This window comes from Pithys albifrons, chromosome 15 (assembly GCF_047495875.1).
Source record: "Pithys albifrons albifrons isolate INPA30051 chromosome 15, PitAlb_v1, whole genome shotgun sequence".
NCBI classification, from domain to species: domain Eukaryota; kingdom Metazoa; phylum Chordata; class Aves; order Passeriformes; family Thamnophilidae; genus Pithys; species Pithys albifrons.
This window is the reverse complement of record NC_092472.1, coordinates 3,614,123-3,892,271: the sequence shown is the minus strand read 5'-3', so window position 1 is coordinate 3,892,271 and position 278,149 is coordinate 3,614,123. Positions and strand designations below refer to the sequence as shown.

Here is a 278,149-nt window from a genome sequence, read left to right as displayed (position 1 = left end):
GGAGCACTCTGCCTCTTATTCATGTGCTATAAAAGCCATCTTTGTTAAATACTGATTTGTCATTCCCCAAATGGTGTGAGAGCTGTAACTGATAATCTGCAGAGGCTCATGGCTGTCCTTGCTGCAGAGGTCGAAGGGAAGAGGAGAATGTCCTGTAAAGGAGTGGCTCTGACATGGGTGGGGGCTCTGCATGGGCTGAGCAGACCCTGCCCTGCTGTCAGCCAGAGGAGAGTTCTGCTGTTTGGCTGCCATGTGTTCCCCCCGAGGTCCATGTTACATTTGAAACTGGCAGTGGTTTGGTGCTCGGAAGACCAGAGGTGTTCTGTGAGTGTAAGCAGAGATGTTCCTGCTTATGGCATTGCATTGGGATGGTGGAATTACCCGGAGGGCTGTGTGTACCATAAACAGAGGAGCTGCCTGTTCTCAGGGGTGTTTCAATGCATGAGCAGGTGAATATGTTACTTAATTTTGTCTGTGAGGGCAGAGCTTGTGTAACTGTGGATTTTCAAGAAGCAGGCCTGCATTTCTCCTGTCCCCCGTTTGTGAGCTCCCTGTGGCATGGCTGGAAGCTCAGCAGGGCTCCCTGGAAACCCGTGGCAGCTGGAGCCTTGAATGAGCAGGTCTGTGTGCTACCATCAGTATTGATATTTTCTACTCTCTCGGTGTGTATTCTGTATTTCCCAACTTCCTGCTTGTGACCTCAAACCCAGTGGCTCAATGAGTAGAAAATAGCACTGTCATTTCTGGGAATAGGGAAAGATCGGAAGGAGCCCGAGTCATTCAAGCACACGGTCAGTGTTGCCAGGCCTGGCATCCTGCCTGCAGCAGCTCGGCTTCCCACAGGCAGCCCAGAGATTCCGGGGCTTGTATCCCTGCATGAGAGGCTGCCCCCTCCAGATTTTGGGGTGAAGTGCCCATGAGGGGCAGGCAAATGCTGGGCTACCTTCATCCTCTATCCCAGGGAGCATCTCCCAGCTGGGACTGGAAGTGCCACCACCCCAGTGCCTTGGGGATGGAGCACGGGTCTGTTCCAGTGGTTGCCCAGGATTCCAGGAAGCTTCTGGGAATGGACCTTCTTGGAAATGTCTGATTGTGTTCCTTATGCCAGGCACTGCTGGACAAAAGCTGTTCCTTCTGGCACTTATGTATCAGAAAGGCATATTTCCACACTAGGATTAGAATGTGTTCTTGGGGTGTTATTTGGTCTTACCAGCTATTGAGGGCAGTGCCCTGAAGTGTAAAAGCTTTTCAGCCTCAGACAGGGCAAGGCAAAGACTTTCTTGATTTGATGTCAGCTGATAGAAGGAACTGGTTTGTGCCCTGTGACACGCAGCCATTAAAGAGGATTCTTGCATATGCCCTATGGGCAAAGAAAACCACTGTGTTAGAGCCCCATGTGGGATGTGGGAAAGCAGAAAAAGTGAGAAAAGGTGAGGGGGGAAGAAGACAAAATCTCAGTCTCATTCCATTTCCAGCCTCTCACCACAATCTTTCTGAGTAATGAGGTCTCAGCTGTAGGAACTGCCTGTGTTTCTGTGCACACAGCAAAGTAACCGTGCCCTGGGATTTGTGTGCTGCCTGGGGAGTATCTTCCACTAAATCCACCAGTGTATCAGAGCTTGGGGAGGTTATCCCGAAAGACTCCTGCTGTTCCATGGTGGGAATGCTGCCAGAACAGCATCTGAATAGCATATGAATGCATTATCTGTGCTTATTAATTTTCTTGCCAATCATACTGTTTGTTTCACATTCTCTTCTCAGTGGGACCAATAAATCTGCTTTCTTTAGCTATTATTTGCAGGTCTGGTTTAACTTGACAATCAGATGTTTTCACTGATTTTTTTTTTTATTTCACCTTAAAACTGTCAATGCACCACTTTAGGAGCAAACTATAATCGTGTATTTCTGGAATTATCTGAGTCAGGAAATTATACAAGGACTTGAACAAGAGCAGTGCAGGCAAAACCATTTAAAACCTGAAACCAGGATGTTCACACTCCTCTCTGTGGTGATTTCTCTTTAAAGATGCTTTATGGTGTGTTTTGCCACAGGCACTCCTGTACCTGGGCAAAGTCTCACCTGGTGTCAGCAACAGGTGCTGTGGCTTCCACCCCCCAAGGGGCTGTGCAGTGTGTTTTCTGTCGTTGTAATTGTTAGTCCCTGGTGTTTAAGTATATGTTATTAAAATCTTTCATCAGATGTCTGAGAAACGTGACAATTTTTGCCCATGAGGATGCAGTTCATGTAATAACAGTAGCAGGGCAATGGATTTGATTTTCTTTTTTTTTCAATAACACTTTGATTGTAGGGACTGCACTGTGTCAGCCTCATGCTTTCCTTCTGCCGTGCAGGACAAGATGGTGGACAGTGGAGAGTGTATTGCAAGCAAGAAAACTGGGCAGTAAGTGACAGGCATAGTGATTTTGGAGAGGTCTGTGTGTTCCTAACAACTGAGAAGACATTGAAATTTGTCTGTAAAGTTAAAATCCTGGCATGCAAATCTGGATGGGCACAAGGCTGCATTGGTAAGAGTTCTGTGGAGACAGAGCAGGAAAGATAGATCTGTGACTGTGAAGCTCTACAAATCATAGAATCACAGAATCACAGAATGGATTGGGTTGGAAAAGACCTCCGAGATCATCAAGTCCAACCCTTGGTCCAACTCCAGTCCCTTTACCAGATCATGGCACTCAGTGCCACGGCCAAGCTCAGGTGAAAAACCTCCAGGGATGGGGAATCCACCCCCTCTCTGGGCAGCCCATTCCAATGCCTGAGCACTCTCTCTGCAAAGAATTGTCTTCTGATCTCCAACTTCAATTTCCCCTGGCAGAGCTTGAGCCCATCGTGCCCCCTTGTCCTATTGCTGAGTGCCTGGGAGAAGAGACCAACACCCACCTGGCCAGAACTTCCCTTCAGGCAGTTCCAGACAGTGCTGAGGTCACCTCTGAGCCTCCTCTTCTCCAGGCTGAACACCCCCAGCTCCCTCAGCCTCTCCCCACAGCACTTGTGCTCCAGTCCCTTCACCAGCCTTGTTGCTCTTCTCTGGCCCCGCTCCAGCCCCTCAATCTCTTTCCTCAACTGAGGGGCCCAGAACTGAACACAACACTCAAGGTGTGGCCTCCCCAAGGCAGAGTCCAGGGGAAGGGTCACTGCCCTGGGCCTGCTGGCCACGCTAGTTTGGATCCAGGCCAGGATCCCATTGGCCTTCTTGGCCACCTGGGCACACTGTTGGCTCCTGTTGAGCTTCCTGTCCCTCAGTCCCCCCAGGTCCCTCTGCCTGGCTGACATTTCCCCTGAGGCAAGAAGTGTCAGTGTGACTACAGGCCCTTTAGAGCTGATCAAACCCCCATTTTTGAAACCAAAATCACCTGGAAATGTGGATATCCATCATGGCTTTGCCAAAAAGGCAGGACAGATGATGGGACTGGTAAGGTGAGATATTTTGTAGGGACACCAGTGTCAGCCTCACAGATCAGGTGCAGTCCCCATTTGCACACATGGGCAGACCTTTGGCCTCCAGAGGGCTTGGAGGCTCCCAGGAGGAAGGAATACCCAGCTCAGGAACTCCCTGAAGGGAAGTTCTGGCCAGGTGGGGGTTGGTCTCTTCTCCCAGGCACTCAGCAATAGGACAAGGGGGCACGATGGGCTCAAGCTCTGCCAGGGCAAATTGAAGCTGGAGAGCAGAAGAAAATTCTTTGCAGAGAGAGTGCTCAGGCATTGGAATGGGCTGCCCAGAGAGGGGGTGGATTCCCCATCCCTGGAGGTTTTTCACCTGAGCTTGGCCGTGGCACTGAGTGCCATGATCTGGTAAAGGGACTGGAGTTGGACCAAGGGTTGGACTTGATGATCTCGGAGGTCTTTTCCAACCCGGTCAATTCTGTGATTCTGTGAAATGCTTGTTCATCCAAACTGCTGTTCCACAGAGCTGCCTGATCTGGTGGCAGCAGAGTTGTGTTGTGCAGGAGATGCCTGGCAGCCACTTGAACACACCTCTTCCCAAGGACCAGGAGTGTCCTGGAGCTCCAGTCACCTCTTAAGGAAATGGCTTTGAGCAGGGGAAGGGTTTTTAGCTTTTCCTTTGGCAGTACAAAGCTGGGCTCTTCACTTCTGCTTGGACCTGTATTTTATGAAGTAAAGCACTTTTGAGCACCTTTTGTCAGAAAAGGTGGGGGTAGTTCTGGTGCAGTTCCCCTTGAGCTGCTGTTCCAGGTGAAGTGGGAGGGCAAACCAGGCAGGAAGCTTTTCCTGGCAGTGATCTGAGCAAGGATGGAATCTCTTACAATTTACCCTTAACATACCTTTCATGCAGTCACTAAATGGAACTGGCAAATAAGCTGGTAAGAGGGGAAGCACAGAACCAGTGCCATTTAAAAGCCACTTGTGCTGGTTTTCATTTGGATACTGTTCATATGAAATGTAATTTAAATGCTAGGCTGGTTGCCAGGAGCTGGATTGTTGATGTTAAATGTACTTTCCATTAGAGCTCTGTATTGGAAAACGACTTCCCAGTGCTGCAGGCATTGAAGGGGGTGGGTTACATCAGGGTGCCCCAGTTGTCCTTCTCAGGGTCTGCCCTCCATCTTCATCTGTGTAAAGACCAGCTGAGTCAATATCAGCCGTACCCAACACACGGTTCTTCCTGACTACAGCAGCACAAGGTGTGGTGCTTGTTTTCTGTCCTAAAAACAAACAACGTCTTTCTTTAAATCCCCTAAGTCTGCTAATTGTTTTTGGGTTGGTGTCCCAGGTTGCCGATTTCTCTTTTTTTTCTTTTTTTTTTAACTTATAAGTCCCCATTTGTTTTTCATAGAGCTGTTTCTTTCACTGCTCCCTGTGCAACAGGAGATCTAGAACTCCCTGAAGGGAAGTTGTGGCCAGGTGGGGGTTGGTCTCTTCTCCCAGGCACTCAGCAATAGGACAAGGGGGCACGATGGGCTCAAGCTCTGCCAGGGCAAATTGAAGTTGGAGAGCAGAAAAAACTTCTTTGCAGAGAGAGTGCTCAGACATTGGAATGGGCTGCCCAGAGAGGGGGTGGATTCCCCATCCCTGGAGGTTTTTAACCTGAGCTTGGCTGTGGCACTGAGTGCCATGATCTGGTAAAGGGACTGGAGTTGGACCAAGGGTTGGACTTGATGATCTCAAAGGTCTTTTCCAACCCAATCCATTCTGTGATTTCACCCTGTTTCAGTACCCAGGTTAGACTGTCATCTCCCCAACATGCACACTTGATTTAATGGATTTGCTTGCCCTGGATGTTACATTTGAAGGATCTGCCTTGCAGGCAGCTGTCCCTCAGGGCTGGTATTTCTCTGCAGGTGGGTTGGCAGCTGTGAGCACCTACTGTGTGAAAATGCAGATGGTTCTGTGCATTCTCTGTTCAAGGTGACAAGGTGTCCTCAGTGCCAACAAGCAGAAGCAGATTCATACTGATCCCCAGTCACTTTGCCATAATTACAGTGGCCATAATTATTCTGACCTCTGAAGAGATGCTTGGGAGTGCCAGCCTTGTACGTGGCCTGTTGAAGGAGGGAAAAGGGTGAAACTGGGTCATCTTGGCAGGAAGTGAAGGCTCTTTGTTTGGGCTCCCCTTGTGCTGACAGAAGAGTTTTCTCTCCATCAGGCTTTCCCTTGTTTTCTTGATTCTTGTTTGTTTTCCTGCATCGTGGTACCTTCTGACCATAAGTCCTCCCCTGTCCAGGCTGTGCTGCAGGGCTGGACACCCCTGGGCAACCATCCAAATTAGGTTGCCTGTTTCTTTTTTCCTAGTTTGAGGTGGCAACTTTTGGATGATGAGACTTTCCCAAGTTTTCAGAGGCTGCTTTTCAGAGACCTGTGGAAGAGTCAGTGAAATGGTGGAAGAGACTGTTGTGTTGTCACTTTGGTGAGGGATATGTGTGATGCACAATGATCCTGGCTCTGTCTGTGCAGTGACAGGCTCTACAGGAGCTATTCCCACTTGGAAGGATCTTGCAGTACAATTAGTGCTGTGCAGCTTGAGCTGGTTTTGGCTTGACTGATGGCAGGAGCTGCCCTGGGAGTGGATTAGCAGAAGGCAGCACTGCACAGCAGGGACCCTGCTCACTCCAAACCAGACAGTGACACCAAAGGCACAGCAACGGGTGGAAGGATTGGCCAAGGAATGGAGCAGGCTCTGTTGAAGAAGGCTGTTCTCAGCTTGGAAGAAAGGCCTGGAGGAAAAAAAATCATAATAAATTAATGAGTGTGCTGGAAGAGGAGAGTCAGGAGCAGTGACTGACCAGTTCTGTAGCAGCTGCCTTGGTTTGCTGGCCTTGTACAAGGCAGGAAGTTTGAAGCAATCAGAAAGAAGGAGATATTTTCAAAGCTTAATGATGAAATTTGTTTCTCTAAGGAGTGATGGCCAGAATGGACAGGTTAAATTATTATAGTTGTGTACTTCCACCTTTTGCTAAGCTTTAGCCCAGACCAGGTTACATATGTAGAAAGACTGATATTCTCACACAGAGTGGTGGTTCTTGACCATTGATACCTCAGTGTGTACATGCTCATACAGTGCCATGTGCATTCTCTGTATTATATATTGTGCTTCAGGTGGCTCCTGTTTTGCAGAACTTGTGGGTGACTTCTGGGGTATAAGTAGCTTGTTTAAAAATGAAACCTTTCTCTTGGGATAGGGGAAATAATGTTTGCTCAGCAGTGTGGAACAAAGGAGTTTGGAGATAGCTTAAGGAAGCAATGGTATATTAATGAACTTACCCTTTAGGAAAGCTGCTAATGCAGGGAGGGGAGGAAGGAATGGGAACATGGTTTGCCATTCTTTTTAGGAATTTATTGTTTACCAACAACAGACAGTGCAAATGCTCAGTGACAGTCAAGGAAATGTCTGTTTGCTGGGTTTAGTGCTGATTGAAGTTCAGCACCGGTGAGGCTGTGCAGGGACCATGGAGTTCAGCACCAGTGGGGCTGTGCAGGGGCCATGGAGTTCAGCACCAGTGGGGCTGTGCAGGGACCATGGAGTTCAGCACCAGTGGGGCTGTGGAGGGACCATGGAGTTCAGCACCAGTGGGGCTGTGCAGGGACCATGGAGTTCAGCACCAGTGGGGCTGTGCAGGGACCATGGAGCTCAGCACCAGTGGGGCTGTGCAGGGACCATGGAGTTCAGCACCAGTGAGGCTGTGGAGGGACCACGGAGTTCAGCACCAGTGAGGCTGTGGAGGGACCACGGAGTTCAGCACCAGTGAGGCTGTGGAGGGACCACAGAGTTCAGCACCAGTGAGGCTGTGGAGGGACCATGGAGTTCAGCACCAGTGAGGCTGTGGAGGGACCACGGAGTTCAGCATCAGTGGGGCTGTGCAGGGACCATGGAGCTCAGCACCAGTGGGGCTGTGCAGGGACCATGGAGTTCAGCACCAGTGAGGCTGTGGAGGGACCATGGAGTTCAGCACCAGTGGGGCTGTGGAGGGACCACGGAGTTCAGCACCAGTGAGGCTGTGGAGGGACCACGGAGTTCAGCACCAGTGAGGCTGTGGAGGGACCACGGAGTTCAGCACCAGTGGGGCTGTGGAGGGACCATGGAGTTCAGCACCAGTGGGGCTGTGGAGGGACCATGGAGTTCAGCACCAGTGGGGCTGTGCAGGGACCATGGAGCTCAGCACCAGTGGGGCTGTGCAGGGACCATGGAGTTCAGCACCAGTGGGGCTGTGCAGGGACCATGGAGTTCAGCACCAGTGGGGCTGTGCAGGGACCATGGAGTTCAGCACCAGTGGGGCTGTGCAGGGACCATGGAGTTCAGCACCAGTGGGGCTGTGCAGGGACCATGGAGTTCAGCACCAGTGGGGCTGTGCAGGGACCATGGAGTTCAGCACCAGTGGGGCTGTGCAGGGACCATGGAGCTCAGCACCAGTGAGGCTGTGCAGGGACCATGGAGTTCAGCACCAGTGAGATGTCCCAGCTCTTCCTGCTGGACCTCCTGCAGCACCATGGAAGACAAAGGACTTTATTGATGGTTGGCTTCTTTCCTTTGAGCTTTGTCTCTGAGAGGTGCTCATTGGGGAGCCCACAGAAATGAACCCTGGTGGAGGCTTGTAGGGGTTGATCCTGGCTGCAGCTCACATGGAATTACTAGTTTTGGTGAGAACCTGCAGCAGAGCTTGGTGACACATTTAACTAAGACCTCAGGCATGTCTCTGCAAAGTATCTGCTTCATGATTCAGAGCTCTGCCTTGCAAACACATACCTAGATGAGTAAATAGAGCTAGAAAGCATGTAAAATCATACATGAGTTCATGAGAGTGACAAAAATCTCAATATCGTCATCACACTGTCTAAAAAGGGCAAGTAGAGATGGGTGTATGTGTAGCAATGAGTGACAGTGCAAGTGGGGGACAAGGAAGGATTCTTTTTGGAACATAATTCTCACAACTGCTTCCTGGGCTTGCTGAATCCCTTGACCAATTCCTCAGGACTTTCCTCATTCATCACAGACAAATCTCCAATGTAGTGGCTGCTCAAAATGTTCTTGCTGGACACGCTCTTTTACCTCTTGCTTAATCTCAGTTGTGTTGTTTTGCCCTCAACTTTGAGGGGGAAAGAAACTTTTGCCCAAGCGGAATATGCTTTTCTTAATTTCTGTATTTTCCACTGTTCTGTTGTTCTTCTGAGGTCTCTGCCCAATAATCTGCCCGGCTGATACCAGGCCCTGGCCAGTTGTTCCCTCATTCCCAGTCCCTTATTAGCAGGCAGATGCTCAGTTACTGTCTCCTTTCCAAACTTACCTTCTCTTCAGAAACTGTTTTGACACAGAGCTGTTAAACAAAGAGCACCAGCAGTTCTTTCTTGTTTCTTATGCTGCCATTTCTCTGTTTGATTTCCCATTGGATTTTTAACTCCTTGTGTCTGTTTTTCTCAGACTTTCTGCAGAGCTTCTGATGTGCAGTTTTCTTTACTCATCCCCATGGCTGTTGGTTTTAACCAAGCTCTCATATTACCACACACTTTCAGGGGCTTCTGAGCTTTACCAGGTACAGCCTTGGACACCTGATGCCCATCTCAGACCTTTCTGCAGAGGTGCTTTGTTATCTGTGTGGTTGCACTGGCAGTTGTACCTGCTCTCCAAAGGAATTTTGGGTTGTTCCCGTGCTGGATGCTTGTACAGAGGCCAGGGAGCCAAGGGGCAGTGGCCAGTCCTGGCAGTGGAGTAGTGGGATGGCTGAGTTTGTTATGCACTGCCTGAATTTGAGATCAGCTCAGTTGGTTCAAACTTGGCTGTAACAATGCCAAGGTCATGGGTTCAATCCCCTGTGTGGGCCATTGACTGAAGAGTTGGACTCGATGATCCTTGTGGGTCCTTCCAACTCAGAGTAGTCTGTGATAGTCTGTGAATTTGAGTTCACAACCAGCTGAAGAATCACATCTATTAAACCTTCAGCACTCAAATACCAATGATATGAGTGCAGGTAAATCAACAGAGGCGTATGAAGGGATAGAAGGGAAGACTGAACTTCCCTGGAAAGGACAGGCTGAGCTGACCTTCACCTTAGGTAGAAGGACTTTGGAAAACTGAAGTAATCCATGTGAGTCTGCTGGAGCTTGGCAGTGATCATCAAAGCAAGCTGAGCACAGGGAGTTGTTATGAAATAAACATCATGCCTTATATATCCCATCTAGATATACACACATATATGTACCTGGAGTGCAAACTCTTCCTTCTGGAGTGGGGAATTACCACCTGCCACCTCCCTGGTTTGGTGCATCCCTGTTGGTTCAGAAAAGTCAAGAGTGAGCAATTCAGATCTATATAAGACCCCGTGAGACTGAAAGCAGCTGAGAATATACAGCATCACAGCTGCTTGGAGGAGCTGATCCCCAGGAGTTCTTAGCAACTCCCTTGAGGTTTCTCATGAGAACTCTTTAGGTTTCTCACAGCACACCAGAGGTGTTTCTGAAAACTGTTAGGATAAGCACCAAAACATTGGACTTGTGAGATACGGGTTATAACCATTTGGGATTTGCAGTTACATGGTGTGAGGTTCAATTTAACCAAGAGAACACAGCTTTAACCCTATATAAACCATGTGTAGTGTGTAATATAGTGGGCATTCACTTGATCACAATGGTCTGTGTGTGGTGTCCGGTTCCTTTGCCATTTATTTATTGTTTACTTTACATCCCTACATTCAGGAGGGTGACTCCTGATCCCTGCCTCCTGCAGGCATCCCGTGGGGCAGCAGGCAGTTTTCCACGGGGCAGGAAGCAGTGCCTTGGGTCTCCCCTCACCAGGAGCAGGCACAGCAGCTGCCAGGGGAAATTTAAGTTGGATATCTGAAAAAAATTCTTTACAGAGAGAGTGCTCAGGCATTGGAATGGGCTGCCCAGAGAGGGGGTGGATTCCCCATCCCTAGAGATTTTTAAACGCAGATTGGCCGTGGCACTGAGTGCCATGATCTGGTAAAGGGACTGGAGTTGGACCAAGGGTTGGACTTGATGATCTTGGAGGTCTTTTCCAACCCAATCGATTCTATGATTCTATTCTATGACATGGCTCAGGGAGGCTGAGCAAACCAGGGGGCTCACAGGGTTGCCTGGGCCGTGTCTGGGCATGAAATGGTCGCACTACCACATGCAGTGGTGTGTAGGTATGTGCTCTCTCTGGCCTTGTTCTTCCCTGGGAATTTCTTTTGGATGCTATTTTGGGATGATTTTCTGGGTTAGATGAACATTAGTGGCCCATTATGTCCCAGTTCTGTAGCTGGTTGCATTGAAGTGAGTTGTAGGACTTGCTGCCTGCCTTTCCCAGGCTCCTTGAAGGGAGAATTTCCTTGCTGGAGACTTGGCAGGGGCGTTGTGTTGCAGTGCAGTGCTTAAAGAGCCTCCAGTTACATGTATGTTGTACTTGTCTGCTTTAAGTGAGCAGTTAAGTGGTCTGGCTGGCCTGGCAGTGGAAAAAAACCCCATAAGTAAAATTCTTCTAATCCCTGGCATTGGTTAAGCAGTAAGAAGTCTTGAGAAAACCATTAAAAGATATAATCTGCAGGGTCCAGCACTGCCTTAGCAGTTAGGTGGGATAAGTTCCTTGTGGGGGGAAGAGGAGGGGCAGACACTGATCTCTCCTCTGTGGTGACCAGTGATAGGACCCATGGGAATGGCCTGAAGTTGTGTCAGGGGAGGTTTATTAGGCTGGATCGTGGGGAAATGTTCTTCCCCCAGAGGGTGGTGGGCACTGACCAGGCTCCCCAGGGCAGTGGGCACAGCCCCAAGGCTGCCAGAGCTCCAGGAGGGTTTGGACAACACTCTCAGGGACAGGGAGGGATTGTTGGGGTGTCTGTGCAGGGCCAGGAGTTGAACTGGATGATCCTTGTGGGTCCATTCCAGCTCAGCATATTTTGTGACTGTGTCTGGATTGCACAGCAAGAGGAGCCTTAGAACGAACCCAGATGAGTGACAGCTGCAGCCTGAGAGCCTTGAGGGCTGCTCAGTGCCCTCGTGGCAGGGATGGCAGCCCTGTTCCCTCGGAGTGGCCTCTGGAGCCATCGGAGTGGGCAGTGCTGTCCTGGGCATCGTGTGTGCGGGAGAGCCCTGTGGTGCTGCACGAGCAGGAGCGGCGTGTCAGTGAGGGAGAGCCTGGAGATCTGCCTTGGGGAGGCACAGCCGCTGCTCCAAGGTGTTGAAACAGCAGCTGTAAACAAACAGCTCCCTCCACACTGCCAGGGACTGCAAACCCCAGGGGCTGGGCATGCCTGGCTTCTGCCCTCCAGAGCCATGCTGGGCTCCTGGAGCGTTCCAAAGGTGAAATTCTTCAGTCTGCGTCAGCCAGAGCTCTCCTGGTTGTGCTGGTGGCTCCTCTGGGCTCAGCCCTGCCTGTGCTGAGGGTGGGAGGGCAGGCAGGTCAGCCTAACCCTGCTGCTTGCCCTCCCAGTGCCACCCAAAGAGGACCCTGCTGGCCAGCCTCTCCCACTCCATTCCAGCAGCAGGGAGCCTCAGTGCAGAGAAATTATACTGCTGGTATTTCTGCCTGTGGCGTGTGGGAGGAGGTGTGCAACAAAGGGGAACCTGGGTGACCCATCTGCACCCTGTAATAGGGGAAGGAAATAGCAGGGTACAGCTGCTTCAGGCAGGAAGGTCCCTGAACACGTGGGATATTAATACATATTTCTCTTTCTCAGACAGGGAGAAGCTCCAGAAGCCTAATGTAAGAAATGGTTTGCTTAGTCATGCTGCTTAGAGGTTCATTAAAGTTGTGTTCTTGTGACAGTCTTGTCTTTTGATGCCTGTGTCATGAGTAATACACGAGATGGGGTTTATGAGCTTCAACTCTCCGAGGTGTCTTTAATGTTGCTTTTTGAATGAGGCTGAGCCCAAGGCCCTGATTCCTTGTGGCTGGTTAATGGCTTGGTTGTGTGTGACTGGGAGAACACACGATGTGCAGTGTCACCAGGAAATTATTCACATACAGCCTTGCTCCAGAGTGCTGGTCTGGGTGCTGTAACAATTAGCAGAAATGTAATGGACATTTGTGTTCAATCTTTCTCCTCTTGAGGCTATCAAATATGTCTGGAACAGGCTGCTTTTCTTTTTTGATATTGACAAAGAGGATTTTGCTTTGCTGTTGCAAGACTTTGGGTGAATAGGTGAGTAGACTTTGGGAGAATAGCTGATGCATGACTGGAACACAGCATGTCACTCCTGCTGAGCTAAATTCGTGTCATTTAAAGAAATCACTTCAACTCAGTCCCTGCCCCTATGATGGGGTTAAAATAAATTTGCTGCTTGACCAGGTATTTTGAGGTCTGTTTCCCACACAATGTAGGACCTGCTGTAGAGCAGCCTGCAACGCCACTCACGTGCTTGTGGATGAGCAGACAACAGCAAACCAGTTCTCCTCTTTGTTTTCCCTCTGCAGGACAGATTCTGCATCCCACATGAGCTACGATAATCCTCCTCCTTACCCCGGCCCGGGCCCGACTGCCCCGTACCCACCCTATGCACAGCAGCCGGGGGGTCCTCCCGGCCCCTACCCCGGGTACCCCCCCGGGCCGTACCAGCCAGGCCAGCCTGGGTACCAGGGATACCCCCAGTATGGATGGCAGAATGCACCTCCACCTCCAGGACCGGTGTACGCCGATGGGCCTAAAAACACAGGTATGTTTGCCTCGTGTGAGTGAGCACACCTTGCCCTTGAAGTTGTGTGGTCACCAGTGCCTGGCCCCAAGCAGGCTGGGGGAGGAGGGGGCTTGTTTGTGGCAGTGCTTTTGTTTACATCTTGGTTTTGTTTGAAGTAATGGTTTTGTTTACAGCCTGTTTCCCTGTTTTATTTTGCTGTTGTGTCTCTAACAGTTCTGTGGTTGTTAAAAGATACTGCTGAACATCCTTAATGCTGATCCCTAAGGGAATCCTAATGCTGAGGCTTTCTGCTGGATTTAGATTTGCCACAAGTCTCATTCCACCTCTCTATTTGTTGATAGGTTTCAACCAAAGGCTGCACTGTTAGAGCTTGTAATATTCAAATGTACAGTTCCTGCTGTATTAATGGGCATTGATTTTCTTCAGCCCATCAGTATCTGTCCAAGTGAGCCAATCATTCCTGGAATTTCTGTTGTTTTTTCTGAAGCTATTAGCATTCTGTGGAAAAACCCAGATTTCTGGGAAAGGCAAGGAGGATGATGTACCTTCCCTTGGCAGCTGGCTGGTCCATCTGTGTGCCACGTCCCCTCAGTATGGCATGTTGGTGTGCTCTGGCACCCACAGCTCCCATGGGCTCACTGCAGTGCTTGCTGCAGGCTCCCTTTGTCAGAGCAGGGCTGAGAAGATGATTAAGGGACTGGAGCTTCTCCTCCTTCATACAGGGTGGGGCTGTTTGGTGGGTTTGAACAGTCTGCTCTGGGTCTAACAGGAGCACCAATTTAAGCAATGAATAAATTGGTGTGAGTGAGTAAGAACCTGAGTTGACTGTAAATGGTGAGTTCAGCTTCCTCTGTAACAGAGTGAAAGCCCTGCCTTGGAGGAAGAGGAGGAGGCAGCAGCATGATGATGCTTCCTACCACTTCCACCACACGAGCTCCAAGTGTCATCAGGGATTTAGCCTGGGGTGGCTCAGAGACATTTTCTCAGTACTGGGCAGGGGAAAAGCTTCTGGTGTCCCACACTGAACATCCTTGGTTAGTGCCAGTGTTGCTTTGCTGCTACAGCTACAAAAAGGGCAGAAGCTGAAGGGAGACTGGGACTGTTGCCTTGGACAGTCTGACTTTGAGCCAAGCCTGCTGCCTTGGAGGCTTGAAGGATCTCATATCAAACTGGGCCAGGGAACTGGCTACACTGAATGGTCTCTGCTCTGCCCACAAACCTGTGGACCACCACAAAGGGGTAGGCTGGGAAACTGGAGAGGAGAAGTTTCCAAGTGTTTGAGTGTGTCTTTCCCTGAGAGACCAGGCTTGTGCTGCAGCAGGGATGGTTATGTTGTTAAACCTAAGCTAACACAACTGCAGTTCTGCATAAGCAGCACTCTAACCCACAAACTAAAGGTCTTCTGGTAAGTCTTGTCCTTGAACTGCCTTCCTGGAGCCATGGGTGGTCTCTGAAGCCACTTTGGGAGCCTCTAATTTGCACTGCTTTTGATGAAGTGGATGTAAAAAAGGTACAGAATCACAGTTTGGATTGGAAAGGACTTTAATATCAGCCTGTTCCAACCCCCTGCCGTGGACAGGGACATCTTCCACTACATCTGGTTGCTCCAAGGCACATCCAACCTGGCCTTGGACACTTCCAGGGATGGGGCAGCCACAACTTCTCTGGGAATCCTGTGCCAGGGCCTGCCCATGCTCACAGGGAAGAATTTCTTCCCAATATCCCACCTACCCCTGCCCTCTGGCAGTGGGAAGCCAATCCCCTTTGTCCTATCCCTTTATCCCTTGACCCAAGTCCTTCTCCAGCTCTCTTGGAGCCCCTTTAGTCACTGGAAGGAGCTCTCAGGTCTCTTCAGAACCTTTTCTTCTTCAGGGGAGCACCCCCATCTCTCCCATCCTGTCTCCAGAGCAGAGGGGCTCCAGCCTTTGGAGCATCTCTGTGGCCTCTTCTGGTCTCGCTCCAGCAGCTCCACATCCTTCTGATGTTGTTCCCCAGGGCTGGGGCAGCTCTGCAGGGGGGTCTCACCTGAGGGGGCAGAGAGGCAGAATCCCCCCCTGCTCTGCTGCCCACACTGTGGGATCAGCCCAGCACACACAGCTGGGGCAAACTGAGCTTCTTGTCCACCAGCACCCCTAAGTCCTTCTCCTCAGGACTGCTCTCAATCCATTCTATGTCCAGCCTGTGTTTGTGCTTGGGATTGCCCTGACTCAGGTACACAGCCTTGCACTTGGCTGTGTTGAACTTCTCAAGGTTCACACAGACTCCTCTCCAGCCTGTTCAGGTCCCTCTGGATGGTACATGTTTATTAATGAAGAAGTCAGGGCTGAAACTTTGTCTGCAAAAGCTTTTTCTTGATTTCCTCCCCCTCTGTCTTTGCTCCTTTTTGGCCAGCCTGTCAAACTGGAACCTGATCTTTGTCCCTTGATGCAGTAAGAGAGCTTTCAATGAGCCTTTGTTTAGGCATCACCTCCAGGAGTATCTAATTTAGAAAGGATGCCCCTAAAAAAGCTAATTTTTTTGAAAAATCTCTTCCACTAGTGCTGTATATCTGTTGGTGTGGCTGAACTTCTAATATAAAAAGTTGATGCCTGACTTTAATCAAGTCATTGCAGCCTGCCTTGCTGGACTGGCGTGATTTCATTGGGTTTGTCAGTTCCTGTGGTGTTTCCAAACAGTTATCTGGGAAGAGCAACTGTGTGGCTGCTTTCCTTTCAGAGCAGATGTTTTACTCTCCTAAATGACTTTGCTTAATTTAATGAATTAAGTCACTCCAAGCAGAACCTCAGTATTTCTGAACAAATGTGTGTCCACATTGAAAACTAGGAAGTTTGCTGTATTTTAGATTTTATGCATTATTTCACTGTGTAGGCAAATTACAAAGTGGGCTCTTATGTTGTAGATCGTAGTCAATCTGCTAATGTGTGGAATTAATTAGGAATCGTATTTTGGGCTGGAATGGATCTCACAGATGGAAATGTGAGGGTAGGTAACACATAGGCTGGAAAGAGAAAGTTCTTGCTGTTCAGAGAGCAATGACTCTGCTAGAAATAGGTGAGAGAGAGAGGATGTTGCCATCTTTTCAATATGGCATTGAAGAGGGGGACAAACCTAAAGGCTTGTTGGAGGAGGCTGCAGTCCAGGACTGCACTGAATTAGAAGAACACAAATGTGCCCCTCTAGACTGTCTGTAGGATTAGTGAGCCTCAATGACAGCCTGGGATGCAGAAGTCAACTTTAAGACTTAGTGGTAGTGGCCATGTGACTCCCATGTGTTACAGCACAGTGGGAGAGGGAGATCCAGCTGCTGGTGTTCCTTGGTCCCTTCTCCCAGAGGGATTGGAGCCCAGGGTGTCCAAGCTTGCCCCGCTCAGGGTCATGCCTCTGCAGGGCATCAAAGGCCTCAAAGCTTATGTTTCTCCTCCAGATGAAACAGCAGAGAGCTGGAGAGCCTGGGTGACTTGCTGAGTGACTTGCTGAGAGCCTGAATGACTTGGTACAGACCTTATGGCCATGGGTTTGGTTTTTGGTTTTGTTTTTTGGGTATGGCTTTTGGGCTTGCCCAGGTTACCTATGGCAAAGTCTCCACAAAACCCCACTTCTCACATCTTGCACAACGTGACCTTTACCTTTAGAGCTGATAATTTACATGCTGAGCCTGGGGGATGTTATCCTGAAGGGTGTCTGATTCAGCCTCCTCGTGCTGGGAGCTGGCGTTTTCCTGCTGTCTGTCCACACAAAGTCCATCCAGGCAGGAGTTGTGGAATACAGCAGACATGCCACACAGTGCTTTGAGTGAGGAGAGGGAACCTTTCTGCACCAGAACCACACTGGGAGACACAGCTTTAGGAGCCTGGTGCCTGGGTGGGACACGGCAGCAGCACCTTACTGAGCAGCAGGGCTTGCTTAGGAGGAAGAAAATACCTCATTCCACAAAATATCTCCTTTCCCCACCAGTATTTGTTATCAGTTGGCATAAGGAAACCACAGTAAGTGCTGACTGGTCAGCTGTAACTTTCTTGTCTATGTAAATTAGAGGTGAAGTGTAAGGCTTCTGATAATGACATGCTTTAAAAAGAAGTGGAACGAGCCAAAGTACAAAGTGCCACACTAGTTTTGAAAGCACGAGCTGATGTTAGCAATTCACCCAGCTCAGTTTCTCCCCCCACCCTCCCTACTGATACACACCGACGTAATGGAGGAGGCTGCTCCCTCCTGTGCCAAAGGGAGCCAGGCTCTGTCAGCAGCACTGAGGGCACAGAGAGCTCAGCATTGCGTCTGACCTATTGTACACACAGGGTGGAAATCTTATTTCTAGAAGTTGATTACTTGTAGCAAAGCCAGCTGTGATAAGAGTAATAGTCACAGTGATGCTGTTTGGCCAGCTGCAAGAATAAACAGGTCACCTAGATACAGTCACTGCCTGCTGCCAGAGGGGGGATTTTTCCTCTTTGTCTGTCTCAGTGTGGAACAGAGGGGATTCAGATCACTGATCAGCCTCTCTGGTGCCTTTCAGTGGTTGCCCCTTTGCCTCTCTCAAACGATGCTGAGCTGAGCCTTCCCCAGCAGAAGTTCATTTGGGGAGCAGCAGTAGCAGTTCCAGCAGGATTTCTCTCTGTTCATTGACCCTTTCCAAGCAGTCTGTAGGAGCATTTGGTTTTAACTGTTCTGTACGTTCAGGACCTGCAACTCCAGATGCTGGAGTCTTGCCTAAAAAAAAAAGTCTCACTTGGCAGTTGTCCTCTTATCTGCTTCTCATTCTGTACTGTGCCTTAAAACACAGCATTCTCTCTCCTCCAGGATTGCTGTATCATCCCTCCCTCTGGCCCTGGCTGCACAAACAGCAGGGGCTGTTGGCTGGCAAACAGTGCAGTTCTAGGGCTGATGTCTCACCCCACCTTCACTGCTTTTCACCCCCAGGGTAATCTGATAAAAACCTGGTGCAAAGAAAATTACTCCCAGTTCAGGTCTGGTATCTGAAAACGTGCTCCAGACAAACTGGCCTCAGGAGGCCCAGGCTGGCTCCACTGTGGTCTGAATGTAACCAGGCTGCTGCTCCAGCCTGCCCTCATCAGCTGGGCTCCAGGATGGGTGAGGAGCAAATCCTGCACAGCCTTTGCCCAGCACAGACTGTGGTACTCGAGCTCTGGGACTGCACCAGGAGAGTCTTGCTGCCCTGTGGCATGTTCCCCTTGCTTTAAAGCTGGAGTTTGTCCCTCCCTCTGCCTGTCTCCCAAAACACTCTTGCAAGACCCTTGTAAGACAAAGTCTGTGCTGTGTAAATCCCTCCAAGCCAGGTCTTGTTTAACTCTAGGACTGATGCTGATTTTCAGTGTAAACACTAACTCAGGCTGAGGACTGTGCTGTTCTTAGCCCTGCAGTTGTCTAGGCTGAAAACATCTCCTTGCTTTAACAATAAACTAAGATTTTACTGATTTAAAAAACTGTCAGAGGAAGCTCTCAAATTCTGTAGTTTTGGGAGATGTCTCTCATCTGTGGTAGCCTAAAGGAAAGCTGAAGGGTCTGAAGCCTGAATTATTATACTTCTGAGCTGAGGGGAAGCTTGTTCCTCATATGACACATCTCCTGTAGACTTTCTAACCTCTGTACTGGGGTGTGCAGAGCTTTGGAGAGCTGGCTGGTGCCTGCTGACATCCTGCAGAGACCTGAGTGAGTACTCCCCACAGGTGTGCTGATCTCCTGGAAGGATCTCCTGCTTTTTAGAGGTGTTGGATCCTTCCTGGGCACATCAATACCCCATAAATACTCATTAGGATGACTTCCATTGTCTCAAGGACCTCTTAATCCCATCCCTGTGTCTCAGGTGAGGAAACTCAACCTCTTTCTCAGCTCTGAGCTAAGCTGCAAGAAAATCATCTGCAGAATTCCTGCTGAGCCCTGTCCTGTGCTTGGTGTCCTGAGGTGTGTGAGAGGGGAACAGCTTTAGCCAGTGCAGTGTTGGCTCTGGAAAGTGCTTTCCTGGCACAGCTGCACAGTGATTTCCCTGAAATGTGGGGCTTATTCAGCTCCCTGAAGGCTGAAACAGCTCTCCAGCGTGGCTGTAAGAGTGCCCAGACTTACAGGAATGGAAAGGCAGGAATTTTCTTAACCTTCTGGACATAGGCCATGGAAGAGGGCAGGTCTGATACCAGTGTGGGTAGTTGTAGATCAGTTGTTTTTGCTTGAGCCAGTCTGAAATCAGGACTGGGTCTCCAGCAGCAGCTGTGGAGGCAGAGGGGACTTGCAGGTGGAACTGTCCATACTCACTGGCAGTTTGCTCCTGGGACACTTGGTTTGTGCTCTGCAGGCTCTGGCAGTAGCTGTTTGTGTTTGGAACTGGGGGTTGTGAAACTTGCTCTGAGTGGTTTGCAGCTTTGGAAGGTTTTTGCTTGAAAGTGGGGTATTGTGTTTCCATCTGGCTGTGTATCTGTTGCAGGAGTGTGTTAAGGTATTTCCTGAAATCTGAGCGTGGTGTCGGTGGAGACTGTGAGTACAGTGAAGGCCTCTGGGCAGGAAGGAGTTGGGGGGTTGGGAAATAACAGGCCTGAAGCTGTTAGGCATCAGCAAATACCCCCAGAGAGGAGAAAGAACAATGAAATGCCTTCCTTGCCAAGGGAATTCAATCTCATCTGTGCCCTGGCTGTGCCCTGGAGTTCTCATGGGCATGGGAGGAGGCCTGGGGCAGAGAGGATCCTTGCTGGCAGCTTGTGTACAACTTTAGTCCCTGTTCCCCAGCCCTGCAGGCTCCTCTTCTGCACTTGCTGTGTGTGGAGTTTATTCCAGGAGATGTCAGGGCTTGGTATTCCTTCCCCCTGCAGCGCTGGGTCTGCATCCCAGAGAGTGCCCCTTGAAGAGAGGCTCAGGGACACTTGATTTCCTGTCACTTCTGCATCCCTTGGATGCAATTCCTGCTGACTTCCCTTTCTCTGGACTCCATCCTGAACAGAAAGGCTTTCCAAGGACTTGTGTGGGAATGGTTTGAAGGTAGAAGCAGATGCACAGGCTGCCCTGCCCTAGCAATGGTGTTGTGCAGTTCTAAGCAAGACCTGCTTGCTGGCTGGAGAAGTGACAACAAAGCTCTCAGTGCAGGAGTGGCTTGTGATAAAACCCCATTAACTGACAAGTGGGAGAAGGCTTGTGGGTCCCTCCTCTGCTGTGTGTGCTCCCTCCCACAGCAGACTGTGGTATTAAGCAATACTTCTGCTCTGACCAGCTGTTACCATGGCAAACTCAGATACCACAGAAAGGGGTTTTGGTGTATAGGAGCAGTAGCTGGTCAACTCCTTGCTGCTGTTTCCTCTCATGTGCTCCAGGCCCTGGAATACCATGGGCTGGTTCTGGCATCAAAGCCAGTGCAATCCTTGTAGACCCAGTAAAGCACTGCAGCAAGGGCCAGTGCAGTTTAAGGTCACAGTTTTAGTTCATACCAAACCAAGTGAAAAGCACAGCTCATTCCTTTCCCCCATGGAGCTAATGATTAACGTATCAATTAGGTATGAGAAGAAACAAAATGTGTATGCTTAAGATAAAGCAGACTGTACATGAAATAAGAAGGTATTGTAGTATTTGTTTTAAAAACAAAGTGGGAGTTATTTGCACTGGATTGTGCAGGTCAGTGCTGTGTGATTACAGGGAGTGCTGCCGTTTTCGGGGTGATTCATTGTGGTCTAGGCTCTTTCAGGCTGATTAGAAGGTGGGAGGGTCTTCTCAGCTTATACCCTCTCCCATCCTGTTCTAGAAAAACCAGTGGAAGCATCAAAACTTGAGCCTAGAACTGGGTGCTGTTGAGAGACAGCCTCTGAGAGAAATCACCCTCATGTCTTTGGGACCACCAGGTCCAAAGGGTTAATGGGATTCTGCTCACAGAGGTGAGAACCCCGTGCAGTAAAGATGGTTTGAGTGCCTGACCTTGGGCAAGAGAGAGGCACAAAGCAGCTGATGGAGTCCCCAGTAAGGCTCACCACAGCAAACTGGGTGGCCTTAGCTTGGAGGCACTCGGGCTTCTGACAAGGATCACACAAAACCCGCAGCTCCCTTTGCTGGCAGGTTTTGGATTGGGTTTTGTTGGCAAAGCTAGTCCTGTAGAAAACCTGATCTCTGTCAGAGGAATCCTGCTGGTTGCAGCCAGTTGGGAAGCCATGGGTGATTTGCATCAGTAAAGGCAGTGCAAGACTTCCCAACAAAATGACTTTAAGAGGTTCTGAGTGTTGTCACACAGTCCCTTCTTGTGCTGGTGACAGGGGATGCCCTGTGTTTATAAAGCACTATTGCCTGGGCTGAGGGAGTGTGTGAAGGTGCTGCCACATGCTCTTGGTGTCCTTGGGTACTTTAGTCACTGTGCTGGTGCCCTGAAGCCAACACTCAGGTGCAGTGTCCACAATGAGCAGGTTGGTGTAGACGTCTCCAGCTCGGTGAGAGGCTGGACTGGGAGCAGTTCATTCAGTCTGCCCCGCAGCTGGTTTTACCCTGCTGGTACAGAAAAATCAAAGGTGAGCAATTCAGATCTATATAGGCCTGGTGAGACTGAAAGCAGCTAAGAATAATCAAGGCCAGAGCTACTGGAGACCAGTAAAAGAGAAATCACTCCCCAGGAGTTCTCAGCAACTCCCCAGAGGTTTCTCATGAGAACTCCTCAGGTTTCCCACAGGACTCTGGAAGTGTTCCTGAAAACAGTCAGGATGAGTTCACCAAAACACTGGACTTGTGAGATAGGGACTATAACCAATGAGGATTTGCAATTAGATGGTGTGAGGTTCAATTTAGCCAACAGAATGTAGCTTTAACCCCATATAAACCGTGTGCAGTGTGTAATAAAGGGCATTCACTTGACCACATTGGTCTGGGTGTCGTGTCCTTATTCCTCCGTGTTATTTATTGTTTACTTTATTACCCTCTGCACTTTGGGAGCTGTAGGTGAACAGCTGACCACCCTTCACCTGTTCTGCTTCTCTCCTCTCCTCTGCAAGCCCCACACCCAAGGGGCAGAAGAGAAAAGCTGTTTAGCATTAGTGCTGTATAACCATGGTTAAAGTTGGCAATTCCTGTGGTGGCAGCAAGACCTGCAACCCCTGAGGCATTGATGAGGCTTCAAAGAAAGCTTCATTAAACACAGATTGAGAGGGGAGGAGTGGTTGTTTCTCCTCAGAGGATTGCCCAGATGCTCTCCAAGTCTGAAAGTTTCCAGTTTCTCAGAGTGGAGCAGTGGTTGCACCAGCTCCCCCTCGAGACTTGCTCTCCCTGGGGAGGAGCTCTGCAGTGGAAGGCAGAGACTTCTCAAACATGTATCTCAGGTGTTGTCTTTGGGGTGCCCTTGAACTTGAAAAGTGAATGGGTTCAGTAAAGTACCACAGCCACCTCCTTGGGGAAAACACAGCTTTTTCTCAAATTTTTTCCTTGTGCCACAATGTGCTACTGGCTTCAGTGACTTCCAGCTTTTAGCAGAAGAGGAGAGAATGAATACAGTCTCTTTTCAGTGCTGTTTCACTGTGTCTAACAGAAAGGCACACCCCAAACTTATGGCGAGTCCTGGAAAGGTCTTGACATGGCTGCTGTCCCTTGCCCTGTCCCAGTCCTGCCCCAGCTGTTACGGGCAGCTGTGTCTGTGTCTTGGCTGGTTCAGGGCAGCCCTTTCCAGCACCAGCCACAGCAGAGGGACTGCAGGGCTGGCAGGGGCAGGGGGGAGATGCCCATGGATGGTGTGACCCACTTGTGCAGAGAGGCAGCATCCAACACGAGTCAGCTGAGCAGCAGTGGAGAGAGCACCCGGCTCCCACTGCACAGCCCCGAGCTTGGGAAAGCCACTGCCTTTAATATTTCAGCAAGTGTTTCATAACAGCACTTTGTACATGCCTTGAACATGCTTTGTCTGCATGTCCCTGACACTTGGCTGTAGCTTAAAACTTCTGATGGATTAATCATAAATACTTCAGGCAAATCTTCTTGTATGCCTGCAGTCCTGGGCAGCTGATTGTGACTGGCACAGGGCAGCCTCCTCCTGCTGTGTGGATCTGGATGTCTGAGCACTGGGATGCTCAGTATTGGGTATGGCTGTTTGGATCTGGATGTCTCTGGGCACTGGGACTCTGAGTTTTGGATATGGCTGTGTGGATCTGGATGTCTCTGGGCACTGGAACTCTCAGTTTTGGGTATGGCTGTGTGGATCTGGATGTCTCTGAGCACTGGGATGCTCAGGTTTGGGTATGGCTGTGTGGATCTGGATGTGTTTGAGCACTGGGATGCTCAGGTTTGGATATGGCTGTGTGGATCTGGATGTGTCTGAGCACTGGGATGCTCAGGTTTGGATATGGCTGTGTGGATCTGGATGTGTTTGAGCACTGGGATGCTCAGGTTTGGATATGGCTGTGTGGATCTGGATGTCTCTGGGCACTGGAACTCTCAGTTTTGGGTATGGCTGTGTGGATCTGGATGTGTTTGAGCACTGGAATGCTCAGTTTTGGATATGGCTGTGTGGATCTGGATGTGTCTGAGCATTGGGATGCTCAGGTTTGGATATGGCTGTGTGGATCTGGATGTCCCTGAGCACTGGGATGCTCAGGTTTGGGTATGGCGGTTTGGATCTGGATGTCTCTGGGCACTGGAACTCTCAGTTTTGGGTATGGCTGTGTGGATCTGGATGTGTCTGAGCACTGGGATGCTCAGGTTTGGATATGGCTGTGTGGATCTGGATGTCTCTGGGCACTGGGATGCTCAGGTTTGGATATGGCTGTGTGGATCTGGATGTGTTTGAGCACTGGGATGCTCAGGTTTGGATATGGCTGTGTGGATCTGGATGTGTCTGAGCACTGGGATGCTCAGGTTTGGATATGGCTGTGTGGATCTGGATGTCTCTGGGCACTGGGATGCTCAGGTTTGGATATGGCTGTGTGGATCTGGATGTCTCTGGGCACTGGGATGCTCAGGTTTGGATATGGCTGTGTGGATCTGGATGTGTCTGAGCACTGGGATGCTCAGGTTTGGATATGGCTGTGTGGATCTGGATGTGTCTGAGCACTGGGATGCTCAGGTTTGGATATGGCTGTGTGGATCTGGATGTGTCTGAGCACTGGGATGCTCAGGTTTGGATATGGCTGTGTGGATCTGGATGTGTCTGAGCACTGGGATGCTCAGGTTTGGATATGGCTGTGTGGATCTGGATGTGTCTGAGCACTGGGATGCTCAGGTTTGGATATGGCTGTGTGGATCTGGATGTGTCTGAGCACTGGGATGCTCAGGTTTGGATATGGCTGTGTGGATCTGGATGTGTCTGGGCACTGGGATGCTCAGGTTTGGATATGGCTGTGTGGATCTGGATGTGTTTGAGCAGTGGCATGCTCAGGTTTGGATATGGCAGTGCTCTGGCAGTACCAGTCCAGCTCCCCATGGCTCGGAGCTGGGACAGCTTGAACAGCACCTGGCAGCCAGCTGGAAGCCAGGGCTGCCTCAGGGCTCCACCACAGGGATGCCACCATCTTGCACAGGACTCTCAGAGCATTTGGGGAGTGTTTTCCCTCCACTCTTTGTAATAGGACCTTCTCAGAGCAAACAAGCACCAAAAAGCTGCTTGCTCAGAGCTCCTGGATCCACCAGGGCAAAAAAAAAGCCCAGACTGACCCCTGGGTCACCTCCCTGTGGAGAACAGGCAATGGGCAGAGCTACTGACACGCTGCTGTGTAGGGGCAAACACTCCAAGCCTCCATATTCCCTTTGCAAGTCTCCAGGTGTGGTTTTGAGTGCAGGTTTGGGGCTGCAACAGGAAGGAGGGAAAGGCCTGACCAAAATCCTGTCTGCTGTGGGACACGTTCCCCCTGGAATGGGATGGGCTTGTGGTCTGCCCTTTCAGGGGGGTGAAAGGGGCAGCCAGGCTGCCAGGCTCATCGACCTTGTTCTGTGCTCCTTGCTGGTGTGGCAGCACTGCTGGCCCTGGGCACAGCCCTGCCCTGGGCAGGAGGTCGTGCAGCCTCCCCCCTGCAGCAGCACAGGAGCCAGGTGTCCATCACGTCCTGCTCTGCTCCTGCTGGGAGGTGCCAGCTCTGGCTGTGTAGGGCTGGCAGGGCTGGCAGCTCCTGGGGGAGCGTGTGGCACCTCTCCTGTCCCAGCACAGCCTGTCACAGTGCTGAGCACGCTGCCACCTCCTCCTGGGGCTGGAAGGAGAAGGGATGTGCCTCCAGCCTGACACTCCTGGAGCAAGGGCTCCAGGCACTGTGACTGAATGTGTGGAGTGAAGGGGGAACAGCAGTGCTGTGCTGGTGCCAGGCAGGGGCTCCCCAGGAGCTGGCCTGTGCCTGCACTGCAGGTGCCTCCTCTGCTACTCCCACTGGTGAGAGGGAGACTGGCTGGGGCACAGCCTGGATCTGGGGGGGTGCTGGGCTGTCCCTCTCTCTTCCCCACGTGTTGCCATCTGGGTTTTGGCAGTGTTTAAGCTGGCGGGTCATTCTGCCATCACTCTGCAGAGCTGAAGTAGTGCCAGGGGATGGGTTCCTGAGCACAGAACATGGGAGGGCCAGGCTGATTCCATGAGCTGCCTCCTGCCAGGGGATGGGTTCCTGAGCACAGAACATGGGAGGGCCAGGCTGATTCCATGAGCTGCCTCCTGCCAGGGGATGGGTTCCTGAGCACAGAACATGGGAGGGCCAAGCTGATTCCATGAGCTGCCTCCTGCCAGGGGATGGGTTCCTGAGCACAGAACATGGGAGGGCCAAGCTGATTCCGTGAGCTGCCTTCTGCCAGGGGATGGGTTCCTGAGCACAGAACATGGGAGGGCCAGGCTGATTCCATGAGCTGCCTCCTGCCAGGGGATGGGTTCCTGAGCACAAAACATGGGAGGGCCAGGCTGATTCCATGAGCTGCCTTCTGCCAGGGAATGGGTTCCTGAGCACAAAACATGGGAGGGCCAAGCTGATTCCATGAGCTGCCTCCTGCCAGGGGATGGGTTCCTGAGCACAGAACAGGCCCATGGGAGGGCCAGGCTGATTCCATGAGCTGCCTCCTGTCACCACCACATGTGCAGCACTGTCTGCCTGCCTGGATTGGATTCCTGTGTGAGGGCACGTTTTCCATGCAGACCACAACAAACAGACCCAAGAAAGTTGTCAGGAAAGAGTCACCCTCAGACTGCTGCAGCTCTGGGTGTGATAGCCCAGGCTCAGTGAGCAGGAACCAAAGGTAAGCTGCTCCTCTGCCCAGAATGGGCCTCAGGGCCTGGCACAAAGAACAGGCAGCATGCTGGCCTCAGGTAGGAGACTCTGCTGGGAGAGCTCCATCCACACGTGAGACTCCCTCCTGTGTGCTCAGGCAGCTGGCAGTGTGCAGTAAATCCCAGTGGACTGCTGGGAAGCCTCTGGGCATCCCTCGAGGGGCAGAGCTGAGATGTGTCTGTCCATGAGGTGATACCCAGAGCGTTTGGGCACTCGCCCCATGGCCAGTGGGGTGTCTGAGCACTGCCACCTCCTAACCTGTGCCAGAGGTGCTGAGCTGCCCGAGCTGGGGTCTCCTCACATACAGGAGGGACATGGAGCTGGAGCAAGGACTGGTCCATGCCCTGTCATCCAGGGAGAGGAGGCAGCTGTGCATGTGGTGGGGCTGGAGCAATGTCAGGAACAGCTCCTCACTCAAACAGACCGAGCAGTGCCAGTCCAAACAGACAAGCAGCCAGGCTGCAGATGTGGTGGTAGCTGAGGAAGCTGGCACCTCCTGGGAAACTCTGCCTAGTTCTTGTCCTCTTCGCTGTGTGCTCTGCCTGCAGTGGCGTTGCTGTGTGACTGACCCAGCCCCTCTGTGCCCGCAGTGTACGTCGTGGAGGAGCGGCGGAGGGACGACACGGGCGAGAGCGCCTGCCTGACGGCGTGTTGGACCGCGCTGTGCTGCTGCTGCCTCTGGGACATGCTGACCTGAGCCTCTGCCGCCCGCGCCGCCCACCGAGTGCTATGCAGGCTCCCCACTCCTGTCCCGACTTCTTTCTGTTACTGTAATCAACTGCTCTGCTTTGCACAGCCAAGAGTTCCCGTCTGTCTGTCCTAGCGCCTTGTCGGGGTGGGGGGTGCACTCCTTTATTTTAGTAAAGGAAAAACAAAATTATATCCCTTTTTAACATTTCTAAGACTTTTGTTGTAACTTTGAAGAATGTGTAATGGTGTATTTCAGCCAAAGGCATTCTGATGAAATGTATATTTACCAGTTGAGATTTTCCTAGCCCTAGAGACGAAGACGTATGCAATAATTAAAGCCAACAGTTGATTTTCTTCGCTAGGTCCCGCCTGTGTCAGTAAATCTGTCTGTGCAGGGTGAGTGTCCCCTGGTCCTGTGTGCCCTCAGCCTCTCCCGGGCACTGGCTCTGCAGGTGGGAGTCCTGGGCCAGCCACCTCCAACCCCCTCATCCCACACAGGGCAGCACCCTCGGGGCTAGACAGGCACATCCCCCTTTGGGACCAGGGCCCCCCTCCAGCAGCTCCTGGAAAAGCATTGCTGGGAGAAGGCTGAGCTTCTGTGCCTGTGCACAGGCACCTCCTGGGGAAGGGCTGGTCCCAAGCTGTGATCCATCATCCCCTGCTGCAGAGCACAGGCTGCAGGGGGTAAATTAATGAGTAAGAAGATACAAGGCCATGGATTAATTTAATGCTGAAGATTTAGAGCTGAAGCTGCTCCATGGCACGCCTGGCCAGAAGAGGGATAAAAAGCTTTTGTCTACAGAAAAGTGGGAAAAATCTGCTGCTGGTCCCAGGGGGTCCCTCCCCAGTGCTCCCCCCAGCCTTGGGAGCCAAACTGACCCTGGTGGCCTGATGTACACCAGCTTTGCTTTGCACTTCCTGGAGGTCACTCAGGGATCTTGGATCTGTTTGCAAAGGGCACTGCACTCGCTGTCCCTTGGTTGTGCAGCCTGGTGGTGCTCTGTACACCTGGACTTGGAGCTCAGCAGCACCAATTTGGGTGCTGCTCTGGTCTCGTGGTTTGGGTTGATGAGAGCCCCTTGCAGCTGCCTCTCCCCAGGAGCCTTCACAGCCCTTGCCTGGGGGCTGCCCCCCTGCAGGTCTCCCAGAGTTCCCAGGACCAGGGGCTGTCACCTTCCCTGTCACTGTCACCTCCCTGTCAGCTTGGCAGCTGTTGGGGCACAGGAGAGGAGGCCTTGGCTCACCCTCCTCCCTGGGTGGGAGGGACATGGAGTGCTGGGCTGCCCTGTGCCCATGGTTGCCCCCTCCAGCCCTGTGCCTGAGCACAGTGCTCAGCCCACCCAGCCTGGCCTTGGCTCTTCCCAACACTGGCCCTGCCAGGCCCGAGCTGAGCCTCAGCCCTGCTCACCCACCCAGCTCATGGCTCGCCTTTGGGTGCAGCAGGAGGGCCCCAGCATGGAGGGCAGGAGGACTCAGGTTTCCTGCTCTGGCACCTGTCACCGACACCGACGGAGTGGCTGCAGCTGCACTCTCGGTGCCACAGTGCCTGTCCTTGGGGACATGCAGAGGACATCACATCTCCCACGCTCCATCATGAAGGGCCACCCCAGGTCCCTGCCACCCTGCATTGTGCAGCACACCAGCTGTTTGGGGCTGTGGGGATTCACGTTCAGGGTACTGGGGCAGAGCTCAGGGTACTGGGCACCCCATCCCAGTGCCAGGGCAGGGCAGTGGGTGAAGCTCTGGCAGTGGGAAGACTCCGACCACTGCCCCAGCGAGGGGCTGATCCACTTGGGCAGGGCTATGCCCTGTGACTTAAATGGGGACACCTGGCCCAGGGCCCACCTGTTTGCCCTCCCTGGCACCTGAAAAAGATGCCAGGATACATGGAAACCGAGGTTGGAAAGCGGCAGGTGTGGCACCTTGTGGTGGGCGATGGGATGAAGCAGCTCTGCACACACACACAGGAGCTCAGACAGACCCCTGGGAAGGGACCCCACCCACTGCCCATCCAGGGGACTGCCAGGTCCACCAGCCCCTCATGGGCCACCCCCAAGCCTGACAGAGCCCATGGGCACAGCGCAGGCAGGAACCCAACCAAGATACCTTGTCCAGGGCCTTTCCCAGGGCCATCCCCACAGAGCTGCAGCCCCATGTCCAGCCTGCACCCACCTCAGGGCAGCCCCCAGGTCATGTCTGGGGATACGACACTGATACCTCGAGTGGGACACTTACTTGGATGTAAGGAAAAACTGTTTGGGGTTGCACAGGACTTGCTATGGGATGTCTCAGGGAGGCCCCTAAGGCAGAGGTGATTTTGGGAGGAAGGTGTAAAAGTAGCAGGGTGTGGGGCTGAAAGGCCCAGCAGGGTGTCAGTGCCCACCTTGCTCTTGTGCAGTGCCTGATTCCCCAAGTCTGAGCTTATCAAACTCCTCCTAAACGCTCTCCTGGGTGAGGACTCCGTCCCGAGTGTGCCCGTGTGTGTGCAGGTGTGAGAGCACCGGGGAGAGCAGCCACGGCCGTGACCGTCGGGCAGCGGCTGCAGCCGGGACAGGTGACACGGAACAGGTGATGGCTGGGGATCCTGCGGGCAGCGAAGGGCCAGCAGAGTGTGACAGCACCCCGTGCCTATGGGATGGGAGCGCGGGGATCGGCACGGGGCCTGGAAACGCCTGCCCAGCTCCAGGATCCCGGAGCCGCTGGAAGGAGAGGGGCAGTCCCCGAAGGCGCAGCCCCAGCGTGGCCGCACGGGGGGGACGGGCGGGGCCGGGCCCGCAGTTCCTGCAGCGGCCACACGGTGGCGATGTCCGGCCGCGCCAGGGCGTGCGGGGAGCGACGGGGACAGCGGGAATGACCCGGGACAGCGGGAATAGTCCGGGACAGCGGGAATAACCCGGGACAGCGGGAATAGTCCGGGACAGCGGGAACAGCCTGGGACAGCGGGAATAGTCCGGGACAGCGGGAACAGCCCGGGACAGCGGGAATAACCCGGGACAGCGGGAATGACCCGAGGCAGCGGGAATGGCCCGGGACAGCGGGAACGGCCCGGGACAGCGGGAATGACTCCGGACAGCGGGAATAGCCCGGGACAGCGGGAATAGCCCGGGACAGCGGGAATGACTCAGGACAGCAGGAATAACCCGGGACAGCGGGAGTGATTTGGGACAGCGGGAGTGACTCGGGACAGCGGGAGTGACCCGAGGCAGCGGGAATGGCCTGGGACAGCGGGAATAGCCTGGGACAGCGGGAATGACTCGGGACAGCGGGAATAGCCCGGGACAGCAGGAATAACCCAGGACAGCAGGAACGACCCGGGACAGCAGGAATGGCCCAGGACAGAGGCAATGCCCTGGGACAGTGGGAATGACCCAGGACAGTGGGAACAACCCGGGACAACACAAACGGCCTGGGACAGCAGGAATGGCATAGGACAGTGGGAACAGCCCAGGATAGTGGAAATAACCCAGGACAGCAGGAATGGCCCAGGACATTGGAAATAACCCAGGACAGCAGGAATGGCCCAGAACAGTGGGAATGACCCAGGACAGTGAGAATGGCCTGGGTGGCAGTGGGAATGACTGCCTGGCCCAGGCTGGCTGGCCCGTGCCCGTGCCCATGCCCGTGCCTGTGCCCTTGCCTGTGCTGGCCCTGCCTGCCCCCTCTTGCCCCCACCTCTGCCCCTCCACCAGCCTCCCCCAGTGCCCACTCTGGGCAGCACGCAGGGGGTGCCCGCAGGATGAGGGCACGGCTGCTCCAGGGCAGCAGGATGCCCTGTGGGCCCCTCACCCCAAATCCCACCACTACCTCTTTCTGCACCACAGCCCACAGGGAGAGCAGCCACAGAGACACGAGTTTTATTGGGGTGGGGAAGGAGGGGGCAGGCTGTGGGGATCAGTCCAGGGTGCCACTACTGTGCCCTGCGGGCCATCAGCATCTCCCGGATATTGTCTTCTGCTTCCTTCACACTCCGCTCCAGGTACGACTTCTTCTGCTGCAAGGCAGGAACAGAGGAGAGTCAGGGTCTCCCAGCACACACCAGCACCCAGGCCCACCCAGGCAGAGCTGGCTCAGGCACTCACCACCCTGCAGGTGTCCCCACATGGGGACAGTGGTTACACATTTCCAGAGGCACAGGGGCAGTGTTAATGTTTACACAGACTTTGAATATGGTCCCTCTGAAACCTCCTCAGAGCTGCCAGGGCTGTTTCAACAGCAGCACTGCAGAACAGTGGGAGAGACATGAACCACAGCAAGGAAGGAAGTCAAATCAAGTCCTGTAACTACTGGAGCCTAGAGAGGGACTGACATGCTGAGGTCTCCTTATGGAGACACAGCAAAACCCTCTCCTTGGGCACAAAAGGTTTTTTCCCAGTTGGGCCATTTTCTAACCCCAGACCCTCCTTTCTATCAGAAATTCCCTGGCATCATCACCAAATACGTGTGTTTCCTTAATCATCTGTAATTAGGCTGGGCTTGGCAGGGAAGCAGCCCCAAACTGTGCATCCCAAGATAGGAATTCAGCATGCAGCGTTTTTTCCTGCTAGTCTGGGTGCTCCTCTGTGACTGGAAAAATCAGCACTTGGCTCTCCAGACTATTTTCTCTGGGTTTCCAAACAACAGACACAACAGTCTCCTCAGACAGTGTTGCTGTGAGCATGGGTAGCCCCATCCATGACCGGCTGGGTGGGCCTTGGAATCTCCCCAGAGCTGGGCTCACCCTTGGTGGCACCTGCAGCACATTGGCACAGGGCCTGCTGTCCTCACAAGGGCCTGGGGACACTATGGCACAGTGTTCCCCCTGTCCCACAGGGGTCACAGCCCCACACAAGCCCAGGGAGCTGGGCAGAGCTCTGGCTCTGGGCCATGCCAGGTACCGACAAGCACTGATGGGATCATTATTAATTTACAGAGTCCAGGTTTCAGCTCAGAGTATCCTGCCCCTCCCAGGGAGCGAGCACCAGGAGCCCAGTATGGCAGGAATGACCCCAAAGCCCACCCAAACTAAGCACAGGGGAAGGGCAAGAACTGCTGATGCTGCCCTGAGAGCCTCACCTCAATTCCTGTGAGCCCACAGGAGCTGGGACCTGCAGTGCTCAAAGTCCCATTAGCCCATGGAGCAGCAGTCCCTCCATCCCCTTGCTGTGACACGGCTGCACACTCAGCTGGAATGCCCATGCCATGAGGGCAACTCTTCCCAGCCCTGTTTCTAAAGGCTGTAGGGTTTTTATTTAAACACTAAAAGGTTGGTAGTGACATCCAGGGCCAGGGGCACAGCCAAGGAAAGGCTCCTTGTCCCTCTCCCATGGTCCCCAGGCATGTGGGGTCTCTCTCGCTTACAGGAACTGCTTTTGAGGAAACCACAGGGAGAGGAAGAGCAGCCACAGGTTCCCACTGTCAGTGAGTCAGTGACACACAAGCAGAACTCTGTCACCACCACACTGTCTTCACACTGCTCAGACAGGCATCGAGGGATTTCACACATAGGGAACTGAGCCTGAAGGCTGCAAGAGGTCACAGGTCCTGGAAAACCCTTGTGGGTCTGAGCTCCACCGACCTCCACTGACCAAAGCAGAGTGGCAGCAGTGGAGTTGACTTCTGGTCAGTCACTTATTACCAGAAACAATTTTTAACACCAGTAAATTAGTCCATGAAATGGCTGTGTCTCCCTGCCCTCTCCCCTGCCCCTCCTGCCCTCCAGGCAGCAAGAGGTAGATCCAGAGAGCAGCTCTCCATGGACAGGCTGCCCAGTGGGATCAGGAGAGCCTGGGAGCTGTCAGGCTGCAGCCATAGCTCTGCGCTCCTGCCAGCTGGACTTCAGACATCCCATCAGGAAGTCGTGCTGGTGACTTTGTGGGCCCCACGAGGACAAGGGACCCTGACACAGCACAGGAGCCATCACAGCTGCCATGTCCCCCACGGACCCTCACTGCCCATTCCTGCACAGTGACATACCCTGCCCCCCTGGGGAGCAGAGCTGCCAGAGCTGCACAGCCCATGGCAAAGGCACGGGGTTTAATGCCATTTCTGTGCCTAAGCAGCACCTGCAGCCTGAGGCAGCTGAGGACTGTGGGAATTTTTCTTTCCCTCAACACTCTCCTTGGTCACACAGTTTCTCGGGTGAGAGGATCTGGGCTGGTCCTGACACTTTTACCCTTTTCTCGCCAAAGCAGCCTCCAGGGAGTCCCTTCCCTGGGCTCCAGGAGCATCCCTTGAGCATCAAGTGAGCCCTGCACTCGCAGCTGGGGGGCTGCAAACTTCCCCATCTGCCCTGCAGACTGGCAGTGCCGGAGCCAGCAGGGTGGCTGCCTCCCACTCTGACCCACAGATCATGGGGGAGCGAGGAGCAGACGGGCGCCACATTTTCCGAGACACGTGGCAGAAACGAGGTTTTCCTTCCCCGGGAACTGCAGCCCGGCTTCTGCTTCGGTAATCACCAGAGCAGCAGCCTGTGTGCAAACCCCTCCTCACCCCGATTACTGGGGTCTAGACAGGAAACTCCGTCTCTCCCAGGGAGCAGCGCCGAGAGAGGGCTGACACGCTCTGCCTACTCACCCCAGAGCCCAAAGACACGGCAGTGCAGCTCTGAAGTCACGCTGGAGGCTGTTCCGGTCCAGCCAGACCTGCCAGGCTGGTGGTATCTGTTCCCTGAACACCACCCCGCATCCCAAACCCCACCTCCAGCTTCTTCAGCTCACAGCTCTCATTTGCACTTGGCCTGGACTCGCAGCCCTAGTTAACCCTGCGTCCTCTGAGCCCCTGGTTTGGGCCTCACCTCAGCACCCTCTGAGCTGATGCATTTCCCTGGGAAGGTGTGTTCAACCCTCCAGGTGATCTTCCTCTGCTGCCTGTGCCACAGCAACCACAGCCCATGGGAATTCCCAGTGCAACGCCAAAATTGCACTGCTGGTTTGGGTCCCTCGTGAAACCAAAGGTGGCTGCTGCTCTCTGCAGCCTCTGATTTCACTTTACAGCTGTAGCTCCAGTGCTTGCCAGTCAGGAGCCCAAGGGGACATGGCAGGAGCCCAAGGGCACTCAGCAATAGGACAAGAGGGCACGGGCTCAAGCTCTGCAGGGGAAATTTAAGTTGGATATCACAAATAAGTTCTCTCCAAAGAGAGTGCTCAGGCATTGGAATGGGCTGCCCAGAGAGGGGATGGATTCCCCATTCCTGGAGGTTTTTAAACTGAGATTGGACATGGCACTGAGTGCCATGATCTGGTAAAGGGACTGGAGTTGGACCAAGGGTTGGACTTGATGATCTCGGAGGTCTCTTCGAACCCAATCGACTCTATGATTCTAAGGGGACACAGCAGCAGTCCAAGGGGACACTGCAGCAGCCCAAGGGGACATGGCAGCAGCCCAAGGGGACAGGGCAGCACGCTGGCCCTGTGCTGTAACCACCAGTGTTGGTGGCTGCATGACCTGCAAGCTGCTGACCCAGAGCTCCCACCCACTCACCACACCAGTGCACTAAAGCTGCCCTCAATCTCCCCCAGTTCCTGTGGGTCTCTGGCCACCTAAAGTGGGTGCCCAAACTAGCCCCAGATGCCACTGCCTGAGCCACAGAAGTCCAGGGAAGGGCAAAGAAAGGAGACTGGCTTTGGGAAGGTGGCGGAGGGAAGTTGCCACATGACACTGAACTTCTGGAAAAGCTCCAGCTCCTGGCTGTACCACCAGGAGCAGGTTCTGCTGCAGGCCAGGCAGTGCCCTGGGGTGCTGTTGTCCCCTACAGTCACACCAGGAGTGTGGCAAGGCAGTGATGAGGAAACAGAGGGCACGGCAGGAAGCAGCTGATGTGTCAGCCACGGGCTCAGGCTGCAGAGAGGGGCCGGTTCCTCCTCCTGCTGCACGATTCCCATGACCACTGGCTAGAGACTTATTTTACCACCCTGTAAAACACACTTGTGGGGTGTCACTGAAACTTATTTGAGAGGAACAGTTTCTGACAGACCACTGCCAGGTGCTGCCAGCTCCCACAGCTCCTGCAGAAAGGCCAGTGTGTTCCCATGCCCCAGGCACAGCTCACTCACACAGGGAGGGATGACCCAGGGCTGCAGGTCCCGTCAGAGCTGAAGAGCTTCTCCCCCACAGAGTGAGGAAAGGGAGCCGGAAGCTGCATGAAAGAGGGCACGTGGGAAGGGAGAAGTAATTGCAGCTACACGTTTCCAGGTGGACAGCAGGCTTTGTATGCACTCCAAGCTGAGCCAGCTGACCTGACCCAGCGCAAGACAAGCTCTTGCATCCTCACATATTCCCACCACAGGCCACTCACCAGTTTTCATCCACTCCCTTATCTGTGATGGCAACCCCCTGATCCCCTCCTACCCCTCACAGGAAGGGCTCTGCTACCTGCACTGGGACACAACACCAACACAGCCACTGCCACAACCCAGCGAGGGCTGGGCCACCTACAGAACTGACACGGTGCTAAACCAGAGAAGATGCCCCAAAAAGCCAGTGCAGTCAATGCCTCCCAGCCTGCAGTTTCCCTATTTCTTTAAGCTAATCCTACTGCCAACAAGTCCCTTCTCCAGCCAGGAAGGGCTGCAGCACTCGGGAATGAGATAAACCACAGCTCTGATGATCTGTCTCAAAACTAGCCCCAAAGGAAGTGTTCTCACCTAAATCTGCCTTCTGGAAGCAGGCTTGCCATGCCAGTAACTGCAAGGCACTGGGATGGAGGAAAGGAAGAGATGACCAAGAACTCCTCCTTGGGCAGCAGAGCCAACCCCACTGGCTGGGCCTCCCACCACCTCCTGGGGACTTGGGAGTTGGGATCTGCACCTCTCCTGCCCCAGACTGCAGATGTGCCACCAGCCTGGCCCATCCTCTCCCCTTCAAGCTCTTGGGAGCCTTCCCCACCTCCAAGGCCTCCTGCAGCCTTCCTAAACCAGGTGTATGGGGCAAGGCATGAACCTGTGTGTGGTCAGCACAGCTACCTGCAGTCAAAACACCTCTCCCAAGTCATCAGAGATGCAGCCAAAAACAGGACTGGCCACTCACGCAGCCCCATCCAACAAGCAAGGCACGTGCATCTCCCAGAAGCCCTTCCCAGGAGGAAGGGTGGCTGTGCAGCTCCACCAACAGAGCTGCAGGGCCAGGCAGGGAAGGCACCATCAGCCCCAGCCCTGCCTGAAAGGAGGGAAGGGAAGAAGAGGGGAGGGCAGGGAGCTGCCTGGTGCTGAATGGGCCTGGTGGGATGCAATGCCCACTGCCAACACACTGCAGTCCTGGGAAGCTCTGGGGGACTGTGAACTCCTGGAAGCACCAGCCTGGCTGGGCTGTGCAGGCAGCACCACAAGCCAGCCCTCACCGTGTATGCTTCTGACCAAGGTGTGTCACCACAATCAACCTGCACCCTGGCACGGGTGGATACAGCCAAACAATGCCATGAGACTCGCCCCTGGCATCACCCCGTTCCTCGTCTCTCCCTTGCCCTTCGCTCCCCTCACGAGCAGCACTCGCTCCCCAACCAGGTCCGCGCTGTTTGCTTTTGGCAGCGGCTGCGGAAAGACTGCATCGAGTGCAAACACAATTACAGGTCACGCCCCAAGAAGAAAAGGAGTTGTGGTTAACAGAGGCAGCCCATGGCCTTTTGACACTGAGGAAATCACCTCCTGCTCCAGCCTCCCACCCCTGCTCCTGCTGCATATGCTGCTGGAGGAGCTGGTGCTTCACAAGATGACGCACCCGGACCTTGCATTCCTGGGAGATTAAAGAGCCAGCATCCACAGATTCCACAGCAAGAAAAAACTAGTAATCAGCTCCTCTTGGATGGGCTTTTGATGATCAAAGCACTGTTTTCCCTCCATCACTGTGATTCAGACACCTCTGCCTTCAGGGAGAGCTGGTCAAGCACCGCCAGCCGCATGCGAGGCAGGGCCTTGCCTCGAGTGGGTGGTGCAGCACAGCATGGTCCAGCATTCCCACTCTGCTCCCAAACAGCCCTGTGTTCCCTGTGGAAACAGGGACAGCAGCCCTGCCTATTCATGCTGCAGTTCACCTCCTGCTCACAGGTGAATTTCCTGTGTCAAGTCATGGTTTATCACTCAACGTCGACTTTTGCTCTTCAAATACCATTTCTCTTACATCACCTCAGCAAGTCAACCCTTGACCTGCAAACACAGATTTGCTTAAGCCCAAACAAAAATGTTCCCATGGAAATGTCAGGATCTAGTATTGGAACATACCTACTCATTTCAGCCTGTTCTTTCTTCTCCCCCTGCCCCATCTTTTTTATTTGTTTGTTTGTGGGCGCTTTTTTGTTTTGTTTTGTTTTCTAAACTTTTTCTATGAACTTGTTTTACACCCAACTTATGAGAACAAAGCAAGCTGGGAAGTCCCTTCCCAGAGATCACCTCCCTCCCCATGGATCACAGCGTGCTTGGCTACCAGCCACCAGATTCTGGCAGCCCACTCTCCTGCTCAGGCTTCCGTCGAGGGACGCTGGAGTCCCCAGGCATGATGCAGTGCCTCAAACAGGAGCTGTGAGACAGCTCATCTCGTGACACTGCCTCAATAAACCTGCTGTGAGCCGAGTTTCTGTATTCCCCAAAGTTAACCCAAACCATCTTTGGAATTCCCTGAGGGCTCTGCATAAAAGTGATCAACTGATCCTGAGCTGGAGCTGGGAGCACGTGACTGGCTGGAGCAGGACCTGTCTTGGGAGGAGGGCAAGCCATGCTGCCCATGTGCTGGGGGCCAGGCAGGAGGGGCAGCCTGAGCTGCCCTCACTCTTGGGGTCACCACTGCTGCTCAGGGGGCTGGAAAGGCCCAAATTCCCTGCAGAGAACAGCACTCCAAGTTGTGCACCCTGGGGCAAGGCAAACATTTCAGTCGCCCCGAGATGATGTGCTGAGGATGCACACTCTGGGTAACGGGATTTCACTTGGAACCTCTAAGTGGGAAGGACGTGAACCTGCTGAACAGCACCCAGCTGCTCCTGCTCTGGGAGATGCCGAAATAGTGGGCACCAGCAACGGGGTGGGGTGGGTCTGCAGGCAGCCCTACGCCCTGATGGGTCCACCCAGCACTGGTCCTCACCCAGTTCAACGCCATGGCACATGTACACACTGGGAATTAGCACTCTACAGCAACCACTAAATATTTAGATACACTCCAAGACTTTCCAAGCAGAGTTATTGCTCTAAGGAAGTTGTCCAGTTTGCTCAAGAGTGAATGATGTGCAATAGGAAGGGAGCCCAGCTGGTTTCTGACGACAGCTGCTGACAGAAGCATGATGATGTCATTTATCTAAGAGAAGTGATGATTCAGACCTTTGGGTTTCCCCTTAGCTATTCCTTGCACAGGGTAACGGGGACCCTTGAACACTTCAGAACTATTTGGATTAGAGTGTAAGAGAGGATATCAAGCATATGAGGGAGGACCTTTAGAAGCACCTGCCTAAATCACTGCTGGTGCAAATCCACCTTTATTGTGTCCCAATCCCACCACAGCAGAACCAGTAGGGCTTTCCCCATCATTATCAAAGCACCTTGAGACCCTGAGGAACATACTTTGAAAAAGCTCATTTGGAAAAGCCCCCACTGCCTTCCACCCTAGGCAACTTCAAGAGAAGAAGGGGCAAGGTAAGGGGCAGAAAGGCTGATGGGCAGGAGGCCTTTCTGCCCCAACCCCAGCCCTGTGGCAGCTGCACAAACTCACTGTCCAAGCCTCAGGACAGCACTTCCAGCAGAGGTGGAGACAATTGCTCTTTGTTACTGGGAAGTGATGGATTATTCCAGTGAACTTCTGCACCATAGCCTGATGTGAACTACTACCAAAGCGAGCCGATGGGAACCTTTCAGTAGGTGGCAGCAGAAATGTATTATCAGCCCAGAGGATTCCTTTCGGGACACCCCTTCCTGGCACAATTCCCTGCTGAGAGCAGTTTCCAGGGGTATTTTGCTCCAGGTTGGACACTGCACCCTAACCAGGCTTACGACAGCAGAGTCAGGTCAAACACAGAGAGCTTGGGAAGGGGAAACTCACCCCGATGCTGAAACCCCCCACGCTCTGTTTCGGCGGAAGCGTCCCTACCAAACCACCTCTTGCAAAATGTGGTAAGTTCCCTAACCCACTGCCTTGGTTTCTGTGGTCCTGCAGAGCCGGTGTGGCTCATCGGGACACCTCCTGGCAATAGGACTTTTGCAAAACCACACCACACCTTTCAGCTCTTGCAGTCCCAGCCAAACAAGGCCACTTTAAAAGAAAAATTGCTTCCATAAATTTCAGACAAATCAGCAACAGGAAGATGGTGTGGACTCCCAGCTAGGCAGTGTCCCCCCCAACTGGGACACCCCTGAACTCAAAGCAGCCACATGGTCACTACCAACATGTTACCAGCAGGGCAGGAGGTGACCCGAGCTTGGGGACAGCAGGAAGCAGGACGGCTGCCCCGCATACCTGGGAGCAAGGTGTGGCTTTGTAAAGCTGACTCAGGGCTGGGTCAGGGTTCCCTGACAGGCAGGAGCACGCTTTCCAAATAATCGTTTCCTGTTCTCCCCAGGCGAGATGGAGGAGGAGGAGATGGAAGCAGGATGGAGGTTTATCGGGCACAAATAATCCCCCTCCCCAGAGCTGCTTGGCACAAAGGCCAGCCAGGAGCCACTGAAGGGGCTGGTGACTAAGGCAAGGACAGCAGCGCTGGGTTTGTGACTAACTATTACCCATGCAAGGAGGAATTTGGAGAGGGACCCGCATCCAGCTCGGCTCGTTGCTTTGGATACTTTTGCAGCCATAAGCACAAAGGAGAGCTTTGACAATGAATCAGACCCTGCTTTACAATGACAAAGACAGACTTATCGACCAACTTGGTGTTAAAATTTCAGTGTAATCATAAAAGCAGCTTAATGCTAATCAGAGGAAACAAGCAACGTTTTCAGACCCAGATGACTAAATGTAGGCTCCTGGATGGACAAAACCATTCAGAGACAGCAGCAGAAGTATCTTTTTAATCAATGCATAATATATTTCACTTTCCTCTGAATTACAAAGCAATGTGAGTGTACTGCCAACAGTTGTTTGAAAAGCTCCATTAGGTTGTTTGGGGGTTTTGTAAATCAGGAGCAACTCCCCCCCACAAAAAAACCCTCTAAAATGAGTTTTGGGATACCTTTCTTTTGAAAGCACGTCTATAAGTAGCCTCTAAAAGAAGTTAAAAGGAAGCAAACAACCCCCATGTTAATTATTCTCCTACTTTTAAAATCTACAATTATTCACCTAAAAATAAAGGTAGGGACAGTGAAAGCAAAGAGTCATCAAATTCCAGTTCTCCCTTCATGAAGCCTTTGCCCTCTCAGCGGGTTTGTGTGCTTACTTTGCAGTCTGCAGTGCAGGGAAGACTAACAAAGAATTACTAATTAAGCAACTGCTTACAAAAACCTGGGAGTTTGAAAACTTGTTCCAGTGAATGATTGGTCCAGATAGGAGTTCCAGCCTTGCCAATGCAAACCCACACATGTGATGATATAAATCACGTCATTCCACTCAAGTCAGCAACACCCCCAATCATTCCTCACAAAAATGTGGTGATAAAATAAAGTTTTATAAACCATCCCAGGTCTAAGGCAATAGATGACCCTTCTGGACAGCTCAGAATCTGCTCTGAAATGTGAGGGTTTCTTTTCCTTGTGCCTCTTGAGATTCCAGCACCGTGTTTTGTAACCAGTGATTTGTGCACAATTTAACACATGACAAGCTTCTTACACAATTTTCAAAGCAGAACATACTGTTATTTGATCTTTATCAAACAAACCTAACAGAGGAGTAAGAGCTGGTATTGACACAAATCCACTTCCTTCCCAGCAAAGACTGAGGAGCACTTGTTGCCTTTTAGGAGTTGCAAGGTGCTTGCTGCACACAACCGACTTCCATCTGTCTGGGATGAGAGATGACTCAACCAGATAACACAGAGAAGGCACAAAACACCCATGAAGTTCACAATACAATCCTTTTGCCACCCTCACTTTGGACAAATAACAGTCGGACAGAGCATGAGGCTTTGAACGTTGAGAAGTGAAGTCAGTGATTCCTCACAGCTGTGAAGGCTGTTCCTCATGTTACTGTCAGCAGGCAGTTTATGAGACAGAAAGGATTAGAGCAGCATTAGCCATGCCCCAGTTCCTCCAGTTTTTACCTTAAATTTGTATGGCCCCAGCCCAGTGTCAGAGGGGCTCTCCACAAAGCAGCATTTTGTGCTGACAGTGTGAACTCTGTGTCCATTACACTCTCAACCTCCTCACTGTTTTATCATTCTAAAGCCTATTTTTCTCATTGCTCAGAGTATTTTTCATTTCAAAAATCAGGAATGAGAGCACAGACTCTCCTCCTGGTAGGACATCCAGACCCACAGGGGAAAAAATGAGCTCTGGCTACTTCCTTCTTCAAAACAAGGCTGTCGTGGAGGGCAGACCACTGGTAACAGCTCTGCCCAAGCAGGCTCTGCTCTGCCATGGGAGTGCCTGTGGATGCTCCACAGCTGACAGCAAGCTCAGGCAGGCAGCTGGACCACCCATGTCCTCAGAAAGCAAGTTAAGCCTCCAGCTTTGCAGCCTGAAATGCAGGAGCAAGCCCTCAGTGAGGGCACAGACTTAGGCTTGGATACACCACCCAACAGAGTCAAGATGAAACACATTTCCCAGGAACATCAAGTCCAAACCACTGTGTCCAGAAGGACCTGCCCAGACACCCACAGCTGTCTCAGACACCCAAAGCCATGCAAGGGCCTGGTGAGGGTCTGCAGCTGATTTTCCCACCAACATCCATCATTTGTGGAGCTCCCACAGCTTCCCCCTAAAAGGTCCATACAAGCCCAAATGTATAATAAATCCACTTCTGTACTCCACTTGTCCCCACATTAGGGGTCCTGCTTCCCTCTACAGCAAGCAGAGGGACTGGCCTTGCCTGTGCCCACACTGGGAAACAAGAGGCAACTCCTGTGACAACGTGAGTTTAAAATCCTGTCTGTGGTACGTGCATGTACACACTGGAATGGGAGAACAGCACCCATATCCAGAGTCAAATCTGCTCCAGGCTAATGCACAGAGGGGTTAGTTTATTCTTGAGGCTTCTCCTCTCCAAAGCAAACAGAAGCATTCCTCATTTCCCCCTGTTTAGTCAAAAAGCCCACCACACATTCCTGGGCACTGGCTTACCTTGAGCCAACCATGGGATGAGACCCCTTATGCTGTCAATCCCTGGAATAAATTGGTGTAACTCAGGAATGGCCTAACAATTCCTGCCTTCTGAGGGGCGCTTCGTGGTCTGCAAAGAGCACCACGAGTCTCAAGGGACTTGTTTTCACGCTGTTAAAGCCACCCACAGACTTGGCCACCACGCTGAGGTGTTTTAGTGAAAAATGAAGCAGAGCTGCACCTGGAGCACGTGGGAGCTGAGCAGGTCCAGCCCAGCCATACCTGCCCCAGGCTCCCGGGCTTCTCCCCAGCCACACCTCACCTGCCAAAATCATTGTTCCCACAGGGTAAGAAAACACTGTTGTGGCCACCACCAGACTCCTCGAGGTGGGGGGCACCCCCAGTGTGCCTCCAGGCTGCAGCAAAGCCATTTCAAAGCTCCCAGAAAAAGAAGATTAGGAAAATGGAAGCCACAGCACAAGCAGGTTTGAGCTCAGGCAGCACTGGGGAAGAAGCCTGTGGTCACCATAAGGCTTTGCCACGTACACATTTTGTGACTTCACCAGCTCCTCAAACACCACCTGAGGCTTCACACGTGAAATGCAGTGTTGGAGTACACAGTGTTCCTTCTCCCACCAGGAATAAGAGCAAAGACATTCTCTGTGTGGGAGAAGGAATTGGACATGGCGTTTTAGGGTTCACATGAAGAATTTCTGAATTAGAAATCAAGCCCTTAGGTACAGCTTTTTGGATCTTATTTTCTACTCCAGCCAGCCAGAGAAGAAACCAACCAACCCTTTATCTCTGCTACAGTAAACATTTAGTCTCCCACAGACATGTGAAAGAACTGCCTGGGAAACAAGCACACAGCTATGTTGTGGTCAGAGTTTAAAATGAAAATCCAATTCAACCAGAAAGCTGCAGGTTCCTTTTGCCCTTTTCCTGAAGGAGCTAAATTCAGTGGCACACAGCAGACAGAGCTGCCCAGCACAGCCTCCCCCTTATTTGTTATTTTTAGCAATTTAGTCTGACAACGCCTGACAACTAAACAAGCTGAATATAGCAGGAGAGAAGGGGACTATCAGATACTATCAGAGAAAACACACAGTGATAATCACTTTCTCCACCCCTAATGAAGAATCAATTTTCCATGTCCTTATAACATCATAGAGTTAGTTCTTTTTAAAATGCCACATTTGAAAACAGAATCCATCTAGCCCTACAATGGAAACGGATAACATTTCCTGAAACAAAGCATTGTTCCACCCCTCACATATCATGTTTCCTTAAAAACAAGGGAAGAAAAACATTACTTGGTTTTTCTCCTAATACTGCACAAACATTGCTGAGCTAAAAAGAGTCTGTGCTCATCCCTTTAGAATGCTTTCAAAATAGATTTAACACATACCCCCTGTACCGTGAAACACAACAAGAATTTGATAGTATCAGGACTGGAAAAATCCAATGGCTCCTGCTAAGCAGGACGTGCCCTGTGCCCGAGTGTGAGGGAGCCTCTGGCACCAGTCTCTGGAGGTTTGGGTAAGCCCTGCTGGCACAGCCTGTCAGCAGGCACAGGTGTTGTGCCAGCAAGCCTGGGCAGTTTATTTGGATTCCAAAGGATTACAGACAAGTTGTGAAGTTCGGAATCCTACAGAGATGCACATGAAGTTGACAGGCTGAGGAAGTTGGGCAGAGGAGAAGGTTGTGTGGAGACCTCACAGCACCTTCCAGGATCTGAGGGGGCCTACAGGGAAGCTGGGGAGGGACTGGACTCTTCATCAGCAACTGCAGTGATAGGACAAGAAGTAATGGGTACAAATTGAAAGAGGGGAATTTTAAATCAGACATACAGAAGAAATTCTTCCCTGTGAGGGTGGGCAGGCCCTGGCACAGCTTGCCCAGAGAAGCTGTGGCTGCCCCACCCCTGGAAGTGTCCAAGGCCAGGCTGGACAGGGCTTGGAGCAACCTGGGCTGGTGGAAGGTGTCCCTGTCCATGGCAGGGGGTGGAATGAGATGAGCTTTAAGATAATTTCCAACTCAATATACTTATATATTGACTTCCCACACAGCATTCACAAGAAAGGTAAAGTTACCTTGGGTTTTCTGCAGAATAGCTGAGAGCTCTGCACTGTCCTCTCACCCACATCCAGACCCTCTGGTGCTTTCAGAACACAGCTCCTCTCACCAAGTATAGCCAAGGTATGTTCCAGCCAACACTTATGTTCCAGGCCCATGCAAGGACAGGTCTGGCTGTCCTTGCTGTTTTGCCAGGCAATGGGCAGCAAGGAGGCCCAGACCAGCAGTATCCCATCAATTTTGTGATGCTGCCTTCAAGAAGACAAGGCACCACCTCAACGGTGGAGACACACACGAGATGGGAGAGAGGGAAACTGACTGAGGGAGAAAAGAAGCTTTCAATCCAGGCACAAAACTCGTCACAAAGTTCACTGACAGCTGCAAATGTGAGGAAACCCAGCTCCCACCTTTGAAGCAAGTTAGAGCCACATTTCCAGGAACAGGCAGCACTCAGGAGCTCTCCCTGTCACGCAGCTGGGTGGATTTCCAGCAGAGCTCAGCAGTGACTCTCTGTGCCCCTCTGCAAACAGCACCAAGGCAGCAGGGAGAGCATTTCTCAGATTCAGGCACGTATCAAAAAACACACATTTCACAATCCCTTGGCAATAGTGTCATCATAGCAAGGCACAGTTGGCTCAAGCTCAGGCTACATGAGTAACCAGATCAGCCACACCGTCCGGGCCCGGGGGGATTACTGTGACCAGCCTGATTCAGCTCTGAAAAATGAGAAATATGAGTATGGAATAAGGTAGTTAACCATGTAAAATATAAACCTAAGCTTTAAAACCCTTCCAGTTTTAATAATGGATGGAGGGAAGCTTTAACCTTTCTTGGTTTGATATTTATTTTACAATGATGTTGAGAAAGCACAAGGTCACAAAGTTTCACATTCTTTCCTGCTTCGGTCACAACTTGTTTTCAGGCCACACAAAATCCCCTGCTCCTGTGATAAGTACTCTCTGAACTGGACTCAGGTATTTCCCCCAAAATCTCAGTTGTCCAAGTGCTTGTCCTCTTCCATGGGGAATCCCTTTTCACAAAACTGCCAGAGCCAGCTGGAAGCAGATGAATTAAAAGATGAACTTGAATGTTCAGCTAAAACAAACTGTTGAAAGTTTTGGCAACCTGAGCCCTACTATCCATGGTTACAAAGTAAAAACAACCCATGTGGCAACAACCTTTCCAGTCCAAACACCTTTTGAGACAGAGACAGCCACTATTGCTGGGAACTTCCAATGGCCATAACCAAAGACTAAGCAACAGGGAGCTACAGAGCAGAAAAACATCTTTGCAAAGCAGCCAGTTCTGAGACTTTGTGTGAAAATGGCAAAGGTTATAATTTCAGGGGAATTCCACCCATTCTGCTGAACTCAGCGGTCAGAAAGTTCAGGAGGTAAAATCATTCCCACCAGGAACAGGAAGAAACCCAGATGCACAGCTGAAGGGCAGAGCAGCCAAAAAACTGACCACAGCCCCTGGAGCTGGCAGGGACCTGAGGGGCAGTTTGTAGACAGAGCCTGCCAGCCCATCCCGCCTGCTTCCAAATCGAGAGGTGCTGCCAGCCACATTCCATGTGCTTCCAAACCCAGAGGTGCTGCCAGCCCATCCCACCTGCTTCCAAACCCAGAGGTGCTGCCAGCCCATCCCACCTGCTTCCAAACCCAGGGGTGCTGCCAGCCCATCCCACCTGCTTCCAAACCCAGGGGTGCTGCCAGCCACATTCCATGTGCTTCCAAACCCAGAGGTGCTGCCATGAGGTGCTCCAACCCCAGCTGCAGGGCTGTCTTTGCACAGAGCCACTGGCATCTGGGATGGCTCCACAGGAGCCAGGATGTAATTGCTTTTATCACATAACTGTAAACATAACTGTGCATTGCCTGCACACCACCTCAAATACACAGCCTGTCCATGGAACACTCGTTTGCCCTGAGTTCTCATGAGCAGGAACACAAACCCCCTCAGTGTCTGGCACAGAAAACACTCCAGGCAACACAACCCATGAGGATGGGCTTGCTCCACAGCTCCACAGGCAGGCTGAGTTTTAAGAAGGAATTAAAAAAAATACAAACTCAACTTCTACTTTAGAGTAAGTAGGGGACAACAGAGACAGAACTGCACAGGTCTGAGTGGGTTTGAGCATTAACTTCCCATCCCTGCTTGTCCCTGCACCACACTCACTTTCTCCAAAACACTAAAGCACATTGACACAACTCAGTCTTTGCTTTCTCTGTCATTCCCCCAAAGACCAATGAACAGGGGGTTGTTTTAATGGCACTTCAGGACCATTAAGAAAAAACCCACTCTAACAACCTTGGAAAAGTACATTTTGAACATCTTCTCTGAAGAACACGTAGCCATGAGGAGATAGCCAAGATTCACTGGATAGCTTGTTGGAACACTGGAACTTGCGCAGACACTGCTTTTTATTTCCTAGATATCATTCTCTGCCTTGAACACCCCAACCAGATAAACACAAGAACACAGAAGTGCTCTGACCACATTGCCAAAACAAAGTCCCATGTCCTCACAGATCCACTCACCAAGCAGCTTGCTCAGGGCAGTGTATAAGGACAGGCCTATATGGTACTTCCTGCTCATACTTTCCCAGCCTCCAGACATTTTTAGCTCAGGGACTTCCTGAGCAGGATGCCATTTCTACATATTTGGTAATTCTCAATGGATTTCTCTTCCATGAATTCGTGCCATTGTCCTGAGCCAGTGTAGCCTTTTAATACCCACAGCACTGGTGAAGTTTCACATCACTTACCTGCAGCAAATTACCCCACAAACACCCTTTTGCTTGGTTTGAACCTTGCTCCTACTAATTTGAATCCCTCACACCCAGTTTTCCTATCAGGACACAGAGTGAACAATCAATCCCTGCAGGTTTGTAGATCTAGGAAAGGATCCAAGTGCCATGAGTTACTCGTAGGTTACTTGTAACAAGCTCTCTGTTTCACCTAGTTACAAACCCTGAGAAGGAAAAGTAACAGATAAAAACAAGACATAGCAAGCAGCACCTTGTTGGCCCCAGTGTTCTATTTTCATTATTATTACCTGACAAAACTTACCTCTAATTCCTTAATTTTCTCTTCAGCTATTCTCTGTTTTTCTAAGAGCTGATTATGAATCACTCCTTTAGGCTGGAGAATAAACCTACAAGTGAAAAAGAAGACAGAGACAACATTGGATGTTTTCCACAGCTGTGTGCACCCAGTCACACACCAAGTTAAACTACAGCCACCTCTCCTAAGTGTTCATCCTCATCCCTGTGTGTGACTGAGGCAGGAGAAATTGCTCTGCCAGCTCACAGAGCCCACCAGGCTGGTCCCAAAGGCTCACCAACCTCATCCCTGCTCTCAGAGAAACATGGATGCACCCATGGATTCCCCTGTCATTCAGTGTCCTGAATAGTCTGGAAGCAGTTCTGCCACACAGGCAGCAAGGGGAGTCTCTCAGCACCTTCCCTTCAAAGGGATTCAAAGCAGGTGTTTGCTTGTAGTCAAGGAAGACTCTCTCAACAGGTAGAAGCCATTTATTACCTGTTTAGTGCTCGCAAGGTGAACAAACCTGTGCAATAAAACCAAAGCTTTCCTCAGGGAAAGGCTGAGGGTGGTGGGGTTTTACAACCTGGAGAAGAACAGGCTCTGGGGAGACCTTACTAAAGCTTTTCAACATATAAAAGGGGCTTATATGAAAGAGAGAGACTTTGACCAGGGTCTATCATGACAGGACAAGAGGCAACAGTTTTAAATACAACATGGAAGGGTCAGGTTGGACATAGAGATGACAAGTTTTACTGTGAGGGTGTTGGCCCTGGCACAGGTTGGGCAGAGAAGCTGTGGCAGCCCCATCCCTGGGAGTGTCCAAGGCCAGGATGGACAGGGCTTGGAGCCACCTGGGATAGTGGAAGGTGTCCCTGCCCATGGCAGGGGATTGGACTGGATGGTTTAGGAAGATCCTTTCCAATCTACACCCTTCTGTGATTTGACAATAAAGGCCCAGGTGCTTCCCGCAGAGAGCCATGGAGCTTTCACAGGTCCCACTCCTCAGGTCTTGGCTTTAACCCACTCCCCCACTGACCTCCAAATTTCCATGCTTTCACTTGCCAACAGGGTTTTCTGTGGGATGGGAAGTGGCTGTTTTTAACTAAAATTGTAGCCACTGGCTTCCACCTGCTTTGTTTTCAGTTGCCAAAGAAACTTGAAAGATGCATCCATGACATCTCAGTCCCTGCAATCCTGCTCACCAGCAGGCAGAAATGTGCCTGCCTCACTCAGGAGTCTCTGAGGAGCACCAGCATCCAAATCAGCTCTCCAGCACATGGCACTGTCATCCCACAAAGAAGTAAAGGACAACTAAGTTCAAACGAATGGTTGTTTTTCATCTTTCCAGACATAAAGAATGTACGAGCTGCAGATTCACCCCCTTCCCTACTTAGAAAATCCCCCAGGGGATTTAGAAGGAGCCTCCACGGGTCATACCAATGAGGTCAAGGTCTCCTCCACCACCAACTAGGGTGAATGTCTTTCTGCCAGGTGACAAGAGCTCATGCTTGAACAGCTAAAAAGAGCAGCTTTAGACAGGGCAGAATCAGAGCACATTTCCCGTCTGCTACAGAAAAGTCTGAAATCAGTTTGCAGAGTCATCTCCCATGACAAATGACATTATTAACATGTTTGCTCAGAGCCTGGTAAGCACAAACACGGATCTGTCACTTGGCAGGAAACCCAAAGTTCTCTGCATCAGCAGCACAACAGCCAAAAGGAAAACTACCTGCCACACATTCCTGAAATGCATGGGAGCAAATCCGTGGTTAATTATAACAGGTTTCCAATTAAAACTCTCTTTGGGGCTGCTATTAACTGCATGTAGCAATTGCCTCCTTCTCCCACTTCTCTCCCTGTTCCACTTCATCTCCTCTTTTCCACAGGAACTTCTGCTCTGCTGTGTCTTTTACACCACAATGTCTTCAAATCTCTCCTTGTTTCTTCCCAGTCTCAGCTCATGTTCATTGCTGGCACCATCTTTGTTCTCTGTCTGCCCCTGTTATTACCAACACAGCTCACTCAGACTCTCTTTGTCCCCTCAATCCCCCTTTTCCCAACAGGTGCCCTCTCAATCCACTGGTTTGGGGTCCTGGCACACACCAGGCTGCTGAAATCAAATGCAAATTTCACTCAGTCTTGTGAAAATCTAATCCAAACCCATCCTTCTAGGAAAGAGAAGTTATTTATATTGCTATTAGATGGAGAGCCTGGATCCACTCAGAGAAGAGCTGTTTTTCAGGACCACCAGCAACCATGCAGTTTTGATCCTCTTTCCTTGAGCCTACACCAGCAGAATAAAAACCATCAGGCTTCACACTCACATCCCTGCAGATTTTGGGGTGAACACTCAAACTCTGCCTGGTACAGACTCAAATTTTGCCTTGCTTCTGCATTAGCTGCCACCAGTGAATACCAAAGCTGCAACATGCCCTCTGTACACAAAGCCATCAGTGCCTTCCCACGTCACGGCTTCCCTGAGCCTGCCTGTGTATGTGAACATTTCCTGAATTATTTCCTTTTTTGTGGGGGCAGCAAAGAAGAATGGAATCCCTCCTCATTTGCTTCCCCAAATTGTACAGCAAGATTGATCATTTTGGTTTCCCTGACGTCCCTGGTTTAAAAAACAACACCCAACCCCAACACAGCTTGAGCAATTTTCCCCAAGCTGCAGCTGGGAAGGTCCCAGAGCTGGGCGATCCCGACTGGCTGGGAAGAGCTACGGGCACCAAAACCTCCAACAAACAACTGGCTGACTTCACTTCTGTTCTGCAAATGTCAACAGCACTCATTGGGGAAAATATTGAAAATATCCTCCCTGCCAGCCTGCTGCAATGCTCTGGCAGACGTGTGGCAGCAAATTAAAACAGGATGGCTGAAGTTTGCACTGGCAGGGCTTGTGTGGGCAGCTGGGCACAGGCACAGCCACCCTGACTGTGGCTGCTGTAGAACAGTGGGCTGGGACCTGTGTCCATTCTCACGCTTACTCAGAGGCAGAGCAGATGTCCCTGCCCTGGCCAGCAGCTTCCTGCAGGTCTTCAAGCCACCCCTTTGAATTCCCTGCCATGAGACCACAGAGCCCTCAGCCTAAAGCACACAGGTGCTGCCCTGGGAGCTGCCAAAGGCCACTTCTTTGAAAGCTGAAGCTGCAAATCCACATCCACAGTTAACTATTTAAACCTGAGTTCCCTTTCCAACATAAGAATGATTCAAAAAACTCATCAGTTTTTTTAGCATCTAGCTTGGGATAAACACGACAGAGACCTTGGCCTAAGATTTCACCTAAGGAAACAATGTGGTTTCTGGCAGCACCTGGTAAAAGCAGATGCTTGTTCTCCTCATTAAGTCAGAAGTGCTGCAGGGCACTTGTAATAAACCAGAGTTTAAATTTAATCTAAATTTCATTTTTCCAATTACCCTAAGTAATACACCCACTTGATAGTTTTGTTTTTCCCCCCACCAACCTGGAGAAATAGGCCAGTGTCATTCTGCTGCCTGGTTTCAGTTAAAGGCAGCTATTTTATTTACAGATTTTCAAGGTCGTGGAAGAACCACGGGAAGTTCTGAGGACTTCTTCCCTGAGTGAGTTTGTGAACAAGCCTTTCAAACATGTGAGCTGAATTCAGTGCCTGGGGTTTCACCACCAGCTGGGAGCTGTCCCCACGTGAGTCACTGCACCACTGAGCCCCTTCCTGCCCTGTGGTGCTGAGCCTGGCAGGTGACACAGATAAAACCAACCCTGGGGGACAGGGCAGCACCCAAGAGCTGCCTCCACAGCTCTGCTGGAGTCCATGGGAGGCTCCAAGCTCCCTGAGTTCTTACGTTGAACTGGGATGGAGTTTAGATACTGATAGTCCATAGAATCAAAGCCAAATCTTCTCCCAGATAAATTATAGAATCAGAGTGGATTGGGTTGGAAAAGACCTCCAAGGTCATCAAGTCCAACCCTTGGTCCAACTCCAGTCCCTTTACCAGATCATGGCACTCAGTGCCACGGCCAAGCTCAGGTTAAAAACCTCCAGGGATGGGGAATCCACCCCCTCTCTGGGCAGCCCATTCCAATGCCTGAGCACTCTCTCTGCAAAGAATTTGTTTCTCATCTCCAATTTCCCCTGGCAGAGCTTGAGCCCATCGTGCCCCCTTGTCCTATTGCTGAGTGCCTGGGAGAAGAGACCAACTCCCACCTGGCCACAACTTCCCTTCAGGGAGTTCCAGACAGTGCTGAGGTCACCTCTGAGCCTCCTCTTCTCCAGGCTAAACACCCCCAGCTCCCTCAGCCTCTCCCCACAGCACTTGTGCTCCAGTCCCTTATCCAGCCTCGTTGCTCTTCTCTGGCCCCGCCCCAGCCCCTCAATCTCTTTCCTCAGCTGAGGGGCCCAGAAATGAGTCCACCTGTATCTGCCTCCTCTCAGTAAAGTGTCACAGAACACACTAATCTGTCAAACATGACACCTACACTATCAAACAGTGATTCAAAAGCATGTTCAGCACCACAGTCATTACAAAGCTGAGTAATGATCACCTCTTCACACGGGAACTCTTTTACTGCTGTTAAATTAACATCAGAAATATCTGGGTCAGAATGGACAAGTTCACCCCATCACAGCACCGACCTGTCTGAGTTCAGGAAGTGTTTGGGCAGGCACAGGGTGTGATTCTTGGGGTGTCCTGTGCAGGGCCAGGGATTGGACTCAACGATCCTAATGAGTACCTACCAACTCAGCACATTCCAGGGTTCAGCTGGCCACCCATTTCACAGGGAAGGGCCAGTAAAAACAGAGCAGGATTTGCCCCATTCCAGAGAACTAACAATTTTTCCAATGTCCATAGATAATGGTGAAAACTCAGAACAGAGGAAATTAGAAAGGAAAGCTGCAGAGTGGGGTCCCCGAGGCCAGCAGTGTTCAGCCAGACCTGGGCTGCCAACAAGAACAGCTCCATGGAGCAGAGCCAAGCAGTTGCCATTGGCTGTACCTACGTGCTCCAGTCTCCCAGTGACTGCTGGTTCTCAAGTGCAACACAAGGAACAAAAATAGAGCACGAGGGAACTGAAAGAGAAACCTCGCTCTAAATATTCCCACTTGTTTCTATTTTCCTCCCTCTGCTAGCTCCACATCAAGGAATTTTGTTTCCCCAAGGCACAGAAAGTGCTTTATAGACACCCTCCGAGGCTCTTCATTTGTGTCCTTTTGAAGAGATCTCTTAACCCTTCCCAACTGTAATTTTTTTGTAGTTTTAGTTTGATCAGTGTTAATACTGCCCACCCTGATGCTCTGACCCAAATGACCTTTGGATTCTCATCAGGTCAGCAGTGCTGCCCCACTTCATCATCTGTCTGCAGCTTTGTGTCACATTCACACCCACAAACTCATGTTAGCCCAGCATAAGTAATTCCATAACTCAGCCTGTTTGCACCAAAATGTCCTGTTTACTTGACTTTGAGACATAATATTAAATACTGCAAGTTTTGCCTCTTAATGAATGAGGTTATGGAGATGTTTGTTCAGCAAACACCACTCTTCATTATGACATATAAGTCATTAAATTATTAAAGGTGGAGTCCCAGTGATGCTCATAGTTCAGGTTTTCCATGAAGAATCCCTACTTTCTTACTTGCAGCTGCAACAAACTTCAGCCTTCATGCCTGGAGCTTTCAGTGGGAGAATCATAGAATGGATTGGGTTAGAAAAGACCTCGTAGATCAGCAAGTCCAACCCTTGGTCCCACTCCAGCTGCCTGGGACAAGAGCAGCCTCTCCTCTCCCTTACTGGTTTAAGAAACATGTATCCAGTGTTTCTCAAGAGGCTGTTTGTGTTCCAGGATTAAAAGCAGGAGTGAAGGAGCCCCACAACAGACCACAGGACTTGCTCCAGCCAATCTGCCAAGAAGCAACATTTCCCACTTGGCTCCACACAGATCCCTGCAGGAACTGGCACATGGTACCAGAGGAAGCCCAAGCCCTCCCCCTTGCCCAGATGGATATACAGCCCTCTGCCTAATTCCAGAGAGACAATTTTACAGGCAGGAATGTCCAGGGCTGTTTTGCTAGAATAAGGATGAGCAACAGACCTCAAAGTCCATTCACCTGGCTCCAAGCTCACATAAAGAGTCATTGTAACTTCAGCTTTACAGTTCCCCTTGTGTCTGGGAAACCCTCTGCACAAACCTAAGATACTGAAGACAAACAACTTTCTCCAAAGCCATAATATTATTTTAACATATTTATTGTGTTTCTAAACAACCTAACATGTTGTGGTGTAACACAGCAGTTATTTACATGGAAAATCCTGCTCCTTGAAACTAAGCACTTCCATCAGACCACTCCGTGAGAAAAGTTGGGCTAAGCTCAGTCATGCTCTTATCTATTTAAAGATGCTTTTTAATTTTGAACTTGCACTGCTGCTCAAGCTTTGAGCAGACTCAGTAGGGGATTACTGCATTTTAAGTACTGTTCAAAGCCAATGGAAGAAAGGTTTCCAAGGAGCTGATCCCAAGCAATCTAGCTTGGTTGAACCAGAGCCAGCTGTGCACAATTGCCAGCAACCAGTAGTTCCCTTCCACTCTCTCAGGGTCTGCTGATGCTTCTGGAAATGATTCTTTATGCAGCTCATAACAGGCCCTACTTATACCCCAGCAAATTCCAGTTTTAGTCACACTAGATGAATTACACAGTTCCAAACAAGACAAGGAAGCAATATTAAAAAAAAAAAAAAGAAAGAAAGAAAAATCATCACTAATTATGGCTTGTGCTGCCACCCTTCATGTCTAAAGGTTTCGCATTTTTTTAGGCTGATTTTGACTTTCCCATCAACAGATCATATGCCTTAACTAGAGCTGGTTCAGAACAGATGGAGCTGGAGCAGATGAGTTGAAACTTTTCCTATGTTTGCATCTATTTTAGTGGTCAGTCGTCTCACTGGGTCACCCCAGATATATCTGACCCCAACTATTCCCACATACCTTGAAGCAAAACAAAACCTGGGAGGATTATACATGAACACATTCCAAGGAGCAGCAGTTCACAATTCTCATGTCCTTCCTTATCAGAAAAAAATTCCTTGCAGAGAGAGTGCTCAGGCATTGGAATGGGCTGCCCAGAGAGGGGGTGGATTCCCCATCCCTGGAGGTTTTTCAACTGAGATTGGCCGTGGCACTGAGTGCCCTGATCTGGTAAAGGGCCTGGAGTTGGCCCAAGGGTTGGACTTGATGATCTGGGAGGTCTTTTCCAACCCAATCCATTCTGTGATTCTATGGATGTGGCACTGAGGGAGAATCCACCACATCTTGATCCAACCCCACTGTGATCACCAGCCCAGGGCACTCTGTGCCCTGGGCTGGTGATCACAGTAGGGTTGGATCAAGGGTGGGACTTGCTGATCTTGGAGGTCTTTCCCAACCCAATCCATTCCATGATTCCACTGCTGTCCCCAGATTGCTGGATGGGCACCAGGAGGTGTTTGGGAACCCGTGTGAGCCCAGCTGGACACACCAGAGCACACGGAGACCGGGAATAGCCGCGGTGGCCACCGGCCAAGCCCCGGCTTATGTCAGCCCAGCAAGGGCAACTTTTACTCTGCTGAACATTTGTAAGCCATAAACCTATTTACTTAAGGAGCTAAAGGATTTGAACAGAGAGTGCCCCTCTGTTTTGTTCCTCAGAGCCCTGCACGGATGTCCTGGTGCCTCCAGCCCTGCAGAGGGTTTGGGCTGCACTTCAGGCCATGTTTACATTGAGTTTTCACTTTTTATTTTTTCTTTTTTTGGGGGGAGATCTGTCAATAGCTACAGCATATTATATTACCTCGAGCCAAGATAGTAACACAGCTTGCAAACAGCAGTTTCTGCATTGCCAGACACTTAACTAGATGGTAGATTTATACCATTGTTCATGCTTGGTTCTTTAAAAAAAGAAAGCAGGAATATACCTCTAAGTGTGCATTAAATATAGCACAGCCCAAAATAATCAAACAGTACTGTGGTCTGCTTTTAATGAACATCATAAATTCTTTTAGAGGGCTCAATTGACATAAATGGAATTAAAAAAAAAAAAAGAAGCAAGCAAATGCCTCCTCTCCATCATACAGGAATTCATAACATCTGAGCTTCAAACCAGTGGGAAAACAGTCCAAGCATGACAGCAGTTCATGGAATTGAAATCCCCCACGAGGAGTTTTTCCTCACTATATTCCTGGTTTAGTGATTTTATACGTTAATTTTCCTTTAATATAATTTCTCAGTGTGTAGCACTGATGACCTGTAGCCTGTTTAAGCCAAGGGAACTCAGATGACAACAACACACCAACCAGCACATGCACCTCAAATAGATTTTTTTGCAGTCTGGGTTGTGCCATATTTGAAAGTTGCAAGCAGCAGAAAACAGAAACAATTTTTCCAATAATAGGATGCCAAGATCCATTTCTAAAGTCTGTTCTATTTTTAAGAATTCCCCACAGTTTCCTACGGAAGAATGTTTGGGGTTTTTTTTTAAATAAAAACTACATTTCATGAACATGCACCAAGGAAAACACAAACAAGCAAATGTTGGGGGTCAACCAAGCCTATAGAAATTTCTATTTAAATTTTTTTTTCTTGGTAAATCTTCTGTGATCAGAAAAGTGAACTTTGCAGTAGCAAAATGAGTGGCATGGAGATACTGCTACACTCAGACAGGCAAACTTATGCCCTTCCCAGCAGCCCTTCCCCAAGAACCTGTGCAGGGAAAGCAGCAAAATCAGGATGCATCTTATTTGAACAGCAAATCCATCCACTGCTGCAACAAAAAGATTTATAAAAATGCTTTTGGCCTTACTCAGGAGGAAACCTTTGATATGCAAAGGAAGGAGGAAGCCCCAGCCTATGGATAAATAGCACAGCCTTGGCTTCTGCACATCCCAAATCCTGCTGCAACAAAGCATCAAAGCCCTACAGCAAACATCCCAGCAGTGCAGGCAAAGATAACCAGGCCAAAAGAATTCAAGCATAACACTAACAGACAGATATTTCTGGATTCTGGAGCTAAATTAGCCAGCACCAAAACAATCACACTGCTGTGTCCCAGTCAGCAAGAACAAACTTCTCAGAATCAGCATTTGTGGACCAAAGAAGGCTGGCTGTTATTTTGGAAAGTCATTTCTTCTCAGAAAGACCAAGTGATTAATTTTTTTTTCTAAACCAGCCAAAACATTCTGTTAATTCAGCAAATAGTTTTGGAGGAAACAAAGTAAGAATTCAAGACAGAAGATGTCTTGCATTTGATTCAAGATTTGATGCAGCACTTTGGTTGTTGCATCTCTGCATTAAACTGGTGTAAAATGGAGATCTCATCTCACAGGATGGGTTTCCCTGTGTTTCATTCAGTGTTTTAATGCAGGGGCCATGAGTGAATCCCTCCTTCTTTCAGGCTCTGAACAGGTCAGGATGCTCAGAACTAAACTCCTCATTTGTTCCAAGGCTGTTCCACATAAAAATAATATATTATCCATGTATTAATGGCCAAATCACTGGGCTCTGAGTACCCTGTCACACCCTGACCTGCAGGCTGGACATCCATTGACTCCACACATGGAAGAGCCTCTCCAAGCAAGACAGGGGCTGGCCCAGTGATCTGGCCATTCCTCTCTGCTGCAGGAAAGCCACATCCTTTGTGCTAAAGCAGAGAAACAGCCCTGTATCCTGAAAGAAGTGCTCCAACACTCAGTATTTCCCCAAGGACTCTCTCCCTTGATTGTGGAATTTCCTTCAGGAACTAGAGAAAGAGACTCAAAATATAGTACTTTAAATCCACTAAATATTAAAACAGATTGAAGTTTCTTGTTGTTTCAGAATACCAGAGTGACATTTTACATGCTTGGAGAACTTAGACTCATAGAATGGATTGGGTTGGAAAAGACCTCCGAGATCATCAAGTCCAACCCTTGGTCCAACTCCAGTCCCTTTACCAGATCATGGCACTCAGTGCCACGGCCAAGCTCAGGTTCAAAACCCCCAGGGATGGGGAATCCACCCCCTCTCTGGGCAGCCCATTCCAATGCCTGAACACTCTCTCTGCAAAGAATTTTTTTCTGATCTCCAATTTCCCCTGGCACAGCTTGAGCCCATCGTGCCCCCTTGTCCTATTGCTGAGTGCCTGGGAGAAGAGACCAACCCCCACCTGGCCACAACTTCCCTTCAGGCAGTTCCAGACAGTGCTGAGGTCACCTCTGAGCCTCCTCTTCTCCAGACTAAACACCCCCAGCTCCCTCAGCTTCTCCCCACAGCACTTGTGCTCCAGTCCCCTCACCAGTTTCAGAAATTATTTGGTCATGTTCCTGAATGGTTTTGCAAAGTCCTTTGGCACAGCGGGTCACAAAACCAGGAGCAGTTTAAGGTCCTCAGAAACATTTCACACTTGCCCAGCAGGTATCCCAACAGATATCTGAGCCACTGAACCAACAGAAGGGTTATATTTGCAGAGGAGCCCACCTTCCCTCTTTCTGGGGGCAGTGACAAAACCAAGGTGGCTTTTTACAGCCCTCCCTGCCCACAACAGCCTGACCTGCAAACACAGGGCTCCCGGAAGGCCCTGGCATTTCCTGAAAGGAAGTTCTGGCCAGGTGGGGGTTGGTCTCTTCTCCCAGGCACTCAGCAATAGGACAAGGGGGCACGATGGGCTCAAGCTCTGCCAGGGGAAATTGAAGTTGGAGAGCAGAAAAAAATTCTTTCCAGAGAGAGTGCTCAGGCATTGGAATGGGCTGCCCAGAGAGGGGGTGGATTCCCCATCCCTGGAGGTTTTGAACCTGAGCTTGGCCGTGGCACTGAGTGCCATGATCTGGTAAAGGGACTGGAGTTGGACCAAGGGTTGGACTTGATGATCTGAGAGGGCTTTTCCCACCCAATCCATTCTATGATTCTATGACTGCCCTGGGAGCACAGCAGTCCAAACTGCCTCTTCCAGCAACAAGGGCAGTTTGTAGGAGCAGCCTGTCCCCCTCCTAATCCTGGTTTTCTCCACCCAGATTTCATCTCTAAGTTTACTCAGGTATCTCCTTCCACATAACAAGTAGGGGAAAAGTTAAGGATAAAGAAAATAACAGAACAAAGTTGTTTGAATGTCACAGTCCTAGAGCCAAGAGAAAAATGTTCCTAAAGAGTTAAATGTCCCCAGGCAAGGGAGACAAGGATCGAGGAAAAGCTGTATGGCTAATCTTCTATGGGAACACCCACACAGTAGGTGGGGGACTATAACAGGCTTATTTCAAGTAGGGATAAGTAAAAGACCTATTTTTATTTTAAATTAGCTAATATTTTTATTGTAAGACCCCTTGCTTCTGCTGCTTATGCATTTGCCAAACACTGACTTATCAGACACGTCCAAGTTCTCTTGCCTAAAGCTGATTTTTTAAAGAAATGCAGCTGTTTCCTAGAACAGGGCAGATAGACATCTTGCACATAAGGCATGGAAATCTTTTCTCCTCTGACGTTTTGGTATTGCTTGGAGAAATTATGTAGAGCAGCAGGGCAGGAGAGCTCTAACTGGAGCAAGATATCCAGGAGATTACAAACGAGCAGCCCAGGGCAGCAGGAATAAGATCAAGAACTAAGCAGAGCAAGGGCAGTGGGAGGGAATGTGTTTGAGAAATCAGAAGATGTCAGTTTGGAAAAGCAGCCTGTGCCCCCAAGAACAAGCTCCCTTTCTGAGCTGGAACCAAACCCACGAGCCCAGACTCCCAGTACCCCACTGCTGTCAGCAGTAAGCACAGAGCCCACAGACCAGCTGTGCTCCTCTCACAGGGGAGGACAACCAACTGCTGCCCTTCACCTCACTGAGCAAATCACAGGCAGCCGTACAGGCATCACCCCTGTGTGCACCATTCTCATCTTGGGTTTCCACAAAAGCTCTCTAAAAAGCTCATGCAAAGTTTCATGGATGCACTCACACCCAACACTGTGAAGATCACCGTTCAGGCTGCAACAAAAATGAGCAGTTCAAAATAAAAAAAAATCTGAAATAAACACAACTGGGTGATGGAAAACCTTTTGGCTTATGACCATGTAGCCTCAGATCTCTCATGCAGCAGCTCTCAACATGTCTGACCTCATTCAATGTGCAGCAGAAACAGTGGTCAAGCAGCTGGACACAAATTTTGTTTTCTTCACAGCTCAGAGCCTGAGTAACTTGTACACACAAGACTTACTGTGGAAAATAAATCCTCCCTTTTTCAGTATCTGTGTGGAGGAGCTTTAAGTTTATAAATGCCATACTGAGCACAGGCTGATACTAACACACACCAGTGGAACTCATGTCAACTTAAATGCTTCTGGAACTCTCTCAGGCTTGGTCTGTGACCACTGCCCTGGGGAGTCTGTTCCAGTGTCCAAGCACCCTCTGGGTGAAAAAGCTTTTCCTGATATCCAAACTGACACAGCTCCAGCCATTCCTTCAAATCCTGCCACTGCTCTCAAAAGTGAGGAGTTTGGTACCTGCCCCTCCACTGCCCCTTGGGAGGATGTTGAAGACCCCAATGAGGTCTGACCTCAGTCTCCTCCAGCTGAACACACCAAGTGAGCTCAGCTGCTCCTCATGAGGCTCCCCCTCCAGACTCTTCACCATCCTCCTGTCTCTCCTTTGGACACCCTCCAATAGCTTAATGTCTTTTTCATACTGTGGTGCTCCAAACTGCCCCCCCATTGCAGGTGAGGCTGCCCCAGGGCAGGACAATCCCCTCCCTCACCTGGCCATGCTGTGCCTGATGCCCCCCAGGACAGGGATGTCCCTCCTGGCTCCAGGGCACTGCTGACTCATGGCCAACTGGCCACTCATCAGGACCCCCTGGCCCTTTCCAGAGCTGCTCTCCAGCCTCTCACTTCCCAGTCTATACACACAGCCAGGGTTGCCCTGTCCCAGGTGCAGAATCCAGCACTTGCCCTTGTTAAACTTCACCTGGTTGATGATTACCCATCTCCCTGATTCCTCAAGGTGTCTCTGCAGGGCCTCTCTGCCCTTGAGGGAGTTGACAGCTCCTCCCAATTTAGTGTGGGCAAACTTCCTTACTTAGTGTCCCTTCCAGTCCTGTGTCCAAGTCGTTATTGAAGATGTTGTAGAGCACAGGGCCCTGTGGAACCCCACTAGTGACAGGCCACCAGCCTGGTGTCACCCCAGTGACTGTCACCCTCTGAGCCTGACCTGTGAGCCAGCTGCTCACCCACCACATAACACAGTTACCCAGCTGTGGGCTGGACACTTTGTCTAGAAGGATCCTGGGAGACCAAGGCTCTGTGAAGCCCAGAAAGATTACATCTCCTGGCTTTCCCAGACCAGCTAGGTGGGTTCCCCTGTGGCAGAAGGAAGACAGGGTTGATGAGCAGGACTTTCCCCTCATGAAGCAGCGCTGGCTGTGCCTGCAGCACCTGCCACCCCTCGGCAGGGCCCCAGCGCCACCCCGAGCCTTCCCCACAGAGAGGGGCCATGGAGAAGCCACTCGGATTTCACACACCAGCCTATAGTTAGCAACTGAACCACAAAGATTAAGCCTTGCGTGTCCTTCAGCTCTTTATGAGTTTTTTGATATGGGAATCACAGGACAGCTGAGCATGTTCTGCAGGGATCTGCACTGGTAGAATAAACACCACCCTCACACACACACAAACAAACAGGGAAAATGCAGCTCCTGCAGCTGCATGGAGGGATGTGCAGCAGTGACTGCTGTCCCTGGGGATCCAGGGAAGAGCTTACAGGGACTGATGATGGCTCATTTTCAAACAAATACCAGAATCTCAGTAAATGCAACAACACGCTTAAATCCCAGGAATGATCAAGGACATTTAATCCTTTCTCAGGTTTCACTTGTGTAGGGTTCAGCCTCCAAATATCTGAAACACTCTTTAAAAAAAAGTCAAAATTATATTATTACAGCTGTCCTGTAAAATAGTGTAATGGCACAAAGTCCCTTTATAGGGACAGCTGTGATAATATACTACACTTGCAGAAAACCTTGAACAGAAAGTGGAGCTACAGCATTTGCTTGATTTTTACTTTCTTATATTTTCTCTCTTTAAGTGTTCTCCCATTTGCTGCCCAAGTAAACTGATGATAAAGCAATACCAAACCAAAACTGGCTGTCTATTCTGGCATGGCATGAAAAACTGCAGTGCTCTCCTCACTGTGCCCTGCACAAGTGCCAGACATTTTTCTGCTGTAAATAAGGATCTTGTCCAGGTTATGGGGTAGAAGAATGTAAAGGGAAAGGTCTGAAATATTCAGACAGAATTCTGAAGCTTAAACTTTCAACATAGTTCTCAAAGCAACACGATGATATCAGTTCCCAAATAGCCCAAGCAGAAGCCCAGCACAGTGGTAGCTGTCTCAGGCTACGTAACAGGCCTTTCAAAAGGGTATGAAGTAACAGAACTGAAATGTATTTGGCAAGATGCCACCTCCCAGATGATATCCCAGCCTCATGGAGATGTACAGTACACAGCAATTCATCAGCTCTTACTATGTGGCACTGACATTTCTTGTGTCAAACCAGAAATAGCTTCAGCAGGAGTAAATCGAGCCCCACATGTGGAGGCCAGGAAGGCTTTGGTTTGTTACACAAACTGCGATATTTGCGAGGAAAAAGGAAGGCCAATTGAGGAACAACAAACGGGCTTTCACATTCACTACCAATGCAGGGGAGAGCCCTTAGGAAAGGGAGGAGGGTCAAGATTGGGGTTCAGAGAACAAAAACCCACAAGTGCTTTCCAAGTAGTGCGGAAGTGTCCAAGTGGACAGACTTCCTCCCAGGATGCAGCATGTCCCCACTGTTCCCCAGGCCTTCAAGTTCCACGAAAACCTGGGGTATCTTGTCCTACAGAACTGCCCATACTGTGCACACAGCCCAGAACACCAAAGCTGGACACAAAACAGAGAAACCCTATCAGAAGCCACGTTATAAGGAGCAGCTTAAATGGGCTGGAGAAACAAAAAAGGAAACTAAAAAAAAAATGGAGCACAGGAATAGAAGCATAAAAACTATTTCAAAGAATTCAGCTATTCAAGCAGAAGAGCCCTGACAATCAGAGTTAATGCTGACGCAAACCTCCACCCTTCCTGGGTAACTGGAACTCCTGAGAGCTCCAACATTTGCATGCTGGACTACGCAAATGAAATTAAGACATCGCAAATATCCCTCTGGTGACCCAACTTCACATCCATGCAAGCCAATGAAGCCAACAAATTTAAACATCTGCTATTCCACTTCATGGAACACAGCTTCTATGTTCAGAAGAACCATAGCGACCACCTCCTTTGGTCTCCAGTGGAACAAAAGATGCCAGACTGACCTTGGACTTTAACTCCTGCTCAAGGGCTGCTTTAGCCTGCTTTGCTAAAAGCCCAGATTTCAGCAATAAATTCTCTACTCGCAGTTGAAATGGGCTCTAGGAAGTGCCTCATGTCCTTGTTGGTGTTCCCTGCACTAGGAGGTGACACAGATCACATCAATTGGCAAGGCAGCTGCAGCCCCATGGCCAGGACAGGCAGAGCTCACAGAAATACCCTGTCAAGCTTGGGCAGGACAAAAAAAAATAAAAAAAAAGAGTGACTGAGTAGTGCTCAGAAGAAGAGCAGTCTCTTAATCTCTATTTGCATAGCAACTAGTACAGCAAAGCCCATGAAGAGTTCAGTTTTTAAACACTATCATAATGCAAATATTTTCCTGCCGGCGCCTCTGCCATCCCCAAGGAGCCAGAGCTGCCAGGGCACCTGGCTGGGCATGGGAAGGAAAACAGGCCTCCCAGGAGACTGTGACTCCCACAGCTCCTGCACACAGAAGAAAGGTAAATAGCTTAGGACACCAAGAAGGTGTCTCTTATCCCTAAGGAGGAGGCAGAAGCAGAGAGCAGACAAATGCACTTCAAGCCAGCACTGAAACACCACCTGCTCCCCACGTCTGATTCACAGGCAGGATTACTTTGCAACACCAATACACTCACATTTGTAGGGTATCTGGAGAGACTTCTGTCCTTTTTGGATTTTAAAAGGGCTTTAGAAAAATATGTTTGCTCCAGAATTATCTTCTACTCTTCATCTGTCTGCTCTTTGACAAAACCCAAACAGAAAAATTACCTTTTGAGACATCTCATGACTACTCCAGACATGAGTGTTTACCACATCTGCAGCCTGCCTGGGTCAATCAGTTCCCTCTTGCAAGGACCAGAATGTGTCTCCTTCTAAGGTACCAGTCACCAAACCCAGCATTGAATGCACCCACTTGGAAAAGTTTATTTAGTGGGAACCAAGAAGGGGCTGTCACTCTGGACACCTCCATGAGTCTGGGTACAAACTGACCTGAAAACCCTCAGTGAAAGCCAAAGTACACACCATTCCTGGCTTCCCAGTCCTGCCACCTCCCTGCAACTGGAGATTGTGTGGGCTGAAGGATCAGGGCACTTGCAGCCTGACCTGGCTCACTGCCCTGTGATCATCCCCTGTGACACGAAGAGGGTGGGGCACACAGGGTGGGGGAGAGGTCGATACAATCACCCCTTGTGGCAGCAGGCAGAGCAGATCCAGTGTCTGACAAAGCACACCCCGAGTTGAGCAGGCATCACTGTGACCCAGCTCACAAGAGGACAAGGGAAAAATCCCATTTCTCACATCAGAAACACAGAAATCTGGTGTGATACTTGTCAAGCAAGCACATGTTTCAGATTTGAGACCACTCTGTACGTGCTTGTACCAGAGGCTGCTGAAATCCCAACAAAGGGTGTTGTGGAAATTAATCTAAACACCTCACAGAATCACAGACTATTCTGAGTTGGAAGGGACACACAAGGATCACCTTAGGTCTGGTTTAAGGTGTTTCTTTTGACAGACACTCAACATACAAAGCACATCTTTATCAGAGCACTGGGAGTACCCACACTACTTCATGCTCACTTCCAAGGATTTGAAAAGATCCAAGCAATGGCATTGACCATCCCTGGAGGTTTTTAAACTGAGATTGACTGTGGCACTTAGTGCCATGATCTGGTAAAGGGACTGGAGTTGGACCAAGGGTTGGACTTGATGATCTCAGAGGTCTTTTCCAACCCAATCCATTCTGTGATTCTATGGATGTGGCACTGAGTGAGAATCCACCACGTGTTGATCCAACCCCACTGTGATCACCATGACTTGATCCAACCACATCTTGATCCAACCCTACTGTGATCACCATGACTTGATCCAACCATGTCTTGATCCAACCCTACTGTGATCACCATGACTTGATCCAACCATGTCTTGATCCAACCCTACTGTGATCACCATGACTTGATCCAACCATGTCTTGATCCAACCCCACTGTGATCACCAGCCCAGGGCACGGAGTGCCCTGGGCTGGTGATCACAGTGGGGTTGGATCAAGGGTTGGACTTGCTGATCTCGGAGGTCTTTTCCAACCCAATCCATTCTATGATTCTCTGATTATATCCATTTCTTGGCACAACACTGCAAAGGGCATTTCCATGGAATATGAACTGTGCACAGGGGGTTAAGGAGTTTGATGCAAACTACATAGGAAATGACTGACACAGGGCAGATCTGTGAGAGCCTCCTCACAAATGCTCTTCAGCATCAGAGTGCTGCTCTGCAAGTCAAAATTACAAACTTCCCAGAGGTGCCTGAGCTGAGGGCCAGGAGCTGAGCCAGCCAGCAGCAAAACCACACAAAGGCAATACCATTTCTAACAGCCCTTCTTCAAGGCAGCTGGTACCTAATCCCAAGGGGTAATAGTCACAGAATCACAGACTATTCTGAGTTGGAAGGGACCCACAAGGATCATCGAGTCCAACCCTAAAGTCAATGGCCCACATACTCAGTCAGGCTCACTGCATTCCCAGGCAGATTGCTGGAAGTAGAAATGAAAGACAAAGGGAAAAAGGAAAGAAATGAATATGCTGAGAGAAAAGCTGGTGTGCTCTTTGTGAAAGGGAGAGATCCTGCCCAGGGCAGCAGCCTGGAGGTCTCAGAATCACAGAATCAGGCTGGAAAAGACCTTTGAGATCAATGAGTCCAGTCTATGACTGAACAACACCCTGTCACCAAGACCAGAGCAATGAGTGCCAGGCCCTTAAACACCTCCAGAGATGGTGACTCCCCAGTGCCCTGGACAGCCCATTCCAGTGTTCAATCACCGTTCCCATAATGAAATTCTTCCTGATGTCCAAACTAAACCTCCCCTGGAGAAGCTTAAGGCTATGTCCTCGTCCTGTCCCTTGTTCCCTGGGAGCAGAAACATAGAATGATAGAATCATAGAATGGATTGGGTTGGAAAATACCTCCGAGATCATCAAGTCCAACCCTTGGTCCAACTCCAGTCCCTTTACCAGATCATGGCACTCAGTGCCACAGCCAAGCTCAGCTGAAAAACCTCCAGGGATGGGGAATCCACCCCCTCTCTGGGCAGCCCATTCCAATGCCTGAGCCTTCTCTCTGCAAACAATTTTTCTCTCATCTCCAACTTCAATTTCCCCTGGCAGAGTTTGAGCCCATTGTGCCCCCTTGTCCTATTGCTGAGTGCCTGGGAGAAGAGACCAACCCCCACCTGGCCAGAATTTCCCTTCAGAGCCTGACTCCACCCTCATCAGAGAGAGTGAGAAGGTTCCCCCGAGCCTCCTTTTCTCCAGGCTGAGCCCCCCCAGCTCCCACAGCCACACCTGCTGCTCCAACCCCTTCCCCAGCTCCGTTGCCCTTCCCTGCACCCACTCCAGCCCCTCAGTGTCCTTCCCGAATGGAGGATCCCCCCTCCCCGGAGGCAGAGCCGGGCCCAGCCCCTCTCCAGCCGGTACTCACATCCTGCCCACGCCCTCGTACATGCGGGTCTCGTCCACCAGCATCATCACCTCGGTGTCCGTGAGGTGCGCGTGTTTCTTGGTCTTGCTGAGCTGCTCGATCTGCAGGTCCGCCAGTTTCACCTTCTGCTGCGTGTCCATCACCTTGGCCTGCAGCTCCGTGAAGGCCTGGCCGGGACAGCGGCGTCAGCGGGGACACACCCGGCCCCGGGATGCGGGGATAGAGGGGACACGGAGGGGACACTGGGGAGGGGCACGGGGGGAACATGGGAGGGACATGGGGGGGGACACGGAGGAAACACGGGAGGGAACACCGGGGGGCATGGGGGGGACACGAAGGGGGACACAAGGGGGGACACGTGGGGACACTGAGGGAACACCCGGGGGGAACACCGGGGGGGGGACACAAGGGGGGACACGGAGGGGACATGGGAAGACATGGCACGGACACGGAGAGGACATGGGAGGACACTGGGGGGACATGGAGGGACACGGAGGGGGGGACACAAGGGGGAGACACAAGGGGGGGACACGGAAGGGACTTGGGAACACACGGCACGGACACGGAGAGGGCATGGGGGGACACGGAGGGGGACATGAAGGGGGACACTGGGGAGAACATGGAGGGGGGCACGGGGGGGACACGGGAGGAAACACCGGGGGGGATATGGGGGGGAAACGGAGGGGACACTGGGGGGACATGGGGGGGACACAGAAGGGGAAACGTGGGGGACACTGGGGGGATATGAAAGGGACATGGAAAGGACACTGGGGGGGGTCATGACGGGGACATGGAGGGGACATTGGGGGGGGACACGGAGAGGACACTGGGGGGACACGGGGGGGGAACACGGAGGGGACACGGAAGGGACATGAAAGGGGAACACGGAGGGGGAACAGAGGGGACACGGAGGGACACACAGGAGCAGGAGGATACACAGTGTGGGGACACGGGTGGGGACAGACAAGGAGGGGGACGTGGGGAGCACACGGGTCGGACACACACAGCAGGGTGCGAACACACATGGCTGGGGCACTCAGAGGGACATAGAGGGACACACGGGCAGGGGGACATGGGTGGGGGAAGAAACACGGGGGGGCTATGCGGGAGATACACACACGAGTGGGGGGACACACGCGAGACGTCCCACCGGATGGGGACACAGCGGGGATGGGAGGACATGGGGGGGACCCACAGCGCGGACACAGACGGTGGGGGGACACAGGTGGGAGAACGCGGGGGGACACGCGATGGGGCCTCGTACCTTCTTCAGCTCCAGGTCCACGGGCGCCGCCATCTTGTCCCCGCAGGGCGCATGCGCCGGCCCTGAGGGCGGGGAAGGGACGGAGTGGCGACTGCGCTGGGAGCCCTCAGGGATCCGCCGGCACAGGGATCCCCGAGGGACTCACCGGCATTGGGGACCCACCGGCACAGGGATCCCCGAGGGACCCACCGGCACTGGGGACCCACCGGCACTGGGGCCTCCCGAGGGACCCGCCGGCACTGAGACCTCTGAGGGACCGACCGGCACAGGGACCCCTGAGGGATCCACCGGCACTGGGACCTTCTGAGGGACCCACCAGCCTCGGGACCCACGAGCACTGGGGTCTTCTGAGGGACCCACCGGCACTTGGAGCCCCTGAGGGACCCACCAGCCCCGGGACTCACCGGCCCCAGGGGCTCCCCATGCCAGGTCGGGCCCTGCGGTGCCCTCGAAGGGCCACAGACACCCCGTGGGTTTGCAGGGCCACAGGGATTGGGACCCAGAGCAGCCCCCCCAGCCAGGGGGTCACCCAGAGCAGGAGAACCATCCCTGCCTTAGAATCATGGAATGTTAAGGCATTGGAATGCTCCTTAAAGACCATCCAGTCCCACTCCCTGCCATGGGCAGGGACACCTTCCAGTAGAGCAGGTTGGTCCAAGCCCTGTCCAGCCTGGCCTTGGACACTTCCAGGGATGGGGCAGCCACAGCTTCTCTGAGCAACCTGTGCCAGGGCCTGCCCACCCTCACAGGAAGGAATTTCTTCTGTTTATCTAACCTGAATTTCCTGTCTTTCAGTTTGAACCCATTATTTCTGTCCTGTCACTACAGTCACTGATGAAGTGACCCTTCACCAACTTCCCCATAGACCCTTCAGATCCTGGAAGGTGCTGTGAGGTCTTCACTTACCTTCTCTTCTCCAGGCTGAACAGCCCCAATTTTCCCAGCCTGTCTTCATATGGGAGGTGCTCCAGTGCCCTTATCAGTGTCCAGGGTGGCCTCCTCTGGACTTGCTCCAACAGTTCCATGTCCTTCTTATGCTGGGGACACCAGAACTGCACACAGCAGAGGGAAAGAATCCTTTCCTTCAACCTGCTGGGCACATCCCTTTGGATGCAGCCCAGTGTCCCACTGGATTTCTGGGCTGTGCCTTCTCACTGCTGATTCATGTTGAGCTTTACTTCAACCCTCACCCCCAAGTCTTTCTCCATCACTTCTCCTCCTGACCTGCAGATGTGCCTGAGATGGCCCCGACCCTGGTGCAGGATCTTGTGCTTATGCTTTGTTAAACTTCATGAGGTTCACATGGTCCCACCTCTCCAGCCTGTCCAGGTCCCTCTGGATCCATCCTTCCCCTCCAGTGTGACTGCACCACACAGCTTGGGGTCTCTCCATCAAACTTCCTGAGGGTGCCCTGCATCCCCCTCTCTGTGTCTCCAACAAAGATGTAGAACAGTAAGGAGAACAAAAGGGAGCTTCTGTAGGACCTCCAGCCTTTCAATGCCCAATGGGGCATGAGGAGTGAGCCCATGGATCCAGCCAGCTTCCCTGCATCTCCAAAGACACTTTGCCATCTCTTGGCCTTTTCAATCCCCACCCACGGGCAGCCCAGCCCACACTGCCAGCCTGAGGAGGGGCAGGACGTGGCTCTGTGGGGCAGGAGGAGAGCAGAGAGTAGCTAGGCTCCAGATACAAGTTCCAAATATCTGCTGAGATGCCTTCCAGCAGAGCTATTCCCACCAGGATGGTGTGGAGCCCTGGGCAAGTGGAACTGCACCCTGGGAAAGACAGAAAAGCTGCAGGACTACAGCAGCTCTGGAATGTTGAGTCATAGAATGGATTGGGTTGGAAAAGACCTCCGAGGTCATCAAGTCCAACCCTTGGTCCAACTCCAGTCCCTTTACCAGATCATGGCACTCAGTGCCACGGCCAATTTCAGTTGAAAAACCTCCAGGGATGAGGAATCCACCCCCTCTCTGGGCAGCCCATTCCAATCCCTGAGCACTCTCTCTGCAAAGAATTTGTTTCTCATCTCCAACTTCAACTTCCCCTGGCAGAGCTTGAGCCCATCGTGCCCCCTTGTCCTATTGCTGAGTGCCTGGGAGAAGAGACCAACCCACACCTGGCCACAACTTCCCTTCAGGCAGTTCCAGACAGTGCTGAGGTCACCTCTGAGCCTCCTCTTCTCCAGGCTAAACACCCCCAGCTCCCTCAGCCTCTCCCCACAGAACTTGTGCTCCAGCCCCTTCTCCAGCCTCTTTGCTCTTCTCTGGCCCCACTCCAACCCCTCAATCTCTCTCCTGAACTGAGGGACCCAGAACTGTTGAGAAGCAGCAGCAGCAGCACAGTGAGGTAAGGACACAGTCCTGGAGCAAAGGGCCTCCTGCACAGAATCCAAGGGCATTTATTTGCTTCATAGGCTTTGAAAAAGACTGACGTTTGGAGTCTTTGGTCAAACTGGCATCACCACAGCATGGACAGTCACACTTGTACAGCCAGTAACTCATTTCCCTGGCTCTGGGACTCAGGTCACTGCAGCTGCTGGGTCTTTAGCCCTCCAGACCATAACACTGTGGTCACTCCCCTTTGGTCTTAGCTGTGTCTCCTTCGGCCTCATCGGAGCAAGCACTGGAAAGTTCACGTGTTGCTGTGATCCCCCTTCCCACAGACCAGGCTTTGCCACACTAAAAAACAGCTGCACAAGAGGGATGACCGTACACACCTTCCATGAACCCTTTATGCTCACTGGGGAAGGGGTTATTTCACATTTTCTCAGAGCTCAGGTTTGGGTAAATTGGCCCAAAAAGCTCTGCAGGTACTGACTGCTTGGCTTTAGTGCACACTGTACCAGAAGTGGAAAGCAGCAGCTCAGCTCCCCCTTTGCTGGCTGGAGTTCCACACCTGCTTAGGGCAGGGACTGCAGGGAGAGCAAGTTCCTCTCTGCCTCAAAGCTCTCCACCAGAGCCAGCACCTTCCTGTAATCTCAGTTTCCCCCAGGGAAGAGGCAAGAAGTGGCCTGGGGGTTATTTTTTTTGAAAAGTGAGGAATCAGTCCTAAGCCGCCATCTGAAGTGATGCTTTGTGGAATGACTCCAGCCCCAGGAACCTGCAGTGGCTCCAGAGACACCTGGGATCTCCTGCAAGGCAGGTGAGTCCACTGCTGGCTTTTTTTTTTCCTTTTTTCTTTTCTTTTTTTTTTTTTCCCAATCATAGAATTATTTAGTTGGAAGGGAGGTTTAAGATCATCAAGTCCACCTTTCCCTAGATGAGGTTACTCCAAGTCCCATCCAGCTTGGCCTTGAACTCTTCCAGGGCTGGGGCAGCCATAGTTATCCCTGGGCAGCCTGTGCTCATGCCTAAATGCCAAGTGCTGTCTTAAAACCAGGAACAAAACCTGTTTGGATGGATCAGCAGCCAGAGTGGCTTCACTTGTACTGGAGGCAGCTTTGCTTGGTGATCAGACACTCAAACTATCACACCCCTCCCAGGGAATCAGCTGGTAAAGATGAAGCAAATCTCAGAAAAAATCCACATGAGGCTGGGCTGCCTGTAGGGAATGGATCCTGCCCCAGCCCACACTGCTTCCCAAGGGTGGCACAGGCTGGTCCATCAGCCCACACCACACACTCAGGGACTCTGCTGCTGTTGGCAGCACTCCACCAGATAAATGCAACCTTCAGAATTCCCAATCCTTTCCACCTCCATCACTAAACTAACAACCCAAGCATTTGTTACAAAGTGTTATTTATTAGAATATTACATTGCACTTAAAAAATAAGGGAAGTCTGACCCTGTCATCTTGACCTACATTAAGGATGCAGGGCCAGACCCACAATAAATATAAATACTATGTACAGTTTATCTAAAATAAATATATAATTTAAAATGAAAAATATCTTGTTAAATAGCTGTTACCCCCCGCCCCCCCACTGCGGCGAAGGAAGCCCCGATCCCGGTCTCCTCCCTTTCACAGTTTGTTCCTCGACACTGCAGTGGACGGAGAGCCGCCGGACAGCCCCGGTGCCACCAGCACCGCTCCCGAGCCCGCTCCGCCCCGGAGATGGCCACGAAGGTCCCGCAGTGCCGCCGCTGTTCGACCAGCCCCGCCGCGAGTGCCGTCCTGGTGCTCCAGCGAGCCCCCGACGTGCCGCAGCCACAGGGACGGTGCTGGTCTCGCCTCTTCCAGGAGGTAGAAGTGCGTTAGTGCCGACCCCTGCAAGAGAGAGGCAGGAGAGCTCCAGCCGCGGTCTGGGCTGCTCTGCCCCCAGAGCACAGTGGGGTCAAGGTGCCGTCCCCCCAGCCCCACAGGAGACCCTGAGATCAGCTCAGCTGATTAAAACTTGGTTGTAACAATGCCAAGGTCATGGGTTCAATCCCCTATGTGGGCCATTGACTTAAGAGTTGGACTCGATGATCCTTGTGGGTTCCTTCCAACTCAGAATAGTCTGTGATTCTGTGAAAGAGCCCTTGCACCCACCCAAGCCCCAGCAGCCACTCGCCACCTCTCAGGGCTGGGCACAGGAGAATGGAGCCAGGAGAACCAGGAGAGGTGGATAAACATCCCACCCTGTGTCCATTTGTCCATTGCACTTCCCTTCCAGAGACCAATGCACTTTTGCCCCTGGACACATCCACCCCAGTAACCCCCAGGGCAGTTGAGACAGTGAGGAAAGCCCCATGCTGGGTCTCCTTCCTCAAAATTCAGCTCCTATCCCACCCCACAGCTAAAAATCCCACACCCAGTACTCTGACGAACATGACAGAAATTCTCCAAAAGCATTACTTCATCCTTACAAAGAACAATGACTTTTTTTTTAAGAAGAGAAGGAGTTGTAATATGTGTAATATGGCCATGTCTAACATCAGGATTTGGATCAGACCAGAGGAAATTTGACAGCTTTTCAGCACCCTGCCCCACAGCTACCCCTGGGTAGAGCACACCCATCACACCACCCAGCCAGCCAGGGGAACATGGCATGGGCTGGCAGCAAAATCCCCCTGTACCAGCTGCAAGAGCATTACTTGCTCTGGTCCAAGTAATAAGAAGAGTGGGAGTGAAAAGGAAAGGGGTTTTTTACGCATATGTATAAATAGAAGCAATATCTAAGGAGGGGAAGTGACTCAGAGGGTCAGAGAGGGAGCAGAACAAGCAGGGGGAAAAAAAAACCAAAACAGAAGCAGCTCCTCCACTGCCAAACATCCACAAAGCATGGAGCACTGAGGCAGAGCAGGGACTTGGGGTTAGAAAGGAGGAGGTGGGAGGATTGGAGGTGTCAGGAGACAGGGACTTAAGCAGGAAGATGAGGAAAGAGGGCTGGAGCCCCACAGGGCAGCCCAGGCTCTCTGGCCAAATTCAGCCAGCTGCTTCTCCAGGCTCAGACTGCCTTCAGTTCCTGCCTTGCTCTGGCACAGGATTCACACAGCAGTCCCAGACAGTGGGAACAGCAGAGTCCCCAGATGTCCACCAGCCCCACTGCTGCCCCGTGCCCAGCCAGGGGCTCACCTTGCCAGCACCTGGCATCCTCAGTGATTCACAGTGATGCCCAGCTTGATTTTCTCTTCGTTTTCTACATCGTAGCCACCCCTCTTGTGACACCTGTGAGGCCAAGCAAAGGGATGCTCAGGGCGAGAAGTCCCTGCCACCCTCCTTTTGCACGTGATCTTCCCAGGAGCTCAGATCTGAGAGTTCAGCCCCATCCCACTCACCTGAGCATCAGCAGGGCTGCGATGATGACGAGACACAGGGAGGACAGGACAACAGCAACAACGGCCAGAGCCGTGGTGTGGTCGTATGCACTGGGCGGGTGTTCCACCGGCAGCGAGAGGCCGTGGCAGCGCTCTCCGTGATACCCTGGTTGGCATCTGGGGGAGAAGGAAAGCCATAAAGGTTGATGGTGAGCAAGTACAGGAGGTCACTGTGTCCCCTACACCCCATGGAAGGTGATATCTGTGTGCTCAGCCTGAGCCAGCACCCTGCCTGTTCCCCTTGGTCCCTGAGCTGGAAGGTCTGGTGACATCATCTCCCTAGCATTGGTAATTTAAGTTTTCCTGTGCCAAGTGAAGACTCCTAGAAAGGTTGGGCTCCCTGCCAGCAGAAGGCACCAGGGTTTGTGCTCCTCCCAGTCACCCCCAGGCAGAGCCAGGCTGCCCGGACCACCTCTGGAAGTGGGAAGGGAGCAGCAAGGCAGTTGGCCCAGTGCTTCCCATGGAGCAGGATGTCCCTGCACACTCTGACAGTTGAGAGGTGCCCCGTGTCCCTGCAGACTTGGGAGGTTACTCATGTAACAGAAATAACGGTCTCCACAGGGCTGTGAGGCTTCCAGCCCTTCCCAAGCCACAGCCCACTGATGTGACCAGATATATATATCCCTCTATATCCAGCACCACTGACCCTCGGGCTGATCTCCAAGCCGGGTCTCAGCCCAGCCCTCCCTCCAGGCTCGTAATGGCTCATGCCAGTGTTCCTTCCCAGGCACAAGTAGCGAGGCTGGACGTAAGTCAGAGGTGCAGGACCCAGCCCAGCAGCGTCCTCTGACCACCCCAGGCCCCAGCTCAAGGAAGCAACATTCCAAGAGACCCTGTGACACAGGCAGTGAGCCACCAAGAGCAGCCACAACTGAGCGACACCAGTCAACACCGGGCCTCTTTAGGAACACTTGGACACTGTTCCTAAAAATCATGATATCTCTGGGAGATGTCACCCAGGGATGGGCCACCAGGCTGCAGAGCCCAGCCAGCCCCCAAAACCCTCCTGCTTGCCCATATTCCAGGTCCTCTCCAGTCCCAGGGATCTGGACAGGGGACACTTGGCTGTGCCAGTCCCAGGCAGGCGTTCTGCACCCCACATTCTGCTGGGACACCAACACAAACTGAGCCGGCAAAGGTCTCCCTTCACTGACAGCCCCAAATCCCCTGTGCAAGGGCTCAACTTCATGACAGCTCCCACAGAGAGAAACTAGGAGGTTACAGGAGCCATGTGGAGCTTGATCCCTGAGGATTGCAGGGCACGAGATCCTGTGGGCACCATAAGCCAGGGAGCTATTATCTTCCCTGGGCTCAGGGCTGGGTGGCTCAGGGGATTGATAGTGAAGAACAAAGCCTCTTACATATCTGCCAGCTCAACTCCTGCCCACGTCAGCCGGGATCAAATGTGCACCCCTGGGTGTTTCCCATGATAGCAGCCCTGTATCAAGATGTCCCAGCAGGAGGCAAATGCTTTCTCCTCTTCTTGTCTCATCTAATCCCTGCTCTTTACCAGCAGGGTGGGCAAGTGTAGGTACACAGCCCTGTCCTTCATCAGGCCAAGGGACAGCTTGGTCATGGCTTTGGCAGGCTGTCCCCAAAGGTGCTACCTCCAATGTACCTCACTGGTGCCACAGCAGCTCATCCTGCCTGCACCAGTGCACCCCAACAGCTGCAGGAGCCCTAACCCTCTGGAGTGAGGGATGCAGGGTGACAGGGGCAGGATGAGGCCTCCCAAACCAGACCTGCAGGAACTCTCAGCTGCCAGAGCCCAGCCTTGCACACCCTTCTGCAGCCCTCAGCACCACAGGTCTCTGCACAGCAGCTCAGCTGGACCTTCCATGCCAGCAGGCAGTGTTGGATCCAAGGCTTTGGTGGGGCATGGACATCAACCAAGAAGCACAAGGAAGAGGCCAAGTCATAGTCGTCCCCACACAGAGAGAACATGCACTAAAAATATCCTGTCTGCTTTTCCTCTGCCCAGCCCAGAGAATTGAAGGAACCGTGACTAAGGCTCCCCCGGCACAGGCACACGCCAGCCACTCACATGCAGGAGGGAGCCCCCAGCTCTCGGATGTACTTGCACTCGCCGTGTATACAGAAATCCTTGTACTTCCGCAGGCACGGGTCTCTCTTCTTCCCCAGGCCTTTGCCTTTTCTTCTTTTATTGCCGTTCCCTTTTTTCTTGGGAGTAACCAGGCCTTGAGGCTTTGACAGGAAGGCAACTGGAAAACAATTTGGGAAAGAGAGAAAGAGATCAGCCAGAGGGAAGGCAGAGCCACATCCCAGGACTGCTGTGGTTGCTCAGCCCTGGCTCCCACTGCCCTTTGTGCCAGGAGCTGCCCCCGAGCCTGGGGGGTGGGGAAGGGGGGGAAGGGCATTTTTTTCAGCTCCTCTCAAATATCATGGCCTTTCTGATTCATAAGAACAATTCTCAAGGAAATAAAGGAGTCAGACAGGGGGAACAGAGCTTTATACATCTCAAATGCTGCTATTATATGCACCAGTTTCCACTGAACACAGAACATTGCTAATTGCCCCTTTATCTGGCCTTTATTTCCCTGATGAGTGCAGGCTTTTCTAAGACCCTATTCATGACTGTAATGGACTCTCCTTCCCGTGGGCACAAGGATGCCTTGCTCACCCCAAGGCAGGATTAAGAGAGCAAGCCTGGCTTAAGTTTTGGGTTTGCAGAGCCAAACAGATGGGTAGGGAAGTGTTCCCATGAATTACAACGGTATGTTTTAATTATGGTGCAGTAACCAGTGGCTTTTGCTGCCAAGCCAGCTCCCCGCTGGGTTGGTGGGAACTAGAGCACCAAGCTCCTTGCTCAGACACAGCCAACACCAGCAACAGCACTGGAATGGTTTTTAAGATGTGCAGGTGCCCAAAATAATGAGCACCCAGGCTGATCTCACAAGGTGCTGAGATGCTGGAGATCACTCTCTGCTCCAAGGGGCATATTTTAGGTCCTCCCAAACCACAGTGCTCAGTAACTGCAGTGAGCCCGGGACATGTGCACTAAACCCTGGGCTGTTGGGGAGGAGAGAGCAGCAGAGTCCAGCTTGACAGTCTGTAACCTGCGTGATTCCTTCTCAGCCACTTCCTGACTCCTGGCGGAACCAGGGCCTCCTGTGCTGGCACACACCGGTTGCACACCTAGCAAAGTTATTTCCACACCCTTCACAAATCCAGGAAACTGTGGCTTGGAGAAACCCCCGGATGAGGATGACAGCAGAGGCTGGTCTGTCCCCAGCCCTGCGGGTTATCTCCCAGCCACAGCCAGCAGACACACCGTGCTGCTGACCCCTCCAGCCACTCCCACTGTCACCACCCCCCCTTCCCCAAGGCTCTTCCCTTGGACAGCTAGAGGAGGTTGAGAAGTTCTTGATAGTAGGAAGAGCAGTCCCGCCAAGGTAGGCAGGCGGTGCTGCCTCCCTGCCCCTGCTCAGGCAGCCCGAGTAAGGTGCCTTCACACAAAGGGCGGATCTCTGACCGTCATCAAGGCATCGAGACAGTGCTCCAACGGCAACCAAACTCTCCCGTTCCTCCCAGCCTGTCCCTCAGCCGGGGGTCAGCCCGGACCTGCCAGATCGCTTGCCCTAGGACAGGGTCCCCTCCTCGGGGAATGCACAGAGGAGCAGGCTGGAGCACCTCCCAGCTGGAGGGCAGCTGCAATTCCCAGGGGCTGCATTCCCTCGGTAAGAGTGGCTCAGCCAGGTTTCTTTGTCACTGTCGGCTGGCACAGCCAGAAAGCAAAGGAACACACGGAGAAACAGAAGGGTGGATGTACGGGGCAGAGCGTGCTTCTCCTGTCAGACACCGTGCTCGGCACACGCCTGTGCTCGCACAGGTACACGTCACCCGTCCCACCCCCAGGAGAGTGCCCAGGACAGCGTGCGATGCCAGCCCGGGGGGAGGAGCCCCGCGTGGGTGCCCGGGAGCCCCACGGAGCGGCAGTGCCCCCACTCCCCGTGCCGGCTGACGAGCCCTGCTGCGGAATGAGGAGCAGCCGCGCGTGGGCGGCGGTGACTCACGGCGGTCCCCGCTCCGCTGCCACCGCCGGGAGAGCAGCGCGGGTCCCCGGCCACGGGTCCCCCTGGGGACTCTGACTCCACCGAGCAAGGAGCTGGGACCCCCTGGGACACGCCGTGCCGAGGATTTAAGTGACACGGACAGCGTCTGGCACAAGCACCGCTCTCGGGACTGCTGCCGCAGGCGCTCGGTACCCGGCAACTCCCTCGCAGCGCCCTCCGAACCGGAGCCGGAGCTGCTGCCGAGGCACCCGAGGGCTGAGCTGAGCCGAGCACAGCCCGGCCCCTCCGCGCCCCGCAGCTCCAACCACCTCCGGCTCAGCCCGCCCCGGGACCCCATCCCCGATCCGAAACCCCTCGACCGGGCACCCCGTCCCGGAACCCCATCCGCGCCCCAGGACTCCCCATCCCGTCCATACCTCTCGGCAGCTCGCTGAAGTCGTCCCCCGAGGCCGCTCCGCCGCCCTCCTTCTCGGGGCTGCCCCCGAGCAGCGGGGCCGTGGCCGGGACCGGCGCTCCCCCTCCGCCGCCGCCGCCGCCCTTGTGCAGCACCTCGTTGTGCAGCTCGTCCCGGCGCAGCCCGCCCGCCGCCGCCGAGCACACTGCGGGAAGAGCGGTCAGAGCGGGGACTCACATTGCCCTGCCCAAAACCCCCCCACGAGTGATCGGGACATCCCTCCCATGCGTGACCAACACCGGTCTTCCCATCTGCTCACACCCGGAGACCCTCCAGCCGGGACCGCAGCCTCGCCCGGCACTCCCTACCCGGGGTCGGAGCCGCTCCTGCGTTGCCCAGGACCATTCCCTCACACGTGCCCGGGACCCTCCAGGAGTGTCCAGCGCTGGGACTCATTGCCCGCTCCCAGGACCGTCCGCACGCGTGGCCGTACCTGCCGCCAGCAGCGCGTGGATCAGCACCGCCCGCCCGTCCATGACCCGCGGCCACTCCTGTCCGGCCGCCGTCCCGTCCCGCTCCGCTCGGCCCCGCTGCGGTGCCCGCTCTCTCGCAGCGCGGCCCCGCGGCCGGTACAAGGCTGAGGGAAGCGGGGCGGGGCGGGGAGGGGCTGCCCGCCCGCTCCGCCCCCGGGAAGGGCTTCCCCACCGCCCCGGGGGGGTTGCGCCGGCCGGGGCAGGGACCAGGGTTAGGGCTCGGTGAGGTCTCTCTCCTGGAGAGGCCAGGGGCTGAGCAGCCACTGCCGCCCTGCTGCTGTTCCGCGCTGGGCGGTGGGACTTCGGGGTCCCCGCAGGGCACAGAGGGCAGGCGATGGACGAGGGACAGTGGCTGGAAAGTGCCGTCTCAGGCAGGGGCAGAGAAGGGGAGTCCCGGTGTACCCCGGGGCCCCAAGCCTCGGCTGGCGGGACAGGTGTCGGGAGAGCGAATGCACCTTGCAAGAGGAGCATCAGATGAAAGGCAGGACCCTTCAGGGATCAGGGCTGCACCTCCTCCTGGCCCTGATAGGGGCCAGACTGCCATCCCTGTGCCACCCTGCACAGGGGAGGTGGTGGCAGCCTGGGGTGGCAGCTGAGACCCTTTCTGTCCCCAAAGCCACCTTCGTGCCCCTATTGTGTTCCTGTGACTGACTGAGTCACAGCCTCATCTCACAATGCCCTCCTGGCCAGCCACTGTCCTTATCCTCACCCCAGCCCTCTGTGCATGGGCACTGCCAGCACTTCCCTGTCCCCTTCACTGCGCTGGCAACCATGTGTTGTGTTTGGCCCAATTCTCAGTCCAGGTGATGCCCCGAAAAACTCCACTGATGCCAGCCCTGGGCAAGTGCAGGGGCCTGCACTGGCTCCTGTTCAGGCTGGCCATGGCCCCTGGCTGGTCCCTCGAGGTCCCAAAGCCCCCACCCCACAGCTGGTTTGGGCTCAGCAAGGCATGAGCAAATATTCCTGCCATTGTTGTTGGCGTCTCCAAGGAATACCGCTGGATCTGGCACCCCCCACCCCCATCCCTGCTCACGCCCTCCTTCTTGCTCAGACTTGACTTTTGTAATTGTTTGCTGGATGTTTTTCCTTCCTCCTCCTCCGGCCATCAGCAGCCCAAAGCCTTTGGCAGCAGAGCGAGGTGGTGGCCTGGGTGAGGGCCTGTGCCCCTGGGCAGCCCTGCACCCTGGATCCCAGGGGGGTCCCTGCACGGGGATGAGATTTTTGCCCCTGCCAGTTCCTCGTCACGTCCCCAGTGCCAGGCCAAGTGTGCACAGGTGGCATGTGCAGGCAGCATTTGCCAGCTGACCTGGCACCTCCGGAGAGGGAGGCACCGCTCACGTCAGCAGCCAGGGAGGGAGGCTGCTGGCACAGAGGGTTGGCAGAGGGCAAGGAGGGGTGGTGTGCAGGCTGCCAATCCTGCCTGCCTTCTGCTGCTTGCCTTTGCTCCCTACCCCTGCCTCTGCTTCCTGCTGCCCCTTCCCCCCTGCCTCACACAGCATCCCATGGTCCCTGCACAGCAATCCCATGGTCCCTGCACAGCATCCCATGGTCCCTGCACACCTCACAGTCTCCCTCCCTGCACCTGCTGCCAGTCATGCCCCTCTCATGCCAAGGGCCATGCTGGAACAGCCCTCACAGGAGGGGAAGGCTAACAACTGGGAAGGTTTGGGTGCCTTGTGGCATCCCTGAGTCATGTGTCCTGCTGCCAGGGGTCTCCCTGTAGTCCCCACCTCAGCCAAGGGCACCATTCCACACACCACTGACCCACTGGTATCACTGAGCAAACAGCCTGGCGGGCACCCTGGGCCTGATTCTTGGCCTCAGTTCCCTCAAGGCAGGTACCAGACCCCAGGGGCCCACATGCCACCTGCACTCTCCCAAATGTGACACTGCTGTGATGGTGCCTGGCCTTGCTCCAGCTGCTCCTGGGGCCAGATCCTGCTGGGGCCAGTGGGCTCCAGCACAGCCTGTCTGTGCCAGTGCTGTGGGTGTTTGTGGTCCTGTCACTGTGTTTGCACTGCACACAGCCCCATGGTTTGTTTGCAGAGGCCAAGGGGGCCACCGTGGTGATGGTGGCCTTGCCATCTCCCCATCCCTGGAAGGGTTCTGTGGCTGTGCCCACATCCTTTCCCAGCCCACGCAGATGCCCTCTGCACAGGCTGCAGCCCTGACACCCTCCTGCCCTTGTCATCAGACTCTCATTTCCCCACTCTGGATTTGCTCAGCGGTGCCACATCCTTCCCCAATGCATGTCCCCACATCCGCTTGCCTAAGGAAGAGCTGCCATTGCTGTGCCACTCCTGCCATGAGCACAGCACCCTGGCACAGTTACTGATGCTGCCACCAACTCCTCAGGGTTGACTGTGCCATCCCCTCACCAATGCCTTGCAGGGTGCAGGCAGGATTAGGGACACACTCCCCAAGAAAGGCTTGTCCACATGGGTCGGGCACGTGGCCCCCTGGAGGGGGCAGGTGGGTGCCCTGGTCCCTGGCCCAGCTGGACATGGCAGGACCCATCCACAATGGGACCCGTGGGGCTCACCCTGCTGTTTTGAGATGGTTGTTTTGGGCTTGGCTCCTGTGTGTTGGTTTGTGGCCAGTTTAAACCAGTTCACAGCTTTTATAAGGTGTGGGATGAGTGGGATCCTGCAAGTGCCAGAGGGAATCCACGCCTGTGGCTGCCAGTGCTGATGGCCATGCGAGCCCACATGCCCAGAGCAGGTGGCATGGCTCTCCAGGAGGCAGGGACCTGCTCAGAACCCAGACCAGGCTGGAGCAACCCAGGATCTCCCTCCCAGGCTTTGGGCTGCAGCATCTTCCCCTCCAGCATAGCCCCAGTGGCCAGACGAGCTGGTGCTGCCCTGCAGCAGGATGGTGGGGACATCACCTGCCCACTGCTCTTCATCCAGCTCAACCAGCTCCTCAGCACCCCAGCGGGGCTGGAATGGAGGGAGATGGCCAGGTAGGCACACCTGGGAGGGCCAGGCTTTGGGAGTCCAGCCTTCCAGCTCAGCTGAAGCCCAGCGCATCCCCCGGAGCTGGTGCTTTCTCAGCCTCATCCCCAAAGCAGAGCTCGGTTGCCTGCGCCGGGCTGACTCATTTCATGGGAAAAGGGTAGGGCAGTGACGCTTCACGGGCACAGCGCCTTTCCTCCTGCTGCTCTTTGCTGCCTCTCTAGGGCTCCAGCAGCTGCACCCGGGCTGGGATGTCCCCGTACCCCACAGAACCCCTCCTCTGCTCGGCAGGGGCACAGGGACACGGGCCACAGGGGTCTGGGACAGTAATGGGTTTTTCCCGGGGTCAGAGGGTCTGGGTCTGGGGCAAATCCGCCGGTCTGTGGCTCTGCCCAGCCCCCAGCGCCCCTCTCCCCGCATGGCTGCCCGCCAGCAGGAGCCTGCCCTGCCGGGCACGCTCTCCCCGTGCAGCACGGCGAGCACCCCGCGGCAGCGCGCCCACCCAGCGGGACAAAGGGAACCTCTGTCTGTGCCCGGCGCTAAAATATTTGGCATGGCCTGAGCGTGGAAACAGCTCAAGACACTTCTGTTCTGACTCCAGGCAGCGCTGCTAATGGCAGGGCCACCCCTAGTCCTGGTGCGAGCAGGGGGTGGGTGGGCTGGGAGCAGCTCTGGGAAAGACTGGGGGATGCTGGTGGGTGACAGATGGGACATCAGCCGGCACTGTGTGCTCACAGCCCAGAGAGCCGAGTGTATCCCGGACTGCACCACGGGCAGTGAGCAGTGGGGTGAGGAGGGGGTGCTCCCCCTCTGCTCTGCTCTGGTGAAAACTCCCTGGGGCACCACATCCAGCTCCTGCTGAAGTACATCCAGAGGAGTCCGTGCAAATGATCCAAGGGCTGGGGCAGGCTGAGAGAGCAGGGCTTGTTCAGCCCGGAGAAAAAAAGGCTCCAGGGAGACCTCAGAGTGCCTTCCAGTATTTAAGGGGTTCCAAGAGAGCTGGAGAGGGGCTTTGAAAAGTGCCTGGAGGGACAGGACAAAGCGAAATGGCTTCCCACTGACAGAGGACAAGGTTAGATGGGATATTGGGAAGAATTTCTTCCTTGTGAGGGTGGGCAGGCCCTGGCACAGGTTCACCAGAGAAGCTGTGGCTACCCCATCCCTGGAAGTGCTTAAGGCCAGGTTGGATGGGCCTTGGAGCAACCTGGGCTGGTGGAAGGTGTCTCTGCCCATGGTGGAGGGGTTGGAACAAGATGAGCTTTAAGGTCCCTTCCAACCCAAACCATTCTGTCATCCTGGGACTGTTGAAATGCCCCTAATCAGTGTGAGCCTGCAGGAATGGAGATGTGACAACTTTTTCTACCCACCTGCCCCTGTTGCATGAACCCACTGCAGCCTCCTCTGAGCCCCCCAAGCCCTTCCCTGCCTGTGCCAGTCCCATGCTAAGCTCAGAGATGGACCCAAGGTCCAGATCCTGCTGCCTGGCACAGGACACAGGGCTACCTTGCTGCTGACCCTGCACCTCTCCCTGGGCAGGTGGATAAAGTTTGAGGAGAAGGTGGAGGATGGCGGGGAGCGCTGGAGTGTGCCCCACGTCCCAGCCCTCCCCCTGCACAGCCTCTTCCAGCTGAGGACATGCCTACAGGAGGGGACGATGCTTCTGGATCTGGATGCCACCAGTTTCAAGGAAATAATCGGTATATGGGTAATGCAAAGGCCATCTCCTGGGATGGGCTGGTCACCAGAGAGGGACAGGCCACCAGCAGGTGCCTGTGGAACAGCACTGATGAGGGACAGCCGGATACCTTGGGTGGCTCCAGCTGAGAGGGTTTTTTCCCTGGGCAGTGAACCAGGGGGACTCAGGGCTGTCCCTGTCCTTGATGCAGACAAGGTGCTCTCTGAGCATCCTGAGGAAGAAGAGCTGCAGCCCGCACTGAGGGAACGCCTGGCAGCCCTCCTGCTGCTCCAGCCACGGCACCAGCCCACGAAATCCCTGCTGCAGCTCCTCTCTGAGCTCAGCCTCTCTCCCTGCCGAGGTAGCAGCCATGGCTGTCCCACTGGGAATCCCTCCACTGCCACCAGCCCTGGGGCAGGCCCACACTGCCTGTTCCCTTGCACATGGACTTTGCTGCTTCCTCCCTTTATTTGCAGGGAAGGACAAAGGCAGATCTGAGCCCAGAGTCCAGCTCTCCAAAACACCTCTTAAGGAGCAGGTAACGCAGGATGGAGCTGGGCTGGGAGCAGCTGCTGCATCCCAGGTGCCCAGCCACTGCATCCCCAGTGCCCAGCTGCTGCATCCCTTTCCTTTCAGCTGAGAAACCAGTTTAGGAAGAAGGTCCCACCGGGAGCTGAAGCAGCCCACGTTGCTGTCGGCGAAGTTGAATTCCTGGACAAGCCCTTCACCACCTTCATTCGCCTCAGGCATGGCGTGTCCCTCGGCTCACTGGCTGAAGTCGCTCTCCCCAGCAGGTAACAGAGCACAGCCCATGCCCCTCTTCCCTCCTTGTCCCTGTCTCCTCATTTCCTCTCACACCACTCAGGGCTTTACTTGGCCAAAGCAAAGGGAATTGCATCCAGTGCCACATACAGTCCCAGAGTCCTGCCTCACTTCTCCCCTCCTGCATCTCCCAGCTCCTTAGGAGTACTTTCAGATGGACTGAGAGTGGAGCATCGGTTTGGCACTCTGGGAGGGACATCCCCTGGGTCACCCCCACCTGGGGTCTGTTTTCCCTGGCCTTAAGAAGCTCTGGATGCTCTCCACTTACTGCAGCGGCGGCAGGAGGCAAGTTAGCAGGAGTCTCTTGCCCTCCCGCTGCCCGCGATGCTCTCCTGAGCAGTGGGACGGGGTAGGGGGAGGGAAGCAGGGCAGGAGGTGTTTCCTCATGGCTGAAGATGGCATCGTCTTAAGCCGTGAGGGTAAATGGTCCGTGCGCTCCTTGAGCTGGGCACTTCCTTAGGGAGCGCGCGGAAAAGGCAGGCGGGGATTAGGAGGGACATTGCCACCTCCTGGTCACTCTGCCCGGAGCATCCATCCTCCAGCAGCTGGGAGGAGCAGGACATTCACCCACCTGCCGCTCTGTCCTCGGTGACAGATGGGTGGCAGGTCCCCCTGGATCTCGAAGGTCTCACGACAACCCCTTGCCTCGAATTTCCCCCTCTCAAACAAAAGGGGAGGGCCAGCTTGTCCCTACCCACACTTTTGCCCATGGTACCATCTCCTTTGCTGGTCATGTCGAGCTGTTCCAAAGGCACAGCGACCACCTCAGAGCTGTCTCCCACCCAGGTCCATCTCCAGGGTCTTAAGGTTTTCACATTGCTGTGGTGCAGATGCCCAGGTGCAAACAGTCCCGGGTGGCTTCTGTCACCTCTGATCCCCTTGGATGGTGCAGGCTCTGGGAGACCTCCAGCCCCACATCAGGGCTGCAGCAGGTTCTGCTGAGCCTCACTCAATCCTACTCTGGATGAGTTTCCCTCCTCCCTCTTTGGAGATTTGCTCAGGGTACTCTCACTGGAATCCCTCAGAAGCCTCAGGGGGTTCCAGGACTGTAACAGTTTCTGACAGTTTTGGAAAGGAGGAGAGGATTGGGTTAAACATTTGGCTGGACTGTTTCTCTGGAGAGCACATGGCCATCCTTAGGGTGGCAGGAGTCCCCCAGGCCTGGAGAGCAGCTGTCCCCAGCATCCCCACAGTCTCCCCTGGGAGAAGCATCCCCTGGGGAGGTGAGGGCTGCTCTGAGGTTGTGCTGTCTCACCTGCAGGTTCCTCTTCATCCTGCTGGGTCCCCCCAAGGTGAAAGCCTACCATGAGATTGGCAGGGCCATGGCCATGCTGCTGATGGATGAGGTGAGCCTGGAGCACCACCATGACTGGGATGGGCCGGGGATGGTGACACCCGGGCTCCTCTCTGCAGGCTGCAGTGGAGGGCAGAGGGTGGGGTGAACCGGTGTTTTCACTTGTCCAGGATAAGAAAACTAAATTTTGGGGCAGGTCTGTAGGATTTAGGGATACTGGTTGCACTGAAGTGGATGGATTTATTCCTTGGTGATGGCTGCAGGCTGGGAGGAAGGCTCCAAGTGGCTGAGCACAGGGACATGGTGGCTAAACCACAGAATCTCCCCACAGCTATTCCAAAGGGTTGCCCGGCAGGCTGATCACCGGGAGGACCTGATCATGGGCATGGAGACATTCCTGGATGAGCTGATCGTGCTTCCACCTGGGAAGTGGGACCCCAGTGTCCGAATTCCTCCACCGAGCTCTCTGCCATCTCCAGGCGGGAGGTGGGCTGGAGGGAGGGCACCCCAGCCTCTGCCAGCCCCTCTGCAGGGTCCTGGGGGGCACGCCTCTGCCTGTGACATGGAAACTTCCATCTCCATGGGGATAAGGCTGCTCTGGAGCAGAGAGGTCCTCCCAGCCAAGCCCCTCTGCAGCTTCAGCCTAGGGCCACAGCTCTGGTCTCCAATGCTGTTAGTCCTGCTGTCCCACTTGGCAGAGGGTGGCAAAACCACCCAGCATGGCCTTCAAAAGGAGCTGCTGAGAATGCTAGGATTCCATGCTTGGATGTGAAACTCACCCTCTGAGCAGGACACCCCAGGCTCTGCCCAGCTCCCAGCAAAACTAGTCCTGGGATGCCTGGCTCCCTTCAGTCGGGGCTTGCTGGAGGAGATGATGGTTGGGTTGAAAGGGACCTCTGAAGATGACCTAGTCCAATCTCCAGTCCTCCTCATGATCCTTCTCCTCCCCATTATCAGGAGTCACACAAGGTCCCTCAACCCTGTTTGCACCCCTGTCCCCTCTCCACCCTTCCTTTCCCCTCACACTGTCCCTTAGGTGCAGCTGGGTCCTGAGGGTCCCAACCTGGAGCCTGTCTCAGGCTCTGCTCTGCCACAGGACCACTGTGTACTCACCAGACCAGCAGCCCCACGGCAATGGGGACATGGCAGCAGCTGGGGACAGAGCCAGCCTGGGGCACCCGCACTCCGGGGAGGAGCTGGAGAGGACGGGCAGGTGGGTGTCTGGAGGGACAAGGCGGTGGGAAGCGTAGGAAGAAGCTGGATTTGGGGCAGGACACTGGCTGGCATGGGGCCACCACATCCAAACCGCTCTGAGCTGGTGTTTCCTGGGGAAGGGCCCATCCCTTGTCAGGAATGATGTCCAGCTGTGGGGTCTGCTCTGAGACCTCCCTCCTCCCCCCAGGCTTTTCGGGGGGCTGCTGCGAGACATCCGGAGGAAGGCACCATGGTATGGCAGTGACTTCTGTGACGCCCTGCACCCCCAGTGCCTCTCAGCTGTGCTCTACATCTACCTGGCCACGGTCACCAATGCCATCACCTTCGGGGGCATGCTGGGGGATGCAACTGCCAACATGCAGGTCAGTGCACCTGTGGGGTGCCTGGCACCAACTCATAGCCCAGCCCACAGGGCTCCTTGGTGCCCTCCTCCCACCGGTGCTCCCAGGGCATCCTGAGCATCTCCCGAATCCTGCCTCCTTCCCCCCTGGTCTCCAGTGCTGACTCTGCACTCTGCTGGGCTCCTGGAAGGGACAGGCCCAGGACTCCCCTCCCTGTCATGTGCCTGGCACCCCTTCCCTGTGTTTCAGGGAGTGCTGGAGAGCTTCCTGGGCACAGCCTTTGCTGGGTTCATTTTCTGCCTCTTTTCGGGCCAACCCCTGACCATCCTGAGCAGCACTGGCCCCGTGCTGGTCTTTGAGCGCCTCCTCTTCTCCTTCAGCCAGTGAGTTCCCTGGCAGGGATGGGTCCTCAGGCCACTGTCCCCTCTGGCCAGACATGAGCCACCATTACTCCAAGTGGGAGTCATTTGTGAGGCTTTGGGACACCTTTCCCCGCAGAGACCACGGCCTGGACTATCTGGAGTTCCGCCTCTGGATTGGGCTCTGGGTGGCCTTTTTTGGTGTGGTGCTCGTGGCCACTGAGGCCAGTCACCTGGTGAGATACTTCACCCGCTTCACCGAGGAAGGTTTCTGTGCACTCATCAGCCTGATATTCATCTATGACTCCCTGAAGAAGATGCTGAGCCTGGCAGACGCCTTCCCCATCAACTGGCAGTACCGGCTGGACAACGTCACCTCCTACAGCTGCACCTGCAACCTGTCCAGCCCTGGTGAGCTCAGGCAGCTGCAGGTGGGCGGGGAACAGGAGATTTCTGCCCCAGGACCCCACTAGAAACCTGCTGTCTGACTAGACAGTGGAGAAGGCTGTTTAATTCCATCCTCACCTGTCTGACCACATTGCATCTTCCTCCACTTCTCTACATGAAGTCTGTCCATCTGTCCCTGCCTCCTGGAACTGCTCTGACACCACTCAGGGCAGTGCCAGGAGCAAGGAGAACCTCGGTCTGGCTCCCAGGGCTCCAGGATGGGGGATGGCAGGGGCTGGAGGGGGGCACACAGGTTGGTTTGTCTGCCATTTCTAGCCCAGTCTGTAAACCAGAGAATCTTTGCTGCGGTTTGAAGATGTGTCCACACTGATCCTGGAAATGGGACCCACACCATGTGCCAAAAGGATCAGTGCTAGGCCAGCCTGGGGCCAATGGTGCATTCCTGCCTGGTACTCCCTTGGCATCAGCCAGGGCCAGGAGCTCAGGGGTCCCATGGGGGACTATCCAGCGTCCTGAGCCCTTGGGGAGAGCCTGGGGATCCACCCTGAGGGCAGCACTGTCCCGGTCATCCCTGATGGAGCCAGCAGCACCCTGATCCTCCACCCCCTTGCAGGTCACACCTCCACAGGAAATGACACATTGCTGCTCTCTCCCTTGCCCCCCCTGCAGGTACAGCTCCTGCCTCCAGGCAGGTGGGTGAGGGGTTGGGATGGGCTTGAAGTGACCCCTCCCTGCCACCTGTCCTGTCCCTGCAGCCTGCTACCACCCCAGTGGGGCTGAGTAGGACACAGTGTCTGGATCGAGGCGGACACCTCCAGGGGACCAGCTGTCAGTACGTGCCCGACATCACCCTCATCTCCTTCCTGCTCTTCGGGGCCACCTTCCTCTCCTGTGTCACACTCAAGCACTTCAGGAGCAGTCGCTACTTCCCTGCAGGAGTGAGTATCCTTTTGGACACACCTGTGGAATGGCCAACTATCCCCCTGCTGTGGGGATGGCTCCAGGAGCAGCTGCTGGAGCAGCCCCCACCCCAGGCACCCTTTCCATGTCCCTGTGCAGGTGAGGAAGCTGGTGAGTGACTTCGCTGTCATCCTGGCCATTCTTGTCTCCTGCGCTGTTGATGCCATCCTGGGCCTGGAAACCCCCAAGCTCCTTGTCCCCAGCGAGCTGAAGGTACTGGCAGGGTGGTCACAGCACTGTAAGTCTGCAAGTTCTTCCCACTGCCAGCTCCAGCCCTAAGGGGTGTGTGCTGCACCCCAGCAAGTGAGAAGGGGCTGAACAGAGCCGATCCCATGCTCTGTAAATAACCCAGCCTAACCACATCACCACACAGCTCACACTGCAGCAAGAGCCACAGGCTCACCCCTGGGCTTAGGCTCCTCACCCTGGGTGTGTGGCAGGGCTGGCAGTGGCTCAAGGCAGTCCATGCTCACTGCCACCTGCCTGGGCTCACCATCATCGCTGCCCAATGCCACCTCTTCCACCTGCTGCTATGGGCATGTGCCCAGCTCCTGGCTTGTGGTGTCCAACAACAACCCCCTGCTCTGCCACAGCCAGGATGTCCTTGTAGGGGACTGGTGGGTCACACTGCCCAGGAGCATCCCCAAGGTAAAGGAGTATGCTCTTTCTCTCTGCAGGTGGGGCATTCCTGGATGCCTGTGGGGCACCAACCTGGGCACCCAGGGCTGGTCCTGTCACCCAGCTGTGCCACACACCCCACAGGTGCTTGGCAGCTGCCATGACCCCTCTGCTCTCCACAGCCCACAAACCCAGCACGAGGCTGGATCATTTTCCCCTTTGGAGCCAACCCATGGTGGGTCTGCCTGGTGTCTGCAGTGCCCGCCATCCTGGTCACCATCCTCATCTTCATGGACCAGCAGATCACGGCCGTCATCCTTAACCGCAGGGAGTACAAGCTGCAGGTGAGCAGGGGACAGGGGACAGGCAGTACCAGCTAAAGGGAAGGACCCAGGTCCCAGTTGGGCCCTTTCAAAGTAGCCAGGGCAGAGCAGGACCCCAAACTGTCCAGGAGGGTGGGCAGACCCCACCACTGCCCCTCTGATGCTGCTGTGGGGAGATGGCTCACCCCCAGCCCTGCTGCATTTCCCCCTGCAGAAAGGAGCAGGCTTCCACCTGGACCTCCTCTGTGTCTCCCTCCTGATGGTTGTCACCTCTGTCACTGGCCTTCCCTGGTATGTCTCGGCCACTGTCATCTCCCTGGCACACATGGAGAGCCTGAGGAAGGAGAGTGAAACCTCGGCCCCCGGCGAGCACCCCCAGTTCCTGGGCATCAGGTACACGAGCCTGGGCCCTGTTCTGGGGCATCCCTTGCCCATGGCTGCAGAGACAGGGGACAGGGATGTGCCCACGCTGGCCATCAGACCCGGCTTTGGGGATGCCCGTGTCTCCCTGGAGATGCCCCATTCCCTGTGCCCATCAAAGCTGAGGCCCCAGAGCTGGGAGGGTAGGCAGGGGCGTGGGCTTCCAGGGGACCCTGGGCACCTGTGACACCTGCACTGCCACTCACAGGGAGCAGAGGCTGACAGGCCTGGCTGTCTTTGTTCTGATGGGAGTCTCTGTCTTCATGGCCCCTGTGCTGAAGGTAGGGAGCTTGGATGGTGGACTGGCCTCTTTTCCTAGGGAGAGGGCAGCCATATCCTGCAAAGCTGGGGGGTTCCTCACCCTGTTGTCCCTTGTTCCATCAATCCAGGGAAGCCTGGCTGCCAGGCAGGGAGCTGTGCACTGCATGGGTATGGGCTGGGCAGAGGATTTGGCTCCTGTGCTACACGAGGCTCAGCACCCAAGGCACCCTGGCCATGTGTCAGCTGTCCAGTTTCCCCATGTGCATCAGGGTCCCCTGAGCTCCCCAAACACACCCCACCTCCACCCTCCACACTGTCACATGGGGGTCTGAGCCTGGCTGCTGTTGGGTTTCACCAGTTTTCACTGCCACAGTAGGGAAAGCCCCTGCACTGGCCCTTGATTACACAGGAGAGGACACGTGGCAGGCACAGCCCCCCAGGGAACAGCCCTGCTGACCCTCCCTCTGTCCTGCAGCACATCCCGATGCCGGTGCTGTACGGGGTGTTCCTGCACATGGGTGTGGCGGCCCTGAACAGCATCCAGGTGAGGGGGGACTGCACTGGGAGTGCTGGTGGGGGCTGTTTGGGGCATGAGGGTGTTTGCTTGGCACCAGCTCCCACAGCTGGGCCTGGATTTTAGCTCTGCATGATGTGCAGCCTGGCATGGGGCTGTTCCCTGCCAAGCCCAGGACAAGGAGGAGACAATCATAGAATGATAGAATGGATTGGGTGGGAAAAGACCTCCCAGATCATCAAGTCCAACCCTCGGTCCAACTCCAGTCCCTTTACCAGATCATGGCACTCAGTGCCACGGCCAATCTGCGTTTAAAAACCTCCAGGGATGGGGAATCCACCCCCTCTCTGGGCAGCCCATTCCAATCCCTGAGCACTCTCTCTGCAAAGAATTTTTTCTCATCTCCAACTTCAATTTCCCCTGGCAGAGCTTGAGCCCATCATGCCCTCTTGTCCTATTGCTGAGTGCCTGGGAGAAGAGACCAACCCCCACCTGGCCAGAACTTCCCTTCAGAAGGACCTTTCTGGGGCAGAGGAAAGGGAAAGGGAGCTGTCTGGGATGCTGAAGAGCTAGAGCAAGTTGTGCACTGATGGGTCAGGTGGTTTGGGAGAAGGAAGGGACCGGCAGATGACCCAGACTTGCTCTCAAAGCCACAGGGACTTCCCCAAATGGGAGCTGAGGACCTGCTGCTCCTTTAGTTGTGGCTTTGCTGCTGCTGAACCAGCTCTGTTCTTCTCCTAAGAAACCTGCAGAGAGGGAAAAAAGCCCCACTCCAGAATTATCTACGCTTTCCCCTCTAAACAGTACATTTTTCTTGCAATTACCCTGCTTTGTATGACAGGCTGGAAAACTCCCTGACTCCCTCCCTCTGCTTGGGAAACCCAGAGTTGTTCTCTGGAGGAGGCTGCAGCAGTTTCCTGCATGCAGGGAGTTCGACCAAGGGGTGTTTCTCACAATTAACCCATTAAAGCCACCTCGAGTCCTTTCCTAGAGGCTCCCCTGGCCCGGGTGATGGTATTGCAGACGAACCCCCTGTCCCAGACATCAGCACACACGGCAGGCAGCAACAATGGCAAAACCCCATTCTGCCGGCCGCGATCCCAGCAGGAAGGTGGGTGAGAGCTGCCCAGGAGCTGGAGGGGTGTGACCCACCATCATCCTCTCGCCGCAGCTCCTGGACCGAGCGCGGCTGCTCCTGATCCCAGCCAAGCACCAGCCGGACTTCGCCTTCCTCCGCCACGTCCCCCTGCGCCGGGTGCACCTCTTCACCATCACGCAGCTGCTCTGCCTCGCCCTGCTCTGGCTCCTCAAGTCCACCACGGCCGCTATCATTTTCCCAGTGATGGTACGATGCCCCTTGAACCGACAGCACCGCTCTGGGGCGGGGCTGGGGGCTGCCCATCCCAGGGGGTCCTCGGGATGTTCCTTTGGGAGGGAGTGCAGGTGCCCATCCCAGGGGGGTCCCCGGGATGTTCCTTTGGGAGGGAGTGCAGGTGCCCATCCCAGGGGGGTCCCCGGGATGTTCCTTTGGGAGGGAGTGCAGGTGCCCATCCCAGGGGGGTCCCCGGGATGTTCCTTTGGGAGGGAACACGGGTGCTTTACACCCCAGTGGGGTCCCTGGGATGCTCCTTTGGAAGGGGGCACAGGTGCCAATCCCAGTGGGGACCCCGGGATGTTCCTCTGGGAGGGGACACGGGCACTGCCCATCCCAGTGGGGTTCCCGGGATGTTCCTTTAGGTGGGGACATGGGCACTGCCCATCCCAGTGAGGACCCCGGGATGTTCCTCTGGGAGGGGACACGGGCACTGCCCATCCCAGTGGGGTTCCCGGGATTTTCCTTTGGGTGGGGACACAGGAGCTGCCCATTCCAGTGGCGTTCCCGGGATGTTCCTCGGGGAGGGGACACGGGCACTGCCCACCCCAGTGGGGACCCCGGGATTTTCCTTTGGGTGGGGACACAGGAGCTGCCCATCCCAGTGGGGTTCCCGGGATGCTCCTTTGGGAGAGGGGATGGGCACTGCCCTGGGTGGGGGCACCTGGCGGGGTGTCCCTGCAGGGCCACAGCGTGGCTGTGCCACCCACTGGCCTTCACCCACTCCGGGCTGGGGCCGTGGGGGTGTCACTGCTGGGCGAGTGTGGTCCCCTTGGGGTCACGGTGGGTGTGACAGGGCCACGCTGCCTGTCCCCCTGCCCGGCGGGGCTGAGCCGTGCCTGGCCCGGCCGCAGCTGCTGGCTCTGGTGGGGATCCGCAAGGGGCTGGAGCGCATCTTCTCCCCGCACGACCTGGCGTGGCTGGACGGGCCCCTGCCCGGGCCGGGGGCGGCGCGGCCGCGGCGGCGGGAGCGACCGGAGCGGGGGAGCGGCGCGCAGGAGGTCGGTGCTGCCCCGGGAGCCCCGTTCGGCCGCGGCCGCCCCGGCGGAGGGGCTGGCGCGGGGTGGGCGCGGTGGCAGCTCCCGACCCCTCTGTGCCCTCCCGCAGCTCGAGCCGATGCAGCGCCCGGGACCGCAGATCAACCTCTCCGTGAACTAGAGCGGGCCGGGAGGGGCCGGAGCCCCCCGGGAGGGACCCCAAAGCCCCCGTGGGAGGGACCCCAAAGCCCCCCGGGAGGGACCCCAAAGCCCCCGCACCCCCCGCACCCCCCCGCACCCCGGGACACGTGGCCGCACGGTGACGTCATAGAGGGCGTGGCCGCGCGGAGCGGAGTGACAGCGCGCTCAGCCAATGGCGGCCCGTGCCCGGGAGGGAGGCGGGGCGAGGGTAGGGGCGGACCGCTCGATTTGATTGGCAGCGCTGCGGGCCAATCACCGCCCGGGACGGACGGGCGTGTGGCGGCTTCTCGCGCTGACGGAACCTTCGGAGGTGGGGCGGGCCCACACCGAGGCAGTAGCCAACCAGAAAGCGCCAGACGCCGCGCGCTGTGAGCGACGTCTCTTTGGACCAATCGGAACGCGTTATTACCGGACGCGCTTTGATCGACAGCAGGCTCGCCCTATCAGCTCCCGTCTCTCCGGCGAGGCCCATGAGTGACATGCCGGTTGTCCAATCACGTGGCGGGGAGTTCAGGAAGCGAGGCCGTGCGCGCGGGGCGGGGCGGGGCGCTCTTACCGCCTCGGCGTGCGCTCTCAGGGCAGCCTGCTGGGAGCGCGTGACGTCACGTTGACTGGCGGCCCGCTCGGCCAATAGCGCGGCGCGCCCGGCCCGGCGCGCCCAATGGGTGCGCGCGGAGCGGGCGGGGGGGCGGGGCGTGTCGCGGGCCGGGTTAGGGTGTGAGAAGTTAGTGGCGCTGCCGCGGGGCCGTGAGGGACGGACACGGCCGGGCCCGGACCGGACCAGCGCGATGCTCACGGACGGCACCGCAGCCGCCGCCGCCGCCGCCGCCGCTGACGAGGAGATCGACTCGGTCGCGCCCCGAGCGCCGCCCGCCGCCGCCGAGCCGCCCGCCGCGGCCGGGCCCTCCCCGCTGGGCCTGCGGGCCGTGCGCCTGTTCGGGGAGGCCGGGCCCGGCGGCCCCGCAGGCCCCGGCGCGCCCGCGGCCGGAGAGGCCGCCCTCGACTTCAAGCTGGCGGCCGCCGTGCTGCGGAGCGGGGGCGGCGGCGGCGGCTCCGGCAGCGACGAGGACGAGGTGTCCGAGGTGAGCGCTCCCGGCCCGCCCTTCCCTCCCTCTTTCCCTCCCCTCCGCCGCCGCTTCCTGACAGGCCCGGCCGGGCCCGGCCCGCCCGCCGCTCCGGCCGCACCGCACCCGCCGGGCCCGGGGCGCTGCCGTGGGCGGGGCCCGCCGGGGGGCAGCGGGCGGCGGGCGGGGGGGCGGCCCGGGATGTGCCCCGGGATGTGCCCCGGGATGTGCCCCGGCCCTCGGAGCGGCTCCCGGCTGGAGGCAGGTTTGGAAGGGCACGGCGAGATCCTGCGGCCGGCGGAGAGAACAAAGTGGAGCCGCCGGTGTGTCCCCCCCGCCCCGGTGCTGCCCCGGGCTCGGGGACGCTGATAAAATTCCGCGCTGGATGTATATTATATATGTACACACACGCTTTTATGCAATAGCAATATCTCTTGCTCAACAAAATGGAAGAGAGGGTAATGGAGGTGCCTTCCTTTGATCTTCCAAACCTGCGGGGAGTTTCAAGGGAAGGCTGTGGGGGAGGGACGAACCGGGGCCTTGTCCCAGCCCAAATGGAGCATTGTTGGACCTGTGGACTCGGATCTAATACTGCTTTATGTAGCCTGGGGAGGGAAGGCTTTTATCTGTCACTGCTGCCCGCTCCTCCTCCACCAAAAGGTGAATCTTCGTTGTCTCTTTTAGAAAAAAGACTTGGGGTCACAGAGGCATCGCAGCCCTTATGTAGTTTTAGTGGAAAGCAGGAGAAAGGGGCTGGCACTGCCAGGCCTGTTGCAGTCCCTGTGTTTTGTACTTCTGTGGGCTCTGCAGGAGGAGGGAATAGCCAAGGTGACACCACTTTTAATTTGGGGTCCAGCAGTGGGTACTTCAGGTGGAAGAAGAGGAGCCTGCACTCAACTCACCCTCCCCTGCTTCAATTTTTTTGCCTCCTATTGATCCTCTTTTGTCCAGCCCTCCTTGAAACCTGAACTGACAGGTCTTACCTGAATAAAAAAAGGGATTAACCTGACACAGACCCACATTTGCATTTTGCTCGTGACCACCTAACCTACATCAGGAATGGTGTTACCAGCAGAGCACTTCACTAAAGCAGCCCCCAGTGATCAGGCAGAGAGGGGAGCACTGGCATGTCCGTGTTCCTTGTGCAACTGGGACCCTGAACATGCATGTTCAGTGCCATGTGGGATTAGGTGTTCCAGCACACACCTCTCTGGGGCAGCTGCAGCACCTGCTGTAGGTAGAATAAGACTCAAATAATTGCTGAGTTTCTGCTCTCCAGGAGGTCTTTTTTTGTCACATTTTAATGTATCTTTGAAGATGCAAAACTGTAGCTACAGAACCTGGAAAATTCTGGGAAATGGGCTGTGTCAGGGTGTCTGTGGCTCTTCACAGAGTCCTGCTTTGAGAGCTTCTCCTTTCTGAACCCACCCCATTATTTAAGGGATGTGAAGATTGGACAGCTGAGGTGTTTACCAAGCACTCTTTTGACTAATAGCAAGTATTAAGAAAGAGCCTATTATAAATAATCTGTCTGGGAGGTTGGCATTGAGGTAAAGAAAATAAAGGTTCCCAAACAGCTGTTAAAGTTAAAAGCCTCCCCTGAAAAACCTGAGCCAAGCTCTCTTACCTATAACACAGAATAGAAAATTGGAGTTAAAGCACTGGGAGGTTTGCAGAACACGTGGAGAGGAGGTGGGCTGAGCTCAGAGCTGGAATTGCCTGGGGAGCTCTTGGGTTTCTGGTTGTGGAGTTACCTGTGGAAGCAGCAGGAGTGGGAAGGATGTGCCTCAAACCTCTGCTGGGCCACAGGGAATGCCTGGCAGCACCAAGGAGCAAGTGGTTTTGTCCCCAATTTTTTTTTTTTTTGAAACTAAAGAAACACCTGTTGTCAGTGGTGGTTTCTTGGTGTTTTTTTTTTCCTTTTTTCTTATTTTTTGGGGCAAAGCAAAGGCAGTGAAGGTCTCAGGATGGAACACTGCAGTTCTTGAACAGCACTGCTTTGAGAACCCAGTGAGTGAGTGTTTGGACTGTGGTCTTGTGCCATGAGTCACTGATTTGGGTGTATGCCTTCAGCTATTACCAGTGGGTGGAATGAGTGAGAAGGAGAAGGGAGAATTAAAAAAAAATAAAAAAAAGTGAGTATTTGCCATGCTGCCCTGATCTGTGCTCCTCTCTCCACTTTTGAAGCCATAAAAAGAGTGGGACAGAGTTCTGTGGGTTCTGCTTCATGCCTGCTGTGGGATTTGGGTTTTGTGTCCTTGTATTAGTCTGAGTTTAATATGCTGAAATAATTGAAATTAGTCAAAATGGAAATTGGGCAGAAAAGAAAATCATCAGGGAAGTGCAAGACAAAGAGTGTAACAAAGATTTATCTAGAGAATGAAAAGAGCAGGATCTTTTAGCCCAACCTTTTTGAAAATATATTGCATTTCTCAGTTCAGATCTCCAAGTGCTTTATAGAGGAGAGAACTGTCCCCATTTTCCAGGTGAAAAGGCTGTGCCACGTTTATCCTGCCCTGCAGAACTGGGAGGAAATTCCAGCTTTTTGGTCTAGCTCAGGTTATTCCTTCCCACACCAGTGTCCAGGCTGCTGTTGGGAACCAGGGACTGGAGTGGGTCATGCACAGATCACTTGTATCAGGTCCACAAGATGAGATTTACCTGCAGCTGTGCAGGATATTTTCTGGAATTACCAGTGAAAATTTTCACATGCAAATAGAAACAATTGCAAGTCTTGGCATGCCTTGGGCACGAGGGGAAGAGGCCAGGAGGGCTGTGCTGTTCCTGTGGAAAACAGGGAGCTGTGGAACTCTGGGGCACCTGGGGAAACTTCCACCACCTGAGATGAGGTGGTTTTACCCTCAGTGCAAATAATTGTTCATAATCATGGAATGGATTGGGTTGGAAAAGACCTCCAAGATCAGGAAGGTCAACACTTGATCCAATCCCACTGTGATCACCAGCCCAGGGCACAGAGTGCCCTGGGCTGGTGATCACAGTGAGGTTGGATCAAGATGTGGTGGATTCTCCCTCAGTGCCACATCCATAGAATCACAGAATGGATTGGGTTGGAAAAGATCTCTGAGATCATCAAGTCCAACCCTTGGTCCAACTCCAGTTCATTTGCCTTCTCAGGTTGATCAGGGTTTGAACACAGCCTTGTTCACAGCCTTGAACACAACTTGTTTGGAGTGAGATCTTTGGTGTGACTTTAAGTGTTGTTTTTACCACTCCATGGTGGCACTTAAAGTGGTGTCAGAGGCCCAAGCATGGAAGAGCCTCCTCCCCCCCAGCTGTGAGGGCTGTGGGTCAGGGTGAGGGGGTGCTGGGATGAGCAGGATGTGTCCCTGTGGGGTCTTTGGTGGCCTCATCACTGTCTAGAACTGCCTGAAGGGAAGTTCTGGCCAGGTGGGGGTTGGTCTCTTCTCCCAGGCACTCAGCAATAGGACAAGGGGGCACGATGGGCTCAAGCTCTGCCAGGGGAAATTGAAGGTGGAGATGAGAAAAAACTTCTTTGCAGAGAGAGTGCTCAGGGATTGGAATGGGCTGCCCAGAGAGGGGGTGGATTCCCCATCCCTGGAGGTTTTTCAACTGAGCTTGGCCGTGGCACTGAGTGCCATGATCTGGTAAAGGGACTGGAGTTGGACCAAGGGTTGGACTTGATGATCTCTGAGGTCCTTTCCAACCCAATCCATTCTGTGATTCTATGGATGTGGCACTGATTGAGAATCCACCATGTCTTGATCCAACCCCACTGTGATCACCATGACTTGATCCAACCACGTGTTGATCCAACCCCACTGTGATCACCAGCCCAGGGCACTCTCTGCCCTGGGCTGGTGATCACAGTGGGGTTGGATCAAGGGTTGTACTTGCTGATCTCAGAGGTCTTTTCCAACCCAATCCATTCTGATTCTCATCCAAACCCTCATGCCCTCAAAGGGCAGCGAGAGTTGGAGCAGGTGATAAGTGTGGGCTTGTTAATGCTTGTGGATGGAGCGTTTGCTGAGCTGTTGTGACTCAAGGAGGAGCAGCCAGCTGTGCCGGCAGATCCAGGGGATCTGGGAGCTTGAGTCGGTGAGTGGCTTTTGGCAGGGAGTGTGTAAATGTAGCAAATCTCTTGTGTTCTGTAATTCAGGGGCTGGGAGCCCTTCAATGGCAGCTGGAACTCACCCAGGCCTTGGCTGTGCAGCCAGCCCAGCTTTGGTCCCTCTCCAGAGCTCCACCAACCTGCCTTCCTGAGCCTGTACCTATTGCATAACCCTCTGGGGATATTTACATAAAGCTTAATTAAAGATCAGACATAACATCCCTCCTACAGTGTCATGCACTCCAGAGCAGTTCAGTACCTGGAGATTTTGTCTGGGGTCCCCTCTCCCAATCTGAGCTCTCTGAGTTTTTAAACTGGGTTTCAAATTAATGGTAAATGCTTAATTGTCTGAAATTGGCAGTGCTGTCTATTAAAGGCATTGCTGTGTTGTTGAACCTTCCTAACATGGGTCTGCTTTGTAAGTGAGGTTGTCTTGGTTGTGTTTGTGCACAGTTTGACTTCTGAGGTTAATGCAATTCTCACATTCCAGTTTTCCATATTATATTAGAAACAGTGTAAATAACACCATTTTCTTTACCATAAGAAATAGAAATTCAAAAAATAGTTGCAATTTCAGGTAGATAATATTGACAGAAAAGCCATTTCTCTGAAAAATGTAGCTTGCAGTTGATGTTTTTCCAGTTTTCACCAGCTCTTTCAAAATTGAGGAGGCAAGAGGTGGAACAAAATGGAAAATTCTCTTGCAGGAATTATTCACTGATTAGAAAAAATGAAGAGATATAATTTTCAGGTTTTCAGAAGTATTGAGATGACTCTTCAGGATGCAGAGAGCTGGTTAGTGGGTTAGTCATTTATTCCAGTTCTAACTTTGGGAAAAACCTTGGTGGGTATCTCAGTAACTTTGCAGGTCTGGCCTGTTGGAGCCAGAAACAATCAGTCTAGTTATAGTTAAAACTCATTATTCAATAACACTTTAAAATGAACTGATTTCTGAGGTTTCTTGCAGAACTCAGTGCAGCCTGACCCAGTTGAGCACATGACCTAAAATAAATGTCAGCAACTGTTTTCTAATGATGGGTGTAGAAAGTAAAGATGTGAAATACTACTGTGTAATTACATAAATATGCAGTGCAACCCCTTGGTGGGGAGAGATCCTCCAGATTTAGCAGAACATCTATATTTAGGTACAAATCTGCACATGGGTTTCACCAGTTACAGTCTGGTGGGGAGTGGGGAGGGTTCTCTTGAGCATTAGTGGAGAATCACAAGTTCTTGTGTTCTGGTTTAATCTGGGGCTCCCCAGCTGCTCCCTGTGGTGGTACCAGAGTGCTCCTCTCTGATTCCTTGCCTTGGATCATGCTGGGATACAGCTGGATGGTGCTGCTGGAACATTCCTGCTGGAAGGGACTGGAGCACAAGTGCTGTGGGGAGAGGCTGAGGGAGCTGGAGAAGAGGAGGCTCAGAGGTGACCTCAGCACTGTCTGGAACTGCCTGAAGGGAAGTTGTGGCCAGGTGGGGGTTGGTCTCTTCTCCCAGGCACTCAGCAATAGGACAAGGGGGCACGATGGGCTCAAGCTCTGCCAGGGGAAATTTAAGCTGGAGATCAGAAGAAAAATCTTTGCAGAGAGAGTGCTCAGGCATTGGAATGGGCTGCCCAGAGAGGGGGTGGATTCCCCATCCCTGGAGGTTTTTCAGCTGAGCGTGGCCGTGGCACTGAGTGCCATGATCTGGTAAAGGGACTGGAGTTGGACTAAGGGTTGGACTTGATGATCTGGGAGGTCTTTTCCAACCCAGTCCATTCTGTGATTCTATGGATGTGGCACTGAGTGAGAATCCACCACGTCTTGATCCAACCCCACTGTGATCACCAGCCCAGGGCACGGAGTGCCCTGGGCTGGTGATCACAGTGGGGTTGGATCAAGGGTTGGACTTGCTGATCTCAAAGATCTTTTCCAACCCAATCCATTCCATGATTCTGTGTTGTTATAAACCATATCATATCATTGTGTGTAAATGAACACCTAAACCCACCCACTAATTCATTCCCCTGTACCCCTCTCACTCAGAGGCAACACTGTTTTATAACTGTGGTAACAAACTTTCTATAAAAATAGTATTTGTATCATTTGGAAGTTAAACTTACCTTCCCTTTATCTTGGACCAAGGTCACAGGAGGTATCAATGAGAAAGTTTTTAGTTCTGAGAGCCTTGGAAACTGGGAGCAGCTCCATGAGGAACTGGTGTGTGTTGGGGTTCCCAGCTGGGCTCAGGCCCTGCAGGTGAGGAGATTGCACAGCTTGGACCTCAGAGGGTCATTGTGAGCTCTGGTAACATAGATGGTGATTCCTGTGAAATATTAAGCTGTGGTTGAGGGGTGAGTGATTCTTTTATCACAAACAGAGGCAAGTCTGACTTCTGTGGAGAAAATGAACCTTTCTTAGGTTTGTTTCAAACTGAAAACTTCATAAAGCAAGAAAAATAACTTCCACATCTTGTTTGGGGACTCCTTAAACTCTGTGTAAGTTCAGCTCTGAAGCTTCTCTGTGGGTTCTTTCTTTCCTAACACCATCTAAAGTCATCTCTTCTTCCTGATGGGAATGTCCGTGTGTGGAATGGGATACATCCCACAAAGTTTCAGGAAGCAGTGGTTTGGTCAAGTTCTTAGTCAAATTTAGGAAGTTTTTGAACATTGCCTGGCCTTAGAGGGTGTCTAACTAAAAACTTGCTCATTGGTACCTCCTGTGACCTTGGTCCAGGATAAAGTGAAGACAAGTTTAACTTTCAAGTGATACAAATACTATTTGTATAGAAAGTTTGTTGAAGTTATAAAGCAGTGTTGCCTCTGAGTGAGAAAGGTACAGGTGAATTAGTGGGTGAATTTAGGTGTTCATTTAATTACAACTATATGCTATAGTTTATAATATATACAGATGTTTATTTGGTTCAAACTTGGCTGTAACAATGCCAAGGTCACGGGTTCAATCCCCTGTGTGGGCCACTGACTGAAGAGTTGGACTTGATGATCCTTGTGGGTCCCTCCCAACTCAGAGCAGTCTGTGAGTCTGTGATTCTATTATAATGTACAGAAAGTTTCTGTATTTTTTCCCCAGCAAGCAGCTTTTTGTTGTGAAGGGGCAGAGATTTCATTTTGCATATTTTTGAAGGAATGCTGAGTGAGTGAAATTTATGGAAACACATCCCATCATAGGGTAAATTCTTGCTTTTACTCTTGCAACTCATTACTTAAGAATATTTTCTTAGGTAATGTGGATTATTTGAAGGTTTTATAAAATACTAGAAAATGTTTTCAGTTTTTGCACTACTGTGCATCTTCTGCTCAAATGCAGATAGAAAACTCCTATTAACATAAATAAAATAATTGATCCTGTGCTGGATCCTGATCCTTCTTAAGTGCTTTTCATGGGATGAAACCACTTAGAAATTTTTGCCTTTCATTTTTAAGAGGCAATTGTGCAGGTTTTTTTCAAGATTATTTTCAGCTTTAGCTCTTCTAGAGCATCCCAGAATAATCTGAAGGAGGATTGTCCCAGACTGAGAGGGGTTACTTCTGGCTGAATTATGGTGTTGTGTTTGTCAGAATGCTGAAGGTGGGTGAGCAAAGACTTGTAGCTGATCCTTCTGACCTCTTGAAAGGTGCCTGAGTGCAAACCCATCCTGCAGGAAAAATATTCCCTAGGGGGAAAAAAAGATGTTTTATTGACCATTGGACAATGGCACAAGTGTTCATGTGTTTCTAACATGTCATGTTGTAGCCTTGGGTGTCAGCTGGGTCCCTCAGTTATTCTCCTTTGCCTTCAGTAAAACACGGGGATTACTAATTAACTAAGATTTTCTTCTAGGGAAATCCCTGACCCAGTTGAACTTTTCCCTTTCCAAAATCATGAATAAAACTAATGGTGTCATGTGACAGATTGTCAGTCAGTCAGTCAGTCATGTTTCAAACCAAGAGGAGAGGGGAGAGATGGGCCCTGGGGCTGAATGACCCATTGGCCAAGAAGGCTGAGAGGATCCTGACCTGGATCCAAACTAGCGTGGCCAGCAGGCCCAGGGCAGTGACCCTTCCCCTGGACTCTGCCTTGATGAGGCCACACCTTGAGTGTTGTGTTCAGTTCTGGGCCCCTCAGTTGAGGAAAGAGATTGAGGGGCTGGAGCGGGGCCAGAGAAGAGCAAGGAGGCTGGAGAAGGGACTGGAGGTGGCACTGAGTGTCCTCTGAAACACCTCCAGGGACAGAGAATCCACCAGGTCTTGATCCAACACTACTGTGAGTAGGGTTGCCCTGGGCTGGTGATCACAGTGGGGTTGGATCAAGGGTTGGGTTTGATAATCTCAGAGGTCTCTTCCAAAGCTTCTGAGAAGAGCAACGAGGCTGGAGAAGGGACTGGAGCACAAGTGCTGTGGGGAGAGGCTGAGGGAGCTGGGGGTGTTCAGCCTGGAGAAGAGGAGGCTCAGAGGTGACCTCAGCACTGTCTGGAACTGCCTGAAGGGAAGTTCTGACCAGGTGGGGGTTGGTCTCTTCTCCCAGGCACTCAGCAATAGGACAAGGGGGCATGATGGGCTCAAGCTCTCCCAGGGGAAATTGAAGTTGGAGATGAGAAAGAAATTCTTTGCAGAGAGAGTGCTCAGGCATTGGAATGGGCTGCCCAGAGAGGGGGTGGATTCCCCATCCCTGGAGGTTTTTAAAGTGAGCTTGGCCGTGGCACTGAGTGCCATGATCTGGTAAAGGGACTGGAGTTGGCCCAAGGGTTGGACTTGATGATCTCAGAGGTCTTTTCCAACCCAATCCATTCTGTGATTCTGTGGATGTGGCACTGAGTGAGAATTCACCACGTCTTAATCCAACCCCACTGTAGTCACCAGCCCAAGGCACTCTGTGCCCTGGGCTGATAATCACAGTGGGGTTGGATCAAGGGTTGGACTTGCTGATCTCTGAGGTCTTTTCCAACCCAATCCATTCTGTGATTCCATGATCTGCTTCCGGAGTGTTGTCCTTGATCAGAGTGACTTCTGAGCACCACCTGCTTGGAGCACATGCTCATCCTCAGCATGACACGGAACCAGGGGAAAAGGGAGTCTCTGAAAGGGCTGCTTGACATTTAGGATTTGTTGGGATAAATTCTGTAGCGTAGATAAATGTATCTCTTGTAGCTGTTTTTCTAAAATAGTTACATTTTTAAGCCCTGCTGCCTTTGGTGGGTCACAGCTCAGACAGGGCTTGCTGTGATGGTTGTTTGCAATGATGGCTCAGGAGTTGCTTTGGCAGCAGCTCAGTGTGCACAGACCTGTTTATCCAGGCCTGGAGAGAGGAGCTGCCTCCAGCCTGAGCTCTGAGAGGGGCAGAAAGCCCAGCATGATTTTCAGTGCTCTATAAGCCTCCAAATAACATAATTAATCACTTTAAATGTTGAGATTTCTGCCTGAAGTGTATAGGTTGGCCCAGGAGCAGATTATTGAATTACTGTTGCACTCTTCAAATCCACTTGTATGGTTTTTTCTTTTTTTTTTTTTCTTTTTGCATTGAATCATGGAATGGATTGGAAAAGATCTCCGAGATCAGCAAGTCCAACCCTTGATCCAACCCCACTGTGATCACCAGCCCAGGGCACCCTGTGGGAATGGCCTCTTATGATCTCTTCTCAAGCTCTGCCAGGGGAGGTTTAGGTTGGACATCAGAAAGAAATTCTTTGCAGAGAGAGTGCTCAGGCATTGGAATGGGCTGCCCAGAGAGGGGGTGGATTCCCCAGCCCTGGAGGTTTTGAAACTGAGCTTGGCCGTGGCACTGAGTGCCATGATCTGGTAAAGGGACTGGAGTTGGACCAAGGGTTGGACTTGATGATCTTGGAGGTCTTTTCCAACTTAGTGGATTCTGTGATTCTGTGGATGTGGCACTGAGTGAGAATCCACCATGTCTTGATCCAACCCCACTGTGATCACCAGCCCAGGGCACAGAGTGCCCTGGGCTGGTGATCACAGTGGGGTTGGATCAAGGGTTGGACTTGCTGTTCTCGGAGGTCTTTTCCAATCCAATCCATTCCATGATTCTCTGATTCCATTCTCTGATTCTAAGCATATCAAGGATCAGTGGGTTGCTTAAGAGAGAAATCAGGTAAGTGGTTAAACTGATATGAACCATTTTGACAGGTGCTTGTCCAGGAATGTCAGCTCAGCATTCAGTGTCAGTGCAAGAAAATTGAAAACCCGGGACCAGCAATCTCTGGAAAGGAAGAGTAGCCCCATAAAACCTTCATTCCAATGTTCTGTTTTATCTGCATGTTTCAAATACCAGCTGTAATTTTGAGATCTGACTGGTGACTTGGGGTGTCAGGGGGGAGCAGCCATAAAGGTGCCAGCCTTTTCTCTCCCATCCCTTTAGTCCCCTGTGTGTGATGGCACATCAGGAATGTTGGGTTTTACATGGTTTTGGGCACTCTATGTGTGGGGCCTTTCTTTGCCTGCAGTGGCAAAACATGAAGTTGTGTCCACCTGTATTTACTCTGTATCTACAGCACCATCTGCAACATGAACCTGCCTCCTGAAATTACCTTGCCACAGCCCAGATCCTACAGCTACTTGTATCATTAGCTGGTAATTGCTTAATATCTATGGGAATAAAGGCTGTCCTGTAAGTATTCCTGCCTGGAGTTAGTCAGCCTCCTGTTGCAATGAACTGAACAGATTTGCACCTTTCTCGACTCGATTGGGTTGGAAAAGACCTCTGAGATCATCAATCCAACCCTTGATCCAACCCCACTGTGATCACCACTCCGTGCCCTGGGCTGGTGATCACAGTGGGGTTGGATCAAGATGTGGTGGATCAAGACATGGATCAACATGTGGGTTGGATCAACACATGGTTGGATCAATATGTGGTGATCACAGTGGGGTTGAATCAAGATGTGGTGGATCAAGACATGGTGGATTCTCCCTCAGTGCCACATCCACAGAATCATAGAATTGATTGGGTTGGAAAAGACCTCCCAGATCATCAAGTCCAACCCTTGGTCCAACTCCAGTCCCTTTACCAGATCATGGCACTCAGTGCCACGGCCAATCTCAGTTTCAAAACCTCCAGGGATGGGGAATCCACCCCCTCTCTGGGCAGCCCATTCCAATCCCTGAGCACTCTCTCTGCAAAGGATTGTTTTCTGATCTCCAACTTAGAACTGAACGATGCCCTCCTGGTCATTCACAGCTCTCTGTGGCTTCTCTTCTTGGGCTGGGACTTTTCTTTTTAACGGAAGTAACTGAAATTACAGTTCAGGCCTAACAGTGGGTGTGGTTTTATATCATTAATTATGGCTAAATCGTTGTTGCCATTGGTACCATGTTGTTTCTATGTACTGACTCGAGTGCTTCCCTGAAACGTTTGTTTCGTTTCTCTGGCTTTGAAGGGCCAAGGAGGGTCAGTGTCCTGAGGCCCCACTGAAAGGTTTGGCAACAATACCCACATTTCTGTGGGGTGTTTCCTCTTCCCTTACTCCATCTCTTGCAACTGAAACGGTAGTGCAGGAAGGCAGCTTAAGTAGGTGCAAAAATGTTTCTCGGGGCTGGCAGGGGAAAAGTGTTGGAAGTTGCATCTTGAGGCAAAGCAAAGCCAAGCCTTTCGCTGGTGTGAAGTTCACACCGGGGTGTCCCGGTGCACTTATTGTCACAGGGATGTCCTGAGAGTGCCGTGTCAGTCACAGTCTGTCATTTTACTTTTTCCTTGGAATAATTATTTTTCATGGTTTTGGGGCTGACATTCTTGATATGTGGCACTTAAAGGGATTTGATGTCAAAGTTGAAACACAATTTCCTTTTCCTTCTTCACTTGGTTCTATCAGCATTCCCCAAAACTTCTAGATCAGAATTGGAAGTATTAACCCAGTATTGGCTTTCAGTTTAGTAGAAGACATGACAACATAAACTGTCAGACAAAACCACAAAAACATTCTGGTGTGATCCTAGTCCAACATTGCACATCTTGTTAATTATGGAATGAGAATAGTTTAAATATAGATGGTCTATTTCAACTCCATAGGCATGAACTTTCAGCCTGATCCACAGGCATATTTTGGCTTTAAGGAAACAAAGGCCCCTCTGCACATATTCAGATATATTCAGTCAAATATCCAAATTGAATTGTTTTAGGAATAACTAGGAAAAGATTTCCTAACACAAATGAAAAAATCGGGTAATTATTTATTTTCATAAAAAGCAGGAGTTTGAGCAGTCCCAGTCAAGGGCTTGAGTCCTCTATTTCTGAATCCTCCCCAAGCACAGAGCGAGGAGTGTTACCCCAGGTAAGTGTTCAGAGCTCAAGGTGTTCCTGGAAAATGCAAGTTCAAGGAAACGATATAATAGCAGCTTTCTCTTTCCTATCAATGCTTTTTCAAAGATAGGGTTCCCAGAAGCACTGGTTGGGCACAAATGGAGGGAAAAGGTAGAACAGGCTGTCTGTGCTGCTGCCCTGGGCTGCAGGAGGAGGGGATGGTGCTGCACAACCACCCAGGAAGCTTTTCCATCCTCTGCAGCCTGTCAGGAACAGGCGATTTGTGAGCAGGTCCAGGCTATTCTGGGAAAGTGCTTTGCAGTGGTGCAGCACAGGGAAGATCAGTTTAGCTTTAATATTAGAAATGTGTTGTAATGTGCATGTCATTGTCCATCTGGCATGAATTGCCAGCGGTGCTGGAGGTGATGTTGGTGCCTGCAAAGTCCCTTTCCATGCCCCTGACCCGTGGTAACCTCAGTGCTGGCATTAACGGGAACACACTGAGGTGGCTGAGCACAAATTGCTGCGCTGTGGCTGCTCCGGAGGTGTAGGAAGATGCTGAAGTAAATTCCAAAACCAACACTGGACAAACACCTTAAAAAACTCAGAGACTCAGCTGAAGTTTTCAAAAGCAGTTTCTGGTTCTGTTCCCCTGCCTGCGTTTCAGTAGCGATGGGTCGCTGTCCACACCCTGCCAGTTCTCTTTGTGTCGCCCAGGCCCTTTTTGTTCTGTTGATGGGGCAGCTCTTGGGCAGTGCTCGGCCCCACCCCGGTGCTCTGGTGGGGGCTCCTTGGCCCTTCTCCCCTTTCTGTTCTGTTACCCCTCGTGGCTGGGGTGGGGCAGTGCCAGGGCCCAGCCGGCCCTGCCCCTGTCCCGGTTCTGTTGGTTACGGGACCTTTGGCCCGGCCTTTTCCTCAGTTTTCACCCGATCCTGCCAGACCTGGGGACCGCCCCCAGGACGGGACATTACCTCGTGGGTTTTGAATAAACAGAGGATTCTCTGCCTTGAAACTGCCTGGAACTCCTTGTCTCTCCCTCCCTCCTCTGCCCCCATGGAACAAAGGGGATAGCAGGGAAACCCTTCTCCCCTTCCCTCCACACCGCAGAGAAGAGACCCTTTTCCTTTAAACCTATACGGAGGGAGGACCCAGCGCTGTAACGGGATCTGCAGTGCCCGGCAGGGCTCAGGGAGGGCCCAGCAGTGCAGAGGATGAGGGTGCTGGAGCCCTTGGGCCCCGTGCAGACCCAGCTTTCCTGGTGTTGGTTGGAATCACTCCCAGTTGGAGTTATTCTGGCAGTTGGAACTGTGTTTTCAATCCATGTGTTCCTAACGAGCCTTCCCAAGTGAGATGTCTCTTAACTGCCCAAAGCAGCTCTCAAAATAATCCAAAAATAGCCCAGTGACTGGTTACTCTATCACTTTGCTGCAGATCTGATTAGAATAGAGCAGAGTGCCTGAATTTCCCCACATGAGCAGTGTGTTATGTCTTCCAGGAATGCTAATCCCAAATCTGTTTGGGTTCTTTGTTTGTTTTGATTTTTAAATGAAGTTTATATTTTGCTTAAATATCAAAATTTGTTTGAGGTATTTGGGATAATTTGATTTCTTTTTTAAATTATTATTATGTGATCATTTTAGGTCCCTTCCATTCACAAGAGACATCTGATCAATTAGGTAGTTTCTTACTCTGCTGTTGGTGATGAGATGTCCAACTGTTCATCCTCTCTAGCCTTGTCTTAGTGTGTGAGAAACTCCCTGATTTACAGAAATGTCAGATGTTCTGACTGGAAAATACACTGAAACTTATTCTGGGAGACTGGCAGTGGTAGAACTATTTTAACATTCTACATATGGATTTTCAGTATTTTCACACTGAAGTTGTATTTTGGGTATGTTATTAAAGCTCTTACTAAAAATCAGAACAAAAACTAAAAATTGATGCTCAACATGTGCAGAAATAATGAAAGCAGCTGCCTTTTCTTGCTGTGATATAAAACTATGATGAAAATTACTGTATATGAGGCAAGATTTTTGTGTGAGACTTTAAATGTGCAAGGTCTCTGAGAGTGCAGTTGTAAAGAGCTGAAAGGAAGACTTGAAAAGGGTGGTGAGAAGAGCAGCCTGTACCAGTACTACCCATCATGTACCCTGAGCAAAAGTTGGATTTGTAATTCACAGAATCATAGAATGGATTGGGTTGGAAAAGACCTCTGAGATCAGCAAGTCCAACCCTTGATCCAACCCCACTGTGATCACCAGCCCAGGGCACTCTGTGCCCTGGGCTGGTGATCACAGTGGGGTTGGATCAAGATGACATGGTGGATTCTCACTCAGTGCCACATCCATAGAATCACAGAATGGATTGGGTTGGAAAAGACCTCTGAGATCATCAAGTCCAAGCCTTGGTCCAACTCCAGTCCCTTTACCAGATCATGGCACTCAGTGCCACGGCCAAGCTCAGTTTCAAAATCTCCAGGGATGGGGAATCCACCCCCTCTCTGGGCAGCCCATTCCAATGCCTGAGCACTCTCTCTGCAAAGAAGTTTTTTCTGCTCTCCAACTTCAATTTCCCCTGGCAGAGCTTGAGCCCATCGTGCCCCCTTGTCCTATTGCTGAGTGCCTGGGAGAAGAGACCAACCCCCACCTGGCCAGAACTTCCCTTCAGGAAGTTCCAGACAGTGCTGAGGTCACCTCTGAGCCTCCTCTTCTCCAGGCTGAACACCCTCAGCTCCCTCAGCCTCTCCCCACAGCACTTGTGCTCCACTCCCTTCACCATTCACTTTAAAAGGCAGTGTTTGCATAGTCAGTGTGAAAAAGACGTTTTTAGAGGTTCCTGTAAAGCAAAAGGAAGGAGGTTCCTTGCAAAGTTGACAGAGTGTTTGTGACTCGTGAATTAGCACTGATTGAGGTTCAAGGGGTGTATTGTTACTGGTAATGTCCTGTAAATCTATACGAGTGAGGGGGGCGGTCCCGTGGTGTAAAGGAGAGCACTCTGGACTCTGAATCCCAAGGTCCTGAGTTCCAGTCTCAGTAGGGACCGTCGCCTGGCAGTTCAAGCCTCCCTGCCCTCCCATCCCGTCAGATCTCGGATGCTCAGCAGGGTCAGCCCGGTCAGTACCGGGGGCTGTGACAGTCCCGAGGACTTCCCTGTCACTGTCCCAGCTCGCTCGGCCGTGGCAGATGGACCCTTAGAACTTAAACGGTGGGGCCAGTTCTGCACAGGCTGAGCCTCACCTAAACAATCCACTGCACAGGCTGGAAGGGCACAATGTAGGGAGAGCCCTGCCCAAATCTTCGGTTGGAAGACTGGCCATGCATACACACGAGTGAGCTTGAGGGAGAAAATGCTCCATATCCTTTCTCAAAGTGTCAGAGAAGTTTCAGGCCTTGCAGTGGGACAGCTGCGGGCAGGTCTGCGTGGCTGCCGGGCCTCCCTTTGCCTGGGGGTTGTCTGGCTGTGCTGAGGCTGAACCGAGCATTGCCGGGAGCCTCTCAGTGTTCCTGCAGTGTTTGTTCTCCCCGAGTGCAGTGGTGGGTGGCATTTTTACCCCTTTTAGTGTGTCCTCCAGAGGAAGGACTGCTGTTAAATTGAGTGGTGTAATTGACAAAGGAAAACGTCCATTAGCATGTGTGGTAGTTTTAGCTGGGCCTCAAATTAGCAGACTCAGAGAGTCTACATAGTTTTGGAGGGACAGGGATCACCTGACTTAAGTAACCAAATATTTCATACCAGGTGATGCAAACCTGAGATATAAATACAAGACCAGGAGGTGCTCTCTCAGTTCCATCATGGCCAAAGTAGAGGCAGGACAAGCAGCTCCTGCCCTGCTGTCTGGGCCCTGCTGCTGCTGCCACTACTTGAATTTTGTTTGAGTTTCAGGGAAGTAGAAACATTTTGTTGTTATACTTTCTGTTTCTTGCTGTGAATGTCTTTTGAGGTGCTCATAGATCCAGAGTGGTGGAATCTGTTTTCGGTGGGAAGTAGAAAATTGTTGTTATATCTAACTTGTGTAAGTGTGTGTTGTATTGTAGTTTGCTTTTAATTGTCTCTTTTCTGTATAAATATATGTATAATTAGTTTAAGCATAAACCTAGTTTGAGTTGCCAGAGGTTTTTTTTTCCTTTTTTCCATGGTGGGGAGAGAGGTCCTGACTCTGTGTTGGGCATTTTGCCAGCTCAGCTCAAGACAGCCTGTAATAAAGTTTCTTGTGTCTGAATCTCAGCTCTGTGTAAGGATGGGCACATATGAACACAGTGGGATTTTCTGCCCTTCACCAGATCACACACACACGTTGCAATAGGAATTACATTTCCAGTGTATCAATGCCTTGTGTGGTCCTGTGGGAGGAAATGGAAAACCTGGAATACTCCTGTAGGGAAGGGTGATTTGTCCCAAAACTCACCTTTGCAAAGGAGCTCCTCCCAGCAGGGATGGGCTGTCTGTGGACTAACCTGGAGTCTGAGTTCTGCTGAGGAGCATCTTGCTGTAGGGATGCATTTTGTTGTGACTTGTAAATAGTTCTTTGTTTGTAGTAAAACTGTGTGTCACTGGTTTAGTTCACTAATTTTCTGCCTTTTTAATCACAGAATCATAGAATTGATTGGGTTGGAGAAGACCTCCAAGATCATCAATCCAACCCTTGATCCAACCCCACTGTGATCACCAGCCCAGGGCACGGAGTGCCCTGGGCTGGTGATCACAGTGGGGTTGGATCAAGATGTAGTGGATTCTCACTCAGTGCCACATCCACAGAATCACAGAATCCATTGGGTTGGAAAAGACCTCCGAGATCATCAAGTCCAACCCTTGGTCCAATTCCAGTCCCTTTACCAGATCATGGCACTCAGTGCCACACCCAGTCTCTTGTCCAACTCTCCCTTGCAGTGACAGTTCCCTTATTTTAGGACCTTTGCTTGTTCTAACCTACAAATCTTGCCTCTTTGAGCCCTAAATCAGGGGCTGCTGTCTCAGCTTTAGCCAGGATCACACCTACCCACAGAGACATGGACTCAGGTTCTGTGTTCTGGAAGTCATATTTCCTCCCTGATTTCCATTATATTCCCATGTAGCATTTCACTGGCACACAGGGCTGGCTTGGACACCCGGGGATAACGTTACAGCCATTTACATATCAAAAAAGGGAAGGAATAAACCCAAGGAGTTCTTGAATAGCAGTGCCCTGTGCAGCTCCCAGGGCCTGTTAATGCTGCTCACACAATGGGGCACTTAAAGAATTTGCAGATGGCCTGATTTGATTTTTGTTGAAGTATTAACTGTCCCTTTCTTAACATGTTGTGTGATAGGGCTGAATATGATGATGGTTTTCTGCTGGAGTGGGAAAGGTGGGGGGGAGGTATTTGGGGAAAAGGGAGAAAGGGAGATGAGGCTGGGACATGAAGTGGGAGAGGGCAGCAGTTTAACAGGTATGTCTTATTTCTGCAGTGTATTTAAGGCACTGATAGTGTTGAATAGAGAAACAGCATTTCATAACTAGATGTTATATCTTAAAATCTTTAAGATCTTGAGGGGCTGGAGTGAGGCCAAAGAAGAGCAACGAGGCTGGAGAAGGGACTGGAGCACAAGTGCTGTGGGAAGAGGCTGAGGGAGCTGGGGGTGTTTAGCCTGGAGAAGAGGAGGCTCAGAGGTGACCTCAGCACTGTCTGGAACTCCCTGAAGGGAAGTTGTGGCCAGGTGGGGGTTGGTCTCTTCTCCCAGGCACTCAGCAATAGGACAAGGGGGCACGATGGGCTCAAGCTCTGCCAGGGGAAATTGAAGTTGGAGATCAGGAAAAACTTCTTTGCAGAGAGAGTGCTCAGGGATTGGAATGGGCTGCCCAGAGAGGGGGTGGATTCCCCATCCCTGGAGGTTTTTAAGGTGAGGTTGGCTGTGGCACTGAGTGCCATGATCTGGTAAAGGGACTGGAATTGGACCAAGGGTTGGGCTTGATGATCTTGGGGGGTCTTTTTCAACCCAATCCATTCTGTGATTCTATAGATGTGGCACTGAGTGAGAATCCACCACGTCTTGGTCCAACCCCACTGTGATCACCAGCCCAGGGCACTCTGTGCCCTGGGCTGGTGATCACAGTGGGGGTTGGATCAAGGGTTGGACTTGCTGATCTCAGAGGTCTTTTCCAATCCAATCCATTTTGTGATTCTATGAAAATATGACTGAAAATAGGGGAAATTTTGCCTGAACTTGAAGGAGATTCTGCACTGTGGCCCTGCTCTCATTAGAGTGTGAGTCAGATGTCCTTGTTTACTCTGACAGGCTGTCCTAGAACTGCTGTGTGTTGTGTTGAGTAATTCCATGGGCTGGTGTGTGGAGGTCACGTGGGGCACTGGTGGGACAGCGTTGCTCCTGCTGGTTGGAATACCTGCCTGCCTAATCCTTCTGCACACCTGCTGTTGTCCAGAAAACCCTGAGCTCTGGGGCAGTGCTGAGGGCCAGCTTGGAGACACATTTTGGCACTGAATGTTGGCCAGCTATTGTGTTTCTGCTCAAAACAAACAAAATCTTTGTGCTACATCAGTTGAAATTACTTCTAAAAGAGAAGTGAAAGGTGTCTTGGGAAAACATTCCATCTTTTCCTGGCATCAGGTCCAGCTGTACCAAAGTGATTACAGGTGGCTTTTTTAATAACAGAGTAGATGGTGACAAAGGTGTTACAGCCTCTTTGGTGGTTAATTGTCCAAACATGCATAGCACTTACTCAGTATTTAGTCTGAGTTGACCTTGCTGCAGTTTAACATCTTGTTAGTTGTAATTTTTACAATAAATTGGGTTTTTTGGTAGTATTTTCTTCTGTGATTTCAACGACCTTCTCAGTGATTTGACAAGATATTTTTCCAGTTGTGTTCTATCCTCTGTCCAGTGAAAACATGATTATTTTAGATTATTTTCGTGAGATTTTTCTTTTTTAATATTTTAGATTTACTTCAAAGCTTCAAAAATGTTTAAATTGTTTTTCTGGCTTGGCCAACAGGTTGAATCATTTATTTTGGACCAAGAAGACCTTGATAACCCAGTGCTCAAAACCACGTCGGAGTTGTTCTTATCGAGTGCTGCAGAAGGTGCAGACTTGAGGACTGTGGATCCAGAAACACAAGCAAGACTCGAAGCCTTGCTGGAGGCAGCAGGTACTTTCCTTGTATACATTTTTTTCCTGAACCTTGTTTGTACACAGATCTGTCAACCTGCAAATTTTGACATTAGCAGAATGTTCACAAGTCTGGGAATTTACCATCATAATGGGGAGCAGAACGTGGAAAACAAGCTTGTAATTCTTACAGGTGTTGCAGGTGGCCCAGTCCACTCTTTCTGTGCTTACAAAGTCAGAAAAATTAATTTGAATTAAATGCTATTTCACTGATTTGATTACATGTGTTACCAGGGGAGAATTAGCAGGGAGAGAATGGAGGGAAGACTTGATAAAAATAACCTTTTTTTCCCCCTGCTGCTTTGGCCAATATATAATTATTAATTCATTACTCCAGAAATTTGCTGCTGACATACTTGTTTCTCTATTTTGCTTTTCCCAAAACCGATTTCCCATTCTGTAGTTCTGAGATGTCACTGTTGGAAAATACATATTTAACATTAATGTTTTGGAACTAGACCTGAGGAATGAGGTGCCACTGCATTTGTTAATTTTATAGTGAAAACTTGACTAATTTAAACCTTCCTGGGTTTTGTGCCTGGGGTGTTTGCAAAGGATTTGAAAATTATTTGTCAGTTTCAAAATTCCAAGGACAAAAAGATGCCAAATCCCTGCTTGGAAACAAATCCCATTGGATCACCCTGTGCTGAAATTGGGGCTTAAAGACTTTATCTCTGAATACTCTTCAGAGCTGAGCAAAACAGTGTTTATGTGCAGGTGTTTAGATGTAAAGCTGTGTAGTCTTAAAGGAGAGAGTTATTCTGAGGAGGCAGAGGGAGCAGGGACTTGGGATTTGGGCTCTTCCTGCATTTTGAATTTGAAACCCCCAAATTAGAACCCAGCACAGCTTTTGTCAGCAGAAAGTTGCAGCAGCCCATCTGCTGTAACTCCTGGGGGCCAAACTTTGGTTTGCAGGGAAAACACACTGTTCCTGGAATGTTCTGGGCACTGAGGGAATTGAATAAACTGCCCCCTTTTCAAGCACTTTTTAAAATGCTTTGGATTTATTTTTTTAATAAACGAATTTAATTGTAAGTGCTTTAATTTTAGCATGAAAATGGGTTTGAGTTTCTCTCAGGTATCTGGTGTGTCCCAGAGGCTGTTTCTGGATTTTATAAGTTGCCAGGGTGTGTGCTCAGAGCTGGGGCTGCAGAGGCCACAGTGATCTCCTGGCATTGATCACATCCAGGTGGGACTTTTGCTGCCTGGAACACTTGAGGGAATGTTGTCTCTGGGTTTCTGAGCAGGGGTTGGCCACTTGTCCCCAGGATCAGGTGGTTTGTTTTCAATCTGAGGTTTCCATGCTTTGGTTCCCCAAGTGCTTGGAGAAGGGATGGGAAACAGAAAGACTCTGAAAAGAAGAGCAAATCTAAGAGTGTTTTGTTTGAGTGCTCCACAACCCTCTCTAAAAGGACTGGACAAAATTAATGCCACTTGATGATTGGGTGAGATCAAAGAAGTGAAAATACTCTTGGGAAAGTTCTCTAGTTGAGCTGTACTTGTGTTTCCCACTGCAAATTTGAACACTGAAAATACAGACTAACCTAAAGGAGGTGCTGTGAACCTGTAGTTTGCCAGTAAAAGCCATAATTTGACAGTGATTGAAGGAGAAGTTGGTGTTTCTGGGAGTTATTTTAACATCTTCACTAGATTGATCTTCCAGGTTTGGCTGAAAATACCCTTTCTAACCTTAAATGAGCTTCTGGGCCTCCATCATGGCAGCAAATGAAGCAGCCTCGTGTTGGCCCTTTGTATCACAGACTCACAGACTGTTCTGAGCTGGAAGGACCCCCAAGGCTCATCCGAGTCCAACTCTTCAGTCAATGGCCCACACAGGGGATTGAACCCATGACCTTGGCATTATTACAGCCAAGTTTGAACCAACTGAGCTGATCTCAGGGTCAGTTTTTTCTGCAGTTTGGCAAAAGCAGGTGATTTCTGCTGTTGTTTTACTCACAGTCCAGTCCCCAGCACTGAGGGTGGCTTGGACAAGCAGGTGTCAGGACTGTGGCTCAAACAAGTTCTGGCCCTGTCTGTAGTTCCAGGGAGCTTGGCCTTGGCTGGGATGGTCCCCTCTCCTGTGAGGGGCTTCACTCCACCTCACAGCCTGGAGGAAGGTCCACCTTGCATTTGGTGTCTTGGATTTCTTGGGGTTTCTCCCCTGCAGGGTTTGTGGCTGTGTCATTAGATCTTAATGAGCATGACTTGCAAAACGAGTTTTGCTTATTCTTCCTGGATCCTTTAATGCTCAGTTCTCACATGGACAGGTTGTTTATTAGTTCTGGAAGGTGAGTTCTGGCAACTGCAGCCAGATGGGATGTGCTTCTTCAGAGCACTTGTGCAGAAGGGATTTTCAGCCATTGTGCTCCTGAAGATTTGTAGGAGTTGTGTTGTGTTTGTGAGTGGTTGTCTTCATTTGAGAGCCCTCTGTGTGTACAAGTGGAGAGGCCAGAGCTTATGGAACTGCTTGAAAATGTTCCTGTAAGTTGTATTTACCCACCATAGCAGTGCTGGATATTTTTTCACAGTTCCACTTCTTAATTCTTATTTGTTGAGAATTTGTTAAAATATTTGTGGTTGTGGATGCTCAGGGTAACAGCCTTGAGTAGAATTTCTGACAAGAGGGTTTGCTGCCCCCTTGGCACAGCAGCAATTACACACATGTGCATTTCCATGGACACACAAACAGATTCCTGGTGTCCCAGGGCCCCTGAAAACCTGCCCCATGAGCCCCAGTTTGGACAAACATACTTCATTCTGTGAAGGGCCATGGAGCTGCATCCAGCTGGTGGCCGGTCACCAGTGGTGTCCCCAGGGGTCTATGTTGGGCCCAGTCCTGTTTAACATCTTTATTGATGATTTAGATGAGGGGATTGAGTCCATCATCAGCAAATTTGCTGATGACACCAAGTTGAGAGGGAGTGTTGACCTGCTGGAAGGCAGGAGGGCTCTGCAGAGGGATCTGGATAGACTTGAGAGATGGGCTGATTCCAATGGGATGAAGTTCAACAAGGCCAAGTGCAGGTCCTGCCCTTTGGCCACCCCAACCCCTGCAGCGCTCCAGGCTGGGCACAGAGTGGCTGGAGAGCAGCCAGGCAGAGGGACCTGGGGGGACTGAGGGACAGGAAGCTCAACAGGAGCCAACAGTGTGCCCAGGTGGCCAAGAAGGCCAATGGGATCCTGGCCTGGATCCAAACTAGTGTGGCCAGCAGGCCCAGGGCAGTGACCCTTCCCCTGGACTCTGCCTTGGGGAGGCCACACCTTGAGTGTTGTGTTCAGTTCTGGGCCCCTCAGTTGAGGAAAGAGATTGAGGGGCTGGAGTGGGGCCAGAGAAGAGCAACGAGGCTGGAGAAGGGACTGGAGCACAAGTGCTGTGGGGAGAGGCTGAGGGAGCTGGGGGTGTTCAGCCTGGAGAAGAGGAGGCTCAGAGGTGACCTCAGCACTGTCTAGAACTTCCTGAAGGGAAGTTGTGGCCAGGTGGGAGTTGGTCTCTTCTCCCAGGCACTCAGCAATAGGACAAGGGGGCACGATGGGCTCAAGCTCTGCCAGGGGAAATTGAAGTTGGAGATTAGAAAACAATTCTTTGCAGAGAGAGTGCTCAGGCATTGGAATGGGCTGCCCAGAGAGGGGGTGGATTCCCCATCCCTGGAGGTTTTTAAGGTGAGCTTGGCCGTGGCACTGAGTGCCATGATCTGGTAAAGGGACTGGAATTGGACCAAGGGTTGGACTTGATGATCTCGGAGATCTTTTCCAACCCCATCCATTCTGTGATTCTGTGATTCTATTCTGTCCTAAACAAACCAAGTTCCTGGTATGCCTTCTTTCAGTTTGACTCACAGTAGCAAGGAAGGGATTTATAGATAAAATAACCTATGGAATGAGAACCATCCTGTTTGGAGATGTTTCCATTTTTCAGGGTGTAATTAAACAGATTATTAGTACTCTGACAGTGGAGTCCTGTTCTGCACTAGAAAATTTAGCTCCTCTGTTAATTAGGGTACTATTGATTCAATATTCCAGCTCTGAAGAATCATATTTCTCTCATGGATCTTCAGTAAGAGTGTCTGTTAAATGTCCTCAGTAGAGTGTTCAGAGCTCTTGCTCTTTTTGGCAGGTTCTTCCATGAGTCCCTCAACATGTATTTGTAAAAGAGCAAAGTGTGGGAATTCCAACAGGTTAAAGCCGTTTCAGTTTCTGTTCCCAACTTTTACAGGCATCAGGAAGGGGAAATGACTTGCTTGTGTTGTGCAGTCCTGTCTGCAGCACAGCTTGTTTCTTGAAGATGAGGAGAGGTGTTGGTGTTTCTGCACCCAAAACACAGAATTCTGCTGGAAGTTGTGAAATGTCAAAACGTTAATCCCTGCTGCTGAAATACCCTGCTCAGAGGATTCCAGCAGGTTTGGCTGAGTTTGCTGGGAGGTGTAGAGTGTTACTGAACTGCTTTTTGACTTGGGGAAGCAGCTTCAATGCCTGCAGAGCTCTTGAGTGTGATCCTTCTCAATGTGAATGATGAGACACTTCCACAATAAAGCATCAAAAAATAGAGACAGAACAAACTGGTGAAGAAACTTAGTCTGCCTTTAGAACACACGATGTTCCTGTTGGGTGTCCACCAGGGGGGAGTTCTGGAAGCAGCAAGTTCTTCAACACTCCTACTATTGTTTATAGAGGGGTTTGTGAGGAAAATCAGGGTGTTTTGGAGAGGGAGGACCTTCTGTCGAAGGTTTGTTTAATGAAACAGACATGAGTGGTCTGTCCTTGTGTTCAGACTGGGAGCAGAGTTATGCACACCCTTCTTTTCTGTTGAAATAAAGTATTAAAAGTGGCTGGTTTGGTGGACTTGAGACTTTGAGGCATTAAATGTAGAGTAAATGGTGAAAGAGAGATCTAGTTTTGGCAACATCTGTCTGTTGATACCTGCTGAATTTCAGTAGTTGATTCAGGCCTGAAGGTCTGCAAACTGCTCTGTGAAAAGCTGGAAGGATGGTGGGGTTGTGTGTTTTGGAACTGTGGAAGTGATCACCTTCTTAGTGGAAATACAGATCAAACTATGAATGTGCCAAGATAAAAGCTGGTTTATGATGAACTGAAAGGTTGGAGAAGATCCAGCAGTTCTAAATTTGAGTGCTTTTCTCTGTCTGTGTATCTCTATTTACTCACTTGCCAACCCATGGATCAGACCTGCCCTTTTATGATCAAACCTATTCATTATTCACCCACAGCACAGGGCTTTTTGATTAAAATAAAGTAAATTTTATGTTTTCCCACCATTAGATGAGGTAGATCTGTGATCCAGCAGTACCAGCTGTGCCTGCCCAGAGAGGGGGTGGATTCCCCATCCCTGGAGGTTTTTCAACTGAGCTTGGCCGTGGCACTGAGTGCCCTGATCTGGTAAAGGGACTGGAGTTGGACCAAGGGTTGGACTTGAGGATCTCAGAGGTCTTTTCCAGCCCAATCCATTCTGTGATTCTATGGATGTGGCACTGAGGGAGAATCCACCACATCTTGATCCAACCCCACTGTGATCACCAGCCCAGGGCACTCCGTGCCCTGGGCTGGTGATCACAGTAGGGTTGGATCAAGGGTTGGATTTGCTGATCTTGGAGGTCTTTCCCAACCCAATCCATTCCATGATTCTGTGATCTGAAATAACAGCCCCAAAGGCACAGCTTGCTTTGATCCTGCATCCAGGAGAACCCTTGGAAAAGGTCGGAGACTGGACTAGAGAAATTCTTTGATCATGTTATTTATGATCATTAAGATTCATGTGTGGTGTTTCTTTTCTTAGGGCTGACGAGTAACTAAGCTGTGATTTAAATGGAGATTGGGCATTGGAAACTTCATGTCTGAGGGGTTGTCCAGGCTCTGATTGAAGCTGGAGGGGAGGGCTGCACAAAATAGAAATTCAGGTTTGTTGATTTAATGGCTGCACCTCCCTGCACTCATGAAATGTAACAAATGCACCTCTGGATCTCTGTTGGTGTTACAGGGAAAGAAAAAAGAAAACTGGGGTCTTTATTGGGGGGAATCTGAGAGAGGATTGCTGGAATTTGAGCCAAGATGTAGCTTTATTGCAAAAATGTAGCAATATCAGATTTGAATTGTCTTTTATCTGCCTTAACATGGCAAAAGTCTTACCTTAGTCCAGTCATTGTGAGTGAGTTACCAAACCAGGAAAGGCTTTTCACTGCCATCTGCTCTGCTCTGCAATACTTGGTGTTACACAGGACATGGATCAATAAGGGAAACTGTTCAGTGGGAAAGCTGGGATGGGTTCATTGTAGGCATTGCTTTGGGACCAGAGCTGCCCTGCCACTGGAATCACCACTCGTGTTACCTGGAAAGCTTTGCCCTTTGAGATGCAGGCACAGCACAAGGGCTTGCTCATTCTCCTTCTTCACCATCCAGAGATTTAGAGGGAAGAAACATGTGGTGTGTGAGATGTACAGGTGTGTTGTGCTTTTGAGTAAGTTGGATAAACTGTCTGCATTTGGTGCATGTAATTGAAATTATTAATATTCTCTGAGGTTTTGCATGATTTAAATATTTTTTTCTATTCTAGTAAGCTTTTAAATCAGAAAAAGTCTGGTGTAATCCTGCTCTTAGTCAGTTTAACTCCCATGTTTTGACAGTGTGTTACATGTACCAGCTTTGTATTTTTTAGCTGTTTTTCAGTTGGATTTTGCTGTGAAGAGCAGTCTCATTGTCATAACACTTAAATTGATGCCTTTAGGTATCAGACAGCTGAGTTCCCAGCTCTGAAAGTTATGCTCTGGAAACTCTTTGGCACAGATGGTTGTGACCTTTCTTCAGAGGGCACAAAGAATGGGGAGAGACAAGACAAAAAGTTTCAAGTTTTATTTTGTGAAGTATTAAAATTGGCCAGGGTACTGCTCAGTCTCTCAAGTTTCCTGCATTTTGATATATATCTATATATGTATCTCAGATATAATTGATTAGGCCATACCATAAACAGCTTGTGCAATTCTTCTTTTAACAAGATTTTTTCCAAGTCCTGGATATTTTTTATTAACTCTGCTTCTCCTTTTATTTAATTATTGCCATATTCTGTTTTTCACACAAATTGGGTCCTTCTGTAAGATAAAACCCCCTTTTCTCTCCTGTTCCAGTATGGGGATATTGCTGGTTAAAACCCTTTTCCATTCAGCACTGATTTCAGGACTTCTTGTTACATGAGAGCTTGGAGCAGCCTCAGCCCAACGGAGCGCAGGGAGTGTTTGGGAAGGAGAAAAGCAGCGGTGCTTTATTGCCAGTCCTGGGCAATGCCTGGAGAGCAGCCAGGCAGAGGGACCTGGGGGGACTGAGGGACAGGAAGCTCAACAGGAACCAACAGTGTGCCCAGGAGGCCAAGAAGGCCAATGGGATCCTGGCCTGGATCAAAACTAGCGTGGCCAGCAGGACCAGGGCAGTGACCCTTCCCCTGGACTCTGCCTTGGGGAGGCCACACCTTGAGTGTTGTGTTCAGTTCTGGGCCCCTCAGTTGAGGAAAGAGATTGAGGGGCTGGAGCGGGGCCAGAGAAGAGCAACGAGGCTGGAGAAGGGAGTGGAGCACAAGTGCTGTGGGAAGAGGCTGAGGGAGCTGGGGGTGTTCAGCCTGGAGAAGAGGAGGCTCAGAGGTGACCTCAGCACTGTCTGGAACTCCCTGAAGGGAAGTTTTGGCCAGGTGGGGGTTGGTCTCTTCTCCCAGGCACTCAGCAATAGGACAAGGGGGCACGATGGGCTCAAGCTCTGCCAGGGGAAATTGAAGTTGGAGAGCAGAAAAACTTCTTTGCAGAGAGAGTGCTCAGGGATTGGAATGGGCTGCCCAGAGAGGGGATGGATTCCCCATCCCTGGAGGTTTTTAAAGTGAGCTTGGCCGTGGCACTGAGTGCCATGATCTGGTAAAGGGACTGGAGTTGGACCAAGGGTTGGACTTGATGATCTCAGAGGTCTTTTCCCACCCAATCCATTCTGTGATTCTGAATTGAGATGGGAGGTATCCAGAACAGAGTTGCTCTGTTTGATCCCTGTCCCTGCTCCTCTCCCAGCAGGTGCTGCTGGGGTGGGGCTGCCCTCGGGATATGGGAGAGAGGGGAGCAGAGATGGAACCCTGGCACATGAACCAGTTACTGCTCTTGCAAGTTTGAGTTCACCAGAGTGTAAATCTCCTCCTGAAATGCATCAGGAGAGGGAGGGAGGAGTGAGGGGGCCGACAAGCCTCAATCTCTTGCTCAAAGCTCCTGCAAGAAGAGTCTGTTAATCGCTTATGAAAAAGCTGCAATTCCACAGACTTGAAGTCTAAGTTTGGACTTTGGTTTCTGGGTTTGTCAGTCACGTGGTTTCCTCAGCACAGGATGATAAAGCCCGTTTAGAAATGTTCAAAGCAGTTTGAGAGACCCTGAGATCAGCTCAGCTGGTTAAAACTTGGTTGTAATAACACCAAGGTCATGGGTTCAATCCTCTGTGTGGGCCATTGACTGAAGAGTTGGACTCGATGATCCTTGTGGGTCCTTCCAACTCAGAGCAGTCTGTGATTCTGCAAGGCCAACACAAATACCAGAAGAATAAACTGTGTGAGTGTTGGGTGGGTGTCTGGGGGGTGCAGGTGATGGGATCAGAATCAGTCGATGGGGTTTCCATTTGGGGGGTTTTTCGTGTCTTCTGTGGCTTTATATTGAAGCGTGGTGGCACTAACCAGTAACCAGTGCCAGCCCCCAGTACTGGATGGACTGGAAAGGCAGGTTGGGATTCTGGATGGGGAGCCACCCCCCTGGAGCTGAGGAATTGTGCTGTGAGAGTGACGTCCCTGCAGGGGAGCAGGGCTGGCTCCTGGGCTGGGGCAGTGTCTGGGGGGGCTCTGGGACACCTTGTGCTCCTGTCAGTTTGCAAGGGTGTTAAATATTTGGGGGTTTTTAAGTGTCAGAAGCAACAGATTTACTGAACCACCAATATTTTGCAGTAGTAGATGAATCTGTTGCTTTTTCCCAATTGTGAACACCTTTGATACCTACAACTATTTTATATTTAGGGAATAATTGCAATAAACTAATTTCTAAGAAAACAAATGGCAATATAGTATATGCCTGGTGTAAATGAAAATTCTACTTATTTCTCGAAAGTCAAGATAGTTTTCACCAGATTAATGGAAAGCAAAATGGGTCCAATAAACTGCCACTCATCTTTGATTCTGCTTGAGGAAACAAGTGGGGTTTTTGCAGTGGGACATGAGCACCTTCATTTCCTGCTATAAATTATTTTCTAGACCTTATTTTGAAAGCTAATGACTTAAATCTGTGGATTTAAAACAAGTTGCAGTACATTAAACATGCAGGTTATATTCTTTGTGAATATGAATTATGTAAGAACATCAGCATTCAGCACATAGTAGGAAATGTTAAATATTATTGCACTGCACAAAGTTACCCTGGTTGTATCCCCAGGAAGTCCTTGCTGTGGGAGCAGAAGGCACAGTGCAGTTCTGCAGGGACTTCTCCCACCCTGTAACAAAGTGTTGCCTCCACACCAACAGCTGCTGACTTGTCATTCAGCCACCACCTTTCCCTCCAATCCTGCACAGCTTCTAAAACCCTTTTCCAAAATTTGGCTTAAATAAACCTCAGTAGATGACGCAGTTTTATCTCCTCCTCTTCCTTCTCCCCAGGCAAATTCATTCCTGATGGGTGGCTTTAGGAACTGGTTAGACAGACCATCTCCTGTGCTGGCAGCTCCAGAGCATGTGGAGGGGCAGTGAGTTGCTTTCTTTGGAAAGCTTCTCAAGGAAGGGAAGAAAGTTGTAGTAAAGCAGTTGGTGTTTTTCACCTTGTTTGATGTATTATCTCCAGGCTGGGTGTCCCTTTCCCAGTGCAGCCATTCCTAACAGCCACCTTGCAGATTTGAGGTTATCACTCTCAGTTATTTTATTTTTTTGTTTTTCTAAATAATATCTTGCTGTTAACTTACGTTATTTAGACTTTCATCTGCTTTTGTTCTCCTCTGGAATCGCTGTCTGTGATCTCTGCTCTTCACAACTTACTGCCCCAAACTAGTCACGTTACCCAAGTTGAGCTCTATTGATGCATGGAGAGTAGGAGTGTTATTTCATCTGTCCTGCAAGCTGTGCCTTTGTTTATACATCTCACTTTGTTCTCTGCCTTCTGCCTTTGGTTTGCAAGTTGGATTTGACTTTAAATCTACCAACACTTACCTGAAGAACTGTTACAAGTTCTTTTGGTTATTGCTGTGTGCAGTTGGTTATTCCTGTGCACATGTTTGTATTTGCTGACACTCCTGTTTGGGTATGTCCTTTATAAAAACCCTGACTCTGAATCATTGTAAGGGCCAAAATTCTGTCTCTGCTTTCAAGGAAATTACGAGGCTTTTGAGTGGCAGAGCAAGACCACAGTGAGCAAGAATGTTCTACCCAACCTGGCCTGACTTCAGCTGTCTTTGCCTGTGTTGCCAAACCCGAGCAAGCAGCGTGTTTGGGAAGCTCCTAAAGGGGAAGGAGCTTGTAGAAGATTTAATGATGAAAAGAGGAGAAGCTTCCACTGTGGCTGTGCCTTTGGCTGTTTGCCTTCATTTACAGTGAGCACACAGTGCCTGATCCTCCTCAGCTGTACAGACAGAATGAGAGGTAGAACAAGTTTATTTTAGTCTTACACAGATTAAGAGCAAAGACCTGGAGGAAATAATGGAAGAAATTTGCTTTGGTAGAATCTTAACTGGCTGAACTTTTCCATACTCACTACTTGGAGCAGCTCCCTCCTTTGGGTTTGTGCTTGTGATGGTTTCTCTCTGCTTTGTGCTCTGAAGAATCTCAGTAAGACTTGGACTCTCTGGTGCCACACATTGGATTCTGTGACCCCTGGACAAAATGTCCCACCTGAAGAACCTGAGCTTGAGAGATGTACCAGGGTGAAAGTGCATTTCTTGGTGCGTCTGTGCCCTCTTCCCATTTCTTTTTGGAGCTGCAGGAAGATGCTGCAAAGAGTAAATAGGGTGGGATGAGCCCCCTGGGCTGTTCTTGTAGAGGGGTGTTAACAGGAAACGTGTTCTTTCTTCAAGCTGGGCCATGGTAAAATAAATGGTGTATTTTCTTTCTGAAGGACTGTGGCATCCTCATTTTGGTGGGTTTGTACTCTGGTCTGTACTCTGTGGCATTCTCAGAGATCTTACTTTCAGGATCTGTTTTTTGTAGCATGTGTGTAATGATGACAGTGCACTGAAAGGCTGTGGGTCTTTTTAGACAGATGAGAGGGGTTTGCCTTCAGTTTCTCAAGTGTTGAGTGTGAAACATGAATTTATACAATAGTCTGCTATACACCATTAGTGTGGTGATCTTTTTTTACAGAAGTGCTGCCCTTGGCCAGCCTCTGAAAATAGTCAGTGTTTTGTCTCGTTTTGCTGTGCATAATTGACATAAACTGGGGACTCAAGGTCTGTGAGCCTGTGAGTTAAGTCAGTGTTGTTACTGGCCCTCAAAGTTTGCTTTGTTCTTTGCTTGAAAATAAAGGAGTATTTTCAAATGTTTTTCCCAGACACTCACACAGTGCTGTCCTGAGTCAGAGCTGCCTTCTGATTGAGAGCAACTACAGCCCACTGGGGCTCAGTGTCCCACTCAGTGCCAGAAATTTGGAGAAGAGTTCAAGTGGGCTGCTTGCCTATAAATAGCACTCAAAGGTTACTTGAGTTCTCATCTTCCTGCCCCTCTGTTGTGCAGGGGGGTCATATCCTGAGTCAGCCTCCATAGGGCTTGTGATACTTTTTCTTCATAAGCCTTTTGTTACTCAAAAAGCAGAAAGTAATTCCTCTTTTTTCTCCTTGTCCCACTGAATAGGTGAGAGTGTCTGTAAAGTAATTTGTTTTCACAGGTCAGAAGCCCTACAGAGGGTGAGACATGAGATATTTTGCTGAGTTAGAATGCCAGAGGTCAAGAACAGGAATTCTGTGCACCTTCCTTGGCTTGAGTAATTTTTTTTCTTCCCTTATTGTTTCTCTGGGTTATGTGAAGTTTTTCTTTACTGTTACACTCCAGCAGTGGACAATGCCATTCCCATGTTCCTCCTTCCCATGTTTCAGTGGCAGTCTTAGCTCTTTGAAGTGTGTCTTTGAGACTCCTGGAGCCAAGCAATTGTCAGACTTGAAATGAGAAAATAATTCTCTCTGATAAGGCGTGAAAGAAGAATCAGGAAATGAATAATTGCCTACCATTATCCAGGGTATAAATAGTATGGATAAATAGTATAAAATAGTAAAATAAAACATAAATTTTTCCATATCTGATGGCACAAAGTAAGGAATTTATTTTGTAGCTTTCCTTACAGAGTTCATGATTTCTGCTTCTGCATCACTTTCCAAATTGCCGCCTCTCTAGTTGTGTGGGTAAATATTGTACACACCAAACCCTCAGCTTAAAATAACTTTCCAAAGAGTGATTTGGAGGTTAAATGCTACTTTGTATAAGCCACCAGGAACAATCTGATTCTTTTTTCTCAGTCTTCAGCCTGGATGGGGTCTCGGCATACAGAAGTGTCCACACTGATGCCCAAAGCGAGATTATTTCTGAGTGCTGGGTGGGTGCAGGTCGGGGCTGTTGAGCTCTGTGTGCCCAGTGCTGCCCCTTTGGGTGTGCCGGGCTGGGCTGTGTGTGCCGGGCTCTGTGTGTCTGTGTGTGTGTGTCTGTGTGTGTGTGTGTCTGTGTGTGTGTGTCTGTGTCGGTGGGTGTCTGTGTGTCTGTATCTGTGTCTGTGTGTCTTTGTGTCTGTGTGTGTGTCTGTGTGTCTGTGTGTGCGTGTGTGTGTCTGTGTGTGTCTGTGTGTGTCTGTGTGTGCGTGTGTGTGCATGTGTGTGCGTGTGTGTGTGTCTGTGCCGGGCTGTGTGTGCCGGGCTGTGTGTGCCGGGCTGTGTGTGCCGGGCTGTGTGTGTGTGTGTGCCGGGCTGTGTGTGCCGGGCTGTGTGTGTGTGTGTGCCGGGCTGTGTGTGCCGGGCTATGTGTGTGTGTGTGTGCCGGGCTGTGTGTGCCGGGCTGTGTGTGTGTGTGTGCCGGGCTGTGTGTGCCGGGCTGTGTGTGCCAGGCTGTGTGTGCCGGGCTGTGTGTGTGTGTGTGCCGGGCTGTGTGTGCCAGGCTGTGTGTGCCGGGCTGTGTGTGTATGTGTGCCGGGCCGTGTGTTCTGGGCCGTGTGTGTGTGCCAGGCTGTGTGTGCCGGGCCGTGTGTGTGTGCCAGGCTGTGTATGCTGGGCTGTGTGTGTGTGCCAGGCTGTGTATGCCGGACTGTGTGTGCCGGACTGTGTGTGTGTGTGTGTCTGTGTCTGTGTGTGTGTGTGCCGGGCCGTGTGTGCTGGGCCGTGTGTGTGTGCCAGGCTGTGTGTGCCGGGCCGTGTGTGTGTGCCAGGCTGTGTGTGCCGGGCCGTGTGTGTGTGCCAGGCTGTGTATGCCGGGCTGTGTGTGCCGGACTGTGTGTGTGTGTGTCTGTGTCTGTGTGTGTGTGTGCCGGGCCGTGTGTGCCGGGCTGTGTGTGTGTGCCAGGCTGTGTGTGCCGGGCTGTGTGTGTGTGCCGGGCTGTGTGTGTGTGCCGGGCCGTGTGTGTGTGCCAGGCTGTGTGTGCCGGGCTGTGCGTGCCAGGCTGTGTGTGCCGGGCCAGGCTGGGCTGTGCTGTGTGATCTCCCGCCCCGCTGGGCACACTGGGCAGTCACTGCCGGGCTCAGGATGTGCTGATGGTGCCGTTTCACTGTGTCCAGTTTAAAGCCAAACAAAGCCAGGCCAACAATTCCCCCGTGTCTGAAGTTTTCCCTTAGCTCATCACAGCAATGCAGGAGCCTGATACAACCAGAAGAGCATTTGTTTGAAGTGTTTAAATGTAGTTGAATACTCGTTGCTGTGGCCCTGGGAAAGCTGTTGAGGGATTGTTGCAGGAGAAGGCAGTGAGGGGAGGAAGAAAAGATTGGCAAGGGGAAGGGCATCAGGCACTCAAGTAGTTTGCTGTGGTTTTGTTACCTCGATAAATCTTGCTACGTGTGTATTACTGGCTTTTATTTGTGTTAAGGGTGGAAAAAAAACCTTAAAAAAGAAAAATTCCTGACTTGGTCATTCTAAAAAAAAATCCAAAATGAAGTGCTAAGCTCCAATTTAGCTGTGCTATCCAGCACCTCCCATTTAATCCCAGCAAAACACCAAAACAAATTCATGTTTTTCAGACTCATGTAGCTGTTTATAAACTACTGCTTAATCCCATCCTTGGCCTTTCAGTTCTGAATTAAAGTTAGCATTGTGTTTTGAATAGTTCTCTCGAGTCTTCTTACATTTTCTGAAATCAAAACCAAATTGGGAAGGAGGCTTTAGTTGCCCATGGGTAAAAGGTGCTTTTTTCTCTAAAAGAAATTTAAAAAAACCAGATCAGAACAAGCCCCAACAATTTACTGGAGCTGATAGAATTAGCTGTTACTCTGACAGAACTGGGGATTGTTTTCACTGTGGTATGGCCTTGTCCTGATTGGAGCTGCTGCTTTAGAGCAGGAGGTAACCAAGAGTCAGAGATCTCACAGGTGCTCATCCGCAGTGGGATGGGTGGAAAAGCTGCTGCTGCTGAGGGACATCTGCAGTCAGGACACCAGAGCAGTCCATGATGCTTCCATGTTATCCATATTCCATGTAGTGAGGATCCAAGTGCCTTTGGCTGAGTGATTAGCATGATTTTATGCACATACATGATGAATGTGATGGAAGTCCTGCTTCCTGTAAGGAAGGAGCAGTGCTGAGGGTTGTCCGGGAACTTGTCACCTTGTAGCAAGGCAGACGTGTCTTTGTGGTGATCTAATAGAAACAATGTCATGAAAAATGTGGAAATAGTGAGTTTCTTAATAAGGATCCTGGATTGGGAAACATAAACTTTGGGAGGTTGTGAATGAGTGACATGGGGAAGGTCCATGGGCTGGGTATGGTCACAGCCAGGCAGGGTCCCTCAGTTGAGGAGAGAGATTGAGGGGCTGGAACGGGGCCAGAGAAGAGCAACGAGGCTGGAGAAGGGACTGGAGCACAAGTGCTGTGGGGAGAGGCTGAGGGAGCTGGGGGTGTTTAGCCTGGAGAAGAGGAGGCTCAGAGGTGACCTCAGCACTGTCTGGAACTCCCTGAAGGGAAGTTCTGGCCAGGTGGGGGTTGGTCTCTTCTCTGAGGTAACCAACAGTAGGACAAGAGGACATGGGCTTAAGCTCTGCCAGTTTAGGTTTAGGTTGGATATCAGAAACAAATTCTTTGCAGAGAGAGTGCTTAGGCATCGGAATGGGCTGCCCAGAGAGGGGGTGGATTCCCCATCCCTGGAGGTTTTTAAGGTGAGCTTGGCTGTGGCACTGAGTGCGATGATCTGGTAAAGGGACTGGAGTTGGACCAAGGGTTGGACTTGATGATCTTGGAGGTCTTTTCCAACCCAATCAATTCTGTGATTCTGTGGATGTGGCACTGAGTGAGAATCCACCATGTCTTGATCCACCATGTCTTGATCCAACCCCACTGTGATCACCAGCCCAGGGCACTCTGTGGGTTGGATCAAGGGTTGGATTGATGATCTCAGAGGTCTTTTCCAACCCAATCCATTCTATGATTCAGTGATTCTATAAATCTTCTGTTCCTGCTCCGTGATTTCCTCTTCTCTTGCCAGTTCTTGTGGTGCCTGGAAAGGCACTTTGCTGGTCAGACTCACCTTGCTGTGCTGAAAAAAGCTCCCTCTCTTCTCCATGTGAGTGCAGTGGGGTTGGTGGGAATGCCTGGGGAAACCCAGGGGGAGGAGGAGCACCGAGTCATCCTGCTGGCAGTGTCAGGTGTTGGATGGCACAGAGAGCTCATGTTGGTTTAGCTTTAGTAAAGATACCTCAGTGTTCATACCCGGATGCCCAGTGAAAGCTGGGAAAAAACAGACTGGCAGAAAAATGGAGAGTTTGGCTGCAGCAAAGTCTGGCATGGTCAGGATTTTAAATAAGGTGAGCTTGAGAACATAATTATGTGTATAACCATTCTGGTGTTACTCTTCCCTGTTGTAATTCTCATATAGGAGCAAAACTGCTACAAGGTTTAAACTTTAAGCAAATATGTGTTGTATTCATTATCTGTCAAATATCTGTATTTTTCCTTGCATTCAGAAAACAGGGAAATGGGTAGATTGCAAACTATGTGGGGAGATTGGGATTTTGCTGGAAACTTATATAAATTCATGCAGAGCTGGTTCTCATTGCTGAATTTGCTTATGGGGCTGCCAGGCCTTACTGAAAGTGGGAGTCAGTGGCTGAGGTGGTGAATTACCTGACTGGGTAACCTGGAATTGAACTGATGTGAGACTGAATTAAAATCAAAATTTCTAAATTAAAACCTAATTAATGTAATTTCTCAAAAGAAATGTTAATGAGTATTGACTGGTTAAACAAGGATTTGTGTTTGTGTGGACTTGAAAATTAGTTTTCAGATTTTGAGGTATCTGAGCACAGTGATGTGAAAGATGATCCAGAAAAGGGAATCCATGTGATCAAAATGCTCCTGAAATAACAGTAAGGGCTAATTGTAGCTGGAGAAGGACTTCCTGGCTTTTGATTTTGGCAAATCTCACAGCTACAGCTGCTGTGCTGGGAATGTGCTGGAGATTGCTGGTTCCTGTTCCTACAACTGCACTGAAATGGATGCAAATGCAAATATGATATTAACAGTTTGCAGTGTCAAGTAAGTGAAAATTGGAAGCTGGAATTAGGGGTAGTTTTCTCCAATTGCTTGTGTATGTTGTGATGGGTTTTTGACACAGCCCCTTTCTGTTGGATAGAAAATATCCACTGAATATATTGGATATCACTGGTGGAGATTGTGGGTGAGTTCCTATTATTTTTAGGAATGTGGATTTGTGAAGAAGGGGATATTTTGAGGTTAAGACTATGAAATGCTATCCAGGAGAATAAATTTCTGCTTCACAAATGGTCTGCATGTGATTTTTCAGATTGCATTGCAAATGTCATCTTTGGGTCTCAGACTTTGCTCAGGAATCTCTTTTGTAGCAGTGGAGAATTCAACTGCTCTCGAAATCTTTGGGGAACTGTGATGGTGACACGTGAAATACTGTAAAATGCTAATTAATAAAATCCAAAAAAAGAACCAAACCCTCAAGCTGTAGCTCTTAATTTCATGCTAAATGAATTTTACTTAGCATGTCCAAATACTAATTGAGAAGATGAAGAATAAAAACTACAGCCAGTGTGTTCTGTTTGAGCCATGCACTGGGTGGGATGGGAGAAAGGGCAGTTTTATAGTAAAATTTGTATCACATGTATGGAAAAGGGTGTGTTGTTGTGTGCAGTGCAGCTGCTGGTGGGGTACAGTGAGTTTCCAGTGCTTGGAGCTGAGGGCAGACCATAACTGGAATACTCACTGGTGATGATTCCAAAGGCCTGTGCTTGGCTTGGAAACACTGAAAGCCTCTGCAGCTTTTTAGTGTTTTAGGAAACAAAGCTAAAAAAATCCCTGACATGTCAAATCTCTGCTGCTCCCTGCCTGGGAATAATGGAGGAATGACCCACTGGAAAACAGCAGCATTCTGGTTAATGCTTTTCTCAGAAACACTCTGTGCTCTACCTGTACTGAAAGTGTCCTCAAAGTGAGAACTTGCAAAGAGTTTCCAAAGGTGTTGAGGGAGATCTAGCGAGGCAAAAACACCATTGGAGACTGTAAAACTTCTGTGAGGTTGGGTGGTTGTGGTCTACATAATTCACCATTACATAATAAAAAGGTTTATTCCTGCTCTGTCGTTGCCATCCAGAGATATTCCTGCAGTGTCTTTTCTCTGCTAAGGAATTTGGGATTTGCCACTTTCCTCCTCTGCCTCCCCAGGGAAACCCAGATGGTCTATTTTTACAGGCATGTTGCCATTTTCAGGGCTTGTTTCAGATGTGGCAGGAATTAAATTGTGGGGGATTTTTGTCTGATGTTTTCATCCTTTGGGTCTGAGGTTGAGCACAACTTGCACAGCAACAGGTTTGCTTTTGGCACCGGTGGCAGCTCCTGGTGTCACCTTAATGCCCCAGAATTCTTTCTTTGTGATTTGGAAGATGGCAAAGACTCACTCAGGGGGTTTGGCCGAGCCTTTCTGCTCTCACCAAGTGCCTGAGCTGTGCAGAGTTCATTGTCCTGTTTGCTGGTGCTGCACATGGGCAAGGCTGTTCCTTGTTCTTTGCTTGGAGAGGCAAAAGATGAGGTAAAATAGAGTGTATGGTAAAAGCCAACTCACTACCAATGTGTTTATTAAGGGCAGGTCTGCCAGGAAAGGACTTGGGTGGTGGGAAATGGATGTCAGAAACGTGGTGTTTTGAGAGGCAAGGTGGAATTGGCTATTCCTGTGTAGGGATTGTGTCATTATACATGGAATCATGGAACCATGGAATGGATTGGGTTGGGAAAGACGTCCGAGATCAGCAAGTTCAACCCTTGATCCAACCCTACTGTGATCACCAGCCCAGGGCACTCCGTGCCCTGGGCTGGTGATCACAGTGGGGTTGGATCAAGATGTGGTGGATTCTCCCTCAGTGCCACATCCATAAAATCAGAGAATGGGTTGGGTTGGAAAAGACTTCTGAGATCATCAAGTCCAACCCTTGGTCCAACTCCAGTCCCTTTACCAGATCATGGCACTCAGTGCCACGGCCAAGCTCAGTTGAAAAACCTCCAGGGATGGTGAATCCACCCCCTCTCTGGGCAGCCCATTCCAATCCCTGAGCACTCTCTCTGCAAAGAATTCCTTTCTGCTCTCCAACTTCAATTTCCCCTGGCAGAGCTTGAGCCCATCGTGCCCCCTTGTCCTATTGCTGAGTGCCTGTCCATTTGCCATGTTAGCAATGACAGCAATGTAGAGAGTAAGGTATAGTGTCTGAAGTAATAGTGTCTGGTTCTGGTGGGGTTTTTTTGTTGTTTCTTTTTGGGTTTTTTTGGTTTTTTTTAACATGGGTACTTTAGATGCCAAATACCTGCAGGTTCCAGTGTGACTCTCCTTTGTGCATCCTGAGATCAGAAGCTGCTGAAGGTCTCCTTTCCCATGTGGTCCTGGGCACTTCACTGAGTGTGATTTGAATCTGTCAGTATTGTGTGAACTCTTCAGAGGTGCACCAGAGTCACACAGAAACTTCAGTATGGGGTTCTGAGCTGAGTAAAGAGGGGTTTATACCTTGACTGCTTTAACAAAGAAGTTCATTTGAAAGGGCACATGGCATCACTCAGGCTATACCATCACTTAAAACAGTTCTTTTTCTTACACAAGTAAACCTTCCCTGTACTCTGATGTTTTTAGCTTGGTGTAAATTACATTTTTTAACACACTTAGTTTTTTATAGCATATGAATTTTAGAAGATGAGCACACTAGAATAAACTATTAGTATTTTCTAATTCCTTTATCCAAAGAGCACTAGTCAATGTGTGGCCTTTCCCTTGAGGACTTTAGTCTGAGCAATCAGCGTACAGTAAGCCACATGTAAATATTTAAAATGTATTCAAAAATTACAAGCATATTTATCTCCCTCATTCTGATGCTGTAAATGAGCAATAGTAATGCAGAAACAGGGTGGGTGGGGCTTGATGGGTTACAGAGCAGGCTGTGCTCAGTCCTGCTCGTTGCCTTCTTGTCTGTGGGAGCACCCATGATGTGTTGGAATTGATACTGCCATGGTGGAGTTACTGCATGTTGCCCTGGACTGCAGCAGTTGGTTTGGACAGTCTAGAGCTTCTAGTTCCTGCAAATGGGGATTGCAATGAAGAACTTGAAAGGAAGTCCCCCCTCTCCTTCCTTGAGCCCTCCTCACTTTGAGGTGCTATTCCTACACCAAGCTGGTTGGAGCAGGTTCTTGATGTACTGTTAGAAAAGAAGAGACACATTTCTGGGCCATGACTCTCATTTAATTCTTCTTTTGGGCTTTTAAAGCTGCCCACGTTTCCATCACATCCTTTACATGGGGGATAAGTGGTGTAAGGCCTGAAGGTGAGGCCACACCTTGAGTGTTGTGTTCAGTGCTGGGCCCCTCAGTTCAGGAAAGATCTTGAGGGGCTGGAGTGGGGCCAGAGAAGAGCAACAAGGCTGGAGAAGGGACTGGAGCACAAGTGCTGTGGGAAGAGGCTGAGGGAGCTGGGGGTGTTTAGCCTGGAGAAGAGGAGGCTCAGAGGTGACCTCAGCACTGTCTGGAACTGCCTGAAGGGAAGTTGTGGCCAGGTGGGGGTTGGTCTCTTCTCCCAGGCACTCAGCAATAGGACAAGGGGGCATGATGGGCTCAAGCTCTGTCAGGGGAAATTGAAGTTGGAGAGCAGAAAAAATTTCTTTGCAGAGAGAGTGCTCAGGCATTGGAATGGGCTGCCCAGAGAGGGGGTGGATTCCCCATCCCTGGAGGTTTTTCAGCTGAGCTTGGCCGTGGCACTGAGTGCCATGATCTGGTAAAGGGACTGGAGTTGGACCAAGGGTTGGACTTGATGATCTGGGAGGTCTTTTCCAACCCAATCCATTCTATGACCAGCAGCTGGTTCTGTGTGAACTGAAGTTGAGTTAGACTTTGTGATGAACGTGAGATCATAAATTGGGCATGTTACAGATAAATGGCCTCAAGTGTGTGTTGGGACAGACAGTGTGCTGGAACTGACTGGGAAGGAACATCATCACCACTGAGTCTGCAGGGGTTTGTGAGGATTATTGGACATAACCTGTTACACTTGGAAATGTTGGTCTCTTTGCAGCAATCTCCCTTAATGTTCAAAGTTTATGTGCTATGAGGGACTTCACTCTGTGATTTCCAAAGGTACAAGCCTTGCTGTGTTCCAGTTTTTCTGGGGCTGTATCTGTATCTGTATCTCTGAATTGTTAGACTCAGATCACACTGAGAATCATTGAATCATAGAATGGATTGGGTTGGAAAAGACCTCAGATCAGCAAGTACAACCCTTGGTCCAACCCCACTGTGATCACCAGCCCAGGGCACAGAGTGCCCTGGGCTGGTGATCACAGTGGGGTTGGACCAAGACGTGGTGGATTCTCACTCAGTGCCACATCTATAGAATCACAGAATGGATTGGGTTGGAAAAGACCCCCCAAGATCATCAAGTCCAACCCTTGGTCCAACTCCAGTCCCTTTACCAGATCATGGCACTCAGTGCCATGGCCAAGCTCAGGTTAAAAACCTCCAGGGATGGGAAATCCATCCCCTCTCTGGGCAGCCCATTCCAATGCCTGAGCACTCTCACTGAGAAGTTACCAGTTTGTTTTAGGTCACCTTAAAACTCTCATCTTGGTAGTTTCCTGGTGGGAATATCCTGATGAGTCTGAAAGTCAACAAGGAAATCGGAGTTTTGGTTGTAGGTGTGTATTGGATGAGCAAGCTTTTCCCTTGAAAGATGAGCTTCTTGTTCTAATACGCCTCTGTCATCAGCATCAGGCTAATTTAAATAGTTCAGTAATATGGCATTAAGGTGTGGAACCTCTGGCATTGGCTGCCACTGAGTTCAGTTGAAAAAAGTCACCTGCTGCAGCCTCAGCCTGGTTACAGAGTTGGTTGTACTGCACATTTCGTCTCTGTTCAGCTGCAGGATTGTTGACTTGTTTAAACTGGTGAAATACCCTTTTGAGATGCAGCCTAAATCTGTGTACTGTACAATTAGTGTTTTGTGGCCCAGGAGAAGGGCTAATCTGTTTGCAGATCTTGGAATTCATACTCTTCTGTCTGAGTTAGAAATCTACAGGCTGTGTGTTGATGTGTTGGATGGGGAGGAGCCAGGTCATGTATGTTCAGTCAGGAGAGACTGTTACAGTCACAAGATAATTTTTGGGCTGGAAGTGACCTTTAAAAATCATCTCATTCCACCCCCTGCCATGGGCAGGGACACTTTGCACCAGCCCAGGTTGCTCTGAGCCCTGTCCAACCTGGCCTTGGACACTCCCAGGGTAGGGGCAGCCACAGCTTCTCTGGGCACCTGTGCCAGGGGTGTCTGGGAGCTCTGCAGTTGGATGTGCTGCTGCCCTGGTTCCTGCCGGGGCTTGGGGACACTCTGGCAGTGGCCTCAGCAGCAGCTGTTCAGCTGAAGAGCTGCCCCACTTCAGCAAATGTGGGGATGTGTCTGGCCCTGCAGGGGACTGGCTGTTCACATTTGAGGGAAAAGCAGTAAAATCCCAATACAGGTGGTAGTGTCTCCTCTCTCTGTCCTTCCAGTTGTCTGTTGTTCAGGAATGTCTTTAAATAGAGACTTTCAGGGACACTCTTCTTTGGTTGGTAGAAGGCACAGTCTTTACAGTAATCCTGTCTAAGCTACTTTCAAATTTGCCTTTTTGGCCTTGAATGGCAGCTCATGTTGTACGAAGGCATTTCCTTATGAATGTGCTTTCCCCATTTTTAGTGGTAAGCTGTAACTCTGCATTAGGAATGTCACTGTCTCCATAGGGTCAATCCCTGTGGACTGTTCTCAATGAAAAACTGCAGTTCCCTTGTTCTCTTTTCAGACTTGTCCTGCAATCGTGATCGGTTCATGTAAAGATGGTATTGCACCCTCTGTGGGGGGTTGTGTTTCTGGAAATATCCCATTTTCCCCAGGAAGCACAGAGTGTCAGGCACTGGGGTCAGTTCAGGGAGTGTCAGATCAGTAACATCCTTAGTGAGACTGAAACAGTGTGAGAAATCAGGATCACTTCTGTGCAAGAGTGGACGGGGTGGTCCTGGGGATGCTTTCAGTGTTTGTTGGGTGTGAGGAGGCAAGAAGGGTTTTGGTCCAACACCTGCAGGTAGGTCAGACTGTGCAGTCTCTGTGTGTAAGACACAAGACACAAGAAGAAATAATTACCAAGTGGACACAAAAATAATTACATCAGAGATTAGAAGATATGGGAGCATTGCAATGTGGGGGTTCTGGCATAGTCATCCTAAATTATAGCAAAGTAAATATGGATCAGTCATTGAGATATGTGCTGTGAAAGGGGAGAGGATGATGGGTGTCTGCAGGGGGTAATTCTTGCAGTCTGTCTCCCTTGACTCCATCCAGCCAAACAAAGGTCTGCTCTGATTTCTTCTGTTGCTGTTGGTTAGTTTGGGCATGTGCAATGCACAGAAAATATGAAAAGAAGAGCTGGGGATGGCGCCTGATTTGAGCTCTTGTTGGTGAGGTAAATAAAAGGTATCTTCCACTCACCCTCCAAAAGGTCTTGTAGTGGTTATAGTTCCTTTTTTGGATCAAAGTCAGAAATTGAGGTAAGTGCACTTTGACTTGCCAGAAGGAAGAGCCAGTAACGTGTGGTTGGTGAGTCCTCCAGGAGACCACCAGCAGTAATCCATGAAAACAGGAGCTCTGCAGGGGGTAGAGTGCATTTGTCTTTACTGGACACAGCACTGAGGTCTGTGGTGTGACTTCTGCCTTCAGAAATCCTGGGCATAAACTTTCGCAGTGGAGCAGGTATCAAGTGTGTGTTCTGGGTGACCTGTCTGATCCACTGCCTTGGTGATCTGCAATAATGGAGATACCCAGCATGGTTTCAGGTTTGGGGTGTGTCAGGTTTTGTTGGTGGTGTTTTGGTGGTTTTTTTGGGGTTGGTTTCTTTTGAGAGGACTTTGTATCTTCCACTTCTTTGCCAGCAGCAGGGCTGTTAACTGTTAATAGTTCCTCCAGTGAGACCCTTGTGAGTGGAGGGAAGCTGCAGTCGAGTTGCTCCTTGTGAGTCACATCACACCTTTTCAGCCTTTGCTCGGGGTGGTGTGGATTTCTCGGGTACTTTTCCACGTTGCTCACCACAGTGTTCAGCTTTGGTTGCAGCAGACCCAGATGAGGCCTCAGAGCTGAGTTGTGAAGACTCAATTCTTTGTCTTTCCTTCAGCATTACTGTGTGTACACTGCAAGCCAGCAAAGGCAGCAGTGCCACCAGAAATAGCTTGTGTAAACACCTCAGCAGCTGCTCTGGGCACTGTCCTGGGGAAGTAGAGCTGTGGAAAAATGGTCACTTTCTCTGTGTATTTGGTACTAAATCTGTGTCCCAACAGTCTTGCAGTGACCCCAGTCCCACCTGTCCCACCTGCAGAGCCAGCAGGGCTTCCATCCCCTTTGCACCAACAGCACATTCATTTTGCACTAATACCTGAGGTGTGAGCTGTGGCATTGGGGGCTGGTTGTTTGTAACCTCACTGTATTTAACAGCTGTGGCTGGAAGGGTGATGGCCTCCACAGTTTGGAGGTGGAAGGGGGCATGTGGTCAGTGGCCTCTTCATAGAACCATAGAATGGATTGGGTTGGAAGAGACCTCTGAGATCATCAAGTCCAACCCTTGGTCCAACTCCAGTCCCTTTACCAGATCATGGCACTCAGTGCCGCGGCCAATCTCAGTTTAGAAACCTCCAGGGATGGGGAATCCACCCGCTCTCTGGGCAGCCCATTCCAATGCCTGAGCACTCTTTCTGGAAAGAATTTTTTTCTGCTCTCCAACTTCAATTTCCCCTGGCAGAGCTTGAACCCATCGTGCCCCCTTGTCCCACTGCTGAGTGCCTCTTCAGAGTCCATGGCCTTACATTTCTGTTTGGCTTGCTCTGCAGTTGCCAGGCTTCCAGTCCCAGACAGATCAGGCTGTAATTTCCCACTTTATCATGGGGTGGGTAATTTGTTATAAATTGGTTTTCAGAGCCCCTTGACAATGCTGAAGGAATCCAGAGGTAGGATGTTGAAACCAGGGAGGTAGCAAGGATCTGAGCAAGTCTCTTAAGCAGCTCTTCTCACCTCCATTACTTGGTTTCCATCTGAACTTGAGCCAACAGTGTGCCAAAGTGGCCAAGAAGGCCAATGGGATTCTGGCCTGGATCCAAACTAGCGTGGCCAGCAGGCCCAGGGCAGTGACCCTTCCCCTGGACTCTGCCTTGGGGAGGCCACACCTTGAGTGTTGTGTTCAGTTCTGGGCCCCTCAGTTGAGGAAAGAGATTGAGGGGCTGGGGCGGGGCCAGAGAAGAGCAACGAGGCTGGAGAAGGGACTGGAGCACAAGTGCTGTGGGGAGAGGCTGAGGGAGCTGGGGGTGTTCAGCCTGGAGAAGAGAAGGCTCAGAGGTGACCTCAGCACTGTCTGGAACTGCCTGAAGGGAAGTTGTGGCCAGGTGGGGGTTGGTCTCTTCTCCCAGGCACTCAGCAATAGGACAAGGGGCATGATGGGCTCACGCTCTGCCAGGGGAGGTTTAGGTTGGATATCAGGAAGAAGTTCTTTGCAGAGAGAGTGCTCAGGCATTGGAATGGGCTGCCCAGAGGGGGGGTGGATTCCCCATCCTTGGAGGTTTTTAAGGTGAGATTGGCCGTGGCACTGAGTGCCATGATCTGGCAATCAAAGTGGGGTTGGACCAAGGGTTGGACTTGATGATCTCAGAGGTCTTTTCCAACCCAACTGATTCTATGATTCCATGCCAAGTAAACTCCTGCATCCCATTGGAGGTGTCAGTCTCAGGGGCAGGGTGGGGACACTCCATCATCTCCGGCAACACCAGCACCAGTGCTGTGATCCCACACTGGGCACTGCCCAGCCATGCACAGCCTGCCTGGTGTGTGCCAGCCCAGAGGGTTGTGGGGTGGAGAAATTGGGTAAGTTCGATTCTTATGTTAACGTGAAACAAAGTGGATGCTCTCAAACTGGGGAAATACATTGTCTGAAAGCAACATTGGAGCTCAAAATACAATTTCAGTACTTTATCTGTAAGAATTACAAGCTGGGTTGTGGGAGATGTGGCGTAAATCAAACCTGCAGAGATAAGCACATACCAAATATCAAACCTGTGAGGGACACCATGTCTTATGTCCAGAGGTTTTTGTCTAATTTGGCCCTCTTTAAGGGCTGAGGAACTGAAGTTTCAGTCATCAGTAGTGAAGGTGGCTCATCTATAAACTGGTGACCATTTGATTTTATATGAAAGGGATTGATTTGTGTTTGGGGTTTTTGGGGGTGTGTGGGGAGGAGTTTGCACTATTTGAACATTTGTTCATGAAGATACAAGCCCTGCCTACCCTGCAGTGATGTTTGCACATGTCAGATAGGCTGTGCTGAACTATGTGGAGTAAAACCTGTGTGGAGTAAACCTTGAGCAAAGTAATTGTTGTAAAAGTTCATTGAATCTGAGCATTTCTACTGTGTAATGTCAGTGTGGGGAGGGGCACTGATTTCAAGTATACCTAAAATATTTAAAATTTCATTTTGTAATTTCTGATTCTGTAACTAGAGCTGGGCAATTTGGAGTGGTAAATTATTAGGAATTTAAGCTAATAACTTCTAAAAGTTTTTTTCCTACTCTACAAAAAAGAGAAAAAAAATATGTTAGAGCTCAGTCTGCTTCATTTTGGGTGGAGTGGGATGGGAATGGTGTAATAACTATTTTAATTTGAAAAATTCTTTGCAGTCAGAAAACATTAAACCAGGCCTGTGGAGTAATACCTGTTTCCCAAACTTTTGGTTTTGGGCTTCAGGCCTGGATTTATCCTTATTCCTCTGATAGGATTATTATTTTTTGTTTAATTAATTTTTCAGAGGTGTGAGTTGAGACTTTAGGACGGGTAACAAAGCTGCCAGTTGAAAAATAGAGGGGTTTTACTGTTGTATTATAGTTAATTGAACGTTCAGCTCTTGGTCAGACGTTGGCAGCTGGTTCTGAGTAGCTGATTTTGTGGCATGTTTGTGAACAAGTTGTAACTAATAGTGCATGTGGCTGGACTCTAATCCAGTGTCTCTGCGTTTCTTTTGTGTGACTTCCCTACTAACCCGACTGATGAACGAACGTGCACTGAAGGAATTGGTAAATTGTCCACTGCCGATGGCAAAGCCTTCGCAGATCCCGAGGTTCTCCGGAGACTGACGTCGTCCGTCAGCTGCGCGCTGGACGAGGCGGCGGCGGCGCTGACACGGATGAGGGCCGAGAACAACCACACCACGGGACAAGTGGACAAGTACGTACCGAGCCCCCCAGTTTCACAGCTGTGGTGTTTGTGGAATGAAAAGACCCTGTGTCCAGTCAGGTGATAGAGAGGGATGTTTATTCCAGGCCCAAGCACAGGGGGGAAGCTCCTCCAAAAACATGTGCCCCTGGCTGAGTTAACAAGGGGTTCATATGCAAGTAATTACACATATTCATTATTTCTTCATGCATAACCATTAGTTTGTTAGAGCAGGCAGGGTTATTATAATGAGTCTCAGGAACTGATTTCCATTTTTTCTGCCCCGTGCTGCTCCTTCTTGCACTTTTCCTCCTGAGAATTTGGGGCAGGGATCCCTGGTGGTCTCTGGGGATGAAGTCAGGCATCTTCCTCCTGTGAACTTTCTACCTTTTGCTCAAAACTCCTTCAAACAGACTTGTTGGCAACTGTACCTGGTCTAATTGGGCATATCTTGTTCTTTTGACATGTTTTCTGATTTATCTTCGTTTCATGGGGTATCCTGGTTGTTTTATTGGTCCAAGAGGCTCTGGGGCCTCTTGGTGTGGCACCTTCAAGGACACCTTGTGAGTTTTACTGCATGTTATACAGTGAAATTCACACTACTAAGCAAATTCTATGATAGGTATATCAAGTAATAAAAGCATAAGTAAAATAAGAAAATAAGCATCATCATCCTAAGTAAATAAGCATAAATCATCATCCTAAGTAAATAAGTCCTAAGTAAATAAGCGTAAGCAAAATAAGCATAAACAAAATAAGCAGAAGTAGAATAACCATAAGCCCAAAGTAAATTAAGCATAGCCCCCCCCCCCGACCTCTCCCCCTCATCAGACCCCCACACCTCCCAGTTTCTCAACTGCAGCATGTGAGTTTGTGGGGTTTATTTCAGGTTGTCTTAGTTTTAGGGAAAACCAAAATGTTATCAAAAAAGCAGAGGAGAGGATTCCTCCACAATAATCATGTCATTCCTTATTAAATTTAAGAAAAAGGAACTTTAATTAGTGACTTATTTTGAGGGAAAAAGCCAAAATGTTATCAAAAAACAGAGGAGAGGATTCCTCCACAATAAGCACGTCACTCCTCATTAAATTTATGAAAAAGGAACTTTAATTAAAAATGGATATAAGAAGGATAACTGTTCTTAGCTACTATATATATATACACATATGTATGTATATAGATATAACTGTATAGATACAGATATCCATACAGATATAGATATAACTGTAAACAGACCAGAGCAAACTACTCCCCCAGCACCAAAGGTTAAAACAAAAGAGAACAACCCCCAAACACTGGTTGCTCCTGGAGCAGTTCTGTTATGGACAGTGTCAGTGTCACACCTGGGCTGGCTGCGAGGGGAATTCTCAGTCTTTCCCCAACGAGGCACAGGCAAGGGGTGAACGCTCAGTGAACTCTCTCTCTTTCCTTGTCCTTTGTTTCAAATGAAGAAGGAAAAGCTGGGAGTGGAGAAATGGTGATAATTGTCAGGAATCTCCTTGCAGTCTAAGTTGGTCCCCAGGAAGAAGAAAAAAGGTCTACAGTGTGTCCTGAAGCAGCTGTGTCTCTTCTCTCTCTCTGAAGCTCAGGGTGCCCAGAGATGGAGGGGGGAAAGCAAAGAGCAGAGCCAGAAAAAGAGCTCTCACCAGCAAGCAGTGGCTCTTTTTCTGCAGTAGCCCCACGAGTCAAGCCAGCACACAGGGAAAACACCTCTCCCCACCCCCAGCTGCTGGGGCTCTGTTTTCTCACCTCCATCCCACCATTCAGCTGGAATCTGAAAGTCATCAGCCATGTCTTGTCCTCAGTCCTGGCACTCCAAGCTCAAACCTTTGTGTTGTCATGGTGAGAAAAGTTCTCTGAGGGGCTCCTCCCAACACCACCTTCCTGTGTCTGAACCTTTAACACAGGTTCAGGTAATTTTATAGGTAGTACTTGGTAATGTATCTGCTCCACAACCAGCAGAACAAAGGGTTGAGTCTGGAGGTGTAACTGCTGTGCCATCAGCATATTGGCTTCACAGACTGAGAGGAAAGTACAAAAAAAGTTACTTTTTACCATCCTGCTCTTTCTGTGTACCAGACAGAGGTTTTACAGAATATTCTGAGTTGGACACAAGGATCCTCAAGTCCAGCCCTTAAGTGAATGGCCCCTACAGGAACTGAACCCACAGCACTGGTGTTACCAGCACCATGCTCTGACCAGCTGAGCTAATCTCAGGGTCAGACAGTTGATGTCTTTTTCAAAATACTGTTAAATTATTAGATATAGAAGATGGGGTGATTGCTCTCTAAGTACTGCCTCAGCATACTTTGTTGGAAATTAGTGAATCTAAGTCATTGTGTTAGAAGTGGAAAGGGAACCCTTACACTTACAGGGCAGTGAGGTTTTTTCCTCAGGATCTTGCTCAGGAACTTATGGGAAAATTAACCTGTGTTATCTGATAACTTGGTAACTGATAATGAGAAGAGCCTGTAACTCCTGTGATGACAGAACTGCAGGTTTGTTTTTTGTCATCAAAAATTTTCTTCCACCTTGGTGATTTCAAAGCATCCCCAGGAGTCCTGGTGTGTTTTCTGCTCGTATAAGTGATGCAGATAGTTCCAAAACTGTTGGGATGATGTGGCTGCTTATTCTGTTGAACTTCAGACCTGGAACCAAAAACTGGAATTCTTTAAGTTTCCTTCCAAGCAGATGTTCTCTTGAAATTCAGGCTTGGGATTTGTAAAACCAAGTGCTTAGAGTAAGGCCAGCAGTCTCAAAATGTAGATACAAATATAGAGCAAACACAGTTTCATTTTCTCACTGAATTACTTGTGGATCAAAATTTGGGGACGTGAAAATATGCTGGGAAAGCTTCACATGGAAAGGAAGCACACAAGAGGTGGAAGCAGGCCAGGTGGGTCATGGGAGCTACTGAGACAATGTCCAAGCACACAGGGATGTGATTAGGAAAGATAGAGCCCGTCTGGAATTGAATCTGGCAAGGGATAGGAAGGGCAGCAAGATATACAAGTGTGGGAAAGGAGATGTGGGAGGATGTGGGCCTGCCTCAGAATGCAACAGGGGACCCAGTGACAGGGAATAAATACTGGCTTTGCCTTGAGCTTTACTGGTCAGGAATCCCAAGCTCCTGAGATGAGTGGGAAGGCCTGGACTAAGGAAGGCTTGGCCTGGATTAGTGTCAGGTCAGGGAGCATTTGAGGAGGTTGGACACAGTCCAGTGGACAAGTTCATGGGACATGATAATATGCACCTATGAGGACTGAAAGAACAGTTGTCTTTGATGTTAGACCTCTTTGTTTTAGGTACAGAAAAAGATACAAAGGAGAGGCAACTTGGTTTGAAATAAATTGAAGCTCAGTTGACCTTTTAGTTCCTTTCCTAGGTCTGAGGGGGAGCAGAGATTCTCTCCAGAGGTTAGTGATGGTTAAAATCATTATTATAGACTTCTATAAAATTATAGACTTGTGAGCTGTTTGATGTCAAGAACCTGGAGCTTATCTTGTCTTTTCCTTCTAACTCATAGCTTGTAATTACCTCTTACAGATTTATTCTTCTTAAGGATGAGTTAGTAGTGTAGGATTTGTGTAGGATTTGTGTTGTCACTGCTGTTTAAAAAAACAGGCACTTGAGTTGGCTGATTTCATCTGTCTGAAAACTTCTGTAATGTGCTTTTAATAGTGCATGAAAGGAAACACAGTATACTTTTGTAAGGCTCCTTTCTTCCTCTAAGGTGACATTAGGTAATGTAAGACTTTTTCTTATGAAAACTGGTCTTTTCCAGTTTAAAAAAAAAAAGCTTTAGGCTAGTGCAGGAAAGAAAACAGTCCCACAACAGGAGGGACAAGGGGCAGACATTTGTCTGGGTGGAATATTCATATTAATGGTCTCTGATATTTGGCAGCTTGACTTTTGGCTTGGCTCCTGCAGTCAGCACTTTGTCATGGTTGTGGCTTCTGTGTGTCTGGCATTCCCCAAAGTGGGAATAACATCAGAGGGTTTGCTCCTGTATCTTGCAAACACCACAATGGCCCAGCTCTGACCATTCTCCTCTCTGTGTCTGGTCTGTATGAGAGGGATTGTGAGATAATACCTGTCCTGGGTTGAGCAAAACGCCAACTGTCCAGGACAGAGTGAAAAGGGTTCCTCCTCCCCCCAGCCAGCTAAGGGAAAAGGAAGAGGGAGAGGAAAAAAACCCCCTCAAACTAGGTTTATGCTGAAACAAACTACATGTATTTATACAGAAAAAAAAAGAAAATTAGGAGAAAACTACAATATAACACACACTTACACAAGTTACAAATATATAACAAGGAATAACTTCCCACTCCCCAATTAATACAAAGCAAAGTCTATTACACTAAATCTGTAAGTACTCTGAGAGACACATACCAAGAAACAGAAAGAGTAACAACAAAAAATGTTTCTACTTCCCTGAATGCAAACAAAATGCAAGCAGAGGCATCAGGGGCAGGAGCAAGGCCTGCTCCAAGACAGAAGCTGGATCACGTCCGGCTTGTGCCTGGGCCATGGCAGAACTGACTAAGCCACTCCCACACACTGGATTTTACACCCTTTGAGATGATGTAGTATGGTATGGAATACAATATTATTGGCTGGAAGAAGTCAGCTGTGAGCTGGCTCAGCCCAGCTCAAGTCAGCTGACAATTTCTGGCCTGGTCTGAACTTTAACACCTAACTTCTTGGCCTACTTGGCTAAACCCATACCAGTACCTGATGAGGACAAGAGCTAATTTGGACACAGGGGAGGTCTTTATCTCCATTTCACCCATGGAAATAATGTATGTATATATATCCTTTAATAAAAAAAATTTATCAGTAAGGTGTATTTTTGAGTAAAGCTTAGCACTAATGTCATGAGCCTTCTCCCAAAGGCTTTGCCCTTGCCCAGGGGAGCTGCCCACCTGCTGCAGGTGCATCTTGAGCTGACTCTGTGGTGTCTCTGCAGCCGCAGTTTGGCCGAGGCGTGTTCCGATGGGGATGTCAATGCTGTCCGGAAGCTGCTGGATGAAGGACGAAGTGTAAATGAACACACTGAAGAAGGGGAGAGTCTCCTCTGCTTGGCCTGTTCAGCAGGATATTATGAATTGGCACAAGTAAGTAACAAATACAATCAGAACTAAACCTTTGTGAAGCATTGTCTGAGGGGCGTCTTTGATAGGTAAACATTTCAGTTATTCTGGTTATTGTATTTTTTATTATTTAGAATATAGGTCTGTACAGCTTATTATGGGTTTCCAGTTATTGATTTTTCTTTAGTGGAAAATGCAGTCATATGTGCCTTTAGGTTGAAGGGACTTGTCTGAGGAATGAATCTTATGTTTTATGTTGCATCTACTTTTCTGGCATTGTTCTAGAGGCAGTTCAGCTGTTCCGCCAAGCAAGGGGATCTAAAATAGTAACAAACCCAAATGCTACAATTGGTTCCCTTCTAAAAACTCATGTGTCAGTCACACAATCCTTTTTTTAAAACACATTTTTATCAACATGGCATTAATTTCTGTTAATTTGGGACTATATTAGTTCTCTATCTAAGGGCAGAATTTGTGCTGCCTTGAAGATTTTTAGTTCTCAGGAAGTGCCCAGCTTTGTGTTGTGGTGATCCTTCCCCTGTACTCTGCATTAGTGAGGCCACACCTTGAGTGTTGTGTTCAGTTCTGGGCCCCTCAGTTCAGGAAAGATCTTGAGGGGCTGGAGCAGGGCCGGAGAAGAGCAAGGAGGTTGGAGAAGGGAGTGGAGAACAAGTGCTGTGGGCAGAGGCTGAGGGAGCTGGGGGTGTTCAGCCTGGAGAAGAGGAGGCTCAGAGGTGACCTCAGCACTGTCTGGAACTGCCTGAAGGGAAGTTGTAGCCAGGTGGGGGTTGGTCTCTTCTCCCAGGCACTCAGCAATAGGACAAGGGGGCACGATGGGCTCAAGCTCTGCCAGAGGAAATTGAAGCTGGAGATCAGCAAAAACTACTTTGCAGAGAGAGTGCTCAGGCATTGGCATGGGCTGCCCAGAGAGGGGGTGGATTCCCCATCCCTGGAGGTTTTTCAGCTGAGCTTGGCCATGGCACTGAGTGCCATGATCTGGTGAAGGGACTGGAGTTGGACCAAGGGTTGGACTTGATGATCTGGGAGGTCTTTTCTAACCCAATCCATTCTGTGATTCTATGAATGTGGCACTGAGTGAGAATCCACCACGTCTTGATCCAACCCCACTGTGATCACTCCGTGCCCTGGGCTGGTGATCACAGTGGGGGTTGGATCAAGGGTCGTACTTGCTGATCTCAGAGGTCTTTTCCAACCCAATCCATTCCATGACTCTGTGATCAGGGGACAGGGAGAGAACTGCTCATCTGTGAGCTTGACCCAGTGGGTGCTCTGGTCATTAACGCCAGTGGCAGTTTATGTGCTATCGTTCTGGTCAGGGCATTGCCCTGTGGCAGCTCAGAGCAAGAGGCTGGTGTTGTTACAATTCACTGACAGCAGTGCACGTTCCCCAGGTGCTGCTGGCGATGCACGCCAACGTCGAGGATCGGGGCAACAAGGGCGACATCACCCCCCTGATGGCAGCGGCCAGCGGAGGCTACGTGGACATTGTCAAACTGCTCCTTGTGCACTGTGCAGATGTCAATGCACAGTCCTCCACAGGTAACTGGGAGCAGCAGCACAGCTGGTCAGACTGGCACACCAGGCATGCAGCTCTGGTTTTGTTTGATACTTCCATTCACAGGAAAATGTGTCAGAAACTTAAGAATGGACCAGATCCACGGTGGATGTGTTTGGAGTCTTAACTGGCCATTATTAGAGGTGGTTTTTAACTTAAACTCTAATGGAAGGCAGTGCTCCTGTGAAAAGCACTGTGGTGTTGGGTAACCCCAAAAATGTTTGAAATGGGGTTTTTCTCATTGATATAATCCAAAATTACCCAGTAAGGTGACCATGGGACACATGCAATCCAGACCAGTTATTTCTCTCTGGTACTTTTTACTAATGAGGAGCTACAATTCTTTGAACACTGGATGTTGTCTACATTGCTGGTGCTTGACCACAGCTTAACTAACCTTGCTGAGAGCATCAACCTGCAGCTGGATTGTGTTAATATTAAGACAGAATTTAAACTTTGTTCAAATTTTTAAAAACTTCATGTCTCTGAATTATGAAATGGTATGTTTAGCCATACTAAGCAAACTTGACCTTAAAATTGACTGTAGCATTTAAAACCTGTGCCATGTGTGGTTCCCACTTGCAGTACCAGAACTGGAAATGGTGCTGTGGTGGGAAGGGCTCTCATGCAAACCCCTCCTGTGCAGGGAACACGGCGCTCACGTACGCCTGCGCCGGGGGCTTCGTGGACATCGTCAAGGTGCTACTGAAAGCTGGTGCTAACATAGAAGACCACAATGAGAATGGACACACCCCCCTGATGGAAGCAGCCAGTGCTGGGCATGTTGAGGTTGCAAGAGTATTGCTGGAATATGGTGCAGGAATCAACACTCACTCCAACGAGTTCAAAGAAAGTGCACTTACACTTGCATGCTATAAAGGTATTGCCTCTTGCTTTGATTTGTATTGTTTGAATGTGTTTGCTGGGAGTCATCTGACAACAAGGCAGCAAGGCTGGGGAAGGGACTGGAGCACAAGTGCTGTGGGGAGAGGCTGAGGGAGCTGGGGGTGTTCAGCCTGGAGAAGAGGAGGCTCAGAGGTGACCTCAGCACTGTCTGGAACTCCCTGAAGGGAAGTTGTGGCCAGGTAGGGGTTGGTCTCTTCTCCCAGGCACTCAGCAATAGGACAAGGGGGCACGATGGGCTCAAGCTCTGCCAGGGGAAATTGAAGTTGGAGATGAGAAACAAATTCTTTGCAGAGAGAGTGCTCAGGCATTGGAATGGGCTGCCCAGAGAGGGAGTGGATTCCCCATCCCTGGAGGTTTTTAAGGTGAGGTTGGCCGTGGCACTGAGTGCCATGATCTGGTAAAGGGACTGGAGCTGGACCAAGGGTTGGACTTGATGATCTTGGAGGTCTTTTCCAACCCAATCCATTCTGTGATTCTATGATCTAACTAAAGCTTCCAGCCATACTTGGAATATTTTCTTAGTTTTGGAATACTGGGCTTTGCTTTTAAACTCAGTGTGAGGAAGTGCTCATCCATTGTGAGGAGGTGTTAAGTCTGTGCTTGTGTCCTGATGTGGTGGACATGTATTTGACATGTTGCAGATGAAAACTTTTAACTGGCTGTGTCCGAGCTGGTGCTTTGGCACACTGCCACTCCCCCTTCCCCCACTACCACATTCCCTATTTTGTTCACATTCTCCTCACCAATGGTCTGTGAATTCTGACAGCATCTCTGTTGGCTCTTCGTAAAATGTGAATTTGGACTGAGTGGTCCTGGAATACCTGATGAGATGAAAATGCCACCATTATTACTGGTGTCTTTACCTTCAGTGTAATTTTGGAGGATGTCTGTGAATTCTTGTGGATTATGAACTTTTAGGGACTTCTGACTGGATTTCTTTTGCTATTTAAAGCTCCTATATAAAGTAATAGTGCAATGGTAATCCAGTGTGCTTCCAGGCTTTGTTTTTCAACAATTGTTTTTGTACAAATACAAACTCTGAGGATGTGGATTACTGTCATAGTAACTTCAGGCTTTGCCTTTGTGGTTAGAATTGGAGGACACATACTGTGTATAACCTGGGTGTGAACTTGCACCTGGATTTGTCATGGCTTTCCTGCAGCATATGGTAGTTCCCAACCACCTTACAGAGAAATTTCAGTAATAATACTCATGGATATGCTGGAGCATCAGTCTTGTTTCTTGTCACCTAAAACTTAAAGAGTGATGGCATGTAAAATCTTCTTTGACACAATATTTGAACCACCTTGTTTTCCTGTCAGTTTATGTAAGACTAAGTCTTGCCTTGGAGGGGGATGCTCATTGAGATGATAAAAACTTTTAAGGGGCAAAGTCTAAGATGACATGAGCTGTAATGGAATTGAAACAAAGTTTTGGTAAAGTTCAGTAGAAGCTTTCAAAAATAGTGTCAGCTGAGCAGTGTCTTTGGAAGAGGCTGTTTGAAGGTGCTGCCTGGTTTGCATTGGTACTTTTTAGAGTATTTTAAAAAGCACAGGTTTGCCAAAGTGTAAAGACTGTAATAGCAAACTATGAAAATCTGAACTGTTTCATTCAGCATATTGTCTGTACTACTAAAAGTTGGTAATGTGCAATGCTTATTTATTTTAATGTGTTTCATTTGAAGGCCATTTAGATATGGTTCGTTTTCTGCTTGAAGCCGGAGCTGATCAAGAACACAAAACAGATGAGATGCACACGGCGCTGATGGAGGCCTGCATGGTAAATATCTGTGTTTGCCCTGCTCCCTCCTCGGGGAGAGCAATGCAAGGGCTGATAAAGTAAAGAGAACCTTTGGTAGCAACTGGGGGCTGCAAGGGAGGGTGTGTGTTGTTATTGTAAGAAAACCTTTACTGTGGCTCCCACAGCTTCTCAGTCCAACTTCTCACAAGATAAAAATACTGTAATTTTGGGGGGATTGATGTGTTGTTTTAAATGCTCCCTGTATGAAGTGATTAGTCTGCAGGGCAGTGAATTAGTGGGTTGAGCTCAAGTCACTGGTTGTTTTTTAAAGCATAAGGGTTGCATTTCCACCTTTGACTTTATAAATAAAATCTCTCAGAGTATCATGGAATGAGCCTTCCAGATGTGCACTGGGCTGGATGACTCATGCTTTACACTTGTTCTTCCACCACTGCATGAAGTGTGTTGCATGAGGAGATGACTTGCTCTCTTGTAGGTTTCTGTAAATGGGGTTCTGAGTTTTTTCTTTTTACCTGCAGTTTTATTTTCAAAAGTAATTTATATCCTGAGCAGTTCATAATTTCAAAGCATCCTTTGAGTAAAAAATTTTCAGTCCAAAAGCATCATCTTAATAAAGAGGGTACTGTTGTGTCAGAACATGCCTGTGACCATTTTTGCCCACACCTTGAGTGACCTTTTATCTGCTCTTCAAGCTGGGGAACTTCTTTGAACAAATGAAACAAGGACCTTGTTTCCATAGGAAGCCCAGGGAAGAGAGGGAAACTGAATTTGCTCCCAGGAGCCTTGGAAGACAGGCTGTAGTGTTCCTCCAGGCTCCTGAGAGCTGGAGGATCAAGTGTTCTTTCAGTGCAGTTGTGAGGTGATGATGCAAGAGACCAAGGTCAGATTATAACATCCTGAGCTCTGTCCAAGTCTTCCAATAGTGAGCTGTAATTGTATCCCTGAATAGTCTTCCCTGTAGCAGAGCCTGCTGCCAGTAAGGAATTCAGAAGGACACAGTTGCAGTCGGTGTGTGCTATCCCCTGAAGGAGATTGCAGCATGGCTACATCCTACAGGTTCAATCAGCCCACTGTTCTGCTTAGATTGGGGGTTTTGTTGCCTTTTGTTTTTAGCTTTCCTGGTGAAACAGAGCACTGGCTGGACTTGGAGGCTGTGAAGTGCCTCCCTTGGGGAAGGCAGTTGGGAGGTTTGCCTGCGTGATTTTAGCTCTTAGGTGTTTCAATTAGGTGTTCTGACATTACAGAGTGTGTATTGACCTGTAAAAGCAACAGAGAGGAAACTGGGCCTTTGAAGTCCTAACTCCATAACAAGGAATTTGCTCCTTGTCACCATTTGGCTGTACCCTTGGAGAAGGGAAGAATCCACCAAGTTGCTGTGACTGTCCCCGGCCTTCTCTTTGTTCCATGTGGTGCCTGTGGCAGGTACAGGGCGCTGGGATGCCTGTCCTCTGATCCCCAGTTCCCTGGAAGTGCCACAGGGCTGTGGTGTGTGCTGGGCTGGACAGTGCCACACTCAGGGCAAATGAGGTGGCTGTGGGCTCTTGGCCAGCTTGTGAGGACAGCAGCCTGTGTTTAATGTGCAGCCTTGACTGGTGTTTATCTTGGGTTATGGATGACCTGCTTCATGGTCAGCTTACGTATTGATGGGAGTTACATGTGGGATCTCCCTTGTGCCCCCTTTTCTGGAGCTCTGTGTTATTTGTTTGAGTTACTGTCTGACAATTCAGGTGAGATCAGAGTGGGGAACTGGTAGTTTGTTTGAAGTTGCTGCTGTTAATACAAAAGAAATTCTTTAATTTGGGGAATTAGTAGAAGTCTGAGCTTTACAATTTTATTTTTGTCTGTAGAAGCCATGAATCAACTACAAAGGAAAAGGAAACTTTTTTTGTGATGCTTGTTTTGAGGTTTAGTTGTGGAGACCCTGAGATCAGCTCAGTTGGTTCAAACTTGGTTGTAATAATGCCAAGGTCATGGGTTCAATCCCCTGTGTGGGCCATTGACTTCAGAGTTGGACTCGATGATCCTTGTGGGTCCCTTCCAACTCAGAATAGTCTGTGATTCTGATTCTATTACTTATGGTACTTGTTTGCTGTCTGTATTACTGTGGTGTGCCAGGGGTTATGCTGGATATTTAAGATAGTCTTATCCCATAACTCTTTAGAAAGAAAAAAACCCCAAGATATATCTAACTCTTTCTTCCTCATACATTTAAACCTAAATCAGATGTAGGTAGAAACCTAAATGTCAATTAAATCCAAGTATTACACTGACTGTCATAGCTGAACCATCATAAGTAAAGGACACTATCTTTTTAGGATTATTTTCAGACCCAGTGTGATTGTGTTTTGAACTGCAGCCTCAGGTGAGTTCCCCTGTGCCTGACTGCTGTGCTGGCCTTTGCTCTGCAGGACGGGCACGTGGAGGTGGCGCGTTTGCTGTTGGACAGCGGGGCCCAGGTGAACATGCCCGCGGATTCCTTCGAGTCCCCCCTCACTCTGGCTGCCTGTGGGGGGCACGTGGAACTGGCAGCTCTCCTGATCGAGCGCGGAGCCAACCTGGAGGAGGTCAATGATGAGGGGTACACTCCTCTGATGGAAGCTGCCCGGGAAGGCCACGAGGAGATGGTGGCCTTGCTGCTGGCACAAGGTGAGATCTGTGGTGACAGAGCTCGTTGTGAAGGACACAGCGTGATCCTTTGCCATCAGGTTTTCTGTGCCCATTGCTCTGGGGCTGTCACTGCTGTACCCACAGAACAAAACCCCTAGCCTGCCCTGGGGAGGATGAGCATTCACCTTCCCACCCTGTGTCTGGCCAGGTCAGAAATACTTTGTTTTGTTTCCCAGGGGCAAACATAAATGCACAGACAGAAGAAACACAGGAAACAGCCCTCACCCTGGCATGCTGTGGAGGCTTTTCTGAGGTCGCTGACTTCCTTATTAAGGCAGGAGCTGATATAGAACTTGGCTGCTCAACACCTTTGATGGAAGCTGCTCAAGAAGGTCATCTGGAATTGGTGAAATACTTGCTGGCAGCAGGTATGTTTTCAGTGCAAGTGGTCAGCCCCACAGATGTCACAGACTCGGTGTTCTCTGTGATTTAGAAGATACGTGACCTTGACAGTGGCAATGTTGTAACAAAGAATTATATTCTCAGATACCTTGGCAAGCAGGAAAAGGTGTTTGTTGCACCTCAGTATTGTTTGATCCTTGTAACAGAGGAAAGTGCCTCCTGGAGCACTGGATCCTGTTCCATATCTAGAAAGCATCCACATTAATTAGGGACGTTGTTCCCAGCTATCTGCATTTAGGACAAAATTTTAATACAGATAAGGCTTGGTTGTACATGCCACTCCAGCTTTGAGCCTGGTTGTCTCATTCAGTCACCCTGAATAACCAGTTCTTTAGGAATTGTCCCCTGGGAAGTAACGAGCAAGGCAGATCTTGGAATGTGCTGAATTTCTGTGATGAGTGAGTGTTACTGCTACATTATACAGCAGTGCATTAAATATTCCTGAAGTTGGGGCAAAGTGACACTTCAGTGTCCATCTGTCCATTTAAAGTTGGTAGAGTCTAAAGTGTTCTGCTTAAAATAATAAACAGGAAGGGTCTGTATTTTGGAAATCTTCCTTGTTGTGGAAAATGATTTGTTTTTATGCTCTTTTCTAAGAATAAGCATGAAATTATCTGGATTTGTAATTCTAGAAAGTGAAGCTCCCTGCTCATCGAGGGACAGTAACAACTGTGCCCCTTTGTGCAGTGACACCAGCATGTGACACCTGTCACCAGCTCCCTTGGAACGCGCCCTGCTTGCACTTCAGTGCTGATAGTGTAGAAAGTTAATTGAGGAGCCTTGTTTTGGCATCAGGGAGTCTCTAATTATATCTCACACCTTGAAAATAAGAAATTGGCTAATCACATTGGCATTTCTGTTTTTAAGAATAATGTGTTCCATATTACTTGTAGTTTTCACAGAGCTGGTGTACGTGAAGACAGACAATTTTTTTTTAAGAAAATGATTTTAAAGCAAATTATTTTATAGAGCTGAGAAGAAGAGAAATTAGTAGGAGTGTATGGTCGAGAAATTTGTAGGAGTGTATGGTCTTGTTGTATTAATACTAACTCAGTGACATGCATTTTGTCTGGTTTCCCTTGGCATACAGCTCTGGGTCAAACGGGCAGTCTAGACAACTGTCTGGACTCACTTTTATTTGCTGTAACAACTGAAATCCTTCTTGCTGTAGAGGGACTGTAGTAATAATTGAGCATATAGGTTTAGGTGTTTAGATTGTCAGTCATGCCTTTGCCAAGCCTTGGCTTATCCCCTCTCCTCAGAGCATTTTTTCTGACAGCAGTTTTTCCCAGGAGACAATGCCTTTGGCACTGTGGGGCTCTTGGACAGCAGGATATAGCTGTTGTCAGGGATTTTTGTGTTATATCCACTATGAAATACTTGGTAAGGACGTGTCTGGTAAGAAGCACATGTTGTGTTTGTAGGAGCCAACGTTCATGCCACCACAGCGACGGGGGACACAGCTCTGACCTACGCCTGTGAGAATGGACACACAGATGTGGCAGATGTGCTGCTTCAGGCCGGGGCTGATCTGGTAAGGCCTCTGCTCTGTCCTGTGGGGAAGGGGCTTTTGTTTCAAACTGTATGGCAAGCTCTGTGTGCTCAGAGAGCAGGAGGACAGTTTTAGCAATTGGGATTCATGTAGGGGTGTGAAAAGAGGCATGAAAGCAGCTGTTTTTCTAAGCCTGCATGTTCTGTTTGGTCTGAAAAATAAAAGTTCTTTTGAGTGATCTTTCATCCATTGGTGAAGAGCTTTAGCTGTATCTTACACATGTGACAGTTGATTGTCTTCATTTCAGTATAATCCAGGAGTTTAATTGTTTAGCAGGATGTATTTCTGTGTTGCCTTTAGTCACTATGCTATTTTATTATTCCCAGAGTTTCCCTGCTCCACTGCTCTGGATTTACAATGTACTAATATTAGGAACTGCTGCTTCTCTCTGTCAGTGTTGGTCTCTGAACACTGTTACTCTCTTTTGCAAACTACAACACAAACCCCCAGTGAAGCAATGCCTTTGAAATGAGCAGCCTAATCTGATCTCTTTTTCTTCTAACTCTTGGGCTTAGCACTTTGCTGTCCCTCTGTTTATTTTCTGTGATGTCATCTCAGTTCTTTGCTTAATTGTTTTTTTTTTAATATTGTGTAACAGGAGACCCAAAACTGCCTCTTCACCAGCTACAGGGATATAAAATTTGGCTTTTAATCAGTAAAAAGCAATTGATACATTAGTCTTCCAAAGGAGTTTGGGAGCCTTATGTCAAACAAGGCTTAAGCAGGGAAGATTATTCTTCTGGTCACCTTTTTTTGGTTTTCTTCCACTGTTCTTTTTTTTTCTCCCACATACCTTCACTGCTTTTGTGTTTTATTTTGTTTGGGTAGTGAGTTGGGGTTTTGATTGGGTATTTTAGTATTTTAGTTCCTTTTAGAAAAACCAAGAATACCAGAACCAGATAAACCTAATGAAGTTACTTAAATTTCATTCTTGAATCAAGTTTTTAAAGTTTATATTTGCAAATATGAATAAATTAATGCTGTATTTGGGAATAATATTTCAATTCTTTGGTTTATACTTTTTTCAGGCTCTACTAATTCTTCTGCAGTTACATTCTGCTTTATTTGTTCTTATCAGGAAGAAAGGTGGTGTTAATGGGGGGAGGGAGATGTGTTTGTGGTGGCTTTGACTCACATGCTGCACTTTGCTCAATTTTAGGTACTAAATATCAGCCACTTTACTAGAGGCAGGATAGAGTTGGGTGGATTTATTGGGTATTAAAAAAAATAACTACTTGATTATATAAAGTTGTAACCCATAGAGTGTGTCATTGTGGGGAGCAAAGCCTCAAATGGAGAAAAGGAGGTGTTTCTGTCAGGAGGTTTGCTGTATTATTGAAATCAGGAGGTTTCTTGTGATTATTGAAAACTGGTGTCTTCCAGCTGTGCTGCTGTGCTGAGTCCTGCATGTTGCTCTTGTCCAGTTGAGGTTTTTCAGTCTAAAATTGAACCTTGAGCTACAGTTTGAGCATGTTCTGCAATGAGGGTGGGCAGGCCCTGGCACAGATGCCCAGAGAAGCTGTGACTACCTCAGCCCTGGGAGTGCCCAAGGCCAGGTTGGAGTAACCTGGGATAGTGGGAGGTGTCCCTGCCCATGGCAGGGGGTGGAGCTGGATGGGCTTTGAAGGTTCTGTCCAACCCAAACCATTCTGTGATTGTTTTATGATTCTGGTTCCCAGCAGAGTTTTGTCTGAACTGGGAGGGATCAGCAGCACCACATTCAGCACAAAGCAGGGATTGTTCTGGCAAGTGAATATGGAACTGTTGCTTTTCAGGGACTGCTCCTCTGGCCTAGGGATCAAATGTCACAGAATCATAGAATGGATTGGGTTGGAAAAGACCTCTGAGATCAGCAAGTTCAATCCTTGATCCAACCCCACTGTGATCACCAGCCCAGGGCACGGAGTGCCCTGGGCTGGTGATCACAGTGGGGTTGGATCAAGATGTGGTGGATTCTCACTCAGTGCCACACCCACAGAATCACAGAATGGATTGGGTTGGAAAAGACCTCTGAGATCATCAAGTCCAACCCTTGGTCCAACTCCAGTCCCTTTACCAGATCATGGCACTCAGTGCCACGGCCAAGCTCAGCTGAAAAACCTCCAGGGATGGGGAATCCACCCCCTCTCTGAGCAGCCCATTCCAGTGCCTGATTACTCTCTGGAAAGAATTTTTTCCTGATCTCCAACTTCAATTTCCCCTGGCAGAGCTTGAGCCCATCGTGCCCCCTTGTCCTTTTGCTGAGTGCCTGGGAGTACTTAAGTTCAGGAACCAGTGAAGATCTTGAGAGCTCTGTTAGATTCATGAAGCAATGTGGCTTTGTTAGAACCAGGAGAAGTCAAAGAAAATGAAGGCTGGGATGAACTTTCTTCAGTTTGTGGTTATTTTTTCCTTAAAGCTCAGCAGTGACAAGTTGTACTAGAAATGAGCAGTGTCAAAGTGCTCATCTGTGTCTGTCTGCTGGAGAGCTGCTCAATCCTCTGTGGTGCTTTGATGGATTTGTGTCTCCTTGTGCCTAATTGTTCATGAACTGTGACATGTTAACAATTCTGGAGTGCTTTTCTCATGCTTTTCTTTAGGGATCTTTTCCATGCCCTTACAAAGTTGGCCTGTCAAAATCTGTAGCAGAACTCTCTGGCAGGCCTGCACCTTTCCTTGTTAATGTATGCATTTTGAAATGAGCTTTCTTTGCCAAGGATATGAATGGCTTAATCTGAGGCACATCTGAAGCCTTCAGCTTGTGATCCCATCTGTGCTGTAGCTGCATTCCAGTTCCCCCATCCCCTTCAGGATCAGGGATTTCCAGGGTCTGAGCTTGAGCTCCTGCCACTGGACCAACATAAATTTTATTTATTTGCAAACTTCATGGGGACAGAACACCTGTGATTAATTTAGATTTTGTGATTAATAGGAGTAAAACTTGTAGGTTGAAACTCTGACATATGAATTGATAAAAACATTTATGACAGTAGTCAAGTGGTTTAATAGCTTCAGGAAAAGTAACCAGCACTTCACTAATACATTTATTTACCTGTCTGGCAAGGATTGTCTGATCTCAAAGGTGAGAGGGTATTTTTTCCTAAAGGAGTTCTCCTTTTTGTTTCTTCCTCATGTCTTTCCTAGCAGTTTCCTTCCTCTCAAAGGTTGTATGAGTTAAGACATGCAAGATGCAGGAACTGGGGTAAGGACTGCAAAGCACACTGAGACTATTGGTGATATTTAATGGGTGGTGATATCCTGATTTTAAGCTGTCTACCTTTCCATAAACTAAGAGGACCTGTTTGGGTTCCTGTTCCCTACTGACTGAGAATCACACCTGGATTAAAGGAGATTCTGGTCTCCTTTTTGAAGGTGACACTGCTCTCGATAAGGTGGTTGCATCTTTTCCTTTTTCAGTGGAAACAAAAGGCAGGTTTTTCTGGTTTGGACAGCAAGAAGATCCCAACTTTTCTCAGCTGAGCAGGACATAAAAGACCTTTAAACTGGGGTTTTCTAATCTAGACTTGCAGCTGTACAAGAGGCTCTTCTGTGCAGGAGAGTTGATCTAGTGATGGATTTTACCTTTATCCTACAAGATATATGGAAGCTTTTATGCTGAAATAGAGGCATGGAAGAAAACCCATGAGGACAGCTTCATCCTTGCATTGTTCTCATTTTACACTGTCAGGCTGTCCCCAAAGCTCTTAAATACTTGTTAAAATTCCCCATGTGACTCCCTTTAAAAGACAAAAACTGGCTACCTGGTTTCCACATAACTCTAGGAGCAAAAAATCCTGAAACACATGAAACTGCCTCATAATCCTTCTCCTGTGACACAATGCTTGCACAGGCAGGTCTCTGTCCTGGCAGGGATCATTGCCCTCAGCTGGTGGCATTCCCCACACTAACATGATTCTAAAGCAGAGCTCACTCTCCTTGGTGTGTGTGACACACACTGAGTTGGATGCACCGTTTAAACATCCAGTGCTTGATGGGTTTGAGTGAAACCACACTGGAGGTTGCTGTGTTGCTGTCACAGTGAGGGATCTGAGGAGCTGTTTTTTCCATACTAGTTCTTGAACCATCAGGCAAAGTCAGGGATTTCTGAGCTCTTTAGACTTGACTCTTAGTGTTCTACAGATAAGCAAAAGGTGGTAGGGCATATGCAGCTCATTTTTGTAGTCAGCACCTTTGGGGTGTTGTGTTGCAGTCTCTGGATGGTGCAGAGCACAATGAAATCCTTTCTTTGTCAGTGGTGAACAAACAGTCTGACTGTCTGTACCAAGATGGTGTGTCTGACCTTTGTGCCCTCCTTGTGAACCCAAATGGCTCGTGGCAGGGTTTGAATGGTGAGAGCTGAATTGCTTGGTCTTAGCATTGTTCTTGCTTGCCTAATTCCAGCAAACCAGTTTTCAGCTGGTGGATCTGATCCCTCTAACTTCACATTCCAGGTCTTCATGACCAGGAACATTTGTTTGTAGAACAAGAGCTGTGAGTTCTTCTTTTTCCTTCCACAAGACAAGCAGGGGGACGTAGAGAAGAATATTTTGTAGGGCCCAGAGCTGGGCAAGCATTAGGTGAGAATGGCCTTTGATGCCTGTAAGCTGCAGCCTCAGGTTACATGCCAAGGAGAAGCTTGGCTTCAGAGCATCTCAGTCTCACCAAAAATACACAGACTCGCTGTGTAGACCAGCCATGGCATCCTTGCCCTGTGTTTTCTCCTTGGTTGGGTTTTCTAAAACCCTGTTTTTAAAAAGCAGTGTCTCAGTCTTCCCAAATGCAGCAGGTTGTCTCACTGAGTCAGGTGGCACAAGCAGCACCTTAACCCTGCTAGTTCCCTCCAAGATCTTCACTTTTTAGGTGTTTAAACTGGAGGCTTAGGTGAGTTTTTGGGAGCCTCTGATGTACTGGTTATTTGGGGCAGTTGGGTTGGTGACTGATGGAATAGGAGTTCAGTCTTGAAAATTAGCAGAGTGTCGGGGACTGTATTGTTTGGCTACTGTTTTGCATCCAAAGCTTTTTCTAGATCATTTTGATGAGAATAATACTTAGATTTTTGTTAAATAGTCCCTGGATGAGGGAGGAGGCTTCTCAAGGAATTAAAAAGTTGTACCTTTACTTTGGAAATGCAGATTTTGTTCCTGAATTTTTAAATAACATTGGAAACAAACTCAAAAAACTCTCCTAGTGGATAATACCCCAGTGAGTATTTGTGAACCAGGAGAAGAATGGTGTGTGGGGAAAGCCTTTATGTAGCTCATACTGGAATTGTGCAAACCAGAGAACTGAAAATCAAGAATTGAAAAATGCAAATGATTGTTGTAAGATCCTCCTGATGGCTCTGCTTCTGCTCTGCTCTTGGAAGTATCAATTTGACTTGGAAGTATTTATTTGTTTAGAAGGGAAATAATTATGGCTGACTGGAATCTCATTTCCTCTTCGAGTGCCAGTGGAAAAGGTGCAAGCAATGTAAACTCCTGCTTGATTTGGGTACCAGTCTCACTTTCCCCCTCCTTGCTGCCTATTACCCCAACCCACAGACGTTCCTTCTCGGGTGTTGTTTCAATCCCAGCAGAGCCAGCAGGACAGCACATCACCCAGGGGTCGGGAATGGCTTTCCAAGGCTGGCAGAGCTGTTCCCCTCTCACCTTCTTCCTGGTAGAACTGACTGCTGTATTTCTCAGGGTTTGGAGCAGTGAGAAGAGGAGGCTCAGAGGTGACCTCAGCACTGTCTAGAACTCCCTGAAGGGAAGTTCTGGCCAGGTGGGGGTTGGTCTCTTCTCCCAGGCACTCAGCAATAGGACAAGGGGGCACGATGGGCTCAAGCTCTGCCAGGGGAAATTGAAGTTGGAGATGAGAAACAAATTCTTTGCAGAGAGAGTGCTCAGGGATTGGAATGGGCTGCCCAGAGAGGGGGTGGATTCCCCATCCCTGGAGGTTTTTCAGCTGAGCTTGGCCATGGCACTGAGTGCCATGATCTGGTAAAGGGACTGGAGTTGGACCAAGGGTTGGACTTGATGATCTCGGAGGTCTTTTCCAACCCAATCCATTCTATGATTCTATAACAAGAAACAGGATACTGTGGTGAACCCTACAGTGCAGAGAACCAGGGGAATGGTCTTTGGAGACCATTTGCTGGGTTTTGTTCTTATAAAATCAGCATTTGCATATCGGTTGTATAAGTATAAAGAAGGAGCCTATTGGAAAGGTCATAGGGGAAGCTTTTGAACAGCTTTTGTATTCTCTGCCCTGATTTTGGTTGTCCTCTGAAGCTAAAAAGAGATAGATATAGATACAAGTAGCTAAATAGATATATAATCTTTGAAATTTGTGATTATTCCAGGTAAAAGACAGGATGTGAGTAGACAAAGGCACTGCAGTGGCTCAGCTTATTTGGTGTATTTTAGATGTCTTCCCCTCAAGCCTGAGTTAATGCTGTCTGCTAGCAGTTATTAGGGCTAAAAAGTGTGCTGAAGTCAGAAAACTAATTTCATCTTAAAATAAAATATGTATTTCTGTCTTCCAATGTGAAAAATACCAGCAAAGTGCCATAAGTTCTGAAGATCTACAGCAGGTGGGCACCCAAATGGTTTGGTTTGGCTGGACTGATGGTGTGTGGTGCTGCAGGGATTGGAAGTGTAGTAGCTGAGGATGAAGTTCTGCCTGCCTGAGGAAGTGACAGTTGGTTAAACTGGGCAGAATCACTGCATTGCATTTAAATGAGAAACCTTCCTGGCATCTGTTTAAGGCTTCCAGCACTGAAGGCTGTTAGTAAGGCAGAATGTTGTAAATAGCTGAACCTTACTGCTGGTTATCTGCTGCATCTGAATGCAGTACAGGATGGCTTTCACCACCTAAGGTGACCTGAAATAAATTTTGCATCTTGCCACCTTTGCCTCAGTGGGGATTTAGAACTGGATACAGTGTCAGGTCCTGCTCAGAGCAGGGTGGTGGTCAGGAATTCTTTGCATCCACAGCTGCTTTGGGAGGGATGTGCCAGCAGAACCAGGGATTGCTGTGCTTCAGGCACACAGCAGCCTCTGGCTTTTTAGGACCTATTGCAGTGGCTGAGGAAGAGCAAAACTGAGCCAAAAACCAGAGTAAGCATCAGAGCTCAAGGGCACACTGCTAATTCTTGCACATCACAGGGCCACGTTAACATAATTAGCTTTACATGTCCTGCAGATGTATCTGCCATGCCGACAGTCCAGCAGTGGGCAGGTGTTTATTGACAGTGAAGCAACCCTGAGAGGGGAATCTACTTATTTACAAAAGGGGGAGGTGACTTCACTATTAAATCTGTAAGGCTTTCTGGCTGCCTGTGTACTGCACTGCTGTGTAAGCAGAGGAATCAGAGCACTGATGTGGGGTTTAGCCATGTGTTAAAGCAGTGGTGGACAGAAACATGGAGCTCTCAGGAAGGCCCAGGAGCAAAGCAGGGAAGGGGCTGGGATGGGCTTGGATTGCTGCACAGGGCCAGTTTCCTGGATCAAAACTAGCGTGGCCAGCAGGCCCAAGACAGTGACCCTTCCCCTGGACTCTGTGCTGGTGAGGCCACACCTTGAGTGTTGTGTTCAGTTCTGGGCCCCTCAGTTGAGGAAAGAGATTGAGGGGCTGGAGCGGGGCCAGAGAAGAGCAACGAGGCTGGAGAAGGGACTGGAGCACAAGTGCTGTGGGGAGAGGCTGAGGGAGCTGGGGGTGTTTAGCCTGGAGAAGAGGAGGCTCAGAGGTGACCTCAGCACTGTCTGGAACTCCCTGAAGGGAAGTTGTGGCCAGGTGGGGGTTGGTCTCTTCTCCCAGGCACTCAACAATAGGACAAGGGGGGCTCAAGCTCTGCCAGGGGAGCTTTAGGTTGGATATCAGGAACAAGTTCTTTGCAGAGAGAGTGCTCAGGCACTGGAATGGGCTGCCCAGAGAGGGGGTGGATTCACCATTCCTGGAAGTTTTTAAGGTGAGCTTGGCCGTGGCACTGAGTGCCATGATCTGGTAAAGGGACTGGAGTTGGACCAAGGGTTGGACTTGATGATCTCAGAGGTCTTTTCCAACCCAATCAATTCTATGATTCCAACAGCAGATGCAGTCAAGAGGTTTTTTCCTCAAGTGTATGAACAGAAAACTAATTTAAGTGCAGCTTTCAACCAAAGTAAACCATATGTCAAAGGACATATGCAGAGTTTTAGGGAATGCTGAAACTATGGGAAGGAGTTGAGTTGTGTGAAGTCTCTTCTTGTCTGTGTTTGTGTCACCCACTGTCAGTACTAAACGTTAACTTTCACTGTCAGATGTAGCTGCAATTACAAAGTAAGGAGTGAATGTAGAGCTTGACTTCCGAGATATTTCATTAAAAAACCCGTGGTCCTATTGTTGGTCAGAGTGAATATTATTTGGTATAGGTGAATATTGAATATAAAGAGCACATACAAATGTTCCCAGGAAGATTATGTTCTCTCTCCGTGTTCTGCAGGAGGGTTGATGCCATTCATCAGTCAGCATTCTTTATGGTATTGATCATGTCTACATAGCAGGCACATTGTCTGGTTTGTAACTGGTCTGTTAGAGTTGTATTCAACCACCTCTTTCCAGTACCCAGAAACTTCTTAAATTAGAAAGTTGTTCGTGTCGCTCATTCCCTTTATGTTGGTTTGTACCCTTCTGTTGTCTTTCTGCTTTGTTATCCAATCCTTAGTCAGAGACTCCTTGGGACCTGGAGTGACTCGTCTCGTTTTTATTACTGATCCTTTTTGGTGTGTTTTATAAATACTGTTTGCACTTGAGCCATTATTGCAGCTTTGCAGGTCTGGTGGGTGGCACGTGGCAGCTCCAAACTGTAGCACAGCATTTGGTGGTTATTTTACACTTCCTGATGCTGGGTGATGTTACTGTTGGATCCTCCTCCCTTTCTGAGCAGAAGAGTTACTGTTCTCATGTATGTTACATATTTGAACACTAAAATACAAAGGGGTGTGTAAGGAGCGAAACTTCTTGGTGTGATGCCACTTTTTAACAGTGTAATTCAGTATTTAAGGTAACAGCTTATAAGACGGACCTTCTACTGAGACAGGTATTTCTAATCACATCACAAGATGCCTCAAAAGCTGAAACAATGATACAATTTTTGCCCGTTTATACATCTGTTGTTTCTTCTTTAGGAGCACGAGTCTGAAGGCGGGAGAACCCCACTAATGAAGGCTGCACGAGCTGGTCATTTATGCACTGTGCAATTCCTTATTAGCAAAGGTAAAACAAAAGTTTGAATAACTAATTAAGACAGTTAAAATGCCACTGTACAGTGCTGCATGTTTGTCATCCCTGTTCAAAAGTGTTCTGGTTTTGTGTACGAGAGAGTTTGTCCAAACCCTTAAGGGTTTTTTGAATTTCATTTAGTTCACGACAGATTAATCACAAAATATTTTGCTAGTTACTGTCCTTACTCTGTTGTGTATATTAATAGATTTGAAGTACACTAAATTTTTTAGTTTCTTTAAGAAAGCACTCCCTCCTTCAGAAAAAAATACAGCAAATAGGATCTGAAACAGGAGCAATTGCACCACATAGTGATGCTGCCTGATGCTTAGAATAGACATTTGGAGGTTGTGTTCCCTTTCTCTTACACTTACAAGCCCACTGCTACTGGTGTAGAAGCCAAGCAGTTATTCAAAAATCCCTTGTTTTTCCTTGGAAGTGTGTAGGAATAGTAAGATTAGAAGAGTAAAGTTTATTCCACAAAATACAGTCCTTGTTGATAGTTTCTTTTGGGAAGAGTTTCCCTGTGTGTAATTCCAAGGCCATCTCTTTGCAGGTGCCAACGTGAACAGGGCTACAGCCAACAATGACCACACAGTGGTGTCCCTGGCCTGTGCTGGAGGTCACCTGGCCGTGGTTGAGCTCCTCCTGGCCCATGGGGCAGATCCCACTCACCGGCTCAAGGTATCCACTCACAGCTCTCATTTATCTTAACTACTGAAAGAACTACAAAAGTCATTTAATGGAGTAGTAAATTTGCAAATTTAAACCATAGAATCATATCTTAGGAGCTACACCAGGGAGCAAAACTCATCCTCTGGCTTTTTATTTCCAAACTCTTCCTTCAGGATGGCTCAACAATGCTCATTGAAGCTGCCAAGGGAGGACACACAAATGTGGTTTCTTACTTGCTGGATTACCCAAACAATGTTTTGTCGGTTCCTGCAGCAGACTTGTCCCAGCTCACACCTCCATCTCAGGATCAGTCTCAGGTAAGGCATGAGGAGTTTTCTTAAACAGCACCATCAATGTTGCATACAAGCACTTCCTTAGTAGTTAATGTTGGAGTAAACATAGGGAGTGAAAGGAATTTTAAAATGTCTGCGTGCAGGAGAATCACAGAGAGAATTGGGACCTGCAGGGACCTGAAGGACACAATGAGCTTTGTTCCCTTTTCTGCTCCTTGGACAGGATAGTCCCAAACGTAGAATCTCAAAAGAATTTTATTTTTTGGTCTGTATGTGCTCAGTATTTTGTTTCAACAGTTCTAAGCCCTTCTGACAGCAGCCCTCAAATGGTGTTGCTGTTTTTTATAAAATGAGTGAAACTTTTTGTGTAAAATCAGAGTTCTGCAGGGAGGGGTAGCTTTACAGAGGAGTGAGTTGATTAAAAGCCTAAAGGAGTTAAAACAGTTCTGCAGCCAACAGCTGGGATTTTGTGCAGAGTAACACAGAATCACACAGAATCACAGACTCTTCTGAGCTGGAAGGGACCCACAAGGATCATCGAGTCCAACTCTTCAGTCAGTGGCCCACACAGGGGATTGAACCCATGACCTTGGCATTGTTACAGCCAAGTTTTAACCAACTCAGTTAGCTTTGCTGTATTATCCCAAATACAAATCAGCTCAGGACAGGTCATACCAAGAGGTAGTTTGGTGTGCAAAGTCATGGGCTGGTGTGTGCTGTGGATGTGTGTCTGTGTTACCACCTCAGGGTGTGGTCCCTCAGCAGGTGTTCTCACCGAGTGTGTCTGTGCCTCTGTTTGAAGGTTCCCCGTGTCCCGGTGCACACGCTCGCCATGGTTGTACCTCCCCAGGAGCCTGACAGGACCCCTCAAGAGAACTCCCCACCTCTCTTGGGAGTGGTGAAAGGTCAGTATGTAGCCCCTCAGAGAATATATGTGGTTTGGAAACTGGTAGGCTGGGGACCATTTTATTAGAGCTTATGCATAGTGCAGCCCACTCCATCAGTTCCTGAGCACCTCTAATGAAGTATAACCTAAAAATACTTTCATAGTGCATAGTTTTGGCTTATTTCTTGCATTCTACAGTGTAGCAACACTTGGTATTCTAATCCTATTACGCTTATTCTAATTTATTAGAATTATGCTGAATCTATTTTTTTAAATAAAATGCTTGTGGTAACTGCCATAGTGCAAACTGATTAAAACAAAAAGTTAATGCACTCTAGGTGTGGTGTTAACTTTTGAATATTGTACATTGGTCATCTAGAATAGTTGCAGCTTTGTCCCTGAACTTGATACATCAACCTCTTTCTGTTCCTACAGTAGCAATGCAAACATGTTGGCACTGTCAAAATGCCAATGCAGGTCTACTTACAGCAGAGTTTTTGCTGTATGTAAGTAATAGTCTCTTGTAAGTAATCATAATATCAGGGGTTTTGCTTTGAACATGGTACTGACTGGTTAAAACTACTTGCAGCCATTAAATGGCAATCAGGGAGTTTGTTTCCAGCCGTGGATTCTGTAACAAATTCTTCATTCACATCTGCTCAGTCAGCTCAGAAAGAGAAGCAGATTCTCACGTGCAAAGTTACAAACTGCAGCTCCTGATGATCTAAAGTTTTGGATGTGGATCTTAAATATTACAGTACCCAAAGCCCTGTTAGCTAGATCTGCTTAATTCCTTTGTTTGGGGAAGCACTGAGCACTTGCAGAGCAAACCAACCAAGAAAACCCCTCTAAGTGAACAGAGAACAGCCTGCTGGTGTCCAAGTGTGAGCTGTGCCCCCTCCATGCCACATCTGTGACCTCTCAGGTGCACTTGGTCTCATTTCCGGGATGTGCAACCATTTGGGGTTTCATAAAAATGAGTACCAAAGAAATGAAAAGAATATACAACCTCTGGCTCAAATAAAGCAGCACAAAGCTATAGAGCAGCAGGTGAGCCCTTCCAGCTCAGTACCTGTTAGCTCTGTGGAATGGGAGTGTTCCAGGAGCCTGTTCTGTGGTGCTTGGGAATCACTGAGGGATTAGTTGATGCTGAGTCAGAAGAGTGAAGTTGAAAGCTTAAATTTCCACGTTTTTTAATCAAACTATGAAAAGCAAATAGTTGATTGGAGTTTAGGAAACAGCTCTCATTACAAGCATTATTGCCAGTGTCAGCACATCCCTAGGGGTGCTTTTTGCAGACTGTGGAGCTGGGACTGGCACAGGGAGACCTCATTGTGTGCAGTGGTTCAGGACACGCTTCATGCGTGTCAGCAAACTCCTCTGTGCTGCATGTCAGGAGATGCAGCAATCCCAAATGTGTCATTGGGCTGATGAAGCATTCCCAAAAACTGTGTGCAGAGCTCTTGTGGATCTCAGTCTTTAGGGGGGAAATGGTGTTTTTGTGCTACACAAAACACTGTGTGCTCATTGCAGTGCGGTCCGTGCTGTGCTGAACTGCCATTTATAGCTTGTACACACGTGGCTTTAATGCACCAGACTGCCATCACTAAACTGCTTGGGAGACCAGAGGCAAAGCTGAGGTGTCTTCATTACTTCCAAGGTGGGAGGAGCAGTCAGGTTCCTACAAAATAAAATCCTTTATCCTGGGGAAGACATTGCTTTCCTCCAGTTAGAAGTGTTTGTATAAACTGAACTCTTGGGAGGCAGCAGAGCAGCACTTTGCCTTCTCAGCCTCAGCACAGTAAGATTAATTTTTTTAGGGACCTCTGTAAGTTTTGCAAGAAATACAGTAGTGACACCTTGTTTTCTGAAGAGTTCTTGGCAAATCATATGTAAAACCTGGACACCTTGAAGTGTTATTGTTACAATTCAGATATGACATGAGGTTTTTCAAAAGAAATAGATTGTCTAATTTTAAATTATAATATTATTCTTCATTAAAGCAAGAAGGCATATGGACTCATTACCATTTGAATAATTATTCTGGCAAAGGATTTAATATCAGTGTTTAGTAACTGAAAAAAGAAACATTTCAGAGCTGACAATGGATTTAGAGAGGCTTAGATGAAGGTTACAAGCCAAGATGGTACCTTGGAAACAACTGAAGGAAAATCAAGTGAAAGAAGAATCAGAATTAGTTCACAGACTGACCAGACCTCAACTCCTACCTGCTTAGAAAGGGCTGGGTTTCGTGCAGTGTTTATCACCTGTCTGTTGTGTCCATGTAGCAGTGAAACCCCAGTGCAGCTGAGCTCCCTGTGCTTCCATGGGGAGAGGCAGGAGGTGCCTTCCTTGGCAGGTTGTTCCTGCTGCTGCCCTTGCTGCACACTCAGCAGGAGTTGTGGTGCAGCAGCTCAGCACAAGGAGGTTTTTGGGTGCAGAACCCAAGTGTGCTGTGTCTGCAGCCCTGAGGGTCTGTCCTGTGTGCCCCCAGAGGGCTGTGCTGCAGCTCCATTCACCTGCCTTTGACTAACACAGGGTGTTTTTAAACACACCAAAATCTAAAGGAGTCTGTTCTTGGAGACTGAAGTGTCAGGTTTTGTAAGGTTTCCCTCAGATTGGTTTTAAGTTTGTAGTTATTCTGAAATTGTGCTTACAAATTAACTAATTGGCCTTATGTGATTGTGTAAACCTGTCAATGTGCTGCCATCAGGCTTTGCCACTGCTGTGGGCAGTAACTTGCAGTGGTTTTCATTTGGGGTGCACATTTTTTAGAATTCCACAAGACCAAATGGGCTTATTGAAGTGAAAGCTGCCCACATCTGCCTTTGGTCCCTGTGAAGGAGGCCAGAGATCCCTGTGCTAAATCCAATAGTCTGATGGTGTGGAGAAAGAAAAGAAAAGCAATCTCTATGTAACTTCAATAGCTACAAATTCAATAAATATTTTTTACTCTGATATCTGACTTTATGCCTAATACTGGGTTATATATCCTGGCAGAGATCTCATATGTTGTGTGATTTATTTGAAATAGAGACCAGGTCACACTAGGAAATTATGTGGTTTTCACTGAGGTGAAGGCATTAGTAAGGCAAGCTGATATTCCTGCTTTTCCAGCTTTTCCACTCTGACTCCTTCCAGACTTCTCAGCCGCACAGTCCAGCTGCCTGTTGGTTGTTTCATGTGCTTCAACACCTTCTGATCAGCTGTTTGCCATTTCCTCCTGGAAATCTCCTGCCTAGGTCAGCAGCTGGCCCAGGGGTCTGGGATGAGTTCCCAAGGGAGATTTCATTGTCCGTGCCTCCTGGGTTTCAAGCTCTATACTCATAGTTTCTTTGTAGACTCACAGACTTGTACTGCCCTTCTCTGTGAATGCTCAGCAGTGCAGGCAGGGCATTTAACACCAGGACACGGGGAGGTCCCCAGAAGCACAAGTGTGTCACAACCTTTTCATGGTGGTCTGTGAAATTCTGCTCCTTTGACGCCTCAGTCACCTCCTTGCCACTGACTAATTCAACTACATCTTAGCAATTTTCCAGTTAGATTCCATGAAGCCACCAGAGAAAACTTGGGAAGAAGACTGAGATTGGAGAGTAACTGAGATTTTTGAATGGCTGAAAATTGAGTTCAGTTTGGCTTGGTTTTATTCCATGTTGCCTGTTGGATGGCATTCCAAGTGTTCCCTGCAGTTTTCCGTAGAAACAGCTGCAGGAGTGACAAAGACTGGCAAAGTCACTCCATGGCTCCAGGAGGAACATGGTGACACACACACTCATCTGCTCATTCAGCCTTCCACCATTTGTCCTCTTCTTTATAAAGAATTCAGTATGTGTTACAAACCAGGTAGCAGATGAATTTACTTGGGAAAACCAGGCTTAATTTTTTGCCAAATTGGTCAGATTATATAATATTGTAGTTTGCATTGTGTGTATATGGAAGTTACTGATTGTTTTTCCAGGTTCTTAGAGCTGAATTTCTTACTGATATTAATTACAGTTAAACACAGATTTTCTTGGAAAGTCAATATTGAGTTCATCTTACTCCTGTTAATGAGGCTGGTGACTTTTAATTGCAGACTGCAAATTGAACTGTCAACTTCTGAGTGAAATCAGATTTAAAAAAAAACCAACCCTAAAGTGCAAGAACAGTGGACAAGCAATCCTGTTAACAGAGCACAAAGATGACGTGGTGATTCATAAAGATTTATGTAAGAGAGTCTCCAGCAGAAAATATGTATTTGAATGGACAAATGTGGATCTCACAGCTGACTTTTTCCTTACTGTATTTTTTTTTAAATACTAAGAAATTTTTTTGGACTTTAACTGTTTGGATTTGGATCCCTTTTTTTGTAATTTAACAACTTTAGAAACTAAGGAGCTGTCAACAGGTCTCAGAATTTCATCTAATAAAATGTAAAGTGTAACACAACTAAAAGGGCATATAAATTAGTTCTTTCTTGGGAGAAGTGACATTCTGGGGTTATAAGTCAGGGCTTGAAGAGCAAGTTCTGTGAGAATCATAACCACTCAGGAAGAAATATGGTGTCAGACTTGTTCATAGGCAGCAACACTATAAAGACTGAATGTGTTCTGAGCAAGTTTAAATTGGAGGAGTTTAACTGCTTGGGAGAGCCAGCCTTGAGGATGACAAAACCTAAGGGTATTTTTCCAAACTCTTGCTCACAGGTTTAGGGCCTTTAAATGTTATTTGCAGCCAGAAGCATCAAAACCTGGTCGTGGTGTCCCCCCTGCACGTTCCTGGGTGCTCCAGAGGCCAGGAATGATGCCTGGGACAGGCTCACCAGGGTGAACAGGCTGCTGCAGCTCAGATCTGTGGGAGATGATCTGCAGTGTATGGGAGGAGTACAGGAGATTTCCTTAGGAAACACCTGTCACTTCCTGGAGGGATGTGGCAGTGGGAGAAGCAGATGGGAAGCTGTCTGGGCAGAGCAGATCTTACCCTGAGTGTGGGTGCTGGTCAGAAACGTGGCTGAAATATGTACCTGCTCTGCAGGAATTGGGATGAAGCCTTAGTTGGGCAGGGTATGCACCAGAATTGTGGGAATATGGAAATGCTGTTCACAAAATTATTTGGGAAATGGTCCTTTCCTTACTCTGGGGCTTTCCTAACATGCCCAGAACCACTCTGGGTTTTCTGACAGCTGAGCAATTCTTTGTCCTGTAATCATGGTACCTGATGGCAGGTGGTATCTGTGCAGCAACATCTGAATTTCAGTGATCTTCAATCTAAACAACTTGTTTTCATACTAAATGAGCCTCCTAGAAGTGTCCAAAAGAGTTGCTTTAGAGGCCAGATTGGCTGCTTAATGTTGGTAGGTGTAACTTTATAGTAGGCTGATTCTGTGACTGATGCTTCCCCCAAAAGATAATGTATAAAATAAATCTTAAAAAGAAGTCAAAGTGATTATTATCTGGCCTGTGATTGGATTCTTCAGTCTTACTGCACTTACATATTTCAGAAGTGAAAGTATGAAGTGTCTTGTTCATAATTGTGTACTCAAATGGGCACAGTAATTGTCAGGTTATTGTAATACAGAGGAGATTTGGATAAACCAGGAAATTGCTACTTAAAACACTATAACATTCTATCCCAAAGTTTGCATATTCAAAGCTACCAACAATGTCTTCCCCACCCCTGGTTTGACCTGTCTGTTCAGGTGGACACATCAGGTTTAGCAGATCTCTCCTCCCACCCCTCATCCTCTTCCAGTCTCCTCATGGTTACAGGTGGCAACTCCTTTCTGACATGGAAAGGGTGATCTGGAACCTGAAAAGCAGCCCTGCTAACTAATTAGAAACTGATTAAAGTAAATTCCTGTGCCTCTCCTGGAACGTGAGAGCCCAGCTCTTCACTTGCTGGTGTCCTAACATGTTTGTGGAAACTGTCCCACCTTTCTGTGCTGGTTCCCAGTCCAAGCTGTGTCTGGGGCCTGCTGGGAGCCCAGCCCTGGCTCCTCTGCCCAGCCCAGCTCTCAGGGGGGGTTGTGCTTCTGCTCTTTGCTTTCCCTTCTGCTCCTGGAAAAGTTTTCCCGTGCCAGCCTTGTGTTCTCCCTAACTCAGACTTAACTGAGAAGAGGGACAATGTTGGTAACTTTATTTTGGGGGGCTCTTTGAAATATCAGCTTTTCTTTCCTAGAGAGTAATGGAAGCTGTCCAGAGCTGCCAGGTTGTGGGAATGCTTTGTGTCAGGATGGGAATGATAGACAGGAACCTCAGGGATCACAATGAACAGAGCGGGGCAGAGCGTTCCCACCTCAGCTGCTTTGTGAATTCACAGTTTGGTCACTGTGATGTTTCTGCTGTTTCAGCAGTGGAGCAGCTTAGTTTCAAAACAAAGATACAGACAACCCTTCAGAGATATTTTTTTTCTAAGTGCAAATACATTTTTCAAGAGTGGTCTCAAAAACTTGTGAGTTCCACCTGTTACAATGAAAGGATAACTGTAAATGCTGAGTGCACCACAAAGCCAAACAGCCTTGGGTCACAGCAGCCAGCACAGAGCAGGGCATGGCTGAACTTCACCCAAATTCCTCATTTGCTGCTGACAAATTGTCTGGGGACTCATTTATGGTTCAGAGGTGGTAGGGAGAGGGGCTCAGCTGGGACTACTGACCTGCACAGGGTGTGGAGCTGGAGAAGGAGCATCCTGGAGGGTGTCCCAGTGGCTGTGGGATGTTGGGCTGTCACCTGGGGTTGCTGAAGGGTGGCTGTGGGATGCTGGGCTGCTCCCTGGGCTTAGCAAGGTTCTTCTTTTTCCCTTAAAATTAGATACAGTTTGCTTTCACTCCAGGGAGTCTGGTGAAGGTATTCAGCACAGAGTTGGTTCAATTCTATTTTAATGGGTTTTCTTTATAAGAGAAAACCCTCACATTTGCTTGTTTTTACAGTTAGTTTCTCCAAAAAAGATTCATTTCAGAGTGAGGTGTGTGTGACTCCTGTTTTGACAGCAGTGCAAGGTGAAGTCACTTGTGCATTAGTGTTTTGGTGAAGGATGGCCTAGACAGAAATAAAACTGTTTTAGGAAACTTAGTCCTTGCAGAGCTGGTGACTGATCTGGGTCAGGTCTTGCATTCAGACTGTTACTTAGCTGTGTGATGTCCAGGTAACTTTATTAAACCATGGCTCAAACTGTACATCATTTTAGTTCCCCTTTCAATGATTAACTGTACAAGTCTCCTTTGTAAAGCTTCAAGTTTTCATTCCTTTTTTTAAAACTTCATATATCGCTGTTTGGGTGTAGTAAATGAGTGTAAGTGCAGAGAATTACTTGATCAGGCTAAAACCTTCCACATTTTTAATTAAAGTTTGCCACACTGAAGTCATAATTAAAATTTCAGCACTTGATAGATGCCTCTCAGCAGAATGTGACTGGGTTTTCCCAGATGTGCCTTTCAGGAGAACAGCCATGGGTTTGCTGGAGGACACTCTGCCCTGGGGGCAGCGCTGCCCTGGCCTGGTGGGACTTGGGGAAGGTTAAAGCCTTGGCAGTGAATTGTTAATAGAATAAAATAGAATAGTTCATTTGTTACTGGAAGGAGAGGTGACCAAGTTGTTGTTAGTTTTGTCCCAGAACTTTCAAAAAGGTGCTCAAACTTCTCAATCCATTTGTGTGCACCATTTGGAGTGGCAGGATTCTGTTTGTAATGTAAAGGTGACTGTTACAGTGTTTGGAGAAGTCCCAGTTCCAAGTACTGATCTTGCTGTCAGGTTAGTCTGCTCTCCACTATAGGCTACCTCTGCCTGTATCCTTGCTGTTGGAAGTCAGCCTCTGGAAAATGCTCTTAGTTATTGCTCTGCACACACAGAAGTACTTTGGGAACTCAGTAAATTATGTAAATTGCCTTGTTCTTCCTGCTGATTTCCCTTCCCAAGTGCATTGTCACGTGTATCACAAACTGCTCCTTACTCCTTAAGGTTAAAACAGCTGTTCACAGGGATGTGAGGATCAATATTGAAAATTCCAGCTATATTCTTTGTCCTTTCTTGCCTTAACATGGAGTGTAGGGTTTGCCTTTCTGTGCTTTGACAGATGTGCAGTGTTAGTTGTAAAGATACTTTTATTTTCTTTCTTTTTTTTTTTTGGTGGGTGAGAGGGGAGGTTTGGGGTATCTTCAGCATGGCATTTTTTCAAACATTTTTCATGTGCTTAGGTGCATCCAAGCAGAAGTCAAGTTCCCTGCAGGTAGCAGATAAGGACCTACTGCCACCTTTTCACCCATACCAGCCTTTGGAATGCATAGTAGAAGAGACTGAAGGCAAGCTGAATGAACTTGGACAGAGAATTAGTGCTATTGAAAAAGCACAACTTAAATCATTGGAATTAATTCAAGGTGAACCTTTAAATAAAGATAAGATTGAAGAACTTAAAAAGAACAGAGAAGAACAAGTACAGAAGAAGAAGAAAATATTGAAGGAGCTGCAGAAGGTGGAAAGGCAGTTGCAGATGAAAACCCAACAGCAGTTTACCAAAGAATATTTGGAGACCAAAGGTCAGACAGACACACCACCTGCCCTGCAGCAGCAGTGCTCACTGACAGGGGTCTTCCCAGGAGTGGAAGCTGATAAGGGTCTGCCAGAGGATAACTTTTCAGGGTTACCTCAGGTTGACACAATCTTGTCTAAAGATGATGAGCAACACCAGTCTCCACCACCTGCTGAACAAATAGAATTTGTCCCCATCCAGCCTTTGCCAGCACCGCAATGTAATTTTTCTGGTAACTTAGGTTATAATGGGACAGAGTCTCTTGAACTTCAGAAAGCATTAGGGAATCAGCAGAATGTAGGACAGCAGCAGCAAATTGCTGGGCAGGGGCTCTTAGTTCAAGAACCAGACGGATTAATGGTTGCCACTCCAGCACAGACGCTTACCGACACTCTTGATGACCTAATAGCAGGTGGGTTAAGAAATATACCTATTTTTGCATTAATTTGTGTGCTCAGTTTCCCTCTCTCTCCTTCCCTTCAAATACGTCTTGGGGTTTTCCAGTTTGGGAATACTTGCTTGAGAATAAAGTTCCTGATTAGTGCTATTAATCCTAACAGTGACTTCCAATTCTAACATGAGACTTTTAAATACCTTGTTTTTTTCCAAAGTGCAAAACTTCCTGTACTGGACACCTGTTTTAGCCCCTTTGGCCTCATCTTTTTCTGTGCTTCTTTAAAAAGCCTCATCGTTAGTAGTGCCCGTTAGGAAACCCAAAGCATGGCAGATTTGTGTCTTCTGTAGAATTTTCTATGCAGGCTTACACCTCAGTGACTTTCATCCATGTGGTAGCCATCTCTAGAAAAAGCCAAATTGTTGTCACTTGTGAGGATAAATATATCCCTCTCCTTCCTGCTGGAGCTTAAACACAGCCTGGAATCCTCACACAACTGCTCTGTTCTGTGGTGGGTTATGTTTGCAGAATCCCCACCAAGGCCTGGTTGTGTGGGAATGTCTGCTGGGTAGATGTTCCACATGGCAAAAACATTCCTGTTAGCTGGAGGAAAAGCAAACCCCCCAACATCCTTCCAAGTGAAGAGAATGGGAGTTCCCACACATCGGGGTGTTTGAGCCCCCTGTGCAAAAAGAGGGATCCCTTTGGGTCACTTCGTTTCATGGATTTGACTAGGATTGAGGTTTGCTGCTGGAGGTATGTAGGATATAGCCAGTGTTGTTTGGTCTGTAGTTTTGTGGGGGTTTATTCAGTGTTTTTTCAACTTTCCTTTGTACCTTGTGCCTGTCCCCCTGCCCTTTATTTTCCTGTCTGTCTCCCCCAGCCCTTCCCGTTTTGTGGTCGCTGCCCTGTCTGCTGAAGTTTCTGTCAAGGTTGTAGAAGTGTTGGTGGGATCTGTTCCCAGCCATTCCTGGGAGCCTTTGGAATGGGGATTGCATCAAGCTCATGCCAGTTGAGACTACCTGTGACTTTGACACCTCCCATGGAACCCACAGTGGGTGGAGTAGTGGGGTGGTTGTACCAGGTCCCATCTGCTCCTTGGTGTAACTCCAATAAAGCCTCTTGTTTTATAGAGCATTGGTGTCAGTTCCCCCTGCTCTGGCATCTGCTCTGTGGTGCTTTTCTGGATACTCAGCCAACATTAAAACATTCTCAATTTTTATTACTCAAAATTTTAGTTCTGGACTGTGTGAGGAGGAGAATTTGAATGGTTAATGCAAATTATCATCGACAAGGTCTTGATCTTTCAGTAATTGCTGTTGCTGAGAGTTGAACGTGTTTAGCACGAGGCTGTGGAGTCTGTACCCCCTCGTGGGCAGCAACTCCTGCTACATCCAGAAATGAAAAGTGCTGCAGTGTGAGAACTGTGCTGTGCAAAAAAAAAAAAGATTGCCACCAACCAGTAAAATGATCTGAAAAATAATTAAAGAGCCCTTGAATTGATACTGGTTTTTTTCCTGAAAATAGTTACTGTCTTTGCTCAGTAATTAAAGATGGTTTTTCTAAGAAGTGAGATTTACTAATGTCAAAAGTAACTACAAATAGCACCCTCTTCTGCAACTATTAGAAACTACAGAAATGCAATTCAAGGAAACTTCAGCTGGTGAATTACAGAGGCTTCTGTGAAAGTGTGTTGCTGTTGCTTCACTGAAATAGATTTTCTTCTTGAAATTCTGAAGTTGTTTTACTTCCCTCCCCCCTCCAAAAAAATGATTGGGAGATAGATAATTTTCTGACTTTGTAAAGCCAGGCTGTGTAAAGTGATTTCCATGGAAGTTATAAATTTGAGATACAGTAGGATTCTGTCCATGTAAACACAAACTAAATTTTTCTACTCATACTCGGAACTTTTTACTCCATATTTAAAGTGCACTTGACTTTTTTCTGCACACTTACCAATTAGGCCTTGACTTTTTAAAGACATTTTGAACAGTAAAAACTGTTAGAAGATTTGATTTTCCCATGCCAAAGATGCAGGTGCAATGGCTCAGGGGCCGGTGTGTGGTGCAGGGGAAGCCTGGCCCTTGGGGAGGGTCTGTTCCCTCAGTCCCACTGCTGGAGCTGCTGTGATGGGGGTGAGTGATTCTGGGTTTCAGAGAGGTGGGAACATCTCTGTTCCCACTGTGTTCCACTTTGGATGGGGACTGCTTCAGAGGAACAGTAGAGCTTTTTCCCTCTTCCCTGAAAGAGCTTTTCCTGCTGCTCATACCAGTGGTGATATCCAGAGGAGGCCATGGAGATGACCCAGGGGCTGGAGCAGTTCTGCTTTATAGACAGGATGGGAGAGCTGGTGGAGAGGAGAAGGATTTGGGGAGACCTTAGAGCCCTTTTCCAGTGCCTAAAGGGGCTCCAGTAGAGCTGGAGAGGGACTTTGGACAAGGGTCTGGAGTGACAGGACACAGGGAATGGCTTCCCACTGTCAGAGGGCAGGGTTAGATGGGATATTGGGAAGGAATTCCTGGCTGTGAGGGTCGGCAGGCCCTGGCACAGGTTGGGCAGAGAAGCTGTGGCTGCCCCATCCCTGGGAATGTCCAAGGCCAGGTTGGACAGGGCTTGGAGCAACCTGGGATAGTGGAAGGTGTCCCTGCCCATGGCAGGGGGTGGATACAAGATGAGCTTTAAGGTTCCTTCCAACCCCAAGCCATCCTGTGATCTTTATGATGTAAAGAGGCAAATTTTTCCAAGCCTCATCTGGGACCAGTTCTAAGGGAGAATCTGCATTTCTGTGAAGCCACAAATCTTCATTTTGCTGGCCAAGTGAACAGTGACAACACCCACCAGTGGAGTGTTTATCTGGTCGTTTATCTGTGTCTGCTGGCACAGTCTGTCAACTCTGGGGTGTCAAAGTGCCAAGTGTCAGCTCTGGGCAGTGAGTTGTGGGCAGAGATGTTCCTGTGTTCTGTCTTTCATAAAATTGCACAGAAGTAACCAGCTACCTTTTGGAAAGTCACCTGAAACCTACAAACAAAGCATCTCTTTCCACTCCAGAGTGTTTTGATTGTAACTGAGGTTTTTAAATATGCTGATGCAAAAATCTTGCACCTAATCCTGTGTTGAAGACCTGACTTACCACAGTCAAAATTTTAATCAGGTTTACAAAAGAGGCAGAGACAAGGTGCAGTTTAGAGTGGGAAAGCAATAAATTAGTTTGGAACACATCTACCATTTTCATACTCAGTATTTGATTTCTTGTATCCTCTTGTCTTGCATAGTTGGAGTTGCATTTCAGTTCAAGTTCTGCATTTACCATAGTAGGTTTCTTAGTTGGCAGCATCTGAATTGAGGCTTTTTTCTGGTTTAGGATATGAAGATGAGAAACTTTCTTTTCTCTATTGATGGGCTTTGTCTCTACTTGAAATATTTTTATTTCTCTTGTTTTACTCAGCTGGTATCTTTAGGCCTCTGTCCCACTTTTCTCCTCTGAGCTCACATTTCTAAACAGAAATTTCAGGTGTCTCCTGAGAAACTTTGTTGTTTGGTTCTGAAATTCTGGTTGTAGTTGGTGATACAGAATTGTGGTATTTTAAAGTAAGGATTTGAAAGGTGACATCTGAGTTACTGTATTTAGGATGGTTATTTGGAGTAAAGCTGATCCCTGGAATAATCTGGAGTGAGAGATGGTGGCTCATGGAAGGAGCTGCAGTGACCAGTGTGGAGCAGCCTCTGTGCAGCACCAGGTTACTGGGGAGCTGCATGGACAGGCTGAAATGCTGCTCAGGCATGAAAAAGGGTGGTTCTCTTTGTCCTAAACATCTCAGTTCCTTTGAGGACAGGGGAAGTGAAATCCAAGCCCAGTATTCCTGAATGTCTATGCTCACACACAGCAGCACTTGGGTAGAGTTTGAGCCTACTGCTGAAACCTCACCCAGAGCTTTGCTCCAGGTTCTGTACATCCATCCAGGGTTACATTGTTTAAAATACCAAGTTCTTGCTTTCTTTTGTTTGACTCCTGTTCAGCTTCACACTGATACAAAGACAAACCCTTGGGAGCACTGCAAGCCCTTCACAGAGTGTGAGGAAACCTGAATTTTGTTGTGTGTAGGATAATTTTTTTAGCAAGTCTTTTAAGCATTGAAATTGATGGAAACATCAAAATCCTATGTCACAAAATTGGTATTATGTGAAGATCACACTGTGAAAATTATTTTCTTTTTCATTTTTAATCAAAGCCTGGCTATTATTGTGTCTATCAGTGCCCTTTCTGGTGATAAGACAAAACACCTATTCAGTAAGAAGCAATTTGCATGTTGGAAAGTTCTCCTCTTCTCTCCTCAGGAGGCGAAAGCCTCATATTTTTCTAGTCCATGAAAATCCTGTGGTTCAGCATAGGAGGTGCTGCAGGTCCTCATCCCCCTCAGCTGGGTCTGTCCCCTCCAGCCACCCTTCCTTGGAGTTGTGGTGTGTTCATCCCCTCCAGCCACCCTTCCTTGGAGTCATGGCATGTTATCTCCTCCAGCCAGCCCTTCCTTGGAGTCGTGGTGTGTTCATCCCCTCCAGCCACCCTTCCCTGGAGTCCTGGTGTGTTCATCCCCTCCAGCCAGCCCTTCCCTGGAGTCCTGGTGTGTTCATCCCCTCCAGCCACCCTTCTCTGGAGTCGTGGTGTGTTCATCCCCTCCAGCCACCCTTCCCTGGAGTCATGGTGTGTTCATCCCCTCCAGCCACCCTTCCCTGGAGTCCTGGTGTGTTCATCCCCTCCAGCCACCCTTCCCTGGAGTCCTGGTGTGTTCATCCCCTCCAGCCACCCTTCTCTGGAGTCATGGTGTGTTCATCCCCTCCAGCCAGCCCTTCTCTGGAGTCCTGGTGTGTTCATCCCCTCCAGCCACACTTCCCTGGAGTCCTGGTGTGTTCATCCCCTTTCCCTGGAGTCACAGGCAGTGCCAGTGCTGCCCTCCTGCTGTGCCACAGCCATTCCATGTTGGAACCATTGCTGCAAGGTCATCTTGAAGCACAGTCTGTATTTTGCTGTGTAATTTGGTCTGAGCTGAATCAGCCTCATGAAACTGGAGGCAGAAGTTCTCAGGTGTGTTTTGCTCCACAGAGCACAAATTATGTTGCTGCTCTGTGGGCCCAGCCTGCAAACCACACTGGGGATAAAAACTGACACTGAAAAATCCTGCAATTCTGTGAACTTGGCAGTTACAGAGGGGATAATTAAATGGTGGGCATTGTAGGAATGTTTGTTGTTAGATTTTATTTTAATTGGGGTGTCATCACAGGGTTTATCTGCATTTCTACTGCCTTTGGTGTTCTCTCACAGTTGACATTGTTGTTACTGTGCATGTGAAGTGCTCTTATGGGTTTCCAGGCCTAGTCTGAACTTTAAAACCTAAATTTTAGGCCTACCTGGCTAAACCCATAACAAGTGCTTAACACACACTCATATGTTTCAAGCACATGATGAAAATCTAAAGTATGCAAGAAATACTTGGGCATTTTCAGTCACGGTTGTGAAATACAGAGAATTTGTAGAACCTGTAACAGCAACACTGAATACTTTCCAGTAAGGATCCTTAACTGGCCCCAGTGCTCACCCTGCTCAGCATGCACAGCACACGCAGGTGGGTTTACCTGGATCTGTAGGAATCTGCAAACATGGAGCCAGTGTCTTCCATGAGGGAAGGACCCACTTGATTCAACATGAGTCTTTAACAGGGTGATTTGGTGTCTTGCATTTTGGAAGGAATCATCTTTAAAAATCCAATTATTATCATGCACTTCAGTGCGTTGAGCAAGAAAACAATTGCACAACTCTCTACAACTCCCTGAAACGAGGTTGTAGCCAAGTGGGGATTGGTCTCTTCTCTCAGGCAACCAGCAGTAGGACAAGGCTTAAGCTCTGCCAGGGGAGGTTTAGGTTGGATATCAGAAAAAAATTCTTTCCAGAGAAAGTGCTCAGGCATTGGAATGGGCTGCCCAGAGAGGGGGTGGACTCCCCATCCCTGGAGGTTTTTAAGGTGAGACTGGACTTGGCACTGAGTGCCATGATCTGGTAATCAAAGTGGGGTTGGATTAAGGGTTGGACTTGATCTCAGAGGACTCTTCCAACCCAACTGATCCTATGATTCTGTGATTAATTAATGCCCATTTGCTGCTATAAGTGGTAATCCATAGTGGGCGGATGGGTGGGAGCTTTTGTACTTGAGACTTTTAATACAAACCTGATTTGCTCAAGAAGGTTGTAAAGGGAATTCAGATCCAGTACTTTGTTGCTTAAATGCGGTGACCAAATGTTAATGCTGGCTTTGCCAACACCCCAAGGAGAATGCTTACAAAATACAACTGGAAACTGCCATCTTCCCAAATTTCAGTGACAGCCCCCAGGTTTCCAGAACCCAATGGAAGTGACCCATCCCTCTGTGCTCTGGTCTGTGTTTCCTTTGTCATGCATAGGCTGAATTAGAGTCTTAGTGGTTGTGTTGGGGATTTTCTAAGACTTGTCCACCTACACTGTTTTCCTATGAGTAATTGCTGATGTGTAATTTGCCAGTGGAATGAGTAAGGTTGAGCTGGGAAAGGTTTGCAAAATTTTTCCTCTAAGTCATACACAGGTTTGAGTTCATCTTCATTTAATGCTTGAAACACTTGGACAAAAGCAAAATGCTGCAGGTTGTTTCTTACCTGCAGTTGTTAGTGTTTTCCTTTGGTTGCTTCTTCCAACCAAGAATACTGGAAAATATTGTGTGTTTGGAATAACTAAGTCTCACAGGTGCTCTGTCTGGTGAGGCTGTACCATAGAGACATTTGACAATCCAGCAGTGACAATACTTGTCAAATCCAGCTGCTCTGTCTGTAGGAATTACTGTAACTAAAGTGCACGTGGAACGAGTGTGTAGGTGTGTTAGACCTTCCTGACAGGTAATCCCAGCTGAACCTTCAGGGATCCAGGCTCCCCGTGGACTCTCATCTGGCCACAGAGGCAGGCAGAGGTCCTGGCCCCACAGGGGATATGTGCAGGGAGATTTGTCTGCTTCTTGTTTTAAAACTAGGTGAAAAAAATCCAATTCTCAATTATGATTTTTTTTGTTATTTTCTAAAAATAAGATAAAGTTGCATTCCCTGTGTCACTGAGCTGCGCTGGATCTTCAGGATAACATCTTTGACAGGCTGTGTATCAATCAGAATAAATTTTAGGGAGCACAGACAGTTTTCAGCTTTCTTGTATTTGTTGACTGCCCCCTCCTGTCTGCTTCCCTTCTGCCTTCCTGGGTTGGTTTAACTCTGAGACATGATTAATAGTGGGAGTTGCTGTCAGTCATCTTGCTCTGAAAAACTTCTCTGGAGGCTGAGTGTGCACTAACCTTTATGTGAAAAATTCCTGGAAGTCCAGAATAAGTCTGTGTTTTCAAACATTAGGTTTGTGTGTTAGTGGTAAATCATTTGCCTGCTTAGACTGAGCTTATGACTGAACTTTTAACAGTGAAGGTTACCATTTGAAAAGGATAACTAATCACCTTCATAATTCACACTTGCAGTGCACACAGACTAATGCATAAGATTATTTCCTTACTTACCACAGTTTGGAGACGTTGCTTGCACTGTTTAACTGCTGGGAAGCTGCTTTTTGTTTGTAGGAACACTTAATTTGTTTCCCCCCATTACTGTTTTGATATTACACCATTGCAGCTTTATGGGACTTAATATTTTTCATATAAAAATATGACATTGCTAAGAGTGGATTAACAGCCTGGTGTCACTTTTCAGCTGTGAACAGCAGAGTGCCCAGTGGCTCCACCAGCTCCTCGCACACTACAGAGTCCCCGACGCCCGAGCCCTGCCCGCCGGCACCGAGCAATGTGCCCTCCCAGTCCGTGCTCCCCATGTATCCCTCCGTGGACATCGATGCACATGTGAGTAATTCCAGCTGGGCTTGAGTGGATCTGCTTCCTGAAATATTGAAGTTCTCTGTGTTTTTTAACTTCTGAGTCTCTGTTTGTTCCCCACGGTGCAGACCGAGAGCAACCACGACACGGCTCTGACTCTGGCGTGTGCGGGAGGGCACGAGGAACTGGTGTCTGTGCTGATCGCACGTGGGGCCAACATTGAGCACAGGGACAAGAAGGGTAAGTTGGAGCAGTGACACAGCTTGGGCATGAACTGCAGCTTGAAACAGCAAACTCCAAAGTGGTGGTTGGGATTTGGTGCTTCAGAAAGTTACCAGAGATTGCAGAAAAATGTGTTCTTGCACTTCACCGGCCCTGGAGGTTTTTCAACTGAGATTGGATGTGGCACTGAGTGCCATGATCTGGTAAAGGGCCTGGAGTTGGACCAAGGGTTGGACTTGCTGATCTCGGAGGTCTTTTCCAACCCAATCCATTCTGTGATTCTATGGATGTGGCACTGAGGGAGAATCCACCATGTCTTGATCCAACCACGTCTTGATCCAACCCCACTGTGATCACCAGCCCAGGGCACTCTGTGCCCTGGGCTGGTGATCACAGTGGGGTTGGATCAAGGGTTGGACTTGCTGATCTCAGAGGTCTTTCCCAACCCAATCCATTCTATGATTCACATTGGCCATACAAGGACAGGGACACTGCATGCACTTCTGCCTGCATTTTTGAGAGGAAATTCACCTGAGTGGGATCTTAAGCACATTTGTGAAATGTGAGGCACTTCTGTCCTTATAGTTCACTCTCTGCAAGAAACCTTGCCAAGCTGCAGCTGGTGGGGTAACCATCCAGTCTTGGCTAGCAGAGCTGAGGGTAACAGTGTCAGGTTGGGTATCATTGTTCCCAGGGACAGAGTTCAGCAAAATCTCACATCTTTTGAAGCTGAGAGAACAAAATGATCACACCACACACCTTGGAGCTTCTACTGACCACTGGCAATCAGCAGCACACACAGGGCTGATGTGGTCACTGGTTGGAGCTTTACTGAATAAGAATTAAGCAGAAAACTGTGGTTTCTCCAAAGAAAGAAACTGGTCAGAACTTAATCCAAACTGGTCATTGCAAGCACTGTTTAGATAAGTGCCTTTGGCTGGAATCAGAGCCTTGATGTGACAGGGGCAAAAGAGGTTTGGGAGAGGCTCTGAGATTGTGGCTTACACCAGGAAACCCCCAGTCTGAGGAAGACACATCTGATCAATAGAATTCATTATGAATTAACCCTTTTGTGCATTTCTGCTCCTTAATAAGGGTTTCTTCTAACACTGTGTCACAGGTTTTACGCCTCTGATTCTGGCTGCCACTGCTGGGCACGTTGGTGTCGTGGAGATTCTCCTGGACAAAGGTGGGGATATAGAAGCACAGTCGGAGCGCACAAAGGATACTCCGCTTTCCTTGGCATGCTCTGGTGGACGCCAGGAGGTACAGACACATGTCCTCAAAGGGCTTCAGTTCTTACGTGTAGATTTGTTTTTGTACAGATCTGGGATTCTTCTGTTGTTGATAAAATCTTCCTTTTTTCTGGAAGGTTTTTCACCTGTGTTAAGTGTAACAAAATTAAGGCCTTTTCTTCTTCCAAGAAAGGAAGAAGAAATTTAAGGCTTTTTTCTTTCTCTTGCCCTGTCCCACTTTTGTTTAGCTAATGGTTGTGCTCACTTGTGATCTTTCTTGAGTCAGTGTATCCTCTCAAGGTAATGACTTCTTCGAGGGAGGCAGAGATGTTTATTGAATAACTTTATTCACTGAACACTTTCTGCTCTCAAAACTGAAACAGCCAGTGCAGACACAGAGGGACAGAAACTGGAGTTTTGTGTGGGTAGGATGTGTCTTCAGGGCTGAGAAGTGCAGATGCAATGCAGGGCACATTGTACCAGTCTTTTAAGGATATTGCAGAGTTTTGTCAGAATTTTTTTGTGTGTGTTGTTGTCTAAATAAGATTTGCTAAATCCTTCCTGCTTCAGTCATGTGCATACTTGCTTAGAAGATGGCATGGAGATGGCCAAGGGGTCTGTGCTAGAAAAGTTTGAAGATTAAAATAGTTGGCCAAAGCTGGAAAGTTTCCACTTTACCTTTGAATTGCAGATCTTTAACAGTAAAAGTAGTCACAAATAAAAGGCAGGATCAGTGTGGCCTGTGGTAGCATTATGTATTGAACCACTCAAGTCTACTATTCTTCCTGTTTGTTTATTTATTTCCCTTGTGCCACTATCTATCTCTCACATTTCTGGCTTAGCAGCTTCTGAGGCAGCCTTATTTCTGGCATATTTGGAAATCACCAAGCCTGTGCTAGTAGTAAAATGAGGTGCACTGAAGTGCATTATATCATGCAAAATGTTTTAATTTCCACCTGTTTTATTTCTCTTAGGCAACTTCTGATAGAGGTGCCTCATGCTGGTTCCATTAACATCAGCTACTCTGATTTTTACCACATATTTTATTGTTTCCCATGTAGTACAGATGGTCAAAGTCGGCTCAAGTGCCATTTGATTTAAAGTTGTGTGAGTTTCTGAAAGAGGTGCTCAGACAGTGTGAGACGTTATGGGATGGGATAGATCCCTGGGAGTGGGATAGATCCCTTGTTTGCAAAATTGGAGATTCACAGGAAGAGCTTCACTTTGAAGCCTTGCATTCTTGAATAGGTAAATAATCTGTCAGACAAGTGCTGAGCAGCTGTGGCCAAGGGCTGTGGGGGCTGTGCAGAGACAGGGAAGAGTCAGGTAGAAGAGGGTAGAGATATTCCTGTGGAATCTTGTCTGTTGGCAAGGGAAACTTGTAGCACGCTGGAAACCTGAACTTGTGATGACATCTTTTCACTCCCTGGGTAATAGCAAAGGCCACAATATGTCTGTTAATGCCTGTGCTGTTTTTGCAGGTTGTTGATTTGCTGCTGGCTCGGGGAGCAAACAAAGAACACAGGAATGTGTCTGATTACACGCCATTAAGCCTTGCTGCATCTGGGGGCTATGTCAATATCATCAAGATTCTTCTCAATGCTGGGGCAGAAATCAACTCCAGGTAATGTACCATGTAACCAGCTCAGCTGAGCATGGCACAGACACCCTGTGGGGGCTCCACACTGAGCCACAGGTTGGAATCTCAGGTGCTCTCAGACCTCCTTGCAGCCTTCCTACACTGATGTTACCGTGAATGGTCATGTTATCTTAGTGCTTTTAAATTGCCTGTAACTATCACAAACTTCATCTGGCTTACACCTAAATTTTAAGGTCATATGGTTTGCAAACCTATTCTTTCTCTTTCCTTTTTCCACCATTCTGGATCTATTTCCAATACAACCCAGTAAAGGAACCAGCCAAAGCAGTCAGGGCTGCTCTGTGTGTTTGTTTGAAAATATCTTTTTCAGAAAGAGGAAGAAATTTACCAGCTATGTCTCTTAAGTCTCTTCTCTATTCATTTTAAGAAAGCTCAAATACATTCTGTCACTAAATAGAGTGAGAGAACTCTTAACTAGAGAAAATTAAAACTGTAGGTGTGCTGGAAGCATCTGTTTCTCTGAATGAATCAAGTGCAGCCTTGATTTTTAGTAAATGTAGCTTAAGGCCCATGTGTGCTGCAGCCATCAGAGTGTCTGAAAGCTGAAATGTATTTTCCTTATTTATAAATTGCAGCTGCCTATTGCATATAGTTCCTCTTATGGTTTCTCCTAATCAATTAAAAGTGCTGCTATTTTAGCTCAGTGTCTGTAATTGTAAAGGTTATATGTTCTTTTCTGATGTTTTGTTGCTCTTGGATACATTTATGTTTCCCAGAGCTTTTCTCCAGCTCTGGGCACTGCAGTTGTGTTTCTTCCCCTCAGGACTGGCAGTAAGCTGGGAATTTCTCCTCTGATGTTGGCTGCTATGAATGGCCACGTCCCTGCCGTGAAGCTGCTGCTTGATATGGGCTCAGATATCAATGCCCAAATCGAGACCAACCGGAACACAGCGCTCACCCTGGCCTGCTTCCAGGGCCGGGCAGAGGTGGTCAGTCTGCTCCTGGACAGGAAGGCCAATGTCGAGCACAGGGCGAAGGTAAGAGGAGGAGTCACCTTTCCTTACAACTTATTGCCTCTGAGTCATCAAGTTTCTTCAAAGTTCCTGTTCCTTTGAGCCTCTCTGGCTCAGAGGAGTTATTACATCAGAGCATTTAAATGTTCTGAAGTCAGTTTGGTTTCTATAAAGAAAAAAAAGCTTCAGTGATGAATTTTTTTGCATTAGGGAAAAGCTGACTGGTCCTTCTGAGCTCATAATGAAACTGAGATTCACTCTTGTCTAAACTTGACATGATACTTGTTAACAGAACGGATATTTTTGCATACAAGTGAAGTCTAGGCAGGAAGAGAATAGTGTTGCTTGTGATTCTCATGTAGAACAGGCTTCTTGTCTACAACAGAAGTAGTGCAGTCAGACTTTTTGTAAAGATTTTACGTTGCTGTAGAACCCGTGGCTTCAGTACTGTGACCTTCTGTGCCTCTGAAATGCTCCACAGGTCCCATCCTTTGGTGCTCTGGGACAGCTTTGTGTCTCCTGCCATAAAGCAAGCTTAAAGCTTGTGTAGACAGCCAGACTGATTTCCCCAGCACAAAGGAATTTTTGGTAACTCCTAAGGCTGCTGAAATAATTGCTGTGTCTGTCTACCCCGCCTGCTTCTGGAATGACTGTGGCTGGAGAAAAGGGGATATGGATAAAAGCCAGCTCTCAAATGGTCAGTTGGGCATGTTAGCAGCTGGTGTAAGTTTATTTAACAGTCTGGCCTGGCAACTAAGTTGGGCCCAGTCAGTCTCAGTGCTAAGGGAGGCTAGAGAAAAGCTATAAAACCAGTTTCTCTGTATTTTTGTAGAAAGACTTGTGTCTTCATTTGGATCTGTTCTAACCTCTGTTGTAGAGATCCTGTTGTAAACTTGGCTCTTGCTGTTGAGACAGGTATCTGGTGGTTCTTAGTCAACAATTTGCTTGGGTTTGTACAAATCAAAGCCCAAGAGTATCTGGTGTTTGGGTTGGTTTTGTTTGGTTGGTTTGTGTGTGGGCGTTTTGTTTTGTTGTCGGGGGTCTTTTTGTGGGGTTTTTGGGCATTTTTAAGACAGAAACTGTTTCAGGTTAGGCGCCAAAACTAAATATAAGCAGCTAAATAAAAAAATCTTATTTCCCTTTGTAGGAATCATTTATGTCTTACCCAAAGCATGTTGTGCAGATTTTACAGAATAACTTGTTCTCTTTGCACAGACTGGCCTCACACCTCTGATGGAAGCAGCTTCAGGAGGCTATGCAGAGGTTGGAAGGGTTCTCCTTGATAAAGGAGCAGATGTGAACGCCCCACCTGTGCCTTCCTCACGAGACACTGCTTTAACCATTGCAGCAGACAAGGGGCACTACAAGTTCTGCGAGCTCCTCATTAATCGGTAAATCGTATCTCATTAAGTGTTCGAGGCCAGGTTGGACAGGGCTCTGAGCAACCTGATCCCATGGTGACATCCCTACCCATGGCAAGGGGCTTGGAATGAGATGATCTGTAAGCTCCCTTCCAACCCAACCCACCTGTGATTTTATGATCAGTGGGACATTTTTCCTGCTCGTCCTCACTCTCACTTGTGGGGCAAAGCCTGGAAGTAGCTCTTAAGCTTTTCAAGCAGAATCTTGTGCACTGCTAAAATTTCAGGGGGTTGCTTTGTCCTGTGAGTGGTCACCACACTGGTGATAATGTAAAGGTTGCTGGTTGTGCACCTGTGGGGCAAGAGATGACATGACATGAATGTTCATTTCTGTCAAGGAGGTTTAAATGATCCCTGTGTCTCTGTGTTGCAAATGAAACAGCCAATTTCAGGGACAGAATTTCTCATGTTTATCCACTATATTAGAGTTGTTAAAGTTCTATATGCAGCTGTACTCTGATCTTCTGTGCTCTTGCTGTCTTGATCTTTACTTACCCCTGTTTGACTTGTGTGTTTCAGAGGAGCACACATCGATGTTCGGAACAAGAAAGGGAACACCCCCCTGTGGCTGGCAGCGAATGGAGGGCACTACGATGTGGTCCAGCTGCTTGTCCAAGCAGGAGCAGACGTGGATGCTGCAGATAATCGGAAAATTACCCCCCTTATGTCAGCGTTTCGCAAGGTAGGAGTCCACCTTTATTGTGTTTTCAAAAGTGCTTCTCATTTGTGCTGGAATCTGAACACTTGGTTTTGAAAGAATCACATGTAACACAGTCAAATTAATACTTTGATAAAATTCCTGCCTTTAAGTAATTGTAATTACTTCACACAGATCCAGTTTTTGAGAGGTGAAAAACTGTTCCATAAACCACATTCACTTTATTATTTCCAGTTGTATAGTGTTAGAAAAATTCCACTGTTTGAGACTTTGCTGGTTTGAGATTTCCACAGTTCCCTCTACCTTTCTGGACTGTACTGCTTGTTTCAGTCCTGCTTTTGAGGTGAACACAGTACCACTCTGGAATAAGCTGTCCCAATTCCTTTGTGCTTCTCCTGTTCTGCTCCTAATCTGTTGTGATGGAGCACTTTGTGTATTAGCTCTTTTGTCACTTGCTGCCTTTTATTCTTGGGAGGAAGAACGTTGATTTGTGGTGGTTCCATGAGTTGTGGTGTTGGATGCAAGGAGCACAGCTAGAGCAGAGGAATTTATTAACTGCAGCTGCTTTGCCTTTAACAAAGCACCAAATAAGTGTGCAGCTTTTGAGCCAAACAGCAGTGCTGTGCATGCCTCTGCTGTCTGCCTTGCTTTCACATAACTTCAGAAGCAACAATTGGGTCCTTTGTGTGGCTGCACAGTGTATCCCAATAGCAAAGGAATGTGTTTGCCAGGATAAACGTGCAGGTGGCCCAGTTCCCTGATCAGACTTACCTTGTAACTGAGCAATCTAAGTTAGTTCCATGGTGCAAGTGGCACAAGTGGATTGGTGACAGATGGTGTCTGAAAGTGTTGTCTTGGCTGTTACTAAAAATACGAAGATCTGCCTCTGTCCTTGGGCCTGATTTGGTCCTGGTAAATTAAAATAAGAGAGAACTTGTGGAAGAGCCTGTCTTTGCCACCCTGTAGCAGAACAGTCGCTGTGCTGTCAGCACTGAGCAAGCAACATCTGCCCTTCCCAAACAGAGCTCACCAGAAATGTTCCTGCACTGGACTAAGGGATATCAAACCTGTATTTTGATGATGAATGTTGACATTTGTATACAAGAGATTAAAATTGTCTTTGCTGTTCTAGGGGCATGTGAAAGTAGTTCAGTTCCTGGTGAAAGAAGTTAACCAGTTTCCTTCAGACATCGAGTGCATGCGCTACATAGCGACCATCACAGACAAGGTGAGCTGGAGCTGGGGACAGCACCCTCTCCTGAATTTTCAGCAAAAATATTCATGGGAAGTTCTTATGTATTCAAAAACTGAACTGTTTGCTCACATGCATCTGATTTGAAGATTTATGCACGCCTCCTTTTTTAATGCATCAGCATTTAGAGTCCTGTCCTGTGAAACAGTTTGTGTGTTTATGAATACAGAGGAGCCAGTCTTATGTTTTAGACTAAGCCTCACTCCTCAGTTTTAGTTTATTATGGGGGTACTAAGACAAGTTTGTATTCCAGGACCTGTTGAAGAAGTGTCACCAGTGTGTGGAGACAATTGTGAAAGCTAAAGACCAGCAGGCTGCAGAAGCCAATAAGAATGCAACTATATTGCTGAAGGAGCTAGACCTGGAAAAAGTGAGTGGGGCATTGCTGTCATGTGGCAGAGTGGTTTGAACTGTGTGTGAACCCACGGGCTGTGTTTGCCTCAGTGCTTCCTGGGGCAGTCATTCCTCATGCAGTGACTTTGTGTTCCTTCCTCTAATTTATAGTATAAGCGAGGCACATGCTGAGGGGGCAAGTTAGAACTGACTTCTGCTTCTGCCACTCCACTGTTGTTTTTAGGAAAGCTTGGACTTAGCAATGGTTTCCTTAGGCTGTGGCTCTCTGGGATCCTCTCAGAGCCGAGGATGTGGGAGTAGGGGAGGTCTCCAGTCTTACTGGGTGCTTGTGTATGTGCAAGTCATAGTCCATAAGCATTTGATGAACTTCTGCTCAGTGGAGTTGAGCAGATAGTGAGGAAAATCCCCTTCTCCCTTGCTGGGAATACTGTGCAGTGTCCTGAAGTAATGCACTTGCACACTGATTTGTGGCCTCTCTTTTATGATGTTCTGACAATTTTTGGCAAGTTCCACATTATTAACACAGCAGTTGCTGTGCATGACTACAGTACAACATAGGTGACTGATTCCATATTTTTAAAAAATGGTTAAAATTAGAGCAGTTTTATGTAAAATACTCTTTTGAGTACTGGCTGTTGAATCAAAGATGTGAACATCACTGCAAAAATATCACTGAGGTTATTAAATGTTTGAGAAAGGACAGAAAGAATGAGAGAGTTTGTTATTTTTCCAGTAAAAGTGTATTTTTGTAGTGCTTGTGTGTTGGTTGTTATTTTGTTGTCATTCCTTGGAAGTCTTTGGACCAGCTAGTCCTGTTATTCCATGAGGTCTGCCCAGTGTCTGTGTGATGATTCACTATGTGACATTCTAGTTCATCGTGCTCTCTCCTTTCTCCCTCCCCCAGATTTCTAGGGAAGATCTGAATTAAAAGGATAATTTAGTCTTTGTGAAAATGTTTAAATATTGATCTTTTTCTCCTACGTAGTCAAGAGAGGAGAGCAGAAAACAAGCTCTTGCAGCCAAAAGGGAGAAAAGGAAGGAAAAGAGAAAGAAGAAGAAAGAGGAACAAAAAAGAAAACAAGAAGAAGATGAAGAAAACAAACCTAAGGAAACTCTGGAACTGCAAGAAGATGATGATGAAGAAGAAAATGATGATGAAGGTAAAGACCAAGTGTTTCTATGAACAGTGTAGTTGTGGGGGTACCTTTTTTTAACCATCAAGGGCTATGTTTGAAAGCTGCCCTCTCTTAGTGTTGTGTGGCTGCTGCCCTGATTCTTCCCTCCACAGTCAGAGTTCCTGGCAAAACTCCTTTGTTCATCATTTTTACCCCCTTGCTTTGCTCATTTTCCCCCCTGCCCTCATGCCATTTTGTTCATGAAAGTCACTCTTGAAGGATTTACACCTGAATGTAGAGCAAGTATTCTGACAGCTCAGCAAGGAGCATGACTTGAGCTGTAGTGTGCTCAGTCAGGGCACTGACTGTGTTTTGGGGGTTCTGGTTGTATAGCAACTGTTTTTCTTTCAGTGGAGCAAGAAGTTCCTATAGAGCCTCCAAGTGCAACTACTACAACTACAATTGGAATTTCTGCAACTTCAACTACCTTCACAAATGCCTTTGGGAAGAAGAGAGCTAATGTGGTGACTACCCCTAGCACAAATAGAAAAAATAAGAAAAATAAAACAAAAGAGACTCCTCAGAATATGCAGATAATTTTGCCAGATCAGCATATATCTCTAGCACAGCAAAAAGCAGATAAAAACAAAATAAATGGAGAGCCAAGAGGTGGTGGTGCCAGTGGGAACAGCGATTCAGATAACTTGGACAGCACAGACTGCAATAGTGAAAGCAGCAGTGGAGGGAAGAGCCAGGAGCTGAACTTCACCATGGATACGAATTCCTCGGAGCGGCGCTATGCCTCCCTGCTCATCCCCTCTCAGGAAGAGAAAACCAGCACCTCAGCTTCCAAAACACCAACCAGGTGAGTGAGACTGCCCTGTTCATTCCTCGCTGTTTCACAGGGTTCACCTGTGTCAGTGTCAATTTTCTGCAACTTAAGCTCTCCACCAAGAGGTACATTCCCAAAGCCTGGAGAGACTGAGTCTGGTTTATTTGTGTTGCTCTTAAGTAATACTGTCAAAATGGTAAAGATAAAATCTTTTGGCATTTCTGCTTAGTTTTTAATATTATTTGACCACAACATCTCTCTGTGCTCTTTAAGCATCTGTGTTTCATTGTCAGCTTTGTTAAAATAGATTTTAAAGTGAAAATGCTGGGACTTTAGTAGGAAGTGCCAGCTTTACTTATCATCCATATAAAGAAGTGGTTTTGTTACCTTGTGAGTGTTTTATGGTTTCATCATCAACTCATTTGATTTGCAATCCCTTTGTTTTAAGGAGGGAAGAAGTTGATGACTCCGAGCATTTCACCTGCCAGGTTGATGGCCAGTTTGATTTAACCTTGTCGAGCCAGAGGTGAGAGTCAGAAGAGCTCAGGGGGTGTACAGGGGCCATCTGAACAGTTTGGAAGATCATTCAGTTGCCAGGGAATGTCCTGATAACTTTGACAACACCAGTTTCTGAATAGTTTGTTGGTCTGAATCAGGAAGCTTAGATCCCATCTGGGTCTGTAGTCTTTGTTTATTTTTAAATCTAAGTAGTACAAGTTTGATCCTCCATAGTTGTTTTTTTTCTTTCCATTTTCTGCACTAAGGGAGGGGAGGGGGTACAGGGGTTGATCTGCAGGATACTGGGCTGATTGAGAACCCATCTGCAATAAGAACACAAACATTGTGGCATCAAAGGGCAAAGAGAGAGAGGGCTGTTGTCAGGCTGATTGAGGAGTTTGGGAGTGGTAAGAGAGTTGGGATTCTCTTTTTTTTTTTTTTCCCAGATTAAAGTTAGGTGCAGAATCATAGAATCAGCTGGGTTGGAAGAGACCTCCAAGATCATCAAGTCCAACCCTTGGTCCAACTCCAGTCCCTTTACCAGATCATGGCACTCAGTGCCACGGCCAAGCTCAGTTTCAAAACCTCCAGGGATGGGGAATCCACCCCCTCTCTGGGCAGCCCATTCCAATGCCTGAGCTCTCTCTCTGCAAAGAATTTATTTCTGATATCCAATCTAAACCTCCCCTGGCAGAGCTTAAGCCCATGTCCTCTTGTCCTACTGTTGGTTACCTCAGAGAAGAGACCAACCCCCACATGGCTACAACATCCTGTCAGGCAGTTCTAGACAGTGCTGAGGTCACCTCTGAGCCTCCTCTTCTCCAGGCTAAACACCCCCAGCTCCCTCAGCCTCTCCCCACAGCACTTGTGCTCCACTCCCTTCTCCAGCCTCCTTGCTCTTCTCTGGCCCCGCTCCAGCCCCTCAATCTCTTTCCTCAACTGAGGGGCCCAGAACTGAACACTCAAGGTGTGGCCTCCCCAAGGCAGAGTCCAGGGGAAGGGTCACTGCCCTGGGCCTGCTGGCCACGCTAGTTTGGATCCAGGCCAGGATCCCATTGGCCTTCTTGGCCACCTGGGCACACTGGTGGCTCCTGTTGAGCTTCCTGTCCCTCAGTCCCCCCAGGTCCCTCTGCCTGGCTGCTCTCCAGCCACTCTGTGCCCAGCCTGGAGTGCTGCAGGGGGTTGGTGTGGCCAAAGGGCAGGACCCAGCACTTCGAAGGAGTGGATTCATTGGCCCTTGTGGTTGGGGAGGTGTGTTCTTCTCCTCTTAGCAATGTTAGAAATTGGAATTTGCCTGTGTTCTATTCTGTAAAAAGCCTTGGCCCTTTCATCCAAGGTCTGCTGCAAGTCCTGGGGTCCTGTGCAGTTCACTGCAGCAGGACCAGCTAAATCTACACTTCTGACTCCTTGTTAGAGGTGGTTCTTCTGTTAGATAACGTGCACTGAGCAGTCCAGACAGTGTGTAAACAGGGCTAGTATATTTACTGACTTCTGCAGGTGCTCTTTGGCTCTTGTACTAGGTAGTCTTTGTCTGAAAACCATTTCTAAATTTATGCCTTTCCTGAATTCCTCTTCTCTTTAATCACAGACATGCTGATGACAATGCAACTGTAATGGAAACTGAAACTCAGACTTCAATAGCAGTGCTCTTCTGAAAAAATAATTAGATATTTTCAGATAAAGCGAGAAACAGCTTTTGGAGTTTACTCTGGTATTGATATTCCCCCAGTGGACTTTGTTCTTTTCTTTCACATGCATTTTCTTGTTCTCTTTGCCTCAGTTTTTGTTATCTGAGGAGAAGTTCTCCACAGAACCTTCAAATGCCTTGGGCAGGTGTATTATCAGAGAGCTAGAACTTACTAAGGTAAAGAGAGAAAATGCTGCCATCTTAAAATGTTTATTGTCTAAACATTCCTTTTCAAGAAGGGGGAACAGTATATACACATCATCAGGAGGTGCCTAAGTGGCTGTGTACCACTTACTATGAACTATTTTATTCTGTGTCCTTAGTGATTCTGGTATTATTTAATTCATTTAACATTCTGCATTTTGGAGGAAAGGCATAGACTGGACTAAAAGATGAAAAATAACCCTCCCTAAAGTCATCCAACAGTTGTTCCAGGTAGAAAGTAAGAATGAAAACAGTTCATGCTACTAGTTTGATGCTGCAGAAATGTAAACTTTACGCTGTCATTTTATTATATAATTTGTAATCTCTGCATTTCCATTCCCAGACTTGATGGTGAAGGTCATTCGAATTCTTTGTCAAATACTTATAAGGCTGTTTCCCTGCCTCTGACCTCTCCAAATGTAAAGCTGAATCTGACCAGTCCAAAAAGAGGCCAGAAAAGAGAAGAAGGCTGGAAAGAAGTGGTTAGAAGGTAAAAACTTTAATTCTATGTTTTAAAACTATCTCTGAACTTTTTAGCTTGTAAGTTATTCTCAAATACAGAATGTCGAGTGAGATTATATATTTCTAGAAATAACTGAAAAGTCTACCCCCTTACTATTACAGTGCTGTGAAAACCAATTGCAGTCCTAGTTTGTAGCAACTCCTCACTAACTTAATGTCAGCAGGACATGAAGGTTTTATTTGGTGTGAGGGTTTTCTTACCCGTGAGTTCAGTGGAGTAAAGATAAAAGGGGTAGGGAGCAGAGGGCAGTGAAAAGCCCCACAGCAGATGATTGCACATGAACTAAAGGCAGGGTGGATGTGAGCAGAGCAGAGGTGGATGATCTGTTCAAGGCCAAAATTCATTGTGATTTGGGCAGTGACCTTCATCGCTGGTTCTGTGGAGAATTTTGTCACCTAAAAGTGAGTGCTTAGAGGTACAGTGAGATTTAAAGATTTTCTGTAAAGCAAACTTTTCCTTTGAAAATGTACTGGGGTTTATTGTATGGCCATTTACACCCCAGTGCCTTTCTTGTAACCTGTATGATATCCACTGCTTGTAACTGAATTGATCATCTGGCTTTCCTCTTTTTGTTCCCTTTATCAAAAGAGAACACAGCACAAACAGACAAGTGTCAGATGCTTTGGGTGCACTTAGAAAACCCTCCTTCCTGTTTTTGTGTTCTGCAGTGGCAGTGACCAGATATGCTCATTTTGGAGAATTTCTGTGTGCCAAGAACATAATTGTACAGAGAATTTAGTGCATTCAGAGTAGTGGAAGCCACAGGCTGTTCTTATTAGACGTTTAAAAAGGCAGTTTGATAAGAAAATTTAAGCTTTTGAACCCTTGGAGAGTTGGTTGGGCCTCTGCCTTTTGATGTGGTCACCCGTGGGGCTCCCCACAGTGCCATGGCCTTGCTGGGTGTGTGGTAGCAGCCTCTCCCCTCCTGGGGAGTCGTGCAGGCAGGAAACCCCCAGAGAGCAGCTGATCCCCCTGCCCTGGGGCTGCTCCAGCTCTCCTGGGGCTGCTCCAGCTCTCCTGGGGCTGCTCCAGCTCTCCTGGGGCTCTCAGCTCTCACTGGCTCAGCTCAGCTCCTCACGTGGGTGTTGTCTGCTCTTCTGGCCATGGCAGGGTTCTAGAGATGGCATTCAGAACCCACCCTGTTCTTCCCTGTGCCATGAGAAACATTCCATACAGTTCTGCACTGGTGTTTGCTGTGCCCTGGCTGATGGAAGTGTGTCCTGCTTTGTTGGTGGCCATAGATGTGCAGTTGCAGTGCCCAGGAGCTGCATGGCTTCCTCTCCCAAAGCCTCTCCTGGTCTCAACAAGAATTCTTCTCTTTCCCTTTCCCTGTGAGTGATTCCCCAGCTAGAAGGGGTGTCTATCAAGGTAACAGATGCAAACATCCCTTCTGCCCCTGACAGGCAAGTGGGCAGAGTTTTGAAAGACCCTCCTGCCAGCAACACTCTGCAGCCAACACCGATTGAGCAATTCCAGCTGCAGAGAGGAGGGCGCTGCTGTTCTGGAGCAAAAAGGTACTGTTTGGGGCACTTCTCCAGCTCAACACCATCAGCCTTGGCAAGAAGGGAGGGAAAGTATGTGGGTAGTGCATGGGAGGGGACTGGGGTGGGCTCTGCTGGAGGAGAAATGTCTCCTTGGGGTTCCCGGCGGGTGGAGGTGGAAGCAGACCAAGGTACAGTCAGGAGCCCTGTGAGCAATATGGGTGTTCTTGAAAGTTAAGTGATGGTGGAAGCTCTGGTTTGAGAGGAGTGACTGGGATGTCTGGTTTGAGAGAGGAGCCTTGGGGCTGCAGGGGTGGAAAAAACCCCAAAGCAGGAAACAGCCTTGGGATGGAACTGGGTGCTTGCTCTGAGGTTCTGGGGATGTGAGAGGTTGTAGTGTGCTGTCTTGGCAGGAGAGGGGAAAAGAAAACCACCCTGTCAACATGAAGTGGTGCTTCAGAGCATTTCTATGTTTGCATTAGATGTTTACAATAAAAGTGTTTCCTTTAAGCCCTGTTTAGTGAGAAATGATTTCCTGATCAGGGACTGGAATAGTTTCCAGGACTGGAATAGCTCAGTGAAATAGGCAGCCTTTCAGGGGGTGGTGAGGATCTGTCCCATGTCCAGGGGCACCTGCACTGTGATCAGTGGTTTCTGAACACCCTTTGAATCCCCTCTAATTGTTCAGTGTTGAGCTAGTGCACATCACTAGCAAGCCTGAAAGCAGTGTGTGGGTGCCAGAAGTCCATAAAGTCTGGGGACAGTGGTGGCCCAGGGACCCCAGCTGTGGTCTTGATGCAAACAGAGCTCATGTTCCAAGACTTCCCAAGTCTGTGTCTGCACTGACCCACCAATACCACATGAATCAGGAAAATCCTACACGGACTGACTTTGGTGACAGTGTTGTGGCCTGACAGCGAGCCTGTTTGTGCAAGTCTTGGCTGCCATCACAGGGGCTTCCAGCAGCTCCCTAAGTCACAGCCCTGTACACCTTCACCATCTGCCACCCACCACTGTTTATTAGTGACACTGCACTTCAGATCTCGAGGTCTGAAAGAGGTGAACACTCAAAGGTTGTGGGTGCAGGTGGTATTACAGAGCTGATCACTGGGAAAACGCTGGAAAGCCACCTTCTCCTTGCTGTAATAGCTAATCCGTGGGGTTTTATATTTGAAGCAGCGTTGTTTATGTAAATTCAGGTTGATAACCTAAGGATTTGTCTCACTTTGGAGAGGTACACAAGTAAGATAACATCCAGAAGTGTTTCTGAAGCAGCGTGAGGTACATATGTCTGTGTTACAGTAGTGCTGGAATAAATGCTTCTGGAGAGTCCTTGTCAGGTACTGAGGATGAGTAATTTGAGGGGGAAAGTTTGAGAGGGGCTCCAAAGGGTGAAAAACATATCAGTAGAAAACCACTTGCTGCCCTGAAACTTAAGAATATTGATTCAACCACTGTTCAGGCAATGCTTTTCACAGATTTCTGATCTTTGTGATATAGGTCAAAGAAATTATCAGTTCCAGCTTCTGTCGTATCTAGAATAATGGGAAGAGGTGGGTGCAACATCACGGCAATTCAGGATGTCACTGGCGCCCACATTGATGTTGATAAGCAAAAAGATAAGAATGGAGAGAGAATGATCACCATAAGGTACAGTATCTCAAAATGAAAGTCTTAAGTTAATCCATGGTGTCATTTATTGCAAAGTTTGTTTACTTTTTAAGACTGGACCTATTCAGCTTCTTGGTACTGGAATAGAACACACATTCCTGCTGCCAAGATACGCTGACAGGTGATGTGAAAGATAATCCTTAAGATACACAGAAGTCAAGAATAACTTACTTGAGTAAATATACAATAGATCAGTATGAAATTGAGGCTACAGAATGTTGTACAAAGTGAGGTTTCCTTTTGCAGAAGATAAATCTGTTTGTGTTTAATCTAGGGGTGGTACAGAGTCCACGCGATACGCAGTGCAACTCATCAATGCCCTTATTCAAGATCCTGCCAAGGAACTGGAAGACTTGATTCCTAAAACTCACATAAGAACACCTGCTTCGAGCAGCAAATCAATCCATGCAAACTTCTCATCCGGAGTCAGCACTGCGACTGCTTCCAACAAGAACTCCTTCCCTCTCGGAGCGCCGCCCCTCGTCACATCGCAGTCATCAACACTATCTACTTTCCAGCCTACCAACAAACTGAACAAGAACGTCCCTGCGAACGTGCGCTCGTCCTTTCCGGTGTCTCTTCCTCTCGCTTATTCTCACCCTCATTTTGCCTTGCTGGCTGCCCAAACTATGCAACAGATCCGGCACCCTCGCTTACCTATGGCCCAGTTTGGAGGAACCTTTTCACCTTCACCGAACACTTGGGGACCATTCCCGGTGAGACCAGTTAACCCTGGCAGCACAAACAGCTCTCCAAAGCATAACAGTTCGAGTCGTGTAGGAAATCAGAATGGAAACGTTTTGCAGACGGAGTCTCCTGGATTGCCCACGTCCAGTTGTCCCGTTACTGCCTCGTCTGCAGCTGCTTCCACGCAGCCGCTGTGTGTGACCAGTAACCGGACTCCCTCCTCTGTCAGGAAGCAGCTCTTTGCCTGCGTTCCCAAGACAAGCGCTGCAGCCACAGCCATCTCAACTGTGACGAGCACCTGTAGCACTCTGCCCTCAGCTTCCTCTGCGCCCCCAAACAACGGGCAGGTGCCCACGGCGTTCCTGCCATCCAACGCTCCGCAGGCGCAGCATTCCGCGCTGAAAGCGGACTCGTTCTCGGCTGTCTCGGCGCCCAAGGAGAAGGTGCCGACCCCGGAGCAGCCGCCCGCAAACGCACCAGCTTCAGCCGCAAGCAGCTGCAGTGTGTCAGCCAGCAGCAGCTCAGGGGGCACCGAGACTCGCCCCTCGAGCAGCCCCGCACCGCCTGGCAGCGCCCAAGAGGAGGTCCTGCCCACCAGCATGTCGGAGATCAGCCCGCCCATGTCAATGTCCTTTTCATCCAGCTCAGAAACCGCTCCTTTAAGCTTAGCGTCGCCCAGGTCAGTCGTTGCAGATAATCAGGACAACAGTAACTTACCTCAAGTAGCTGTACCAGCACCTCGAGTTACTCACAGGATGCAGTCCAGAGGTTCTTTCTATTCAGTGGTACCAAATGCAAACCTCCATCAAGATCCTCAGTCTATTTTTGTTACGAATCAAGTTCCTTTAACACCTTCTCAAGGTCCACCTGCTGCAGTGCAGCTTTCATCAGCCATGAACGTTATGAACGGTTCTCAGATGCACATTAACCCAGCAAACAAATCATTGCCTCCTGCCTTTGGGCCAGCAACGCTCTTCAATCACTTTAGTAGTCTTTTTGATAGCAACCAGGTGCCAGCTAACCAAGCATGGGGAGACTGTCCACTCTCTACCCGAGCAGCAGCTGACCCATCTTTCACTGTTCAGTCTACCTTTCTGAATAACTCTGTGCTAGGACACGTGGAAAACGTCCATCCTGACAACTCCAAGGCTCCTGGTTTCAGGCCACCTTCCCAACGGGTTTCAACTAGTCCTGTAGGTGAGTCATTAAGGTCATGCAATGGACAAAATTCTTTCTCCAGACGTTGCACTTTGCTTATCTCAAACTGATGGAGAAGTAGTCTACAAATGACAGTCAGAGAATGCTCATGTAGTAGGATGGCCTGTGTGTTGACAAGTGCTCTTTAAAATGTTGGTGAATTTTTCTTCCTCAGCTCCTCCAGGCTGTTAGGTGTTGGGAAGATTGCAGACACTGCATTGCTTGTCCTCTTTAAGACACAGGAATGCTCCCACCAGTTTGTAGAGTAGCACTGATTTAAGGTTTTGTATTGGAATGGAATATAGTGTGGAGTGATACCAAACCTGAGGACTCCTGGGGGTTCCAGCTGCAGCAGTGACTATACACGGGTTCCATATTTTATGTGAGACTCCAGCTTGACTCAGTGAGAGGAAACTCTCTGTGCCTTTTGATTCTTGATGTGGCTCTGGGATTTTAATAAGCTTACTTTGTGCTTTGAGAAATTGGTGTGCTACTGTATGAGGTGTTTCATTAGGATGTTCAGTGTAGCAGTCCAAGCTTATCTGGATTCATTTGAAATGGATTAGGAGCACTGACATTGAGCTCCCTGCCCTTGCTGTGCTCTGCCTGAAGGATTTTTATCTTAGTGTTCAAACTATGTTTCAGACAACTGGCTGCACCCCTTTGGCTGTAAGGGACCCTCAAGAGATCTATTCTGTGCTGCCCTTTGCCCTTGCCAGGGTGGCTGTGGGGTACCCTGGGGTAGCTGGAGAGCTTAACCTGCACTGTGTGGGTATTTGGGCTAATGCATCACGACTTGAATGCTGGGCTGGGACAATTCACATAGTTTGACTTTCAGACTAAAGGAGAAGGAAGTGTTTGGAAGATATAATGGTGAGGAAAGATTTTCAGCATTCCTGTTCCTCTCAGTTGATTTACACACATGCAGGACTCCTGCAAACCACTGGCTTTAGCCACAGAACTGGGGTGTTTGCTATTTAATTTGGACTGTATAGCTCTGCAAAGCCAGGGCACACCTAGACCTGTGAGCCCCATCCAGTCTTAGCCTAGAGAGCAAAACCAGATGTGGGAGGTAAAGTAAACGGACCTTGTTCATCAGAGACTGTTAATAAAGAGCTGCCAGACTCTCAGCAGGCTCCAGAAACACTTGACAATGGTTCAGCTTTTCCTCTAAAATGGGAGATGGCTGTTGCTGAAATAACCCCTGAGGCAGGAAGCTTATGGCAAGTGGGATCTGCTGATTGCTCTGACTGGTATCTTGCATATGCAAGCACAGCTGACTGGGACTTCCCACAGCAGCAAAACATGTTGCTGTTCCCTTATGCAAAGGTCATCTGTTTGTCAGGGGGGAGGATTTCTTGGTGCTTTATGTATCCTTAAAGGATTGTAAGTGTTTGAAAGACAGTTTAAATCTGTTTCTGTGGTGGGTTAGGAAGGTTTGTTACAGCCAAGGACAGCTCACGAGTTGACTTTGGGGAGATAAGTGTGAAGTTCTCAACTGAAGCTCAAAAATATTTGAACAGAACATTTTTTCTGAACTGGGATTTGATTAGGATATTGCATAGTGAAGAAAAACTGCAAATATGTAGGTGTGGTGCTGGAACTGTGCTTTGCAGGAGGTGACTGGTTAGGCAGGTCCTTAGTTACAGAATCTGTGAGGTTGGAAAAGACCTGAGATTATCAAGTCCAACCTGTGACCCAGCAACACCTTGGCTACTGGACCATGGCACTCAGTGCCACATCCAGTCTCTTCTTAAACACCTCCAGGGATGGTGACTCCACCACCACCCTGGGCAGCCCATTCCAAAGCCCAATCACTCTCTCTGTAAAGAACTTCTTCCTTATGTTCAACCTAAACCTCTTGTCCTACTGCTGGTTGCCTGAGAGAAGAGACCAACCCCCACCTGGCTACAACCTCCTGTCAGGTAGTTGTAGAGAGTGAGAAGGTCTCCCCTGAGCCTCCTCCTCTCCAGGCTAAACATCCCCAGCTCCCTCAGCCTGTCCTCATAGGACTTCTGGTCCAGACCCTTCACCAGCCTCATTGCCCTTCTCTGGACATGCTCCAGCCCCTCAACATCCTTCCTGAACTGAGGGGCCCAGAACAGGACACAGCACTCGAGGTGTGGCTTCATCAGTGCCAAGTACAGGGGCAGAATCACTTCCCTGGTCCTGCTGGCCACACTGTGGCTGGTGCAGGCCAGGATGCCACTGGCCTTCTTGGCCACACGCTGCTCATGTTCAGCTGCTGCCAATCAGAACCCCCAGATCTCTTTCTGTCTGGCCCTGTCCAGCCACTCTGCCCCCAAACTGTTCTGCTGCAGGGGGTTGTTGTGGCCAAAGTGCAGGACCTGGCACTTGATCTTGTTAAACACCATCCCATTGTATTCAGCCCACCTACCCAGCCTGTCCAGGTCCCTCTGCAAAGCCCTCTTGCCTTCCAGCAGGTCAACACTCCCCCGACTTGGTGTCATGTGCAAATTTGCTGATGGTGAACTCCATCCCCTCATCCAGATCATCAATAGACGTTAAACAGGGCTGGGCCCAACATTGATCCCAGGGGACACCACGAGTGACTGGACACCAACTGGACACAGCCCCATTCCCCAGCACTCTCTGGGTCCAGCCATCAGCCAGTTCTTAACCCAGCACAGAGTGCCCTTGTCCAAGCTGGGGCTGCAGCTTTTCCAGGAGTGTGCCAGGGGAGATGGTGTCAAAGGCTTTGCTGGAGTCCAGGCAGGCACATCCACAGCCTTCCCCTCATCCACCAGGTGGGTCACCTGGTCATAAAAAGTTGATTCATTCACACTGCTTTTGATCACCTTTGTTTCAGAATCTAAATTGTCTGTCAGGAGGAGGTGGGTTTAGGGGAGCCTGGGAAGAAGAGGATGTTTGGAAGGTGTGGTAGTGAGGAAAGGAATGGGCACAGCAGGCTGAGGACCTCTCCAACACCTTCCCTCAGGGCCTAAGTGTGGCCTGTCCATCTGACTCATTCTCTGACTTGTCCCCACCTCAGCCTCCAAGGTGGATCGAACTGGGGACTTCCATGGCTGTTTCCACAGGGCTCAGTGACAGAGTTCATGAGATTTTGAGGAGGGGCAGAAGGGCCAGTCACTGCTGGCTCATCCTTTGGCCAGCAGCAGCACGGACAAGGAGCAGCCTGGGCCTGGCCTGGCAATTTCCATGTGGTGAGAGGGGATGGTGACAGCTTTGGAGCAGGTGGACATGCATCTTCTTATCTTGGGGTGTGACTCTACACCTCAAGGATCAAGAATGTGTCTTTTATGCCTGTCTTGCACAGTTGAGTCATGGAAATTTTTCCCCAAATAATATTCCTTGGTGATCACCTCTAAACTGACTTGGTGGAGATTTAGTTCTCACCTCGGGGTAGGGTTTGGGTACTCTGCTTTTGCTGTTCAGGGGTAAGCTCAGCTACAGCTTGAGTTTTCTCTGACTCACCAGTTGCTTTGAGGCACAGATCTTCCTGCAGCTCATACTGGCTGTGGATCTGTCCTGGAAATGACCTATTTGTCCCAAATTTTAGGTTGCTTGTCCTGGCAGCTTGCAGAGTGAGGGCATGCTTAGCCCAACCATTTGGGGAGGCTGTGGAATAGACTGAAAGAAACTGACTTGTTCCTTCTTTCCTCTGCATTTTAAGAAGGGGTTGGAGATCTTGCTCATTAGAAGAAGTCACAAACTTGAAAGATGCCAACTCAGGAAGCAGCAGGAGTGAGGAATTGTGTGAAATGGACTCTGTTTCACATGGAGTGACTGAGCACTGTGGCAGTCTCTAAAGATGGAGGTAGCCCTTACAATGAGCAGCATCTGCAGAAGTGCCCGGGGGCTTTGGTAAACTGAATTTTGAGCAGTTTGTGTGAGATAGACACACTCCTCTCAAAAGCTCAGTTATGCTTCCAGAGCACAATGAGGAGTTTGAGTTCATGGCCCAGGTAACTGCAGAGTGTGGTATTGCAGAAGGTTTTAGTGTTACAAAACCTGATTTTTTGGTAAATGCATGAGTAGGAAGCTCGTTACTGCAATCAGGATTCAGTAAGTGATTGTTCAGAGTATCCATTTCTAACATCAAGCCAAGTTTTTCATCCACTGTTATGAAGGGCAAGGTAATGAAAAAAGTGTTTTTTATGATCTGAAAACTCTGGATTTGTGTATCTCTGGCTCTTGCACTCTCTTCAGCACATGGTACACACCCAGCACTGCTGAAGTGTGCTTGTCTGTCCAGTCGTTCCACTTCTCAAGCTGTTTACCCAAAAGCTGTGTACCCATCATCCTACTGAGCTGTCCAAAGACATGGCTGGACATCCCTCTCCTGCACAAGAGCTGGTTTTGTCAAAATCCCTGCCTCATTCTCTGTTTAGGAACCCAGCAATGCCCATGGGCAGCAGCACCTCTTTTTCCCTTCTGTCCAGGGCAGACCTGGGGTCTTTGGTGGTTTGTCAGCCAGATGGCAGCTTGTGTTTTGATTTGTGGTGGAATTGGCCATCACAGAGGCCTTTTGGCTGCCATGTCTGTGTGTGGAGTGTTGGCCACTGTGGCTTGTCCGTGGCTCCGTGGGAGGTGCCCAGGTAGGGCCCTGGGCTGCAGGTGCTGCTGTTGGCTTGTGGCAGGTGCTGGAGCCCATCTGTAACTCCAGACACGCTCCTGTCGACCACAGTGCAGTCACAGGCATTGGCATCCTCCTCAGAGCCATGGAGTCCTGCACTTTGTGATTAGCTCAGTTGGTTCAAACTTGGTTATCATAATGCCAAGGTCATGGGTTCAATCCCCTGTGTGGGCCATTGACTTAAGAGTTGGACTCGAAGATCCTTGTGGGTCCCTTCCAACTCAGAACAGTCTGTGTGATTTCTGTGTGACAAAACTGGGAAAACTGTCCTCCCACGCTGGGGGTCTCTCAGCTGGGCACCCTGTGCCACCAGCAAGTGGGTGTATTTCTCCTTGGCTGTAAGGGAACCTTTAAGCTAGTGAGAATAATCCCTCCTTCAAATCCAGCAGGTCATTTCTGTCCATGTGAGCAGGTTGGATCTGGCACTCCTGGAAGCAGTAAGTCAGGGGTGGACTTGGTTGGTAACACAGGGGAGAAAGGCCTGGCTTTCAGGAACTGTCCAGGTGCTGAAAGGTGCCCCTCTAGTCTGTGACTGAGGCACTGCCTGGCAGCACTGCTGTTTGTGCTGGGGTGTTTGTAGGCACAGCCTTCAACCTCGCTCTGCAGCAATATAGGCTGGTCCTGGTTGTGGTCATTTGGAAATGTTTAAGTGGTTTTGAAACTAATCTTGTTTAATAGGCCCTTGAAACTAAACCCAAAACTCAGGGGAACATATGGCCATGCCTGTTTCTGCTTGCAGGTAATGACGTGGGATAAGAGCTTTTACAGCGTTTTGGAGAAGTATTTAAAAGCTTTGGCTTATTAAAAAAACTGTGATTCCCCTTATATATATATGTATATATATATATTTTGTGGGACTTCGAGCTCTCCATTTCTGTCTTCCTCTCACACATCCCTGGAGGAAGAGCAGCCCCCTCCCCTGTGCTGCTGTGCCGTGTCAGCCCTGTCGCTCTGGCCACAGCCTGCTCTGACTGATCTCTACAAGAAGGTACCTATGGGATGGCAAAGCCCATCCTTCAGAGAGTTCCTTCCTCGGTCTGGGACTTTAACAGAGCCCTGTATCTCTGTTGGATTCATGTGGCTTTTTTGTAAGCAAAGATCCTGGCCACTCCCTGCTTTTCTGCTCTGCCCTCCCTGCTAAGATCATTTCCTTTCAGTGACCAAAGGGATGGCTGTTTTTGCTAAAACTTGAGGCCAAACCAGAGAGCCTCCAGAAATGCCTCTGCGGTTTCTAAGGGAGAATCATGCACCTGTAAAATGACCTTACCATGTGCAGATGCCCCTGAAGGTGATGAGATGCTTTAATTATATTTGGAGCACCAGCTTTCTCTGGTGCTTTGAAGCAGGTTCCCAAAGAGAGATATTTAATCAAATTTATGTTTATTTCAGGCTTACCCTCTCTAGATCCATCCAACAGCTCTACAACTTCTTCTTCAGGTCCTTTGACAGGCTTTTCAGCAAACATACAAGGAGCACGGGTTTACCTTCAAGGGCCAGCGCCTGTTGGGACTCCCAGCTTTAACAGACAGCATTTTTCACCACATCCTTGGACAAGCGCAACAAATTCATGTAGGAACTTCATGGGTCTGTCTTAGTTAACTATAAATTCATAGCTATTGTCTTTAGTAGATCTCTAACTTAAGGGGAGGTTACCCAGTGATGCACAAAATGCTTTCCTATTGCTTTTAGCAGCTGTGAGGATGGCGTGCAGATCCCAAGCTGGGCTGTTTTATGGGATTTTTTCCCATGCCATTAGTTCTGGTAGCATTACTAAAGGTATATTTGGGGAAAAAACCCAAGTCATTGTAGGCTCTGAGAGGGCATGAAGCTGTGGGGGAGTGGAGGTGGTTATACCAAGCTAAAGATTCCCCTCTAAGTCATATGAGTGCAATATTAGGTGAAAATGTCATGTTTATCATGGTTTGAAGTCATACTTGAATTTTTTTCAATTGAGATCTGGAATTATACTTAAAATGTCCAAAATATTTGAGCATCATCCGAGGTAACAGTGGGGTTTCCTCCTGGTGGGAAGAACATGGAAGTAGCTTTACTGAAAATGTGGGTCTTTGATTCAGAATCTTAACTGAAGAGGTTTTTCATGTCACTGCATGCAACTTCACTGCCACTCTGAGCTTAAGAACCAAAATGTTTAAAGGAGTGCTCAAAGGAAGTTGGATTTCCCAGGGAGAGTCAGTGACGCTTCTGAAGTTGGCGGGACTTACGCTCTTAGGTCACACCTGTGGCTTTGGGAAGCTGTCTGATTTCTCTTCTGCTGGAAGTGGTGGATACCAAAACCAGGCTGTTTAGACATTTATGGTATTTTGGCTGACGTTTTCACCTCTTCCTGAAACTCTTCCATGTTTCTTATTCTTTCTTGCAATTAATTTAGATACACTGCTATGTCATGAGAATATCACCATTCTGATGGCTGAAAGCATTTGTGTTATAACGTTGATTTTAGAGTTAAAATAACTTGTAGACAGAATTCCTGTGAAAGACTTGAAGAATGCTTGCCAAAAAAAAGCCTTTTAAAACGTTTTATAGTTTGCTTTGAGATAATACTGGGGGATAGAGCGGGTGGCATCTATGCTTAATACCTTGTATGCTTTGTGTGTAATTAAGCAAAAGAAATACTCTTTTCAGCAGGTGAATCTCCTATTCCATCAGTTTCCTCAGGATCATCTTCGCCCCTCTCAGCTGCTTCTGCACCTTCTAACCTGGGCCAGCCAAAAACGGGTAACGCCAACCAAGATCGAAAGGTTCCCCCTCCCATCGGGACAGAGAGACTCGCCAGAATCCGGCAGGGAGGCTCCGTCACTCCCACTCCCTTGGGAACCAACTTCACAGCTCCCGTGGGCCACAGTGGCATCTGGTCCTTCGGGGTCAACAGCGTGTCTGGTGAGTCTTGTACAGCCCAGGGCAGCCCAAAGAGTCTTCCAGGGCCTGTCAGGAGGACTGTGGAAGGAAAAGTTCCACAGTCAGAACTCAATGTCCACGCAATACATCCTGAAGAAAGGGCTGGTGTCAGTGGTGGGAGGTGAAGTTTCTGTGGAAAGAAGGAGGTGCACTTTGGCCACACCAACCAGCGCTCCAGGCTGAGCACAGAGTGGCTGGAGAGCAGCCAGGCAGAAAGGGACCTGGGGGGACTGAGGGACAGGAAGCTCAACAGGAGCCAACAGTGTGCCCAGGTGGCCAAGAAGGCCAATGGGATCCTGGCCTGGATCCAAACTAGCATGGCCAGCAGGCCTAGGGCAGTGACCCTTCCCCTGTACTCAGCATTGGGGAGGCCACACCTTGAGTGTTGTGTTCAGTTCTGGGCCCCTCAGTTGAGGAAAGAGATTGAGGGGCTGGAGTGGGGCCAGAGAAGAGCAACGAGGCTGGAGAAGGGAGTGGAGCACAAGTGCTGTGGGGAGAGGCTGAGGGAGCTGGGGGTGTTTAGCCTGGAGAAGAGGAGGCTCAGAGGTGACCTCAGCATTGTCTGGAACTGCCTGACAGGATGTTGTAGCCATGTGGGGGTTGGTCTCTTCTCTGAGGTAACCAACAGTAGGACAAGAGGGCACAGCTTAAGCTCTGCCAGTTTAGGTTTAGGTTAGATATCAGAAATTCTTTACACAGAGAGTGTTCAGGCATTGGAATGGGCTGCCCAGGGAAGTGGTGGATTTGCCATTCCTGAAGGTTTTTAAGGTGAGATTGCATGTGGCACTGAGTGCCTTGATCTGGTAATCAAAGTGGGGTTGGATGAAGGGTTGAAATTGATGATCTCGGAGGTCTCTTCCAACCCAGCTGATTCTATGATTCTATAATCAGCCTAAACCTGCAGGTACCTTCTGCTATGTCAGGTCTCCCCTGGCCAGAGCAGAGCCCTCAGATACCTCTGGTTGTGTGTTTTTAGGGAGCCTTTGCAGCTGCTGAATTCCGCCTGAGTATCTGCAGTGAATTTAATCAGCCCTTTTCAATCTCCTTTCCAGAAGGCCTGTCAGGTTGGTCCCAGCCTGTCATGGGAAGTCACCCAATGCATCAGCAGCTGTCGGACCCAGGCACGTTTTCTCAGCATCAGCCCATGGAGCGAGATGATTCTGGAATAGTGGCTCCCTCGAATATTTTCCACCAACCTATGCCAAATAGTTTTGTGGATTTTTCTAAAGTAAGTTACAAAGGGTTGGATTTAGTCTATGAAATTACCAAGGACTGACCTTGTTATATCTCCTGTTCTGCCTGTTCATACTCCATGTGTGTGTGTGCCTCTCCTGCCATGGCTCACCACCCTAGTCCTGAACCTCCTTTCATCCCAGGACTGCCCAAGCCTGGAGGCACATCTAAACAAAACCAGAGTTTGTAGATTGCAGATGTTCTCTGGTCAGTAGCTGAAGGCCTCCATTGCTCTCCAATGTGTCTCAGAGGCTTAGAAAGGTTTCACAAAGCTTGCTCAGCTCTTGAGGCTGATTAAAGGTTTGCTTAATGCTTTCAGCACAAATCCTGCCCACAGTAACCACACACCTTCCTTAAGGAAGTGGCAGGAGGAGAGGACTCACAGCACATTTCAGAAAGAGATGTAGCATGTGCTCTGGGGATATTCTGCATGGCAGAACAGCATAATTCACACACAGGGAAAGGGTTCTTGTAATTGGAAAGAGCTGCTCTGTAACTTGCTCTTTCTGAACTGACAGAATATTTTACATGTCCCTTAGGGATTACAGAGTCTGGTGGGCTCAGGCTGTGCCCGGGCTCTGCTCAGTGCAGCCCCACGTGTGCCCTGTGGCTGTCACGGGCTGCAGAGAGGAGGGAGCTCCAAGATCAGTGTTCAGGTGCTGCCCTGGCTTTGTGGGCTCATCCCAAAGCTCTGTGTGTGCTGCAGCCTCTGCAAGGTGTAAGTTCAGAAAAAAGGCTGAGCTGACTGGAGTCTCCAGCTCTGAAGAGTTACCATGTCCCATAGTCTGCCCCAGTGTTCCCTCACAGTGCTGAGATTCCTGCCATTGGGGAATGTACTGCATGGATGTGACCTTTCTCTGTCACCTGGGCAGATGTGGTCCTACAGCCACCCTTCACCAAGTGCTCTCTTGTCCCCTCAGGGCCTGCCCATCTCCATGTACGGCGGCACCCTGATCCCCTCGCACCCCCAGCTGGCAGATGGCCCAGGAGGGCCCCTCTTTAATGGGCTCCATACTCCAGATCCTGCCTGGAATCCCATGATCAAAGTTGTCCAGAACTCAACAGAATGTACTGATGCTCAGCAGGTAGTGTGGCTGCCTTTTCCCACCTGGGCTTGCCTGGGGCTTTATACAGTGGTGTGATATCCATTTTTTGATTGGTGACATGGGTGGTTTTTTCAGTTCTTTGAAACTAGAATTGAGATTGCTTGCATGACTTTTCCCTACTCTGTGTGTAAGTGTTCATAAAGTATCTCTGGACCTCTTGGTGCCAAACCTTCCAGGTAAAACGAGCAGTATTTCAAGACTGCTCAGCCAGGTAATGGACTGTCACAAGTGAGAGGGTTTGTATCTGCACTCAGCACCCTGCAGGTTGTCAGTCAGACCTTGGCTGGAGCTGGAGAGCTCCCACCTTTGGACAGTCTGGTTGTCTTTGGGGGAAGCCTTACGCTCGCCCTCAGTGGTTAAACACTGTTAAAGGAACCTTTATTTGTTTTCATAATAGATTTGTCTTTTTATTTCTCGCTGTAGATTTGGCCTGGCACCTGGGCACCTCACATTGGAAACATGCATCTCAAGTACGTCAACTGATTTAAGGGGGTCTGTCCTTTTTAGCCTGGTTTGGGAATTTTTATGACCTTGAAGAACCCTGGGTTTTTTTTTCCTGTGCCTAACTAAGTGATTTTCTGTAGGCTGTAACAATGAAAACTTGATTGCCCGTTGTATAAGAACAAATTAACTTACCTATACAACCTGATTCTGTTCTTCAGTTAGTTTAGCCACTTTAAACTTAAAAATCAGACAAAACTAGTGCTTTTGGCTAAACACTACTGAATGCTCCCTGTATGCAGCAGAGAACTAGCTGGTGACATGATTTCAACCTCTTAGAGAGGTAAATATACCTGTGTGATTGTTTACAGACTTAAAAGGAAAAGCTGAGTAAATTTCATGTCATACAGTTGGCTCTACTTCATGTAGCCTGTATTAATGTGAAATATTACCTGAATACTCAATAAAAGGCAAACAGCATTTATAGGTTGTGTGTGAGAATTTTGGAAAGGGCTCTATGTTGTTGTCCTCACTGGCTGCTCCCGTGCCTGGTGACACATCCCTGGGTCACATTGTGAGCACCTGGGTGCAGTTGGGATTTGGGAGGTGTCTGCAGAGCCCTTCCCCCTGCCAGTTGTGAGCCTTTTTGTGTGAACCTGCTACTGTGTTACCTTTTTGTCCTTCTGGGTTAGTTCTGCTGCATCCAGCACTCTTTTTGCAGGTGGGTTGCCCGAGAGATGAGTTTTTCTCTGGGCTGCAAGTAAGGGCTGACAACAGTGGTGGGTAAATACAGGTTTCCTTCACCACCTGCCCAGAAGCAGATCTTGGGAACTAAGTGCTTCCCACTGGAGGAAAACGTAATAGATTCAATTCTAAGCTTCTTTTAACACTTTAAATCTGGTAAGAGCTCTCAGGTCCTTTCCATGAGGAAGAAGAGGATTTTTATGCTCTGCTTAAGATGCACATGAATTCCTGACCCAGTTCTCCACTTTCTGCACTCAGACTGTGCTTATTTCTGCTTTTGCTCCAAGGCAATGCAGTCACTACACAGAATGTTGGGTCCATTCCTTAAGCAGTGCAAATAGTGTCCAATCTGAAGGACCACTCTCAGTGGTCTCAGACCAGGTAGAGGCTTCACCTTCCTCCACCTTATGCAGACAAATCCCAACATGCAGCAGCAGAATTTCCCCAGGAAAAGCATAAGAAAGTACTTAGAAACCAAAGTGCACAAGCAGGGCTGTGTGCCACAGGCAAATCAACCTCAGAAGCACTACTGGATGATATATTCTGATATTTTTCTTGGTATTTGAGGAAGAATGCAAAAAAAGAGCCCTGCTGCTGCCCCATGGATAGTGCAGACACCAAAGGAGAAACACACAGAATCAGTCACAGAAGGGTTTGGGTTCGAAGGGACCTTAAAGATCACCCAGTCCAATCCACTGCAGTGGTATTACAAACAAGGGATGTTGTGGTGCAGCAGTGTGTGCTCTCAGGGTGACGTGCAGGAGAGGGGTGGCATGCCCACTTTGGTGGGCTCCCTTGCTCAAGCAAAGCACTGCCATGTCCTCCTGCCCCATTCAGGGGAGCCACTGTCTCCCCAACTCGGAGGGTCACAGCTCCACGGTGACACAGTCTACTCCATCACACCAGGGGGCAAGGCCCAGCATGGGGATATCTCTGGACTTGACTGCCCCAGCCCTGCCTCATATGTAGGCAGCTCTTCCCTGCACAGGTCCCTTGCTGGAACCTCCCTGTGCAGCTCTGTCCTTGGGGACATGGGCACCAGGAACAGGCAGGCCCAGGGGACAGTGGCAGCCTGAGCTGAAGTGGAAAAGGGAACCCCAAAGCTTTGTAGGAAGATCCTGCTCCAAGGTCAGGCCATCACTGCCCTGTGGTGCAGGGGGACACAGGCAGACCCTGGGGCTTGAGCAGCTGGGCAGTGGGTTGGTGACAGGTGCCACTGGGCTGGTGGGTGCAGCGCTGGTCCCTCAGGGCTGGCTGGCTCAGGGGGAGGCACGGGGGCTACTGTGAGACTGCTCCCACCTGAGTTCAGCAGCCCCTGGTGGCAGAGCTCTCCTCAGGCCTCCCCCTGTCCCCTTCCAACCCCCCACCAAAGCCCCTGGGTCAGCTGTTGAGCAGGTTCTTTTCCTTGCTGTGTGTCCTTGGGGAAGTGTGTGCCTCATCCATGAGCTGGGTGTGTTTGGGTTGAGCCTGTGGCACTGGGTCCATCGTGTGCCTTCGACTAAGCTGCTCTGGGGTGGAGGAGCCTGGCCTGGTGCTGTGCGGCCATGGCAGGCGTGGGCTGTGTAACATGTTTGTGGTGTCAGGCAGGAGCTCTGGGCTCACTTGGCACCTTGGGCAGCAGCTCCAGGCTCCCTGGCATCTCAGGCAGGAACAACTACGGGCTCACTGGCACCCTGCTGCCAGAGCCTGGCAGGGAACTGGTGCTCTGCTGAAGGGGTGGCTGGGCAGGGACAGCAGGGCAACAGAGGTGGCACATGGGCTGATGTGACCTTGGGCGCTGCTGGCAGGCAGTTGGGGCATGGGGGGGACACAGTGTGTGCCCCAGGTGGGCACTGCACACCTGGCAGGCTGGAGGAGGAGGTGTCCCATCAAACCCAGCGGGTGGCTGGATGAGCTGATAATGGGAGGGTCCCCAGGCTGCCCCCATGGGACACCTAGCCCTGGCTGCTCAGCCCTGTGCAGGGCGCCCCAGGGAGCTGCTGCTGCCTGGCTGTGGGGCTCAGGCCAAGCCGTGTGCCCCAGGGCTGGCCCTGCCCTCCAGGCAGCACTGGGGTGGCCACTGTTGTGTTGGAGCCCCTGTCTGAGCCCTGCAGAGCTCCAGGAGGCTTAAGGGGAGGAACAATGTGGGGAAGAGCTGCTAGGCAGGACACGTGTCACAGGAAGCACCGTGGTGGCTCCAGAGCCAGGTGTGTCCCCGAGCCATGGCCTAGCCCTGGATCCCACCCCCTGCTCTGGGCACAGCTCAGGGAGGGGGGTGGCAGTGCCAGCAGTGCCTGACAGCCCCTGCTTTTGGCAGGTACCCGCATCATCTGCGACCGCAAGTTCCTGCTGGAGTGCAAGAATTCACCCGCGGCCAGGACCCCTCCCTGCTGCCTGCCCCAGACCCCCGGTGTCACATCCCTGGCCCAGTCCAGCCTCGCCAAGCTGGAGGAGCTCAAGGAGCGGAATGAGAGTGAAGAGGCCATGCCAGGTGAGCAGCCCAGGCACACGGTCCCCACCATGGACCACCTCCCTGGCCACGGGGGCAAGGGGAGAGCCTGGCCGAGGCCCAGTTCCAGCTCTTGACCCCTTTGCCCTACTCGTGTGTCCCAAGGCAGCCCTGTCCTAACTCTTGCCCTGTGTCCCTCCATGCCCTTTGCAGATCAAGACCAGTTTGAGATGGACATCTGAGTTTCCAGCTCCCTGTCTCCAGGCCATGGCTGGGCCTGTTCCTGGGCCTCGTGGAGGTGCTGGCACTGTGACCAGCTGGCTGCAGCCCTCTCTGATGCTGGGGATGGACGTGTGACACCTCAGGCTCTAGCACAAGTGGCTGGTGCAATTGCCTAGGAGCTCATGCTTGATCAATAAACACCGTGAAACCCCTGTGCTGATGCTGTGTGTGTCTGTCGGGGCTCAGCAGGGTCCTCACACTCCTGGGGAGGGAGCTGAGCAGCACCAGGGGGTACAGAGGGTGACACTGCAGGCAGGGAGCGGTGAAGGCCTGGAGCTCTGTGCCCAGCTGTGGTGGGGGCAGTGGGTGAGTGTGAGTGTAAGCTGGGGGAGAACAGTATAGTCAACACCTAACTGTGGGCACATGTTTGTCCCTGGACCTGCCTGTCCGTGAGGCCACCCAGGTCTCTTGGGTCCCAAACTCAGGTCTGAGGTGTGCCAGGAAGGCAGGAGCCCACGTGGGAGCAGGGGCTGGGGCAGCAGCACAAACCCTGTCCATGCCCAGCTGCTGGGGACTGCTGGCACGTTGGCCTCCACAGCCAGCCTGGACCCCTCCTGCAGCAGAGCTGGGCCTGGGGCTGCTGTAGGGCCCCCACTGCCAAATGTGAGGCCAGAAGGGCCAGGCTTTGCCAGCCAGTGCAGCAGGGACATGCAGCGCTGCCTGCTGCAACCAGGTGCTGATTTCCCTTCACATCCTGTTGGCTGGGAGCAACGCAGCCATGGCCTTAGCCAGCAATCCTGTATCCCACTGCCTCCAAGACCCAGAACCCACCAGTGCCAGAACCCTCGGGCAGACCGTGGCCAGGGGCAGGTTGGTGCTGTTTATTAAACATAATGAATCGCCACTAAAATGTCGCAATGATTAAAATCCTCGTTTCCTGCATGAGGATTGGGAGGCAGACGGGATGCCCAGGCTCCCTCCGGCAGCGGGGGCGCTGCTCCTGCCGGCGGCGCTGGGCAGGGGCTGCCCCGCTCACAGTCCGCAGCCTGCTCCGGTGTCAGGGCTCCTCCTGGCCCGGCTCGGCCTTGGTCTCGGTCCCGGGCTCGGGTTCGGTCCCAGGCTCGGCTTTGCCGTCCGTCGCTGGGTCGGGCAGGTTCCGTGTCTCGGCGATGAGGCGTTTGACGCCCACCATCCACTGGCTCACCTCGTTCACGTGGTCCACCATGAGCGAGCGGTGGATCTCGTCAGCCGCGTCCCAGCGCTGCTGCTGGAGCTCTGCCGGGACAAAGACCCTGTCACGGGGCGCACGGTCCCCTTGGTCGAGGGCACCCCTGGCCCAGCTGCGACCCCCTCACTCCATACCTTGCACCAGGAGGCTCATCCTCTTCCTCACCGGTGCCGACAGCTTCCCCTGAGCCCACGCGTCCTCCAGCACTGTCAGCCGCCGCCCGATGTCATTGCACACTTGTTTCTGGAAGCAGAGGGGAGCTGGGAGCGGCGGGACCCGCCCCGCCCCAGCGCAGGGCGGTACCCGGGATAGGGGTGGCTCTGCCCGCAGCCCCCGGCCCGGCCGGGCGCGGCCTCACCTGCACCGAGGGCCGGCAGGAGTCCAGGGCCGCCCGCAGCGGGGCCAGCACGGTGTCGGCGGCCACGCTGCACTCCCGCTCCTCCTGCGGGCACGGCCGCGCCTCCAACCGGGGGACAGCCCCCACCGGGCCCGGCGGGGGCGGCCCCAGCGCCCGGGGCGGCGGCGCGGCGGGGTCTGCGGGGGCAGCGCCCGGGCCCGGGGGGGCACCTGCGGGCAGAGGCGGCGGCGGGGCCCGTCAGCCCGAGAGCCCGGCCCGAGCACGGGCGGCTCCGAGCCCGACACGGGCAGCTGCGGGAGGATCCCGAGCACGGGGGGCTGGGGGCCCGAACACGGGGGGCTCCAGACCCGGCCCCGAGCACGGGGGGCTGCGGGCGGTGCTGACCTGTGGGTGCCCCCGCGGGCGGGGGCGCGGCCCGGCGGGTGAGCGGGGTCCGGCGGGAGCCCCCGGCCTGCGCCTGCAGCCCGTACGAGAACTGCGGGGGGTCGTTCCAGCCGCGCTCCCGGTTCCCTGCGGCGGCGAAGAGCGCGGTGAGACCCGGGGGATGACACCGGGGGGGACCCTCACCCACCCTCCGCCCGAGACGGCCCCTCCCGGCGCTCCCCCCGGCCCGCTCCGGCCCCGCACACGGACCCCCCCCGGCCCCGCCGCTGCCCCCGCGCCGGAAGTCCCCGCGCCCCCTCACCGGGTCTCACGTAGGACTCGGCCATCCCGCCACGTCACGGCCCGGCCCGGCCCCTTCCGCCCGCCGGCACGGGATGGGAGGGGCCGGGCCGGGCGCGTCCCCGCCCCGCGGGGCCGGGAGGGGCCGGGAGCGGGGCTGGGGCAGGGACTGGGGCCAGGGTACCCTCGGCGGCTCCTGCTCCTGGTCCTGCTCCTGCCCCGGCCCCGGCCCCGGCCCGGCCCGCTACGGGCTGTGCAGGAGGGCCCGGCGGAGGCGGAAAACCTCCAGGAAGGAGAAGAGGCCGCGCTTGCGGGCCCCGGAGCCCGCCCCGCCGCCGCCGCCGCCGCCCGCCTTGGCCGCCCCGTCCCCCGCCGGCCCCGCCCGGCCCCGCGCTCGGCCCGCCCCGCTCTTCGCCTGCGCCCCCGGGGCGGCCGCCACGAGGCACTTCTGGTACTGCACCTGCGGGGACAGCTCGGTCGGGCAGCGCGGGGGGAGGCCCCGGCGCCGCCCCCAGCCCGCCGTGCCCGGCGCTCACCATGCAGGCGGCCTGCACCGCCTCCGAGATGGTGCCCGCGTCCGGCTCGCACCAGAAGGCCGCGCACTGGAAGCGTCGCCCCGTGTCCACGATGAGCGCGAAGGTGTGCGCGTCCCGGCCCACCCCCAGGAAGGTCACGTACCGCACCTGGCACTCCCAGATGTTGTTCGCCGCCTCCTCGGGTTCCTGCGGGCACCCCCTGCCCGTCCATCCCTGGCCGCCCCCCCGGGCCCGCCGTGCCGGGCAGAGCCGTGCCCGCCCTCCCCCGAGCCCCCCGACCTGCGCCGGCTGAACCCGCATGGCCGTGTCGGACACGTAGATGAGGGAGGGAGTCCAGCTCTCCCGCCCGGGGCTCCTCGTCAGCTTCTCAATGGCTTCGTTCAACACGTCCATCCCTGCGGAGAGGGACAGCCCGTCCCCATCCCACCCGCCCCGGCCCAAGGAGGGGCTCCCGGGGCATCCCGCAGCTGCGGGGAGGGAGCAGCGGCGCTTACCCATGGCCCTGGGCACGGGCAGGCTGCCGATGTACAGCGCCTCGTAGGTCTGCATCGACTGCCTCACCGCCTCCAGGATATCCACTGCCAGCACGGGAGAGGTGGCGGTACCCCTGTGTCCCCTGCTGTGTCCCCCATCCCCAAGGGCCCCGAGCTCTGGCTGCTGCACACCCACTGCCCGGGGTGGGCTGTGGCAGGGGCAGCACCGGCAGCGCTGGGGGACGGTACCTTGCAGGGGCAGGTCCTCGGCGGGGATGGGCTCCAGCGTGGCAGCGCGGGGCAGGCGGCTGCTCGCTACGGCTCGCTCAGCCACGATCTGCAAGAGACAGGGGTCCCGGTGCCTCCCCTCGCCCTCGAGACCCCTGGGCCGCGCTCAGACCTGCCAGAGCCCCTGGATATCCCACCTTGGAGCACATCTCGTGCAGGGCCTTGGCGATGCCCTTGGCGGGCACGTTGCAGTGGAAGACGTGACACTTGAGGACGCAGGTGTCCTTGTCACTGGCCACGAAGGCGAAGTCTCTGCAAGGCCACGAGCAAGCCAGTGAGACCCTGACAGAGCCCCTTCCCCACACTGCCCCGCAGCCCTGTGCCCCCTTACCTGTCCCTGCAGCCACGGTGGAAGTCAGGGAGGGAGGAGAGGGGACAGGTCACTGCTGAGGTGCCTTCCCCCGAGTGGGCAGAGCCACCCCCAGCCCCCAGCTCTGCCCTGGCCCCGGCACCTGCCGTTGTTGCAGCCAACGCCCCAGACACGGATGTTGAGGATGGGCTGGCGGTGGATGAGGCTGCGGTCCAGTGGGTCCACCAGGCTCATGGTGTCCTTCTTCAGGATCATCACCAGGTCCTGACCCTGCAGAGGGGCAGCTGCTCCCTCAGCCCGGCAGACAGCCTGGGCTTCCCCAGAACCCAGCCCACATGTAGGGACACCCCTATTCCCCCAGCCTGCTCAGCCCCAAGCATGGAGACAGCTCTGATTCCCACCCCTGCCCTTCCCAGGTACCATTCCCATGTATGGGGATCCACCAGGCACTCCTGTCCCCAGGGAACAACCCTGTCAGACCTACCTGCCCCACATCTGGAACCATCACAATGATACCCTGTGTGGAGAGCTGACTCTGCCACTGGCACTTGTCCCTGCTACCCCCTCAGCATGGTCCAGCCTCGGCAGCAGCAGCTCTGGAGTGGGACCCTGCCTGGCAGCCCCATCCCAGGCTCTCACCTCACCCCGGTTCTCTGCCGAGCCCTGGCCCTTGCTGTTGGAGAGCTGCTGGATGCAGTTGTTGACGGCAATGCTGCTCTTCCCAGGTGCCAGGTCCTCCTCGGGGATCTCCACCCAGCCCAGCGAGCGCACAGCAAAGCACTGAGCAGAGACATGTGGGGCTCCAGCGCCCGCTGGCACAGCCACCTCCATCCTGCACCCCTCGCTGTGCCAGCGGGGTCACCCCTGCTCTGGCTCCCACCCAGCCCCGTCCCTGCCAGCTGCCACCCGCCTTTCTCCTGCCAGCCCCAGCCCACGATGCAGCAGTGGAGCCGGCGGGATGCGGTACCTTGGAGCCGGGCTCTGCGCTGTGCTGGACGTCATCTCCGTGCCAGGACAGCGAGGGCCTGCAGAGGGACGGGGCAGTGAGGGGCAGCTCCCTCTGCATGGTCCCTGGGGCACCCAGGGAAGCACCAGGATGCCCTGGCACCACCATACTCCCATGCCACCAGCTGGGAAGCATCCCATGGTCCTGCTGGTTCCATCAGGGGTGGCTGCTCTGGGAGGGCACTGAGGCCCAACATCCAGAGCTGGTGAAGGATCAATGGTACCCACAAACAAGCCAGCAAAGCTCAAGGGTAGCCCTACCTCCGGGTCAGTGAGGCCATGGGGCTGGGAATGGGCCTGTCCTTTGCCAAGTGCTTCGCTGTGGGTGCCTGGCATTCCTGGGAGACAAGAGGAAAGGGGTGAGGGCTGCAAGAGAGGCTGACAGGGGGCCTGTGGATATCCCGTGCAGCCAGGATGAGGCCAAAACCCACATGGGGCTTGCTGGAGCCTTTCAAGGCACTTAGCTCTGGCCAGGAATGAACTGAGCAGGACTTTGGGTTGACAGAGACAGGTCTGCTCCAAGGGGAGCAATGCCAAGAGGGCCCTTGAGCAGAGTGCTGCCAAGGGAGGGATCCAACACCAGCCCCCACACCCCCTACCCACATCCCCTACCCTTCCCTGGAGTGTCTCATCTCCATTAGCCTCTGGGTGCCCCCCTGGGCTGGTGGTGCGTGCAGGGTGCTGCCACTGCGTCGTGCCAGTCGGGACATGCCAGTAGTAGGTGCCCAGAGAGTCACAGATTTTCCTCCAGCCTGGGGGGAGGTCGGGGTCTGTCTCCAGGCTCTGGTCACTCCAGAGGTTGTCTGGGCAGAAAGAGGGAGTGTGTGAGGCAGGAGGAGGAGGGGAAGGCACCCCAGCTGCACAATGCTTTGCCCAGCAGCGAAAGGGTCCCGCGGTGGCCTCTGGGTGCGTGGCTGGGCTCATGGCCCGGGAAAGGAGCGTGGCAAAGGAATGTGGCACGGCGCCAGCGAGGTTATGGCAGTGGCAGACCCCGGCGCTGGAACCCGGGGGCAGCGGGACCCCGGCGGGGCACAGCGGGCAGGGACAGCCTGGGCCTGCCGGGCCGGGCACCCTGCCGGGCGTCCGGGCAGCGCCCGCGGCCGCCAGCTCAGCACTGCCCTGCCCTGGGCCGGGAAAGGGCCGGGTCAGACCTCGGGGGCCGGGCGGGTGTTGTGCCCCGGGGATGCGGCCGCCTCCCCCCATCGCTGCGCGGGGACAGACACGGACACGGGGCGGTGGCGCAGCACGGCCGGGGCGAGCCCAGACCCGCGGGGGCGGCGCGCTCCGACCGGCCGCGGGGTTCTGGGGGATGGGGGTGCCGGGGATGGGAGGGTGCGGGTGCCCCGGGGGTGGGGGACACGGGGGTGGAGGTGCCCGGGAGGTGAGGGGGGGGGGGGGTTCCGCGACCTTGGCGGGGCCGGGCCGGGAGGGCCCCGATCAGCACCGCGGACAGCGCCGGGCGCGGCCGCCGCTCCCACCCGCGGGGTCCGGCCCCGGCCCCGCAACTCGGCCCCTCAACTCAGCCCCGGCCGCGCAACCGGCATCCATCCCGCAGCCCGGTCCCGCAACTCATCCCCGCGCCCCGGCGCTAGTGCTCGTGCCCCTGCCCTGCCCTGCCCGCGCCCGCCGCGCTGACCGTCGCAGTTGACCAGGACGATGGCCAGCATGTAGTCCTTGCCCAGCATGGCCTCGCCGCCCCCGGCGCGGCTCCCCCGCCGCCTGCCCAGGCCCGCACCCGCGGCGGCTGCGGCGGCAGAGGAGGGACCGGGGCGGGACCGGGGCGGGGATGGAGAGAGCCGGGGGGGCGCGGGGGGATCGCCCGGGAGAGCTGGGAAAGGCGAGGGGGGATCCGCGACTTTTCGGGTGTGTCGGGGCAGCAAATGAGACCCTGGGGAGGGAAGGGGCTTTGGGAGCTGGGAAGGAGGTTTCCGCGTGCGGCAGCGGAGCCAGGTCAACCCCTTGTGCCCTCAGATTCATCCCCTTTCCCTCCACCCACTTTAGGGTTCCTCCATTCCCCTTCCTGTCTCCACATATCACCGTCATTCCTCTCCACCCACATTTCTTCTCTTCCATGCATGCCCAGGTCTGCTGATTCCCCTCCACTTGTGTCCAGCCTCCATCAGTCAGTACTGAAGGCACCCAAATGTTCATGCTGGTCACCTTCCCCTTCTCACCAGGTGCCAAGAGCTTTGCATGTCCCGTTTGAGACTTTTTTCCATACTACCCTGAGCAGAAAATCCTGACTAATGTCTCATACCCAGGGGCAAAAGCTCTGGAGACATTTCTTGTACACCTCTATTACCCCACGGAGCCCTCACGTGCAGCCAGGGGCAAAGTTCTTCCAAGCCACAGGTGCCTGATGAAATATTCCAAGATGGATTACTCTGTGTGGCTTGTCCAGCCAGTCCGTGGCCTCAACCTTTCCTTCTTCAGAGCCAGAGGTTTGTAGTCCTGCATACATCCTGTGTCCTCGAGCCTCTCAGGTTGTCTCAACTGCCCTGACCCTTTCCATGCACATTCATCCATAGAGTTTGCAGGTTTTGGAAGTGTAAGATGAATTTTCCATGCTTGTTCCCTCTCTTCCACTGGGGCACTGCCTCTTTGCTTGGCCTCGTTCATGCACTCCAGGGGCTAACCCGTCCCTGATTTTGTGAGACATCCTCCTCTCCCACAGGCATTTTAAACCTTGCTCACATCCACTGGCCTGGCAACAGCACCAGCTCTGTAATCCGGCTTTGTGGCTGCCCACAGTAACATCTGTCTCTTATGCTGGCAGCTGGTTTTTTGGCTACAGGATTTTCCTTCTGCATCTGTCCAGATTTAGTCAGATTTCTAAGACCCCGTTCAAGCACTGTGTCCTTGGGACATTATTTGCCCAACCCACCCCACCCCAACATGACAGGAGCAAGGGAGGCTCATGGCTCCCTGCGTTCAGACGTGTCTGAGGGGTCACATGGCTTACCTTGACCCCTGCTTTGCCCAGACCAGTGAACCAAGTGATGATTCCTTTTTTTAATTTTCCCTGTTTTCCATGAGTCATCTCACCCCTACCAGGAACAGGCTTATGGTGACTTGTAAATGCTGTGATTTCCTCTGATGAACATCTCCTTGTCCTTAGTTTAACACACACTTCACTTCTAAAAACTACACTCGACTGAGCAGACCCAACACAAACTGTTCCCACTGCTCTTTCTGCTCATCCAAGCCCACCAAGGTGATTTACTTTACACAACTTCCTCCTGCAAATGTCATGAATCTTCAGGACAATGATGGCCCACAGTGATATGAGACTTACAGCGAGGGAGGAGAATGTGGAGATGGTGCAAAGCAGAGCCCAGGGATTGTATGAAACGTCATATGGGATGTTAAGGGGAACAGACATAGGAAGGGGAAAGGGAGGGCCAAGAGGAGGGACGAGCATGGGCAAATGGAGGAGAGAGAAAAGGGTTTAGTGGTGTGTGGGCAGTGGTAGATATTCTTGCCTGCCTTGGCAGCTTGTTCCAGCTCTGCAGTCTCTCCTAGACCCTCATTAAATCACATTTCTTCTGTGCAGCCATGCTCCCTGCTCAGAGCTGTCTGGGAGAGAGTGAGGAAGCTTTTTATTGGTTCACAAGATGATCAGGAAAGTGTAAGGACAAGAATAAGGAAAGCTTATACTCCTCATGGAAAGACATGAGGCATCTTGTAATTCTGCAACTCTCATAATTTTTTGGTGTTGGCCCTGAAGAGCGAGAGATCTGGATTTGGTTGGCTTGATTTGTGCTTGAAACAGAAATACAGTGGCAGGTGTTATTTTTGGTGCTGGGCTAGAGACCAGAACTCTTCTTCTGCCCTGGATAATGAAATGCTGGAGAAGGGGCATAAGGTTTCTCCTTGGCTTGAGTTTTACCTTCCTAGAGCAATAGTTAGCGAGATCTCTTCCCAACAGAAGGGGGATCTTTCCTCAAGAAGAGAAAAAACAACTGGGTTGACTTCCTTGGTGCAGTCAGGGGCTGCTGCCTGGGTTCTCAGAGCTGTACATTGCAGAGGAAAGGACTCCTAAACAGGCTTATCACACCTCATGGAAACCCTCCATGGCTGGAGTCAGATTCAGATCTCAGCAGAACCAGCTCGGTTGTACTTAAACACAACAAAATAGATAACTTGACTCCTATCCAGATTTTCTGTGTATGGAATACTTTCAGGGGAAAACCTCATAAGGTTTCTCTCTGCATGGTTCCTGAAGCAAAGGACAGAATCTCCTTCAAAAAAATATCCACCTTCCTTCAGGTAACTTGTCCAATGCAGGTCTTCATTCACACAGGAGAAGGAGGTTCCTGAGCTATTTTTTCATTCAGGTTACAAAAACCCTTCATAAAAACCCAAATGAAATATTACATTTTGATTCCACTTTCCTCTCACTTTCCTCCAAGCTATTGAAAAACCAAAATCACACTGTGCAGCCCAGATTCAGTTACCAGTGATTATCCAATATCCTCTAATAATTTCACACCCCTCTCATAACAGAGTGCAGAAGAGTCCATAGTTTCAGTTTCTCAAGTGACTTCACACACACTTGGATAATACACTTAAATTTTGCTGTCACCCACCACTAACTCATCTCAGAAAGCCTGGGGGTGGGGATGGAGGCTGAGGAAATGAATTCCCTGACAACTGGAAGCACACACACTCTGGAGCATGAATAATTAATATGATTTTTGAATGAACAGCTAAAATTCTGAGTATTAGTAATAATAAATGCTGCTCTTGTCTTCATCTAAACTCTTGGAGACAGTTCTGAAGTTTCTCAGAATCAGCACCCTCAGGTCACCAAAGAGCTTCAGCTGCATTAGTGGAAGAATTAGTTAGAACTTTTCAACTCTTCATCCACTGAATCACCAGCACAAATGGGTTGTTTTCCTTTTTTAACTTACAGGGTTCCTGCTAGTGATGCAAAATTATATCAAGGAGTTGTAAGCATATTTTTACTGCTTTAAATGAAAGTCTGAATGACCTCCATTGTGGCAGTACTGCTCTCTTTTTAATTAGTTCCACCACCTAGTAATTATGACGAGCAAAGACTTGAGGTATGTACTAATAAAGATCATGAGGAAACATTTAAGCCTTAAGCTCTGTACCCAGTATAGATTATTTAGGGGGGAAATACTGTATCAACATCAGCCTTCAACTACAGAAATATTTTTTGTCTTCATTTAAACCAGATAGGAATTTGTGCCTGGTGTTACTATTAAATATTTTAATAAGGACACAATTTCATTTAAATTTTGGCTTTCTGGTAATTTTTGAGGTTGAAGACTACATAACGTGCCTATATTTGGGAGGTTATGAAGAGGAAGCTCTGTCTGCCTTGTGGTGACATTAAAACACAGATTATCACCCACACTTCCTCATGTTTTACTATTTGCAGACAGTTAATCCTCCCACCTGGACAGTGTCTGAGATCACTGTATGGCCTCATATTTTGTGTTGCTGAGCACAAGGCTGGTCCTGCTGCCACAAGCCAAGTGCCCTTGGCCTTCTGCCCCACCTGGGCTGATATTCAGCCACTGTCAACCAGCACCCCCAGGGCCTTTTCCAACAGGGCAGCTTTCCAGGCACTGCACCCCAAGCCTGTGCCATGTCCTTGCAACCCCTCTCCTACCTTGCTTTCCCTTTGAACCCCTCTGTTGCCTTCCCCTCCCTACTACTCCCTTTACTTGCTTTGCTTTGCCTGCCCATTCACTGCCTTTTATTTCCTACCCCTTCCTGCCCTTGCCTAGGGATAGGCACGACAAGCCAAGGCAAGGCAGGAATAGGATGCAGGATGCTGTTTCTCATGGCAGGATTTTTTTGGATCCTGCTCTGCAACATTTCATCTGCAGTCCTATAGGTCCTACCCCAGCCCTGCTGTCCTCATCCTAGCCCCGCTGTCCCCAGCCCAGCCTCGCTGTCCCCAGCCCCGCCATCCCCAGCCCAGCCTCGCTGTCCCCAGCCCCACTGTCCCCATCCCAGCCCTGCCGCCCCCATGCCAGCCGCGCCCAGCCCTGCCGCCCCCAGCTCAGCCCTGCCGCCCCCAGCTCAGCCCTGCCGCCCCCAGCCCAGCCCTGCCGTCCCCAGCCCAGCCCCGCCGCCCCCAGCCCAGCCCCGCCGCCCCCAGCCCAGCCGCCCCCAGCCCAGCCGCGCCCAGCCCCGCCGCCCCCAGCCCAGCCGCGCCCAGCCCTGCCGTCCCCAGCCCAGCCCCGCCGCCCCCAGCCCAGCCGCGCCCAGCCCTGCCGTCCCCAGCCCAGCCCTGCCGTCCCCAGCCCAGCCCTGCCGTCCCCAACCCAGCCCTGCCGTCCCCAACCCAGCCCTGCTGTCACCAGCCCAGCCCAGTCCCCTCATCCCCACCATCCCTGACCTGGCCCTGCCATCCCCGTCCCAGCCCCGCCATTCAGGGCCCGGCCCGTGGTCCCCAGCCCAGCCCCAGAGTAATTTCAGCTCCAGCATCAAAAGTTTTATTTAATTGCCAGCTGTGCTGTTTCAGCCCCAGCTCTGCATCTTCCCACTACCACTCATCGAAGATTCTCATGGTTCTGGGAAGTTTCCATTTTTCAGCCCAGAACTGAAGGCGGACGGGGATTCCTCCCAGGCAAAAGATGCCAGGACACAAAGGCTTTGCTGCTTTTGGAGTGTTAGTGGGGCCACATCATTGGCACCTGAGAGCCCAAGGCTGCCACCTTTTGTCTTCGTTGTCACTAGTATGTTGTCCAGTCAGGATCTTCATTTTGATTCCAGCTCTGGGATTGTTTCAGCTCCAGCCCTACAGTCTCTATCCACCTTCACCCCTTCAGTCATTCTCAGAGCCCTGCAGGGATTCCAGCTTCAGCCTGGCAGTCGCTATCCCAGCCCTACAGTGGTTTCATCTGAAGCCCTAACATTTTTATGTCTCCCCCAACTCTGCTGCCTCAGCTGCAGCTCCTCAGCTCCCACTGCCTCCAGCTAAAAGCTACTCAGGGTTGTCATTGCACCTGGGGCTGTTGGCAAGGCCAAAAATCCCTCACCTCACTGTGATCACTTAAATATCCCCATGAGGTGTCACACCTGTCCCCCCAGCTTTGGGGGAAATGAGACCTGACCCCCAGCACACATCCTACACCCCACACCCCCATGTCTCACACCCCACCTGCCCCCAGCCCCCTCTCACTGGCATCAGGGGCTGGGAACTGATACTGAAAAGCAGCAGAAACCAACTTCTTAACACCAATTTGTAGGTGTTAAAAAGGGCAATCTTTATTCAGCATTCTGGGTGTTCGGAGGACAGCTCTTCTAATTGAATGTGCCAAATGACAGAGAGACAGTCTTTAATTACACACACTGTTTATATATTCATTAGTCTTGCTTACTTAATATATACTCATTAGTTTGCTTTACAAAGCCACATCCTTATGGAAGTCCTTTTTTGGTCCTTCTGGGTCTTCTTCATCATCTTGATCTCAGCTCATGAGTAGGCACAGGGTCATGGTGTTTCACTACCCAAAAATACAACATTTGTCCTGTATTCTATTTGGGTACACAGAGCTTCCTTTACATCATGTTTGAGTTACATCCCTTATCTTATTCTCTAGGACTTAAATAAGATCATATTGTTCCTTATTTGGGCATTCTGGGACACTGTGAGTAGAGTTTCTGCTTCTCCCATCAGAACAGCCACTGGGACCCTGGGCCCCCATCCCAAAGGTGCCCTAGTGCTGGCTCAGAGCCCCGGGATCAGCCCTGAGCCCTCCCATCCCTCGCTTGGTACCTCTGGGGGCGCTGGAACTCCCCAGGCAGCTCCTGCAGGCCCCGAGCTGCAGCTCCATCCCCTTCCCCATGGGACTTATTTCAGCTCCAGCCCCAGCATTCCCATTTCAGTTCCACATGGATTTGGGTCTGGCTCCAGTCCCAGGGTACCCATTCCAGCCCCAGGGCCTTTACATCCCTTCCAACCCCAGCCCTACAACCTTTACTTAAATAAACATCCTGTATCCAGTAATAGAATTAAAAAAATTAAAATGCGATAATGCAATAGCATAACAATAGATAAATAGAACAACGGGTAGAGTGATAGAATAACAATAATAACGAACAATAAAACTGGGGCGGGGCGTGCTCGGGCGGGCGGGGCGTGCTCGGGCGGGCGGGGCGGGGACGTATCCAGGGGGCAGTTCCCACGGGCCCGTCCCGGGTGACGCTGCCGGGACTCCCGTCCATCCCCTGCCCCGACCCTCGGGCGGGTCGCGATCCAGGGGACGGCAGAGCCCGTCGGGGAGCCCTCCATCGGCACACGGGGAGGGGTAGGCAAGGCAAGGCAAAGCAGGGGTGGGGAAGGCAAGGGGGGCGAGGCAAGGGTGGGACAGGAAAAGCAAGGCATGGGAGGGGTACGGAGGGCAAGGTAATGCAAGGGAGGAGTAGGCAGGGAAAGGGATGGCAAGGGGGCAAAGCGCCCCGACTGTACCCAGCTCCGTCTCCGCAGCTCCTCCTGCTGTTCCCGCCGCTCCACCAGCCCGGGCCGGGGTCTGGAAGGTCCCAGCGACGCCCCCTGCTCCGCTCCACCCTATCCCACACCCCGGACGGGGCCGGGGGACCCGCCGGCCGCGCCCACCCGGTCTGTCAGGAACAGCCCCGCGCTCCGTCCACGCGAGGGAGTCGCGGGTTTAACACCGACCTGACCTGGGGACACCCTGCGAGATGCGTGGGGTCCGCAGGGAGGAGGGTTGGGGGCACCCCGCGGTACCCACAGGAGATCGGGGGCTCTTCCCACGAGTGACGGGGGCAGGGGGACCCTCACGGAGCTCCCCCCGGCTGCGGGCCCTGGCCCCGCACACGGCGCGGTGCGGCAGCAGCGCGGGATGCGCGGGCAGCAGCGAACACATCGCGGCTGCAGAAACAGCCACAATGACCTTTAAAAACCGGCTGCGGCTCAGCGAGGCAGGTGAGCAAATGGCTGCCCCGAGCGGCAGGCAGGGACAGGAGTCACGGCGGGGGGACAGACAGATTTATTATGTTTCTGGGAGCAGCGCCGTTACATTTTGCCGGGGATAAGGTCACCGCCCCGCAGCCAGAGCAGAGAGACGGGCCGGGATGGTTATCCAAAGCGACGGGAACAAGAAGCTGCAGCCAAGCCCCCCGGGGGCTGCTGGGGCTCCACGGGTCGCTGCGACAGAGGGGTCTGCCAGAGCCACTTCCACATCTCTGCAGCGACATTCTCGAGGGCCAGGGCAGGGCGCAGGAGTCGGCGCAGCCTCTGCTCCCGCCGGGGAAGGGAGGGCATGAGACAAGAATAAATACAGCTTTCAGAGCCCCCCCGACCCCCCACCCGCTGCTGCACAGGCTGGCAAAGGCATTTACAGGAGGAAATCTGTCAGCCAGAATCCAACAAAGGAAGAGACGTGTCCAGAGGGGGTTTAAGGCTGGCTCGTTCGTGTCCTGATCTCCTCCACCAGGCTCTCCCTGCGAATGTTGACCTACACAGGGAGCACAAAGTTGCTTCAATACAACTCCAGCAGCTTGATGTGTCACCACAGTCATGGTCCTCTGTCTTGGGAGGTCACACTGGAATGTCACCAGTCCCTCTGCAGGGATCAAATGCGCTGTAGGACCCATAGGAGTTGAATCTGCATGAGCAGGAACCTGTCTGCAATCCCAACAGGTCCTCTCCTGACTGGTGGTTGCAAGGACAAGGCTCTTCCCACTCTTTCCTACTGGTTCCAAAGCCAGTGATTCACCCAGTGAGCTGTGCACTGGTTCCAGTGCTGCCTGCTTTGGGAATCTGTCCTGAGACAACAGGCACAGAGCAGCCCTGCAGTGTTACAGGGATAACCAAGTCCTGCTCATTCCCACTCATTCTAAGAGGGCACCTCCAGGACCTTCACTGACAGTTCCAGGTTGTGAATGGAAAGCAGGAACAGCCACACAGCCCATTGAATCACCCCTCCATGCTCCAGGCTCCTGAACTGAGGAATAGCTGGGAGTTCAAGGAGGCCACATGATAGTAAAGTCTCCAGAGCTGGAGACAACAGCTCTCCACAGCTCCAGGGAGCTGCAATGGGGCAAGGAACCAGAATGTGGGGTGTTAGAGAAGTTTCTGGAAAGACCACTGGGTCTGGAGGGCTGGTCTGAGCTAGGCTGAAGGGCTATGTAGCATATCAACCCCTGGCAAGGCCTCACCTCCTCCCTGGTTGCCACAATCCGTAGCTTGACAACTCCATCCTTGAGCTCCTGCTCACCCACAATGGCGACAAGAGGGATGCCCGTGTCCTCACAGTACTGCAGCTGGTTCAGCAGCTTGGGGTTCTTCTTGTACAGCATCTCTGCCTGAGGGAACCAAAACATGGCACCATCATCAAACTGGGCTGTTTCACTGCACCCCATCAACGAGGCATTGCTGGTCTGGTCTGCTGAGCCTGAGGTTGTGTGTGGGAAGAGAGGATGGGCTCATGGAGAAGGCTGGGCCCAGGTTTATAAAGGGCAGCTGCTGGGTCCTGCACTTTGGGTCACAACAACCCCTGCAGAGCTACAGGCTTGGGGGAATGTGGCTGGAAACCTGCCCAGTGGCAAAGGTCCTGGGGGTGCTGGTCACCAGTGGCTGAACATGAGCCAACAGTGTGACCAGGTGGGCCAGAAGGCCAAGGGCATCCTGGCTTGTATCAGAAATAGTGTGGTCACTCAGACATTCCCCTCCCCTCATCAAGGCAGTCTGCCCACTGGGAATCTGCCCTGAGGTAACAGACACAGAGCAGCCCTGCACTGTTACAGGGTGAACCAATCACTTCCTGGAGAGCACCTGATTTGGGACACTGGGAAGAGACAGGCTCCAGTCAGGAAGGTAGTTGCTCCCCACCTGCTCCCTGTTAACTTCTTCCTCCCAAAGCAAAGCCAGATCTGGTCCATTCCTGGCACAGAGAGTGGACCAGGCAGCTCCTGACCTTGCCAACACCAGGTCATACCTTGATTCCAGCATCCCACAACTCTGAGATGAGCTTTAGACGCTCTTCAAGGAGCTTCTTTTGGGCAGAGGCCACCAGCACCTGTGTCTCCGTTGTCCTGATCTTTTCCTCAGAGGCCTAGAGAAGGGACAAGACTCAAAAGATGCCACATCATCTCACAGATGAGATCCTGAGGTATCAGATTCTATGAGCAGGATGGGTGACCACACCAGGTCCATAGATTTAGTAGTGAAGAGGATCAGGCTCAGTAGCATGAACAGCATAAAACTCAGAATCAAGGATGTCCCTCAGACCCCATCCTGGACCACAATCTCATTTCCTGAAGCTGTTCCATGATGGGTTGGCTAAGACACCCTCCTTCCTGTTCCTCCACACCCAAGGGCCTCCCAGAGATCTGGTCCAAGCAATTTAGGAGCAGCAAGTGCTGCAGAAGGTGGACAGAGGCTCTGCTCTAGAGGTGAGCTGCTATGGGTTAAATTAACAGCAGCAAACTGAGATGCTCCACTCAGTCCTGTGGCAGATGCTTGATACTCCAAATGGCATTTTCCTGCTGCCTTGCTGAAGGGAGAGGCCTTTAAAAGGTCACCTGCAGAGGAACAAACCTGGCCAGGACCAGAGGTGGTGGGGGAGGAATTCAGTTTCTATTTAGAAATTCCAGTTGTGTCTGGCTGCCAAGAAAGAACCAACACAAGCCTCTGGGGGAGAAGACTGTGCAGCAGTGTTTTGGAGCTTACAAAGAGCTATATACACCCATTGATTGGAATGGAGGGACACATTGGTACAGCACCTCTGAGGACAGGGAAAGAGAAAAGGTATCTGGGAAACCCTCAGAGGCATTTTGCTTCCTGCCCTGGGATATCTGATCCCAGTCTCATCTCTGTAGTGCCACAGGCAGGACAAACAGATGTGTGAGGCTGCTGTTTCCCTTGGAAAGTAATGCTGTCTGCCAGGGACAACCTGGGGTCACACAGATGTGCCGAGGTACCTGCCCTGGGTACCTGGTATTGCTGAGGATTTAAGTGCCTCCCGCAGCAGCAGCTGGAGAAGCCATGTCTGAGGGCTGTGGGAAGAAGGATCTTGCCTTCAGTGGGAGCCCCAGAGATCATACTTCAGGACAGAGAGATTTGAAGGTTATCTGGTTCTGGTTCCTGCTGCAGAGCACAGCAGAGGCCTGGGCTGGCTGCTCCAAAGGCTGTGGCAAGGAACACTCGCTGAAGTCCAGCATCTGCTGGACTGGGGATGCTGGGAGAGGACGTTACCTCCAGTCTCTGCTCCAGGATGGAGAAGATGCGCTCGATGCCGATGCTGACCCCCACACAGGGCACCTTGCGGCCCTTGGGGTCAAACATCCCCACCAGCCCGTCGTAGCGGCCGCCTCCGGCCACGCTCCCGACCCCAACCAGCTCCTCCACGTGCTCATTCTCCTGCTGCAGCAGCACAGCCTCGAAGATCACCCCTGTGTAATAGTCCAGGCCCCGGGCCAGGCTCAGGTCGAAGGAGATCTGCAGGGCACGAGGGTGGCCCCGTCACCGGGTGCTCGGGGGGCCCACGAGGGCAGCACCCCCTCCTGCCCCTGCACCTCCTCACCTTCCCTGTGATGCCAAACAGCGTCAGGTACTCAAACAGCAGCTTCATGTCACTCAGCCCCTCCTTGGCCAGCTTGTTCTGGGACAGCTTTGGGTCCTGGAGAAGCTGCTCGATCAGGTCCAGCCCACCTGTGGGAACCAGACTTGCCATGGTGGCCCCGGCCAGCTGGGTGTGTGTCCTGTGCACCCTCCATCCCCAGCCCTCCCTGCCTGGGGCTCGACCCCACAGTGCTCACCGTGGAGCTGGACATACTCCCCAATGCGATCTGCAGCCTCGGGAGAGAGCCCCTTCTCTCCCACCATCTCGTTCCTCACTTCTTCCCACGGCACCTGCAAGGGGAGAGAAAGGCATCAGCCACTGAGCCAGGGATTTGGGCTCTCCCAGAAGTAGTTCCTCTGGCCCTGCACGTGCAGATGAACAGACACATCTGCCACCAACAGATCTTTGCATGGCAGAAACCCTTCAGTGTGATTAAAAGGTGCATGAGAGAAGCAGGGTTGCTGGTCATGGAACACCTGGAAATGTGTGAGAAGATGGCTGGGTGATGCAAAACCACAGTGTAAGCAGAATTTCTGCAGTTTTCCCACCGACCAAGGGGTCAAAGAGAACCAGAGTCTTGATCACATCCAGCTGCACTGAGAGAAATCACAACAAGGAAATAACCCCATTCTAAAGAAGTTCAGTGCTCCCTTCCTCTTGCTTTTCCACACATACACAAACCCCAAATCCACACTTGATCATGCCTGTACAATAGATGTCCCTGCTAACAGGGCTGTGACACTGCCTCCAGCTGACTCCATCTGACCATCCAACCAAGCCCCCAAAGGAAAGAGGCAGTTCACCCTTCAACAGAGCACCTGACCCCATGAGATGAGACACAAGGCTGCTGTGTTTAACAGGGTTTCACAGGAGGGTAAAGAGCACTCCTTGAAGCAATCACTCCACTCTGAACACACAGACAGTTCCTCCAAATTCTACTTTGGATCCCAAACCAAGAAATCTGAGTTTTGGAACTGCACTTCACTTAAAGGTTTCCTCTTCCTTAGCTATTAGAGGACTGTATATACACTTACAGACTGACCTTCACATCTTTATCTGACAAGGGCCTGTGGCCCCTACTCTGGCACCTTTCCCTCCTCCCGAAAGGCCACAAATTGGCCTGATCCCTCACAACAGCCAGTACTATCAAGGCACCTTGCTGAGCCCAAACCTGTGGGCACCTCCTGCCTTGTGTCTTGTACACTGAGGTGGCTCTTCTGTGTCACACCAAACCTGGCAAAACCACACAAACAGCCACGTCTACTCACAGCATGATTGATCAAAGTACCTGTGCTAAAAGCCCAAATCAGAGCGTGGAGGAAACAACCAGGGATCTCTTCTCCTCACTCCAAATCCTTTTCTCTATTTCCATGTGAAAAACAGAAATCTCACCCATCCACATCCACCTCACCCTTCTCACTGCTGTTTTCTGAGGGTCCTACACACAGCCAGAGGCCCACACTGTCCAGTGGTGCCTGGATCATACTGGAACATGGCTGCAGGTTCTGTGTCCTCCTCAGGGATGCTGAACATCACATCACCATCACCAAACAGCAGCAGCAGCAGCAGCACCTGGCAGGACAGTGTTTATAAACAGGGTCCTGGATAACATGAGGACTGTGCCAGCCTACTCACCTGTGGATTTCCATTTTGCTCTGCCCTGTCACCTCCAAAGCATCTTACACACTGGCATTTGGGATTGCACTCCTCTACTTCTGCATTACCAGAGACTTAATGTTTATGTCACACTCATCTTGCAACTGAAGTCTGAAATTTTACTAGAGGTTAGACTGATGATCTCTCAAAATTCCTTGCAATCTGGGCTCTTCTGTAATTCCAGGACACAAGTGCAATGCCTCACACCACCAGACTGAATCTGATGCATTCAAAAAGGCTTTTCAACGCCCTGGCCCAGTCTGGTGCAGGTTTTCATGAGTCTGCTTCACAAGCAGCAGCACCTTCAGCACGTGAAGGTTTGGGAGGCTGAACCTCCCATGTGAAGAGCATTTTTCCCCTCCCTCCTTTCCATTTATTAGGATCTCAAGGGATACTGGAGAAGAAAGCAGAGGATCCACTTTTCCTTTGTGATTGCTGTGCCCTGTGTGCCCTCCAGGGGAAGGTGGGAATAAGAACAGCTCAATGTTTATCAGCATTTTCCAGCCACTTCTCATGGACGATGACAGGAGCAGCCCAGAGGGACAGAGACTCAGAGACTCCAGCAGCAGCAGCTGCAGCCCATACCTTATCCAGTTTGTCCACACTGGAGCAGATGGTTCGGAACTTGCTGTCTGGGACCCCACAAACTGCAAACATCCCATCGAGGATGCGCCGGTCGTTGACCTGTGTGGGGAAAGGGAGCACATCAGGAATTATGGTCTCAGATGCTTCAGCCGTGTCCAGTTTCCTTCCCCTATAGCTTTAAGAATGCAAGAGAAACTACATGTCTGCCTTCTTTTTTTTTGCTGTTTGCCATTTCTCTTCCCCATTCCTGGGAAGCTGAGCTGACCAGAGCAGGCCAAATAGCACAACTGACTCCTACCAAGCCTGGATAAGGCCATCACATTTCCTTCTAGAGTTAGAGACACCTCCACTCAGAGAAAAAACCCATCAGGGCCCGTGAGTCCTCTCGTGGATATGTAAAAACAGCTCAGGAACAGACTGTGGGCCAAGGAGATTAATTCAGTGCATTACCTGGCCCTGTCAGTGTAAGAGCAAAGGGACATCTCATTATGTTAAAACCTCACTAAGGATTTAATTTTTTTTATTGATAGTATAGTGAATTCCATAATTTAATTATGTTCTGTAATAGTAGGTAATTGAGGCCAAAGGCTCAGCTGGATTCAACATTTCTATGGGTAGTGAGAATATCTAGAATTAAAGTGGACAGAAACAAAGCCTGCTCAGGACTTTGGGATTCTCCAGTATGAACATGAACCAGACAGTGGTTTGTGGGAGACAAGAATAACAAAGGACAGGTTATTCTGCTGCTCCCCATTGCAGGAGTGTCTTCATCCTCAAAGGCATTGCCTTCACCCCTGCCCAAACACTCAGTTCCTGAGCACAGCTCTTCAGCTCATCCCAGACAGGGTCAAGGGGAGGTACCTGGCCCCTGCCCCAGCTGTGGGGGCTGCAACAGGAGCACAACACCCAGCCTGCACCGCTCACCTCCCAGCAGAGCCCAGCAACGACCCAGCTCCAGGTCCCTCTGGGATCCCACCACGCTCCTGTGCATTCAGCACTCCTACTTACTGCTCTCTTGCTGCTGTGCACCCTTCCCATCCTGCCTCACCTCCCCACCCAGCAGACCAAGGGAACAGAGGTGTCTGGAACCAAGCAGCAAGTTCAGCCTACAGTAGGGCACAACTCGTGTTCTAGAAAATGCCTCAGGTCCAGAAAGGACTTGTTGGAAAGGCAGGAGTCTGCAGGCAACACCACACACACTGAGATGTCCCTGCCAAGGGGGCATCAGGAGTTGGGTAAGGGCAGGGATCCTGGACCAGAGCCTGTTTTACTGCAGGGAGTCAATATGACAGTTACCTGCTTGGACAGATACTAGGAAAAAATTCTTTACTATAGGGGTGGTGAGGCCCTGGCACAGGTTGCCCAAAGAAGCTGTGGCTGCCCCATCCCTGGAACTGTTTAAGGCCAGGTTGGTTGGGGCTTGGAACAACCTGGGCTAGTGGAAGGTGTCCCTGCACATGGTGGGGAATTGGAACTGGATGATCTTTAAGGTCCCATCCAATCCAAACCATTATGGTTATAGTTGGCTGCTGGAATTTTGCAGGGGACTGTGATTAGTCCTGGAGAGAACTCTACCAACTGCAGACTCAGGAAACCTCCTGGCAATCCCAGCTCAAGGCAACCCCAGGCTGGGGTCCATGAAGGAGCCAGAGAAGTGGGATGAACTCCTGAATCAGCCTCAGAGTGGGACCAGCTGCTCCTGTGTAAAACCACAGGAACAACCAGTGCTTCCCACTGTGGCACAGAGAACCCAGCCAGTCTCACCTTGATGACAAAGTCCCCGAGCTGCAGGTCACTCAGGATCTCGTGCACGATCTTCAGGCACTCGGCATCGGGAATCATCGGGTCGAACTGCCCAGCGATGTCAAAGTCCTGGGGGCAGAGGAAAAGGCAGGGAGCAATTCAGCACCATGGTGTGGCTGCAGCTAAACAGCTTCAACTCTGCTGGTGACAGCAGCTGGTGTGCGAAAACCAAGAGAAATGGGATGGGATCCAGGAGGGACAGGAAGGCAGCAGAGCTGTGTGTCATTGCCAAGAGCTTGTGTGCTGTGACCTGCTCCCCTGGCCCTGCAGTTGCTGTGTGACACTCTGAAAGAGAGAGCCTTGAAAAAACAACAAAAAGGAGCAGGCAGAGCTATCAGCAGTAAATAAATAGAACAAAGGAACCAGGTAGGGGAGGAGAAAACTACTTCTCGTTTGCTATGACCTAAATGCTAAATGTTTTGTCTTGATTCTTAGGATGGGTTTTTGTAATACACATGCCAATCAAGTTAATGATCAGGGAAGAAGACTAGAGAAGCAAAACTGAGGCAAACCCAAAGTTTCAACTGCCAAGACAGACAAAGAGATCAAAAAGCCTGAGTGGTCCCCACCAGAGATTATCAGATGAACTAGCACACAAAATAACTAAAGCTTAACATAAAGATGCTCCAATAGGCTGGTACCCCATGACTGGAAAATAACAAGGACAACATCCACATTCAGAGAGAAATAAAACACAGAAATGAGAGAGCCTTTTTTGACTCCTGTGTAGGAATCCCCATATGCAAAGTCTTCAGTGAGCTTCTGGGTACAAGAATAATTTTAATTAAGTGGATAAATTTTGAAAGGGCTTCACCAAGCTCCCAAAATAAACTGGAGGAGGAAGAGATGACATCACATCAGTTAATCCCTATCAGCTGAGTGCAAGGAGGGCTGATGCAATCCCTGTGGAAGTTGAGTGAGGAAGTACAGTCACGAAAGTGCTGCTACCACCGTATGTGGCACAGGTGAAACCTCACTGAAACAAAGCAGAGGCCAGTGAATTATATTGAAGAAAAGATGAAGAAAAAACTCCTAGGCTGAGCAGAGAAGGAAAAGACTCCAGAATTTCAGGGAAAGAAGGTAACAGCTTGGATTTAGGTGGCCTAAGGAGGGGAAGATTTGTCTAAACATTTCCCAAATGTTTATCTAGGAAAGGGGAAGAATCCATATCAAGGTATGACAGCTACTGTTTAAAGAGCTGAACACTTTAAACAAGGAGAATTAAACAATCAGACACAAGTAAGTTTAGCCTGGATACTCAAAGACTATTTCCAGCAATCCTGGGAGTGAGCTCTTGGAGCAATCTCTCACATGGGACAGCAGGTAAAGACTCTGAGTTGTCTGGAAATGGGAATAGCCAAGCTGGAGCTGGAAGGTCTCCCCAGAGGTTGCATAATGAAGCAGGAATATTCTCAAACAAAATAATTCTTTGCAATATGAGCCCTTGGGGACTGTGTCAGTACAGCAGAACAAAGCTGTTCCTCAGGGCTGCCACGAGAGAGACACGAAGGAAATTGCTTTGTTACCTGTTCTGTAATTTGGCCTCTGGGTTTTCCCTTCCTTTGAAGTTAAGATTAACTTAAACACAGCACAGAAGTAGCGTGTGCCATGGCCTTGCCTGGTTTGTGTGTCCTGCTAACACATCCAGAGCTGAACTGCTGCCAGATTTGGGATCAGAAGGAAATTTTTCCCCTCTGCCTGGCTGGCAGGCACTGTGGGAGGGAGCAATGAGCTGTCCTCCCCACAGGGTGAACAAGGTGATGGCTGGGGCACCTGGGGGCTCTGTGGCAAAGTTCCCCAGCACACCAACACCCTGTCACAGCGGCCACTCCTACCCTCCAGCTGTTTTTCACACTGATAATGGCACACTAAGGAGAAGATCAGAGAACCCTCCAGAGCTTTCCACAGCCACAGGGAGGGGTAACACACCATTAGATCCTATGTTCTGACAGTGCTTTGTGCCCAGAGGTGCTGCCCAGCCCACAGCCTCCCTCTGCAGTGTCCCTGTCAGCAGCCAAACTCACACACTGGTAGAACTCGCGGTAGCGGCCGCGGGTCATGGCGGGGTTGTCCCTCCTGTACACCTTGGCAATGTGGTAGCGCTTGATGTTGGTGATCTTGTTCATGGCCAGGTAGCGAGCAAAGGGCACCTGGGACAGAGGGTTAAGGATGGCAACAGGGAGGGATCATTCCCCCGTTATCAGTCACAGGCAGCGCTGCATCCTTACACTCCTCCCAAACCCAGCACCCGTGGGGCAAAGAACTGCTAAGAGACAGCTGGACTTGTCACTGCTCTGTGAGGATTATTAAGAGTTTTTGAGTTAAGAAAGGCTTTTGGAGCTGTAGGCAGTGTCTGAGGCCTAGTAGTTGGCACCTTTGGGTACAGAGATGAGAACACTGAAACTTAATTAGTCTTGTGAGAAAAACCAGCAGGCTAGCAAAACCAAAATGAGATAAGGAGGTTTGGGAGAAGCTATCCATGAGAAAGGAATGTTGAAGAGATAAATTTCTCATGAAAGAACATCTGGGCAAAGAGTGACATCCAATTAGAAGCTGTAATCAAGTTTATGGACACTGTTATTCAACCAATGGGAGGTGGCCATGAGTGGGGTTTTATAATATATATTGTGTAACTTGTAGTTAAGAGTTTGCTTTTGCCTTTTCCTATTTTTTTCCTTTTTCTTTCTTCATGGAGTGATTTAATAAACTATCTCGTGTGTGACAACTGCGACCTGTTTCCCCTTTTTGGCTGCCACAACCTACTGCATTTAATCACAGTGCTCCCTGAGGTCTCCACAGCTGTCCAGGACACAGACCACACGTGCTGCCATTAAGTGTCCCCTCAGGCACCTTCCAGCAGCACCTGAGGCTGGATCTGTCTCCTGCGTGCTGTGTGCTGCAGCAGCCTGGGCTGGGTGCCCTGAGAAACCCCACTCAGTACAGAACTTCCTTACTTCCACACACGTGGGGCACGGAGCTGTGTCAGAGTGGTTTGAGCTGGATATCAGGAAAAGGTTCCTCTCCCAGAGGGTGGCTGGGCACTGAACAGGCTCCCCAGGGCAGTGGGCACAGCACCAAGGCTGCCAGAGCTCAAGGTGTATTTGGAAGATTTTCTCAGGCACAGGGTGTGACTCTTGGGGATGGTCCTGTGCAGAGCCAGGAGTTGGACTTGATCCTTGTAGGTCCCTTCCAACTGAGGATATTCCATGATTCTAAGCATTCCTTCACTGAACAGAAGCAAGACACAATAAATAACTGGGCACCCCCTGAACCACACTGCCTGCTCTCCCTGTCCCTTTGGGGTCCTCCCTCCCCCTCAGGACAGCACTGCCCCAAAGGAGGCCAGACAAGGCAGGATACTGTCAGGTCGTAGCGCAGGGACAGCAGCTCTCCCCCCTGATCTTTCAGATCATAGATGAGCTTCGAGTCTTCACCGTATTTCCCTGTCAGCGTTTCCTACAATGAAACAACACACAAAAAACCAGCACCTTCAGTGACAGGGAACAGACATAGAGCAGGAGGGAAAGGGAGGAGCTGGAACAAGGAAACTCAACCCTCAACACTTTCAACTGGAAAATCCTCACAAGCTCAGCCTGCTGTGTCCTCACTCACCTTCAGCTCAAACACTGGTGTGTCAATGACTTCTGCCCCGTGGCGCTTGAAGCAGGAGATGATGGCACTGAAGACCCTCTCACGGATGGCCATTTGCTTGGGGCCATAGTCCCGTGTGCCCTGGGGTGAGGGAAGGAAAGAAGGAGCAAAGGACACTTTGGGTTAGAAGCATGAAGTGAGACAGATGCCAGAAACAACATGAAGAAGCTGCCATCAGAGCCAGAGAGACCAGGTCCAGATGCCAGGCAGTGGTAAAAAGCAGCACCAAAAACTCCAGGAAAACATCAAGACAGAGCTCAGAGTCTGCCACGGCCTGCAGAGGAAAATCTAAGCAGGAGATTCACAATACAGGAAACAAAGGAGCAAAAACTGATCCAACAGTCAGAGTTCAGAGCTTTTGCACCTGAGTGTGCACCCAGGACCTGCCCAGAGCTCTGATTCACACCTACAAGCCAGATCCCTGCCAACGAGGCACCCCAGAGGTGGAATCAGAGGACAGGCATGCTCTGTAGCTGGGAAACAACCAGCAGCTCTGCAATTCCCAAACAGAGAAAAATCATCTTTTAAAATGCAACACCTGTGAAATGCCTGTCTATGGTTCTCCAGGATGTGCTGCCTTTTCATTTCCTTAATGTTAAGGCTCACTGAATTACTTCAGTGACCACCTTTAGCTCCCAACAACAAATAAATCACTGTTAATTAAGTCAACCTTCCAATTCCACTCTCCCTGATGTGACAGGCTGGAGGAAGCAGAGACCAGGCATTTCTAAGCCCCCACCCACAGGTTGCTCAGTGATGGGCAGTTTTCAGCTGCCACTGACAGGGCTGAGATGGGCTGGAACCTCAATTGTGTTCCCCTGGCACTCACAGAGCTGTAAAATCCCCTTCTCCACAACCTTCAACAGTGAAATACCCTTCGATTTTCCAGGGCTCACAGAACAATAACATTTACCAAAACATACAATATAGGAAATGGGAAAGGGAGACAGTTTTGAGACATTTAGGTACTGGAAAGGAATTCTTCCCTGTGAGGCTGGTGAGGCCCTGGCACAGGTTGCCCAGAGCAGCTGTGGCTGCCCCAACCCTGGGAGCGTCCAAGGCCAGGTTGAATGGGACTTGGAGCAACCTGGGATAGTGGGAGGTGTCCCTGCCCACAGCAGGGGGTTGGAACAAAATCAGTTTTAAGGTCCCTTCCAACCCAAACCATTCCCTATTTCTGTGATTTTCTATGTCAGTGGCATCGCCATAACCTGGTTTGTTTGTGAGCAGCACTCATAACTTGCCACAAAAGCACCAGAAAGTCTCTAAACTAGTGGGTAGCTGGGTCAGATGCTGTCAAAGCTGTTTCCACCCCTCTTCCTCCTGCTGCCAAAAGCAAAAGGGAAACGGGGGTGAGAACAGGAATGGGAAGCAGGAGTGAGAACAGGAATGGGGCATTGCCCACAGGTGTGTGGGGTGCTGGGTGTGTGCAGGGGGAGCACATGCACACAGAGGGGCACAGGAGTGTCCTCTGGGGCGAGTTACCTTGGGGGTCTTGAGCACAAACTTGGGTTTCCCCTCATCTCCTCCCAGCTGTGCCTTCATCTCCAGCAGCTTCGCCACCTCCTTGGCAATCTGGGGAGGAAACAAGCAGGGAGCTGGGGGTAAGCCCACCCACCCACCTTCCCCAGCCCCTCCAGCCTCAGCATTCCCAGTGTGCCCAGACTCCCCAGCCTCAACACACTCACTATTCCCACCTTCTCAGCCACCGGAGGGGCACTCCCTGCTCCTCTCCAGTGCTTCCTGCTTCTGACACAACCACCCCTATCTCAGCGCCCCCGCCATTCCCTGACTCCCACAGCCTCAATCCACAGCTGTCTCCCATCCCCACCAGCTGCTGCCAGCACTGGCAGTCTCCAGCATCCTTCTCCCAATCCCATCATCCTTCCATGCAACACCAGAATCACCAGCTCCAGCCTTCCCTGCACTTCCCAGCCCAGCACTCCCATTCAACCTCCCCGACATCCCTCTTCCCAGTTCCCCCAGCCCGGACCCAGCAGACCCCACACTCAGCACTCCCACCCTCCCCGTGAGCCCACCCAGCCCCTCTTGCCCACCGCAACACCGCCGGCACCGCATCCCGCATTCCCCGCCCTTCCCCGCCTCTCAGCGCTCCCGCCGCTCCTCCCCACGGTGCCCCATTCCCGGGAATCCCCGACCCGCCCCGCACCTCGTCGGGGTCGGCCTTGTCCTGCTTGAGCCTCCGCACCGTCTCCGCCTGCGCCCTCACCGCGGCCTCCGCCTGAGCCGCCATGGCCGCGCCGCCCCGCGCCGCGCACGCGCAACTCCCGCGCAGCCCCCCCCCCCCCTCCCGCCACGCGCACGCGCCGAGACCGCGAAACGACTCCCGGGAAATTTGCGGTTTGGGTTCATTACTGGATGGTTGGGTTTGGGTTGTTTGTTTTTTTTTTTTGTTCTGAAAGAGTTGTTAAATACTGTATATTGAAAAAAATAAAAATCATATCTGTAATCTCTATTCTATATAATTATATGTATGTGTGGCCAGACTTCACGAACGAAGCTTTGGGAAGAGCTCTCCCCACGTGGGTGTGCCCTTCCACCCTGCACAGTGGATTTTTTTTTTTTTGGGTGAGGCACAGCGTGTGCAGGACTGGCCCCACCGTTTAAGTCCCTAAGGTCCATCTGCCATGGCCGAGCGAGCTTGGACAGTGACAGGGAAGTCCTCGGGACTGTCACAGCCCCCGGTACTGACCGGGCTGACCCTGCTGAGCATCCGAGATCTGACGGGATGGGATGGCAGGGAGGCTTGAACTACCGGGGGACGGTCCCCACTGAGACTGGAACTCACGACCTTGGGATTCAGAGTCCAGAGTGCTCTCCTTTACACCACGGGACCGCCCATTTTTATGTATATGTATATTAAAAAAACCCTGCTAAATCCTGAACATTCCAAATTAAGCCTGGATTTATTAGGACAGGTAAGTTTTTCCCTGAAGGTTTTAATGTTTAAGATTTTACTTAAATAGAAAATAGTTGATAAAGAACTAATGTGGAATGGGTTTAGGCCAAAATCCTGTATGCTTCTAATGTACTAAGAACCTTGCATTTTTGCTTAACTTGCTGGGAATTTTCTAACTTTTAGGTAAAGGACATGGATGGGAAAGGATGGCAACTTTTGCAAGCAGATGGATGTGTCTCTTCAAACTGGCAAGTAACCAGTCAGCATTCCACATTCCAGGTGGGAAGCAATTCATCCAGGACAATAAGGATACATCATGCAAAGGATTTTTGTGGACTAGAAACAAAGGACTTACATAGGGAGGAGGTGTGGAAAGTCAGGATTAACACTAATGTGTAATGAAAGGACAATGTTTTTGCTTTTGTAATCCCATTGGAGGCATTTATGGAGGACTATCCCCAGTGCTTCCCCAGTGCTGTTAGAAAAGGAATGCTGCTCAACACTGATGAGCTTTGGTGTCTGAGTTTCTTCACATCAGTTTAATATATAAAAACACAGAGTCCCTCCAGGTGCCGCAGCTCCGGCCCCTCGGAGTGTCCTGCTAGTGATGGGGCTCCCCTTCCCTCCCCTGGGCTGGTCCTGCAGCCCCTGCAGCCCCCAGGTGTGGGCTGGGATGGGGACTGACCCCTGCAGGGGTGGGGGTGCCCTCCCACTCCCCCCCCTTGCCCCTTGTCCTGAGCCTGCAGGTGCCCAACATGCCCCTCCCCACTGCAGAGCTCAGCCTGATCCTCATGGGCTGCACATCCATCTGTGCCCATGGAAAAGCACCTGCAGTGATGGAAATGGCTGCACAGGTATGCGGACTGCACTTATTAAGAACTAAGAGGCTCATCCTGTCCTTCAGAGCACTTAACCAGAACCTTAACCTGGTGACTGCACTGTCCCACAGCTTTTAAAACCCCTTTGCTCCTCTGCTCTCGCTGTCTCAGCCCAGGCAAGGAGACTTAGGCTGGTGGATGGTAACCAGACCGCAGCTGGTTGAATGGCTAAGGGCACTGCAGGGTTCCACTTGTACAGCAGTTCAGACAAGCAGCTCTAGCCAGAGAGGTCCTCAGGGCTCCAGCCTTCTCCTGATCTCATCAATAAGCTTTCCTCTTGGGATATCAACCTACAAAGCAAAGATAGGGGGAAGTAGCAGCATTAGAACCGTGAGCAGAGCCCAGTTCCAGGGACCAAGGGCTTGCTGTGGATACCAGTGCAGTTTGTGACTGCTTTTCTGGAGTCACCCAACAGACCTGTGCTTTGGCTTGCCAAAGGAACAATGCCACTGAGGGAAAACCCAAAGCCTTTCAGTGATCTCTAGAGTTCGGAAGCATTTTGAAACCTGGTTTAAAAGGGCATTCTCACCTCCTCTCGTGTTGAGACATCTCGCAGCTTGACGACTCCATCTGCCAGCTCCTGCTCTCCTACAATGGCAGCAAGGGGGATCCCTGTGTCCTCACAATACTGCAGCTGCTTCAGCAGTTTTGGGTCCTTCTTGTACAGCATCTCTGCCTAGCAGGGAGTGGGAAGGGTGAATCACTAACCCAAAATTGCTTTGATGTCTACAGGAGCAAAGCAGCCAGCACCAAACCCTTCACTAAGGGGTTGTCTTCAGTGCTCTGGGCTGTTCTCCTTCTGTGCCTGCCTAGATCTAATGGTTAGACCCAATTTTGGATGTCTTTTCCAACTGAATGGCTCTATGATCTCAGACAGGCCCAGATCTTGAAGAGAGCACAACTAATGGAGTTGGCCTTGCTGTGCTACAGCTCCCTTCAGGCTCTCCCTCCCTTACCCGTGACACCACCAAGCCCAAGTCCTTCCTTTACCTTGATCCCTGCATCCCACAGCTCGGAGATGAGCTTCAGTCTGGCAGCAAGCAACTGTTTATGGGGTGTAGCCACCAGCACTTGAGTCTCAGTTGTGCGAAGTTTCTCCCCAGAAGCCTGGAGGGACAGACACATTCGTGGGATTGACCAGCTCTGAGGGAATGAGCAGCTCCCAGCACCTCACCTCATCTCCAGACCTTAACTCAGTGAGTGACAAGCTGGGCACCTTTAATGAGCCCCCCAGAGACCCTGCATTGTGTCAGAGCAGTTAACTGTGTGCTGCTGCTCCTGTGGGACCTTGCCCTCCCTCCCAGATGGGACGTGGACAGCTCTCCAATGTCTCCTTTGATTCTTCCAGTACACATTGCCTCAGCCTCCCCTGCTATGAATCACAAGCTCAGAACTAAACACAGGGTGATGAATCTCCTCAGGGGCTTTCCTGGGGTGCTCATTACAGAGAGAGTGTCACAGACAATACCGAATTCATCACTTCACAATCCCCAGGACAGAAAACTTCACAGGCACGAGACAAGAGCAAAGTGAGTTGGGCACAAAGCTTGAAGTCAGGCCTAGAGCTCAGGGCTGCATCTAACATTTCCTTGGCATCTCCTCGGGAATGCTGCCCACACGTGCATCCTGATGGGTTGCAGAAAAGGCCTCTGTCTTCTGTGCACGGACACTCAGGCATGAGAGGAGCCACCCTTTCTCCCAGAATTATTGTCCCTTGAAAACGGTGGAGCTATGGAGCTCTAATTAATGACAGCAGCCTTCCTAGAGCATTCCCCAATGCCCTGCCTGCAGCACCAACCTTCAGTCTCTGCTCCAGGATGGAGAAGATGCGCTCGATGCCGATGCTGACCCCCACACAGGGCACCTTGCGGCCCTTGGGGTCAAACATCCCCACCAGCCCGTCGTAGCGGCCGCCTCCGGCCACGCTCCCGACCCCAACCAGCTCCTCCACGTGCTCGTTCTCCTGCTGCAGCAGCACGGCCTCGAAGATCACCCCTGTGTAATAGTCCAGGCCCCGGGCCAGGCTCAGGTCGAAGGAGATCTGCAGGGCACGAGGGTGGCCCCGTCACCGGGCGCTCGGGGGGCCCACGAGGGCAGCACCCCCTCCTGCCCCTGCACCTCCTCACCTTCCCTGTGATGCCAAACAGCGTCAGGTACTCAAACAGCAGCTTCATGTCGCTCAGCCCCTCCTTGGCCAGCTTGTTCTGGGACAGCTTTGGGTCCTGGAGAAGCTGCTCGATCAGGTCCAGCCCACCTGTGGGAACCAGACGTGCCATGGTGGTCCCGGCCAGCTGGGTGTGTGTCCTGTGCACCCTCCATCCCCAGCCCTCCCTGCCTGGGGCTCGACCCCACAGTGCTCACCGTGGAGCTGGACATACTCCCCAATGCGATCTGCAGCCTCGGGAGAGAGCCCCTTCTCTCCCACCATCTCGTTCCTCACTTCTTCCCACGGCACCTGCAAGGGGAGAGAACATTTGTTGCTGCAGGACATTCTCCTCACCAACTGCCTCTCCCAGCCCATGTGAGCACAACTCATGTGGGACAACAGTCAGCAGTCTCACTAATCATCTGTCTCTCTCTCTCTCACAGGAACTTTTAACAAACCACTGGAATCACCAGGCTTTATTCCTAACCACACTCAAGCAATCCCCAAATTCTTCACCCACTCCAACAGATTCACTGCTGTGACACTCTACATGTCAAGAGCAGCCATAGCACTGCCCAGCTCAAGACACCCATCCCAAGACCACAAGCATCTCCCCAAGCCCAACGCTGACCTTGTCCAGCTTGTCCACAGTGGAACAGGCCGATATGAACTTGCTCTCTGGGACGCCACAGACAGCAAACACTCCATTCAAAATCCGCCGGTCGTTGACCTGGAGGAGGGAGAGGCACACTCAGCTCAGGGACATCCACCCAGTGCCATTCCTTCTGTCCCAGTGCATGGGAATCTACAGCTACTGGCATTTCCTTGTGCCTTTTCCCCAGTGTCCCAATCCCACAAGGAAGAGAAGGTGGAGAGGTATGGAAACCATGCTGTGATTCTATGGGTATAGTTGGCTGCTGGAATTTTGCAGGGGACTGGTTAGTCCTGGAGAGAACTCTACCAGCTCTAGACTCAGGAAACCTCCTGGCAATCCCAGCTCAAGGCAACCCCAGGCTGAGGTCCAGCCTTTAGCATGAGGAGGCAGAGAGGTGGGATGAACTCCTGAATCAGCCTCAGAGCAGGGACCAGCTGCTGCTGTGTAAAACCACAGAACAACCAGTGCTTCCCACTGTGGCACAGAGAACCCAGCCAGTCTCACCTTGATGACAAAGTCCCCGAGCTGCAGGTCACTCAGGATCTCATGCACGATCTTCAGGCACTCGGCATCGGGAATCATCGAGTCGAACTGCCCGGCGATGTCAAAGTCCTGGGGGCAGAAGCAGCAACGGAGGCTCCTGTGGCACAGCTGGGGGGCTCTGGCCAGGCCCACCACGCTGCTCCACAGCAGCTGGAGGCACTCCAGCCAGGAACACCCTCCTGCCCTGGGCAGCAGCAGCCACCCCAACACTCACGCACTGGTAGAACTCGCGGTAGCGGCCGCGCGTCGTGGCCGGGTTGTCCCTCCTGTACACCTTGGCCACGTGGTAGCGCTTCATGTTGGTGATCTTGTTCATGGCCAGGTAGCGAGCGAAGGGCACCTGGGCCCAGGGAGTTAAGGATGGCAACAGGGAGGTCCCCAGAGCTGCAAACTGAAGCTCAGAGCTGCTCATCTCCCCTTCCCTTTGCCAGCTGCTCCCCAGTGTTTTCACAATCATGGTGTGATTCTTGGGGTGTCCTGTGCAGGGACAGGAATTGGACTTTGATAATGCCTGTGGGTCCCTTCCAACTCAGTGTATTCTGGTTTTAGGAAAATCATCAGCCTGGGCTGAGGATGACTATGCTGAACCACCTGAGCTCCTCCAGCACTGGGGCACATCCATTTCCTCCTCCTGACCCAGAGCAGGACAATACACACACACACACTGACCCTCTCTCCTTATTCCACCCTCTCTCAGTGTGATCAGAGGGAATTCAGTGCATGGCACATCCACACAGACATTGAATAGGAGAGCTTTGGGGTGAGATGTGGAGGTGGAGAAAGGCCTGGGACGGACACCTGCAGCAAACACCTTTCCAGATGGCAATGGAAAAGTGGGATGGGCAGGGCAGAGGTTGGGGGGGGCTGTAACTGGGAGAAGATAAAACCAGCACCGTGGAGCAAACTGGTGCAAGTCTGCAGCCCATGGAAGGGGCTTTGCTGTGGGTCGTGGCCTGGCTGGGGGTGGTGTGTGGTGGGGTCATGCCAAGAACAGCCAGACCAGGTAGGGAGGCCGAGGGGCTCCAAAAGCCCTGTGGGTCCTGCAGGCAGGGCAGGGCAGGGCAAGGGGGACCCCACAAGGCAGAGGTGGCCACCACCCTGGTGTGACACTTGTCCCCATGGCAGCTCAGGATACAGTGAGGTCGTAGCGCAGGGCCAGCAGCTCCCCTCCCTGGTCCTGCAGCTCGTAGATGAGCTTCGTGTCCTCCCCGTACTTCCCCATCAGCGTCTCCTGGTGAGGGACAAGGGGGATGGTGACCAGGTGGCTCTGGGTCCCCCAGGACGGGGCACAGAGCCCACCCTGCCCCATGCACAGCAAAGGGGGCATCACACATCCCCCCTCCAGCCCCTCAGACACGGGCACACCTCCCTGTGCCCCTCACAGACCCCCGAGAGGGGCTGGCACACCTGCCCTCCCCACACGGGGGATCCCCCAAACCTCTCCTGAAGCCCCGGGGGAAGGGGGAGATCCTCGGCCCTGAAGGAGGGTGCAGAGAGAGGGTCCCACAGCCCATATGGTGGTCCCGCAGCTCCCGAGATGGTCCCGCAGCCCCCGTGGAGACCCCGCAGTCCCCGAGGGGGTCCCGACCCGCACTCAGGGAGTTCTCCTGCTCCTCACCCGCAGCTCCAGTACGGGGGTGTCGATGGCGGCCGCCCCGTGCCGCTTGAAGCAGGACACCACGGCGCTCAGCAGCCGGTCCCGGAGCGCCGCCTGCACCGGGGGGTGGTCGCGGGTGCCCTGCCCGGTACAGAGAACGAGCCGTGAGCGGCGGGGCCGAGGGGGAGCGCCCGGGACCCACTGGGGCCCACCGGGACCCACCGAGGCCCACCGGGACCGCCCGCGCTGCCCGCCCTTACCTTGGGCGTCTTCAGCACCGGGACTACCCTCCCTCCGCCGCCACCGCCCGCCGCCCGCACCTGCCGGGACAGGGACGGCGGCCAGGGGAGGGTGAGATTCTCCCGGGGCCGCGGTGGGGCCCGGCGGGCGGCGGCGGCGGCGATGGGGCCGAACCGCAGCATGGCCGGGACGGACCGGAGCACCGGGAACGGGACCACGTGACACCGGGAATAGGCGCACGTGACACCGGGCGGGCGCGCTTTACGGCGCCGCGCGACAGTTGTCGGTGCGGTGCCCTCAGGCCGCCATGGCGTCGGGCAGCGGGGTAGGTGTCGGTGCTGCTCCTGCCCCCGCGGTCGGAGCTGCCGCCACCCCCGACGCTCCTCCCGGGCTCGGCAGGGCCGGGGGGCCGCGCTGGAGGGGCGGGGCGGGGCGGGGCGGGGTGGGGCGAGGCAGCGCTCGGGGCCCGCGGATGGGCCGCGGTGTGAGAGGCCCCTCGGGGATGAGGAGCGCGGGGGTGGGAGGGGGATCGGCCCTGCACTTTTCGCCTCGGTGTGTGGGCGCTGGGCGGGTCTCGGGCACTGTGGGAGGCCCCGATGCCTTCCGGGCTGGCGGGGCCCCAGCAGGGCGGTGGTGCGGGCCCGTCCCGGGAGGTGTGTGGGGAGAGACTCGGACGTGGCACTCGGTGCTCCGCTCTGGCTGACCAGGTGGTGTTGGGTCATAGGCTGGACTCGATGGTCCCAGGAGTCTTTTCCAGCCTCAGTAGTTCCGTGATCCTGCCTGGCCTCCGCCTGTCCCAGCCTGAGACTGACCCGCCCCAACCCCCGGAGGTCCCACCCCATCCCAGGGACTTCCCGGGAGGGACGATGGCTCATGCAGGCGGATCCCTCGTTCCCTTCCCTCTCCTGTCCTGCCCTGTGGTTTCTCGGCCACCCTGGGAAGGGGTTGCCTGTTTCCCGGCTGGATTTCACACTGTCCTGCTGGAGAAACCGCTCGCTACAACTCCCTGACGGGCGCGGGGAGCCGGGTGGGGATCGGGCTGTGCTCCCAGAGAACAACTGAAGTGACAGGATGAGAGGAAACAGCCTCCATCTGTGCCAGGGGAGGTTCAGGTTGGACATCAGGAGGAATTTCTGCATGGAAAGGGCGGTCAGGCATGGGAAGAGGCTGCCCAGGGAGGTGGTGGAGTCCCCCCATCCCTGGAGGAGTCCAGGGAATGCCTGGATGTGGCACTCGGTGCTCTGGGCTGGGTGACAAGGTGGGGATTGGGCACTGGGTGGACTTGGTGATATTGGAGATCTTTTTCAGCCTTAAAGGGGAATGCTGGGGTGGGATGAGTGAGGTAAATGCCATCGATGGGGCCTCATGGGAGTGACAGGGAGGGTTGAACACCTGCAGTCATGCCCCAAATTGCTGCTGGCAGCACAGGGACTGTTTTTCTGCTTTTTTTGGCCCATCTTTCCTTCCTTGGAGCTCCTTGCTGAGAACTGAAGCCCTGGCACAGGTTGGGCAGAGAAGCTGTGACTGCCCCATCCCTGGGAGTGTCCAAGGCCAGACTGGACAGGGCTTGGAGCAACCTGGGCTGGTGGGAGGTGACCCTGCTCGTTCCAGAGGGAGCAGAATGGGATGAGCTCCATTCCAACCCAAACCCAAACCATTTGGTGACTCTTTCTGGAGCAGTGAGGGAGGTGAGGAGCAGGACACCTCCCCGGGAGGAAGATGGGACCTCTGGTTTGTTCTCAGCTGAGAATTCCTGTTGGATTGAGTCAGGCTTGAGGCACCTCTATCACTTAATAGGCTTTGGTGCTGATACTGAGCAGATCATTGATGTTTATCTCCAGGAGGCTGTGGGGCACTTCTGGTTATTAATTGTTATCACTAATTTGGTAAATCCTCTCTGAGATAAAGATTTTGGGGCTTGCAGCCCCCCTGCCTCCACCAGAGCAATTCAGAAACAAGCCTTCAGATATTGTCCAACCAAGATCTTGTCGTGCAGTTGGGTTTAATTTCCCCATGCCTGGATGAGGCAGATCAGTAAAAGAGCTGCAAAATACTCTTTTCCTTTTATTACAACAGCAGAGAGAGGCAGCAAATAAGCCTCCCCCTCTGCAGACTCCCACCAGCTACGATTTGTGATAATGCCTGGCATGCAGGAGAGTCTGGAAAATACCCCCAAACGTTAATTTACACTCTGTGATATTTTCTTTTCTTTTGCTCAGGGTGGTTAATAAAACCTGTTACGACAACCTTAAAGTGCTTAAGAAAGCTCTGGGAATAAATGAGAATTTTTCTACGCCTCCCCAAGGCATTTTCATCCCTATCAGTGGTTGTTCGTTCCATTTGAAGGATTGCCAGAGGAGAGAACCTTAAATGGCTGTGCTGCTGCTGTAGCTCCAAATGGGATTTGTGTCCTTTGGATTGTGATTGGATTCTTGATTTGGCTGAACGGAGAAGGCGGGGGGAGTGTGGGGGGTCCTTCTCTCCCAGAGGTGTTTTTAAATACATCTCTCCTTTTTTAATGTGAAACTGAGAGGCTCTCCCTGCCATGCTGAGGGAAATGCAGCTCTACCCAAATGGGAGTTATCTGCTCAGGAAAGTCAGGAAGTGGCTGAGTTAAACCATGACTGATCCCAGGTGCAGATGGGGCAGACACTGGGAAGAGCCTGAACTGGTTTGGTCAGAGTGATGTGAGTGTAAGAGATTCTTGTGCTGTCACTTCTGCCCTCAGCATTGGGGACTGAAGGGAAGTTCTGGCCAGGTGGGGGTTGGTCTCTTCTCCCAGGCACTCAGCAATAGGACAAGGGGGCACGATGGGCTCAAGCTCTGCCAGGGGAAATTGAAGTTGGAGATCAGAAAAAAATCCTTTCCAGAGAGAGTGCTCAGGGATTGGAATGGGCTGCCCAGAGAGGGGGTGGAGTCCCCATCCCTGGAGGTTTCTAAACTCAGATTGGCCGTGGCACTGAGTGCCATGATCTGGTAAAGGGACTGGAGTTGGACCAAGGGTTGGACTTGATGATCTCGGAGGTCTTTTCCAACCCAATCCATTCTGTGATTCTATGGATGTGGCACTGAGTGAGAATCCACATCTTGATCCAACCCCAATGTGATCACCAGCCCAGGGCACGGAGTGCCCTGGGCTGGTGATCACAGTGAGGTTAGATCAAGGGTTGGATTTGCTGATCTTGGAGGTCTTTTCCAACCCAATCCATTCTATGATTCTATGACTGGATGAAAATCCACCCAAGAAAACAGTCTTTGTGTTCATCAGTGCCTTCACTTGAATTCAGCATCTCTTCACACACGTGCTGCATCCAGCTCTGGAACTGCAGCACAAAAAGGGCATGGCCCTATTGGAGCAAGTCCAGAGGAGGCCATGAAATTACTCCAAGGGCTGGAGCCCCTTTGCTCTGGACACAGGCTGGGAGAGCTGGGGTTGTTCAGTGTGGAGAAGAGAAGGCTCTAGGGAGACCCCAAAGCCCCTTCCAGTGCTGAAAGGGGTCCAGGAGAGCTGTACAGGGACACTGTAGAGGGGTGTGGTGTCTCAGGACAAGGGGAAATGGCTTCCCACTTTGAGAGGGCAGAGTTAGATGGGATATTGGGAAGGAATTCTTCCCTGTGAGGGTGGTAAGGCCCTGGCACAGGTTGCCCAGAGAAACTGGCTGCCCCATCCCTGGAAGTGTCCAAGGCCAGGTTGGATGAGCCAAGGACCACAGTGGAGCAACCTGGTCTAGTGGAAGTTTTCCCTGCCCATGGCAGGGGTTGGAATGAGATGGGCTTTAAGGTCTCTTCCAAACCAAACCATTCCATGATTCTGTGAACTTACCCTGTCACTGCCAGAGAGAGCTCTGTGGAGCTGCTGAATCACAGAATTGCGTTGGAAAAGACCTCCGAGATCATCAAGTCCAACCCTTGGTCCAACTCCAGTCCCTTTACCAGATCATGGCACTCAGTGCCATGGCCAATCTGAGTTTAGAAACCTCCAGGGATGGGGACTCCACCCCCTCTCTGGGCAGCCCATTCCAATCCCTGAGCACTCTCTCTGGAAAGGATTTTTTTCTGATCTCCAACTTCAATTTCCCCTGGCAGAGCTTGAGCCCATCGTGCCCCCTTGTCCTATTGCTGAGTGCCTGGGAGAAGAGACCAACCCCCACCTGGCCAGAAGTTCCCTTCAGGGAGTTCCAGACAGTGCTGAGGTCACCTCTGAGCCTCCTCTTCTCCAGGCTAAACACCCCCAGCTCCCTCAGCCTCTCCCCAGGCCCAGCATGCTCAGGGGTGTTTCTGTGTGAAGCTGCAGGAGCAGGACAGCTCTCTGTGCATTCTGTACAGGAGCTTCCTTGGTGCCTCCAAGCCCTGCCTTGACAGGGTTTCTACCAAGCCCCCCAGATGGGAGGGAAGCAGCTCTGTGCATCCCCTCCTGGATGCTCATCCACATCCAAAGCCATCCTGTGAGACATTCCCTTCCTGTGCCTCACTTTCCCTCCAAAATATGGAGCTCATTATGCTCAATCAAACCCATCACTGAAATAAAACTCCATAATAGGAATGAATTTTTCTGTCCTTAGAATCTTCCCCTCATTTCAGATTCCCCTTCTTTCTGGTCAACTTTGCAGTGCTTGGAAATCCCACGCTGGTGCCTCTGATGTCATGGCAAAGTTGGCATTTCGATGCCTGTAACAGCCTTCCCTGCTCCTGCGTTTTGATCAAACTCTTTCTAGCTCAGGCTGCATTTCGCAGCTTCCTCATCTGTTATGTGCAGCTTGGGTTCAATTGAGCAGGTGTAATCTGTGCTGTGTTTGTCAGGGGGCGCTTCCCAGGTTGTGGATCCAGCAGTTTCAATCCCATTTGGGTCTGTTTTCAAGGCAGAAGCCTGGATGGTCATCTCAGGAGCTATTGAGATAAACTCATTTCTTCTCTCAGTGCTCTGAAATCCTTCCAGAAGTACCTGAGAGTGATTCTCTTAAGCCGCATCCATCATTCCTAGATAGGAAAACAGGACATGGGGATGTAACATAATGCCCCTAATTTCCAAGTGATTTCCCCACTTTCCCTCTCAGAGGTGATCAGGCTGGATGATAAATGGAAATGCACTTTGTTTCCTCCCAGGCCAAGAACTTGGACTTCCGCCGGAAGTGGGACAAGGATGAATATGAGAAGCTTGCGGAGAAGCGGCTCACGGAGGAGAGGGAGAAAGATGGTGCGTAGTGTGCTCGCCTCAGGCAAGCTGTGCTGGGTTGACAGCGTGTCTCCCAAATCCCTGGAGTTTGGGAGGGAGACAGCAGCTAGAAGTCAAATCTCAAAGGGAAGGACCTGGCTTGTTCTGACCCTTTTTCTGATGTTTGCCACTGAGTATGTTTTTTTGATAGAAAAGATTAATGTGAACCTTTATGTGCCTGTTCTTTGGGGAGGGAGGGGTACAGTCAGCCCCTGGGAACAAGGAGCAATGAGAATATGACCCAGGTCAGAGCTGCAGATACCTCGGAATTCTACCTGGTACTGGGAAATAGTGAGGAGGAAATTACGTCCTTTACTGATGTAAAAACAAAGGGGCATTTTCTGCCTGGATCAGGTAGTCATGGGTTCCCAGCAGGGCCTTCTTCACCAAGGGGAACATCAAGTCAAGCTTGATCTTTCTTTATGTTTCAGGCAAACCAGCTCAGCCCGTCAAAAGGGAGCTGCTACGGCACCGGGACTACAAAGTGGACCTGGAATCCAAGCTGGGGAAAACCATTGTCATCACCAAAACTACCCCTCAGTCAGAGATGGGAGGGTGGGTTGTGCTCTCCTTGTTGGAGTTTTAAGTTGTGCTGCTGAGACTGGGGGGCTGTGACACAGCAGGGGCCATTCACAGGGCACCAGGGGCTGGTTTCCTCCCACGTTTGGAGCCTGGGTGGTGGGACTGCACTGGTTTACTCATAAACTGTGTCTCCAAGGGTAATATATGGAAGAGACATGGCAGGCTGAGCCCCTTTGGACATTATTCCTTGGGAGCACTGTTGCCCACCTGTAGGAACAATGGAGGCAAATCTTTGCTGCCTGCTTGGTTTTCTTGAGCCAGGCCTGCTTGCACTGAGACCAAGGCTGCTGCTGATTTGAGCTTTTGATCTGTTTACCTGTGCACAGGGAATAGGAGAAACACCGATACCTGTCCTTAGGAATGGTGTTTTTGTGGATTGTGTTCCACCAAATGCTGAAGGGATTCTGAGCTCACCTTAAGAGCATGAAAAGATTGTGCTGAGTTTGTGTCATCTCAGGAGTGAGCCTGTTCCTGTGTCCCTGGGCAGTGGGGCCAGGGAGATGTGCAGCCTGAACAGCATCCAGGGGTGCAAGTGCAGCCCTTGGCTGGGCTGTTGCAACATCTCTTCAGGTGAGCAGAAGGCTCCTCAGGGAGTTGCTCTGTGAGGTCATGGAGATAGCAGGACTCACCTTACAGCCACATGACAGGCTGTGGATGCAAAGGAGCTGGTGGCCACCCGTGCCCTGGGGGAAGACAGGCCATGTTGTGTCACTGAGTCCATCCCACCCAGCTGGGTGTGACTGGAAGGGAAAGATGCTGTGGCTGGCATTGCAGAGCAGCTCAGAATTTGGTTTCATAGAACAGAATCATAGAATCACATAATGGATTGGGTTGGAAAAGACCTCCGAGATCATCAAGTCCAACCCTTGGTCCAACTCCAGTCCCTTTACCAGATCATGGCACTCAGTGCCACGGCCAATCTCAGTTGAAAAACCTCCAGGGATGGGGAATCCACCCCCTCTCTGGGCAGCCCATTCCAATGCCTGAGCACTCTCTCTGCAAAGAATTTTTTCTGCTCTCCAACTTCAATTTCCCCTGGCAGAGCTTGAGCCCATCGTGCCCCCTTGTCCTATTGCTGAGTGCCTGGGAGAAGAGACCAACCCCCACCTGGGCAGAACTTCCCTTCAGGGAGTTCCAGACAGTGCTGAGGTCACCTCTGAGCCTCCTCTTCTCCAGGCTGAACACCCCCAGCTCCCTCAGCCTCTCCCCACAGCACTTGTGCTCCAGTCCCTTCTCCAGCCTCGTTGCTTTTCTCTGGCCCTGCTCCAGCCCCTCAATCTCTTTCCTCAACTGAGGGGCCCAGAACTGAACACAGCACTCAAGCTGTGGCCTCCCCAAGGCAGAGTCCAAGGGAAGGGTCACTGCCCTGGGCCTGCTGGCCACGCTAGTTTGGATCCAGGCCAGGATCCCATTGGCCTTCTTGGCCTCCTGGGCACACTGTTGGCTCCTGTTGAACTTCCTGTCCCTCAGTCCCCCCAGGTCCCTCTGCCTGGCTGCTCTCCAGTCACTCTGTGCCCAGCCTGGAGCGCTGCAGGGGGTTGGGGTGGCCAAAGTGCAGGACCTGTTGTATCAGAGAGGTGTTGCTGTAAGAGTTGGTACTTCCAGGGCAGCTCTGTCCATCTGGGGTGTGCCCGTACCCATTGCTCTTCACTTGGATCCTCTTGTCCTGGGAAAAAGTCCCATATCCCAGGGGACAGGCAGTTTGTCGCAAATAGCTCTTCTATGGGATGAGGTTTCTCTTGTGCTTTGGGGTTAATCTGTTCTCTCTCTCCTGCCAGGTACTACTGTAATGTATGTGACTGCGTGGTGAAAGATTCCATTAACTTCTTGGATCACATCAATGGCAAAAAACGTAAGGATCATTTCTGTGCCTCTGGTTGGTTGAGCTGGAGGGCTGTTCCTTTCCTGTATCACCTGTGCCTGAGGGATGAACACTCACCCATGGATCAGTGTACTTTGGAGATCAGGATGTAGGGACTGTTTGCTCACAAGAGCTTTGGAGGTGGTCCCTTTATCTCCTGGCACCTTCCAGGGTGCTGGACCATTTCATTTTCATGGAATAAACCCAGCAGAAATAGTGATGGTGTACTCTGGTTAGGTGTATTTTCCCAGGGTCAGCAAATCCCTGAAAATAGGGAGAGAGGTTTTTTACAGCACTGAAACTGTAATGAGAGTTTTGGATAAGTAAAAGGTCTGAGACTGGCTTACCTTTGTAGAGGTTAAGTGTGAAGCTCAAAACTGGCTGGTCCCTGAGCTCCAGAGTAGGGATCAGAGCTTGTGAGGATGGAGACAGAGGATGAGCAGAGGCAGGAGGGGGGCAGTTTGATCCTGGAGCTCAGTCCAGCAGTGTGATGGTGGTGGTGTCCTGTACCTCACTCTGCTTTGTGTCTCACTGCTGTGATGGTGCAGTTAAGTCAAGATAAGGACAAAAGGAAAGAATTCCCAGTTCATCAGTCTGCTCCCTTGGTGTGTTCAACCTAAAAAAGAGGACTGTACCCTCATCAAACTGACCATGGGCATTGCTTTTCCTTGGCATGTTCAGAGAGTGGGGGAACATGAAGAAGGTAAAGGAGCACCAGGACACACTGACACACTCCTGTGTTGTTCCTTCCCTTGAAAGTGTTTTTGGCTCCTTGTGAAGGTCACCAAACTGCCCCTTTGCAGAAAGGCTGGGATGTGTGTGCTCCAGAGCTGCACAGGAGACAGTTTGAGAACTGGGGGTTAGAACAGCCCTGAGGGCTGGTTTCTGTAGCTCAAAGAAGAAAACCCAATGTGTTAAAGCCCTGTGCTTTTCTGTGAATGGGAGGAGGGTGTTGACATGCCTTGTTTGACATGATGGGAGATTAGCAGGAAATCCATATGAGAGAGTCTGGAATCCAAAATCCTGACATGTCTGTGTGGATGGGCATGAGATGCAGGGCTGAGCTGGGTTTGGAAAGTGGCTGATGCACAGTATGTTGATAGGAGTACATTGGGACTTTTGATCCAGTCCATAAATCTGGCTCAAAACCGCCTGTTCTTGGCAGCCCTCTTGCTATTCCTGGTGTATAGTTTGAGCTTCCAAGTGCTGCTGCATGCCTGGACCAGACTCATGCATGGCTGCTGGAGTTAACAGGGTTTTTGGATTTACCCAGGAATGCTGGTTGGAGACATGGCAGGGTGGCCTTTCCAATCTAGGCTTGTCCATGAGTGAGAAACTGGGAATCTTGCTCTAAAGAGACACCAAATTAGCAGCCTGGCTTAATATTTCCTGTTTCTGCTTCAGTTAGGAATGTCCTGTGTAATCAGGATCTCTGAGTGCCACTCATGTCTCATTTATTGTCGCCCACAGCTGAGAGGTGCCAGTCTGTCAGTTTTATTATGGCTCCTTTTTCAACACTCAGACCCTTTTTTATTCAACTGGTCCTGGATTAAATTTCCTGAAGCATCACAGCCCCAACATGATGAGGAGCATCCAAAGAGGGAAGCTGAAAACAATAGGCAGTGTTCTTACTACAAGTAAAGTTTGGCTTGTTATGGTCACTGCTGGTTTGGGTTATGGTGTCCCCTTAAAGCCCTCGCCCTCTGACCTAAGAAATTCTTGTGCATGGGTGAAGTCCGGGCCTGGAAGCTCCTTTGAGGGGATGGATAATGGGCAGGAAGAGGCTGCTGTGCTGTTTAATAGGGATCAGGGATGGGGACTGTGCAGAGCACCCAAGGCTGCAAGTGTTGCTGAACACAGCTGGATCCACTGCTGTTTTCTAGACCAGAGAAATCTGGGCATGTCCATGCGGGTGGAGCGTTCCACACTGGACCAGGTGAAGAAACGCTTTGAGGTGAACAAGAAGAAGATGGAGGAGAAGCAGAAGGACTATGACTTTGAGGAGAGGATGAAGGAACTCCGTGAGGAGGTGAGTTTGGGCAATGACTGAGGAAGCAAAGCTCCCCAGAAACATGTCTTGGGAGGAAATCAATCCTGGTTCCTAATCTTGTTCCACAGAAGCCTTGTTCTTGCTAGCATGGGCTTCTCTACTGCTATCTGTGGGGTTCTTTGTTGTTTGCTTTCTAAAAAAATGTCTGCTGCTGTCCCTGTCCCCTTTTCTCCTCTTTTTTGTGAAGATAATTTTTGATGCTCTAGGTTTCGACTGAGCAGCACAAGCCTCTTTTTTTGTCTTGCATTAGTTGTGTTGGAACTTGTGTGCCCTGATAGCAGATCTGCATCTTTGTTCCTTTTCTTCCATGGTTCTTAGGATTGCTGGAATCCCCCACATGGCAGTTGCTCCTGTGTGGCCTCTTCATGTGTGGAAGGGCTTTGTGGGCAGCCTGCTGTGGTGTGAGATGTGTGAGGAGGCAGTGAAAGAGCAGATTCCTCTCAAACCAAGGCTTATGTGTCAGTAAACATGAAAATCAAGTTGATTTGAAAACCCAACAAAATTCTGACAGCTGAGGAGCTTCTATGGGTGCTTCCCCTCCATCAGTTGCCACATCACCTAAGGTTACAAATCACTGACCATGTGTGTCTCCCTATCCAAGCCCTGAGCTTTGCTTCATAGAATCATAGAATCGATTGGGTTGGAAAAGACCTCAGAGTTCATCAAGTCCAACCCTTGGTCCAACTCCAGTCCCTTTACCAGATGGCCAATCTCAGGTTATAAACTTCCAGGGATGGGGAATCCACCCCCTCTCTGGGCAGCCCATTCCAATCCCTGATTACTCTCTCAGGAAAGAATTTGTTTCTGATCTCAAACTTAAATTTCCCCTGGCAGAGCTTGAGCCCATCGTGCCCCCTTGTCCTATTGCTGAGTGCCCTTCACCGCAGGGGAGCTCTCAGGTGCTCACAGAGCAGCCCCATGCTCTGCTCTCGGGCAGGCTGTGGTGCTGCTGAGCCCTGTCTGTTTGTGGGGTAGGAGGGAGGTGCCCCACCAGCACAGAGGGTGCTGTGGGTTAAAAAGCTGCTGCCAAGTCCGTGGATGGCAGCGAGGAAATCAGCAGCAACTCCTGGTGCCATTTCTCCAGGGCACGACACAGCAGGCAGTGATGGGGATGGCAGGAGCAGTTGGTAAGTTGGGAGCTGAAGCCATGGTTGGTGTCACCTGGTACAAACCTGGCTTTGTGCCAGGGCTCGTGATCCTCACAGAGCAAAACACTTTGATTAGAGCAGCACAAACCCTTTGATGCCAACACCCCCCCGCCAAAGCTGCTCAGAGCTTCAGCTTCTGTTCCAGTGAGCAGCTGTCACTCTGCCAGGCCGAGAGCCAACAGGCATCACAGTCACTGGCACGGGGCGTCGGATGAGGGAACAGCCTCTTGCTTTCAAACCAGCTCCTTCTTGCCTCAGCCTTGATTACAGGCAAGACTTGTGATGTTTGCTCAGGAGAGAGAGTTTCATAACACTTTGTTTTTGGCTACTCCTTGTGCTTGTGGCTCTGCTCTTCAGCTGGGAGGTGGGGTGGTCTGGATTCTCTGGGAAACCTCATCCTTGGAGGCTACAGACCACAATTTCTGCTGTCTGTTTCCTCAGGCTCAGCTTGGGTGCTGTGGGCAGGACTTGTGTTAGCGGTGCAGTGCCCGCTGTCTCAAGAGCTCCCTCAGCTCAGGAGATGCCATTTGTGTTGCTCTTGTGTCCCTTGTTGCAGGAGGAGAAGGCCAAAGCCTACAAGAAGGAGAAGCAGAGAGAGAAGAAGAGGCGGGCAGAGGAAGACTTGACCTTTGAAGAGGATGATGAAATGGCAGCTGTGATGGGTTTCTCTGGTTTCGGCTCAACCAAAAAGAATCACTGAGCAGCTCCGGACTCTCCTCTTTCTCTAAACATCTTGTTTTTACCCAGGGAACTCTGGATAAGTCTTCAAAGACTTGGTTGAGGACTTGTATGTAAATCTCTCAGTATAGAAGTTGGCTGAAGGAGTCGAAAAGTGATTCCATGCTCTACCTGTGCTGCAGAACAAGCTCCGCCTCTCATTAGCTTCCCATCTCCTTCTGTGTCCTAGATCTGGCTGCTCAGCTGCTCTGTGGCCGTGTGCGTGCAGGGAACTGCTCTGCTGGGTGCATTTTTGTGTCAATAAAGTGCAGCCATTCTGCACAGGTGGCCTGGTTCAGGATTAATCAGGATTGTCAGCCAGGCCCTAGTTGTCACCCAGGCTGTGCTTGAGATGCAGGGAGAGATCCAGGTTTTTTTAGGATGGGAAGGAAATGTACCACAACAAGTGGTGTGAGTGGTACAACCTGTGTCTTCATGGCTTGTGCTGAGCAGAGCTGGTGGCTGCATGGAGTCTGGGTTGCTGAAACTTTCCTGTGTGTTTTATCTGCAAGGGAGACTTCCCTGCTTTTCTCTGTGTTTTATCCCATAATTTTGGTATCTTTAAGGCAGGGCAGAAATTCCTCCCTGCAACTGGTCTAGGATAGAGCCAATCAAAGAAAGGTGTGTGGTTTGCCAGAAATAAATGATTTGTTTTAATGGGTCCTTTGGTGGGAGTTCGATGCCCTATTTATTTTGAGAGCTTGTGCTGCCCACTGAGAAGAGCTGCCACTGTCTCCTGTCAGCACAAAGCTGGGGTGGCCTTCTGGGGACCTCGATAGGGACAAAGGTGGGGCATGTTCCCTCCTCTCCTGGCTCAGCTCCCAGCTGCCCTAGATGGGCAGTTGCCATTATTCTTTTTAAGTAATTCTTGAGATGGGTGTAAGAACTTGGGAGGGGGAAGGGACTTCAGGGCTGGGGACCTGCATTTCCATCATGCAGTCCAAGACAGGCTGGGCTGCATTCCAGATTTTACCAGCCTTAGTATATTAAGGGCCATTTTTTTCCTGTCTACTGCCTGTCAGTGTCATTTCACCTCTGCCCTCCCCTAAATCCACTTCATTTCAGCTTTTATTTACCTCAGTCAAACCTTGTGTGACTCATTTCCGTCTGCAGTTAGGATTTATATTTTGCATGGCTGGGTTTTCGCAGCTCTGTCTCACTCTCCTCTCTCTTTTTATGTATATTGATGAAATCCTTGCGCTTGCCCTTCTCCGTGCTCGTATGAAATTTCCAGCCTGGGGAAGACTGCAGTGTTTAGCCTGCTCTTTCTAATACATCTAGAACAAATCCTGTAATGTTGTGCTGCTGTTTTAATTCCTTAATCTTAGCCTGCTGACAGCTTCATTGCCTCAGGTCTTTCCGCTTCAATTCAGATTATAATCCCCGTTGAAGATGCTATTGAAATGATATATAGCCAGTCAGATACAGCTGTCCTTGGAGGTTTGACCCTTTTAACTTGGCAGTGCTTTGACTTCGGCTCTCTGAGCACACGGGCTGGGAGGGCAACTTTCATTCCAGCCACGTTCCCAGCGCTGTTCAGGCTGCAGCACGTGGCTCCGGCTGAATGGGAGAGCGGAGACGCTCGCGCCTTTGTGCCCTCCGGGGTGCGAAAGGGATGCTGCCGTGGTTTCATACACATTAAAAGTTTAGGACGTTTCAGAGAAGATTTAGCAGCAGCCATTTTATCCCAGCCACCAGCTCTGCAGACACCCAGCCCCTTGCTGCAGCTGGAATTCGGTTGGCACTGCTGGGAAGGGCTGCCCCACACGCTCCTTCTTTCCCAGTTTATGACCTTGGGGCCACCAGTGGCTGCTGCCTTGATTTCCCCATGGAGCATCCCGCTGTTCTTGTCCCTCCTGGCACACCCAAAGGGTGAGGTGTGAAATGGGCAGCCCCCTAAAAACCTTCCTGGGGAGGTGGTCGGGCTTGCACAGCCTCCTGCCACCAGGCCCTCCCCATCCCTCTCCTGCTCCTGGTCCCTGGGAGACGGGGAGGAAACTCCTCTGCAGTGCAGCACTTTCATTAAGGAGATTCCTCTTTGGTGTAAAGCCTGTTGTCCCCAGACCCATCTGAGGCCACGTGCACCCCAGGGGCTGAAGCCCCAGCCCCAGCTCCCCGTGCTGGGGCTGCTCACGCCAGGGGAGTGCAGCTCTTTGTCTCGGCGGCTTGCTGGGAGCAGTGGTGTGTGCGGCAGCAGATACAAGCTCTTGCTGGATTCCCAGCAGCGGGAGCTGCCTCTAGCCAAGGATGAAAAGCTGGTTTCATGGGAGGAAATAATATTTAGAGAAGAGACAGATAACATTCCCTGCACCAGCCATGTTAACCCTTTACTCCCACTGCTGTTTAGTGGGGTGTTAGCTCTTAGCTCGCAGTCCCCAGCGCTGGAGCTGTTGGTTCTCTGTGACTCTTAGTTAGCATTCACCATCTCCATGATGAATTTAAGGTGCTGGATGTGCCTGTGTGGGTCAGGACTTGGGCTTTTAATTGGAGAGAAGGAGGCCCCAGCTCTGCATCTCACCTTCCTGCTTCCCCCCCCATCAGCAGACAGGGCCAGGGTGCTCTGCACCTGCTGGTTTTCACTTTGCTCTTGTCAAAAGGGAATGCAGCTCTTCCACAAGTTAAAACGGATATGGTGGAATAAAGGGGTATTTCGCAAGATTCCCACATCTAGGCTGGAGTGTCCTGCCTGGTCTCACCATGAAGGTGTTTTGAGGGGCCTGATGCCAGCTTGGTGCTCTGCCCTGGCCATGGAGCAGTTCCTCATGACCTGTGGCTCAGAGGACCTGGGGGACAGATGAGGGTGTCCTAGCCGGGCTGGGGACCACACTCAGCCTGAGCCAGCCTCCCATGGTTCCATCCCATTAAATATTGATGGCAGTATTTGGAGATGCGTCCACAGCATACCCTGGAGAAAACAAATCTGTCTTGCCTTCTCCACTTCCTTCCTCCCAGAGTTCTTCCCTGGCCTCATCCTGGAAAAGAGGGCTGAGGCCTCATGGGGTGCTTGAGCACCATCATCCAGCTGTTCTTGCCCTTTCCTTCCTTCCTTCCTGAGCATCCCCAGAGGCAGCTGGGCACCCTCTCACCCCTGTCCTCTCCTGCTGGCCCACCTTCCCTTCACTGCACATCCTGCTTGGGACTGGAGAAGTAGACACAGCATTCCCACTATCCCAGTAAAATCACTGAGATGAGGAACTCGGAGTGATTCTGAAGAAGGGGTCCCAGCCCAGCCCTGTGCGTTGCTCTCCCTGATCCAGCTGAACCATTCCCTGCTTCCAAGACTTTATTAGCAAAAAGACCCAGCTTTTCAGCACTTTACACCAGTTTTACATCCCAAAAGTTTTAAGATCTTGGCAGGAGCTCCAGTCCTCCCACTGCTCAGGCCACAAGCTACTGCTGCCCCAGTTAGGCAGCCGTTCCTGCCATTAGCCATCGTTAAGGCTGAACAACATCCATAGGCAATATCCCTGGAAACCCTCCCTCCTGCTTTGCTTTGACCTGGTACAATGGTGCTGGGAGGCTGTGCCACCAAATCCCTGCTCTGCTGAGGCTCCTGGGTCTCCCACGCGCCATCAGTCAACCTGCTGCTGTGGCATGATCCCACATAACCCTGGAGCCAGTATTCCTGCCCCACCAGCTCTATGGACACCCTGTGTACTGTGAGCTACCTCGATCAGTCAACCCTTGGCCCAACCTGTAACCTGTCCTGCTTTCCTCACATGAGGGTAAAGTGTGGAAGGCAAAAGGTCCAGCCCCTGGTTGGAACTGAGATTTCTGAGAAGGGAGCAGGAATCACAGAATTCTGGAATGGTTTGGGTTGGAAGGGTTCCTAAAGACCACCTAGTTCCATCCCTCTGACATGGGCAGGGACACTGTCCACAAGACCACATTGCACCAAGCCCCATCCAGCCTGGCCTCAGACACTTCCAGGGATGGGGCAGCCACAGCTTCTCTGGGCATTGACTGAGGAGGGGATGGGAAGCAGGGGCGGGGATGGAGACCTGTAAGAGGCAAATCTCTGGGCTAAAAGGTTTTTTCTTCTCATCTAGAGCTTGGAGAGGAAACTTGGACAGCTGTTTTTCAAACAGGTGGACACCCACAGTGAAGTGGTGCTTGACCTGGAGACCTTGGCAAGCTAGGCCACTCTCCACACAATCTTTGGGGCTGAGCCAGGTCAGGCCACAGGTGGGATCTGAGTGGAACAAACAGGGCTCTTGAGTGTTCAAACTGGGAGGAAGGAGACAGCCCCAGTGCCTCCCCCATCCCTGTCAGATCTGCTGCTGCAGACAGGTTGGAGGCTTCCTGAAAGGATGGATGGTTTCTGCTGGGCTCAGTGTGGGGCTCCTGAGCACAGAGGAGGTTTTGCTTTGTCGCAAGCGAAGTACAAAACCATCATCAGCAAGAGAACAAACAGCTCCGGGCTGGAGAGGGAGCAGGGAGAGGGAGATGGGGAGGAGCAGGGGGAGCGCGGGGACAGGGCGTCCGCAGGAGGTTTTTCGGGGACTTGTGATCTCAGAGCAAATTTCTGCTGTTGGCTGCGCACCAGTGGCACCATTTCACCAACTCATGCGTGCCTCCCCATCGCCAGCTCCGCGGCGCTGAGCGCCCCGGGGGGGTCAGGACCGCTCTGCGGAGGGCTGCGGGAATATGGTCCCTGCTCGGAGAGCGTGTGATCTGCCAGGCAGCCGGGGAGCCCGGGGGACACTGCCATGCCTTTGTTCCTCCTTCTCTTTCTTTTCCACCTTCAGATTTTTTTCCCCCTCTGCTTCCAGCTGCGTATGCAGCTCTCCCCCCTCCCTTTCCACCCACAGTTCCTGTCTTGATTTTCCTTCCCCTCTACAAATACGTGTTCCTTAGGCTCCTTCTCCTCCCTGCCCGGCTCCCCCCATCAGCATTGCTTTCCCAAACTTCTTTTTTTTCCTTTCTCCGTTTTCCCACAGGCCCTTCTCATCCCTTCCCCTTCCTGCTTCTCTCCCCTTCCCTCCAGCCTCTCGGGCTCCTGTTCACTCACTCATCTCCCCTTCTCTGACAGTTTGGGGGAAATCTGTCTGTGTCAACACACAAATTCCATTATTTATTGGCTGAGCTGAGCGGGGTCCTACACTCGTCTGTAATTGTCTCCAGATCAAAGCGGCTGCTGATGGCAGCTTTGCCTTCTCGCAGCAGAACACCACCCCCAGCTTCCAGCTCCCCATCCTCCCGGGGGAGTCGGGTGCGTGTGCGTCGACACCCTCGATGACTGATCTCCCAGACAGAGAGGAAAGAAGTAGGGCTGGTGGGGGAGAAAAGGGAGACCTGGAGGATCTGCAAAGCTCCCAGGAGAAGATGGGGATGTTGGGGAGTGCCTCAAGGGGACACACAGTCCCTGGCAGGAACCAGAGGAGAGTGGGAAGGTAGAGGTGGTCCCTATCCTGGGAATGGGGACAGAGAAATGAAGTGAAAGGAGGGGCAGGGAAGCAGGAAACATCCCCTTATCTGCTCAGGACTGGAAGAACTAGAATTTCTCCTCTAGAGATCCAGGATGGCTCCATCCAATCAGATGGTTAAAAACTAGAAATAGGAACATAGGAGAACATACCTTTTCCTACCTTTCCCTTCTGAAACCACCCACCTACAGGGATGCAGGACTTCAATATGGACTGCAGGTACCGGGTTGTTGTTTGGGTGTTGTTGCAAGATGTGTGTGGAGAGAGAACAAGGAAACATCCACTCCAACTTCTGCCCCTTTGCCTCCTTGTTAGAGTCCCAACTCCAATTTTTCCAGCTGCTATTTAGCAGGAGAGGACAGGAGAGGACAGGAGAGGAGAGCTGAGTTTTCAGGATCTAAGCACAGGATCATGGAGTCCTGCCAAGGGAAGCTATAAGGGTCATATCTGGGCTATGTTAGGGTTGTAGCCCCTTACTTTGGGAACTGACAAGGTACTCCCTTGGAGATACAGGACCTTTTTCTCAGGAAAGAGCAGGTCAAATTTCAGTGGTTTCTCTGCTGGAGGAGATGAGGTCAATCAGAACTCCTCTCCCCACAGCCAGTCTTCCCATTTTATCAAGACACACTGAGGAACTTGGTAATCTTTTGTTCCATATGGATCTGCAGACACCAAAAGACATGGACACCATCAACAGTCCTGGCAGCTCAATTCTCTTTCAGTGCCCAAGATGTGAAGATATCAGGCTCAAGCCATGGCTCTACATTCCAAGCACTGTCCTATTGTCCCCAGCCTTCCTCATTGTGATACCTGCCTGGCTCTACCATCAAACCTCTCTGGCTTCTTTTTTTACACAGAATTCAGGCAGTTTTACTTACACTTCTCTCTGTAAGGTGTATTTCCAAGACTTGAATCAGTTTTTTATTCTTCTTTCAAAACTTTAGGCACAGGCACTGTGCATAATATTCGAAGATCAGTCACACTGGTGCCTGACATAGAAGAGGTGTCACCTCCTCTCTCCCAAAGCCTCTACTCTTCCCCCATGCAATCCTCTCAGTGTTGCCCACCTTTACTTTCCTGCTCACTGATCTCCCCTTCCTTCTCAGTCTTTCTCAACAGAGAGAAGACATTCCCAAAAAACATTTTAGGTAGACCCTCTAAGAGGATGCCCAGGGCAATTTGAGTCACAGCTCTCAGGATAGTTGGGACACATCCCTTCCTTTGCTTTGGATCCCAGGTCTCTTACTTCAAGATCAACAAGACACCAGCCATTACAGCCTCTCCCTTTGATGCTTGGGTTTGCAAGAAATTCCCCTCCTCTGGAGGACGTGAGACATTGTCTTCCTGAGCTCCCAATGAAGTCTGTGTCCTACAGGGAGCCAGAACTGCCTCCCCCAGAGATTGAACAGGACTGTGCCCCACATCCTGAAAATGCTCAAAAGTAGGTGACAGCTACAGAGGGTCTGCTCAGAGCTGACCTGTGACTCAGCTTGCATCTATCCCAGGCAGAAGAGTTGAGGGAGTTGTTTCTATGAGTGGCTGGCAAAAGGAATCCAGTGTCCTCTACCAGTAATGACCCTTGACTTGGTCACCTCTGCTGCATTTTCTCACCTACAAGCCATGTGGAACTTCATGAGCACATCCTGCCTGGTGCAAAGGTTCTCCCTGCACTGCTGCTAGGGAAGAGGAGGGTGCTGAGCAACTCCAGCACCTTGCAGGCCAGAGCCCATGGGCAAGCACTTCCAGTGGGAATGGAGTCCTGGCATCCTTCATTGCTCCATTCACCTCTGAGCAGAGTATCTGTGAAGAGAAATGGCTCCTAACAAACATGGGACCTGCACTCTTGAACCTTGGGCTCTCTGGTCAGTGATGTCCCTTGCCTTGGTGACCTCCTCACCTCTGCTCAGTGTGGGTTACTACAGACTGAAACTTTCCAAATCACTCAAGGGTTTTGTTTCATCAGCACCTCTGGAGGTCCCTCCTGATGCATCTCTGCTCCGAGCTAGATCAGGAGGATCTCCAGGATGGCAATCCCTGCCCCAGTCTGGTCCCTTTGACAGTGTTTTATCACTCTCACAGTGAAGACTTTTTCCATAAGAAGAACTTCCTTTCTCCTGCTCATGCCTCTAACTTATCCTCTCCCTGTGTATCTCTGAAAAGAGATGGGCATGATTCATATCTTGCATCCCAACACCCAGGGGCAGGCAGAGAGCCCACCAGCCCTGATAAACACCCAAGACAGCCACCATCCCCTCCAAGGCATGAATTTTCCTCCCAAGGGAAGACAGACAACCAAAGCTTTGGAGAGGAAGGAGCACCGATCAGGACATCCTGCTGCACAGAGCATCGTGTCTTCAAAGACCAAACCCTGCAGCACCTGACCCTGCAGAGGCAACCCTGGAGTGACTTCCCCAGCAGCAGGGCCAGGGCTGCTTTCATTCCCACCAGGAGACTCCCCCCCAACCACCACAGTTCCCCTTTGGGCACCACAAACTATAACTGCTCCTGCTTGGAGCAAGAAGGACTTAGTGAAGCCACATGCACGGCTGGGCAGACAGGAGCCCTGGGGAGCTGGGGGAAGGGCTGTGTGGTCTGGCAGGGACACTGTTCCTTGCAGCCCCTTCTGCTGCCCCAGAACACAGTGGGCAGGAAAATGGAGTGACAGTGGTGGCTGGGCAAGGTTGGGTTCCCCCAGGCAGATGGGTGATGGTCCCCCCCAACCCTGCTCTCTGCGTGGCTTTTCCAAGGCAGCTCAACCTGCGGCATCTCCTGCTACAACCCAGCCTGCTCTCTCTGAGTGGCCTTGCCAAGGCACATCAGTGCTGACCTGTGGCAACTGGCCACCCGCCCGCCTGTGCCAAGACATCTCAGAGAGACATCCCCCCTTCTGGCTTCCAGCATCTTCCAAAAACAAGCTCCTAGCTGCATCCTGATTCCTTACCCCAGGAGAACAGGGCTGGCAGCTGAACACTCCCCTGCACTATAAGGGAGGCCTTAAAATCTTTTGGACGTGAAGTGGGGTGTTGGTGGGGATGCTGCACTGTCCCCATTCCATTCACCCCGTCCTGCTGCTCACCCTTCTCCACCCTCCCAAGCAAAGCTCTTTTCTGGATCCCCTGTCCCTCTGCAGCCCTCCTACCCTGTGCCATTTCCTTCAGGAAAGGGATCTGCTGAACAAGTTTGTACCCCCTCTCAAGCCCCCACTTGCTTTTGACCTTGGTCTCCTGAAATCGTGGGGGCTGGGAGGGGGGCAGGAAGAGACTCCAAGGTCTGGGAATATGAGGAAAAGGAACAGGATGGGACCACCCTGTGACCTCCCTTAAAGGGAGAAAGCAAAGAGGGGACATGACACAGATCCCCCCACAAGGAAGCAGCAATGAAGAGCTTCAGTGGGTGAGGAGGGGGCACCACCGAGCAGAACTGGAAGAGGGTGGGAAGGACCGTGCAGGGAGCCGGAAAGGTTCGGGTCCTGCCGGTGCACCTGGAGGGGCGGGCGGTGATGGTGAATATTTTAATCTAAATCAAACAATAGGACCAGAGCTGCTCCAAGGATTTTGTGAAATGCACTTGGTAGAAGGCAGGGAAGGACGGGCGGGAGTGAAATGACACCCCCGGAAAATCTCTGTGTTCAGTTCCACCCCCACCCTGCAATCCTCCTCTGGGTTGAGCAGCCCTCGGGGAGCTCTCCGGGGAGCCCTACCCCTGCCACCCCACCTCCGGGGTCCCAGCCCCGGCAGGGCTGGTCAGTGATGAAGAGCGGGGATGGGGAGGCAGTTCGGGGATCGAGGGGGATGAGAAAGAAACAGATCGGGGCGGACGGAGACAGCGACGGCGCCAGGGGTGGCCCCGGCGCGGGAGATGGTGCGGGCGACAGGCTGGCAGTGACCGGCGCTTCCGATGCAGCCTAGGCTTCACTTACCGGGAGCCGTCCCGATTCCACCCGTAAGCGGCTCGAGCCCACGCCAGCCCCAGCCGCGCCGCTTCTTCCACTTGCCCGCCCCTGCCCGCGCCTCTCCCCGACCGGCGACCCCGCGAGCCCGGCACGTCCCGCTTGGGTCCCTCTGCGCTTTCAGGGACCAAATCCCCTTTCCCCAGCCCGGCAAACCCTTCCAGCCCTGCCGCCTCCTGCCTCCTCCAGTCTCCCCGTCGCCCCTGGATCCTGCCTCCCACGCGGGTCCCCGTAGGGAGTGGAGTGGGGGGAGCGGTTGGGGCCGGCGATTGCCTTCCCACCGGGGACCGGGAGGCAGAGACAAAGGCAGTGAAATATCAGTGCCCGGCTAAAGCCGCTCCGTACCCCGCCGAGCCCTTAACTAGATCGTTAGAGGATTATCCGCACCCTGAGCAGACGCGGGGCGGGGGCAGCGGCCGCCCCGTCCCGTTACCGAGCGCCCCCGGGGACGGCGCCGGTGGGAGGCGACGCGCGGAACTGCCCGGGCGCGGCGGCGGCTGGAGACGGGTCTGCGGGAGAACGGATCGGCCAGCGGAGGGACCGTGAGCGGTACCGGGACGGGGAGGGGAGGGGGGACGCAGGGGGCACCGTCTGTCGCACTCCGCGGGCCGGCGGGGGACTCGCGGCTCGCTCCGCTCCCGCCTCCTCCTCGCCTTCCGCGGGGGGTGGAAAGTTTGTGCCCGCGGTGGGGAGACCACTGGGGCTCTGGGGGGGCAGGTCCTGTGGTCTTCGGCGGGATCGTGCCCCGAGAACCCGAGGGGGCTGACACTGGGCTGGCCGGTGCGGGAACGGGATTAGGGGCGTGGGGCTGTGGGCAAGCGGGGTGTCGGGAGTGGGAGTGGGCAGGGAAGGAAGGGGGGGTCTCTGTGCCTCCGCGCTGATGGGCTCAGCTTTATCCAGGGCTGTAATCTCCCCTGCTCCGGTAATTAAAAACTCCGCATTACAAGGAAAACGGTGTGCAGGGAAATGTAATCAAGTCTGGAGGGGCTTAACCATCTGGTAAAGGTTAGGACTGGCACGGCGGGGGACGCGGCCGGGGGATTTGGCAGACGCCGCGATCTGGGCTCCTCTTAATCTACCGCGGGGACGAGCGCAGCATCTGTGGGGTAAAACCGGTGCCCCGGGCAGCGATCGGTCTCGCTGGAGCTCCCATCGCCGTTAACGGGGTCTGCCCGGAGCTGCTCCCCTCCCCAGGTGCGTCCGGCTCCGGTAAACAGATTCTGCTTTGGCACTGGGACCCGGATTGCAGTCCCTCGCCGGGGTCAGCGGGGAAAGGGTTAAGCGGTCGCTGGTGGCCGCGGCTCGGCCCCCAGGTCCGGGCAGGGCCCTCCCCCGCCCCCTCCCGGAGCCCGAAACTCTTTGGAAGTGCAAGGGGCGAAAGAAGGCGAGGGCGGAGACGGCAGCGGGGGTGCGACTCCGCGTCCCCGAGAAAGCTACGAGGCCATGAGGGCCGGGGTAGGCTCCAGGAGGGGACAGCTCTTCCTCCGCTCCCTCCTCTTCCTCCTGCTGGCCGGGCCTCCAGCGCGGCGGCCGGTGGGTGGGCAGCTGCGCTACGCCGTGCCGGAGGAGCTGGAGCACGGAGCCTTCGTGGCCAACCTGGGCGAGGACCTGGGGCTGGACGTGTCCACCCTGTCTGCACGGAGGTTCCGCATCGTGTCACGGGCCGGGGCCAGGCAGCACCTGGAGGTGAACCTGGAGAATGGGATCCTCTTCGTCAACGAGCGGATTGACCGGGAGGAGGTGTGTGAGGCTGGCGGGACCTGCCTGCTCCACCTGCAGCTCCTCGTCGAGAGCCCCCTGGAGCTCTACCGTGTCGAGGTGGAGGTGCTGGACATCAATGACCACGCGCCCACCTTCCCGTGGCAAGAATATGTACTGGAGGTGGCCGAGTCCGCCGTGCTCGGTGCCCGCTTCCCACTGGAGAGCGCCCAGGATCCTGACGTGGGTACAAACTCAGTGCACACCTACCGCCTCAGCCCCAATGGTTTCTTCTCCCTCGAGGTGCAGACGCGCAGTGATGCCAGCAAGTTTGCAGAGCTGGTGCTGGAGCGTGCCCTCGACCGCGAGCAGCAGCGTGTTCACCGGGTGCTGCTCACAGCTCTTGACGGCGGCGTCCCCGAGCGCTCTGGCACAGCGCACATCCTTGTCACGGTGCTGGATGCCAATGACAATGTGCCTGCCTTTGACCAGCCTTCATATGGTGTGAGCCTTCCTGAGGATGCCCCAGCCGGCACTCTGGTCATCCAACTCAATGCCACTGACCTGGATGAGGGTCCCAATGGTGAGATTGAATACTCCTTCAGTGGTCACGCACCGCCGCGTGTCCGGGAGCTCTTCCACATAGAGCCCCGGAGTGGGCAGGTGCTGCTGAAGGGCCGCCTGGACTATGAGCGGGCCAGTCTCCATGAGCTCTATGTGCAAGCCAAGGACCGCGGGCCCTCGGCTGTGGCTGTGCACTGCCGGGTGCTTGTGCACCTCCTCGATGTCAATGACAATGCACCAGAGGTGACCCTCACCTCGGTGTCCACCCCCGTGCAGGAGGATGCCCCCCCAGGCACTGTCATTGCCGTCATCAGTGTTCTGGACCGGGATTCTGGGGACAACGGGCGTGTGAGCTGTGAGGTTGGTCCCAACGTGCCCTTTGAGCTCCGCTCCTCCTTCCGCAACTACTACACGCTGGTCACCACGCAGGCGCTGGACCGCGAGATTGTGCCTGAGTACAACGTGAGCATCACGGCTCGGGACATGGGCTCGCCTGCCCTGGTGACCCGCAGCACCCTCACTGTCCCGGTGTCCGATGTGAATGACAATGCCCCACGCTTTCTCCAGCCCTCCTACAGCGTCTATGTGATGGAGAACAATGCGCCAGGTGCCTCCATCTGCTCTGTCAGTGCATTGGACCCTGACTGCCAGCAAAACGCCTACCTGTCCTACTCCATTGCCGACGGGCACATACATGGCATGCCTGTGGGCACCTATGTGTCTATCAACTCTGACAGTGGGCACATGTATGCCCTGCGCTCCCTTGACTATGAGCAGATCCGCAGCTTCCAGATCCAGGTGCAAGCACAGGATGCAGGTTTCCCTCCACTCAGCGCCAATGTCACCGTCCACATCTTCGTGCTGGATCAGAACGACAATGCTCCAGTCATCGTTTCCCCCCTGCCACACAATGGCTCTGTGGCCACTGAGCTGGTGCCGCGATCAGCCAGGCCTGGCTACCTGGTGGGCATGGTGTCAGCAGTGGATGCAGACGCAGGGCTGAATTCTCGCCTCTCCTACCAGCTCCTCCAGGCCACTGACTTCACCCTCTTCAGTGTGGCACCAGACACAGGTGAGCTGCGGACCCTCCGCTCCTTCCTGGAGCAGGATGCCACCCGACAGCGGCTGGTGGTGCAGGTGCGGGACAGTGGGCAGCCAGCCCTCTCTGCCACTGTGTCCCTCCTTCTTTCCGTGGTGGAGACCATGCCTCAGACTCTCTCAGACTTCAGCGAGTTCAGCCTCCCCCCGGAGGTGTCCTCATCCTCCCCACTCACTCTCTACCTCCTTGTCTCCCTGGGCTCCATCTCCTTCACCTTCCTTCTCGCCATCCTCATCCTCACAGCCATTCGCTGCCGTGGAGAGCAGCATTCCCGCCAAGGTGACAGCTGCTCCCCACCCCGCTGCCACTGCTGCCCTGGGTCCAGACCCTCCTCTGATGGCCTGAAGACTTCCAACCTGACGGCACAGCCCCCCGCAGGGACCACGGCTGCCACCTGCCTTGACGTGCCTGCAGGCGGTCCCCCGGGCTACTGCTACAAGGTCTGCCTTGGTCCTGAGTCTGCTCAGAGTGATTTCATGTTCCTCAAACCCTGCAGTCCCCCACGGAACAACGAGAAGGATCCCGGAAAACGGTCCCGGCCAGACCAGCACCTCCAGGTCTCCAAGGAGGTAACACCATGCCCAGCAGTGCTTAGCTGTGCTCCGCGGGTCCCCCCAACCCCCTCCCTCTGCCTCTGCCACAGGAGAAACCAGTCAAGGCTTCTCCCAGAGAATAACCGGAGCCTTTGATCAGTGAGGGAATTACGAGCCGTGAGGCAGCGGGAACTCCACCGAGCTTCCCGATGGGTCTAATTACCGGGGGAGCGTCAGGCTCGGCTGAGGCGAGAGGAAATCCCTTCCCACCGCCTTTTGTACGCATTAGAGGCAACAGAGATGCTCCGGTGCTCTGGGAGAGGTGGAAAGGTGAGGGAGGCTTCTCCTTCGTGTGGGTGAGCAATTCACAATGGGACAGCCTGAGCATCAGTGCTGCTCTGCCCTCCCCTGCGGAAGGTCCGCAGTGTCCCGCTGCTGCATCCGGGGCTGGTCCCTGTCCCGCCGGCACCGCTCCTGTCCCAGAGCTGGGCGCTGTTCGGGACTGTGCCAGCGGGCAGGGAGTGGGGTCTTAGGCGCGGGATTTTGATGTCAACATTTGTTAGGTATTGAAATGAGGAATGTCTAATTTTCCCGATAAAAGACTCTTTCTGAAACACGATTACAAGGATGGAGAGTGATGAGGCGTCTAATCCACTTATGTTTGAGTTTTAATAAACCAACCCTTCTGTGGAGAGCACAAGACTCTCTGCCAAGAGTTTCTCTCCAGATGTCTCCTTGCACTCCTGGACTCCCTTCCCTTAATGGGATTTCCCCCTAGTTTTTGCAACCCTCCTGGTATATCAGGCGTGCAGCCAATTTCTGCACCTCTCACCATTTGGTGCCTCAGACCTGGGCTAAGTCACCATTGCACCTGAAAAAAAGGCTTTTGAAAATTAACAGGAGTAGGAAATCCCCTGTCTCTGCCCAAGAGGACAGACTGAAAACTCACAGAATCAGAGAGCAAGCCCCACACAAGTCCAGTGTCTCAGGAGGGTGAAGGAGGTTCAGAAGGGAAAAGGCTGGTTCAACGCTGCCTCAGTTTCCAAAAAATTGAATGTACTCCTTGGTTCTCCACAAAGGGCATGGGGAAAGAGGGGATGGGGTCCTGCATCCCTGGCTGTTGAAGCCTTGAGCTGGTAGGGCTGGGCTGGGCTGAGTGACTGTTGATCCCAGGGCTGATAGACAGAAGTTCCCAATAACCAGCCTTGCCCTTCCCCGTGTTTTCCAGGTCAAGCAGCCCAACACAGACTGGCTGCCTCCAAGCATACAGAGACCTACCCTGAAAAGGTACCAAATCCATCACTGCAGGAGCAGAGGGGGCAGGTGGAAGGGGTATATGTGGGATGGGGAGGTTGTCTGCAACACAGCTTTGAACCAGTCTCTTCTCTTTAGTTCCCAGAGCCTGGAGGACATGGGGGAAATCCGCAGAGCCCTCCAGAAGGAGCATGAGAGGCTGTGTACACTGGTGACTCCTGTCTCTGGTTAGTATTGGGACACTGGAGCTGGGAGAACCAGACCCTCTCGTCACTTATGGGAGGTGCAGGGAGGGGGGTCACATCCCTGTTCTGTTTTGTGGGGCGAAAGGGGTGTCCAGGCTCTAGATGGGAGGTTGTTGACACAGGAGTTGCATCCTGGGACATGAATGTGACTGTCCCATTGAGCTGTGGATGTGATCTCCTTGAGCCAGTCTTACACTCATCTTTCCTCCAGAGTTTCAGAAAGCTTCTGCAGGACCCAACAGCATCTGGACCCCTCAGTACAGCCCCTTGTACCCAGGGCACATCCCAGCCCTTGATTATCAGCACAACGTCTACATCCCTGGCACCCCCACTCTGCTTTCCAGCAAGGATGGGCCCCTCTTCCCGGGTCGGGAGAACAAGAACAGCTTCTCTACCTTCGGCAAGAGGAAGAAGATGACAACTTACTGTGACATGCATGACAGTGTGGTTATCAACAATGACCTGAAATAGCCTGGATGGCTCTGTCTTGGGAATCTGTCACATTACTTCAGCTGCCAAGTCCACCTGCAGCACATAGTCCCATGTATGGACCACTCAGGATTCTGCAGGGCTGCTGGGAAAGTGGCCCATTAGACCTTGGGGAAAGTACATGAGGAGCAAGAGACTGAAAATTATAGGGATTGGGGGTGGGGGGCACAGCAGGGGCATTTTTTCCATCTCATTCTGCAGAGCTGTGTTGGCAGCAGGTGCTGTTTGGGGTCCGTGTGACCAGATTTAAGCAAATCTGCCTTGAGTTTACCTATTCCTATGTCCCCTTAGGGACTGTCCATCTCTGTAAACATTGTCACTTTGTCTTGTCCAGCTGTGTGAATGTACTGAGCTGCATGCCTCTATCTCTGTCCCAGTAGACATGGAAAATGTATGCAGGCCAAGCCTGGTTCAGCCAAGCCTGACCCTACGCACTGGGGCAGTGACCATTGCTCTGTTCCTGTGATCCAGTGGGATGTGTTGCATGTCCAGAGCAGCCATTGGTGTCTGTCTTCTCTGAGAAGTGAGTGTAAACCCCAGCCTTGATGGGTGCTTCCCTTCAAAACCTGACCCAATACTTGAGGGGCTGGAGACTCAAAGTCTAGGACACAACCAAAGTCCAGGAAAGAGCCAGTCTTTTTGTCTGGGAACAGCATGGGTACACATGGATTGGATCGCCAGAAGATCTGTTAGCACAAGTGGAGGCCCTGCTGAGCAACTCTCTAGTCCAAGGCAACATCACCTGAATGAGAAACAGTTTCCAGCCACTGGAGTGTCCTCAGCACAGGTGACTGTCTTCTTCCCTCCTGCCTGTGCCCTCACTTGGATCTCTCTTTTCCCCAAATACTGAATGCCTGGAGGATCTCCTGCATTGGAGACCCTTCCTGCACAGGACAGACCTCTCCCACTGTGTCCTGCTTCTCTTTGAGGACTTTTAACTGGCTTTCAAAAGCCCTCAAGGGCAGGACTCCAGCCCCAGAACAGTCTCTTCCCTGCTTTGCTCACCCTGCACCTGTCCACCCAGTCTGTCTGTCACCATTGCCAATCGCTCTGGTCACGGGACAGTTCATTTCCAATCCATCTGTGCAGAACATGACAGCTATTTCTAAACTGGGTTTGTTTCATGATGTCTGATTTGTACCAATAAATTGTATTTTAATAGCTCACTCTGGCTCCTGGCTGTCCCTGCACTGCACAAGACAGCAGGGATGGCTGTGCAACTCTTGGAGTGGCACTCCCAGCTCCAAGAGGTACATGTGTCCCTCTGGCCTTCTGAGTTCTGGAGCAGCATTTTATTCATTTATGCCAAGAGCTCATTTTATTCCCTTCCCCTGTATTCTGCTTGCTTAAGGTCCCCTTCCCTCCTCCCCTGGACTCAGGAGTACTTTGAGGTCATGGCCAGAAGAAGGTGGAATTGTCACACAGCTCCCTTGCTTCATGCTCCAGCTTGGGCAGAGAGGCACCACAGCACAGGGAGAGGGGCTGGATCTATCACTATTGTCTAGTTGCTGTTATTCTGCTTTCTCTGGTTCATTTAAGCTTTCCCCTGGATGCTCAACCCCCACCAGCTTGCCTCAGGAGCCAGAGATGGCCCGGCTGTGTGCCAGACATAGGGACCAGCTCCTTGGGGATAGGCAGTCCTGTACCTGCTGGTGGGATGACTCTGGGCTTGATGTGGGAAGCAGTTCCCCTTTGGATGAGGTCCTGAGGTGGCCATGCCATGGCTGTCCTTCTCTTACCCCCTACTTGCTCAGTGACTGGCCTGGGGAGGCTGCAATGCAGCTTTTGGGATTAACCCAGAAAAGTCCTTGTCTACAAGTGGCCAACGTGCTCTTCAGTGGAAGGGGAGGCAGGAGCACTCACAGGGGCCCTCTGGGAGTCAGGGACCCATGAGGACAGTGCTTTGGACATGAAAGGGACCTGACTGCTTCTGGTGACTTCAGTCCCAGCTCACAACTGCCTGACTGTGGGTAGATGAAATATTCCCTGTCCCAATTAGACGGTAATATGAAGGATTTTATGCTGCCAAGTGCATTCTTCAAGGGTCTCCAGAGAGTGTTAAGGGTAAAAAAGAACCCCAAACAGCCACTGCCTGAGACCTCTGTACAGCATTAGCCTGTTCCACTGCTTCAAAAGAACAAGGGAATTATGTAAAGTGATACAATAAGATTAATAACAGCCTCAAGAAGTAATAAAAGCATCAAATGGACCTGACTCCCTGCGGGGCAGAGAGCATCTCCCCCTTCCCTCAGATTAGCTCTGGCAGTATGTTCCCTGCATTTTTAGGTGGTGCTAGTCAGGCACTGGGAGAGGACTGCAGCCCTTCTGCACTGAGCCCATGGGGGCTCAGCCACAGCCCCTCTGCTGCAAGGCCAAACCATTTACTGTGTTCCAGCTCACACAGCAATAGCACCCAGGACACCCAATGCTTCATGGCATCCAGGATCTAAACAAACACATGGAGACAGTGTTTTGTGACAGTTTCCCAGGTGTGGCATCACAAAGGGAAACTGAGCTCAGAATCGACCCCCAAAACCACAGGCATTTGAAAGTGACACTTTGTGTGATGTCTTTGGAAAATCATGGAGTTGAACAACCAAGGGGACAGACTTTGCCACCTCTCCAGTGTATTTGCCACCTCTCCTGTGTGACTCTTCTTGGCATTTTTTAACCCCTATTACCATGGCTCAACTGCAAATTGCCTCTCTCTCCTCTCCATTACTCCTGACCACCCTCAGCCCATGGGATGAGATCAATATACACACACACACATCTGTGCCTGTTGCTGAACCCCAGGTTTGAATGTTCAGGTCAGGCCTCTTCCAAAAGGGATTTGAGCAATACAGTGCCCAGCCCAGGCCCCAACACCCCACATTCCCTGAGGATCCCCTTTGACTTAGTTGAAAGAAAACCTGTGCTGACAAGAGCTCAGTTTCAATCTTTCATTTCAATCACCATATTGACAAAAAGGACAATAGAAAGGGACTTGCTTCAGGGGAAAGAGCACTTGCATAAATCTAATTCAACCACACTACTATCCATCTTCAAAGGGCATGTCTGGTCAGAATCGTCCATCTAATAGATGAGATCTCCTTTGAAGATCTCCCACAGGGCCAGGGTCTCATTAAAAATGCAAGGTCTTTGCCCTACAACTAGTTATTTTTATAACTCTCCGTGTGCTTACACTCCTGCACAGCTGATGAGCATTAGCTGGTTTCTGTAGCCTGGTAATGCACTGGGCAGGAGAGTTCCTTTGGAGATCTGCACAGCAGAATGCTCACTATGTACCCCTCTCATACATTCCAGCTCTCTTGGAGATCCAGAGGGCAATTTTGGCTTTCAGGGACCTGCCAGCCAACTTGAGATTTGCTTCTAGGACAGCGGGAAAGCTGCCATGTGGTGCAGTTGGCTGCAAAATGCTTCAGGCCATGCGAAGGCAGGCACACAGAGCTTCTGGGGCACCAGCACAAACAGGGGGTTTGTGCTCTTACTGAATAGATTGTTTGGATGGAAACATTATTTATACCAATGTAGTGGCTTGAAAATGTATCCCAGAGAGACAAAATGCATCCAGAGGTAGAGAGAAAAAGAGGCCAGAGGGAAAGACCCAGAGGGGTTGGTGCTCAGCTCTGCTTCTGTCTGCCACGCACAGGGTAAAGGAGCAGCCAGTGAATCCCCCAGGAAACCTCAGCAGGGACACAGCACTCTGCATGCAGTTGGGTCAGGCTGGAAAAAGCCATGGATAGAGGTGGGCTCAGCTCCCAGAGGGGTTGGTATTGGCAGGACAAATCTAAAATCTAAGGGGAACAGTGGGGAATGTGTGCATGGACCGTGGAGGGTTTTGGATCCAGCCCAATCTGTGGCACTCAGTG

At 50.9% G+C, this 278,149-nt stretch overlaps 11 protein-coding genes across 27 annotated transcripts in view; 5 read left to right on the top strand and 6 right to left on the bottom strand.

Annotated features, from left to right (window-relative positions):
• CYSTM1 (cysteine rich transmembrane module containing 1) overlaps positions 1–27,332 on the top strand; it is a 28,731-nt gene extending 1,399 nt beyond the window's left edge. For 3 of the 4 annotated variants that reach the window (XM_071570107.1, XM_071570106.1, XM_071570108.1), the window contains exons 2-3: positions 12,878–13,116; positions 26,879–27,332. In XM_071570107.1, the coding sequence (XP_071426208.1) occupies positions 12,897–13,116; positions 26,879–26,985 (327 nt within the window). In that variant the 5' untranslated portion in view covers positions 12,878–12,896 and the 3' untranslated portion in view covers positions 26,986–27,332. Of the gene's footprint in view, positions 1–2,342; positions 2,402–12,877; positions 13,117–26,878 lie in introns of those variants that run through there. The other variant, XM_071570105.1, reaches the window with a different exon arrangement.
• A 3,484-nt stretch (positions 27,333–30,816) lies between these two features.
• PFDN1 (prefoldin subunit 1) lies at positions 30,817–67,357 on the bottom strand. The gene is made up of 4 exons (XM_071570071.1): positions 67,296–67,357; positions 66,032–66,198; positions 47,260–47,344; positions 30,817–30,969 (listed from the first exon to the last, which is right to left on the bottom strand). Exons 1-4 carry the CDS (start codon positions 67,326–67,328, stop codon positions 30,886–30,888), a joined length of 369 nt encoding a protein of 122 aa, XP_071426172.1. The 5' UTR covers positions 67,329–67,357; the 3' UTR covers positions 30,817–30,885.
• A 3,646-nt stretch (positions 67,358–71,003) lies between these two features.
• On the bottom strand, positions 71,004–78,074 carry HBEGF (heparin binding EGF like growth factor). The gene is made up of 6 exons (XM_071570431.1): positions 77,958–78,074; positions 77,487–77,669; positions 75,081–75,258; positions 72,998–73,153; positions 72,795–72,887; positions 71,004–71,504 (listed from the first exon to the last, which is right to left on the bottom strand). Exons 1-5 carry the CDS (start codon positions 77,998–78,000, stop codon positions 72,815–72,817), a joined length of 633 nt encoding a protein of 210 aa, XP_071426532.1. The 5' UTR covers positions 78,001–78,074; the 3' UTR covers positions 71,004–71,504; positions 72,795–72,814.
• Positions 78,075–80,693: 2,619 nt separating this feature from the next.
• Positions 80,694–92,712, top strand: SLC4A9 (solute carrier family 4 member 9). Its single transcript, XM_071569839.1, has 21 exons — positions 80,694–80,959; positions 82,488–82,648; positions 82,838–82,987; positions 83,103–83,164; positions 83,263–83,420; positions 84,710–84,794; positions 85,074–85,228; positions 85,839–85,955; positions 86,145–86,319; positions 86,548–86,681; positions 86,797–87,068; positions 87,679–87,734; positions 87,821–88,003; positions 88,125–88,238; positions 88,826–88,987; positions 89,181–89,359; positions 89,595–89,667; positions 90,123–90,191; positions 91,333–91,506; positions 92,388–92,534; positions 92,641–92,712. Exons 1-21 carry the CDS (start codon positions 80,694–80,696, stop codon positions 92,689–92,691), a joined length of 2,943 nt encoding a protein of 980 aa, XP_071425940.1. The 3' UTR covers positions 92,692–92,712.
• Positions 92,713–93,402: 690 nt separating this feature from the next.
• ANKHD1 (ankyrin repeat and KH domain containing 1) lies at positions 93,403–213,425 on the top strand. Of its 14 annotated transcripts, none has more exons than XM_071570490.1 (38): positions 93,403–93,793; positions 113,085–113,238; positions 140,035–140,191; positions 145,149–145,296; positions 146,685–146,832; positions 147,495–147,728; positions 149,439–149,533; positions 151,924–152,161; positions 152,359–152,550; positions 154,009–154,118; positions 163,265–163,352; positions 163,915–164,042; positions 164,207–164,350; positions 165,129–165,231; positions 173,383–174,126; positions 181,870–182,015; positions 182,117–182,228; positions 183,331–183,476; positions 184,927–185,069; positions 185,869–186,082; positions 187,274–187,449; positions 187,999–188,161; positions 189,270–189,365; positions 189,643–189,759; positions 190,729–190,903; positions 191,270–191,723; positions 192,139–192,216; positions 194,423–194,569; positions 196,006–196,116; positions 197,584–197,733; positions 198,029–199,638; positions 205,694–205,840; positions 206,900–207,154; positions 208,225–208,400; positions 209,326–209,490; positions 209,935–209,981; positions 212,993–213,166; positions 213,338–213,425. In XM_071570490.1, the coding sequence occupies exons 1-37, from the start codon at positions 93,500–93,502 to the stop codon at positions 213,144–213,146; spliced, it is 7,959 nt and encodes a 2,652-aa protein (XP_071426591.1). In that variant the 5' UTR covers positions 93,403–93,499; the 3' UTR covers positions 213,147–213,166; positions 213,338–213,425. The 14 variants fall into 14 exon arrangements, with proteins under 14 accessions (XP_071426591.1, XP_071426590.1, XP_071426588.1 ...); XM_071570489.1 differs by having other exon boundaries at positions 205,646–205,825; positions 206,924–207,154; XM_071570487.1 differs by having other exon boundaries at positions 205,646–205,825; positions 206,903–207,154.
• A 781-nt stretch (positions 213,426–214,206) lies between these two features.
• SRA1 (steroid receptor RNA activator 1) lies at positions 214,207–215,744 on the bottom strand. The gene is made up of 5 exons (XM_071570417.1): positions 215,618–215,744; positions 215,317–215,442; positions 214,933–215,141; positions 214,709–214,817; positions 214,207–214,621 (listed from the first exon to the last, which is right to left on the bottom strand). Exons 1-5 carry the CDS (start codon positions 215,640–215,642, stop codon positions 214,404–214,406), a joined length of 687 nt encoding a protein of 228 aa, XP_071426518.1. The 5' UTR covers positions 215,643–215,744; the 3' UTR covers positions 214,207–214,403.
• A 92-nt stretch (positions 215,745–215,836) lies between these two features.
• APBB3 (amyloid beta precursor protein binding family B member 3) lies at positions 215,837–219,972 on the bottom strand. Its single transcript, XM_071570418.1, is given in 13 exon segments — positions 215,837–216,055; positions 216,132–216,333; positions 216,335–216,392; positions 216,395–216,526; positions 216,626–216,709; positions 216,854–216,941; positions 217,030–217,142; positions 217,337–217,472; positions 217,842–217,982; positions 218,170–218,227; positions 218,469–218,545; positions 218,820–219,010; positions 219,844–219,972. Coding segments are annotated over 13 exon segments (1,545 nt in total). The 5' UTR covers positions 219,893–219,972; the 3' UTR covers positions 215,837–215,839.
• Positions 219,973–227,184: 7,212 nt separating this feature from the next.
• LOC139678999 (histidine--tRNA ligase, cytoplasmic) lies at positions 227,185–240,768 on the bottom strand. Its single transcript, XM_071570347.1, has 13 exons — positions 240,642–240,768; positions 239,957–240,046; positions 238,433–238,552; positions 238,181–238,276; positions 236,845–236,970; positions 234,782–234,889; positions 233,018–233,116; positions 230,973–231,066; positions 230,738–230,865; positions 230,410–230,652; positions 229,151–229,267; positions 228,372–228,518; positions 227,185–227,668 (listed from the first exon to the last, which is right to left on the bottom strand). Exons 1-13 carry the CDS (start codon positions 240,723–240,725, stop codon positions 227,609–227,611), a joined length of 1,512 nt encoding a protein of 503 aa, XP_071426448.1. The 5' UTR covers positions 240,726–240,768; the 3' UTR covers positions 227,185–227,608.
• A 1,129-nt stretch (positions 240,769–241,897) lies between these two features.
• On the bottom strand, positions 241,898–247,682 carry LOC139678841 (histidine--tRNA ligase, cytoplasmic-like). Its single transcript, XM_071570047.1, has 12 exons — positions 247,471–247,682; positions 247,232–247,351; positions 246,749–246,844; positions 245,828–245,953; positions 245,575–245,682; positions 245,047–245,145; positions 244,631–244,724; positions 244,396–244,523; positions 244,068–244,310; positions 243,260–243,376; positions 242,799–242,945; positions 241,898–242,559 (listed from the first exon to the last, which is right to left on the bottom strand). The coding sequence occupies exons 1-12, from the start codon at positions 247,630–247,632 to the stop codon at positions 242,503–242,505; spliced, it is 1,497 nt and encodes a 498-aa protein (XP_071426148.1). The 5' UTR covers positions 247,633–247,682; the 3' UTR covers positions 241,898–242,502.
• ZMAT2 (zinc finger matrin-type 2) lies at positions 247,683–259,683 on the top strand. Its single transcript, XM_071570048.1, has 6 exons — positions 247,683–247,775; positions 252,554–252,644; positions 253,094–253,217; positions 255,023–255,096; positions 256,989–257,134; positions 258,860–259,683. Exons 1-6 carry the CDS (start codon positions 247,758–247,760, stop codon positions 259,001–259,003), a joined length of 597 nt encoding a protein of 198 aa, XP_071426149.1. The 5' UTR covers positions 247,683–247,757; the 3' UTR covers positions 259,004–259,683.
• Positions 259,684–269,838: 10,155 nt separating this feature from the next.
• On the top strand, positions 269,839–274,408 carry LOC139679008 (protocadherin-10-like). The gene is made up of 4 exons (XM_071570360.1): positions 269,839–272,325; positions 273,518–273,576; positions 273,682–273,770; positions 274,000–274,408. The coding sequence occupies exons 1-4, from the start codon at positions 269,839–269,841 to the stop codon at positions 274,257–274,259; spliced, it is 2,895 nt and encodes a 964-aa protein (XP_071426461.1). The 3' UTR covers positions 274,260–274,408.
• The last annotated feature ends 3,741 nt before the right edge of the window (positions 274,409–278,149 follow it).

Excerpts from the sequence above, each read along its gene's own strand:
- LOC139678999 (XM_071570347.1), bottom strand. The coding sequence starts at position 240,725 with ATGGCGGCTCAGGCGGAGGCCGCGGTGAGGGCGCAGGCGGAGACGGTG. Across the intron at positions 230,866-230,972 it reads GGAGTATGTCCAGCTCCACG|GTGGGCTGGACCTGATCGAG; the intron begins GTGAGCACTGTG and ends TGGTTCCCACAG. Across the intron at positions 230,653-230,737 it reads TGTTTGGCATCACAGGGAAG|ATCTCCTTCGACCTGAGCCT; the intron begins GTGAGGAGGTGC and ends CGTGCCCTGCAG.
- SRA1 (XM_071570417.1), bottom strand. The coding sequence starts at position 215,642 with ATGGCCGAGTCCTACGTGAGACCCG. Across the intron at positions 215,443-215,617 it reads CGAGTCCTACGTGAGACCCG|GGAACCGGGAGCGCGGCTGG; the intron begins GTGAGGGGGCGC and ends TCGCCGCCGCAG. Across the intron at positions 215,142-215,316 it reads GCCCGCGGGGGCACCCACAG|GTGCCCCCCCGGGCCCGGGC; the intron begins GTCAGCACCGCC and ends CTCTGCCCGCAG.
- LOC139678841 (XM_071570047.1), bottom strand. The coding sequence starts at position 247,632 with ATGCTGCGGTTCGGCCCCATCGCCGCCGCCGCCGCCCGCCGGGCCCCA. Across the intron at positions 243,377-244,067 it reads TCCTGGAGCAGAGACTGAAG|GCTTCTGGGGAGAAACTTCG; the intron begins GTTGGTGCTGCA and ends CTGTCCCTCCAG. Across the intron at positions 242,560-242,798 it reads ATGTCTCAACACGAGAGGAG|GTTGATATCCCAAGAGGAAA; the intron begins GTGAGAATGCCC and ends TTTGCTTTGTAG.
- LOC139679008 (XM_071570360.1), top strand. The coding sequence starts at position 269,839 with ATGAGGGCCGGGGTAGGCTCCAGGAGGGGACAGCTCTTCCTCCGCTCC. Across the intron at positions 273,577-273,681 it reads CAGAGACCTACCCTGAAAAG|TTCCCAGAGCCTGGAGGACA; the intron begins GTACCAAATCCA and ends TCTTCTCTTTAG. Across the intron at positions 273,771-273,999 it reads ACTGGTGACTCCTGTCTCTG|AGTTTCAGAAAGCTTCTGCA; the intron begins GTTAGTATTGGG and ends TCTTTCCTCCAG.
- PFDN1 (XM_071570071.1), bottom strand. The coding sequence starts at position 67,328 with ATGGCGGCGCCCGTGGACCTGGAGCTGAAGAAG. Across the intron at positions 66,199-67,295 it reads TGGACCTGGAGCTGAAGAAG|GCCTTCACGGAGCTGCAGGC; the intron begins GTACGAGGCCCC and ends TGTCCCGGCCAG. Across the intron at positions 30,970-47,259 it reads AGAAAATTAAGGAATTAGAG|CAGAAGAAGTCGTACCTGGA; the intron begins GTAAGTTTTGTC and ends CCTGCCTTGCAG.
- HBEGF (XM_071570431.1), bottom strand. The coding sequence starts at position 78,000 with ATGGACGGGCGGGCGGTGCTGATCCACGCGCTGCTGGCGGCAG. Across the intron at positions 77,670-77,957 it reads CCACGCGCTGCTGGCGGCAG|TGTGCTCGGCGGCGGCGGGC; the intron begins GTACGGCCACGC and ends CTCTTCCCGCAG. Across the intron at positions 75,259-77,486 it reads CTTCAGCGAGCTGCCGAGAG|TTGCCTTCCTGTCAAAGCCT; the intron begins GTATGGACGGGA and ends ATTGTTTTCCAG.
- ZMAT2 (XM_071570048.1), top strand. Across the intron at positions 252,645-253,093 it reads GGAGGAGAGGGAGAAAGATG|GCAAACCAGCTCAGCCCGTC; the intron begins GTGCGTAGTGTG and ends TTTATGTTTCAG. Across the intron at positions 255,097-256,988 it reads TCACATCAATGGCAAAAAAC|ACCAGAGAAATCTGGGCATG; the intron begins GTAAGGATCATT and ends GCTGTTTTCTAG.
- ANKHD1 (XM_071570484.1), top strand. The coding sequence starts at position 93,500 with ATGCTCACGGACGGCACCGCAGCCGCCGCCGCCGCCGCCGCCGCTGAC. Across the intron at positions 165,232-173,382 it reads TCTCTTGGGAGTGGTGAAAG|GTGCATCCAAGCAGAAGTCA; the intron begins GTCAGTATGTAG and ends TCATGTGCTTAG. Across the intron at positions 197,734-198,028 it reads GAGAGAATGATCACCATAAG|GGGTGGTACAGAGTCCACGC; the intron begins GTACAGTATCTC and ends TGTTTAATCTAG.
- SLC4A9 (XM_071569839.1), top strand. The coding sequence starts at position 80,694 with ATGCGAGCCCACATGCCCAGAGCAGGTGGCATGGCTCTCCAGGAGGCA. Across the intron at positions 80,960-82,487 it reads GAATGGAGGGAGATGGCCAG|GTGGATAAAGTTTGAGGAGA; the intron begins GTAGGCACACCT and ends CTCCCTGGGCAG. Across the intron at positions 86,682-86,796 it reads CTCCTCTTCTCCTTCAGCCA|AGACCACGGCCTGGACTATC; the intron begins GTGAGTTCCCTG and ends CTTTCCCCGCAG.